At 40.0% G+C, this 271,851-nt stretch overlaps 1 protein-coding gene across 2 annotated transcripts; it reads left to right on the top strand.

The window, feature by feature from the left end:
* Nucleotides 1-56,911: 56,911 nt before the first annotated feature.
* Nucleotides 56,912-266,414, top strand: TMTC2 (transmembrane O-mannosyltransferase targeting cadherins 2). 2 transcript variants are annotated; one of them, XM_063133826.1, is made up of 12 exons: nt 56,912-57,016; nt 152,431-153,001; nt 181,408-182,236; nt 197,495-197,609; nt 205,382-205,467; nt 207,408-207,592; nt 210,094-210,172; nt 221,323-221,444; nt 234,130-234,211; nt 241,652-241,766; nt 244,504-244,567; nt 264,497-266,414. In XM_063133826.1, the coding sequence occupies exons 1-12, from the start codon at nt 56,934-56,936 to the stop codon at nt 264,674-264,676; spliced, it is 2,511 nt and encodes an 836-aa protein (XP_062989896.1). In that variant the 5' UTR covers nt 56,912-56,933; the 3' UTR covers nt 264,677-266,414. The 2 variants fall into 2 exon arrangements, with proteins under 2 accessions (XP_062989896.1, XP_062989897.1); XM_063133827.1 differs by lacking the exons at nt 210,094-210,172; nt 234,130-234,211; nt 241,652-241,766; nt 244,504-244,567; nt 264,497-266,414 and having other exon boundaries at nt 221,323-221,416.
* The last annotated feature ends 5,437 nt before the right edge of the window (nt 266,415-271,851 follow it).

Below are 271,851 nucleotides of genomic sequence, written 5' to 3'. Positions count from 1 at the left end.
TGATCTGGCAACATTGTTTCCTATAGTACATGTTAGTGGAATTGGTTTTTCCATTTGTGTGAATTAACACTAAGGTAGTACTTACACCATTGAATACTTTGCTTCATCTGTGTGGTAGCTCCTACAGGTGTTCTACTTACAGAGAATTTTAAACCCTATGAATCAGCCATGAAATGTCTGGAGTGGCATATACTGCTTGGTAACAATGGGATAGTTTTGTAAGCTCATTCAATTTTTTCAGGTTATGAGCCTTACGTTTTCAGCAACTTAGCTAAAAATGTCCTCAGATGCTGTAGACAGTATGGATTTAGTTACTGATGCTACTGGCTACGTGGATGAGAATTTATGTGTTGATGTGTTTATTTTTATGAGTAGCCTCATTAAGCCTTCAGATGCTCTGTCAGTGGGAAGTAAATGAGCGACTGCTATTTTGAGTCACAGCACTTTTTATTAGAATTTTCCAGTGTATGATGCAAATCGGGAACTCCTGTTCCCACACATAACATTTAGTTTATCTAATTGCTCCCCATATTAACAACATATTAGAATCAAATATAATTAGAAATAAAACATTAAATGAATTATTTTGAAAGATTACATAGTAGTATAAATGACCACTTACTAGAAATCAGTAGAGGTTATGTAATATTCTTTACAAATGCCTTCTATAATATTAAATTCCGATCTGTTGCTATAAATGTCTGATAACAAACGCTCTTATTAAATTGTAACAGTGCTAGGGAAATCTACTCAGAATGATTAGAGTGAACTTTTAATAGTATGTTAAAAGCTTTCAGATTAACAAAAAAAAAATGCAACTCCCAGATTGAAGTGTTAATGAAATACAAAATAATATGCCACCAGTTGTCTATGCTTAAGAAGTAAGTAAACCAGGATAGAGAGCTGCGGTAGTATTGCGTGCTAGAGACTATTCCCTCTTTCTGTCCTCAACTCTTGATTCTTATGCCAAGGAGAGTCAAGGTAGCAGCAGCAGCAGCATGTTATTCCCCCCACCCTGGATTGTCACTTGAGCAAGCAAGGAATGGCCAGATTCAGAACCTTCAGAAGAAGAGGGGAGGCAGTGGGCTTTATAGGAGTCTGCCTCCTCGAAGGAGCAAATTTGACCTAGAGGTAGCTTGCGTTCTCTATTCAGTTGCTGAATGAGATGCAGTTTAAGACAACCACTTAAGGGGATTCAAGCATGGCTAATGTGAGCTTCTAAGCATTTTATAGGCGGTAGCAGTGGTACATGAGAAAGCTGTCAAAAGTGTCAATAGAAAATTAGGAGCCTATGAGTGTTGCATTGGACCCAACTTTCTCTGAAGGACCCTAATCAAGCAACCAATGCAAGTATGAATATGATGATTGGGGCTGTAATTTCATTTTTCAAATAGGACGCATTCATTTAAAATCAATATTTTGCTTGAGATCATTTTAAAAGTAATTATTTATTTAGAAAATGTTTATTTCACTTTTCTATAGGAATTTCAATATCTAAAACCAATAAAATAATATCAAAAGAAAACAGTGGATTAAAACCAGAGTCAAGCAACTAGCCACTAAAATATAAATTAAATAGACCAACAGATATTAAAGAGCAATTTCCCAAGAACAACTTCAAAATTGACATCAAGAGCGGCAACAATTTATTTAGCCAAAATTCCTTTCTAGAAACAATGGGCTTCTCACTATGGAAAAATGCTGTCCGAGGAGCAAGACAGGCCTGTGTAGGCAGGGAGTTCCAGAGCTTAGAAGCAGCCACAACATGAGAGCAAGGCGGGTTCTTATGTGAGAAGATGATCCTTCAGCTATCGCTGCCCCAAATTCTATAGGAGTTGCTCATAACCAGCATGGAAATGTCATTGTGGACAAGAAACCGGTGAAGCTCCAGCTTGCTAAATGTGTGTGCATGGTTTCCCCCCACCTAATCCAGGTTTTCTTTTACACTGCTCTTGTGCTGAATATCCTAACCAAGAGATTGTAAAATGGAGTTTGAAGACTGGGTGAGGGAAGCTGCTGAGAGATAATTTGCCAAATATTCAGGGTATGAATGAATGTGGTCTGCGTGCCAGACTGGATTGTAGTTAAAATACTGTTTTGTTTTGTTGTTGGCCAATCTTTTTGTGGATGCAACAGATAAATTTAAGCCCTAGATCAGGGGACATCTGTAGCAAATCCATGGATAAAGTTTAATTTGCACAGTGACCCCAATGTCTTTGCCCCAAGAAGCATACTAACTAAATTTACACAGTTTGAATTTTAAATTCAATCAAAAACTAAGTAAGCAGCCATCAGAGCCTCTTGGATTCAGGTCCCCCAAATTTAAGTGGAAGTAAAACATGCTTGCCTGTAGATACAACTTTTACAAGAGCAGAACAGATGACGTTTATAAAGCACTCTGCGGATGAAGGCTGCAAAATCGTATACACACTTACCTGGGATTAAATTCTATTTAACTCATGGAACATGAATAGACTTGCATGGGATTATGCTGTAAAACTGGTATATAAATAATTAGTAACAATAGAGGAATGAGGAATCTAATCAACAGGATAAGCTTGGCTGATCTGTAAACTTGAGAGAAAATACTAAAATAACATAGTTTTCTTTACAAGTCAACGTAATATGAGCATACATGCCAGTTTCCTGCAGTGACTCTTCAGCACTGCCAAATGACTACTCTTTTAAGAATGGTACATATAGATACTAAGGGTGAATTTGCACATCATTTGCACATCTTTTATTGCACAATTGATCTGCCTCATTCATGGAATTATACAGGAGGTCCAGACATTGCCTTCCATTTTTAATCCATCTATGTTTTTCCACTGTTTTTTCTTGCCAAAAAAAAAAAAGTCTATTAAGGAGGGAAAGGTGGAATGTCTGCATAATGTGTTTTGAATGATAGCAATAGGAATAGTCCATCTGGGTGATTGGCATGTATGAATAGGCCAGAGATTAAACAGCACTTCTACAGTGCCTGACATCACTCAGTGCATCATAGTCAAACACAGAAACAGTCTCCTTTGAAAAGCTATTGCATTCAGATAAAGTGGCTGGATGTGAGAATTACACTTCAGGACTAGTTCTCTAGAACAGCAGATGAGCTAGTAATGTTGTGCCTGGGCTGTACCACTTCAGACTGCAAATGGGAGCCAACATGATTGCTCCTGCATGCAAATTAATTCCCTGAATGTAGATGGATGCTGCTAAACTTCTCCTTGAAATTTAATTTATGTGCAAGCAGGTATGTTTATCTATGAACCTCATTCAATCACGTTGGCTCCCACCTGCAGTCTGAAGTGGTATAGCCTAGACACAGCTCATCTGCTGTTTGTGAGAACTAGGCCATAGCAGTTTTCCTGAGTGGAGAAAACAGGCAGAGTGGAGCAATACATTAATATAACTCTACATAATTTGGAAGTTACAGAGGAAGTGGTGAAGAAAGGAGGAACTTATCCTTTCCTTAAAGGAGGGTCTTTGAATCCAAACCAGTGACAGTTTGTATTCATGTTGATAAAGGTGCTGTTAGGAACAGCTGCTTTTGAGCTCTACATGGGATTCATCAAGAAAAACAAGACATGGTAAATCTAGTTGGCTACAAGCCAGACAGTTTGTCTGATGCTCAAACTGCTTTAATTCACAAGCTGTCAACTGCTTCACGGGCCTAAGATGAACAGAGCAAGTCACTTGTGTAGAAAATAACTTGGTAGTGTCAGACACCTGAAAGGAAATTCCAAATCAACAGAAGCAGGGGGGTGATGTCTTCTGGTTATTTAAGCCTTTAGAGAACAATAATCTAAATGTACATGTTAAATCTACATTGTCCAGGACCTAGCCTATTTTTGGCTATAATGAATGAAAGTTGACATCACACAAGTCACCAGGGTCTTTCATAGCTATAAATCATGAATTCACTTGTCTTGATTTGAAAGACCGAAGTCATCAGGAGAAGGTACAGATGTTAAAAATACACAAAACTCATATAGATCTAAAGTTGCTCCATGCAATTGGGTTCTTTGTGGATATCCGTCTTAATCACAGGATTCTAAAATATGCTGTGCAGAAGAATCTCTACTACTCTTGGTCCTGTTCATATCAATGGAGTTAAAGTAAGTTAGCAGCAACATTCCTATTGACTTCAGTAAAACAGTTCTTGCGGGTTTCAAGAAGAAAGCACAATTCTCTCTCTCTCTTGCTTTTTTTAGTATTGAAAAGCAACTTCTGCTAAGCAACACAATAAATCTTGCCTTTTTGTCAGACTCCTTTTCATGCTCTTTATACTATGTGCAGCCAGCATATTGTCAAACATAATAAAACAGAACTGAGTTCGTTTAAATCAATGCTGTGCTTTCTATGACTAGTAACCGCTTCTGTCAGCAGTCAAAACAATATAATCCTGTGGTTTATTTATGTTATATTATTATTATAAAGGAAAATACATTAAATGATAACTACTTTATGCACTGTTCAAAATTCAGTCTAGAACTCATAAATGTAGAATGTGAACCATACATTTTGATTGATTTTAAAATTCCATTTTACATGGTATTGTTCAGAAGAGTTTGCTGTGGAAAATATTTCTGAAAGATTGTTTCATTGAAAGTGGTTTCCAGTGGGACCTGAAAGTTATAGACTGAAGGCAAGTTTGGGGAAAATGCCTCAACAAAACAAACTTTCGGGCTATCAGGATAAGGAAAATGGGTTTCCTTTAATTACATTGATGCATTTTAGTTTACAATAAGCAATGAATTAACTGAGACGTATGTGCCTAAGGGTATCATCCTCATGCAACATACTTAAACAAACATTGACCTTCGATAGTGGCCATTTCAGTATTCTTTGGCATATCTCATCCTTTTGTATCAGAGCACTGAGGGCTTTTCCTCTTTATTCTGGCTGAAGCATTATTGCAATGTGCCGTTCTTTGTTAACTAGCTTAAAGAAGTGCATATGAAACTAAAGCAATCTGCCTGCACATATAGGGCTTGCAAGTGCACAGCAGCTGTTCAGTTTCTATGCCAACCTAATTCTGGAACATAGGTACCAGATCGGTAGAAATTGAATAATAGGACAATTTTTACAGTTAGTGCTGTTTGAGCCAAGGAAGGTAGATCGGGTTGTATTTAAATGTTCGGGGCAGGTCTTGGGAGAACTCTATGCACATTGTCTTTTGAACCTTGTCAAACTTCGTTCCCTAAAATGTTGAAATAAAGACATACATGCATAGGTACAAGCTGCCTTATTACAGAGTCAGGCCACTGGCCCACCTAGCCCAATATTGTCAACACTGACTGCCATCAGCAATCTGGGGTTTCAGGCAGGATTCTTTCCTAGGCCTACCTGGAGATGTCAGGGATTGAATTTGGGGCCTTTTTTCATGCAAAACATGTACTTTATCACTGAACTACAGCCCTTCCCTCTATCCGTCCATCTATCTGATTTCTATCCAGTCTTTCTAAATAAATAAATAATAAGGTCCTCAAGGTGGCTAAGAATAACATCTGGATTAACAAAATCTTAATTGAAACCTAGCATAAAACCAAAGATAAATACAACAATAAAAGAAATAAACAGCACCCAGCTAATTAAGAAAAACCTTCAACAATAGACCAGTTTATGTGGCAAAGGCCTGCCTAAATATTAATAATAATAAAAAAGTCTTTGCCTGTTGACAGGACAACAGAGAGGGTCCCAACCCAGTTTCCCTTGGTAGGAAGTTCCAAAGCCTAGGAATGGCACCTGAGAAGGCCTTTTGCTTTGTAAGATTTATGTCATTCCCTATTCCAGTGCCATCATCCATTTAGCAATGACAATGATGAAAAAAAAGCTAGTAGTAGCAACAAAAGTAGTTGGGAGGACATGTCACTGCTCATAAACGTTTGCCTGTGTGGTGCCACAAGGTTCTAACCTGCCCCACGTGCTTTTTAACAAGGTTCTAACCTGCCCCACATGCTTTTTAACATCTACATGAAACTGCTGGGGGAAGTCATTAGGAAGTTTGGGCTGAAGTGTCATCAGTAAGCGGATGATACTCACCTCTACCTCGTTTCCAGCTGCACATGCCAGGGAGGCTGTGGAACTGTTGAACCAGTGTCTGCAGGCTGTTTTGGAATGGATGAGGATGAACAAGCTGAAACTTAATCCAGACAAGACGGAGGTACTGTAGGTTGGGAAACCACCTTATTTGGATGGAGGTTTACAACTGGTCTTAGATGGGGTTTCACTCCCCCAAAAGACCACGTACGCAGTTTGGGAGCCCTTCTGGACTCTGAACTAACTGGGGAAGCCCAGGTGGCTGCAGTGTCCAGGAGAGCATTCTACCAGCTTAGGCTGGTACGCCAGCTGCAGCCCTATCTGGAAAGGATGGACCTGACCTGAGTTATCCACACACTAGTCCTATACAGGCTAGACTACTGTAATGTGCTGTATATGGGGCTGCCTTTGAAGATAGTTTGGTAACCAGCTGGTACAGAATGTGGCTGCCCAAGTATTGGTGGGAGCAAGGCAATCTGACCACATAACGCCTACACTGCGCCAGCTGTACTGGCTACCTGTGTGTTTCCGCACCCAATTCAAAATGCTGGTTTTGACTTTTAAAGCCCTAAATGGTTGGGACCAAGCTCCTTGAAGGATCGCCTTCACCCATATCAGCCTGCCCGCACTTTAAGATCAGAAAGAGAGACCCTTCTCATCTGCCCACCAGTGGAACAAACTCCCACCAGCAGCCTACCATGCACCATCCTTATAGGCTTTTAAGAAGGCCTTAAAACATTTTATTTTACTGTGGTCTTTTCATAAATGAATACTGTTTTGCTGCTACTGCCCTTGTTTTTATCTTTAGTTTTTACTAAAGATAGCTTTTACTGCTTTTAACTGATATTTTACTGTCTGTGTTTTTAATTGCTTTTAATGTGTATACTGTTTTATGTATGGTTGTAAGCCGCCTTGGGAGGGCTTCTGCACTGAAAGGCGGCTAAGAAATGGTTTAAATAAATCAAATAAATAAATCTTAAGACACAGCTGGTTATTATTAGTGAGAGGTGAATGAATTCCATCCCAGTGGAATTCATTATTTCCTTGGAAAGTGATGTATTAATCCATCTAATCTTACACAAGAAATCTGTTAATTCAAGATCTCATTACATACATAAGAACTTTTGTGCATGCACATTATCAAAGAACATCTTGGGAGATGTTATTTTGAATCATGTAATATGTCATGTGTCACTATGTTATGTTCCCCTCAGTTCACTACACTGGCCCTGTTCAGAAAACACGCTAAACCATGATGGTTAAGCGTTTTGAACTAAACATTATGGCTTAGTGTGTCATGTGTACCACTCCTAACCATAGTGGATACATAACCACAGTTTAAATGCGCTCACTAACCACTTGCTGCAAAAGGGTTAGAGGCCTAACCATGACTTAGTGTGTTGTCTGAACAGGCCCGATATGGCCTTGGTTGATTATTATTATTATTATTATTATTATTATTATTATTATTATTATTATTATTATTTATTTATATAGCACCATCAATGTACATGGTGCTGTACAGAGTAAAACAGTAAATAGCAAGACTCTGCCGCATAGGCTTACAATCTAATAAAATCATAGTAAAACAATAAGGAGGGGAAGAGAATGCCAACAGGTACAGGGAAGGGTAAGCAGGCACAGGGTAGGGAAAAACTAACAGTAGAAAGTAACAGTAGAAGTCTGTTAGAAGTAGACTACCTGAATGGACAACTAAGCCACAAGTGAGAAAGAAACATTGAACAAGGGTTGATAGTAACCTACGTGGCTGCTTCTTCAAAGGCGATTGGTTTGTGGAAGGAGTTCAGATCAAACTTTTTCACTGATCGGTTTGGAAACAATAACTAAAAGTTTAAAATGACATTATTACATTTCCACCAGAATGAAAAACGTTAAACTAACTAATTTAGTACATGCACAGAAATGGCTGAGTTTAGATGCAGACTGTGCATATACCAAAAACTAGTAATCGGTTTCAGAAGAATAACAATCCTAGCAATGTTTGTTAGATAGCCATTCAGGTTCACTACATTGGTGGGCTGTAAATTTTGACCAACGAGCTGACTATTTTCAAGTTTCAATAGCATCACTATTGTTATTAAGGCCAGATCTACACCAAGCAGGATACAACACTTTGAAAATGGTTTGAAAACTGTATATGGAGTGCGTCCTGGGTCCCAACAGTTGTCACTATTGTTATAAACCGTTTTAAACCAGTAGGGTAGATCCTGCCCAAGACAGCACAGAAAGATGAGTATATTAAAGAGAACAACTGCTAAGTTTGTATTTTCACTTTATTGGTATACTGGTGGTACTTCACAAATTTTCAATGTTCTTTAACATATCTTATGGATCATGATTTTCTTACACTAGCTCCCCAACTATATTTAAAAGGTTAGTAATGTTTAATTTGCCTGGCTCTTTTCTATCTTTAGTAAACGATGCTCCTGAAGTTTCTTTAATAGCTCTAAGAAAAATTCTTGTACAGCTTATACTAGTTTACAATTTTATGTAAGGATCTGCTGTCTTATAAAGAGCTTTGAACTATTAAAACATAAAGAACCCAAATGTGAGTGACTTACACTGTTATGTACATTTTGTATTATCTGTTTTCCAATGGTTGTAATAAATGCAAAATAGTGTTTCAATGTGAACTTCAGTGGTTAGCCACAAAGTCCCAGAGTTTAAAATAAATGCCTCCTAGAGTACTGTGTGTTAAATCAAAACCATAGCAATGCACACATGCGCAAAAGCATCAACTTAAGATTTTATTTTTCCCATCACTTTCTGTAACCCTAAATGACCTTGCCAGTTTTTCACATGCTCTCTTGCTTGCCTACCAGAGCTCTACAAGACATCTTTTCTGAACTCAATCCATTCCATTTGTTCAGCCTGTTTCTTCTCACCCCCATCATTTATTTTATTTATTTCATTTCTATCACAAATTCCCTCTACTACTACCAATCTACTCCTCCTCTCTACTACTACCAACGTCTCATGCATTTTAATGGTGAAAATAACCAGGAATGTATCCCCACATTATTTTTTAATCATTTCAATTTTAGAACAACGTTTCTTGATATACCCGTAGGGGGGTATCTGCTGTGCAGATGGATCTCTTGATTGAGCAGAGTCCCTGTTCTTTCAGTGCAGGAGCTTGATCTGCACATGCAAAAGATATGCAGCTCTCGCTGCTGAAAATGAATAGGGAAGCTATTCCAGTTAGTGAAGTTCTTTACCACCACAATCAGAGCTCTCACATCTGAACTAGGGGTGATTAAGTGTTAAAGCACCCATTACAAGTACACCACAACCGTAACTAATCAAGCCCAGAAAGGAAGTTGGAACTATGTGCTTTCTTTCATTATGTCTCCCAAAGCACACAGAGATGCCACCAACGTACATCTGAAAGAAAGAGTACATACACTTTTTTATTGCTATTCTGAGAACCAAGGCCTAATTTCACACGCTATGAAAAATATGTGATGTAAATGCAGAACGTAGTTATCAAATAAGTCTTAAGTATTTCCACATAGATGAAAAATAGCCAAAACCAGAATGGATTTGATGTACTGAAGGATGTTCAGCAATACAACAGCAATACTCAGTTTAACAAGAACAGAAAACTATAGCAAGGGCAATATAATTAATGGATGAAAACCAGGTGATAGCCTGGGGGGGGGATGCTGGCATTGACCACATGAACTGGCTGCTGGGGGGGGGGATAAAAATGATAATACCAGTTAACGAATCTGTTTGCTAGGAACTTCGCACATGCATTGTGTTTTGTATGCAGTTGTCCTCTCATGGTGGGGGGGATAACCCCCATGCCTTGTCCAAAGGTATTAAAGGCTTAACTTACTTGTTCACTACAACTATTCTTTATATAGATTTTTTCAGACATTCTATACACTACACCTTTAATTATTTGATAATTCTCACAACAAAAATTATATCTAGTTCTATGAGGTAGAGTGCTTTCAAATGAGAATATCGCACACTGTTTTATACAATGGTTTAAGGTCACTTCTGAGATTTTAGAAGAGGCGTTTACAGCAAGGAAGTGTCAAGATATAACAGTAGTGGAGTACACTATAGTCACTCCCTAATGGAGGGGAAAGGGCACCGATTGCCCTGTTGGCCACCAAAAGCAACCAAGCCCGACTCCTGCCTCTTGTTCAACTGCATAGGCAGGTTAAAGAAGTAACATCCAATTTGACCTCTCTAACACAAACATACTCGAGCTCCTTGGATCCATCACTGTGTATATTAGAATAAAATTAACCATATTTATCTGATTAGATATCCATAACCAATTTCACCTTCTGGCAACTGCATCCTCATATGGGTGTCAGCATAGTCTGTCCTTGTGTTGCATATGAAGGCTCCTTGTGCCATTGCAACTGTTTTCTAGCTCCTCCCTTTACCCAAGTTTGAGCCAACAGGCATTCTGACTGAGGGGATGTTTCATTTCAATTTCTACAATCTGATTTCCTATATCCCACATGGGAAGTATCCAATGCTGCGCTCACACTACTGGGAATGATCTCTCCAGTGGAAGCTCCAGTGACTTGTCCTGTTTTGGAAATGCTAGTTTTAACTATTTTACAGTGTGCTGTGAAGCACTAGTTTCCCTGTTGAACTAGTGGTCATTCCCTACTGGTGTTGGTGGATGTGGACTTCTAGAATTGGATACTGCCCAAAGAAAGGAAATTCAGGTGCATATGAGAGAGAGAGAGAGAGAGTTTTGGGGTTGTGATGGGGCAGGGAGAGAAATACTTTATTCATTTTTATGTCCAAACTGAATTTTGAAAGGCTCATTGAATTAAAAATGTTTGAATTGGACTCATTTTTTGCCTTTTGGATTTTGTTCAGCTGGATTTCCATGACCCATGACATCAAGTGACATCTTTTTGGCTTTCCTCCAGAATGCTAGTCTTCCATTGCTCTCAGTGCAGATTATTAGTTCATAAAGGTCTTCTGATTGGTTCATAAATCCTATGTCCCATGTAGAGTTTGTCACCACAAGATGATTACAACAGTTATAATTGCTATTATAGTCCAGAAGGCCTCCATTATCCTATGTAATGCCCTATGAAAGGGGCCTACATCTGATTGCAATAGGCATCACTGAAATTTCACTTCCCTGCATGCTGAGAGAACTTCATATCATTCCTCCAACAATCAGCTGGGCAGGTGGGAGGCACCTGGTTTACCTGGACAAGACAGCACAATATGTGCCAGGGAGTCTGACTGTGCTGGGGTAGAAGGAGCACAAGGAGAGCCATACCCTCATCCCCAGCATAAATGAAGTGGTAGCAGAGGGACAGAGGAAGAGTTCACAGGGGCAATGGCAGCCAATGGGCAGCCAATGGGCACCCACAGCTGGCCTCACAGGATGCCCTTAATATGTTCTAGGCAGCTATACACCCTTTCAGCTTTGCTGTTCCATGCCTCTGAGAAGATGGATTCTGTTTCATGAGATGATTCCTTTACTACACCATACTAGTTAAGGCCTGGTCCCAAGCAGGCTAACAAGGGTTTAGTTTTCATCAGTTCATGAATACACACACACACACACACCAATTAAAAAACAGGATAGGAACAATTACAAATACAAATAACAGGACTTGCACAAACAGACTTCCCTGCCCCATCTTCCTCAAAGTAGCCCTCCAGACCCCAGACCCCCATGATACACAGGGTTGTGGGGGGTACTGAATGGGATAGGGTGTGGTGCAGGGCAGATCCCTGAAAATCAAGCAGAGGCACCTTCTGTGAGTGGAACATGAAGTGGAGGAGGGAATGCGTAAACCTGAAGGTTACATGTGCTTGTCTTTATAATATGAAACCTTAGTTTAGTGTTACATTTGAATTAGGCCACTGTGGGAATTTATGTGAATGCAACATTGATGACCTGTACATTGATGTCTTATGCTAGTGTGGGTTTGTAGTGTATTGCACTTTAATTTTGTTTCTCTTGAAAGCTACCCTAGGTCTGAGATACAAACGTAGCAGACAAACAAGTGAGTAAGTGGACCAATGAAATATCTATGCTTCCCAAAGTTGTTTTAGAATACTATTAGCATTTTAGTAAATAATGCAGTAGCTATACAATTTCTGCAGTTTTCCTTTATACACAGTGCCCAAAACTTAAATAAATCTTTTCACATTTCTTAATTATTGTGTTTTTGTGAGGAAATTGGTCTGGTTTAGTAAGAAATTCGTGACTAATAAAAGCTCCCCATGGAAACAAAAAAATATTTTTGTTTTTTTCTCCCTGAAGAGTTCTGTGTTGTTTCTGTACTCACCAGTACCTGATTTGTGAGGAGAAAATGCACGGTTCATTAGTCCTTTTTTCAAGCTAAGTACCTACTGCTCCAAATGCAAATGCAAATCACTTTTTAATGGTCAAGCTGATGTGATAGGGAGTGCTTTGTTAGAGCTATGACTTGTAGTTAATTAAGCCAATTAGCATGTGATGTAGGCACCTTTTGCAGGCTAAGGCCTGTGACTAGCTCTCAGGAGATGGTAAGAAACTTTTACACAGGCAAAAATGTTACAGTAAGAGAAGAAAACAGAAAATAGAACAGAAATGGTTTCAAACGTATTCCCCTTGTGGCTAGAAAGCTAGACTGGGCTTTTTTATGCCCCTTTTCTGCAGAATATATCTTCAGAACACAGAAATAAAACAGAACACAAAACTTGACTTCGTAGTTAATTGAGAAGACAAAGGCCAGGTTCAAACATAATGCTAAACCATAGTTTAGTGCTACTTGAACAAGCCCTAACTCTTGGGCCCACATACTCCCTGCTTCCTTCTCTTCCTCCAGTGCAGCTGCAAGAAATAAATCAGAAGTACCCACTTCCTGTTTAAAATTAACAAGAATTTGTTTTTCTGTCCAAACTGGGAACTTCAGTTATTATTTATTATTATTTATAGATAATGCCTATATACAAAATACTGTAGGTGGCAGTTGGCTTAAACTATGGTTTGTTGAAACAAGGCAGGATCAAAATGTGGTTTAAACTAGCCATGATTTATCATTTTCAGATCTAATATATCACAGTTAGATAAAACAGGAAACAGATACTTCCAATCTCCCCTGCATGGCTCTACCAAAGCAACAGAAGGGGGAGGGAATCCATAAGCCCAGGGTTTGAACTTGCTCACTTAGCGTTAAAGCAGGGGTGTAAAAAGAGTTGCTTGCAAGCCACGTGTGTTCCCTCAGACCACTGGGGCAGGGTCTAAACTACTGCTTTATAACCATTTGTAACAGTTTTGACATCTGTTTGGGCCCAGACACATTGCATATACCATTTTCAAACTGTTTTCAAAGTGTTATATCCTGCTTGGTGTAGATCTGGCCCTGGAAGACAAACAGGGGGGAAAGGAAAATGCTCTAAAAATAGGCTCCATGGGTTCCTGCCATAGAAGTCTAATTCACAGAGCATTCCCAGGGCATCATAAGAAGCAGTGTTCAGGCTCCTACCTAGTGCTGTGCCAAATCCTGCCCGCTATTTGAGATTTTTTCTCTCCCTGTGAAAGAGGCATTGGTTTTTTCCGCCTCTTTCAAAGGGAGGGGGAGAATTTTTGAATAATTTTCTCCTTGGGGAGGGAATAGGGTTTCCACACACCTTTTTATGTTTGGGAGGTGGCTGAAGGGAGGGGTTATTTGAAAAACATTCCCAGCCCAAGACTTTTTGCCTAGAGGTCTCTCCAGTCCAGCAGCACTTCTTAAATTCTCTTGAGACCATGTGAGTTCCATGAGACCACATGCGTTTTCTACAGGCATTCAGGAAGAACTCCTGGGCTGCAGTCACCTCTTTGCAAAGAGGCCTGGGCTGCTGCAAACAAAAACAAATGGGACTTTTAGGGTGACCATATTTTGGAAACCAAAAAGGAGGACAACATGGTCGCCTCCAAGGGAGCATGTCCAGTACCAAGGGGGCGTGCCCACCCGAACATAGCCTTGGTCACATGTCTGATTTTACAGCACACATTTAAGACAAATCTCTTCTACATAACATCTTAATGTTAAAATCACTGAAATAAAGAACAAGTGAGAGATTCAATGTATCTGAAATTAACTTCACTCACTCCTACTTTTGTAGGTTTTGCTGTACTTTGAAGCTTTTGCTATACTCTGTGTGTTATATTCTCCGCTTCCCTCAAATATTTTTTCTGACTGTATCTTCACTCATTGCAAGCTGCTGTTGTTGTTAACAGGGTTTGCTACTGGCCCCAGATCTGTTTCAAATTTGGTATAGCTAAAGCTCTATCTAAAAGCTATCATGGTGCCAACTTTCAGCTCTTTATCTTTAAAAATGACAGTTTAAAAATAATTTTAAAACCTCATTTTTAAAAAAATTCCTAAAAAATCAATGGATGAACGGATCTGTTTCAAATTTGGTGTGGCTAAAGCTCTACCTAAATCCTATCATGGTACAAAGTTTAATCTCTTTATCTTTAAAAATGACGATTTTAAAAATAATAATTTTAAAACCTCAATTTTTAAAAAAAATCCTAAAAAATCAATGGATGAACGGATCTGTTTCAAATTTGGTGTGGCTAAAGCTCTACCTAAATCCTTTCATGGTGCAAAGTTTCATCTCTTTATCTTTAAAAATGATGATTTAAAAATAATTTTAAAACCTCAATTTTTAAAAAAAATCAATGGATGAACGGATCTGTTTCAAATTTGGTATGACTAAAGCCCTTCCTAAGAGCTACCATTGTGCCAAGTTTCATGTCTTTATCTTAAAAAATGACAGCGTTATAAGCATTTTAGTTAATTCCCATTAGAGCTGCTCTTTGGAAAAAAAATCCGGATTTCCCCTCCCCCTCCCGGATTTGCCATCAAAAACCTGGACAAATCCAGGCAAATCCGGTCATATGGTCATCCTACTTTTGGAGCTTTAGAGAAACTCTTATCTTGTTTTTGTGAACCACCCAGAGAGCTCCGGCTATTGGGCGGTATAGAAATGTAATAAATAAATAAATAAATAAATAAATAAATAAATAAGTAAGTAAGTAAATTGTCTGTGTCACTGCAAGGGAGAACAGAATTTTTCTAAAGCTCTAAAAAAAACCCTGTTAATTCTTGTTTCGCAAAGAGGTTTCTTTCTACAGCCTGCAAGCGCTTCCTGAATGCCTATAAGAGAGAGTGAGGTCACATGATCTCATGGGAATTTAAAAGAGCTGCCAGAGCTAGAGAGACCTGGGCTGCCTCAAGAGCTGGGGCGTTTTTAAAGTAAACACACACACATAGAGAGAAAGAAGACTCCTTAGCCACCGCCTACATTTAAAAAGGTAAGTGGCAATCCTGTCCTCTTCCCCAAGGAATAAATGTTCAAAATTCTCACCTCCCCAGCCTCTTTCACAAGACTTGTTGTTCTCCCCCCTGCCACCAACAAAATGCCAAAAATGGAAGAATCAAAATATTCAGCACAGCACTACTCCTGCCTTCTTCCTAAGGCACTGCAGAAATGGACAAGAACCATAGATTGTGTATGGAGTGTTTTCCCCCTTATTTTTTGGGAGTGGGGGTTCTGAAGAAGTTCCAGTTAAAGAGCGTAGGATGTCAGGGTTCTTCAGTGAGAGAGTGGATTGGAGGAAGGAGAAGGGTGAGGAGACATGATTCCAGAATGCCTGGATAGACTGAGAACTGACATTTCTGGGAGGAGTGCTTATTTTACGTGATCAAAGCGGGTGCCAGGCCTCTGAAACATGTTGGGCAGGAGTTGGATATGAGTGAGTAAATGGTGTGTATATGTATGTGTGTGTGAGAACTGTATGTTGTATGTGAATATGTGTGCATTAGGGCTGTGCACGGACAACCACCCCCCCCCATCCGATCTGCAAATTCCGGATTGGGCCCGCTCCGCGCCAAGTCGATCCGCCTATGTTCTGCTCCACTGTGGAGCTCCAGATCCAAATCGGAGCTCCGCAGCAGCGGTGGCAGTGCCAGGTAAGCCCCCCTCCCCCCTTACCTGTGTCCGTCACATTCCAGTGGCTGCTTCATCTGAGCCCAAGGACTCAAACAGGAAGACCAGGCCGCAGCCGCAGCCCGGTCTTCCGGTTTGAGTCCTTGGGCTCAGGTGAAGCCGCTGCCAGAACACAATGGACTCAGGTAAGACCCTTCCCCCCACCCCCTTACCTGGCTCTGCCACCGCATGGACTGCGGTGGCGCCGCCACCACTACGTAAGGCCCCCTCCCTCCTCCCCCCTTACCTGCGTCTGTCACGTTCTGGCAGCGGCTTCACCTGAGGCCGAGGCTCAAAGTGGAAGGGCAGGCCACGGTTGCGGCCTCGTCTTCTGGTTTGAGCCTCAGCTTCAGTTGAAGCCACCGCCAGACCGCGACAGAGGAAGGTAAGGCCCCCTCCCCTCTGCTCCCTTACCTGGCTCTGCCGCTGTTGCCACATGGACTGCAGCAGCACCAGGTAAGCCCCCACGGATTGAGGCCAAGGATCTGCTTGGTCTCGATCCTCTTCACCTCAATCCGCCGCCCCCCCCCCGACCTGCTTTGTGTCCGCCTTTGTTGGTGGCGAATCAGGCCGCCTGTCCTGGAAAGCGGCTTCGCAACCAGCCACTTTTCAACTTATCTACATGGGCTGTGTGCCCAGATTGGGAAGACCAGCAAACACACCAAATGAAGAGATAACACTTAATTTGTTTTTCTCACACAGTTCAAACATAAAGAAACAGAACAGTCTTTCTATGCTTACGCCGAAATCAAAGCCAGTCCATAAATCAATCCAGTTGTCATAAGGCATCCGGGAGAGAGGGTCACGAAAGTCCACAAAGCCAGTCCGAGTTCCAAAGGGCAGGAGAGAGTCACAGAGTCCAAGAAGTCCGTAGTCCAACCGGTATAGCAGAAACACAACAAGGCCAAGGTTTCAAGGTCCAGAGCTTTCTCAGGCAAACCAGATTAAGTCTGACAAGTTCCTGGCTTGCGCACTGTTACTTAAATACCCAAGCCCCGAATCACAGCAGTTCCCTGTTTATCTGGCGTTTAGTAGCAATACGCTTGGATCTGCATAATGCCTCCTTCTCCGCCCTTTGTTGTTTGAACGATGGCACCGGTAAGATGTTTGTTTGCTCTTCCTCTAAGGCTGAGCTGGAGGGAGCCTCTGCTGGCTGCTGCCCAGCCATGCTGGTACTGGGTCCAGCCTGCGGCTCTTCATCCCCACACTCCTCATCGTCAGATACCTCACAGTTCCTAACACCGCCTCGCTATTGCTTCTACGCTCCGAAGCGAAGCGGAGCACAGCCCTAGTGTGTAGGATGACCATATGAAAAGGAGGACAGGGCTCCTGTATCTTTAACAGTTGCATAGAAAAGGGAATTTCAGCAGGTGTCATTTGTATATATGGAGAACCTGGTGAAATTTCCTCTTCATCACAAAAGTTAAAGCTGTAGGAGCTATACTGCAGCTATACTGTGACCAGATTTAAAAGAGGGCAGGGTACCTGCAGCTTTAACTGTTGTGATGAAGAGAGAATTTCACAAGATTCCCCATATATACAAATGACACCTGCTGAAATTCCCTTTTCAATACGACTGTTAAAGATACAGGAGCCCTGTCCTCCTTTTCATGTGGTCACCCTACTAGTGCGCATATATGCACATACACCTATGTGTGGCTCACCAGCAGCCCAAAAGATACCCAATGCATCCCTCATGGCCAAAATGCTGTGCACTGCTGCACTAAAGTATGGTTTAGTGTTATGTGTGAGCCAGGTCTTGAACAACATGTCAGCTGAGACACGTTATAGAGTGGCTATGTATCTTCCTTTATAGAAGACAGTATTCTGTTTGAAGGTACCCTTTCTTTGAATGGATTACCAAAGTAAGTCCAGTTTATTATTTATTTATTAATAATATTTAGATACCACTAGTATTAAAAAGTCTCCAAGCAGTTCACAAGCATTGTATTTCTATTTAAATTACAATTACTTCAAAATTTGCATCTATACTTATACTAAAGCTTATTGAAATACCTCTTTTTTCTGGTGATGTATAATGTTTTACCCTGTTTTTTTTTTGTTTTTTTTTAGGGTAGGGAATCTGTGGCTCTCAAGATATGGGGTCACTACTCCCATCAACACCAGCCTACACAATCAATGATCATGGGTGATAGGTTGGAGTACCACAGTGTCTGGAAGGCATTAAGTTCCTTTGATATGCATCATGCATCCTCCATTTTTTTCCTGCCACAAAACTTAATACCTTGTTTCCCCTCCTCTTCAATTTTATCCTCATAGCAATACTGTGCAGTATATTAAGCAGAAAGATAGGTAGTGACTGGCTCATGGTCACCAGTGAGCTTAATAGCTGAATGGGGAGTTGACTTGAGGCCTCTCTGTTCCTAATCCAGCACTTTAACCACTGCACCATAGTGGCTCTCACATTATAAAGTTATATACATTCACAACTGTACCTCAGATTGCTCTGCAAAACAAATGATTGGGGCTACAAATTATACTGGGTAAAATCTAACAGAGGTCTTACTTAGAGTAGACACATTTAAATGAATGGGGCTTAACTTCATTGGCTGCCAGTCCAGGTCCGGGCCCAATTCAAAGTGCTGGTATTAACATTTAAAGCCCTAAATGGTTTGGGGCCAGGTTATTTGAAGGAACGCCTCCTCCCATATGTACCTACCTGGACCTTAAGATCATCTACAGGGGCCCTTCTCCGTGAGCCCCTGCCAAAGGAAGTGAGGCAGGTGGCTACTAGGAGGAGGGCTTTCTCGGCTGTGGCACCCCGGTTGTGGAATGAGCTCCCCAGAGAGGTCCGCTTGGCGCCTACACTGTACTGCTTTCGTCGCCAGCTGAAGACCTTTTTATTCACTCAGTATTTTAACACTTAATTTTAACTTAAATTTAAATTTTACTGTTTTAACTCTGTATTTTAATCTTATATCAACTTTGCTGTGTGGTTTTATCCTGGTTGCGCTTTTTATACTGTATTTCGTAATTGTGTTTTAAACTGTTGGGTGTTTTACTGTGGTTTTAATTTTTGTGAACCGCCCAGAGAGCTTCGGCTATTGGGTGGTATAAAAATGTAATAAATAAATAAATAAATAAATAAAATAAAGTTTGTAAGGGCTAACTTAAGTCACATTTATTTCAGTGGGGCTACTCTAAGTGAGACATATGCTGGATTTTACCTAGCCATGGGAAGTTGCTTCCTACATGCTGTTTTGTGGCATTTGGGTGCTTAGATCTGCTTTCTCAGAAAACCAGAACAATGAGAAAATGAAAATGCAGGAAATGTACTCCTAAAATGAAGCTTTTGAGGTGAAATTCAGGGGTCCCCCCCTCATGTGAGACCCCGCGCACACAATGGCTATACTGTGCCAAGACATAACTTGTTCCAGTTTTCCACACATTTAACAAAATTTAATTTCAATATCTGAACTTTATAATGATACATGATGTATCTGTTAGAATACTTACATTTCCTTTAGTGCATGGGATATATGGCTTCTTTTTGTAGGGGGTTTCCAGAATGTTTTATATAGGTGAAACAAATCCCCCTTTCAGTCAGTTTTAATGCATTTGAACTTTAGCACTCATTTGCTATATATTTTTCCTGACATTCTATAAAAAGGTATGACATGGAAAATAATCCAATCTGACCCAAATGAAGGAGGATTAAATTAGTATTGCAAAAACAGTCTCTTTCAGTAATGAATCATTCTTTCTTTCTTCTTTTTCATGGGAAAAATATAAAGAGATAAAAGTAAAAAGGGAACAGGACATATTTCCATAGTTATTCATTTCATATTATTGTACTCATAGTGAAAGTTAATGGTGTGTGTGTGGGGGGGGGGAGAGAATCAGTCCTAAAAATAGCATTTCCATTGGTCTTCCCCCCATTTCCATTTTTTTCTTATACTTTTTCATTTATAATAATACTTAGCATTTCTTCATCAGAGTATTCATAGCACTTCACATTTGTTATGACAATAATGTTTAAATAACCTTATATGGTCAGTATTATACTTTCTATAGGGGGAGGTGCTGTCGAAGGGATTTGTAAGGTCAGCCTGCCTAGTGAGTTCATGGCTGAAGTAAGAGTAGCACAACTCCATCGGTTAGGGTGCAATCCTATGCATATTTAGACAGAAAAGGGTCATATGACTCCCAGCTTTGCTGGCTGGGGAATGCTGGGAATTGTAGGAGGTTTTTTTTGTCTAGGATTGCACCTCCTAGGTAGGGGTGTGTGTGTGTGTGTGTGCATGTGTGTGTATGGGGTGGGATTCAGAATGGAAATAAGTCGTTTCCCCAGCCCCAGCACTAAGAGCCTTTCTACATGAGGCATTTATTGTGTGATCATGATTCCCCATTCAAGGTAGTTTGTGAGTGGTTTACATGACATTGGCATCCTCCATGGCCTCTCCCATTTTTGGAACTATTAGCATTTTTGTTTTGTTTTGTTTTGGTAACAAGCAATGTCTCGTATATCCATGAATGACGGCATGAAATCCTAGTGCACAATTCCACTATACCACAGTGCCACCTAGTGGTTGTATCATGAAACATGGAAAGGTACTAAAAGAAACACCCCAGAAAAGTAAAATGGTGGGTGAAAAGCCTCATGTAGATAAGCCCTATGAGAGGGGAAAGGGGCTTATCTCCAATTTGCTACAGTTTGGCTGCAAAGCTCTTTTCCCCTGCAACAGTGCTGAGAGAGCGGCTCCTCAGAGGTAAGCCCTTTCTCCTTTCATGGGGCAAAGTCTGTGCTAAAAAAAAAAAGGACAATATTCTCTTTGAACATGCATATGGTCATACATTTACTTTACGTATTTATTTCTGACATTTGTATGCCACCCCATAACATTACGTTCTTTGGGCAACTTACAATAAATAAATGTAAAGGTGTTTGAGATACAAAATAGAACATAAAACCATAACCGTAATGGACTCTCCTTCTGCTCTTCATGGGGAAGAGCAGCAGATTATGCAGAGTACTGATGGCCCATCTTCTTCTTACCACTTGAAATCCTGTTCCTCTCCTAGACAACATGTCGTCCCAGACGAACAGCACCATTGGCAGGTCGGACAGCGGCAATGGGGCTCCTTTTGTTCAACTTTTCAATACCTCATTATCGACTGCATTTGTAGCCCAATTAATGACTTTGATGCACAATTTGCATCAATTTGCATGCATTATCTGCCCCCTTTCATATGGGATGATACATTTGCAGGGTAGGACATGTAAGTCAGTATTTATTCATGCCATTGGTGGTTGGGGACTATTTATAGAACTACTTGTCCTATTTATATCAGGTGTTGAGTGGAGAGGAGCATATAGCCCTTGATAGATGTCTCCCTACCAGCACAATGCCCTGGGTGGTTGTCTGGGTTACCTACACCTGACCCTATATCACTCTCCTACACCCCGCTGCTTCTGAAGTTTCATCAGACATTTCCCATAGACATTAATGCCCATCCTCAAAACCGGAACTGTGTGTAAATGGCCTCTTGAAACTCCCTGCCTTATTTATGGGCAGAGTGAGGGAAAATTCTCAACAGTTTCTCACAGCTGGGGCTCACCCTTTGCAATCCTGCTTCTCACCCAGGGGTTGTAGCCCAGCTTCTTTTTTCCATTATTTTCCCTGGTGCTGCCACTGCAAGTGGCAACAGCATCAACCATGTTGGCAGGCTTGACCCCATTTTGCATCCACCGCAATGCAGGTGTGAGGGGGCAGCATTGTGACTAGCTCTAGAGATGGAGCGAGTGTTGAGCCCAAATCTGTCCTCTGATTTCCTGAGAGTTTTCTTCCTCCATGAAAGAAGATTTAATTGTTCAGGATGTTTTAACAGGTTTGTGGCCGGGCGGCCAGGCAGGTAGAGACAGTGGAGGCTGGTGGCTGCAATGTCAATGGGGCTGTGAATCTGCTCCGGGTTGCAGTCAAAACTCTAAAGGAGCTATCCAAGGTGGTGAATGCTACAACACCCACCCCCCAAATTGGGTTCAGCTCTTTGGATAGTTCCCCCAGACTTCTGACTGAAACCCGGAGCAGATGCACAGCTCCACTGACATCAGAGCCACCAGCCTCCACTGTTTAAAGCTTACCTAACCACTGCAAGCTTGTTGAGGGTGCTCTGTGACTGTTTTCTTTCTAATACACATCTCTCCATTACTGTGCAGCCTCCTACGCTGCCTGGTCTCCCTGATCTCAAAAAGCCCTATGGGAGGAATTACTTCATGACGTCTTCCCCTGAGCTTTCATTGAGGGGTGGGAAGCCAAGGATGCTACAGGTTGCTGGAGAGATGATTGTACAATGAAAGAAAGGACATTCACACACACTCATTGGTCAGCTCCTAAGTAAGGTAACCACAAGAAATCTGAACCCAACCCATAAGGATTTTTCCAACATGTTCTTCTCTTTGAATTGTCTCCTTCCTTCCTTCCTTCCTTCCTTTTTTATCAAATTAAATGAGAATTGTCAAAAAAAAATGTGGGAGAATTTTTTGGCACAATATTATTCACAACCAGAAATGCTAGAAACATACTCTAAAAAATAAAGTTTCCTAGAACTGAAGCAGCTGAAATGCCTAGATTGTGGGCAATAATTTATTCCGTACATGTGTTGCATTCTCAAACTGCATACATCTGTGCCTTGAATAATTAAAGCTTAAACCCTACTTTTTTCCTTTCCTAAATAAGAACTGCAGTTTTAATTTATTCATTTGCTATATCTGCAAAGTGAGATTTAATATTTAAAAATGATCAGTCACAATCCTCCTGGTTGGCCCATGGCTGAACATTTTTATCACACAGTATATTGTACCAGCCAACAGTGGTTATTTTTTTAATGGCTTACCTTGTCTCATGGTGATCACCAGACTTCACAGAATCTCAATATGGATATCACAAGAATAATTGTACTCTCTGAAGATGCAGGGCTCAGTTATATAAAACTCTTGAAAGATGTATATTTTTTCAATTACAAACAATTATATTACTTTTAGGATTAAATAAATGGAATAAAGATTTTCTATGCAGGATACATCTCTGGATTTTCTCCTTCCTTGAGGTCTTCTTCTTCTTCTTCTTCTTCTTCTTCTTCTTCTTCTTCTTCTTCTTCTTCTTCTTCTTCTTCTTCTTCTTCTTCTTCTTCTTCTTGATTATGATAATCATAACCATTATAATAAAATCCAAACCTGCAATATTAAGTCATTATGGAGACATTTTGGTCAGATACTGTAACAGATGGTGTAATAATTTGTAGTTAATCTTTTATCATGATTAGCTGGAAAATGTGATTGCATTCTAATGATGCATTTATTAATTTATACTTCAAATGGCTTGAAAGGAATTTTTATAGATATAGATATAGATATAGATATAGATATTATATGAAAGTAGAGTTATGACCTTTCATCTATCACACGTTTTGAAAGAAACTATTTTGTTCCCACATGACGAAGAGAAAACAATTTTTGAGGCTTGTATTGATCAAAATGAGGACGTTTATAGGTGGTTCTGATATTCCGTTGCAGCCTGATCATATTTATTCATTTACTACATTTATATCCCGCCTTTTTTCCTTCAAAGAACCCAAGGCGGTGTACATTATCCTCGCAACAACAACCCTATGGGGTAGGCTGGGCTGGGAGTCTCTGACTGGCCCAAAGTCACCCAGTGGGTTTCCATGACTGAGTGTGGACTAGAACTTGGATCTCCCAACTCCCAGTCCAACACTTTAAACACTGCACCACAGAGGCATATATGAATGCTTATTCTGAAGTATGTTTACTGGGCTCACTGTGTGATACTGTTATGCTTTGATATATTGCAGATACTGTAGGCCCTCTTCAGGCATTCAAAAATCCTATCTTTGGAGGGGAAATGGAGACAGGTATTCCACCCCATCTCCTCCACCCTGCCCTCCCCATGTTGAGGAGGAACTGTAATTCAGCTGAAAATGATTACAGTGACAAGGTTCAGACATAATCCAAAATTTTATCCTGATCTTGCACGCGCACACTGTAGTTTGATGGTTTAAATGAAATGACAAATGTTGGCATACCTCAAGCCAGGAAAAGCGTGAAAGAATCTCCATATAAAAGGGGTGGGGAGAGAAAGTAAATATGCAGGCCTCAGAGTCAAGCTGGGTTGAATCCAGTGTCAGTCATACTTAAAACAGAGACACTGAAATCAATGGGACTTAATATTTATTTATTTATTTAGAATATTTATATACCGCTGCCCATTGAAAAATTTCAGAGCGGTGTACAAGGTAAAATGAAAATAAAAACAGAATAAAACAATTAAAACAAAATTTAAAAGAAGCAAAAACATAAATCCAAGGCTGCATGTTGAAGAAAGTCTTCTTGGAATAAAGATGTTTTCAGGAGGCGCCGAAAGGATTACAAGGTTGGCGCCTGCCTGACCTCCAGAGGCAGGGAATTCCACAGGAGGGACGCCACCACGCTGAAGGCTCTTCCCCTGGTGGATTCCAATCGGAGGATGGATCTAGGTGGAACCACCAGGAGCAGGCCCTCGGATGACCTCAGTGACTGGGCAGGTTGGTAAGGGAGAAGGCGCTCTCTCAGGTATCCTGGTCCCAAGTTGTTTAGGGCTTTGTACACAAGTACAAGAACCTTAAACCTGGCCCGCTAGCGAATAGGTAGTCATGACTAACATGTCCATTGATTTCAATAGGTGTACTCTAAATATGACTAAGTATGAATTCAACCCCATGGTTTTCAGTTACATTCGAACCACTTCATAATGTTATGGGCCGTTACTTCTTCAAACCATGAAATTTATTTTAACAAATGCATGATCTTTGACTTCTTGCCTTTTAGGGCTAATTAGTATTTTCTTATATTTGTCTAGAAATAGGCTGTATATTTTATCAATAATATAAAATATTATTGTGGCACCCCGGTTGTGGAATGATCTCCCCAGAGAGGTCCGCCTGGCACCTACACTGTACTCCTTTCGTCGCCAGCTGAAGACCTTTTTATTCTCCCAGTATTTTAACACTTAATTTTAACTTAAATTTAAATTTTACTGTTTTAACTCTGTATTTTAATTTTATATCAGTTTTGCTGTGTGGTTTTTATTCTGGTTGTGCTTTTTATATTGTATTGTGTATTTGTGCTTTTAACCTGTTGATTGTCTTGCTATGATTTTAATTTTTCTGAACCGCCCAGAGAGCTTTGGCTATTGGGCGGTATAGAAATGTAATAAATAAATAAATAAATAAATAATGTTAGTAGCTCAAGTATAACCTATGGAGATCCTTCCTCTTCTTAATGCGTTTGCTGTACTACTGAAAGGTCCATCTGCTCATGACTACGACACTGCTTTGTATAAAAGTAGTGCTATTTCAAGTGAAACCTTGTAGCAGCCTGTTCCTATGCTATAGATCAATTTTGGTGAAAGCAGCATGTGAGCTGCAGAGCAGTGTCCAAAAACATACCATCCAACCATTTCAAACACCATGTTGGACACACATTTCCCCTTTACTTCATACTGTTTTGTACATCCGAAACCATATCCAGATGTAAATCTGGGAGTGCATTACATTTTCACAGATGAGTCACAGACAGGAGTTAGAACATCTAAGGACTCAGGGGAGGCTTGTAAATTTTGATGGCCCACCCCTCTTCCCCCCCAAAAAAAGATTGATGGATCCTGAGGGTTTCCTGATGTCTTGGGGATTTCACATAGAGTTGGCTGGTGGTCCTGCCAAGCTCCTAGTTGACTCAGGGGATAAATAGGCCCATCAACACAAACATCCTTCTCCAAGCCATAGAGTCAATTCAAATCCTTGGTACTTCATAGAGTTAAGGACAATGAAATGGCAAGGTTGACAGTGGAGTTCATATGGTAGAAAACTCAAGGTGAATATGACTGAATCCAGATTCGAGCCCTCACTGGGTGGGTGGGTGGGTGGGTGTTGATAGCCAAGAAAGCTCACTTCTCTGCACAATACCACCTAATGGAGCACTTTTAAGGGGTAAGGGGCCTGCTTTGCAATAGGGCCAGTAGATTAATCAATTCCCCCCTTCAAAGTGTTGTCCTGACCAATTTGTCATGTTCATATCCACTTTGACTTGAACATCATATATTTGACAGAATCAGAGAAGGATACAACCAGGGTTTCAACTGGTCCTATTATTACATATTCGTTTTAGCTTTCATAGTCTGAGGATGACCATTTTCTCATTGGATCCTTGTCCTTCCTGGCTAGTAAAATCTATCAAGGCTAGGCTGTTAATATGGAACAGAGATGGTAATTTGAGGAACTGGATAGTTCTGGCCAGTCTGAAAGAGGCAGTGGTAAAACTATTGCTGAAGAAGCCACATGTAGCTCCATTGATTTTGGAAAATTATCAGCCATTCTTAGACCTACTATTTTTGAATAAGGTCGTAGAGTGAATGGCTGGTACCATTTTAGACTAACACTACTCTAGGATTGCTGACACCAAGCAGTCTTGGAAGGCACTGATTATTTAAGTCCTTCAAGTCTGACCTTTGCCCTGGGTTGAGGATGGAAATTGCTTATTTGTCCAGGTGGATGATGTATACCATACCAGGGAACAGATATGGGGAATGTGACCCTGTTGGTTCTCTTGGACCTCTCAGTAGCTTTCAATATTTTGGACTGTCTCTCTGTAATGAGACTTGGAGGGAATCTACAGGTCATTGTGAGGGCGCTTACATGCGCCCCCAGTGCACCCCCACAACAACTGTGTAGACCGAGAAAGAAGAGATGGAGGAAGAGGCGGAGGCTGGGGAACCGGCCGCGTCCTTGCCGCTGCCACCTCCCCGCTGGCCTCCTGCTGCTGGGGTAAGAGCCCCCGGGGTCGGAGAGTTCGGCTTCCGCTTCCGCCGAGCTCTCCGACCTGGGTGGCTCTTAGCCCGGCAGCAGGAGGCCGGCGGGGAGGCGGAGGCGGCAAGGACGCGGCCGGTTCCCCAGCCTCCTCCTCCTCCTCCTCTTCCTCCGTCTCTTCTTTCTCGGTCTACACAGTCGTTGTGGGGGCGCACTGTGGGCGCATGTAAGTGCCCTCTCAATGATGTGTAGATTCCCTCCCAGTGGCTCCAGTCCTTTCTGAAGGGATGGCTCCACAAGGTGGTGCTGCGGGACTTCTGTTCCATCATATGCCATTGGCCTTTGAGATGCCCCCAAGTTCTATCTTATCCCTCATGCTTTTTAACCTCTGTGAAGTCAGAGGTTTGGGCTGTGGTATCTTCAGTATTCAGATGATACACAACTCTGCCTCTCATTTCCAACTTCTAACCCTATGGAGGTGTTTGATGTTCTGAAAGGTGCCTGGAGGCAATTTTGGGATGAGTATGGGAGAACAAGCTGAAGTGAAACAAGATGGAGGTCCTTTAGATTGGGAAATCTGCTGATCTGGATGATAGACTGTGACCTGTCTTAGAATGGGATTGCACACCTCATGAAAAGTTAAGTAGGCAGTCTGGGGGTGCTAAGGTTATATGAGTGGCCAGGGGTGCATTTTACCAGCTTTAGCTGATTTGCTAGCTGCTATCCTTTCTAGAGAAAGACAACCTTGTCTCTTTGACACATGCTTTTGAGGAACTGGACCGACATTGCTGTGCTAGCTTCTGTGGCAGAATAATATTTTCTCAAGAATAATATTTCCTCAAACATGTTAGTACAAATACACAATTCTTCTCACATGTTTTTTCTTCAAAAGGTATCTTTTAAAGGCTGCTCTGGACTTCTCACTGTTTGACAAAGCTGGAACAGTGAAACTCCATCTTTCAGCAAGGGGGCCTGTCACCAGTACATTAATTCCAGCCCAATTTAACACTTTGCCATGATTCACAATATTCACCTGAGGCTGTCGCTACTGGACCTCACCTTAACTGCTTTGTTATGGCACAATGATCTAATGGATTTAGCCCTCAGTCTTATTCGCAAACACTGATGGTATCATCAATTTTCACAGAACTTTGTACCAGTTCTTCACAACAAACTCAACATGCTCATTTATTTGTAGGTGTATACATGTTTCATATAACAGCTACGAGCATGCACATACCCATTTCAACTTTTTCCTCTATAAAAGCTGCAGGGATTTTCTTTCTCAAACTGTAAAACTTTACACCTCACCGCTGCCAGTTGTAATCCATGAGGAACCAGAGTCCTTAACAATTTGCTACAGGGACATACTGTAAGTAAGGCCTTTTTGTTGTCCCTTCCATTTTTTGTTTGTTTTTAAAACCATCACATTAAAAAAAAAACTCCTTCATGTTATTGAGGAATATTCTTCTTTTCTCATGAATGAAAGGCTTCTGTGTACGATTCCATCTTGTTTGTTGTTACCATTTAAATATCAAATCTAAAATATACCACTGACAGTAAGATGCACTAAGATGGACTGGATTTATATTTTTGAAAAAATAATTTACTACTGGTAGTAAGAAGCATTGAAATAGACTGGATTTATATTTTCTGAAGATTAAAAAAAAGTATTTTGAAATGATGACAACTAATCTAAATAGACTGTGTTCATATTTTATCCAGATCCCTTATCTAAGCAATATCTTACTGTCATTGGATGAGTGCTGTCAATCATTTCTGCAGTTCCAGGAGCTCTGACTCTTTCTTTACATTAGGACTTTGAGTGGCGGCAGCAGCCGTTGCGGCTCTTCTTCCTCCTCCTCCTCCTCCTCCTCCTCCTCCTCCTCATCCCTGCTCCTCTGCCTCAGGCTCTTATATTAAACAAAGCTTTTTCTCTCACTGACTCCAACCAACCAGGATGGTAGTTTCTTGTTAATTTTTGCAAACCAAGTTTCTATTTCCCGAGTTAATACTTTTCTCTTTCTTTAACCTTCTCCTGGCTTTTTGAACAAATATACTGACTTCTACATTCTAACTAAACTTTTGGCCTCAAAATGTTAACCTTTTGACTGAAACTGACTAGCGTGCACGAAAAAGATTTAACTCCACAGTATCCTAAAACCAAACTAAATACAAAAAGGAGGACAGTTCCATTCCTACATAGAAACTTAACTGGATGGGATGAACATGCAGATGAAGCAAAAATACCCATTAAATCTCTGTAAAAATTGCTGCCTAAATAAGGAAGACAGATGAAGGGTAGGAGTGAAATGAGAATAACATACAAATGGTGTGGTGGGTGGCTTTCATCAGTTTTATCCTATACTATGAGAAAAGTACCGTCTTTTGGAGTAAATCTGGACAGGAAGTCTTTCATTGTTTTCTTCCTTTCAAACACCATGTTCTCTTAAATGTTGTACATTTGGCACGAATAACTCTTAAAAATTACACTGACTCTTACTTTCAAAATTGTGTTAAACATGATATCATTGGATTTGATTAGATATAACCATCATGATTAGTAGTCATTGATATTATTTATTTATTTATTATTTATTTATTACATTTTTATACCACCCAATAGCCGAAGCTCTCTGGGCGGTTCACAAAAATTAAAGACTTATCCTCCATCAATTTGTCTAATCCTCTTTTAAAACTGTCCACAATGTAGATCTTTTGGAAATGAATTCCAGAAGTTAACTACGTGGGAACTTAAGTACTTCCTTTTGGCTGCCCTGAATCTCCCACTATTTAATTTCATTGGATGATTCCAGGTGCTAGTATTACGATGGATGAAGAAAAACCTGTTTCTATTTTCTTTCTCCACACCTTGCAGGATTTTATACTCCTCTTCTACCATGTCCTCCTTTACTCGCCTTTTTTCTACAACTCTTGTTCATCTTCTTTGTTAATTTAATCTCTTTCAATTACATGGAGTGCTTTGTGTAACAGGAATTTGGGAACTGAATGGATGCCATGCGTAAATTCTAAGATGAGAAGCACTGGAATTCAAGCAAACACCACGTGGGAAGGAAGACCTTTGATTTATGGCAGCTGGTGTCTAAGAAGTGAACGAAAACAATCTGTACATGTTCACATTCTCCTCTCCCACATGCTTACAGGTGCAGGGGGGAAATGTCCTACCTAATGACTTGTGTAGGAGAACATGGTTACAGGATCTGACAACAGATTCTGGATATCCATTTCAAAAAATAAGGAATAATGTTTCCCCCACCCCATTAGACTTGGTTATATAAAAAGAACCGGTGGATAAATTATGTCTTCCTAGCTGAGAGCCTACTTCTATGATCTTTAGGTTTTGTAGGACGGGGTCCCAACCTTTTGGGGCCATGGACATTTTTGGAATTTTGAGAAATTGTCATGGACACCATCGCTAAATGGCTGCTCGGGGAGTGTGGCCAATCACAAAATATATTACTGCAGCATAGCACCAATTTCACCGAAAGCAAACTGGTGAAACTAAGGCCGTAGCTAGACCTAAGGTTTATCCCAGGACTGTCCTGGGGTCAAACTTGTTCATCTAAAGCTATAGCTAGACCTAAGGTTTATCCCTGGATCGTCCAGGGGTCAAACCTGTTCATCTAGGTGACACACAGGGGATCCAGTGCTTAGGCAGGGGCAAACCCAGGATGATCCTGGGATAAACTTTAGGTCTAGCTACAGCCTAGAAGAGTAGTAACTTGCCAATGAAACTGAATACAAGGTAGAGGTTTGGTCTGCCCCAAATCATAAGCCACACGTTTGAAACCACATTGCACAACAAAACACTCATTTCACAAAGGCAAACTGGTTAGGCTAAAAGACAAGTAATTTGCTCAAGTCCCTGAGTATAAGGCAGAGATGGGATCTAAGCCCCCAAATACAAAACAACTCCTTTGAACCCACCGTTTTCTGCTTCAACCCATTGCACCAAAGGCAACACAAGTAATTTCCCCTAATCACCTCTAAATAAATCCTTCTAAAATGAATTAATTTGTGGGAATAAATAGGAACATCACCCTGGAAATCAATTTGCCCTAAATTCATTACCCAGACTAAGTCCTGTTCAATCCAGTCATTTCCCCTCTTCCATCCTATTAATTCCCACAATCTCTCTTTCTGCCAGCCAACTCACCTCCCCCATCTCATTCTTTCTCTAGCTGGCACACCACCCAGGGCTGGCCTCCATCTGCCTACCACCTTCATGATGTCCTAAGAACACCTCTGAGCCCTCTTGGGGTCTGGCTGCCTACATATCATCACAAAATCTCAACAACAACAAAACACCCCAGGGAAGTGTCCGTAGATGCTGCGTTGGGGAAGGCACCCCATTTTATACCAAGACTCTGCTTGGTTTCCATTTAAGGCTCAGTGAAGACATCTTGGAGGTGGGAAACATTGGGCGAATCTACATTACTGTAGCTGTAACATTATAGATAGCTCTGGATGACGTCAGTGATCACGTGATGTGTTCCTTATAACATTATACAGAAAAGTTTTGTACCATTTCACCTTTTGTTGTAACACTTCTGCGTCATTAGACTTCTTTCAATGTGCTCCGTTGTTACGATGTTTTCTGTGTCGCATTGCAAAACTAATGTCACATGATCCCTCACCGGGCTTCCTGTCTGATGTAACTTTCTCTACGTGTCTTCAGTAACCGTTGTTAGAACTGGTGAACGGAATGTGTTAAATCTTTCTCATTTTTAAAACATTATTTCTGTGGCATTGCATGCAACCTACCTCGGGTAAAAACTTTTAAATTTTTTTTATTAAAGGATGTGCTTATGCGCATCCTTTAATAATTTTTTTTAAAAAAGTTTTTACCCGAGGTAGGTTGCATGTAATGCCACGGAAATAATGTTTAAAAAATGTGAAAGATTTAACACATTCCGTTCACCAGGCATCCCTACACTTTCTTCAAGAGACAGACAACTCCAACAATCCACAAACCACTCTCACTGAAGAACTCCTGCCACAAAGATTTGAAATTAAGAACTTGCGCATAAAGGAATGTTAGCTAGAGAGGCGCAGAAAATGCAAAAACAAGGAAGTGGGAGGCGCAGAGAAAGGACAGCCTGGGAATTGCAAGGATCACAGAAACGAGAAGAAGAAACAACACAGACAATGGGGCAACGAACAGTGTGCTCCGCAACAACATTACAAGAAAAGGTAAGTAATGCTACTGAGCAACGGTATACAAGGTAGCGATACAAGTTACGTTACAAAGGCTCAAAAAATCGATATAAGCAGAAGTGTAGATCCACACATTGTCAATTTCCCAATTGGTGGTTTGGTGTGGGAAGTACTCTGGGTTAATTGTACTTGTCTATCTGCCATACTTGAGATGTCCATTCTGGGGTGAGGCCAGTGCATCAGTCAGGTGCAGGGACACGTAAATTGGTCAATCTCAATCTCATTGAGTTGCTTGTTTTCCCACTGCCAAGCCTGTTCTGCCCTTGTTCAGTGCAAGCTCTCCCATCCCCACCACACACAAATGTGTATATATCTTTTGTTTCCCTTTGTGCCCATTTTTCCAATGTACACATTTTGTATGCATTTTGAACCCATTGACTAAAACATGTTTGTGTGCGTTTTAGAAATGTACTCATTTTTCTTTGCATATTTTCCAAATGTGTGCATGCTAGTATTGAACACTTTTGGGGGTAAGGGAAGAAATGGGCACTTTGCAAGGCTGGAAATGTATGATAGCAAATTAGTTCCAGGAAGTGTGAATTGGGTTGCCTTGCACAAAAATGCAAACCTGATTAATTCCTCAGGTGTCAAAATCCACTGGGCTCTCAAGGAAAAGTTGCAGCCAGTTGTTCCTTTCCCCAGGCAGTCTGGTCATCTGGAAACCTGGGACATCAATTGACATGTTCCAGGGCTAGGTCAAGGCCAATCCTGCCTCAAATTAAGCCATTGTAGAATGTGATTCTCAATAAGAGCTTCAGGATTTAAGTGTTTTTGAGTAATCTCTGGCCTTTTATGCATGTTGACATAGTGAATGTGTTCAAAAGAGATGGCACATAGGGAATCAATGTGCTCAGTGACCTTATCTTTATCTTGATTGCCTCATCTGTTCTCCATCTCTTCGGAAAGGCAGGCAAACATTCCAAGCTAGCAAATGCAAATTACCATTGGGGGGGTGGGGGAAGTGTTGCTAGATTAATCATCTGCCTTCCAAAAGCAATTCCTGCTACTTTAAGGCAGCAGATTGGCAGGGTTGATTTGACCCAGGGGTTAGGGATTCATTACCCTTTTGTTTCACTGCTCTGTCTCTCACATATTTTAGTCCTTGCATAAGGTGCCTGAATACTTCAGTATGATATGCTCAGGAAGAATTTGGCTAATTAGTACAGTAGGTGAGCCTGTTAAAAGAAACAATTGTTTCATGGCCCTTTGACTTATAAGTATTATTTTAAGTGATCACACACACACACACACACACACACACACCAAGCAGTCTCCCACAGATATTTTTTTGATATTTTGAAGTATGTGGTGAACTGAGAGGTTTTTAAATACCACTCTTCATCATAACTATTCCAGTTGCTGTTTGCTCTGATATGAGCAAAGGATAGTTATAAACTATGCAAGGACACATAGAATTGGAGAATACCAAAGTCTTCATCTGTACAGATCAATCCATGTAATCCAGACCTTGTAAAAAAAAAAAGCAGGTATATTGAAGAAAGTTACATACAGAGCAAATGTGCCAGATGGATAACTGCTGGTTAGGCTGCCAGCAAGACTTTGAGCAAAACCCATCTTCACTAGGTTCATATCAAAAGAAAATGTGACAGGGCTCAATTCCACCATGCCACTCACTGACCACCACTGTGTCACTGCCTGATGCCTCAGAGAAGGGGTGGGTGGGCAACTTGTGGCCATTCAGATGTTGTTGGACTACAAGTTCTATCATGCCTTGCCACTGACTATACTGGCTAGGGCTGATGGGAGCTGTAGTTGAACAACTGTGGTATGCTGTAATGTGGGTGATGTGAGTTCTTCAATACGCAGATTAATGTAATGTGGAAAATGCTGCATTGAAGCATATGATGTGGTGGCTTCTTTTGGTCAGAAATTATAGTTCGTGTTAATTTTGCCTTAGAAAAATCTTTGATATGTGCAGATGACCATGTGTTCTTAAATTACATTCATGTGGTGTGGGGATTAACAGATGGACAGCTAGTGGATCCAGGGAGCCCTTATAGTTGCAAAGAGACTTATACTACAAGGATAAACACCCACCATCTTATTATCCAGTGATTTGAGGAATTTACTGCTCCCTCTCTTCATTTGAGCATATATTCTATAGCTCTCATTTAGTTACCTATTCAGATATATGGGCGGCTTATACTAATGGATATATCTAAGATATGAGTGTTGAACTTTCGTTAATATTATTGTGAACTGACATCTTTCTTCCCCCCTTCATTTTTTTTGCTATATTGCAGATTAAAAATAAACTTGAAAAAATCCACATTCTCCGCAGTGCTCTCTGTGTGTGAGTGTGTGTGTGTGCATGCATGTACATGTGAGTCTTGACTCCTGCTGCATTACCATTTCTAGATCTTTATGGATCTAGCATTTGGAGGGTTTACATATGTATTTATTTGTTTATTGTATTTTTAGATCATTCTACATCTAAAAAAAATCCCAAGCAGTGAGCAACAACACTAACAGTATCAAGATATAAAAGATAAAACATATTTTCAATATAGCAATTATACCAAGAGGCTGAGATTTCAGTCAGAGAAATATTGTTTATCTAAGAATGACCTACTGACAGACCTGATCACTCTTGGAAGACTCCGACCCAGTGTCCATCTTTGTATGCAATGGTCATATCCTGTAAGACCTGTTCCATAGCCTGGGACATCTGCTTTCCCTGCCTTTGATTCATGCTTCTTGATGGAGCTGGAGGCATGATAGGTAAAACCTCTCCCTCTCTCATTTCCTTATCAGCTCTTACAGCTTTAACTGCCTTATACTGAAGCATCATTGAGCAGCTGCCTTCAGCGAGCTGTCATCACTCTTTCTTTCTTTCTTTCAGTCTCTCTTGCTCATCTTTCCTGCCCTTCCATCTGGGATAGCCTTCTATAATGGACTTGCAATTTGCCTTTCATTTGTTCTATCGGTTAAAAAAATAACACCTTTTCTGGAATAGCCCTGATTTAACCTGTTTCTCTCTCCTATGAGGATGCTTTACTACCAGGACCACACTTCCTAGCAGTGTACCCATGCTCCGCTCCTGTGGATTTGGTAAAATGTGCTAGTTTCTGAGCCAGCTCTAACAGACTCACAGTACTCCATCCTCTGGCAAGAATAGAGGAAAGAGGTTTCCATAGCACTGGCCCTCCAGATGTGGTTGCACTGCAAGTCCCATCATCCCACACTTGACTAGGGCTGATGGGAGTTGTAGACCACCTCTGCTCTAGCACAAGAGTGAAATTCCACACAAACACACACACACACACACACCAATTGTGTAGCTAGGGCTTGAACTTGGGACCAAAATTCAGGGGTCCACAGCCAGGAGGCCCAGAAATGACCATCCAGAAATAATGGTACCATTTTTATTCCTGTAGGATTGATGGCATTATGAATTCAGGGAGTTTAAAATGCAAAGTTGCACATGCTCAGGGCCATAACAGACATTGCTTTAAATGTGTGCCTACTAGTGACATCTGTGTTTTTTCCCTTTTAATTTTACTATAGAGTAGGCGCAGGGGGTCTAATCTACAACTTACCCAATCCAGGGTCAGGGTCACTGCACCTACTCTAGAGTAAAAATGGGGGGAAAGGGATGGAAAGACTCGATGGCCTTATAGGCCCCTTCCAACTCTACTATTCGCTGATTCTCTGATCTAGACAAAGATTTAAAGTAATGTCTGTCTTGGACATCAGGGTATTTTATTTTTTAAAAAATCAGGGTTGACAAACAGTGTTGCTGTACTAACACATCAGGAATGTTGGTTATAAAGCATGGAATGGTGGTTGCGGGGGGAGGAGAGAAATGTTAGTTCTGTGTTTAACAACTGAAGTAATACACATGGCTGTCTAAAGAGGGCCCCTTCAGATCATTAAGGCACAATCCTATGCGTATTTAGACAGAAAAAAAGTTCTACAACTCCCAGCGTTCCCTTTGGCTGGCTGGGAAATGGTGGGAGTTGTAGAACTTTTTTCTGTCTGTGGAATGACCTCTTGGTTGAAATGCACCTGCTGACTCCAGAAACAAACTTCAAAGTGATCTTGATAGGCTGGAGTGCTGGGCTGAAAACAACAGAATGAAATTTAATAGGGATAAATGCCAAGTTCTACATTTAGGGAATAGAAACCAAATGCACAGTTACAAGATGGGGGACACTTGGCTCAGCAATACCACAAACGAGAAAGATCTTGGAATTGTTGTAGATCACAAGCTGAATATGAGCCAACAGTGCGATATGGCTGCAAGAAAGGCAAATGCTATTTTGGGCTGCATTAATAGAAGTATAGCTTCCAAATCACGTGAAGTACTGGTTCCTCTCTATTCGGCCCTGGTTAGGCCTCATCTAGAGTATTGCGTCCAGTTCTGGGCTCCACAATTCAAGAAGGACGCAGACAAGCTGGAGCGTGTTCAGAAGAGGGCAACCAGGATGATCAGAGGTCTAGAAACAAAGCCCTATGAAGAGAGACTGAAAGAACTGGGCATGTTTAGCCTGGAGAAGAGAAGATTGAGGGGAGACATGATAGCACTCTTCAAATACTTAAAAGGTTGTCACACAGAGGAGGGCCAGGATCTCTTCTCGATCCTCCCAGAGTGCAGGACACGGAATAACGGGCTCAAGTTAAAGGAAGCCAGATTCCGGCTGGACATCAGGAAAAACTTCCTGACTGTTAGAGCAGTGCGACGGTGGAATCAGCTACCTAGGGAGGTTGTGGGCTCTCCCACACTAGAGGCATTCAAGAGGCAGCTGGACAAGCATCTGTCAGGGATGCTTTAGGGTGGATTCCTCCATTGAGCAGGGGGTTGGACTCGATGGCCTTGTAGGCCCCTTCCAACTCTGCTATTCTATGATTCTATGACTTCTTTGAATGTCTTTAAGCAGGCATTAAAAACTCTATTATTCCAGCAGGCCCTCCTCCCTTTGCTGACCATTATATATTGTTTTTTAGGCTGTATGGTTTTAATGATAGATTTATCTTTTTTAAATTGTTTAACTTTTTATGCCACCTAGAGTATTATGTATATAGGTGGGGAATAACAACAACAACAACAACAACAACAACAAATGCATAGGATTTCATCCTAAATCCAGGTCTAGAACTACCTAGTTGCCCCACTGCAACCTTCCACTCTTGCAATCCGTGCACCAGAAGGGCTTACTCTGTGAACACAGAAAATGTGTAATGATGCATGTAGTGATGCCTGTAACAGTTATTACAGCTGAGAATGCAATAGATTTATCTGGGCCTGTGTGCATGGATGAAGCGGAAGGCCCCACTGAGAATGATGCATATCTTGGGTTGTTTCGCTCTCCCCATTTTTTCTCGCTTGCCCAGTTGCCCATTGTCTACCTTGCACCTAATGCTGGAGAAGGAATTGTAATTTCTACAGCAAGACTCTAATTGATTACAAAAGGGTTATTCACCATATGATTTCTCCAAAGCAAGGTGGATCATATTTATAGAGAAACAGTCTTTTCTGTTTCCCTGCTAAGCTTAATAAATCAAGTAACTTATCAGCTCTCCTATTAGGGATGTGTTGAAGGTGGGGTGTTGTTGTTGTTTTGGCTCACCATAAGTAAGGCATCTGGGAGAGCTTTATTAATTCCAGAGTTGTTCACCTAAATGGTCTGGTAAAAGTTATTCAACTGATTCACTCCCTAAAGTCTGGGACTATATCACCTTATTTCCTCAGTTTAGATACAAACGGAATGTCCTGCAGAAAAGTCTTAAAGCGTGGCTGTTGTTCCCATATCTTTAAACACCTGTAGACATGAACCCTGATGAGACCTCTGTCTGTCCTCTACTCTTGACAGGTTGGCTGTAGATACAGCAAGAAACCCACAAGAATGATGTCTGCAAATGTAAGGGTAGAATGGTCACAACACATTGACCACAAAGTAGCACAGTCATTATGCATCGAGTAAGAGAGATATGGAAATTATCATGCATAAGATTCTGCTTGAAGGATATCTGTAAAAGTGAACCAGGAACCCCAGGTTATGCAGTGTGTTTTCATGAAGTAACTATAATAGATCTTCAAGTAGGTGATCCTTTGTCCTTGGCCCAATGAATTCCTCTATTAAGGCGGGGGTGGGCAGATGGTAGATCTCCAGATATTTTGGACTTCAATTCCCAGAACCCTCTGCCAGCATGGCAAATGGTCAGGAATGCTGGGAGTCGAAGTCCAAAACATCTGGAGATATACGTTCTGCCCACCCCTGTGTTAAGGGACAGTAGATATACTGGGGTGTGTTTTTTTTTTTTTGGCATCTCCGACTGTTTCTGAATTGCAGGGAATGGCCAAGAAGAACCACGCTTCTCCTTGCCGTGGCATCCCTTCCCTTCAAGGCTACTGAAAAATATGCAAAATATATGTACTGCTTGTGACATGTGACAGATCGACACGCCAAACCTCTGATTTTCTCTGTGTGCACAGTGGGCACAGCAGCACTAAAACTGTCTTGATATTGCCCAGAGAGTGTACCTCGACAATGACTTAGAGGGGTTACTTCTTGCACTGAGTGAGAGCATGGAGGTCATTTAGACTATGAAAGATTTGTATGGTCCCTTGACTAGCACGATGGAACATGAGTGATTGAGTGTGCTATCGATCAATATTTTATACTGGAATGTGATGAAGTGTAAAAGTGTGATTAATGGGGCAATCACATTCTTTTGCTTCTCATGGGGATGTGGAGCTGCTGTTTTGCTGTATTAACCTTTTATGCAGTAAAAAGTTATGTTAACTTTCTGCACTGCTTTTGCTATGATTTACATCGCAGCTAAAGCTGATAGGCAACCCAGTGCCCTCCAGATGTTGTTGGACTACAGATCTCACACTCCCTGACCATTGACCCTGTTGACTGGGGTTGATGGGAATTATAGTCCAAAACATTAGAATAGAACCATATTGTCTACCCCTGTGCTTCCTTGTATTAATCTTGTGATTATATGTTCTTTGCCAGCTGAGAATCTTGAGACAGATTCTTTGGGGTTCTAGTGGGAGGCTATATCCCTTGAGGATAGACCAGTAGCTTTACACTCTTCTTGTTCTGAAAATGACATTAACAAGAGACAAGAAAGATAGCTACACATAAGAGGCCACTTAGAGACTGTAACAACAATCCTGAGCACACTTGCCTGTGAGTAGGTCCTACTGAACAGGATGGAACTGACTTCTGAGAAAATATGCTTTTAGTGTGGTTCAAAATTCCTACAATTTTGAAGAGACAAGAATGGTACTATGGTGTCAACACCATCACCACAGTTTCCACTGCAGTTCCTACTGCTAAAAATGTACTTAGCGTCAACTGTATGTTAGATGCTAGTAATGATATGACCCCTGGTGTCTTTCAACCTACGTCAGAGTATTTATAATTGCACAGTAAACCATGGTATTTTGACATTTATTTCCTTTCTAAAGGACTCTGAATATCTTCTCAAAATCCTCCTTTCTCCAATAGGACCAGACTGACAATGAAACAGGAGAACAATACATTTTCCTTCTGAGCAAACATGTACAGAAATTCCAGCCATGAATCATTCTTCTTCTTGGGTTTCCACATAGAACTAGTTGCATCAACTAGATCTCTACCATCTACCATTTATGTAAGATATAGAGTGGTTTTAAAAGGTTAGAACTGGTCTGTAACTTGTTCTAGGTGGGGAACCTTAGACCTGGGGTCCCAAAACAACTCTCCTGAGATCCCCAGATGGCCACGCCTCCTTCCTCTGGTCCTGGCCTCTTTCTCCAAACCACCAATCATTTGCTTATCTCCAGGCTTTTGTGTGGTTTCCCCGCCTGCCCGCCTGCCAGTTCAAAAAGTTGAAATACCACTCCTGAGGCTTAGTTACTGGCAGCAAGACCTTTAAACTAAAATATGCTGGTATTTTGACCACACCTAACTCCTGAAAGCTTGTCTGAAATGGAATTTAGCCCTTGGGCTGAAAGTTCTGCACCCTGTACTAGGTCATAGATAGCTTCCTCTTGTTCCCAGAAGGTTAGACAATTGAACATGTAGTTCCATCAACCTTGCCCATTCCCATTACATTTTAGTAGCATTCTTATGACTGCTACAAGCAAGAAGAGTTTGGACTGTGAACTTGGAGGAAATAGCCTTTGTGCTGGTAGCAGGGAACTAACTGGACTGGACACGTGATTGTCCTTATATAGCAGAGTCCTACAGTTAGCATAGATATCTGTCTGCACTGTTGTAATGAAACTGAAAAGGAAAAGATTATCCTTTGACCTTCGTTCACACATTAATTTGGGATACGTTTGTTGAAAGAATCAAATACAAATCAGGCCTGCCTGTGTTTCATCATATTTTGTGTGTGTGTGTGTGTGTGTGTGTGTGTGTGTGTGTGTACACACACATATAACTACACTATATGCATACTCACTATCTGAAATGCTAAATAATTATTAACTGCTTAACTTGCAGTACCGAGTGCTATTTAACTTCAACCATGACCGATTAACAAATATAATGGAAAATTGATTTCCACCACCACCACCCGGCTTACAGGAACAAATCAATGGTGATTTAGAACATGATAAAACAGTGCAAACTTGATGAAAAGGGAGTACCGTATATAAATTTCAGCAGACCCGGAAAGAACAGCAACAGGCAGGATAGAGCCTACAGTTGGTGCATGTCTTTCTAAAGCCTTCTAAATCTTTGCGTTAGGAGAGTTTAACCCTATACTTAAAACTATAAGAGAGATCTAAGAGATAGTCAGATGCTCTATAGAAACCATATGATTCTGTACCTATCAAAGGGCACTTTCTCCTTGTCCACCAGTTTTCTAAATCCAAATAATTTCACTCCAAAATTCCTATAGTTTTGAAGAGACAAGAGTGGTACTATGGTGTCAACATCATCATCACAGCCATCACTGCTATTCCTACCACTAAACATGCACTTAGCCACAACTGTGTGCTAGATGCTAGTAATGACATGACCCCTCATGTCTTTCAACCTACATTAGAGGATTTATAATTGCACAGTAAAGCATGGAAGCTTGACATTTATTTCCTTTATATAGGACTCCAAATATCTTCAGATGACCCTGCTTAAATTATCCACAATATATGCACAAGAAGTAAAATTCTGTAACAGTACAACTATATGTTGGTTCAGGCAGATTGTGTGTGAAACAAAAACAAAACTACAATTTCTAACTTAATTCTTAAAGCAATGCACACTGGCAAATAGCAATAACAGTTAGTTACAATGCAGCTCTCATGCTGGCAAGATTCTTCAAGAGATTCATTCCTCTGTGATTTCCAGGTTCTCCATTTCTGTACTTAGATGTCCTGTCAGATACCCTTTCAATATTTTTTAAAAATATCTCAATGTGCCTATTGATCACAAAATTACCAGGTCAAAAGCCACTCCACATAATTCTGTAAGCTTCTGTGACACTTTCCAAGTAAACAAACGAACAGACCAAAACCTTCAGTTAAAGCAATTGTTGTGAAATGACTGTGAGCCAGACATACATCTCTCTTTGGTAAGTAGTAGCATTTATTTATTGTCAGCAAAGTATTTACCTTTGCATCTTCTTTGTTCCAAATGTTTGCACTGAAATCACACTTCATTAAAAAAAAATAGGAGAATGTTTCCCTAGGTTCTGAGACAAAATGCCAGCAAAACAAAAAACAAAACAAAACATGCATTCCTGTCTTGAAATAATAATTAAAAAGCAATGTTGCCTATGAAAGCTGGACAAATAGTAGAGGATCACGTTGGGAGAACAATATTTGCAGATATGGTGGGCCTGTTTGTGCGCTGGCAGAAAAGTCAGCATAGTTCAGTTTAAATCAAAGCAGCAATTGTCATTGCCATTAGCTGTAGCTCTGGCACCTTCCTTGTGACCATATATCAAATGTTTGTGTGCCTCAGTCTTGTTTGCATGAGTGCTTGAAAAGCTGCTTTTATTCATAGGAAAGCAGGCATTCATGCACAATTGAGCACATTCATGTCAGAGGTGTTCACCTGGGCAGCTCATATAAAATGGTTTTTGTACTCTGTACTGGCACTTAGAAGCACACAAAGAACAGCACAACAGAGAGAGAGAGAGAGAGAGAGAGAGAGAGAGAGAGAGAGAGAGAAGACTAACTGCTGGCTTTATAAGAGGAAATGACTCTACAGCCATGAGAGGAGAGCAGGAAAACACACACATTAAGGTTAATAAATTGGAATATGTAACATTCTAGTCAGTGGGGCAGTGAATCCCTTCCAAACCCAGAGTAGATTCACTGCCCCATTGACATCAGAGCCAACAGCCCTCACTGGTTCCAGTTCCTTCAATTGGACACAAAAGCAAATAGGCAGCCAGGGTAGTTCTTTTAAAAGTGATGTAATATACATAAATCTGCCAGTACCAGTGAAAACACTGCACCAATGGATTGTCTGAGTCCTCTTCAAGGGCAGCCCCATATTTAGCACTATCCAGGAAGTTACCAGAGTTTCGATCTCTGTGGCCAGACTATCCCTGGCAGAAAAGTTTGCAGCTGGAGATCAAACTAAAACTGGCAAAAGGCAGTCTGTCCCACTGAGGCCATTTGGGTTTCTAGTGACAAAGCTGGATCTAGCAATATACCCAAACTGCCCACATGGTCTTTTGGGAGGAATGCAATCCCATTCAAAACAGGAGAAACTCCCATTTCCCAGGCCCAAGAACCATTCACCCACAGTTCTGAAGTGACACAGCCATTAGGTGGTTTGAAGTTGTAGGTTCATTGTTTATTGTTTCAGTATTTTACAGATTCAGTATAATACATTTTTATATTCAGTTATAGATGATGTATGCCTTAAAGTAGTACTTCAAAAATCCAGGCTAAAGGTATATACATGGATGAACTACCATGAAGAGAACATTTTGCAATGAAAATCATTCCAAATAAAAAAGTAGCACCTCAATTTTCATTGAATTTACCAAGTCTTTTGTAAAATTATGGGCACATTCCAACCAAAGGTCCAATACATTTAGATCTAAATATGTGATTAACTGTCTCATTAAAAATAATGAGACTTATAAGTGTTTACCTTTTGTAGGATCATTCCCTGCCTAAATATTAGACTGTGATGCAAACAGCGTCATGCACTGCATAGGTTACAGTGGCATCCTACCTTGGTGTCTTCTTGGTGTCAAAAGGTCTGATGTAGCCCTTTCCTATGAAAAAAGGTGGGTGCCCAGTTGAACCTGCTTTGCCTGTTGTCAGTGCCATTTTGATCTTTAGAACCAACCACTGAAACAGCAGAACTAAGGGATGCGGCTCCTATTGGCTTTGGGACACTAGCCCCAGTCTGTGATAGGGAAAAGAATCAACATTTTTTGTGAAAAGAAACATTGGGCTTAAATTTCAACCTTCTCATGCACAAATGTTTTGATGCCCCCATGTAAGACAACCATAGTTTCATGCCCAGCAAGTAAGGGGATATGACAATTTCACATGGGGTATAAAGATGCAGATATTGTAATCCTCCCCTTACAAACAATTTGTTGTTTTGTGTGTGGTTGGGGGGGGGGTGCTATTGAAAATTGCCTTGGATTATAGCCTCATTATTTGGAGAAATGAATGAACCTTTGAAAAATAATTGTTCTATCCAAGTTTCCCTGTATTCCCTCTCTTGGGCTAACATTCAGGAGACAGAAGGAGCAAAACGTACAGGCCCGGATACACATTCGCTATGGAATGAAGCCATCTTTTAACATCTGCCTCACCAGGGAAATTTTACCAGTCCAATCCCAGTGAAAATATATGACTGATGGACAACATGATAACTCACTGCTTTCATTGGGAATTGAGATGACAAGAAACAGATTTCAGTTCTTGCTGAAGCTTTTTCATTTACCGGGCAATGTCTCTGCCAAGAAATGATGAAAGACAGGATATGATACACACACCACGCATGCAGCCTCTTTCTCTCCCCACCTGCACAAAATCTAGGCCATGGGCTAGTCTCCTTTATACTTCTGTAGAAATTTGACATGTGGAACTTCATTTCAAACTATCTAATTTAATTCCAGTCCTGTGGTGGGTGGGGGTGGGGGGTGGGGAGGGATCCCTCAGCTTTGTCTAAGGACCAAACCAGACGTTATGTGCCTATGCATGCAGCTTTCTCCCCACCATGTTTAAAAATAAGAAACAGCAGTCTTGGGAGGCTACAGTCATGAACAAGCAGTGGTGGGGCTGTAGGGAATGCTTAACCCTTTCACTGTCAGCAGATGTTTTGCTCAAAATTGTATACATACACTGAGATGTGTGAATCAGCAAAACCCAAGTTTGCGGAAGTTCTACAAATTCCATCTCATGGCTCATTCTGACTCAGGTCCGTATCAGTTTGTGAGAATTTTTCTTTTTGCATGAAAATCTGTGCTTATTTTCATGTGCTTTTTTCCAAACGTATGCATCAACTGTGGGCATTTTCACAAGATACTCATTTTTTAATGTACTCATTTTTGAAACAAACATTTTTTTTTTGAAATTTACACATGCTTCTGAATGAGGGATGTGTGTGTGTGTGTGTGTGTGTGTGCAAATTATATTGTGTAAGCTCAGAAATGTACAGAGTTTGGCTGCAGATTGCATCCGAGTCTGTGTTCAGTCTGGAGGGTGCAAAGTGGATAAAATCCTGATCAAAAATGAACCGAAACAAATTTTTCATACTTCCCTAATTACACACACCAGCTGCTTTTTTCTCCCCATAGGGCAAAAGTCACAGTATTTAACTGAATGGAGGAAAGCAATATGTGTGGTGTGGGTCATTGGGCAGGTTGCAGTATAGGAAAAGTATTAAACAATCAGCCCCCTTGCACAAGATCACAACTTCTCAAGGCTGCTTTTCATATAGCATTAACATGTACAACATCTAGTTTGGACCTAAAGGTGTTATGTTAAAATAAAAATGTTATTTAAATGTAAATGATTGCAATATTATTATGTCTGTAAACGCACACTGTGTGCACACATTCATATTAAAATGCCCGTGATTGTATGGCTGAAAATCCATGCCTATGATAGGGTGGCAAATGACATTCTCCTACTGAGAGAACTGAGCAGAACCAAGAAGGGGAGCATTCCCTCTTTCCCCCTGCAGCTCCCCAGGCATTGTCCAAATCTGCTCCAGAGCCCTTACCCGGATCCACGGGTAGCATTGCACTTTTACAGTATTTGATTCCACCCAAAATCGTTTGAATTGAGCTGCTTCTTTTATCAATCTGATAAGGGTATGCCACATGGTTTTATTTCTTGATATTTTAGGGGACAACACAATACAGGAACTTGCCTTATGGTTCATCTTCCTCAATATTGTCTACACTGACTGCAAGTGGCTATCCAGGATTTTGGATGGGATTCTTTCCTAGCCCTATTTGGGGATGTAGGATGGAACCTGGGACCTTCTGCATGCAAAGAATGTGTTCTATTCTTGAACAAACAAATTTAGGCTTCATTCTTTGTCCTAGAGTCACCCAATATTCCATCCCATTTATAGATGTACTATCCCAAGCTGGATCATTTGAACACTTCATAGGAAATCACAGGTATTCTTTTAGAAAGATATTTTGTTTATTTCTATGTGAGAGTATTCTCTTTTTCAGTTTAAATGTGTCTAGCAATGAATAGCTAATTCATGATTATTTCATTATTAAACTGTGAAATATTTGCACTCTCTGTTTGTGCGAGAAGGCCCTGACCTCCATATTTCACCTTGCACTTCAAAGACTTAGATGTACTAAAATATCCAGTTTGACAAGGCAGCAGATGACTGTTAAGAAAACTGTGGACAGGTAAGCATGAGTGGTGTGAATCTGTATGCCAGAGGGAGTTATACTAGAAGGATGTTTGTGAATATTGGGATTTATACTAAAGGGATATAAAATTCTAAAGGCACACAACTCTTCCACTTCTAGCTCCATCTCCAGAGACATATGTGAAAGTTGCTTGGACATGCGGCGGATAAATATATTGACCATGTCCTTTTTATCTTGGTTTAGGGTTATTCCCTTGCCTGTCTGTCTGTAGGGGATACAGAAAAATGATAGATACATTTAATGTTTCCTCTCTGGCCTGTCTTGAGTTATGATCAAAGAGAGATTTTGTAGCTGTGCAAACGAGGCCATGATCTGGCCCTAAGAAATACAAAACTTTCCAAGAATGGCTATTTCATACAGAGATTCTTTCTTAATACTTAGAGACCAGTTAAGAATAATGAGCTAGTCCATGAAACGTGATACCTAAACTGAATCTTAAGGCAGGGTCCAGATTTCAAGCTTGAATATTAACCTATTCTATTAAAGTAAGAGAACATTGGATTGTGGCTATTTGGATTAAAAATAATAAAGGTGATGTAAAACAATGATTGAGCAATCTCAAATATATTAAAAATAGGAAATCAGTATATTTTAGTAAAGGTAAAGGAATTCAGTTTTGCTTTAGCAAATTGGATTTTGTCCTGTCATCTGCATTTATGCTGCTACTTCATTTCTTAATCTGTAGCTTAGACTCTCAGTGATCAGCATAGTCACATGATGTTGCCCTATACTGAGTCAGGCTATTGGTCGATCTAGTCAAGTATGATCTATTCTGGTTGGCATTGGCTTTCCAGGATTTCAGGCACAGGTCTTTCCTAACCTTGCCTGATTTTGCTTTTCATTCTGTCCTTGACATTTTATATGTGCAAAGATGTGAGAATCTGACAGTTTTGTTTTCTTGTACTTGAGAGTTTAAAATCTGAAGTTCTTTCTCTCCCAAATATGAAGAATTTTGTGAATTTTGGTAAGTTTTTATAAAAAAATGATCTGAAACAAAATTCTCACCCATCTGGACCAGCCAAATGCAGTAGGTACAGTTGTACTTGCCTGCCATACAAGGAGCCTGTCAGAATAAAGCAGTGATGACCCTCACTGAGCACTAATATGGTTGAAGAGAGCTTCAGCTATGGGGTGGTACAGAAATATAATAAATGAAATACAGAGAGATTCAAATCCACTTTGAAGAGCTAAGCACTGGGCCTAGATGGACAAATATCTCAGTTCTGATTTCTCCCACATACATTTTATATTTCTTTTTGTCCCATATATGGATAATATTGGTGAGGGTTTTTTGGGTTTTTTTTTGTAAAATGAAATTTTCACACATCCCTAATTATGGCCTTTCCCACACGTCTTGCAGATGTCAAGCAGGAGAATAGGAAAAACTGTCATCCCAAAACATCCTGACTAGCATGGTTTTCCTTTTTCTCTTTAGCTTCTCCAGTGCTGCTGTTATACTCTAGCTCCACTGACTGATCAAATTTAGGAAGTGGTACTTCCTACAAATAAGCCGTTACATGACTTGCCCTGCATGGAGATTCTTTCTGGGCTTGTCTTTCATTGTAAGCATTTTTCTTTGTGGAAATTGCATCTTGCACAATCCATTTTCTCTTTGGGGCCCTGGGAAACAAGGACGTTAAATGGCACAGCACAGATTTTATTATTGTGAAATGGATTTGCCTTGGATACAATGGTTTCCTATTTCAGAGTAAATCATGCAGGAATGAAGAAATGCTGTGATGGTGATCCCTCCTGAGAATGAAAGAGTTTTTACATATATGGCATTGTGGCTGGAAGCCAGCTGCTAAACCTCTGAAGATGTCCGCAGATGATTGCTTTAGAGCAACCCTGCTCCAATGAATCCCTCTGTGATTTAAGGAGAAGCTACAGGGATGAAACATGGATTCCTCCCCCCTCCCCCCCTCACCTGATATTTTTCTCTTAATAAATGGGCAGCTTGCAGATCTATAACTCATCATTGGGAACAGTTACGAAAGCATAGTAGAACACATGCTTTGCATGCATAAAGTCCCAGAGGCAAATCCCTGGCATTTCTTGAATTGTTCAATGAAATTTCAGGAGAGGGAAAATGTAAAATTATTGCTTTAAAACCCAAATGCAGGCCATAAATACTTCATTTAATTTGAGTTGTATAAATGAATGGTCCACAAGAGAAACACATTTTCAAATAAAAGATTTTTTTTTTTAACTTGTGAGTAAATGAACCAAAGAAGAAATATGCTTCACTAGATCATATGAGCTGCACTTGTTTAATAAAACATGCAGTGCAAGCCTATGTGTGGTTACTCAGACACCACCACATCTATAAGTGGCAAACACTCTGGGGCTGTTTGCATAACATAACAGCCCACTGTGGGTTAAGCTGCATTGAGGCTGTGGGGCATGCAGAGTGCATGTGGCTGCCATTTTGATTATGTCCCCACTCGGAGGTGGTTGTGTCATGTGCAACTGGTGAGCATGGGTTATGAGAGTGTTAAACAATCCTCGCATAACCTATGGTCTGTTTTAGAGTTATGCAAGGGCTGTTTTACCCTCAATTAACCCATGCTTGTTGGTTTCACATGACACAACAACCCCCGAGAAGGGGGTTGCATATGTGCAGCATGTTGTCCGAACCTGCTCAGTATTTGTTAGTATGATGTACAGATTTTAGGGGCAATTATTTTTGTATAATAAGTTAAAGATCAGGGTGTTGGGTTTATTTTACTGTTTTAAAACTCACTTCTTAATTTTACATGCACGTAAGTATATTACTTTGGGGAATACGTTGAGTTATGCAACATTATGCACAAGTCATTACAATAATTATGTATATTGTACATTGACAAAAATAATGATTATCATTACTGTGAATATTATATAAATGTTACCATATCCAGGATGTTATTTGGGTGTTAAATGCTAAGCATATCAGATTTTCAAAGCATGACTTTCTTCTTTGGACACCCTTATGAAGCTGGCATGGGATCTAGAAAGGCATAGATAAATATATGTGTGTTCTGAAGTTGTTTGTCAAGTTTCAGGCTTGATGCTTTGTGTACATTGGACACCCTAGTGGCTTGTTAAGAAGAAGTGGTTAGTTCTGCTAGATGCTGGCAATGCAATGTGGATAATGCCTCCTTGAGGCATCTGATGGGGGCACATCCTATATCCTTCATCTTCATTGGTTGTATAAATGTTGTTCTTGAAAAATCTGTGATAATTGCTGATATTCATGTGCTTTTAAATTATAATCTTGTGATGTGAAGATTAACACATGCACAACAAAAGTGGGCTTTGAGAACCCTTTCAGTTACAAAGACTCAAAATTCAAGCTTAGAATGATAAACATGAACCACTTATCACTTAGTGGTCTGAAAATTCTAGTCGTCAATTTTATTTGGATGCCTATTTAGATATATGTACTGCTTATTTGAATGTATACATTTGACACAGAAGTGTCAAAATTTGTTTTTCTTTTTTTTATTAACAATTTAGTAAACACTTATTGTGAATGGATTTTTTAAAATCTTGTTTTCTTTATTTCCTATTGCTGTTTTTTTTTTTGCTTCCTCATTTCCTTTTTATTTCTGTTATAATTGCAAATAAAAATAAATAAAAAATCAGGGGTCAGGTGGGAGGTCTACAGTTTGGTGGTTGAGGAAGAAGCTGGTGGCATTCCCCATTAACACTTTGCCCAGGTAAAGTCTGGGACCTTTATTATCAGTAATTGGTGCTAAATTCACTCTCTTGTGTCATCACCATGCCAAGCCAAAATAAAATGCTGTAGTGTGAACTGGCTAATTCCTTCCACTGACCCCTGGCCCTGGCAGTACAGGGAGCCTGTATCTGATCCCCCAGGCTCCTAAAACAAGCCCAGCTTTATCTGATAGAAGAGTCTGATCCATGGAGAGCTTCATAACATCATCATCATTATTTGAAGAACTTCACAGTCTTGCCCAGGTTACTGAATCAGACAGTGTAACAGATGCATGTTTTTTCTAGTCTGGTGCCAGAACTTTATCTTCTAAACACAGCTTTTTATTTTATTTGGTGAACAGATATTTTGTATTTGTGCTGCATCTGTTTGTCCAAGTGAATCAGGATTACCACACCACCACATACAGATGTGTCTTTAAAACAGAAAATTAGACACTATTTCAGCACCTCTTGAATAGCTTTTAGGTTATTCTGCTCATCTCCACAATTACTGTTATTAGCATGTGTTGTTACAACCCTCCTACTCTTGCATTCTTCTGATAGTCTGTGATAACATTAATTTCACAGAATAAAAGTTATTTTGAAAATGACTACGTGGTGATGTATGTGAACTTCTAAATTACCTCTTCTATGCCTAGTAATTATCACACATGTCAAACACTCAACCCACTGAGTAGCTTGACATCTTCTGATGAAGTGCTAAAGTATATCCTAATCTAGTTTATAGCATGCCATTCATCTATTTTTAACCAGCTAAGCAACAAAAAACTCCCAAAGTTCCAAACCTTCACTTCCTTGCACATGCTTTTCTTTTTCACATGGAATTATTTTGTCTGCTGGTCAGAGAAAAGTCTGTGGAACAGCAGGTGAAACAGGCCTATTTCACTTGTCATTCCACAGACTTAAAAACAACAGTAATTTATCTGATGTACAAAATCTTGCTTTACAGTGTCATGTATTGTCATTTTTCAGAAATCACTGTTTTACAGCGCAATCCTATACATGTCTCCTCGTACATAAGCCACATTGAGTTCAATCGGCATATATTATCAGTTAAGAGAACCTTAGTGTTTTCCACATTAAGCTTGCAATCTTAGTGAGAAGTTACTGATAAAGTCAACACTATTGCTTGTACAGAAGAGAAACTAGGTGGTTGGACAAACTGCTCAAAGGATTGCCAATCCATAAATATTTCCATCTCCAAGATAAGTTATTTTTAATGTCAGTACCATTATGTTTAATGTCTCTTTTGAAATCCTAGACATTAAAGTAAATTGGCAAATAATTTCTCTGGAAGTGATGATAACTTTAATTAGTAGAAAGCTATAGGTTGATGAACTACATACTGCCCAGGGGAGGACAATCAGCTGGCTATTTAGTTTGTCCAAGAGGATTAAAGAAACTCTTCTAGTCCCAGGCAACTTCATCCAAGCTGGCTTCTGGAAAAATACACCTTCTCTGAACTTGCAGAAATATGTACAGTCTGCCACACGTATTTCATGTACTCTTCCATTCCATCTGAGAACATATAGTATATTGAAATGGGGTGTTGTTGTTTTTAAGAAACTATGGGCTTACAAGTAAGGAGAAGTGGGGAAGGGACTTCATGCCTCATCTTTATGCTCAGAATTAAAGTGATCCTTCAGGCAATGTAGCAACTGACCAGCTTGGCAGGAGAAATTGGCAGCTTGAATCAAGGATCTTCAGTTTCTTGGGTTTTCGTTATTTGGTGGTGGTTTTTTTGGTGCTGATAATAAGGGAGGGGAAAGAAAACTAGAAAATCTATACTGAAATGCTGCTGTTGTTTTTCTAAGCAACCATTCCATCATCCCTAGGGAAGAGAATGGACAAGGTATAATACATTCCAGAATGACACACAAGTCATATCAACCTGTACCCCAGCATTGTTGAGCTGCTAGCTTTTGATTTCAAAAATACCTGCCCTTGGTTACGATAGAGCCCTAAGAGTCCACGAGTGAGGTTTATTGCATTTGGGGTGTGTGGGTTGATCTGAATAGTTTACTGGCTTTCCCAATTCCAATATTAGTTATCTGCTAGAGCATAGTCTTACTGGTACTACTATGATAGGTTGGTACCCTACAGCACTTAAAACACCCGGAACTATCACTATTCCAGAAGACAAGTCATTGGAGGCTCTCTCAGTCAATTTCCCCTTTTTGTTTAAAACCTTCACTAGATCCAAAGAACTCCTCTGCCCTGAGAGTGGGCAGAATTAGAACAAAAGTCTACATGATAAGGAAGGAGTGTCTTGTTATTGGTCTTTCTCCTTTAATTCAAATAACATTTAATCTTACCATGAAACTGGCATCTTACTTGAATTGCGAGGGGAAGAAGCCCAGCCCAGTCTTTCTTATCAAGAAAGTAGCAATCAAAGAGATGGGCGTAAGATCTCAAAGCAATAATGTTTTTACATTTTGAGCTGAGTTTCACCAGCAAAGAAACAAGTGATTACAGTTCCTGGTGTTTCATTAAACCATGTTTGTGAAGATGTAGAATCTTATAGTTCTGAATGGGAGGGCAGAGTTGCTCCAGTTTGAATGGACACAATCAGTTTTGTGGCCCAAAACTCAGCCCTACTGAGCAGTTGTGTAACTCTTGGGAAATGGGAAGAGCTGTGTTGCTGTGCTTCCTGTCTCCTGTCTAAATCACTGTTAAGGGGAGAACCTCTCCTTCTATGGCTATCTATATATGGCTAGATACAACAGGAATAATCAAAATCTTTTGAGTTTGATCAAAATAAACAGGGGCAGTAGCAAAATTCCCATTGGTTGTAATGGACCAGGATGTGGCCCACGCCTTTGAAAAACCAGACAGCAGTTAGATTTATGAGAAGACTATCTAGAGGATGGATGGAAAGCAGTGTGCCACAGGATGCTGGTTCCAATTTCAGTGAGGTTGTGATTCCATTCTTGGTTTTATTGAGAACTGGCCAGAACTCTAAAGGAGCTATCCAAGGTGCTGAAACCCATTCCCATATTGGGTTCAGCACCTTGGATAGCAGCTTTGGAGTTCTGTCTGGTTCTGACTGAAACCCAGAATGGAGCTACCAGCCTCCACATTTGTCCTTTGCATCTGGCTTAACAATTACAGTGGTGGTGGATAGGGAGGTTGTATTTTGCCCTGGGGCCTCCAGCTGGTGATCTCCATTTTAAAGCTAATATTTTAGCCTAAACATGATGATCAAAAATGTAAAAATGTTTTGGTTTGCCTCTCATTTACATTATCAACCAACTATGCAGGTGTAGAAGAACTTTCCTTCCCAGGTTGAAATTACTGTTCTGAGCAATTGGATAGGCTGGCCCAGGGACTGCTGTAGAAGTTGGTGGCAAGAGTTTGACCTCAGAGCAAGCCCTGTATGCGATCTCCATGAGCTCCATGAGCATGTAGTGCATTTTGAGGACCATGGAGATTGCTGATTCATTGAGCTGGATTTTTCATTCAGAGTCCCATTGTAAAACAATTGCCTTAGGCCTCAATGCTAGCTTGAACTATTGCCACTGTTGAGGAAAGAACAGGTCAGGGGGAGTATAGGAATTTTCAAACTGTGTAGGTTTGCACCTATATAGTAGTTTGGACCAGTAACATCAATATTACTGGACATATGTGCATTGACATACATACTTGAAAAAAATATCATTTTATAAATAAATAAATAAATAAATAAATCAAATTAAGTGGAAAAACAGTCTTGTCCCTTGCTTTGAAACCTACCTCCTCTGCTTTGAAAACTTCTCCCATCAAGTGTTCTAGGCAGTGACAACAAATGCATGTTGAAGAGCAAAAGTGCAATGGTATGTTAGATGCAAATTGATCTGTCTAATCTCTGTATTATGAAGTGTGTATAATGCTTCAGAACTTTTCAATTTTAATGTCACTCTCAACTTTTATTGTTTTGGTTTTTGTTTGTTTCTGTCTTCCTTGGTTTTATGAGATGTTTTAGGCATATTTATATTGTACATCACCCCAATACATGGTATGTAGAGGGTGTGATTTATAAACGTAATAAGAGAATAAATAAATAAATAGGGATGAAATGAAAATCTTTGCTGTGTAATGCAAACTTTAATGTATAGCCTGAGCAAAAAAAGACGTTGCTTCCTTTTCAGATAGGGTTCAAATACCTGACTATGGGATAAAACTAATTTGTGAAGTTTTAAATTCCAGAGAAGAAATTATGTTGATCTGTTTCAGCAAAACCAACAGAGCATTGTGGCACCTTAAGGACTAACAATTTGTGTGGCATAACTTATGTGGGCCTGAGCATGTGTTTTCAGATGCAGGGGATATATGTGACACAACCACTTGGTAATCACTCAGTAGCAGCACAAGATGTCCCACCACCTAAGGCAGGATGATGCATGTCCTAAATGTGAGAGATCAGGCAGGGATCTAGGTGAGTGGATGGCACATGCCTGTCTGATCTCTCACTTTTGGGAGAGGGCTCAGAGAAAGGGATGAGTGGTGGGGCTGCTCCTCCAAAGAGCCTTGCTTGCCGCACGCCCACTGTGGGCTGGTGCAGTGGCAGTGTGTAGCACCTGCTCAGCACAACCGTTCATGTTCTGCTGCTTGAATAAGGAATTCACCCTGCCTCATGGAAGGGCCAGCCCTGCTATCACTGATTGCAGAGGTAGATGGGGAGAGAGAGGGAGAGAGAGAAATCAAAGTAAAGTCAAAAGGCCAATCAATGCAAGATCAAGAGGATGTATCCCGTAACTATGTAAAGGAGCCTTTCCCAATCTGGTGCCCTTCAGATATGTTGAACTACAACTTCCATCATCCTTAGTCAGCAGGATGAATGATTCAGTCAAAGTGGGCATGATTGACTCCCAACTATTGCAACTAGCAGCGCTGTGTATTTTAAGACAGACAAGGTAGAACTTCATCTGTCCTAGTGCAAGGTTTGTGCTCAGAAATGGAAATCTAGTCTATTTAATCAGACACAAAAATGCTTCAGTTGTAACAATTTGTTGCGTCAATTCATTTTATGTAATTGTAAATGATTTCTATGCTTTTGGGCTGTTGTGGTTTACCTTGAACACACTGTAGAAAGGTCACTGGCAGATGTTTTAAAATTTACATCAATCAATGAAGAAAAATTATTCAAAAATTTTGAGCTACTGATTTGATTTGTGGAGAAAATAAGTATGCTCTTTTTTTTTAAGCTATGCATATCAAAGAGGAAAACCTAGAGCTTGATTAAGCTGGACTAAATTAACATCCTCTGCAAGTTGAAGCTGAAATGCACTTAGCACACAGTAGAGCCCAAGAAATCAGTGCAATCCATTGAGGGTTGAATAAGACTCTATCAGTGCTTTAATATTTCACACACAATGCATCACATACCCCAGTTCTGAAATTACCACGATTGGTGGTGACACATTGAAGCCATTGGAACTAACTGAAAGCAGCAGGGGAGATTGGTGACATTCAAAGGCAGGCTTCACAAGAGCACTCTAAGCACTGCTGGGAAAAGGCCGCAATGTGCTTAATGCCTGGTGAGTCTGGAGACAATTGTGTTAAATAATAATGGGGTGGGGGTGGGGGGAGGAAAAGAAGAGACTTGTTAAAAGCCTCTGGATTTCTCACACACAGCTGGGCATGTAGTGCTCTTGCAGGCCAAACGCACCTCGTGCTGTGCGCCACTTGAAGAAACACTTTTATGGCAGATGGCTGACATAAAATAGAGGAAAGGCTCAGGAAGGATGAGGGGAACCCTTCTAAAATTGTGGCTTCTTTCAGCTTATTAATATTAGCATTGAAAATCTGAGTGTTTAATTTTGGGGAGCTAAAAGTTTTGTCATTGTCATTGTATTTGGTGTTCCTTTGCATTTGACGATTTTATTTTGTATTCAAATTCTTTTTGGGTTTGCCTATGCGGCAGGGTCTTGCTATTTACTGTTTTACTCTGTACAGCACCATGTACATTGATGGTGCTATATAAATAAATAAATAAATAAATAATAATAATAATAATAATAATAATAATAATAATGGCAAGCCACCCAGAGAACCTTTGCATTATGGGATGCCACACAAATGCCAGGAGCAAATAAATAAATAAATCGGAGCGGACCCCGGCCATAACCAAAGGCTTGGTCAAGCCACCATGGTCAAGCGATGCCATCATTGTTTTCAGCTGGTCTTCTTGGCTTGTTTTTAAATGTGGCTCCAAGTTTTTCACAAACAAGCCCAGCCGGCTCCTCTGCCTGTCTGCATATGCGGCGTTTCCACGCACAGAAGCATGAGGGTGTCCTGGCGGCATGTCGAGCAGGCGGGCAAAGGAGCATAAGGCTACGCCAGCTTCCAACCCTCCCACACAAAGGGCTCCACACCACCCTCCTCTCGCGTAGTGAGGGGTTTTCCACCTGACTTGCTGTGGAGCGGCGGGGAGGGATGGGAAGCCGGTGCCAGCCGCGGACGCTGAGCCGCTCTCGCTCTCCCTCCCCCGACTTGACCCTCTTCTTCTGCCTCCGCCCTCTCCCAGCCGCGGGCTCTCTTCCAGCAGCAGCAGCAACAACCTATTTGTTTCAGTGGGTTTCTGTGTGGAATGGAAAGAAAGAAAGAAAGAAAGGCGAGAGGAAGAGGCAGGCGAGACAACAGGCAAGAGCGAGCTGATCTGAAAGCGAGGGAAGGCAGGAAGGAAGGCGGGCTGGAGAGCGAGGAGGGGAGGGGAAAGAGGCGGGCCAAAGGGGGGAGGGAATGGCACGCAAGCGCGGTGGGAGCTTGGAGAGCCCCACGCGGGCGCTCTCCGAGCCTCGGCAGCGGTTCTTTCAGTTCAGCTGCGAAGGGGCCTCGGGGCAGCGCGGCTGTGGAGAACGGAGTGAGCGCCCGGTGTTGGGAGCGGCGAGCAGCTGGGCTCGCTCCGGCCGAGCGCCTCGCTGAGGGGGCAGAGCGAGCGGCAGCTGCTCTCCGGCGGTGCCCAGCCCGACCAGCCATGGGGTAAAGGGAGCGAGCGGACCGAACAATAAAAAGCTGCTTGCGCTGCCGGCTCCTCCCGCCGCTCGTTCGCTCGCTGACTGACTGGCTGGCTGGCTGGCTGGCTGGCTGGCCAAGTGGGGTGGGGTGAAAGGAGCGAAGATGCTGGGCGCTTCCAGGCGCTGAGCGAGCGAGGAGCGGAGCGGAGCGGCCGGAGGAGCAAAAGTGGAACAAGGCGCAGAGGACCGAAGCGAAGGCGCGCGGCGGATGCTTTGCGCGGTTGGGCGGCGGCGGCGGCGGCAGAGGGACAGGAGGAGGAGGAGGAGGAGGGCGGCGGCGGCGGCGGAGCGATGATCGCGGAGTTGGTGAGCAGCGCCCTGGGGCTCGTCCTGTACCTCAATACGCTCGGCGCGGATTTCTGCTACGATGACAGGTAGGTGGGTGAGTCGGTGGAGGTCGGAGGAGTTGGGGCCGGCCAGCCGACGCGCGCCCAGGCAGCCCGACGTGGTGCTTGCCTCCTGCTGAAGGGAGCCCTTGGGGCGTGTGGAGTGGGAGCGCGCGCGCGCGCGTGGAGAAAGGGAGAAGTTAAGTTGCGGAGGTCGCCCGCAGCGTCTGTGGCCTCACGTGGCACCGGCGATCCCCTCTTTTTCCCCGCGCCTTCCTTGCGTGGCTTTGCCTTCCTTTCGCCTCCGTAATCCCTGCTCTTCGTTCTCTCACCTGCGGAGAGCGCGTTAATCGGATTAGCCCTTCCCCACCCCCGCCATCCCATCTTCTTGCTCCTATGAGCTTACTCTCACCTTTTCTCCCCATTTCTCCGTCCACCCCACCCCCGGTTCTTGGTAAATTCAGGACGTTGCAAGCACTATGTGGAGGGACCTCTGCTGTCACGTTAGTTTGCTCGAAATAGGAAGGGAGCGTAGCCACCACGCCAGTCATAGGCAAACAGCTGAGCAGGCAGGGAGCGCAGCCCAGTGTAATGGTAATAAACCTTTTATTTTGTCATCCTCTCTCCCGAGATCTCCTTTTCTACTTTTTGTTGTGGTGGTGGCAGTTACATAAGTTTTGGGGAACAGAGATCTCTGCTGTTTAGGGTATCATTCCATGAGCACCTGTGGCTGTTCTCCCCCCCCCACTTCTTTTTGTGTGTGTGGAAAGTTCTTACCAAGCTACAGCCTAATAGTGGCACATTAAACAATGTTATTCCTGTTTTGGGATTGGAAAACGCCTCCCCTCCGTCTGCACACAGGCGATTACTTTCCTGTACAGATTTCCCTTGTTTCTCTTGACACTTACGTTTCCGGAGCGGTTGACACTTCCTTAAATTCTTATAGGGAGGTGTAGTAAGTGTATAAAGGGAATGCCCTTACTTTTTGAAACGGAAAGTGTAGAAGCTCAAACCTTGTTGGGAATTGGGTTTTCTAACTTGGCACTCTTTATATCTACATTCCAGAGTTCTTTGTGGGTACTGAGTAGTTAGGGAAAGGCACTCTGCACATGCTTTTGTTTAGAATTCTCATAGGAGGAGCTCTGGGCTTGCAAAATTTGTACTGCATTGAGCCCTGGAATGGGAAACCTCTGCTTTAACTTTACTCACAGGGGCAGTACTTACTTGAAAATTAGAGAGTGACTGTGTTTGAATGTTTGTGTGTGTGCACGTTCATTGTTCTTTAAAGATCTGCTGAGCAGCTTTTCTGAAAGCATTTCTGTTGTGCTCCTTGGTCTGTATATTCAACATTCCTTTATGCTAATTAGCAAAGATGAAGCATCAAGGACTTGAATTTGTCTCTTTTGAGTTTGGGCAGCTAATGAGAGCTGAACTGTGTTGTTGAAGAAACTGCATTGATTTCTAGAAAATGTCACAGTTGTGTTGGTGTCTCTACTTTGCCTTCAATGGATCAGTGTTTAGAAAATTGCTGAAAAGCTTTATTAGCAATTAGAGAAAATTCCAATTTGTGCCTTTTTCCGGTGACTTAATCTGATTACAATTAAAGCAGATGCATAATTAAAATATATTAGGGAGAACAGCATGCTTGGCTGAGCTTATGAGCCGTCCTGGGGTGTTTGCATGCTCCATTGACGTTAAACCATCCAAAAAGTGAGCATAGATTTACTTTGACAGCTTTTCATCAGCCCCTCTCTGTGTGGAAAGTGAATGGATCCCCTGGGTTAGGGTGAACTGCCTTTCAGTAGAGTGGCTTTGTATTGATGGGACACTTCTTGAATTCTCATAAGTGGGAGTAATTTGACACCGCAGTGTCTTAAAAGTCCAAACTAAGATCGCTGTGGATCTTGCAAACGGTACATCAGCAGTTCTGCCTTCATATGTCCATTAGGTTACACTGTTGTCAACAAGCAGAACTCTACTATGACTCCAAAGAGACCATTCTCTCATGTTTGAGCATTTGGAGAGGATGTATGGGGACAAATGTGAGAGGGAGGGAAGCCCAAGTGTTGCCCGAAAAGAGGTCTCAGACTTTCACAGGCAAATACATAGGCAGGAGATATTGCTTTGCAAAGCAATTGCCTTCAGACATAATCTGCCTGCACTTATGCCAATTATTGCTCAGTCTTGAGCTTTGTTCTACTTTGTTCTGTATTGCACCTGCTATTTACCACTAGGATAAACTTATAATTTGTTCCTTTCAGCTTTATAAAAGTTGAACGCTAACTTCGGTGTCTCATTCTTAGCAGTAGGAGATCAATAATTCAGCAATTTAGACTGAAAGGATCTCCCAGTTTTATGGCATGCTTTCCTTTCTTCCATGTATTTAACAAGATCATTAACTACATTGTAGTGTGTTATTGGTGTTTTAAAGGCTATATAAAATTGTTTCAATGATTGATTATACACTGCTTTGCACATTATTATGGAAAAGCTGTATAAAAGCTTTAGAAATAAAGTCTGATTAGCTCTGCTACTGCTAGAAGATACATTCCTTTGTTAACATGTATGTGTCACAGTAGTCTCAGGATATTGACATGGTCCTAAGTAACATACATTGCCAGGGCTGTGCACCTGGTTGTTTGGGTACTTAAAAGTGTGTTGATCATACCTAAGAAGGTGAAAAATTGTGTAGCCATACACACTGAACTATCCGGGGAAGATTTTCGGTTGTCTGAGGACACAGATTGAGGAGTTGGTGCTCTTTGCCAATTTAAATTGGCTAAATTTGGATTGTAGTTCAGAATGTTATTAAACACCATGGATGTAGAGATCAAGCTCTTTGTTGATTTGAGCATAATTGTGTCTTAATGACATTAGAGAATGTTAGCGGCACTTAAATTGCTATCTGTATTTTTCCATTCTTTTAATTGGGTGGGTAGTTGCTTAGCATTAAGCTTGCATTGGTTGAATTACATTTTAAACTGCAGATTTGTTTAATTTATCTAAAAGCTAAAGACATAAACACACCTTGAATTCAGAAATTAATTGGCATGTGGAAACTGAAATTATTGATTATTCTGTGCAGTAGGTCAGTTAATTAGAGCATTTTCAATTAGCATGGGAAGGAAGGAGAAATGAAAACTGCAAGTTAGTAAATGCTTATCTAGTATACCACCAGCAATCTATTTACGAAGTGGAAACCTTAAACCTAAAATATTTTAACCACAATCATGGAATTATGCTCACCATTAAGGAGCCTGCTTAAAATATAACTCTAGGAAATGTGAACTGAGGAGGATCTGTGGGATACTACTTTCAAGGTGGGATATGGATAATACTTACAATCTAAACTGAATTTAAAAGTGCATTTAAACTTTGAAGTTGATCATTTCAAGAGCAGCGCCAAATTCCTATTCTATCAAATATGACATTAATTTAGACTGTTTTTCTTCTTGACACAGTATTATTATTATTATTATTATTATTAATTTATATAGCACCCTCAATGTACATGGTGCTGTACAGAGTGAAACAGTAGAATGCTTACATTCTAATAAAATCATAATAAAACAATAAGGAGGGGAAGAGAATGCAAACAGGCACAGGGTAGGGTAAACAGGCACTGGGTAGGGTAAAACTAACAGTATAAAGTCAGAACAAAATCAAGATTTAAAAGCTTTAGGAAAAAGAAAAGTTTTTAGCTGAGCTTTAAAAGCTGCGGTTGAACTTGTAGTTCTCAAATGTTCTGGAAGAGCGTTCCAGGCGTAAGGGGCAGCGGAAGAAAATGGACGAAGCCGAGCAAGGGAAGTAGAGACCCTTGGGCAGGAGAGAAACATGGCATCAGAGGAGCAAAGAGCACGAGCGGGGCAATAGTGTGAGATGAGAGAGGAGAGATAGGAAGGAGCTAGACAGTAATCAAGATAACTGTATAAAAGCTGCCTGTGATTGCTTTCTGAAATTTAAGTTGGTTGCCATAAAACTCTTTTTTCCCCAGCAAGATCAATTTCTTGATGAAATAAAGTAAGAGAGAACAGTTTGCGAGGATGGCATAGGAGAAAGTTACTTACAGTTTCAAATCACCCTTTGCTCTATCCTGAGACCAAATCTCACTTTAAGTAAAATGAAGTAAATTAGGTAGATTTTTTTTGAGTGGCTTGAAAAGATCTGATATACTCAATGCCACTATGTCACTCTATCTTCTGTAAGAAGATTCTGTGAAGGAATGATAATAGGGAAAATAAATACATGTTAGTATCCTTATGATCGGATCCGCTGCTGAAAGTTGAAAAAGTACTGCTGATTCAAATATGTGATTGAAGAGGTGGATGGGAGTGTCCCCCAGATCTTATTAAAATGTATGAAAATGCATGTGGTCACAGTCACTGCAAAGCAATTCTCCCTGCCAACCAAGTGGCTCCTGTAGTTTTTAAAATCTTCAAGTCTCTTAAGTTGTCTGCAAAGATTAATGGATTGACCAAAGGTGCTATCATATACTAAATAAAAATTCTGCTATCACTAGTCTTGGGAAGATAGGGTTTGGTAGGGTTTTTCCCCAGCATGTGAAGAAAGTACATGGTGAGTCTGTTCCTACTGTGTGGAAGCTTTTCTATGTTATATTGTTGCAGGGTGTTAAACTAATCCATCAAGAAACATTTTCTTAGTCTCTGCTCAGGGCCCATTATTATTATTTATTTATTTATATAGCACCATCAATGTACATGGTGCTGTACAGATGCAATTCTCATTCTTTCAAAGAAGAAGTTTGTGTGTGTGTGTGTGTGTGTGTGTGTGTGTGTCATGACTACTAAAGATGCCTATGGCTGCAGTTAGACTACTTACTTGAAAAATTGTTTTCCATTTGCAGTTGTGGTGTTTGGTTTGGCTGGCTGGCAGGTCAGTATTTATGTTGAGGTATAAGATATCATTGTGATTTGTAGTAAGAGGGCAAGTGAATGTTGGTGTGTAACTAGAATGTGTAAGATTTAGTGTCTAAAATACTGAAGGTCATACACAAATGCAGTGAAAGGTGCCGGCACTTACCCCTTGAAGCATTTCCTTCTACTCCCAAATGCTCAACAAACAGCACACTTTACAGATAGTAGTATTATTATATTGCCCTTTAACCTTGGGTGATAAACTATTCCTACAAAACTGATGGCTTTAAAGGAGCTTAGTTTCAATGTAAACAGAAATCTTTTTGAATTAGGCATGTGTTTTTTTCATTTTGCAACTTAATCTACCGCACTTGCGAGTGCTTTTGCAAGTTCCAAGAGATGGTGCATTCTTCTCTCTCTCTCTCTCTCTCTCTCTCTCTCTCTCTCTCTCTCTCTCTCTTTTACAGTTCTTCTATAATGTTACAAAGGGATCTCATGCATTCATCTCGCTTCTGAGGAGATGCTCATACTCTCCTTTCAACGAGTGCAAAGAGGGGGAAATACGATACATTGTTTTCCTGTTTGATTGCATCATGGAATGTTTAAAACCACGTCAGTACAGACAAATTTGTAGTGCATGCTATTGCGAGTGGAGGTGGGGAAATAAAGAGATGAGACACATAGGTATGGTATAAAATTGGGCCACATTTATTCATATTAGATCTGCAAAGGACTAACTGGGTGGGCAGCTAAACTCAGCCAGCAATTAGCTAGGCTGTTATCGGGCGAAAACATTCCATTCCTATCGAGTGGTGCCTGCCAAATCGCCACCGACAGGACTGCCCCTTTTGGGGAAGGGAGGCCTTCCCATGTCACCCTCTCCTGGGCCATAAAATACGAGGTGGGTGAGGTGAGTTGGCCTCACAGGTAGCCCAGCAGGAGACCCTCAGGGCTCACCTGTCACGGTGCCTCAGAATTCACACCATCCCTGAATTCCCTCATCATGCCTGCCCCCACCAGCCAACAAGCCTATTGCTTAGGTGTTCACCCCCCCATCAGTACAAACAAATCTGTAGTGCGTGCGATTTTAAAAAAAAGTTGAAATATGTTTTAAGCTGCTCAAGTGATTTTGAGGCATCATGAATTAACTAATTAAGGGTGCAATCCTATGCATGTTTAGACAGAAAAAAGTCCTACAACTCTCAGGCTGGCTGGGGGATGCTGCAAGTTGTAGGATCTTTTTCTGTTTAAACATGCATAGGATTGCACCCCAACCAGTGGGGATCCCATTTTAATCAGTAAGGTTAGGTTTGAAGAACAGACTTGCTTTTTGCAGGGGGGCAGACACTATTTTGACTCTGGTGTGTCTTGTTAATAAAGAATTAGAAAATGTCAAATATAGCTTTTTCTTTGAACAATGGTATGGCGTTTTATTAAAGTATAAACTATTAAAGTGTTTTATTAAAGTATCTGCTCACCACATCTAAAAAAAGATATTGTAGAGCTGTAAAAAGTGCAGAAAAAGGCAACTAAAATGATCAAGGGGTTGGAGCACTGGGATTGTTTAGCTTGGAAAAAAAGGAGGGTAAAGGGGAGACAGGATAGAGGTGTACAAAATTCTGGATAGTGTGGGGAATGTGGGTAGGAAGAGACATCTTTCTTCCTCGGTCACAATACCTAGTGTCATCCCATGAAGCTGATTGGTGGGAGATACAGGACTGCAAAAAGGAAGTGCTTTTTCACAAAGTGCATAGTTCAGCTATGGAATTCGATACAACAAGGTGTAATAATGGTCACCAATTTGGATGGTTTTAAAAGGGAGTTAGACAAATTCTTGGAGGAGAAGGCCGTGGCTGCTAGTCCTGATGGCTGTATGCTACCTCCAGTATCAGAGGCAGTATGCTCATGTACACCAGTTGCTGGGGAACATTGGCAGGAAGGGGCTGTTGCACTTACATCCAACTCATGTGTTCTTGGTCAACAGCTGGTTGGCCACTGTGTGAACAGAGTGCTGGACTAGATGGACCTTTGGTCTGATCCAGCCTGGCTCTTCTTATGTTCTTATTACTAAGAGTTAGGGAAGGAGGGTTTATATAATTAAAAATAGTTTTAGAAGCCTGTTGGAAGAGATGGTGATGGTGATAGTTTACTTCCTCTTCAGCTCACAGGGCACTTGGTTGGAATGGCCTTTATGGGAAGAGCACACAGCTTGGTGAAGCAGAAGGTGAGGAGGGCAATGGTGGCTGGCTGCCGCTTCCTGTCCTGCTCACAGGCAAATATGCAAATAATTTACATTTACACAACTGGTTGGTTAAAAGGCAAATAAACTAAAAAAAATCTTTAGTTGGTAAACTGTGCTAATTTAGAGCAATTTTAAGATGGCTCACATGAAAACTGCTGTGTTTGTGTAGCAAAACCTTAATTTCAACATTATGTCATCCTGGGCTCCTTGTGAGAAAGGGTGGAAAATAAATCTAATAAAGATCATCATCTTTTGAAGGCTTATCAATAATGTTACTTCAGAGGGACATTTGTATTAGACCATTTTGATATGTAGCGTTCGTAGAAACTACTGTTTCAAACATTTGTGTGTAGAAATTTGTTGTTCCATCACTTGGGCATCAAATCTTACTAAAAGAATAAATCTTACTGAAATTTGAAGAAGTGCATTATCTGAAACTATTGCTCCAATTAAAATCATGGTAAGTGAATATGCTGTTGCTCAGGTTTTCTGTTGGGTCTATCACATGAGACTATCTGGCAATGGTTGCAATATATGTGCTGGAAAAAAAATGAGAGTATGAATTCAACAAAACATTTATTGCCATCTGCCTCTTGAATTGTATATGGTTTTGAAAAACTGAATGTGTGATTTCCATAGAGATTTGCAATGGTATGGACACAGTCTACACTGCAGGACTTTCCACTTTCATTTTTGAACTTTAACCTCCAATATTGTTAAGAAAAATAGGTAGTGGGATCCCTCAGAGGTATGACACACTGGAAAGGGTATCATGTTTAGAGACCTATTATCAGTTAAGGTCAAGGCTTTCCCAAATTGTTTCTCATGACCACATGTGAATTGCTGGAAGGAGAAGCATGGAAGTGTACATCTGATAAAATGGGAGACAATGTGTTAGAATCGGTGTAAGAACTGGCCCTGAGATGATGTATTGCAAGATGATGTAGAAGCTAGGTGGATATATTCAGTGAGGTTTTTAGCTTTTAGGGTAGCTTTCCCTCAACTTGGTGGCCTCCAGATATTTTGGACTTCAGCTCCCTTTATCTCTAGCCAGCATGGCCAATGGTCAGGAGTGATGAGAACTATAATCCAAAACATCTAGAGGGAACCAAGTTGGGGAAGGTTGCTTTAAGTTATATGTGCAGGAGACATAGTTTTAAAAGGAGGTGCTAATTCGTATACTTTGAGAAATCAGTTTGCTTCATCTTTTGTATAAGAAGTGAAAAACCCAGCTGCTTTGGTCATACCCAACAGCTATAACTGTTGAACCTTGGAGTTAATATGAAATTTGTGTCTGTATCTGTATTAGTGTGCTGGAAACTGCAGCTGTAACTTGTATTTATTCTTCTGTTCCAGAAATTGTAGCCTTCAAACAGGCCTGGCCCAACCAAGTTACCATCTCAAGTTAGCTGCCACTGCCACCTTGCTTTTTCTGGGGCTCGTGCCTCCCCCTTTCTTGCTCTCACAGGGCGGCAGCAGCAGCTCCTTCTCCCTCCATTGACAGGCTGGGAGACTCAGCTGAACTAACACAAGAGGTCCTGCAATATTTTGGCTGAATATCCTAGCTAGGAGTCTCATGGTTGGGACAGGAGGTGGGAGCTGTTGGCCATTGGAGGGAGGAGGAGCCACGACTGCTCCTTTGTGGCTGTAAGCTATTGGCCGGCCAAGCAAGCAAGCAGGCAGCTAGGGAGGGGGGTGGCAGCAGGAGGGAGAGAGTGGCTGGCCAAGCAGTGGTGGGCTCTTTGAGTGGAGAGGCTGGAACAATTTGCTACTTTTTCTATCCCACATTGCCTCCTGCACCTGCATCCTGCTGCTTCACTCTAGGGCCAGGCCTGACTTCAGAGTTTAGCACTGGTGATAAACGGATTTCTGGTCTTAATTTCTTAATCCCCCCTTCCCATCATTTAGCAGGTTTGGGTTGCCATCTATTGTATATCACTCTGACAGTAGATACACTACAAATAGTGTTACAAATCTGGAATGAGTTCTTTGAAGAGTAAGTGCCTTTGACTTTAATAAGAATCAAAATGGCTCAGTTCAAACCATAGTTGCATGAATGGGCCATGAGCTTTTCTCTTAATCTCTTCCTGCAGCTTGCTGTTACATACAAGCTGGGCAAATGATGGCTTGCACAAATCCTTGTTGTTCCAGTTTGGATGTAACAACCAACTATACACCAGAAGTAGTATTTTACTTTTATAGATGCTGTGTACCATCTTTCAATGAACTATTAGAATGCTTCTCAAAACAAACAATATTAGTACAATGAAACAATAAAATAGCAGCTGTAAAATGGTTGGAATATTAAAACTCATCAGATATTTTAAACCTTGGAAAATAAAAAGGGTCTTTGCCTGATGCTGGAAATATATTAATGTAGGCACCAGATGAGCCTCCCTGTGAAGAGAATTCCACAGATGGGGCGCCACAATTGAGTAATACCAAACCAACTTAGTGAGTTAATATGCAGAATAAGCAATGCTGCTTGCAAATATGGAAGAGTGCATGCATGTATCTGGTGTGTTTACAATTTTTGTGAGTATAACCCCTTCCCTAGTCAAACTGCAAATAAACGTTTAAACTCCCCAGAGTTTACAAAAGCAAGGTATAGCTTAGCAAAGAGGAGAGGGATTCCATAGCAAGAAATCATCAAAGCAATCGGGTGCTTTATTTAGGGGTCTGAACAGCAGTTAGTGTCAGGGTTGTTTTGATTTAAATCAAATTGATTTTAATGATGATTTAAATCATGATTTAAATCGCTTCTCTGGAGGACTCAATTTAAATAATTTAAATCACAGTTTAAATCATAGTGAAGAAGGTTCTATTTAAAAAATTTTTTTTAGTAGAAGTACATTATTGTTTAATATATCTTTAATACATATTCAGAGATGTAGGTTTCATTAGATGGTAGGTACACATTAAGCAATTGTTCTGAATTATTTTCAGATTAATTTTCATTCAAAAATGGGATGATAATTTGGTCATTTTAGTACTAAAGCAGAATGAACTTGTGAAGTCATTCAGGAGATGAACCAGTTCCAACTGCTCAAATAAATTATGATATTTTTGCCACAATGTGCCAGAATCACCACCACAAAACAGGTTTTTAAATTGTATTAATAAGATCGTTTACATGCAGCAGAAGCTTCCTCAGGAGTCAGGACTGCATGAATATGTTCTGTTCACTTTTGGTGTCACTTTCTATTCCCTTCCTCTATCCCTTGCATTTATATCCAGACTCCGGCCATAGCTAGACCTAAGGTTTATCCCTGGATCGTCCAGAGGTCAGATCTGTTCAACTAGGTGACACACAGGGGATCCAGTGCTCAGGCAGGGGCAAACCCTGGATGATCCCAGGATAAACTTCAGGTCTAGCTGTGGCCTCGTCCTCCTTGTTCGGATCTGCCCCATCTCCCCAGTTTCTCTATTCGTTGACCGTCTCTATCTCTTTGCATATAGAAGCGGCAAGGCCTTGAGAGGGCGAAAGTGAGCGAGCATACACTTCTGCACACCACTTGCACTGCAGAATAGGACTGATCAGGTTGTCTCTCATCTCCATAAACTGCTGATAACTTATTCATAGAATATAATTAGAGGTTGTATAATTAGGATTCATGAAGGTATCTTTGACTTAGGCTCTTTTTTTTAATAATTGTTTTAAGAAAATTTTGAAATCCGATTTAAATAAAAAAATAATCCAATTTAACTTTTAAAAAATCTCTGTGTATGTTTTTAAAAAATCATTTATTTTTTTAATCAATCCTGGTTAGTGTCTTTAGAATTAGGGCGTATGTGTGCTTATTGTACACATGCACACAGTCTCACGAACTGTAATGTAGGTTTGCCTTAAAAACCTCCACAGAAAGATTCTCAAAAACTATGGGTAGCATTGAGGACAGTATGTTATTTCAGATTTCTATAAATAAAATAACATGCTTATGAATGTCTAAAGCAATTATTTTAAAAGAGTTTGACATTGACTAGTGGCTCAGGCCTTGGAACTTTGCCAGTTTGTGGGTTCTTCAGCCAGTAAGGAAAATGCATCTGACACTTGTAATGATGTACATCATGAGATGGCATTGAGGGTGGTTGGCACTTTAAGAGGGGGTAGGGTGGGGGATCCGCTGCTAGACATACGCATTAGAATGTTTAAAAATTCTTACTGCAATGGCTACTTACTGCTCCTTAGGTGAAATTCACTGGCGGTTTGCAAGACAAAGCTTAAAATCATAAAATTCAATAACGTAGTAAAACATAATATAGAAATATAAGTTTAATACAGAATAAAACCAAGGCAGAAATCAAGATAAAAGCCAGCTATAGTGCAAAATTTTAAAAACGCATTAACACAATTTTTAAAACTGATGGGCTATTTGGTATATATAGTGTAGGGTGACCATATGAAAAGGAGGACAGGGCTCCTGTATCTTTAACAGTTGCATATAAAAGGGAATTTTAGCAGGTGTCATTTGTATATATGGAGAACCTGGTGAAATTTCCTCTTCATCACAATAGTTAAAGCTGTAGGAGCTATACTGCAGCTATACTAGAGGAGTGACCAGATTTAAAAGAGGGCAGGGCACTTGCAGCTTTAACTGTTGTGATGAAGAGAGAATTTAACCAGGTTCTCCATATATACAAATGACACCTGCTGAAATTCCCTTTTCAATACAACTGTTAAAGATACAGGAGCCCTGTACTCCTTTTCATATGGTCACCCTAATATAGTGTCCATGAGTCTTAGTTAAACAACTTGTGGCTTTTGGGTACCTTTGCTCTTTCTGTTGCAAATGGTTTGGATCCTAATTCACAGCTCCTTCATGGATAGAGGTCTTGGTTTAGCAACATTTACAGTTGTATCTTTACTCAGAAGTAAGTTCCACTATCTTTAGTGGGCTTTACTATTTAGTTAGTAAATGTGATTAGGAATGCAGCTGGGCAGAGTAATCCTAAATGCAGAAAGGTGGGTAGTTTCCTGCCAGACAAAAGGCCACTTCCAGAGCAACACTGGTTCACTTTGGAGAGGGTGGGAAGTGCGGTTTTCTCACTATCTTTTTTTCCAGCAGACCTTTGCTTTTAAATCTTGTTTTCAGTGACAGGGAAAATACCTATGCCAGTGTGGAGCTGGCATACATTTGGGTCCCAGTCCAGATGTGTGTTGGGGAAGTGAGGAGGTTCTGAACCCAGTTCCTCTGCCCAGGCAGAAGGGATGCTCTGACCCATCCTGATATCCCATAGTTGGCCTTTGGTTGGGGTTAGATATGTATTTCTAGATATGGCTGCATATTTCACTACGTTTGTTTGCCTGGTTATTCTGGTTTTCTTAACTGCTAATCACAGTTTGAGATTCAAGTTAGGTCTTGAGTCTCAAACTATGATTGGGTAAGTTAAGCAAGGGTTTACAGCTAAAGCAGGTGGCTACGGATGACTGTAAACCTCTTGAGGTAGTTTCAACTTTTAGGTTTTAGGTAGTAGATCATTTTATTAGTATAATGTGTAACAGGTGATAACATTTTGTTTCATTGAATCTTTCATTTGGTAATCCAACTTTGTTGAGCCGTGCACTTGACAAACTCTGGAATACTCGATATTGAAATGTAACTTTTTATCGGATGTGCTAAATCTTTAGCCACTAACTTTCTGCATTCTTAAGCTAATTTGGATATGGCTTTGGAACAATTCTTGATAGTTGAGGTCTACTTGTTGTTCTTTGAGGTTTAGTAACCTTTGAACTCTTTCTGTCCTCTCCTTTGCATGACTGACCATGTGGATTCTTCTCATCTCTGTTCAAAAGGGTGGAACAGATTGTATTGGCAGGTTGTCATGTTGACAGAAAACCATGCAGGGCTATTGGTTTTCAGCTCATTGCTAGAAGTTTGGTTCAGCGTTGTACCTTTTGTACCCTAGTGATGTTTTGCAGACAGTTTTGCTTTGATTGGAACTGATGGTGGTCAGAGAGTAGAGGGGAAAAATAATGTTGTTATAGTCTGCTAGGTACTTTACTTCTATAGTTTTAATGTAATTTTCCTGGGAAGAAGGTATTGAAATGTCTCTTCTTTTAGTAATGAACTATTAAAAAAAGGATGCTCCTTTGTAATATGTTGCTGCGCTTTTCAGAACTGGCAGCTTTTATTAATAGAAACAAGTGACTTTGCAGCAGACAAGCAATTCATTTTGGCAAATGTCCATATGTCAGTATTTTTCTCTTGGAAATATTTATCATAATAAATGACGTTTTTTTCCTGAAGTAAGGTGCTTTCAAAATCAGTATTGTTTAAATTGTGTCTATAAGTATCAGCCATAATGCTAATGAATTTTTGGACACACTACTTACCATACATTTCGAAGATCAATATTTTTGCCTTCTGTGGAGTGAACCATCTGGAACTTTCTTAATAAAACTCTTTAGGTCCTTTGTAAAGCAACTGTTGAATTACTTGATGCCTTCCTCCTTCCCAAGAGCCATAAACACTGCCAGACCTTGCTAGTCCTGGAAGCAAAGACTGACAGGTAATTGAACCAGGATTTTCCGCCTGGGAGTACAAAGCATTACTAATAGACAACTGGTCTGGTCTGCAGAATTCTTTCTATATTCATGGAGCTGTTGCTAAACAAAGGGAAAGTTGAACTTTGACTATCTGGTTAGCTACCATGTGTAGCAGACTTATGAACAGCCAGGGCTTCTTCAGACCTAGCATAGATCTTGGTGATTGTGGTTGGGACTATGACTAATTCTTTAACTACATATTATCCCTGCATCGATATACTTCTTTCACTAGACAGGGAGGGCAAGTGAATATGGATTAAAATGGATACTGTCTTAAAATGGATATTGGATATTTAAAATGGATACTGTTTTATATTTTTATATTTTTTGATGGTTTTAAATTTTGTATGCTTTTTAATGTCCACTGTTTTTAACTTTTGTAAACCACCCAGAGAGCATCGGCTATGGGGCGGTATATAAATTTAATAAATAAATAAACAAATGTAGAAGCAGAAGTGACTAGCCACTACCCAAAATAGTATTGTTGTAATGGTGTGATGCCTAAACTCCTAATCCATTTGATGCTATCATTTCACAAATTTTCTACATCAATTAAGCTCTTACAGATTAGGGTCGTCAGTCAGTGCCTTCTTTTAAAAAAATATCTAGCTCAAATGAAAATAGCCTAGCAGATCAAGGAAGTTGGTTTCAGTTGATAGGGTATGTTTTGTTCCATTCAAGGGTGGATATTCCAATTAGGGACTTAGGTCAGAGTTGTTGTCTTAACATAATGATTTACATTTGAGTTCTGCATCAACTTTGGTTGTTTTATCAATGACCTTGATCTTTGGGTGCTAGAGCAATACTTCACATCTATGTATTAATTAATCTATATGTTAATATCTGACCTTAACAAGGAGGCTGTTGTCACATTAGCCATGGCTGCTTAGGATCTCTGGTGTAGGTAGAGACCTTATAGGTGTACTGAATAATACTTTCTGGAGCAGCTGAGTCACCCACTCCTCCAAATAGCTTTCTAAAGCATCATAGGCTTCTCCCAGAAAGTGCAGTTCACGTGCTTATGTAAGAATAGGGCCTTAGCTAGACCTAAGGTTTATCCCGGGATTGTCCTGGGGTCATCCCTGTGCATGTAAATGACACACAGGGGATCCCAGGATCAGGCAGGGATGACCTCGGGATGATCCTGGGATAAACCTTAAGTCTAGCTAAGGCCTAGGTCCCCAGGAAGAAGGGTTTAGATAGTACTGGTACTGTGTTTGTTGTTGTTTATTCGTTCAGTCGTTTCCGACTCTTCGTGACTTCATGGACCAGCCCACGCCAGAGCTTTCTGTCGGCTGTCGCCACCCCTAGCTCCCCCAAGGTCAAGTCTGTCACCTCCAGAATATCATCCATCCATCTTGTCCTTGGTCGGCCCCTCTTCCTTTTGCCTTCCACTTTCCCTAGCATCAGCCTCTTCTCCAGGGTATCCTGTCTTCTCATTATGTGGCCAAAGTACTTCAGTTTTGCCTTTAATACCATTCCCTCAAGTGAGCAGTCTGGCTTTATTTCCTGGAGTATGGACTGGTTTGATCTTCTTGCAGTACTGTACTAGGTTTAAATGATACCATCTTGGGGCCTTGCTAGACCTGCCGGGATAAGCCGGCAGGGAGGCGGGGCGACGGCGTGCAAACTTTAACGCGCGCCGCCCAGCCTCCTAGACGGCCGACCCGCAGGGACGACGGAAGCCCTGCAGCGTCGGCCATGTTTTTTTTTTTTTAAAGGGGCCATGTGGGGCCCGAAGCCGCCGGAGAAGGTAAGGGTTTTTTTTTAATTTAATCCCCCCCATCCGCCCCCCCCACCATCTCCTTCGTCGCCCTCCGCCCCCCCACCATCTCCTTCGTCGCCCTCCGCCCCCCCAACATCTCCTTCGTCGCCCTCTGCCATCACCTCGCTGTCTCCTTCGTCGCCCTCTGCCATCTTCCCCCCCCCCCCGGATCACCCACCTCCTGGCACGATGGGCACAGCGCATCGTGCCAGGTCCGTGGCTTTTCGCGGCTCCTCGCGAGTAAGCGAGGAGCCGCGAAAAGCCGCGGAACTCTCCACACTTTCCCCAGCTCCGGCCTGAGGCCGGAGCTGGGGAAAAGGCGCGCCATAAGCGACTTCGCTTATGGCGGGTAAGACCAGGCCTCAGCGCGGCCTGTCTGCGGATTCCCCTGTGCGTCATCTGGACGCACAGCAGGGAAGCCGGGACAGAAGGCGCGCTAAGGCCTCGTCTAGTAACGCCCCGACTCTAGCTCAGGGATCAAACCAACATAACTTTGTCCTAGTGATAATGACCTGGCTTGTGTTGGGGCCACTCAATAAGGCTTGGACAGTCATCTCAATGGAACAAATTTTAGAGAGGTAGCCATGTTAGTCTGTTACAACAAAACCAAAAAGGAGTTACATAGCACCTTTTTAAAAGAGTTTATAAAACACTGAATCTATTACACCTTAAGCAGCCACAAGGGTTCTTTTTCTCCTTTATCCCCATGCAAGTGGCTTCATAGGGAGATACTGATGCATCCCAACTTGGCTTAGGTAGATACTTGACTAATTGGGTTTGCAGGGATGACTGGTGAACCTGTGTGTGTGAGTGTGTGTGAATTGCCTCCACTGAGCCAGCTCACAGATGGACCTGCCTGCACACAGGGAAGGGATGGCAAGGTAATGGAGAATTTTCTTCCCTTCCCAGCCTCTCCACCCATTTTAATTCATCACTGAACTTCAGTTGTATAGGAAGACTTCCAAGACAGAAATATTTTAGGGGTTGCACAATGGCTTGGAAATCTGGGGAAGTTGTTTGGATTCTACACCTCAACCTGGCCTCAACATCTTGCTTAACGGGGATAGATGAGAGCAAATTGTAATAACCTAGAGGTGAAAGTGGGAGTTGTTCCTTGACAGCGATTCAGAATCGGGTGCTATACCCAAGTAGTGAAGAGGGGTGGGGGCTTGTGGGATTTTGGTTTTCTAAAGAAGATTTCCACAGCAATAAAGTTCAAGAATTTGGTTTCCTTTCACAATGCAATGAAGTTAATCATTCTGGTTTAACAGGGTTTTTTTGTTTGTTTGTTTTTACTGTTGCTCAAATGTTGCAGGGAACTAAACTCTGACGTTATTACTGAATTTTCTTTTCTTTTGATGGAAATAAATGTGTACTAAAAGATGTAATTGGGGGGGGGAAGCATTTATAAGTTCACTTGTATTTCAGTAATTTTGCACTAGGCTTTTCCAGCCTTTCCCACCATATAATTGCAATTCTCATATGATCGGCTCTGTCTGAGATGGTTGCCTCATTTTGCATTCTTATCCAGCCTCCTTTGGCTTCAATGGGTTTCATCGGTTTAAGGATTTCTGAAGATCTGAATGTAGGATTGGGGCTGAGACATTGTTCTGTTGTGCTCTTTTTAACTGTGGAAACTTTAGACGTAAGAAAAACGGGATAGGGTAAAAAAAGAAGTCTGCTAAGAAAGCTGGTAGTATGTTAGATCAAGTGATAGGGTACACATTTTTCTTCCTGTTTGGATGGATGTAATAATTATACCAGTATTGATCAAACATTTTAAAGTGCAGGTGGTCAGTATTTTTTTTGCCTGTGTAAAGTTTAGTTGATGCAGATACTTTTCACCGTATTTTCTCTTCATTGAAGTGCTACATAATCTAGAATTTTTTATAATGTAATAGTAACATGCCCATCATTTTAATGGATGGAGAATGTATGGAGACAGGGCCTGTACTTTATCCAGAGACCTATGGCTGGGGTGTAATTCACATTCTCTTCCTCTGGTGCAGTTCCTGTTAGTGAGGGCCAGCCCTCTTGCATGAAGGTAGTAGTTGGATAATAGCACTTTTGGCAACACTGTATACTGTTCATCTGGATTGGGACCCTAGCATGGGGATAGAGAGGCTTTAATCCTTCTCCCTGATGTAGGCTTCCTCTTGATAAGAACATAAGAGCCATGCTGGATCAGACTCAGGGTCCATTTAACAGCATTTAACAACATATGCTGAGTTTGTTTTTAACGGACCCCAGAATAGCTGTTTTTATAAGGATACTGTGTTTTATGCTTTGTATGTTTTTAAACGTTGTATATTTGTTTTTAATGTTTACTGTTTTTAACTTTTGTAAACCGCCCAGAGAGCTTCGGCTATGGGGCAGTATATAAATGCAATAAATAAATAAATATCTGGTCCAGCACTATGTTCCCACAGTGGCCAGCCAGCTGTTGACCAGGGACCCACAAGCAGGACATGGTGCAAAAGGACCTCCCGCCTATGTTCCCTAGCAACTGGTATATGCAAGCCTACTTGATTGCCCCATGTGTTTACTCTAGAGTAAAAATGAAAACGGCATAGCTGCCAGTTATGGATTTAAAGTAATGTTGGTTTTGCTCCTACAGATGTCTTCTGGAGAATTGGGACAACCAGATGGAAGAAAGTGTGTGTGTGGTGGTGGTGGTGTTGCATTGAGGGGAAGAGACTGATTTTTGTTGTTGAACATCTAAGAACATGTATTTCTATCATTGTACATGCTCTTTGTTCTCTTGCATGCTTGTAGATCTTTGGGAGACTTCTATTGGTAGGCAACATCTGAAAACGATTGAACTCCCATTTAACAAATAGATGTTGGTCTTCTTCATACACCTGTTGTCTGACAAATAGTAAAATATGTATGTCTCATGGTAGCATGTTTATTTATAATTGGAAAAGAGACTCAAATGAGGAAAATCTGCTATCCTTTAAAGGCACATGTGGTTCCTCTGCTCTTAAAACTTGAATAAAACTAATAAAAGTATATGAAACGCATGTACAATATTTTTTTCCTGTCTGTAATTCACGAGTGCTCCCCTCAAAAGCATGAAATATCCAAACTGACTTTGATTTTAAATGGGATTAAAATAATCTTGCTGAGTGATTTAAATTTTGCTTCTTTCAAAAGCAACTCTGCAAATTTAACCTTTTATCTCCTTAGTGAAGGAATGCAGCCTACAAACACCTGATCACTGGATAGTATAGTAGAAATGAAGGATATGCATTTGGCTAGTTCATTGTATGATTTGGGGTTTGCACATGGAAAAACCACTCCAGCTCAGTTGTGAATTACAGTAGGAAAAATGGTTTCCTCAAGGCCTTCTAAATCATGACTCCACTGGAAGCTAGTCCAGTTAATTTTGGTTTATTGTGTGTGCATGTGTTGCAGTAATATGTTTAGTTGTTTAGTTGAAATGCCTATCTTACAATAATCTTTGAGGGTAAAATGAGGTAAGGACTTATTCCGAGACCATGAAATAGGGTGGGGAACAATTCTAAATTTATTCAAGGAATTTTTCTCAAGGTAGAACACTGAAAAAAATTATTAGGAGCCATATAGAGCATAAAACCTGAAACTCTATGTCCATGTGATGCTGTTAGTTTTTCTATACCTACATTTCTGAGACCTCAACAGATATTTAGGCAGCTGCAGGTTTTGGGTAACAGAGCAAGCTTGAGTTATGGCCAGAACTGTTTTTGAAGAACTGGAAGCCAATGTGAAGAAATCATAGGTGAATCTTCGAGTCATAAAGCAGCACATACAGTATATTTATTTATTTATTACATTTTTATACTAGCCAACAGCCGAAGCTCTCTGGGCGGTTAACACAAGCATAATAAAATACTTAGTAGCACTGAAAACATTCATGGACTGTTTTTACCAAGGTGTTTTTTTTCTTCTCTTCTCCCCAGCTGAATATTAGTATCATCCTGTTTCACTATCAAAGTGCTGAGCAGCATGCACATAGAAATGTTAAATGCAGAAGATGGCAATCAAAGAATAAGCAGTGATGACTGAAATATGAATGCATTTTTTAATTTTTTACATGTTTCTTGGTTTTCATGCACTAGCATATTCATTTAATTCCTCATAAGTACAATCCACCCATAGTTGGGCACTTTTAAGACACATTGGTTTTAATGAGAGATATTTATACACGTTCTTACATGTGATTTTCTGATACACTCCTCTTTTGGTGAAAATAAAGATGAATGATACACTTGGTATTTTGCAGTTTACCTAACTTTTTTTAAAAAAACAAACAAAATGCATATAGAATGTATGTGAGACATCTTAACTGTTGGTTTTATATATCTTGGCTAGAAAGAACAGCTTGAATGAAAGCTTGCTAAATCCCATGAGATTTAGATAAGAGCTTTCTGAATTTGAAAGGTGTATGTGGAAAGTAAATTAACATTGCATTTGTAATGGTTAGCACCCAGTAGTTAGACAATATTTATGTGACACTAAATTGTTACATGCAAATAGTGGTTTGGAAAAATAAATGCATAAAACACTATAGTTGTAGTTTATTGCAAACTGCACTTTCTTTAAGGTTTGCTTTTCCTTTCTGATTTCTAAAATTCTAGTTGCTAGGGTTTCTTTTAAAATGCTAAAAGCTGGCATCCAGCAGTGTCTAAGCAAAAACTGTTACAAAGACTTTTGATGCAAACAAGTCCCTTCATTTACAAACTGAAACAATTTAGACGGCAGCCTACGGTTAGGCATGTTTTGTCCTAGTCTAATTTCTTGACAGTGCATAATAAGTGCTGAGTAATTTATAAGTCTTCACAATGCCAACACAGGAAGCCCTTAAGCCAGTACAAGAAGGCCTCCCTACGTTGATACTGCAGACATCCTGGGATTGCTGCCAGTATTAACACAGACATCAGTAAAGATCCCTAGATATCCTGCTACTGTGCCAGGCAGGCCTCCTAGGATGTGTGTGATTCTAATTTTGCAGAGATTCTGTTTTCATCAATCCTATAGTATCCCAGGAAGTCATCACAGGAGAAAAGGTTTTTAGAGTTGTCTAGTGTCCTTTAAATGACCATGGCCTTTTATGTGACCAGGAGACATGCAGACTAACTTTCTTTCCCTCTTGTGCCTTTTACTAAGAGCTTGAAGACATCAGGAGGATAAATGCTTTACACATGTTCACCTGCTAATGCAGGGCAGTGCATCTTTGTTGGATGGTGCTGTGCTAACAGGACCCAACACTGGAACCACAGAAGTGCTAACAACACCAGAAATGAGCGAAAATACTCATTTCTGGAACAGGGCAGCTCAGCGAAACACCATTTTGTGAGTAAATGAGTGTTTGGGCTCGTTTCCAGTTGCTTTAGAAAGCACTAGTTTCCTGTTATGCCAGGGATGGGTCCTGCTGGTGCATGGGCAGTGTTGGATACTGCCCTTAGCCTTTCCTCAACCCAAAGCCTTCCAGATATATTGGTCTACAACTCCCATCATCCCCAGCCAGCATGGCTGTTGGAGATAATATTTAAAAATGGTATGCCCTCCCCCCCACTTGGACTTGCAAGTGGTACAGGACATTCTATTACTCATTCTTACCATATTCTGTTTCATATGTAAACACAACAGATTACTATGAGAACCCTTGGACCTCTTACCTTCAGTTTACAAAAACTGGCAGTTTAACATGTTGTGTTAGTGTTTTCTGTCTTCACTCAGGCTCCAAAATGCTGGGAAATTACAGCTCTTAAGGACCACGTCTTCAACAGACATGTTAATTAGGCAATATGCATATGTTATGGTATTCTGTGTGTGGCTAATTCCAGCTTCACTACTGCCTTTGAGCTTGATGACTGTTAGTGGCAGAGTGGTGGAACCAACTCCCTAATTTTTCTGTTAAATGAAGTCATTGCTATGCTTTGAATCCATATTTCTCTCAGTTTTCTGGGGTATTGGAGGCAGAAGTTTTAAAACCAGGTTGAAGGTCAAACTGATGCATTTAAGGATATTGACCTGGAGTTTCATAGTACTTTTCAGTTTGGGGTTCTATGCCAACATTAACCTGTGAATGGGATAGTCACTTTCCCCAACCTGATGCCTTCTAGATGTTTTGTACTTCAATTCCCATCAGTCCCAGCCAGCATGGCCAATGAATAAGAATGCTGGGAATTGTCATTCAAAAATCTGAAGGGCACAAAGTTCGAGAAGGCTGGGATAGAGGTTCACATATGAGAGCAAGGCTGAATACCTGATTATTCTGTTTTAATAGTGAAACAGGTTGTACTCTTTCCGTTTGGTGCTGGGCCAGTCTCAGCATTTTGGCAACTGTTTCTATTCCTAGCCCCAGTTGGGATGACTCATAAAGCTAATGTTGATTTCAGAAAGCTGAAATAGACCATGATAATGTCTGTATTTTTTCTGGGGCATTGTGAAAACTGCACCAGCTGAGCATGTGTTAGAGAGGGTATATAAAAGAGGAGTAGCAGGTTGGGATGTAGAATGGATTTTATTCTGCTGGACTCTTATAGAGGACTAACCATTGGACAGCTTTATTTAACCTGTTGCAGGTGCTCTTGGTTGCGAAACAAGCAAGTCTGTCTGCATTTAGGGAAACCTCTTCTGCAGACCGCAGAAGCTTCAGAGTAAACAAGCCCTGCTGCGATTATCAACATTTGGGTTTGTGATCTCTGCTTTCTTTACTTATAGGAAAGATAGGATTGCAACCACTCACAGTCTATGTACATATAGAATCAAGTGCTAGAAGAATGGGTTGGTACTGGGCAACCAATATCTTTTTTAAAACAATCTGTAAAATAGAGAAATCTGTAAAAACAGACATAATGACATCTAGTAATTGAAGTGAAGGAATGTTGACTCCTTTCAAATGTTACAAACCAAGAACCCACTATCTGTGTAGTCGTTAACTTAGCGTGGATGCTGGCCAGCTTTTGCTGCTTAACACATTTCTAAGGAGAGTTGGAAATAAAACAACAAAGGGAGATTTTTGCCATTGCATTTGAAAAAACGTCAGTAAAGTTGTACATACATTTCAGTCACTTCAAACCTGATTTTTGGTAACGATATTACTCCTTATGTGAAATCTGGAAATCACTTCTAAAAATCTATGAATATGATTTATATTGAATAGAATTTATAAATCTGAAACAAACAGTTAATTAGGATAGCAACCATATAAGGGAAGTTGGAATAAAATAATTGTAACAATTTGCTACAATCCTGTATACACATACCTTGAAATAAGCTCTATTGAGCTCAGTGGGGCTTACTTCTGAATAGATACACATAGGCTTGAACCGTATGTTAACTATTATACTTTGCAACTGTGGACAAATAGGAAATAAGGACCGTTTGTTCCTTTTTGAAGTTTGGAGAAAAGTGGAGAGGATGAAACTGAGGGCAAGTTCACACTTGCATGACCTTCCTTTTCTGTAACACCAAAGAATTACTTGCATTTGTGAAAGATCAAACATCACAGATAGAGCTTTCATATTTCCTGTCATCACCTTAATCAGTATTTTTCAGAATTATGCTTCACATTGAAAAAAAAGACCACTTGTCTTATTTCCTTTAAAACTCTTCTCAAGGCCCCCCTTTTTGTGAAGGCTTTTATTTATTTAAAATATTTCTTGGGTGCCTTTCAGAATAGAAGCCCTCGCAAGGTGGCTTGCAGTTATAAAATATATAAAAACAGTAAAAATGTTAAAAGTGCTAAAATATTAACACAGTAAAATAGCAATAAAAACAACAATAAAAGCCAACAATAAAACTACCAGCAAGAACAAAGGCAGTAACAGCAAGAAGACTGTCATATCAAGTGAAGACCAATGTAAAATAATGTTTTCAAGGCCTTTTTAAAAGCCTTCAATGACAGAACAAGGTGGACCTCGACTGCAAATTGTTCCTAAGGTGTGGAGCCACCAAGGACAAGACCCTCTCATGTCTGGTCACCCACTCACCGCTTTCAAGGATGGGCAAATGAGAAAGACCTCTCTTTCTGCTTTTAAAATGCAGGCAGGCTGATATATGTGAAGGTGGACCTTCAAATAACTTGGTCCCTTTGCCAGTAGCCCATATCCCCCTTACATTACTGTTACCAAGCCTAAGAATATGTAATTGAAATACATGCTTTTGGTTCCCCTGTTTATCCGTTCTCCATTTCTCTTTCTCTGCCTTTCTGTGTCATCTTTTAGATTATGCCATGCATATCGATGGCACTATGTAGTGAGTTTGACTCCGGAAGAAATGGTGAGGAGTCAGATCAGGTGTGATCTGACTTATACAAGTGTCCTATATACTGTTTATTAAATTTACAAAGGCTTGTTTAGTATTCAATACTGGGCAGCTTTTCTATAGGCTTCTCTCATAGAGAGACAAGTACCAAGCACGCATCAATCCACATGTTAACAATTGCTAGTTGTCTGACCTGATAAGGGTGTAATCCTCATGTCAACAGTTACACAACTGCTGAATGTCCTATGTTTGCTTTACTGTTTGATCTGAAGAAATGGAGAGAGTACCCCCACCCTGGTGTTGGAACATTGGAGCTTCTTAGTCAGAGGGAGAGGTAACTCATTGCTTGCCTGCAATGCTTTGGGCACTTACTAGAATGTCAGAAAAGGATATAAGATTGGGCTGAGACCTAACCAATTTGGCCTTGTTCCATGGGGGAAAATGTGCACATCCAGCCTTGAGAATTTGGGGTCCTAGGAATAATATCTAATATGCCGTTGATTGAACCCATCAGCATATACCAGCTGTAAGGAAGTTGCCAGTTTTGTTGGCTGAAAAGATGTCTGAGTTTTCTTTGAATTTTTATTCTACATCCATTTTGTATCTATAAACTCTTATTCTTTTCACAAATTGTCCAGTTTCATTTTGGTAATCCAAAGAATCTACTTTGACTGGGCCTTGAAAAGATCAGGACTCCCAATTAATACATACTATAATAATGTCCATGTGGTGCAGTCTTCTATTCCATTGCATAATGAAGGTCAGGTATGGCATGTCTGACTGCTCCCAAATTTTAAAAAAGACTTCCTTGCTACATTGTTAAGAACATTATTTTCTGTGATAAAACAAGCTCTGTAACTACCTAGGCCCAAGTTCTAGGCCAGGGGGCAGCACTGGTGTGCCTATCAAGACCTCCAAGCCCCGTACACCTACACCTCTCTGCATACAGCTTCTTTAGCCCTTGCCCACATTCTACCTTATCTCAGAGCCATGAAGCCCTAACCAGGAAGCAGGAAGTCAACAGATGTTCCAATCTGCTGTCTTCCTGGTTAGGGCTGCAGAGATAGGCAGCAGAAGTGGGAGAGGAAGATGCAGGCAGGGAGGAAGGCAAGAAATGTGGGAATCCAGAGAAGGGTGGGTGTAAGAAAATGTGTCTGCAGGCTCAGGAAAAAGAAATAAAATGTGTCTGGGGAAAATAAAGAAATGCACCCATGAGCTTGAAAGGGTTGCCTACTCCTATTCTCGACCCAGTCTTTGGAGACAACCTGGGAATCCCATTTATGCCTATCTTCTTTCAGAGGGTGTATTTTAACAAATATACTTAACTGTAATCTTCAAATTCCTTCACAATAAATGTATAGGTTTAATTGATGCATTTTATTTAATGATCATAACCAGCATTATGTACTAATAACAAACCCAGTTCTTTGCATTCTGCTCCTTATGTACCCAAATTGGCACCACCACAAAAACGAGGGGATTATCATTATGCTCAGGGGAACACTGATGTAGCAGAAGTACAGAAAAATGTTAAACCCTAAGAGGGTGGTGGGGTGAAAACCAAACACCCCATTGAGGATAGAACATGCCCATTGAGCAGAAAATTCTGACTGGCTGCATGGGGAAAAAAAGGAAAAATGGAGGGGGAATGGAACAGGGTATTCTGGAAGAAGGTGTAGCTGATTGCTGGAACACTGTACAGTAATACTATACACTGCAACAGTTAAGTGAACTTGAACAAATCAGGTTCAGATGCCAGCTTTTAACCAGGGTTTAAAGTTGGCTTACAAACCCTGGCCAGATCTTCATCTTGTGTCAAATCATTACGAGTGTGGAATAAAAAGCAGGAAATAACACTATGAAAGTGGTATATGCAACGTCTCATGGGCACCAACAGTTATCAGTGCACTTCAATACTGCTATAAAGTATTGTCTTGTTTAATCATAACTCTGGGTTTGGATGGAATCTAAAGCCACCCGTTCCTGTTTTGTTTACCTATTCATGTGAAGGGAGGAGCAAAAAGGGAGCAAACACACTGTATGTACTAGCACACTACTTGTTCACATCAATTTCTGGCTTGATGTGATGTCTCAACCTGACCATTGTGCCAAGACCAGTATAATGCCCAACCATCATCTTGAATGGGAGGGTAAATTGTGCATCACAAAGTTAGGAGGGGGTCCCATTGCCAGGAGCATGGTAAGCCTGCACGTTCATTCAGGTGAGGATATATTGTTTAGAGGTCCATACATTTTGGCTTAGTTTAATAGGCAGTCATTATCTATGGTTGTCTCTGACCTCTTCCCTTAGTTCTCTTTCACATGTGGAGGACCTGGGGAAAGGTGAATATGGCCCCTTAGTTTGGGCTGGGCTTTAGAGAGGGCAGAAGCAGTGAGAGAGAATGGCTTTGCTGCTTTCCTTTTTCACCACCCCACAGCCCTTGCCAGAAGACTTGATGAGAAGTAATGGTGTTCTCTCATGCCCAGCACAACTGGTTTTGCACTCCCAACCCATTGCAACAGTAATTTGTGGATCTGAATTAATCTTATGAAATGAAGCTACTACACAACTAAGATGGGAATATTGTAAAGATAAAACATTCTCTAAGTCATTTCTACTATTTGTACTAATTGCATTTCCCCACTAAAGCTTCAAGATGAGATTGAATACATTGTAAACCTTTGTCAGCAAGGCTGTTGAAAATTTGCTTGGCCTACTTTGATTTGTTTACTCCAGCTCTCTAGAAGTCAATAGTTGTATATCTGATAATTCTAGTAAACTACAGAGTAGGAATTTTCCATGTTATTTAGTGATGCACAGGTTTTCGCCTACTCCATACTGGATCTAATCTTTAGAAGCGGAGGATAAAATAGGTCAATCGGTTAGTGGCAGGGTTGGGTGGGAATTTTGGGAAGTGAGAATATGGACAGGGAGCACTCTGGCACCTTTTTGGTGATTGGCAATCTAGAGGTCCTGCTCCTCAGGGGCTGTGCAGCTTTCGTGTCAGGATATGGTTTGCCTTTGTTATTATTTATTTATTTATTTATATAGCACCATCAATATACATGGTGCTGTACAGAGTAAAACAATAAAATAGCAAAACCCTGCTGCATAGGCTTACATTCTAATAAAATCATAATAAAACAATAAGAAGGGGAAGAGAATGCACCAAACAGGCACAGGGTAGAGTAAAACTAACAGTATAAAAGTCAGAACAAAATCAAGTTTTAAAAGCTTTAGAAAAAAGAAGTTTTTAGCTGAGCCTTCTTGTCTCATCTACTCAGAGCTGTGCAACTCTGAGTGGGGATAACGCAGGTCAGTCTCACGAAGCACTCAAGTGTAGTTGGAAAAGGGGGCCAGGTCACCCAACCCCTGTTGTTCAACTGAGTGGCTTGCCCTGATTGGCAAGCTAGTTGCCTGAAGATAAATGAGCTAGATTCCTGCATGTTCACACATTTATCCATGGAGGGGAGAATATCCCTGTTTAAATAAAGAGGCCCTAGTTCATCCCAAGCTCTGGTGTCTGTATTTTATTTATTTATTTATTACATTTCTATACAGCCCAATAGCCGGAGCTCTCTGGGCGGTTCACAAAAATTAAAACAATTCATAATATAAAACAACAGTATAAAACCATAATATAAAATACAATTAAAAAGCTCAACCAGATAAAAACAGCAGCAATGCAAAATTACAAATTTAAAACACCATGTTAAAATGTATTTATAGATTGTTAAAATGTTGGGAGAATAAAAAGGTCTTCACCTGGCATCTAAAAGCATATAATGTAGGTGCCAAGCGAACCTCCTTAGGGAGCTCATTCCACAGCCGGGATGCCACAGCAGAGAAGGCCCTCATCCTGGTAGCCACCTGCCTCACTTCCTCTGGCAGGGGATCATGGAGAAGGACCCCTGAAGATGACCTTAGGGTCCAGGCAGGTACATATGGGAGGAGGCGTTCCTTCAGATAACCTGGCCCCAAGCTGTTTAGGGCTTTAAATGTTAATACCAGTACTTTGAATCGGGCCCGGACCTGGACTGGCAGCCAATGAAGCTGGAAAAGGACTGGCATAATGTGGTCTCATCGGCCAGTCCCTGTTAGTAAGCGTGCTGCCCTGTTTTGTACCAGTTGAAGTTTCCGGACCGTTTTCAAAGGCAGCCCCACATATAACGCATTGCAGTAATCCAAACGAGAGGTTATCAGAGCATGGATAACTGTAGCTAGGCTATCTCTGTCCAGATAAGGGCGCAGCTGTATATCAGCCTAAGCTGGTAAAAGGTGCTCTTTGCCACTGAGTTCACCTGTGCCTCAAGTGACAGTTCTGGATCCAAGAGCACCCCCAAACTATGGACCCGATCCTTTAGGGGGAGTGCAACCCCGTCCAGGACAGGGCAAACATCACCTCACCGGACAGATGAACCACCCGCTAACAGTACCTCCGTCTTGTCTGGATTGAGTCTCAGTTTGTTAGCCCTCATCCAGTCCATTACTGTGCCCAGGCACTGGTTCAGAACAGCCACTGCCTCACCTGGGTTTGATGAAAAGGAAAGGTAGAGCTGGGTATCATCCGCATATTGATGACACCTCAGTCCACATCTCCGGATAACCTCCCCCAGCGGCTTCATGTATATGTTAAACAGCATAGGGGATAAGATAGAGCCCTGTGGAACCCCATGGCTTAGGAGCCATGGCACAGAGCAATAATCCCCCAGCACCACCTTCTGGAATCGGCCATCCAAGTAGGAGCGGAACCACTGCAACGCAGTACCTCCAACTCACAGCTCAGACAACCTATCCAGAAGGATACCATGGTCGATGGTATCGAAGGCCGCTGAGAGGTCCAGGAGAACCAACAGGGTCACACTCCTCTTGTCTCTCTCCCGGCAGAGGTCATCCCACAGGGCGACCAAGGCAGTTTCCATTCCAAAACCAGGCCTGAAACCCGATTGAAATGGATCTAGATAATCCGTTTCATTCAAGAGTGCCTGGAGTTGTCCTGCAACCACCCGCTCAAGCACCTTGCCCAGGAAGGGGATATTAGCCACTGGCCTGTAGTTGTTAACATCCTCCGGGTCCAGGTTAGGCTTCTTCAGGAGTGGTCTAATCACCGCCTCTTTCAAAGAGTCCGGCACCACTCCCTCTCTCAAGGAGGCATTTACAACCTCCTGGACCCAGCCGGCGATCCCCTCCTTATTTGATGTAATGAGCCAAGAGGGGCAAGGGTGAAGCACACAGGTGGTCGACCGGACTTGGCCAAGCACCTGCTAGGACTTCCTTCTCCACTCGTAAATATTTATTTGTTACATTTATATCCTTCCTTTTGTCAGGATCTATGCTGTACTGAGTGCCTGCAGGACCCAGGTCTATGCTGTACTAAGTGCCTGCAGGACCCAGGTCTTCGGTCGGGACCTGTCCTGCTGGGGTGTTTGCAAGCCTCAGGCCCCTGACTAACTACATGCAGGGGGTGTGATTGGAGTCCAGCTGGGTGGGGCCAGGGTAAGAGCTATTTAAGCACTGCACTTCTCTCTCAACCCTCGCCACAGCAAACTGTTATGTCCGGGGCATGGGTGGCAGGGAGCTAGGCTGGGCTGCTGGGACCCGGGGGAGTGAAGCAGAAGAGAACGCCACACTGATGCAGGATCAAGAAGGTTCAGCTTTATTGACCGTCACTAGTATGTGCCAGGGCCAGAGGCCCCCCAAGAGTTCAGAGGCACAGTTGAACCTGAGTCTGGGCCGAGCTGGAGCAACGTCCCAGAACCAGCACGAGGGTCCAGCACTGCCTGCCAAGACAGAGGCAGAACCACGGCATAGTCCAGAGGCAGTCCAAGGGTCAAGAATCAACAAGGCGTGGCAGAGGCAGGGGGCAAGGCGAAGTCCAGAAGTCAGGAACCAACAAGGTGTGGCAGAGGCAAAGCAAAGTCCAAAGGCAGTCCAGAAGTCAGGAACCAACAAAGTGTGGCAGAGGCAAAGCCAGGTCCAAAGGCAGTCCAGAAGTCAGGAACCAACAAGGCGTGGCAGAGGCAAGGCGAAGTCCAAAGGCAGTCCAGAAGTCAGGAACCAACATGATCAGGAACAGGCGTAGAGGTGTGCAGGAAACCCGGGCCTACTGGTGGCCAAGTTTCCGAACAGACCTCAAAGGATACCTCGGATCATGTGAGATGTGCTCTTGGACCAAGGTGCCCCAGCAAAGACCTCAGGGACTTCTGCAACCCCTGCCGACCCCAACCAAGCCATGGTCTGTCATCTCGCTAGACTTCTTCATCGAGCTGCCCACATCCAAGGGCCACACAGCCATCTTAGTGGTCGTTGACTCTCTCACAAAAATGGTTCATTTTGCCCTGATCAGGGGGCTCCCCAATGCCCACCAGACCGCCCAGCTAGTGCTGGACCATGTGTTCCGTCTCCATGTTCTCCCCGAGGCAGTTGTGTCAAATCGGGGAACACAGTTCACCTCCCGGTTTTGGGCTCCCTTCCTCACGCTCCTTGGGATCGAGCGGAAGCTGTCTTTGGCCTACCACCCGCAGACTGATGGGCAGACCGAGCGGGTGAACCAGGTGTTAGAGCAGTCTCTCTGTTGCTTCCTGAACTACCACCAGGATGACTGGGTGGATCTTTTACCGCTGGCCAAGTTTGCCTATAATAATGCAGACCATGCCTCCACAGGACAGAGTCCTTTCTATGCGACCTTCGGGTACCACCCGCGGGATCACCCACAAATGCCAGCCGCCTCCCTTGTCCCATCCATCAACGATTGCGTCTCTCACATCCAAGAGATACAAACTGAACTGGTGCGGCACCTAGAAAAGGCCAAGGCAGCCTACAAGAAGCTGGTGGACCGGCGTTGTCAGGCAGGCCCCACACTCCAACCCGGAGACAAAGTTTAACTCTCCATGGAGCATCACCGGTCTGGTCACCCTTCAGCTAAGTTGGACATCCATTACCAGGGACCCTTCACCATCCTACAGCAGGTTAACCCAGTCATGTACAGGTTGGATCTCCCCCACACGTTGAAGATCCATCTGGTGTTCCATATCTCCCTGCTTAAACCTTATCTCGTGAACCCGTTCCATGGATGCACCAGCCCGCCGCCACCACCCATCCAGGTGGATGGCGACGAGTTTCGGGTGGCCTGGATCCTCGATTCCAGAAGACGTCGGGGCCAGCTGTTCTACCTCTTGGACTGGGAGGGTTACAAGCCAGAGGAACAGTCCTGAGAGTTGGTGGACAACATCCATGCCCCTGCTAAACTCCGGGCCTTCCACCGAGCGCACCCCGATAAGCCTGGACCCTGACGGGGGATGGAACCCCTGTGCCCGGCGGGCGGGGGGTACTGTCAGGATCTATGCTGTACTGAGTACTTGCAGGACCCAGGTCTTCGGTCGGGACCTGTCATGCTGGGGTGTTTGCAAGCCTCAGGCCCCTGACTAACTACATGCAGGGGTGTGTGATTGGAGTCCAGCTGGGTGGGGCCAGGGTAAGAACTATTTAAGCACTGCGCTTCTCTCTCAACCCTTGCCACAGCAACACTGTTCCAGTGCTGCCTGGCTCCGCTTCCTGCGAACCTCTACGCCTGTTCCTGATCGTGTTGGTTCCTGACTTCTAGACTGCCTTTGGACTTCGCCTTGCCTCTGCCATGCCTTGTTTGTTCCTGACTTCTGGACTGCTTTTGGACTTCGCCTTGCCCCCTGCCTCTGCCACGCCTTGTTGGTTCCTGACCCTTGGACTGCCTCTGGACTACGCCATGGTTCTGCCTCTGTCTCAGCAGGCGGTGCTGGACCCTTGTGCTGGTTCTGGGACGTTGCTCCAGCTTGGCCCAGACTCAGGTTCAACTGTGCCTCTGAACTCTTGCACGCTACAGGAGGGGGCCTCTGGCTCTGGCTCACACTAGTGATGGTCAATAAAGCTGAGCCCTTCTTGATCCCTCTTCAGTGTGGTGTTCTCTTCTGCCTCACTCTCCTGGGTCCCGGCGGCCCAGCCTAGCTCCCTGCCGCCCACACCCCGGACGTAACACCTTTCCTCTAAGGTGGAGTACATGATCCTACTCTCAATATTACCCTGACAATCCTGTGTGGTAGGTTAGGCTGGGGTCAATGACTGGTCAAAAGTCCTCCAGTGAATTTCCTGGCTGAGTGGAGGTTAGAACCCAGGTCTCCCAAGTCCAACACTGACCACTACCTCACAATGTCACTCTCAGGCCTAATCTACACCAAGCATGATATTGCACTATGAAAGCGGTATATGGTATGTGTCAATGGGCTCATACCACTATAAAGCAGTACTGTTGCTCCTGCCTTTTATATATACTGCTTTCATGCTTCTTTCATAGTGCAGTATCCTGCTTGGTGTAGATCAGGCCTCAGTTGTGTGTACACTGCTTTTTGCTGAGTGCACACTTTGGACATGGACTGTAGAAAGGTGATAGATTTCAACTTGCTCCTACAGGTTTTTATTTATTTATTTATTACATTTCTATACCGCCCAATAGCCGGAGCTCTCTGGGCGGTTCACAAAAGGTTTTAAATAGATAATGAAAGCAAGTCTAGAAAGGCAAACCCAGGATATTTTATTGTAATCTGAGGTCTTAGCTAAACTGGGTGAAAACCCGGGGCGAACCCCAGGATCGTCCCTGTGTCCACATGACGCACAGGGGATCCTGGGATCAGGGAGGGATGATCCCTCCCTTGCTCTGGGATCTCGCCCTCCCCTTTGGGCCCACTTTTTCCACGGTCCTGGGCTGAGCCCGAGACTGTGGAACATGTGGCCCGTTGCCATGGTTTGACCTGGCTCATCTTTAGTGCACGAGCGTTCGTGCGCTCCTTCCCCTTTAAAAATAAAAAGACAAGTGCAACGCCTCTCCTCCTGAGGTCATCACTCCTCACATGTAAATGGAGGAGGGATCTTGTGTTAATTACAATGCGAGATCTTCCCATCTTCATCATGGACTATGAGGTAGGTCTAGCTAGGGCCTCATTTGTACATACTTTACCTCAACTGCATCACAGTTAGCCAGAGATTATCTAAAGCCATGTCATATCAGCTAAATTGTAGAATATGTTCTCTGGGTCAGTCTCAGAGGAATGTCAGTGTGGCAGATTCTGCTCCAAAACTTTTCACCACTAAGGCTATCCAAGCTACCCAGCATGTGGAATTATTAGATATGGGGTTCTGATAGTGTTACTCTACTGGCATATTCACAATTGAGTAAAAGAAAATGTAAATAAATGGGAATTGTAGATTGCAAGAGTGTTAGTGAATGAGAAATTTGAATTGCTTGCTTGAGGCTAATGGTGAATTCAGTCTCTGTAATGCAACAAACAACCCTTCATAGCTTTTCAGTGTTGTAATTTATTTTTCACTTTGAACATGATGCATTGTAATGCAATATGATCAATCATGCAGTCTACATTGACTTGGGTGGGTCTGAAGTCCAAGAAACACACACACATCATGACAGTACAATTCTCAAGGCTTTTTAATAGAGATCTGATCAAATAGTTGGCTTACTGAAAATCTGTGGTCTCAATTGAGAGGTGGCTTTTTCACACATGGAACATATTCATGTGTTTTCTGACATACACAAATGGTAGAGAATATAGAGCCCTGGGAAAGAATTTTCTAACATTCCCTTTTCATCTGTTTTGTATGAGAAACTTGGTATAAACAGTGGGACATTAAGCTGCAGAGGCGATGTGTTGTGTTGGAAGATTGCTTGAAGCCTCTGGAACTACCCCTTGAAAAACAAATTAAGCACTGTAATGAAATAAGCAATTATAATACTTGTCTGAGAGAAAATACTTGGATGAAAAGCTTTTGAATAAGATCCGTCAGTACAAATTTAGCAGTCCTCTTGTGAATAATTTTGAATTGAATCAGATTACATTGGAGCAGGAAAATGTATAAGGATACTATCATAGTTTGTTTTCTGGAAATAATTGGTACTCACTGTCCCGCATTGCTTGTGCTGCCCTCCCTAAATAGAGCATTAATGTTTTGTAATGTACTTATTGAAAAAGGCTTTTGGAAAAATCCCAGAGTATTCGAGAAAATCCTCCCCTCACCCCATAGTCTGAAGTATAGTATCAGAATTATGCCTTCTAAAGGCTAGGAAACCTGCAATTTGAGCCAAAAATTCACTTGACCTCTGTACCTCTAAAAGACTGAGTGAAGGCATAGAGTGAATGAGGATGGAGATATTTACAACCTGATAATCCACTTGCTAAGGCAGTGCTGGCCCTCCTTTGGAACAGGGTGTGGTGCCCACATCAGGTGATGGAGTGGGAGGAGCAATGAATTGTGCCACTCCCCCCATCCCTGCTAGGGAGGCTCACCACTGCTGCTGCCGCCCCACTACCTTCTACAGGTGCTCTGGAGAACTCCACCAGCCACTCTCCCAGTGTGCCATTTATTGCAGTGAAAGAGCAGCTGGTGGGGCTCCCTGGAGGACCTGCCCACCCTCCGTTTTCCTCATTTACCCCTCTTTTGTGGTCGCGATATAGGCTCCATGGAGAGCGTCACAGCTGAAAGAAAGAGCTGTGGGGTTCCAGCTGTGCCACTCTCTATAGAGCCAATGTGGCAGCAGCAACGGTACAGGAAAGGGAGGCATGATGTGGTTGGAAGGAGTGATCTGCCGTAGCGCATGTCCTCTCCCACCCCAGTGAGTGAGTTTCTGTGCTAAAGTGAATAAGAACGGCTTCATTTTACTTTGGACTGCGCAGCACTTTACCTCCTCTACCTGTACTTTGAAACACAACTGATCCACAAGGGTAACTTTTATCATCTTGAGCTTCTTAGTATTTCCGTACTTACTTTCCTCAAGTAGGGAAAATGGGAATATCTGCAATAATAACAATCTGGTCCCTCTCTTGAAGAAGTTTGTGTTTTGTTTTTAAATTAAGTTGTATTGCAACTGGATTTACATACACATCCTTTTTGTGTGTCTTCTCATGAGCCATCTCCCTCAGCTGCTCCCCATTTCTTTCTGCCAGAGATTGCCTGGGGATAGGGGAAGCAAAAGCCCGTTTAAAAATGCAAAGAGCAATTTCAAAGGTGGTGCTATTGGACTAGCTAATGTGCTCTCCACTCAGATGCATTTCTAGTCTATACCTGGCTGGCGTATAGGTTTGTCTTCTGAAGTTCCTTTAAAGCTGTTCACAGTTCAAAGTGATTATTGTCATTGTCTTGATTAGGGTTTGGGATTTGACACCTCAAACAGAATATTGATGAAAATACCTTGGCCGGTGTGATTTGTATGCAATGAAGAGCTCAAATTTCAACACCAAATTGGATTACTGTGATGCTTTGCAGAGAACAAATGATGTTCTGTGCAATTGCCAAGGGGTGGTGGTTTCGGGAAGTCCAAAACAGAGGCACTGAAACAAAATGGAAAAAAGCAACACAGATCTTTATTGAATACAACTAAATGCTAAGGGTAGACAAAGCAGGCCGTTTCCGTCCAGCCCATTCCCGTCACATTACTCTGTTTTTTTTTTAAAAAAACACCATATAAACGTTCACATTTAAGTACTTATTTCAAGGTATTTTTATATGTACTTTCTATAAAAACATGTTTTAAACTTATCAGAATAAGTTTTTTTGTGTTGAAAATACTCAGGAAGTATGAAATTGAATGGGTAATACAAGTTCAGATCCATACATTATTCCAGGGCATATGGATCAGGTCAGCCCATATTGGAATTCACAATTATTAAATTTCTTGGGGTTGTTGTTATTGTTGTTAAGGAAATTGGAGAGTAATGGGTTTTGGGAAAACCTATCTGTAAAACTATGATTGCTGAACTAAAAAAATAAATTGAGTGGGTATGGGAGGAGAGGAGCTCCTAAGCAATATTATGGAAACAAACACTCATACTATCTAACACTAACAGGCAACGTATTTTATAAAAAGCATTTTATTTGTACTGGTAGGATATCTAGTTGGCATTGAAACTCCTGCAGTTTCAAATGTAGAAAAAGGTCACAACTGTTGAATACTAAACCCCAACCAGAAACACAATAACTTTGGATATCCTGTTTGTGCTGTCTATGCTTTCTTCCTTCCGTTACTGCAGTACTAATGCTTTCTAATAACCTCATTGTTATCTTATAAAATCAGGCTCTCAAGTCCAGTACCTCTGCTAAGTAATGCAATCAGTTTTACTCCTTGTAAACATGATCCTTTTTATTTCCAGATTGCTGAATTTGCGTGCAAATGATAGCAAAATCTATGTGAGCCTAATGGTTTTTTTGGAACTGTGGGTAGATTTCTGTATGGCCGAAGAGTACTTGGATGGTGTTAAACAAGATCTGAGCAAGATAAGGCACAGAGGCTTTTTGCTGCCCCATCTCCATTCTCCTTGTGCAGATAGCTTACTTAACAAATAACCCATGAAATAATTCCAAAACAGGTGGAATAGAATCTGTTTTCTATCCAGATTTTCTGCCTTCATGCCTCTTTTGGCTTACATTTAAAATTTGAGTTTGATCACTTTTGTGAACTGGAAAAATCTGTGTTACTTGGCTTCTGAACCTGCTTTTCTTTGGAAAGTCCTCTGGTACCCACAAAAGCTACCCACCTACTGAACAGTGCCAGGAATTAAACTCAACATTTGTTTTGGTAAGCTGCTGCCCTATTGGAGTGTCTCAAAATATCTGAATGATGCCATGTTAGAAGCTCTCTATATCAGTCATCATGTCACATTTCATTTCAGTTTTTGTCCCCTCATGGCCTTGGAACAGATCGATCAATTCATCCATACCTAGATTTTCAGGTTTGGTTTGTATTTTTAATAGTTATAACCAGAAATGTGCACAATTTTAGCAATGCATATATTCCCTGATAAGTTTGGTTGAGTTTGCCAAAATAGGGCTATCATATTCAGTTCCCCAAATCTGGGCAGCTCTATTTGCATATTATGCAAATCATTTGTTAACTATGCATATCATCTGATGCCTTAGAAGAAGACTAACTAATCCTCACCTTTGCTGGTTTTCCACTATAAATTTTCCTAGAAATAGGGCTTGTCTACACTATATCCCGGGGTAATCTCTGGATTGTCCAAATGGACGATCCAGTGGGCAACCCAGAAGATCCTGCCGGCAACCCAGGACAACCAGGGACTTTCCCTGGGATATAGGGAATTGGGCATGTGTAGCCTTGACAAGAGAAGACTGGGAGATACCATAGCATCCTTCAAATACTTGAAAGTTTGTCACACAGAGGATGGCCAGGATCTCTTCTTGTTCATCCCAGGGTGCAGGACAAGGAATAATGGGCTCAAGTTACTGGAAGCCAGATTCCGTCTGGACATTAGGGAAAAAATCCTGGCTGTTAGAGCAGTACAACAATGGAACCAATTACCTAGGGAGGTTGTGAGCTCTCCCACCCTAGAGGCATTCAAGAGGCAGCTGGACATCCATCTGTCAGGGATGATTTAATGTGGATTCCTGCACTGGGCAGGGGGTTGGACTCGATGGCCCTATAGGCCCCTTCCAACTCTAATATTCTATGATCCTATGACTGTACTAATTTGGAGAATCCCAACAGTGGTCTTATGAAGTAAGGGAGAAAGATTCTGCGTGGTAGGTTTTATTGTAACTTTGGTAACAAAACATTATATGAAAACTTTATCTGGAAATTGTCAAGGTACAATAATTTTGATAATAGTAGGTCATCTAAACTAAAGGACTGAATTTTGACAAGGAACATGCATTATCTTCATGCCCTTTATAAATGGCTTTTCTTCTCCCCCTTTTCTTTTTTTCATTTTGAGGATGTCTTTGTCATGTTATGTAAAAAAAAAAGGAACTGTTTCTACCTCTGAACCTGGAAAATGTGATAACTGGTTAAATCACTGATTATTTGTTTTGGTTGCTGTGTACATTCTATGCTAAGCTTACTTCATTGAAACTTTGATTAAACTGCCTCAAAGATGTGCGGACAAAAAGCAGCTAGATAAATATTTGGAATAAATGACATCTGCCTCATTTCTCTGGCTGTTTTTCTACTGGTGGATATAACAAAGTGTAGTTCATTAAAAGTCTTTATGTTTGTATTGTTTTTAATTGAATTTATTGTCAAGGCGCTACATGTATAAATGCGTACAAAGTTATTTATTTATTTATTACATTTCTATACAGCCCAATAGCTGAAGCTCTCTGGGCGGTTCACAAAAATTAAAAAAAACATTCAAAGTATAAAATAACAGTATAAAACCATAATATAAAATACAATATAAAAGCTAGTGTTTGGGCACTGTGTACAAACATTATGCCCTTAGCTATCCTTGGGGAAACTGCTTAACATTGCATACCAGAGGGTACTGTTCCCTTTGTTAACATTCAATTAATGATGTATGGAAGAGCTGTGAATATATGAATACCTAATATGTCATGTAGTGCCATATGTGAAGTTAGTAGAAATGAGATGTGAACACAAGTGTTTTTTCAATATGATACTGTTTGCTTCTGTTACAATCCCTGTGACTTAGAACAATAGCACTTCTATTCTTGTCAGAATGGGGGGTGGGGGGAGGTTTGTCATTTCTCTCGCCATGCATAAAGATGAAAAAGGAGGGTGTTGTCAAGGCAATGAATACTTCTGTAGTTGAGCATATGTACATAAGAACATAAGTGCCATGCTGGATCAGACCAAGGGTCCATCTAGTCCAGCACTCTGTACACACAGTGGCCAACCAGCTGTCGACCAGGGACCAGACCAGGAACCAACAAAGCAGGACATGGTGCAACAGCACCCTCCCACCCATGTTCCCTAGCAACTGGTGCACACAAGCTCACTGCCTCAGATACTGGAGGTAGCATATAACCATCAGAGCTAGTAGCCATTGATAGCCTCCATCTCGAGGAATTTATCCAATCCCCTTTTAAAGCCATCCAAATTGGTGGCCATTGCTATAACTTGTGGTACTGAATTTCATAATTTAACTATGCATTGTGTGAAAAAGTACTTCCTTTTATTTGTCCTGAATCTCCCACCAATCAGCTTCATGGGATGACCCCAGGTTCTAGTATTTTGAGAGAGGAAGAAAAATGTCTGTCTATCCACATTATCCATACCATTTTGTACACCTCTATCATATCTCCCATTAGCTTCCTTTTTTCCAAGCTAAACAATCCCAGCTGTTGTAACCTTCCTTCATAGGGGAGATGTTCCAGCCCTTTTCTGCATTTTTTCCAGCTCTGTAGCATCTTTTTTTAGGTGTGGTGCCCAGAACCGTACCCAGTATTCTTAGTGTGTTCGCACCATAGATTTGTATAATGGCAGTATGATACTGGCAGTTTTATTCTTAATTCCTTTTCTTATAATACCTAACATGGAGTTTGTCTTCTTTACAGCAGGCACACACTGGGCTGACATTTTCATCAAGCTGTCCACCACAACCCCAAGATCTCTTTCTTGTTCGGTCACCGTCAGCTCAGATCCCATCAGGTTATATTTGAAGTTGGGTTCCCCCCCCCCCAAAAAAGTGCATCGTCTTACACTTGCTTACATTTTAACAACCTTAAATAATTTGGTGTCATCTGCAAACTTGGCCACGTCACTGCTCATTCCTAATTCCAGAACATTTATGAACAAGTTGAAAAGAATTGGTCCCAATACTGATTCCTGTGGGACCCCACTATTTACTTCCCTCTATTGGGAGAATTTACCATTTCTTCCTACTCTCTGCTTTCTTTTCTTAAACCAGCTACTGATCCATAAGAGGACCTCTCCTCTTATTCCATGACTGCTAAGTTTGTTCAGGAGTCTTTGGCGAGGGACTTTACCAAAAGGCTTTTGGAAATCCAAGTAAACAATGTTCACCAGATCACCCTTGTCTACATGTTTGTTGACACTCTCAAAGAATTCTAGAAGATTAATGAGACAGGACTTGCCTTTATGGAAGCCGTCTTGATTCTTCTTCAGCAAGACCTGCCCATCTATATGCTTACTAATTTTGTCTTTAATAATGCTTTCAGCCAATTTACCTGGAAGGGATTATGTCAAGCTAACCAGCCTGTAATTTCCCAGATCTCCGCTGGATCCCTTTTTAAAAATTGGTGTTACATTGGCCATCTTTGAGTCCTCTGGTACAGAAGCTGAGCTTAGGGAAGTGTTGCATATTTTTGATAGAAGGTCTGCAATTTCATATTTGAGTTCTTTGAGAACTCTAGGATGGATACCATCTGGGCCTGGTAATTTATTTGCTTTCAATTTGTCAATAAGGTTGAAAATTTCATCTTTTGCCACCGCTATTTGCCTCAGTTCCTCAGACTCCCTTCCTGAAAACATCAGTTTAGGCACAGACATCTGTCCTGTATCATCTGAACACCGATGCAAAGAATTTATTCAGCTTCTCTGCAGTCTCCCTGTCCTCCTTTAGTACTCCCTTAACTCTGTTGTCATCCAACAGTCCAACTGCTTCCCTAGCTGGTTTCCTACTTATGATATGTTTAAAGAATTCTTTATTGTTGGCCATGATGTTATTAGTGATGTGCTCTTCAAAATTCATTTTTTGCATCTCTTATTGTTAGCTTGCATCTCCCTTGTGCAAACTTGTGCTCCCTTTTATTTTCCTCACTTGGGAAAGACTTCCATTTTCTGAAGGAAGCCCTCTTTTCTACAATAGCTTCCTCGACACTGCTTGTTAACCATGCTGGTGATCTCTTGGACTTGGTGCTACATTTCCTAACCTGTGGAATACATTTTAGTTGAGCTTCTATTATTATGCTTTTGAGTAAGCTCTATGCATTTTGCAATTATTTAATCCTCTTGATTACCCCTTTCAACTCTCTTTTTACCTGCAATGATAGCCCATGTGTCTACTTTGTGTTTCCTCTTTCTTCATGCAACTCTTGTGTTTGTTTTTGCCAGAGCTAGAGAAAATTTCTGGAGTCACTTTTCAATTAGAATATTGTTTCATTTAACCACATTAAAGTCACATGCAGCCCCCCATGGGCTTTCCTGTGGCCCATGATGACTGAATCCCCCCTTTACCAGTTTAGATGCCAGTGTTGCAACTGCCACCATTGCTGTTATTTCTGACTTCTTAGTGCGGATACTCTGCTAGCTGCTCTCAGAGGGCTCTATGACTCCTACCCGCTGAGAGTGTGGCAGACAGAGCAGCTTCCAGTAGATTGTAGATGCTCTCAGAAGTCCATTCAGTTCAGTTGCTGCTGGTTAGAGTAAGCGGAGCATAGTTTTAAAAAGTGGAAAATGAATTTACTGTCAACAACGATGGTTTAAAGGGGTGTTTGAAGGAAAGGAAAAGCAATGAAAACTAAAGAGAAAATTAAAAAGAAAAAAGTAATGGAAAAAAGAAGACACGAGAAGAAAACACTATGTGAATTGGGCGTTTGTCTGTGGCTATTAGATATTTTTTCAAGATTGAAGGTGCAGACCCTTTTTGACTGAAACCTCATCCCTTCTGACTATAGACAGGTCCTCAATACTCATTTTGGACCCCAGCCCCCCCCCAAGGTTACCCACCACTGATTTCCCTTTGCTTGGGGAGTGTAAGGTGGCATCTCAATCCAAGTCACATCTGCCTGTATAGTCCTATATTACAGGGAACCAGCACTAGGCTCTACTTCCATAGGGGAGGAGGTGGGGTGGGGTGGAATTAAGAGGATGTGCAATGCTGGAACAGATGCTTGCTCAAGGGCAGCAGCTAGATGATGAGCAAGACTGCTGAAATCACCACGTCCTTCATATTGTAGCAGCCAATCAAGGGCCAGGATGTGACACATGACAAAATGGGAGCTTGGGTAATTTCCCTCGCTACAATTCCCAAGCAGCGTTGTAAGAAAGCATATGTATCAAACATTGAGCCAATTTAGATTTCTCTGTTAAAAACCCACTCCTTTTTTTTTATTTGCAGAGAGATCTTGTAATTCTTGACCAAAATTGATTCAAATGGAGGGGATTCTCATACTGCTAGTGGAAATAAAGATGCACTTAAAAAAAGTCCACAGTTGAACTGTTGCATTATCTCCCATGTGAACTCTTCTGTATCCAGTGGATTGGGTATAAGCTGCATAGAGCTTAGCCAATTTCTGTCTCTGCATCACAGCAGTCAGTGTGAATCGTAGGTCAAGATAGGCCACATGTAGTTTCAGTAATGACAGCTTAGCACAGCCTTAGAATGCAGTGTTTCTGCTAAGTTCACCACTGCTTCTAGGTTAACAGGCATTTAGCTCTCAGCTACTTTATGAAATTATTTTTCCGTATCCTGTTCTGAATGTCATCAATGTTTTAAGAAAAGTACTTTTCCTTTTTAATATTTAAAGAATCATTTTAAACTTCTGAGATGCAGGACATCTGCCAACGTTGTTTATGAAAAGATTGCATTTACATTTTGAAGGTGGTGTGTGTTTGTATGTGCATAAGTAAAACAAAGACTTATGGAAATGCTGGAATTAAATTCACTGTGTGAAATCACAATGTTTCAGATGTGTTGCTAGCTCTTGCTCCTCTGAAGAAAGGTACAAGGGTTAGGGTGCAGGCGTCAGGCTTAGGTTTGATCATGAAATGTATTTATATCTCGTTGAGGAAGCACACCAGCTTTCATTCTGATATTCCAATCTCCAAGGTTTTTCTGTTCCCCTTGAAAATTAGTGCTGGTATACTGGGATTTGTATATGAAACACATAATGTTTTGAATGTACCAATTTCCATTTCCCTGTTTCAGTCTTCACGCACATTATTGCAATGCATTGTATTTTGTGCTGCTCTTAAAGTCTTGCATAGAAATCCAGCTTGTATTCAAAGCAAATAATTTTGTCTTTTGACATTTTGATTTTTGTTTTCTAGACTGTTTTTGTAAACTACCCTGGATCTTTTGCTGAAGGCACAATATTTTTTTTAAAAAAATCTAAATAAATAACAAACTGTCTTCAACATGTATGCCAAATCTCACTCCAGTACCTTAATGTTCAACAGTTATTGCATTACCAACAAACAATATGCCAAACAAGGGAGTTAAACAAAAGGCCTTGCTTGAATTGGCCAAATGTATTCAGCGTTATGCTGTTTCCTTTGTAGGCTGTTCATATATGCTCTAAATTCTCTTATCCAAGGTTATATTCGATGAAATGGCCATATTCCAAGAGGAAGTCTCTCCCCCCCCCCCCCGGCAGTCATTAGGGAGTTGTGGGTCACAGCTGTTTTGGACCTGGAGAGCCTGACCTTGAAAATCAGATCCTTTAAAAAAAAATGCATTACTATCTGGTATGAGAATATGTTCACTCTTTTTATTTCTTATTTGTCGTTTCAACTGAGTAAGCTTTCCTAGATCTTTTAGCTATGAATTTGGTTTGAATAATAAAAATGCTTTTGGTTTGTTTTTGATAGATTGTTTTGGCGTATTGGTGCCAGTCTTCTACTGCATTAGGAAAAGCAAAGTCTTTGCATGACAGGAACCAAAATAATTGATGGAACCTGTGGGATTTGGAGCTGGAACCTCAAGAAAGATAAGAGTGAAGTCTGCAGCCTGGTTTGGACATAACAATCAGATACTTTATTTGTGTTAAGCATTTTTATCCTACTCTTCAGTGGATAAGGCTCCCAGAACGGCTTTCATAAGATCAATAAAGACAATAAGCAATCATTAAAACAGTAAAATGTACATGTGGTTTTAAGTAGTCTATTTAAAGGACTTCCACTGATGATAGTTCACTTCACTGACTCCTTCCTCTCTCTTGCTCACAGGAGTGACCTCTGAGAAGGTTTGAGATGCCCAGTCAACAGGTAGCAGCTGTAGGCAGCAATGTTTACCTGTATGAAGCTTCTTCCTCTCCTGCAGGATAGAAGTAGGCTGCTACTTCTAATTTGTGTGGTTTGATAATCATGTGTTCATGATTACCTGAATAGGGTAAATACATGACAATGGGGAGTGTGCTAGCTCTGTCCCTCTCTTTCATTGCTTCTGTTGCCCCCTACTGTGGAGGGTGACTGTCTGAAGAGGAAAGTCCCCTCTATCAGTGGAGACACTCCATATGAACCAGAATCCTTGGAAAACCAAGTAGAGGGCAATGGATGCAATGAAGGAGAGGGGCAGGGCTACCACATCCCTGTCTTCGTGTGTTTATTTACTCAGGTACAGAATGCCTGAATAGGACCCCTATCTCATGCTACCATCTCAAGCAGCCTGGTGTGACAAAGCCTGTCTCCTCCTTTCCTCTGTCCTGCATTTTCAGAGCTCCTGCAGGTTCCATCTTCATTTCAGTGGGATTCTCTGGTGTTTTTGGTTCTCTTTGAACAAAGCAGACTGCTGGTTGTTTTCTACTTTTAAAAGCGCCAGCATTAAGCCCTCTTGCTGACTGTATTGAGTCTTTGAAATTGATAGCACTTGGATGTAAGCCACTGTCACAGAGAGCAAAGTTACTTTTAAAATTACCCCAGTAAAATATTTCATTTGGAGCTGATTTAGATGAAACACTGTTCTGAGGAGAAGAGTGGCCTTTTAAAAACATACAGCAAGCCCAGCTTCCCTTTAGACTATTAAATATGTATTGCAATTGGTGAGAGCTAGGCAAAGTCCCTGGTAGAAAGAAATAGTTTGTGCCTGTTATGAGCCATTCACCTGGAGTTATCTCTTTCAGACACAGGTTCTTAGTACAAACTTCACTGATTTCTTCCAGAGTCATTTGGCCCCCACATGTTTCTGAATCATTTCCATAACAGACTTACACTAAGGCCTTAGCTAGACCTAAAGATTATCCCAGGCAAATGGAGGGGTCGTCCCTGCCTGCTCTCGGGATCCCCTGTGTGTCATTTGGAAGCACAGGGATGATCCCAGGATATAGGCCTGGTCTAGCTATGGCCTAAGTCTCCTTGAAAGTAAGTAGCTCTATCATGCTTGCTATGTTCCCAACTTCCCCTTGAAATTGCTTTTCTGTTGAGTAACTGAGCAAGTATGTTAGGAGCTTATATCTGTACCAAAAGTTCTTTTAGACCCATACCATCCATGATGTAACCAATGAATTCCACTGCACCGCCTGTCTTTCGCTGATGGTTTAACAAATTGTTTCTAGATATATTCTGTCTTGTCTGTCTCTCTGTTTCTCTCTGTGTTATCCATTTATATGGTTTTATGTAAATGGCTTTCTTTTGCTACTTTGTATAATGTGTTTTAATGGTTTTTTTTTTTGTAAACTGCCCAGAGAGCTTTGGCTGTGGGGCAGTATAGAAATCTAATAATAAAATGAAATGAAATGCAGAGAGGCATAAAACTTTCCATATGTCACTACAACTCTCTGTACTTGCTATCTTAATGGCTTTCTATCAAAGAGGCTTATGAATGTAAGCAGTGGTGTAAATAGTTTCTTTGCCTGATCAGTGGATGGGTCTTACAGTTGTTAAGGATCATAGGTTGAGGAAAGACATATCATTGGAAGTAAGACAGTGCTAACTTTGTCAAGGTTGCTTCTGCTCATAATCCCTTAAAGGGTTTTCTAAGTGTTTAATTATCAGATATCCCTTCCAAGGGAATCTACCTTTTTAGGATAGGCTTCTCAAGTTTTCATATATAGTTGAGGCAACTTGTTGAACATGACAGTATAAAAAGTTATTTTGCAATTGGTTCAAAGTAAATGCTCAAACTGGAACATCCGTTGTACTAAATACCAGGATCCATGGTAAAGCCTATAAGCCTCATTTCACAGAGATTTATGCTTGATGTGAAGACATTGAGCAGTCCATGGAGCAGCAGTGGGTTGTCATCTTTTGGGCTGTGTGTATACTGGATTTAAATAATCTAGCCAATACAGGGAAACTTAAAGTTTAAAATATCCATCTTTTATATAGAAAAGCCTCTGCAAACTCCTTTCTTGCCAGCTGTCTACAATCATAGCATAAAAGTCCAATGCTACAGTCCTCAAACAGCTTATAAATTGAATTGCATCTTAAACTGTGCTTAGGATCACAGAATAGTTTGTGGCTGTAGGAAATTTGGCTGATGTAATATGCTTGACTCTGTTCTTATGTTTCTGGATGTATTATGCAAAAAAGAAAAGAAAAAGGCATTGAGTTTGTTGTAAAACTTATACTGGTAAATTACACTCCGTAATGCCCTGTTTATAGGAGAATCCATGGCACCCTATGGCCCAATTAATTGCCCATTTTAAGTTAAGGCATGTAGTCTGTTCACAACGGATCACTGTTGTTGCAGCTATATTGTAAACTTCATTTGACCATTTGTCCTTCATCTACCACTCTTGGAACAGAAGGATTTTGCAACTGTGTTCCATATGTCTATAAACTCCAGGCTTAACTGCTGTAGTGCACTTTCTGTGGGGCTGCCCTTGAACAGTTTCTAGATACTACAACTGCTTCAGAATTCTATTGCTTGCCTTCTGGGTGGGAAGTAAATGTTGAGATGATATAACCTCACTTTTAAGGTATCTACAATTGGAGAGAATATTTCTTCTTTTTTGAGAAGCTTTAAAGGTTGAAGTGATCAGAGCTTGTCGTGTTTGCAGGAATCCTACACAGGACTCCTACTGTAATTTAAGATTAACAGAGAAGGCCAGGCTCAGAATTCCTTTGCTTAGAAAGGTAACATCTGGTAGAACTAGGAGCAGGCCTATTTTAATAGATGCCCTGTTATGGAATTTCTTCCATAGAAAGGCTTGTAGATAGTCAACCCTGAGGAGCTCAGAAAAAAGGGTACGAACTTCCTTTTGCTGGTGGTGCTGGTGCTGGGAGAAGCTTTTAAAGCTTTTAATTCATTTTTATGGAAGTTTCACTGTAGCCCTATTTAGGTGTTCAATGCCCAGTGTGTGAGGGAGAGAAGGGAACATGCTCACTGGCCCCACCGCATCCATCAGATCCTTGTCACTTGGTCCTACTGCCCTCCATGCATGGGAAGCTGCAAGTCTGCAGCCAGAGCCTGCTCTAAATGTAATTGATTTGTTTATACTAAGTTTTAACTTTTGTGTTGTTCACTACTTGGGGTTACAAGAATGTTATATGAATAAACCCAAATCTTCTGGCTCAGCATAGCTGAAAGAAAGGGAACAAGGTGACATAAAGCTAAGACCTTCTTATAAGATACTTCGGGTGCCTTCTGCACAGAATATTCTTTGAGAAACAGTTGCCAGTGGTCTTAATAACAATAGTACAAAACATTTGGGTTATTTTCTGAAAGAGGAATATTATTTCTTGGCAACCTTCTTTTTAGTGTCAAAATATTACCCTGTTTTGTAAGAACATTTAGCAAATATAGCATTGAAAACTGTAGTGAGTATTCTTCCTGGCTGTTACCTACACATGCCATTAATATTGGAATGTTAACAAAGCTTTGTGAAATAGAGTTCTAAAACTTATTTCGGAACTTATTCAACTGTGCATTGGAACTCTATTGTTTGATATACAACTTTGAGCTGGCAACTACACAGAGTGCTTTTTGAAATAGCTGGAAAAATGGTCTCCCTTTGCCAACGCAACAAGTGCCAAGCAGATGCTTTTGTACAGCGATAGCCCAAAACAGGGGTATGTTAGTTTATGCGTGCTTTCAAAATTGCATTGTGTCAGTCTGCCGAAGCTGTGTGCTGAGGAGCTAGGAGAAAGGAGGGCTTATCCCACACCTTCTTTGGATGCCTAGTCAGAGTGATCCAATATAGAGGAAGATAGTTTAATAGGTTACTTTGGTCTGGATGACAGAAGTACTATCCCCTACTGGAGCAGCAGTTGATTAAACAGTGGGCTTGGTCCTCCCCGTTACCCCAAGGAGTAAATTGCATACTCAGTGGAGCAAAGGTGAATTCAATACTAGGCTGTGATGTAAACATGGGTTGGGGTTGCCTATACGCTCTTGCCCTGGTTACTTAAAGGGATTCTGCCAGTGGCAGCTCATTTGGAATATGGTGCCACAGAATAACCTTTTGGGGGAAGGTACAGCAGGAGAGAGCCACTTACTTTCAGGGAGACTTGGTGTAAATGAACAATACTGGTGTGTTTGGGAAACACATTGCACTGTTATAAATAACTGTGATAATGTCACAGGAGTTAACTGTGCTGAAGCTATACTGCTAATGCCATAGTAGAACTGGAGATGGAGTTTGCTTGTCCTTAAAGATCTTCAAAGGCAGGAAATCTAGGCCTCTGCAAAATGATTAGTGCTGCTTAATGTGCTGACAAATGAAACCTTTAAAATGAGATCTCTGCTAACTAGAATAGAAGGAATGCAGAGCACTGGTGTCTAATGCATCTGCAGTCAACATTCTACATCTGTGTGGATATGGTTGAAGCAACATTATGGTGCTTGTAGTATTTTCACTGTTTTCATGTACGTAAAGCCTTAGTGATTTGATATATAGATATTTTCTGACACTGATTATTATTATTATTGCACCTAAAAATTAAATGTGTGTGTGCGTGCGCATGCAATGCTTTACAAAAACTGCAAACAGCTCCCTGTCTCAATGACTCTCAGTCTGAATACTTCATAGTAATAACTTACAATTTTTCAACTCCGTATATTGCTTCAAGTCTTTTTAATTTGTGTTTTGTTCTGCAATGTTCTGACAAAACCAGAAATTCTCTGCTTCTGATATTGTGGTGTTTGGTGCTGTTCTGTTGTATGTGCGAAACTGTTCAGATTCTTGATGGAACTGATAGGTAAGATGGAAAAAAATGCTTTGTCAGGAAAGAAGGCTTTCTTGGACCTCCAAGATGTCCCTCCTTCCGAGTCATGAGGCAGAGACTTGGGGCATTGCTAGACCTGCCGGGATAAGCCGGCAGGGAGGCGGGGCGACGGCACGCTAACTTTAGTGTGCACTGCCCAGCCTCCTAGACGGCCGATGCGCAGGGACTATGGAAGCCCTGCAGCGTCTGCCATTTTTTTGTTTTAAAGGGGCCACGTGCGCCCCGAAGACTGTGGACAAGGTAAGGTTTTTTTTTACTTAAGCCTCCCCATCTGCCCTCCCTCGCTGTCCCCGTCGTCGCCCTCCGCCATCCCCTCGCTGTCCCCGTCGTTGCCCTCCGCCATCCCCTCGCTGTCTCCTGTGTGTCGCCCTCCGCCATCCCCTCGCTGTCCCCGTTGTCGCCCTCCACCATCCCCTCGCTGTCCCCGTCTTCGCCCTCCGCCATCCCCTCGCCGTCTCCTGTGTGTTGCGCGCCGCCATCCCCCTCTCCTGCCGGTCCGGCCTTCCCTCCCCCATCTCCCCCCCCGGGATCAACCCCCCCGGCGCGATGGGCACAGCGCTCATATGAGCGCTGTGCCAAGTCCGTGGCTTTTTGCGGCTACTCGCAAGAGCGAGTAGCCGCAAAAAGCCATGGAAGTCTCTAGACGTTCTGCAGCCCCGGCCTCAGGCCGAAGCTGTGGAAAAGGCGCGCCATAAGCAACTTTGCTTATGGCGCGTTAGAGGAGGCTTCAGTGCGGCCTGGGGCCAGATTCCCCTGTGTGTCATGTGGACGCACAGCAGGGAAACCGGCTCTCAAGGCGCGCTAAGGCCTCGTCTAGCAAGGCCCTTGGTCAATTTAGAAGCTTCGTTTGAGTGATGAAGAACTTGCATTTGCCTCATTTGATATGAGGGCTTTAACCAAGCACTTTATCTCTGAACTCTCTCCTGGCCTCATCTCATTTAAGAGAGATGAGCTTCTTCCCTTTCCTGGAGATGGGAGAGGATTGGGGTGTTTGAGGAGCAGCCAAAACAATGGCTACGCCTTGAAAGGTGCAAGAAGGCATCTTTTGCCAGTGGTCTTCTTGCCCCCACTCTGTAGCTATTGTTATAAGAGAAAAGTCTGTTACTTAGCTTGAGTTAAAGTGGAGGTTTTGACTTTTAAAGCCCTGAATGGATGGGGCCAATTTATTTGCAGGGCTGTCTGCATCCAAATGAACCTTCCTAGGGTCAGCTTCGGAGATCCTGCTATCTGGCCCACTGCTGTGACTCATCAGATATAATAATAATAATAATAATAATAATAATAATAATAATAATTTATTTATTTGCACAACACAAATGCAAACACCAGGGAGCCAGGGCCCAAGGCCTTTTCAATGGTGGCCTTCAATCTTTAGCATTCCCTTTGCCCTTGTCCCCATCATTGGTGGCTTTTAAGCATATTTGTTTAAACTTTGAAAATTTTGCTTAGCTTTATTTGGCTTCATGTTTTGGTTTTGTGTTTTTTAAAAAAACATGTTTTATTATTTGATATATTTATTATTTGCTGTGAGCCTTCTTCGTGAGGGTTTTGCCCTAAAAGGCTGGATATAAATGCACCAAATTAATAAGTGCTAAGTGGCCTTGACTGGAAGAATAAATAAATGTTGTAGGTCTCTGTCTACGTCTAAGGAGATCAACCAAGAGGTACCATAGGAAGAAATTCTTTGACAGTCTGTGAAACAGCAGGTTATAGCAAAGGGTATCTGTTCACAATGAAAGATAAGGATGGAATGGCTTATGATATAGAGAAACTTGGAATTAATGTTTTGTAATATATTGACAGGATAAGAGCAGAATTTTTCAAGTGGAATTTCAATCCTATTGCCAGCAGCAAGCATGTGTTAAATGATGATATGAATCTAATCTAAATCTGGGTTTTTGAGAAGCTGCAGTCTAAACTCTTTGGAAATGTTATGCACAGGACAAAGCAGGAAAATATTGATCTCTAATATTGTTGACACACACAGTTGATTGTTGATCCAGTGGATCTTTTTTATCCTTCTTGTACAAGGCCAGATGGTGGATTTGTATAGGAGCATATTGGTATCCCATCATTTCCTTCTCTTGAAATGCCTTTGTATTTCTGCCTAACCTACTTTCTGGCATAGACAATAACCCAGTTTGAAACAGAATTTCTAGCACAGAATTTCCATTTTGCCCCAGAACACCAACACTTTAATGTTATTACACTCCATTTTTTAAAAATATTTTTGACTAATGTATAGCTTTGGGAGCAACAAGTATAAATTGCTTTTGTTTATGTAACAGATTCAAAACAGCTTGTCTGGCAAATAATTAATTGTAGATATATGTATTTTATGAAAATGCGTGTTGGAAAATGCAAGCAGATTCACAACTATTGAAAGGTGAACATTTAATCACTTGCAACGAAACACAACAGTATTTTAGTAAATTGCTAAAATCACTGAACTGTGTATTATTGGCCAGTTGAATTACTGACTTGCAATATTTTCCCGAGGTATAAACTGAATCAAAGAGTCAGTATGTTGGTATAGCCAATGTGCAGTAATTACAGAAAGTAGATAAAATTATTAATGTTCTACATTTTCGATGTTGCAGTTATCTGCCAGTTGGCCTGTATCAGCACTTCTATGTGTATCCTTGGAAGCCTCCTGAAGGGATTCTTATTCCACAGTAGCATATTTCATTTTTTTCAGTGACTAAATGTCTTACCAGAAAGCAGTCTTTGATAGGCCTATTAAAATGAAAAATAACAGGCCTATTAAAATGAAAAATAACAGGTAAGCATGTATCTGTGAGCATGTCACCATCTCTAGTCTTTAAGATGCTGCAATAGTTGCTTGGAGAAGACTTCTGGGGTCTTGATGAGGGAAGTGATGTCAAAGGGAGTTGGGGTTAAAATGCAGTCTTCCAGCATGGAATTGCCTTTATTATCAATGTTCCCAGAGGCAAAGTTGATAGACTTCCAGCTTAAAGAGTTATGGTAAACTGTGTGTGCAGAGTTTCCCAGAGGAAAAGTGAAGATTGACTGCTGTGTTTGTTTTTGTGACATTTTAAAACTTTGTGCTCAAATCTATTTTAGTTTTGCTGTTTCTATACTTGAAACTGTACATTTTGGAGCAGAAAGGAATGCATATTTTCAGATTGCTTGGTTCATAGATGGCTCTTACAAGTGTAGCCCAGAATCAGGGCTCTAGTCAACACATAATTTTGAGTAGAGATGTGAATGCCCGGAAAAAAAAGCTGTAAAAATTCAGGGGGAAAAGCAGTTTACCCCCACATTTTTCCCTAGGGCCATTTTGGGGGTTTACCTGAAAAACTGAACAGTTTGGGATTATGAAATATTTTCTTTTAGAATTCAAGACAGTATTTGTATATTGTTACCCAGGCTTTACACCCCCCCCAATGATTTCTAAAAACTATTTAATAACACTTTTATGGAAGGCTAGAGATGTAAAATGTCTGGAAATAATGATATGGGGAAAATATTTTTTTAACCCTCTCCCTAAGACTCCTAGCATAGTTATTTTTTTCATTCTTTATTAAAATTATTGATCTAAAGTATATTTTACTGATAGACATTTATACTCAGTTTCTTAACATGTGAAGAGAGTCACTGTTGTGCATTCTCAATTAATGTGCATTCTTGACAGTTTAGGTCTTGTCCTATAGTCTTGTGTTTCTGATGCTGTAGCAGTCATTTAATGTACTTCAAACATTTTCAGACAATAAATACAAATTTACTAACCAAGTTTACTTATAAGTTTTTAAAAAATATAATGATAATTTTATGAGCAAACTAAGTTATACATAAAATAGCTTCAGGAACAGAAAGGCTGATTTATGTTCCTAAAACAGCCCTCCCAAACCTGATACTCTCTGGATATTTTGGACTACAGTACTCAGCATTTCTAACCATTGTTCATGCTGCCTGAGGCTTATGGGAGCTGAAATCCAAAATATCTGGAGAGCACCAGGTTGGGAGAAGGCTGTCTTAAAGCAACGAAGTGACTTTAGATCTCTAACCCTAACCAGCGCTAAATATTGCATATTTTTCCCATTTCCCCCAAATATCCATTTCCTCCAAAAAACAAACTCCCCCCCCCCCCCGGCCCCAAAAGATCCAGAAATTTTTCATCTCTAATCCTGAGGCTGTCGTCCTACCATATTTAAGTGTGTGAATTAGTGACATTAAAATGTTTTGCCTAGTTTAATTTATAGTTTTACAGTGGATATTAGGATATTGTCCTCCAACCTAGGGCTGCTGTTTGCCACAGCTTACCAAAGAAGTACTGCACCCAAGCTTCTTGCTCTTTACAGTCAGTGTAGAGGCAGAGCTATCCAGCCTAAGGGCTGGTAACTTCCCATTTAAGCTTCAATCTTGTTCTGACATTCTTTAGAGTAACATATTATTATTATTATTTATTTATTTATATAGCACCATCAATGTACATGGTGCTGTACAGAGTAAAACAGTAAATAGCAAGACCCTGCCGCATAGGCTTACAATCTATATTACAATAATATAGTCTGGCTTCCAGCCCCAACAACATTTGGAGCTTTCCATGGTGCTGATCTCTTTTTGCCTTGCTTCAAAAGACCTAACCTGGTCTGACCTGACCCTTGCTGAAGATCTGATCCTTAGCAGAACCCTGCAACCTGATAGAGTATAATCAGAAGCCAAATCCTGAAATGGTACACCTTGCCATGTGCTATCTTTCAATAGGATTCACATCCCACACTCCTGTAATTAATTAAACCAAAAAAATATATGTGGCTACAGACTGTTCAGATAGTTTGGCCCCAAAATTTGCATGTGTAAATTTTCTGAGGATATCTGTTCTTTTAAGGGAAACCAGATAAAACAGAGAAGTTCTATTATTCCATGAGCTGTGGGTGAACAAGTTCTATTTGCAAAAATAGGCTTTGGGTCAGTATTTCAAATGCTTTTTGTTGCCCAAGCATTGAAAGAGACTTAAAGGAAACACTAGTTAGACTAATTTTATGTAAAATTAAATTATAAAGAACAATTTTCTAGAGTATGAGTCTATTAACAAAAGCCTTACGAGGCTAGGTGTCAGTGAAGAAAAGTGAAGATGCAGCCAAATGTTTTAGGTTTGAGTCTAAGCTCTTCTCTGCAGAAACCCTGTATCAGTTTCTAAATAGATGGCTGGATTTCATACATAGTTAGGTTCCCCCAAAATATGGTGCTAAAATGTGCCTTGAAAGTCATCTAGGCCAACCCACTGCTTAGTGCAGGATGCAACTACTACTTCCCTGACAGATGGCCATCTAGCTTCTGCTTAAATATATCCATTGAAGTTGCAGGAGTTTCCTTCAAAATATGACTGAGTCCTGCATTTTATGCTCTCTTGTGTGTTCCAAAAGGCTAAACTTATAATTCATATATGCCTGATCACTTCATAAATGAAACATAATATGCATGTCTGCAGTTGCTTGAAAGACATCTACATAGCAACTGCTTCATGTGGCATGTCTAGTATTTTGGAACACACCCATCATGCAAATCACTACATAGTGTGGAGAGCTTCCATTATACTGCCTGTCATTGGCCGCTAGTTGTGGTGTGAAGTTCTGTGGCATGCCACGTGGAAAGCAACTTTCATGAGTTACAGCCATTGCATGGAGAAGCTGCCACTTTTAAAGTGGTGTTCGTAAGTTAAGAATGAGCACAACAGCATCTTGACCAATGCCCTCACACTGACATGGGGCATGCAAACACCTAGCTACTGTCTAGCAGTGCTCCCCTGCTTTCTTTACCCTACATCTTCAAGCAAAACAAAGAAACCCAGAAGAACAGTCTACAGCAGTTTAAAAATTACTGCTTCAAACCACTCTTTGGAAGCATGCAACCTACGCTTGGACATTTCGCAGAAACCACGATTCCCTCTAGGCCCATGCCAAACCAAAGGCCAAAGGCTGACTTTCAAATTATACACATTATCATTCTTTTATTTCTGCTGCTTCCACGGAAGCAGGAAGTACTGCTGGGCTTTCTGCTATCCATTTAGATAGCTATGCTTTTATTCTTCACTATGGCCAGACAAAAGATAAAATAGAATATGCCTGTGAAACACCAGAGAATGTGAGGTTTGGAGATGTGTGTGCCAAACATCCAGTTTATAACTGCACCTGAACACTCAGTCAGAGAGAAGCCCTAAAGAGAGAGCAGCTAGTTTAACCCCTTTGTAGCAAAGCAAACAAAAAGGCTAACAAAAGCCAAATTTATTAAAGAGTAGCTTCAGCTTCTGGTTCTGTTGTTGTTGAATCACACTTTGCTCTTTTGGAACAGCACATGCACATAAGAAAAAGTCCCAGTAACCATAAGAAACATGGAGATGCTATTTTCCGGAGGTGGTGTATAAATATAGGACACATATATTTTTTCTAGCTTTTGCACTATTAATTGCTAATCCTTATCACTGAACCAGTGTCAAAAAAGGTTATGTGTGCTTTCTCCAAGGAATTTACATCCTATCATATTCCATGCCAGAAATTAACAAAAAATATATATGCATTCTTATACAAAAGGAAACAAGAGAAGATTTGTCTGTGGTCTCCTGGTACTGAAAGGAGAACAGCTGTGAAAAGCTAATTGTTTAAAGCCTAATGCTCAGCTTCTCTTACAGTCTGTGGATAGAACATTAGATAATGTGAACTCTATACAAAGTATTGTAGATAATGAGAGACTGTTTATACTTAGCATTTCTTCCTTAGTATTCAAATCCTGAAGACTTTAGTTACTTTTTAGTTAGTGTTCACAAGACTGAAAGTGAATTACTCTAGGAGAAACATGAAGCTGCAAGAGCAAACTTAAAACAGAAGAACAAGTTTGCCAAAAGCTTAGCAGAATTAAAAACAACCTAAAATAGTATCAGTGCATAACCATGGAATACTTTAAAGCAGGTCCCCAGTTGATCCATAATGTGCAGACTTAAGCAGGTTTACTAAGAATTCTTACTGAGGTCAAATGGAACTTAGCCCGCAGTACATGTGCTCAAGACTACACCCTAAAACACCTTGGAACAAAGTGTTGGAAAGTTACGATAGCATCATCCAGTCACCAAATCCATAAAGCATTATTTTTTTATAGGAGGACGTAACTGGACAAACACTAAGAATGTCTAGACAGAGGAACAGTCCTAAGGAACTAATGTAAATATAGGGGAAATGGATTAATCCCTTTCCATCCCATCCAGATTTGATCTCTTCTTCTCATAAATTTGTAATAAACCATAAAAATCAATCGTTTAAACCAAAAGAGCCAAATTGAAAATATAAATTAGTTGAATGAAATTATCTATTTCATGAATCCCCTAGTTGCAAGTGGAGAAGGAAGCCATAGAAATAAAACACGGACACCAAAACTTGGGATAAACTAGGGCCTCTTTATTTAAACAAGGAAATTCACCCCTCCATGGATCTGTGCCTGAACGTGCAAGAATCTAGTTTGTTTGTCTCCAGGCAACTAGCCTGCCAATCTGGGCGAGTCACTCAGTTGAACACGGGAATCGGGTGACCTGGCCCCCTTTCCCAACTACACTTGAGTATTTGGTGAGACTGACCTATGTCATCCCCATTCAGGGCTGCACAGCTCTGAGTAGATGAGACAAGAAGGTTCCCATAGGCAAACCATATCCTGATTTGAAAGCTGCACAGCCTCTGAGGAGCAGGACCTCAGCACTGCCAATCACCATAAAGGTGCCAGAGTGCTCACTATCCATATTCTCAGTTCCCAAAATTCCCACACAACCCTGCCACTCACCAATTGACCTATTTATTCTCCACTTTAAATCGAGTATGGAGTAGGCAAAAACCTGTGCATTAGTAAATGCAGTGTAAATTCCTACTCAGCACCCCCCCACACACACAAAGAAGGCGACTAGCTATTCCTATACTAATTGATTGGGCAGGAGGGTGGGGCTGGAAAACCAAGAGGCTGAGAGCCGCATGGGGCAAGCCTTTTATAACCTTAGCTTTGCCCCCGCACAATGCTGTAGGTGTGCCATGCACGCGTACGAGATTCTACATCCAGCTTCTTTCTTCCCTGCAAAAAAAACGCCCTCTCCCAAGCTGTTCCAGTTGGGTGGGGATCGGGTTTCTACAATAAGGATTGTGAAAACCACCACTTGATTAGTAACATTATAAATACCCAAAGTGAAAATATAGTGATTGGGATCAATAGTGCAATGTGATTTCCTCTGCCCACCCCTTGGATAGCAGATTCTCTCTCTCCCCCCACCCCCCGGGCCATCTGTCAGGGATACTGTAGTTGGGGCAATGGACTGAACTAACCTTCAAAGTTCCTTCCAACTGTATAATTCTATAAAGTTTTTGTAAACTGCCCAGAGACCTTTGGCTATGGGGTGGTATATAAATTTAACAAACAAACAAACAAACAAGTAAATAAATAAATTACATATGTCCACAGCCTACACAACAGTTCCAGGGCATAAATGCTTTGCACTCTGATCCTTCTGCCTACGGTCAAACTATTTCATAGAGGGTGTTGAATGTGTGTGTTGCTACTGGGCAGGGAAGGATTAAAGTTCCCATCCCCTATCAGTACCCTTACTTTTTAGAATGAAAAAAGAGTAGTTGTACCTGCATGCAACATATTAAACATAATGTATAGCTTGGCCCCCAGATAACAAAGAGAAGGCATTGGCACTACTACAGAATTCCTTGTTCAAACAGAGCAATGAGAAATGAGAGACAGCAGTGCTTTTTTTTAAAAAAAAAACATTGCTATTTATTCTTGGTCCTCAAGCAATAATCTGTTTATTTCCATGTTTGCATCTGATCTTAAGATTCAGTTCTTTGTCTATGGTCCTGAAAAATGAAAAGTTCACAGACAAACCTGTTGAAAATACTGTTCATACTACTCTGGCTTTGGTTAACATCTGAAGTTAAATGGGGGCAAATCCTCCTCATGTGACTTTCTGTGAACATGACACCTTTTGGGTTAATTTGGGTATTCATTTTCCTACTTGTTCATTCAACACAAAATTATGGAAATAAGTGTCTGATCTTGTTATCCCCAAATGCGATGCAGATGCCTGTGGGATTCTGAAAGGAACAGAATTGATCAGCGAAATGTGCTATAAAATGCTGTCATATGACGACAATCCATGTGAAGTTGATCATGTTATACATCATGAAAGGAGACCCATCTATTTTAAATTTCTCTCTAATCAGCGCTTTTAAAATTGTGGAATAACTGGCTGTATAATCACACATTTAATGTACCATTGCATTTTAGATACTCGTTTCAAACTCTATGGTATTTAGTTCATTGGAACATTTATGTAAATAACGTTTGACTACTTTTTATCTGTTTTGCAAATGCCTGGCAAATTAGAATTGCTCAGGGCCAAAAAAAGACATTACTTTAAATCTGTATCTAGCAGCTATGTATCTGTTATTTTTTTCTCCAGGATAGGCACAAAGGACCCAGTCCAGATTTTAAAAGCCCCTTACCCACCAGACTAGAGTCCTGATTTGGATTGGGGGCCCTGCACATACTTTAGAGTAAAAATGAAGGGGAAAATAGGATATGGCTGCTAGATAAGGATTTAAAGTAATGTCTTAATGTGGTACAATGTGGCTTTAGATTGCTGCATGGCAAAAGGGATTCTAGATGGTTACTTTACTAGTTTAATGCTGTTCCCTTTCTTTGTTGGATTATTTTAACCGTCTTCATTTAAGAAGCAGTGAGAAGAGCGTTAGTTCAATAATACAGTTCACCATCTCTAATGAGGATGGCAAGGAGAGAATTTGCATGCTATAATGAGTTGTTTGTGTACAGTATTTTTTAAAATTATTATAAAGTGTTCTGTAATAGAAAAGGTATGGTGCAGGCCAATAAGTACAGAGCTGAGAGTTAAAAAAAACCTTTCTTGGAAAAATAGAGTTTGCAGGAATACATTTTACTTAACAGCAAGCCCAAACAAATTTCAGATGGGATTATTCCTTATTCTCTGCTCCCCCTCCCCTCCCCACTGGAGAGTTCTTGTGGGAAAGGGGGCAGAGGTGTGAGATCTGTTATGTCTTCTGACTCTAGTAAAGAAGCAATGATGTGTCATGTATAGAATGTCCTTATCCATAGCTGTTCTGAGTGACGGCTAATGCTTTCATTAGCAGCTGGGAAAATTACTAGACCCAGTCTTCTTAATCTAATAATCATTTATTAACAGTAACAAAATGCTGGCATTGAGAAGCGTTGCTGAATGTGCTTGTCTAGAACAGCGTGTTTTTTGTGGCATGAAATAGGCAGGAAAAGGCAGCTGGCACCAAATGGTACCAATTCTAATGCTACTCTCTGTTGTATTTTCTAATCCTTGAATAAGCAGAAGAGGGGGAAATCCTTTCAGTCATGGAAGGAAAAGCATCTATGACTTTAGTATTTGCACAGAAAATGCCTTTTCCCCATGTTTGGCTTGCCTGGCCATGGGGAGGCTATTGCGGGTGAGGGGAGAAGGAAGAGACATGCCATCTGGTCATGCCACTGTCCAGGGGCAGAGCGGCTGAGGCAATACAGGCCAGCTGTACCCCAGCTCCACCAGTCTCTTCTTGTTGCAGCTCCCTCCCTGTATACAGTGTGGGTTCATCTGGTTGCCCTATTGGGGGCCAAGTAGGATTTTTTTGGCACATAGTCTGATTGACCTGGGCTATTTGTGTTTTTGTCTAATTCACACTATAAGTAGGAAGAGAGTGTCTTTAGGAAAATGGATTGGGTTCTGTTTTAGATTAATTTTGTCACATTTGGTTTTAGACTGATAGGGGCGGGCATGCTTAGAGGAAAGGGATGGTGATCGTTCTTTGGCACTGTTGTGTGGTGACAGGTGATGCCTGAGGACTTCTGCTGAGGGTTTTGCAGCTCCAGTGGGGGGATAAGGGTTACCCATGAGGCCAACTCACCTCACCTGGTGTTTTGTTTTGCAGCCCAGCAGGGGACATAGGAAAGCCTCCCGCCCAAAAGGGGTAGTCCTGGGGGTGGCAATCTTACAGACTCCACTCAGCAGGAATAGAATGTTTCACCTGAAATAATGCCTAGCTAGTTGCTGGCATAGATTAGGGCCCAGCTAGTTTCCCTTTGCAGATCTTCAATACATGTGGCTCAAATTTGATACCATACATAGTTCTCTTTATTTCCCCTCCTCCTTTTGCCTGCATACTGATTACCCACACCCTTCCAGCATGACAGGTTGCTCCTGACAAAATCCCCTCTTAGCCATAACTACTAAGTATAAAGAAGTAGTTGTAATGTTTATTTCAAGCTATGAAATTCTGGCTATTATGATATGTAGTACATTGCAATTTCTGAGGAATTTAGGCAATGCTTCTTTTCTGGATTTCATGTACACATAATTTTGTTTTGCTTGATCCCATTCAAAGCAAACTTTGTCCCTCCTCCCCAATAACTGGAGCACCTCGAGGTGGTGGTAACTTGAACAGTTAAAACATACATTGCCTGGTTCATACACATGTTTTCCATCACAGGTTGAGATTCCATCATCAATCATCCTTGAACTTGTCTTCAGTTCATGAGAATAACTGAGACTGTACTGATTATCAATTTAACCAAATTTAACAAGTTACATAATTGTCTTGCGCAACTGTTTTGCCATATGGGTCCTTTCAGATGGTGTATATCCCTTTCCCACCCATCCCCCATGAGGCTTCATCTGGGCCAATATTATGCATTCTGAAAGAAATTGCTGAAAGCAGTTTCCTTCTGATAAAAGGAAGTTACATGTAAACAAGTTGCTCCAAGCGCTGCCACAAAGCAACTGACCTTGGACTTAGAAACAGCACTGAGTGTTATTAAGGGTCAAGCATGTTCATCTGGCACAAAATCAGTCCATGTAACAAATAGAGTTAATTCTATGTAATCTCAAAGTACCTTAACCTTCATCTACCTCTGATTTCAGGTGCATGTAGTTTGTTTTAAGTATTACAAGATGAATTTAAATGTATTGTTTACTGCACTTTGGAATCAAAGATGAGAGACAGAAAATAATGTACTCATATTATTTCTGAGTTACATCTCAAATATTTTCCATGGGTAACTGAGCCATAGAATAGACCAGAATAGAATAGACTTGATGGTGCTTTAAGACAAGTCTAAGTAATTCAACTGGGGTGGTGGTGGGGAATAACTAACATTGTTTGAAATGCATTTGCACATTTGTATTTAGCACAATCATTACCAGGTGATAATAAATTCACATATCTCATTATACATAGTCTGCTTTTGCCTTGATTGTTCTTTGGTTTATCTTTTTCCTTTGGCTCATGTCATGCCTGGGCGTTAGTTATGTTTTGTTTTTTCTCCCAGTATGATTCTCTTTTCATCCCGGTCATTACACCTCCTTTTCAGTCTACTCCCCATGGAAATATGAACTTGATGGAAGTGAGAGTCAAGCTTATTTCCTCCCTGGGGTCTACTTTGTGTTGGATATTATTAGTACTCTCTTAGTGAAAATGTATATGTGGGTTAACTCTTTCTTTACTACTAAACATTACATGTTTCTCTCTTGTTAAATGATGAGAGAAACGAGTTTGTGTTCGAATGTGTAGAAGTGAGAAACACCGGGACACTGACATTTGGCTGCATTCATTCCTTTTCTATCACTGCAGTGTTATATGTCCATTCCAACACATGGTGTTGCTGGTTACACAGGTCATTAAAGCAGATTGGGGAACTGTTCTGGTAGTTCACTTTCTTGGTTTGTGAGCAAAAGCATCCACAGAACTTGTCTACCTTCTCCTAATTAAACAAATTGCCCAGGCTGTGTCAGGATCTCTTCTATTCCTTGCCTCCTAAGCATTTCAGTTGATCATAATCTGTGCTCAAAAGAGCATCAAAGAAATTAATTCAGCATAATCCTATGCATATCTGCGGAGTACGTCCCAGCCAGATCTATACCAAGCAGGATATAACCATTTGAAAACTAAATGGAGTGTGTCCTGGGCACCAACAGTTGTCAAAGCCATTATAAACTGCTTTAAAGCAGTAGTGTAGATCTTGCCCTATTGATTTGATGGGACTTTCTCAGGATTGCAGCCTAAGAGCCTGGCATGCTATAGGCTGGGGCTCATACTTTGACACCTACATGGGCATTGCAGCCTGCTGTGTGGTTTGGCAAACTGGGGCACTTGCCTCTGAAAGGCTCTATCTGCAAGTACTGCTGCTTGCTATTCTTGTGAGGTGGGAGTGTGCGGTGGGGACAGTGTTTCTTGTTTGTAGTTGCCAGTGAGAAGCCATACAGGCTGCTCATCATTCAGCATGGTGCTGACTGACCTGCTCCCTATCTCTACCACTGTCTCTGAAATTGTTGGTAAGGACATGTTTCCCCTCTCCCTGCAGTGCACAAACATACCCGCTCATGAACTGCTTCGCCAACTGCCATACTCATCAATATTCTTTACAGACTACATAAAGAATATTGATGAGTAACACAGTAATGCTACAGTTTGGTACTTTTTCCCCTGCAACAAAACGTGGGAGTGGAGTCTGACTTGGGGACACTACCTTAAGATGAGATGCAAATTATGCATGCTGTTGTGGGAATATCCTGGGACATATCTTGTGAGATACAGCTGGGGTGAATATGGCCTGAAGAGTAAGTGTGTGAAATGTATGCTGCCCAAAGAGTAAACAAACTAATCTGGCATAGAAATTGATTATGCCAAAAAGCCTTTGATTGCTGTTTTCTCCAAATTGCTTTGACTGCTCTAATATCTAAACTGTTAATTTTGTCAGAGGTTTTTTGGGAAGTACTTCAGATCAGAATATTTTTAGATTTTGTAAAAAAAGAAGGCATATCTAACAGCAGTGTGTCAACTTGCTTCTCAGTCACCCAAAGCCATTGTTAGGTTGAAATCCTATATCCACTTACCCAAGAGTAAGCCCCATTGAACTTGTGGATGTTACTTCTGAGTAGACAGGTATACGATTGCATTTAGTTTAGTACAGTAACAAATAGGAGCAGCAAAAGGCTTCATAGCATTAAATTTGTTTTATTTACTTAGCGAAATAATATCAAAGGATCATCTACTAGTCAAGTGTCTATTTAAACAAACACTGTATTCCACTCCTGAAACAAAGGAAGCAGGTGACACCTATCCACATCATGGCCACTTATAAAAGTTACAGTGTGGATAAATAATTGTTGAGACTCTTGTTATACAGAGAAACAACTGGTTAACGATCTAGTTTTCCTGGTTTTCTGTTGGGTTATTATTATTATTATTATTGTTATTATTATTTATTTATATAGCACCATCAATGTACATGGTGCTGTACAGAGTAAAACAGTAAATAGCAAGACTCTGCCGCATAGGCTTACAATCTAATAAAATCCTAGTAAAACAATAAGGAGGGGAAGAGAATGCAAACAGGTACAGGGTAGGGTAAGCAGGCACAGGGTAGGGTAAAACTAACAGTATAAAACTAACATGGGTTTGCCATGTAATTATTGGCTTATCATGTTTCATGTATATTTTTAGTATATAAACACATTTAAATTATTGTGCTCTAAACTGTTATTGTATCAAGAGATAGAGGCAAATGGTAAACTGTAAATAAATTTAAGCCCATTTTCTATCATATCCAGAATATGTCTTGGTGTACGATGTCAATCTGATGTGCTATGTTGATATTTCACCCCCAAAAGAAAGCATTTGTGTAGGTTACTACCAGGGAAATCTCAACTGTAGTTTCAGTCATTAGAATCCTAAAATGTGAGTTGCTTTTAAAGACTTTTGACCAAAGCTATTGAAGTTTTCTTTCTCCATATGTACGTGAATCTCATTTTTTAAAGTAGCTCTGGGTAATTTATTATTTGACTGTTAATAAAATGCACCATTAAAAGTCCAACTGTGACTTTAACTTCTGTTCTCCTAGGAAGCAATAAACCTTTCAGCCTCTTGAAGTTTCACACAATGTAATATACTGCCAGCAAAACAGGCATGGTAAAATATTTTTTTAAAAAATACATTAAAATGCTCCTGATATTATTATTATTATTATTATTATTATTATTATTATTATTATTATTATTGTCAATATTAATCGATAGCACACATACTTATATATGAGGCTAGATACAGCAATAAATAGCGATTAGAGCTGGCTTTTCCCCTGGCTAAGTTCTTGAAAGAAGTATGTTAGGAAAACATATCATGCTTTTTATAATGGATTGATGAAATTTTTGTATGAAGATTTTGGAAGGCATACAGAAAGGAGCTAGGAAATACTGTTGTCTGTTGACTCCCAAAAATCAATGATCATTTTTAAGGCTGTATTTCCAATGCATTTACAAAGAAAACATATGATAGACCCCTACTGTTCCATTTAAGTGCTGGTGGTTGAATATTTATCATTCACTTGATTCAGACTTGTGAGTCTCTTGTATGCCGGTAGATTCTGCAGAACCGTTTTGTGGTTTTGTGGTGTGGAACAATTTATTTTATAGAGTCTGAGCAGAGGCCAACAAATTTGTTTAAACTTTAACCAGATTCTGATCCAAGCCAACTGCCCTTGAGAATGAATCCTGGTACTTAGAATTGCTAAATGCACACCAATACAGTAACCCAAATATGAATATTAGTTGTTGCTTGACCTAAGTACTGGCACAGCATGTATTTCTGGTTGATTTTGACATGGAACAAATCCTAACATGAACTATTTCACTTTATGCAAACTTGGGAAGGAGTTGAATAAGTGAACTTATGTGGGTGTGACTAGGTTTGTAACTAAGGAAATATTTATAATTCTAAATTTAAAAGTCAACTTGGTTGTCTGTTTGGAATCTGACCTTTGTGTGTCGTCATTTGCTGCATTCATATGTAATGAATACTCAGGATTCTGGAGAACTGTGGCTTATCATTCATAACCAGCACACTTGTGCATGCTCCCCAATTGCTTGCAGTTGGCTCCTCCCACCAGTGGCAGCAGCTACAGTAATCAAAAGCTAACCAGAAGGCAAAATACAACTCCTAGGTTGTCGTTCCCAAAAAAGTCAGGAATTGAAAACCAGCTACAAACACTAGATTTAAATTCTGACTTGTTAGGGGAGTGGGAAACCAGGAGACCCATTTCAGATGTAACATTTAGCTTATGCTACCTAGTTAGCTACCTAGTTAGTTCCTGGTTAGTTTAGCCACTCCATTGGTGGGAGAAGCCAAGTGAAAGTGTTCAGGCAATATGCATGTGCTTAGTGCTCATGAACAATAAGTAAGGATTCTTCAGAATTCTAGTTTATTACATGCCAACATGGCCATTGCCTTATTATAAATATAGACCCTGAAGGCTGCAAAAGCAAGCTGAAGCTGATCTGACTTCACTTTTGAAATTTCTCAAAATGTAAGCTTCTCTGATTGTGATTGTTGCAACATATTTACAGTAGTACTATAGAAGTTGAAAGGTTTTGTATAACAAGCACCTAATGGAGTTATGCTGCCTTTTAAAATAAAGGTGTACAATACAGTTCAGCATCTAATTTTAACTGTCTGGCTAATGTTATGGAGAACATGAGGATTTGATTCTGCTTTAGTAAAGGAAGAAGATGTTCAGGGGCACAGCAAAGGGCAATTAAGATGTAATGGTCTTATGGGAGTGGGGGAGGCTTTAGACACTCATGGATATTCAATTGTGAAGCACACAGCTAAAAATTTACAGACACACAAACTCAACTCAAGGCCTTTTAATTGCTTCTATATTCCTGACCTGGCCTGGCCTTCATACTTGATGGTTCACTTCCAGATGCAACTTGGCATCTTTTATGGCCTGCGTCTCATCCTCCTGCTCTTCCAGCTGAATTTTCATCTCCTCCAACTGCTACTCCAGAGCTTGTTTCGATTTCTCCAACTCATGGGTACACTTGCTAACATCACCCTTCTCTGCTATGCATCTTCTGGCAATGTGCCCTACTTTCCCACATCTTCAGCAAAATTGGTCTGCCATCTTCATCAAACTTATCCTGTGGCCAGCAGTCACTCCCACTACATGATGCCCTGTTCCTCCACTCTCCAGCCCCCATCAGTTCTTGCTTTAGATCTATTTTCACCTTTTGCAGTTCCCTCTGTACCTTTTCCCATAGCCTCTCATTGAAAACTTCAGACGTTCCTTTCAACTCCTTCTGTCTAATCCTTTCTCTCAATATGTTCGTTTCCATCCATCTTTCCACTTGTGCAGGATTAAAGCCACCCACTTTTGACTGTACAGCACTTGTAGAATAATTTCCTGGATTGATCTATTCCACTGGACACCCATTTTGCCTATGGCTACTCAGAAGCTTTATGGCATCCTCCTTAAAATCCAAGAAGGGTGTTTCCGCCTTATGCCCAAGTAGCAGTTTTAATTGCCTATGCATAGCATCATTATGTGGACCATCCAGAGAGCTTCGGCTATTGGGCAGTATAAAAAATGTAATAAAATGTATTCTGAGCACGTGCAGTTCTGCATTTTAAACTTAAATCATAGTAGCAGAGTAACTTCAGGGATAAATGGCTTTTTTCTTCTACTTTCCTCTTCTCCTGTCGCTCTCTGGATGGTCACTTTGGGGGGCTGGGGGCTGGGCTGCAGGGGTCCAGTCCTGAGGTCCAGTCCTAGCTGCACCACTGGGTATGTTAACCCAGCTGCTGCATCAGACCCTTTAAGAAAATGTCGCTCCTTTAAACTGAGAACAAATTCCCTTCAGTGGTAATAGTTATTGCAAAATGATACGGGAAAATATGTAAGTAACTGGGATAAAACAATTTAATATTGTGTTTCATATGGTTATTACTTTCCCTTGCATAATGGTTGCAATAAGAAGCTCAGCAGGACTCTGATTCAGCATGTCCATGCAGGCGCTGCTTCATTTCTTGGGGAAACTTTCAGATTCTCCATTACACACATGAAGCATTCGTTAGCCCTGAGAAGATGAACAGCTCTTGTTTCCTCAGTGTCCTATGCAAACACCCGACTCCCTTGTGTATGCATTTGAGCTTATGGATCAAAGTAAACTGTCTACTGTTAAAAAGTGCAAGACTGAACTCACATTTCTTTGAGCTCTTGTTTTTTTAAAATAGCGGCTATTGTGTTTATCAATTTTATGCCTCAACGTGTAACTAGAGCCAACTAATCTTGAAATTTTAAACGAATTTGTGCAGACAAATGGCACTCGACAAGCATAGTAAATCCTCTCTCCTCTTCTGCTCCCCCATGGATGCTCCATCTCGGATTTCTTGTTTACCTTAAAGGGAATTTTATAGTACCATTTGAATTGCAGGACTGGAAAATTGTCTGAGGTTCTGCTCAGAATGCTCTGAGTTGAGGTGGGTACCCAGGAGAGTAGTGAAGAGCCTGAGACATATGCACAACCCTTTTTGGGCAATGAGTTAATAAATTTGGTACCCCACATATTTGACAAATTATTATTAACCCCATCCTGTTTTATTAGTACATCTGCCAGCTTTTATTCTTCTGTAGCTTTTTGTTTATATTGCATTATTTTTGTTTTTCAAATTGAAAGCTGGCATCCCTCCAAGAGTCAGTAATGACTCAGTGCTTGCACGAGAGGTTCCTTTCCTTTCCTTTTCCTAGTTTTATAAGCTAGAGAGATGTTTTAAATAAAGTAATTACAATTTATTCTGAATTTATAAATAAGAAACATTAGATTCTTGAGTCATTACTAAATCTGAAATTACCACTGCTTAATCTTTCTTTGTCATCCATAGTTTGAACTAAGGCCTTCTTGATGGACCCATTTATATTTTGTTGCACTCTTATTCTTTATGAAGATATTTTTTTGACTTGTTATTTGGCTCTCATAGACCCTCTTCTTTCTGATCAGTATTTTTGGGTAGTTCAAAAATCAATAAATGTAATCGAAGTAGAACAATGTTTGCTTGCTTCTTGGCAAGGGCAATGAAGCCCATCTTAACTAGGGATGCTAATTGTGTCCTTTTAATTTTCTCTTGAGTTGTCCGATGAGTAGAACTTGCCCTCTGTTTTCTTGCTGTGTTCATAGCAGAATAATTACCAATTAGTAATAGCACTACATTGAAGTGATTTGTTTTCTCCCCTTTAGAAATGAGAAGAGGAAAGAGGGAGGGAGAACAAGGTTAAGGGATCTTAGTATGGTTGGTTTCTACTTGCCTGGGATGAGCCAGTCCTTTAGAGAGAGACGCTTTATTGTCCCATAGGGTTTTGATAACTTGACCCTATCCTGAATCTACTGACCCTTGTCTCTTTGTTCAGGCATTGGCTTGTCTAATGCTAATTAGAGCATGGTTTACCAATGTGTGCCTTTTGAAATCAGGTCCCCACCAAAAGACCACACTGGTGGTCTTGAATAGAGCCAGTGAAGTGAGTTTTTCTTTAGCACCCTTTCCGCTTAGCTTTGACTGCCTTTTTCCATTTCTGTTACCAGTTCAAGATATTGTCTGATAATACGGGATCTAGTAGATGAAGAATATAATAAGACATTATAACTAGATACTTTGAAGAGGAATGCATGTAGGTAGTTGGATAAAATTAGTTTCTGGCCAGATATTTACATTCTCAACATCTGTCCATGTTCCTTACAATGGAGGTATTTGGATTATTATACATTTCCTGACTTACTGCATCCTTCTTAATTTTTTTTTCTTTGTGTCCTTTCAAATGATGTCTACCAAAGATCTGCTGTAATACTAACAATAAAAAACAGCATACTTGGGGAGAGGGAGAAGAATGTTTCTGTGGGAATTGTGTTTTCCTTTTTTCAGAGCACAGAGTAAGGAAGAATATGATGAGAACGGACTTTGGTTTTCAAGCTACTATACATGAACAGGTTTCAAATTACTTACACCCATGTTAACTTTATATGCCAATTATTTGTTGGACAGAAAGTGTTTTAGCTAAGGAAGTAAATCATGCATGACTCTGGATGTCATGGCATTCCCATTGAGGCCCAGGTGCTTTTGCAGATGAAATTTGAGAGTGCACGGAACTACACACTAGGAATACTCCAAAACCTTCCTATTTTCCTTTTTAATTGGGAGCTGTGGGCTTTATTATGTGAAGGTTCTCTTAATGCTAAAAACGCTGATGAACTGAGTGAAGAAATTTCCTTAGCTGCAAAATGTTTCAGCATAACAGTCTACATCTGATTAAATAAAAGTGCTGTCACTATGTTTCTGAGCATTATAAGTATTTTACATTATTATAATGGTATGTAAATTTCATGTGAACATTTTTCAGTTTCTGAAGACAGGACAGAGTATCAATTGATAGAGAGAGGACTATGTTCCTACCTTTGATCAGCCTGTTCATTTTTCAGTTGCTGGGAAGGCGAAAGATGTTGTGGATTTCTCCTTGTGCAATGGAAAGCAAACACACCTGTTTTAATGTCCTTTTGCGAATTTTTGTACAAGAATCAAAGCTGTGAAGAATTTCAGAATCATATCTTCCATTCACCTTCCCTCTTGTAATTGTGTTCCCCTTAATTACTAGTGTTATTCCTCTCTTCTGATTTTTTTTAAAAATAATTTAATCATAAATAGGTTCTTCTGAGATAACTTCAAAAATAGTGTTAGCTGACGGTTTCCTGTGTGGTTCAAAACCCTCAGCATTATAATGGTATTTTGAGAAAAATAGGAAAATGTCTAGCGTTGCTCTGCCAAGCTTTGAAAGTTTCTTTTTAAAAAAAATTAAAATGAAGAGGTGGTTCGCCCTGTTCAGTATAGTTGTTCAATTAGCCTAAATCCATTTTTGTGTTTTCTAGCATTCTGAAAACTGATATTTTCTATTCGGCAATAAGACTTTGTTCAGCACTGATGATTAAAAAAATAAATGAATTGGAATGGGCATGAATGAATGAATACAAATGAATCGGAATTCAGTGACCATTGGGTTGTCACATTTAAAATGGCACCTTTTGCATTTAATACAGTGAGATGGGCATGGATTAGTCTGCTTGTTTTGTTTCTATCTGTGACAAAAGCCAAACGCTTTAAAACAGAGATGAGGAACAAGTGCCCCTTCCAGGTGTTGGACAGCAACTGCCATCATCCATCAGCACTGGCTAGCATTAGTGAATATAAATATAGGTGGAGATTTAAAGCTGTGCCATGTTTAACTCTAAAAAGGAAAGGACAAGTCATACTTTAGGGAAGGAAAAGCAAAGGGTGAATGGACAGAAAATGTTTTTGGGTGTAATGTGACGGATTATCTAAAAGTATAGCAAGCAGTTTGAACCGTGAACTAACTTTCAAATAGTACTTTCACTATCAAGTTTTGTTCCACTTATGGTAGGCTTGCTAGCAGAACAAAGCACATGCTTGGCATGAAGATTTAATCCCTGCCATCTTCAGGTAGTGCTGGGAAAACCATCCTTCTAAAACCATAGAGAACTTTTGACAGTCAGTGTATAGACAATACTGAGCTAGACGGACCAGTGTTCTGATTTTTCTGAAGCAACTTCATATTTTCTTATGAGTGAGAGATAAGGTAGTTCTATGTTCCTAGCATTAATTTTGCCTTTATGTTTCTAATTCTTCTCCCTTTTTAGTTGTGGTGAACGGAAGTTACTGTTGTATTTTCTCAATTAGATTTCCAAAAATCACTTCTGTTGCTTCCTCTCTGTCTGACCCACCCATCCTTTAATAATACCTCCTGATTCTTGAAATTCCCACATCTGTTTAAATATATGAAATGACATCACTTGCTTGACTTCAAGGAAGTTTACAACTTATCCTAATTATTTTCCAAATAATAACTTTGGACGGGAAAGTAAGCCAAAGTAACTGAAGGGACATGGGAGATTTTTTTCTGTGTTTCCTTTGCTAAATAATATCTGCTTATCAAAGTCTCTTTCTCTCTCTCTCTGTGTGTGTGTGTGTGTGTGTGTGTGTGTGTGTGTGTTGCGGGAAAATGTAAGGATCTAAACTGATAATAGACACCACTTATTTCAAGGCTAGTATTTTAGTATTTCAAGGAGTTTAGAAATATATTTATTTTAGACTATATCTTCAGAATGAATTGTCCTCTCTCAAAGATAGTAGTGTCATATCTAGTTCTTATATAATACTTGGGATGAAAAGCTTATTTCTATTCCTACCTTTAAAAAATAATGTGTGGTAGATATGTGTTCCATTTCTGGAGATTGGTATACATAGGCGTCTCAGAGCTATATACACTTCTTTTAAAAACTGTAGCATGAGCAGAGGTTGACGGGGTTCAGATGGTACGATAAACCATGATGGGTTAAATAACCCACAATGGGTTATTTAACACATCATTGGTTATCGTGTCATCTGTTGGGAATGTTTTAAGCCATGATGGGTTAATTGCCTTAGATAACCCATGGCCTGCAGAATAGGTTATTTAACCCACCATGGGTTATCGTGTTGTCTGTTGGGCACCATGACAAGATTGGTTCTGATTGCTACCACCAGTCTTTCTGTAGTGGAAACAGCAAAGCTGTTGTAACGCCCTTCTCTGGATGTAACAGGGTTTTGATGGTGCATTTGGTGCCTCCTGACTAGGGCAGATTGCTTATGTACTTTTGACCTGATCCTGCAAACTTCCAGGGATTTATTTGTGTCTCCCCCTTTTTGATGCAACTGGGATTTCTCCTCTTCTGGGTGTAATTGTGCAGAGTTTTGAAGGTGGATCTGGTGCCTCCCAACTAGCCCCTGCTGCAATAAATGGGTGAAACAGTGCCACTGTTCAGGTGGGAGGACTGCAGAGGGACGGGCAGGAGAAGGGTCACATTAGGCATAGTAGCTTAAGTTATGCACAGTAGCTTATTTGTCTGATGGTGTGCAAGATAACAGTAACTTATTTTCAAAATAGCCTGGTCATGTGATGGGGCATCGTGGACTATTAAAAAATAAGCTACTATGTGCAGCTTATTAAGGTATCATAGATTAAAGTGACCTCTGAACACACCCATTGAATTAATTAATGCTCAGTGTCTAAAGCATTAATAAAATAAAGCTCATAATATTCCTTTCCACCTGGAGATCTGGTGGTAACTGGCTGGAAAAGTATTTTAGGGCCATGGTGATAGCTTGATGTGGCTACAGTGAAAAAAGTGAATTCCGTGTTGGGGATGATTAGCAAAGGAATTGAAAATAAAACTGCAGTAACTTAATTCCCTTATACAAAGCTATGGCGTGCACACTTGGAATATTGGTGCAGTCATGGTTATCACATCTCAAAAAGGATATTGTAGAACTGGAAAAGGAACAGAAAAGGTCAACCCCAAAATATTCTTTTTTTAGAAGTGTAATACAGTTAAAATGAGATTTTTATAAGACAAACTCAAACTGAGGAATTTGAGAGTAACTGCAGTTGTATTGTACTAAAAACTTGCCAAAGGTTTCCCAATATGCATAGGACACCCCTGAGGTTGTAGACGAAAATACACTTCTGTGGAAATAAATTCCATAATGAATAAATGGGACTCAGATGCAAGAAAATGTGCTTTGGGTTGTAGTATGAATTTCCCTTTTTAGAAGCTCTAGCACTATTACAAGTCTTTTTTAAAAACACCTGCCAGTCTTAAATGATAATACACTGGAGTGATACTACAGGAGCTAAAATTCAAAATACAGAATATGGAAGGAAAAACTTAGTATATAATCATACGTTCAGGAGGAAAGTGGGAAAGCGTAGATAAAATAGATACTTTAAGTAGAATATATCTGCAGTTTTAGGAATCAGAATCTGTAATTTACTAAATTACAGTGCTGAAAGTCAGTGCATGCTATTACAATACTGACTGTTGTGTACAAATGGACTATTTATAATAGAAAAAAATACTTAATATTAGAGCCCTACTGAAGATGTAATTATTCTTTTCATTTTATCTCAGTGAAGTTAGTGGATACCTTACAGTCAGTTAATGGCCATCAATCAAATAAAGCGGTTTTATGAATGTCAAAGATATATGTGGGATTCTGCCTGGATTCCCTTCAAAAATCATGTGGTTCCTTATTTCTCATTCTTGGTTTCTGTACTACTCTGACTTAAGGCTCCTAGAATTCAGCACAACTGTGTTTCTTCTCCTGGGGAGTGTCTGGCTTTTATGTAGAGAGAAAAGGTTGTAGCTGTATCTTTCCCCAGATCTGTATACAAAGGCACAGAGTTAATCATAATAGCTATTGTTGTTCTATTATTATTATTATTATTATTATTATTATTATTATTATTAATTTATTTATTTATTTATTTATATAGCACCATCACTGTACATGGTGCTGTACAGAGTAAAACAATAAAATAGCAAAACCCTGCCGCATAGGCTTACATTCTAATAAAATCATAATAAAACAATAAGGGGAAGAGAATGCACCAAACAGGCACAGGGTAGAGTAAAACTAACAGTATAAAAGTCAGAACAAAATCAAGTTTTAAAAGCTTTAGAAAAAAAAGTTTTTAGCTGAGCTTTAAAAGCTGCGATTGAACTTGTAGTTCTCAAATGTTCTGGAAGAGCGTTCCAGGCATAGGGGGCAGCAGAAGAAAATGGACGAAGTTCTCTCCAAGACATACTCCTAAAATATTCTATATGTCAAATACCAAATTCCTATGTGTTCTTTCAAACAAGTCCAAATAAGTGGATAGTCCACAAACATTTTAGTATTCAGTGCACATTTTTAGCCTGAAAGCGTGTGGAGGAGGAAGAGGAAAGGGGAACAATTTCTTTAAAAAATACTTTCCTGTTGAGTTGTGACGGATGTTTCAGACCTGTGTTTACAATGGAAACATGGGGCTGTGGCACCTGTGGGAGAGGGGGAAGCTCCGAGACGAAATCTTCCGCCATCTCATAACGGTTGTAGTCCTATGCAGGCATTCAGCCAACTCACATGAAGGCTAAAACTCAGAAAGGGATGTGGCCACATATGCAAGCACTGACCACAATGTCCCTGTCCCCTCAGTTTCCATCCTCCCCATGAGAGCTCTGAAAGGGACCTTCTACTTGAATTCGCTTTCATGTGAATGCCTCCATGTATTCAGAAACCTTGATAAAGAAGGGATCCTGTTTGTGCAGAGATTTCTACTAGTGTTCCAGTGAATGCATGTAGGCGCCTCTTTCATATCTCCTCCTCAATACAGGAAGGTTAGTGATTAAGAAGACTGGGACATTGGGAATGGGATGTGCATGCATGCATCCACCACCTCCTCCGATTTTTAGCCCTCACATGAGCAATGGTTTAGGAGCTGCATTCAGTGCTGAATGCCAGGGCTCATAAACTTCCTTAAAAGGTAAAATGTAAACAGAACAAAGCATAGGGCATAGCAAGTTCATGTTCTGTTTCCAACATGCCTATTCCTGCAAAGATTTGTTAATTTCCCCATATTTTGTATTCTTTTTAAACAATATCTAACTACTGGAAAAAAGATATAACTCCATTTTCTTCTGACACTTAAATTAATTTCAACGGACATAGCTTCATATAAGGACCCTGTGCCTTGTGGAAGGAAGTGTTTTGGGCATCACCTAAGTAAAAAATAGAGGGAAAATAGGTTCATGAAATAAGAACAATTAGGAAGTAACCCAAAAAGTCTAATTATAATTAATGGTAACTGTATCCTGCACAAGCTACTGCCAATGATTTACATAAATTCTCATTAAGGTGGATAATATATTTTTCTCAAGATCCATTAAATGAGCTTTAGTTAGCTGAGCTTAGAAACACATTCATGAAACTTCAGTTGTCAGGTCATTTATACAGTTCCTGAAATAGGTTTTTGAAAAATTATGTAAACACTTTCAGGAGACATCAGCATCCTTCAAACAAAGATGCTGTGTAAACAAATACCTCCAGGTGTTGGATGTGGATTGTTCTTGTTGGATTCAGCTAAAGCTCATGGGCAAAATACATCCCATTAAAAGTAAACCTGAGACCGTAAACAAGAAGGTTATACTACACTGTGTTGTGTACTTGTCGCTGTCCAGCTAAGGTGTGATTTAATTGGGTGTCTCAATCAGATGGATACAACTGGAAGAACAGTACAGTCATGGGAACTTGTTGAGAGCCTCGATTTGGTGGCGATTTATGTTTTAAAAAATGACTGCTGTAGACTGCATCTCACCTTGTATTTTGGGGTAAATAGAGATTAACATTGTCTCGTGCATTTTCACCCATGGAGTGGCCTCAGTAGTTTCAAAGGTGGAAAACGTTGTTTTAAATGAACAGAATCAATTTGCACCAAACCATACACTTACAAATGATAACTGCTCCCAATGTATTTCTAGATCTGTAAAAAAAATAGTTTGGTTCAGCAATCTTCTAGGCAATTTTTCTCCATTTGAAGTACTGATTCAGATTCACGTCTCTCACACACAAGAACTAATTTCTAACATTTCTAGCATCTTGTTACACCAAAGTTCAGCAGTTGCTTCTTGCTTCTAAATTTCCTGAAGGAGATTGCAGAAATTTGCAGGAATGTGTAAAATTTCTGTGTTGAACGTACGAAGAAAATACTAACTAAATGTTAACATTCTTATTTTATTCCTATAATGCATGAGCAAATAAAAGAAAAGCTTCCTCTTTTATAATATTTTAATATTTTTTGTTTGAGAAGGCTGGTCTAGTATGATGTATGAATTTGGCCAATGAATCATTCTAAAGACAAGAGATTTCTCTATTTCATGTACAGTTGGTGTTACCTTCTTTGAATTATTTGGATAGGGCCTTCTATGTACCCAGTGCAATAAAATGGCATGTCCCTTTGAGAGCTAGTCCAGCTAAAAGTAATTGAGATAATTTTAGCCTTTGTAGACATTTGTTCATTCTCCCATTTTCTATGCTGCTTCATGAAACATTGCTCAGAACAGCCTCAAAGGTTCTATAATCTCAGGCTGTTCTATTTTCACTTTCCTATTTTAATGTCATATGGAAACCATACTTCGCAATAATTACAGGCTTAGTGGAGCTGCCCCTCTTTTGGAACAGCAGGAAGTGTTTTTCCCCCAAAGAGATCTTCTTTAATGATGCTGCCCCAGAAACCCTGCACAGTCTTTTTCTGTGGTTTGAAATCCATCAGTTATATGAATGTCTGCCCTTACTTAACTATCCTACTTAAGCATTCCACATAGTTGCATGGTACAAAAGAGAGCAGGCATTTGCACTTTCTTAATGGGGGAGAAATGGGGTGGAGAGAGAAGGGAAGCACATTCTGATTTTAAAGCTCTGTATGCAAGCCTGCCCTATTTTGCACCAAATGGCCTGATTCAAATGTTACCTTGGTGATGTGGTGGCTGCTGGAAAACATCTTCTCCGTGGTCTGGGCTTCTACATTGTAGTTGTATAACATATGCAAGTGCCACCCATGTGGTTCAGTCATATTGTATTGGTCATGCCTGTGCCAGTACTGCATCTAAATCTGTATTTGCTGGTGTGGAAACTACCTACATAATCTGCCCAAACTGCATGAATATACTTTCATATATTACAGTTTCTGATGTGGCAACTTTGCACCTTAGAAGTATGTTGCTTGAAAAGAAAAGAAAAGGTTTGAGTAGTAACATGGCCAACACTGGCCTGACTCATACATTACTTTGTCTCACACTTATAAACAAGAGATATTATGGAATATGGAGAGTCATCAGAAGTTGTATGTGTGGTAAGGAATATTGCACCTTACTACTAGTAGGGCATGAGAGGGAGTGAGGCAGGGCTTGTTTGCTTATTTGTTCCACGCTATAGCTGGCACAAAACATCATGGAGTTAACTAAATTAACCGCTGATGGACAAAACTTAACTTGCCAAATTGTAGCAATTGCCATTGTATTAGCATGGTGGGGGATACTCAAGGTTGTCCATTCTTCTTGCCAGGATTAAATTTCTAGTCACTACTAGTGTTCATATTTGTAGACTTCTGGATCCATTCATTCAGTGCTTCATCAGTTATCTGCTTGAATTCAAGACCCCAGATACTTGTATGCATGTGTTTTTGCTTGCAAGTGCTATGCACCGTTGCTTTCACTGTTTTTAAGCTGCAGAAATGCTTTGCCATTTTTGCATGCATTTTCCCCTCTTAGACTGTGCCTGTTGAGGGATTTGGTAAGGTTACAGTAAATGGTCTGGTGCCAAAACATTGAGTTAAATATTGCAAGAAGAGATATTGCAAAAACTTTCAAATCTTGCTGTACATGTGACAATGAAAACCTATTTGTCCTACGTGAACTAAGCTGATTTGGTAAATGAATGGTAGATTTAGGCATGGCCACTTGTGTTTTTGCAACAGAATTGTTGGAAAAGAATTGTTGGAACAGTAACATGCAACCTGAATTCTGCTTGATTTTTTTAAAAGCAAACATAAGTGTAAGTAGCTTAAAAAAGGTTTATTCAATAATGTTTATTATTCATGTTGTTCTTCACTGAGATGATGAAAATGTAGGCAAATATAACCAGTTTTGTTACAGAATGAAGTTTTTAGTATTCAAGGCAGCTATATTTTAATGAGAAATTAAGAACATGAGAACGTAAGAGCCATGTTGGATCAGACCAAGGGTCCATCTAGTCCAGCACCCTGTTCACACAATGGCCAACCAGCTGTCGACTAGGAACTCATAAACAGCACACCTGTGCAACACCACTCTGCTGCCCATGTTCCCCAGCATCTGGTGTATATAGTCTTACTGCCTTGGATATGGGAAGATATGGCCAATAAATTTTGTTGACTGTGTAGCCAGGTAAATGACTTACAAAATGACTTAATCCTTGATGGGAAGAAATGACATGAGTTATCCCACTTGCCCAAGGCATGTATTTAGGGAATAAACCTTTCTGAAACACAAATAATTGGGGAAATTTAATGTTGTGCTAGGGGACTTGTTCCCATTGGAACCCTAGATCCATTGTTCCAGAAGACAGACTGCTAACACATTTTAACTGAAATTGGCACTAGCCAATTGTGGGTTGGGTAATTGGGATTGTTTAATCTGGTTGCAGGGTGCATAAGTAAGGAATTTAAGAAGTGGACAGTAGAGTCAGTCAGAACTTTTAAGAAAATGTTCATTATGGAAGCATAATTTGATAATAAAGATTTCTAACAACTTGATAATAGTGATTAGTAACAATAAAGGGGTTACCTCTTATTAGCAAAGGCATTCGATAGGGCTCAGTTGGGCAGAAGGTAGATCCCCAGATGTTTTGAACTTTAACTGCCAGCAAGCTCAATTATCAGGAATCCTGGGAGTTGGTTCAAAATATCTGGAGATCTACTTTCGAGCCACTCCTGTCATAGGAGAAAAGGAGGGGTTTCATGGAGGCTTGGGTTGTGTGTATTTAACATGGTTTCTGGCTTTGGAAGTGGAAAATAAGGGAACACAAGTGGCAATATAACTTAGGGCAAAACTACATATTACAGTTGCTATGTAATATGTAGCTATGTCTTCTGTTTTTGTTTATAAAATTACATGTACTGGGTGTATGCAATTCTCACCTTAATTGTAGCACATGGAAAGAAGCAGTTTACCTCTTCTCGCTTTAGCCATGATCAGAATAGAGATTGCCACTCCCATGGGGCCAGAGGCTTTAGAAGAAACTTCACATTGGGAACCAGTAGATAATACGTCACTTGCAAGGAGATGTAGAGCATATCCCAGGGATCATTCCAGGATCATCCCTGTGCAACCACATGATGCACAGGGGATCCCGAGAGCAGGGAGGGATGAGCCCTCCCTTTCTCTCCCTACACTTCTATCCCAGCTTTTCCCGCAGTCTTGGGATGATCCCGAGACCGCAGAAGGTGTGGGTCTCTGTCCCATTTTTGTCCTGGCTCCTCACAAGTAAATGAGAGGAGCCGGGAACTGGCTCTTCAGGAGCTCTGTGCCTATTGGGGGTGGGAGGGGGGAGCGGGATTTTTGTTTTTAAAAAAACAACTCACTTTTTCAGTGGAGTGCTCCTGTGCTCTTTTTTAACAACAACAACAACAACAACAACAACAACAACAACAACAATAGTGTGACGTCCTCTTTCTCTCAGTACGATGCGCATCGTGTGTAGACACCCTGGGACGAAGCAGACAAGTCCAAGATCATCCCACTTCCCTCCCTCCACACCGTATGGCGTAGACATGCCCATAGTAAATCACATCAGCTACATTCAGACAAAAAGGGGAGTGTTTTGCACCAAGTCGTTAAGTGAGCGGAAAGGCTGTTCTAGATTGGTGAACCTGTTCTAGATTGGTGACCAAATAGTTCTATTGCTGGGTGCCTGCCTGTATCTTTACACGTGTGTGTGTGTGTGTGTGTGTGTGTCCCTTAAATGCTTTTGAATTGAATTATGGGCCTTTTTAATAGAATAATCTATAGCTATTGTGTTTGTTTCTGTAAGAGTCGGTTGTAGGGAATGCGGAATTTGAGAGAAAGTTGTCCATTGAAAACAAAAGTATGTCCCTTGTTTCTCAATTATGCAAGTTAAATTAATATTCATCTCTAGTAAGAAACAGTGTAACTCTTCAAAGCACTTTTTATCCTCCTATCACTTGTTGCTCTGGCTTCAGTATCTGTATGGAATCAACAATGAAATGTATTCATCAAGCCGAAGCTTCCAAGAATATACACTCTTTACCTGTTCTACTTTCCCTCCTCTGCAGACTAATTCATTAATTGTATATGGTTTTGTCTCTTGCTTCTTGTCATGTCTCTTTGCTACTTCATGATGAAAATGTATGGTTGAGTGTTGAGAGAACTAATCAGTGTTTTAATTTAGTACAGCCTTTTGTAATATTTGGATGATTTTACAGCTGGAGATGGAAACAGTCACTACTGCTGTGTGAGAAGTAGATGGACTTTTAATATTGCGCTAGGGAGCAAAGGAAAGTAGTTTACCAGTGACTTTGGTTTTTAGTAGGATTGTAAAAGAGCTTCGCATTTCACCCACATGATCCTTAGGAAAGCTAAACCTCCTGGAAAATAGCTGTTAATTTTTGCTCCGTATCCAAGTTAGTACCAAAGAGAAGGTGATAACTGCTAGCTGAAGTTGGCCCTTAAGTTGTTAGGGGCATTGGGTAGGTAGAATATTGAAAGTGGAGTTTTATTATTCTGAAAGCTACTGGTTGAATTCAGCAGCAAGTATTAAATCTGCAACACTCTTACTGTTGCAGGTGTAGTGGGAAGGCATGAAAACCTCATTGCAAATAGATTCAAATGGAAGGATTTTGCTTATCATTCACATTTTCAAGTTGCAGATAAATGCATGGTCAGTGTTACCAGAAATGGGGTTGTTCTCACTCCCCTGCCTTTACGTAGGATGTAGACTCATGCAAACTGTGATACTTAAACTCACAAGAATGCACTGATGTTTATACAAGTCAGTTGTTGGTAGTTTCATAGCCAGTGGATGCAGAAGTAACACATTCAAAAAGAGATGCTTCTGTATCCACTGGCTCTGAATCTGTAATCAACTGACTGGCATAAACATCAGTGCATCCTAGTGAATTCAAAACAGTCAAGGTAGGTCTGTTTGCTGAAATACAGGATCCAGGCCACATAGGGTGATGTAGTTGGTCCTTCCATGCTTCCATGCTCAAGAAGAAGAGTGATGATAGGTGTAGTTAAATAATCAGGAATACTTTATTTAGATAGCCCCCCCAATCTTTATCACGCCTCTTTATTTTAGCTTCCTCTCTCTCTCTCTCTCTCTCTCTCTCTCTCTCTCTCTCTCTCCCCGTTTCTACACCAGTCTGAAAATCCGGGCTGGTCATGGCTGAGTCCCTGTGTGTCCAAATGACGTACAGGGACTCGTGGGAGGAAGGAGGGATGAGAATGGGCTTTCCTAGTGATGAATAATCCCTGGGAAAACCCGACCCTTCCTGTGGTCTCAAGATCGTCCCGAGACGGGGATGTTTGGCTGCCCATCCTGGCTTCTGCGAGTAGTGGGGATCAGTAGAGGGAAGGAACCGGGGGGTGGGAGAATTGGGGTTGTGTGGGGAGTGGGGTTGGGGCTTTTTAAAAACGAACGAACAAACAAAAAACAACTTACATTATAGTTGGACTGCACGTGCGCTCATCTCCTTAAAAAAAAAAAAAAAGGCAGTGTGACACCCTCCTTCCTCCCGGGATGTTGCACCCGCATGTGGAATAAGGGGAGGATCTCGCAATCAGAATATCACGAGATCCTCCCCCCTCCCTCCATCTAGACCGGTATGGTGTAGAAAGGGCCTCAATCAGGGATAGGGAACATGTGTCCCTTCAGGTGCTGTTGGACTACAGCTCCCATCATCCTTTATTATTGGCTATGTTGGATACGGCTGATAGGAGTTGCAGTCTAACAACATCTGGAACCCCTGATCTAAATATTTCCCGTGTCTCTGCTAAAAATAGTTGTTGGGTAGTATATTTGCATGCAGTGACAGGCAAGTACTTCTCAAAATGTTCTTAACTGGTCCAAATGCCCACTATCATTGCAATGGTAGGATTTTTTAGTCTTCTTGCCCACTGTTTCTGCCTATGCTGTTGATTCGTGGCTTCTAGAAATGTCATTATTTGCTTTTCAGGCGTTCTTTAAGGCAAGATGGTTGGAGAAACGAAGAAGTTGATATGACTACGTACATTTCTTGTAGTAGAATCTTCACAGCTGGTAACTTTATATATGAGAGAATACCATACAGGTACGAGAAAGCTAGTGGAAGCAAATTTTGCCTACCATGATCCCCAGGCATGTGTTCCTGCCAGCAGTTTCAGACGATTTGAACACTGTCAGGTCATATTTGGATCTGTGTTTAGCTTACAAAAAGGCAAATGAGGAGACATGATAGAGGTGTACAAAATTATGCATGTGTGGAGAGAGTGGAGAGGGAGACATCCCCACCTCTCCTAGTACTAGAACCCGAGGTCATCCCATGAAGCTTGTTGGTGGAAGAATCAGGTCATAGAAAAGGAATTACTTTTTTACACAATGCATAGTTAAACTATCGGATTTGGTACCACAAGATGTAGTTATGGCCTCGAAGTTGTATGGCTCTAAAGGGGGCTTAGAAAAAATCATGGAGAATAAGACTAACAATGGCTACTAATCCTGATGGCTATATGCTACCTCCAGTATTGGAGGTGGTATGCCTATGTACACCAGTTGTTGGGGAACTTGGGTGAGAGGATGTTGCTGCACTTATGTCCTGCTTGTGGGCTTCCCACAGGCAGCTGGTTGGTCACTTTATGAACAGAGTGCCAGACTAGATGGTCCTTTGTTCTGATCTGGCAAGGCTGCTCCTATGTTGTTATGTGGGTGTCTTCTCGGCTTCTTTTGCCTGGTATTACTTGCAGATAACAACAACAACAACAACAACAACAACGAAAACTGTTCTGTGCCTCATAATTTATGTTTTTATTTGCTAATTTATCATCTCTCCCATCGAAAGGGTAAGGGGAACAAAGTTGAAATGCATAAAGCTCATAATTATGCAGAACATTTCCCCATTTTCCTTTCAAATCACTATGCATCCTTGGAGGAACACAGAATATTTTTACATATGAGGGCAATATACATGAGAAATGGTTTCAAACTGATTTTGACATTAGTCTCTACAGCAAGTCCCACTTAGTTTGCAGAAAAGAAAAGCTTATAAGAATTTGTCCGACATGTCTGTAGCCAATGGAGTTCAACTTCAGTCCTTTGTGAAATGTATTTACCAGATCCCAAGCTCTTTGCTAGTTCGTATTCTGCTGCTTTCGGAGGGATGGAAAATAATAATTACCTACGTTACCAAAATAAGGAGTTTTTAGTGTGCTGGTCTGTTATGTTTCAAATTATGTGAAACCAGTCTTTACAGAAACCAGTTTTTACGAGATACCAGTTCTGTCTAAAGCAATAAGCCTGTATTTGGACTAAACTGCTTTAGGCTGCAGGTGAAGGCTTATATTACTAAATGTGATCCATAAGGGGGAAAATATCCTTCACATAGAAAACTTGCATGGTAGAATTTTGAAAAGGCTAGATTAGAACCCTTTCTGTGGACACCAATGTTGTTTCTCCCCCCCCACCCCCAATGTGAAGAATTCTTTTTGTATGCAGGAGTATCCAATTTTGTGAGCAGCCCTCACAGATTTGTCACAGGTTTATCAGAATTAGGTCTAAATTATGGACAGATGCATGTTTCATTTAAAATAATAATACTGGTGACGATTGTCTTCACATTAAATAGAACACAGTTTTATATGTATGATTATAATCCCACTAGGCATTTTGTCACAGATCATTCTAGTGTATGACAAATTGGTATGTTGTTTTTTCTGAGTCACTTTCTGGTGGTGATCAAGAAGCATTAAATTATGACTTAACACTTCCTTTCATAAGTGTATTTTAGTTGTATTTGCAAAACCATGCAACACTTTGCAATTGTTTTAATTAGGATTTAACATTTGGTACACTCGTTAGCAAGCAGAGACCCTTGAATGGCCTACATTAAGTTGAAAAAATAAGGGTGCTTTTCAGACCTCCTAACAAATTAGGCAGCATTGATCTGATAACTACTGAATGCTAACACCTCAGTTAACATGGCTCTTCCCAACCTTGCCTATCAACATTGTGTGCTTTCCCCCCAGCTGTCTTGAAAATAAGAGCAGTGGTATTGGGATATTCAAAAGGTACATAGTTTGGTTGTGCTTTGAGGAGCTTATTCTGTTTACAGTTCTGAATGCTTTAGCACTAGCCTGCTTCTCCCACCTCAACTTCTATATATTCGGTTTTGGATCTGGAAAACTTCAAGTTGACTTCCATTCATGCTGTGGACTGAAAGGTGTTTTGATTTCTGCTGAAGCCGCCTCCTTCCGCAGCACTGTGCTCCATCCCCACATAGTTCAGAGGATTCTCTGACTCTCAGGAATAGCTTTTCATTGGGAACAAGAAGCTACATTTGAACTCTGCTGTGGACTTGGTAAAGCCTCAGTGCAGGAATGAAACTCCACTAGATCCAAGTACTTGTAAATGACTAGACAGAGTTTTTAAAAGGCACCACAGAGTGTCCATTCCAGGAACTTGCTAAAACTTGGGGAAGAGGGCTGAGCTTCTGTTTTGGGTGTTTTGGTTTTGGTTTTTCTTAATGTATGCTGTCGTCTGTTGTTCTTGTTGAAGATAGGATATAATTTTTAAATGATATTAACAAAAGTTAGGAATTCGGGGAAGGGGGAAGTTTAATGACCAAAAAGTTGGGCATAGTCCTTTATTAATAGTGCTAATATTCAAGGGAAAATGTATTCTTTGCAGTATTTCAGTCTTCTAAGAAAATCACTTTGGATTGTTAGTAACTTAAAAGCTTTAACATCTTTTGGTCAGATTCAGTGTTGCTCCTTGATATAAACCCAGGCAATGTCCTGCATGAGTCAGATGTCTTTAATACATATGTCATTCTCTTAGTTTTTGTACGACAGGATTTAGACAGCCTTTCAAATGGTGATGTGAGACCTGGGACTGGTGGTTAATGAGTTTTCAAATTTTCATTTATACAGTGGGACCTTGATTCACATATATATCTCCCCACTGTTAACACTGTTCTAATCATTAACAAAATTGGTAATATTATAAGGATTAGATAACTTTTGCTGGAATGTGTCATGCTCTATTAAAAAAAGCTTTATCTTTAAAATGTTGCCTTAACTGTATTATAATGTTTCTTCCTTTGTAACTTCATTAATATCATGATTTGCACGAACTAGAAAACGTAATTCCAATGAATTGTTGAGCTCTTGAAGTGCATAGAAAGGACACTTAACACTGTGTAAATTGATTTTTGACTATAGAGGTGAAATGAAACTGCTGAAAATACAATCGGAGATTCATTTTATATGTTCTTGGCCATAAACAATTGATCATTGTGAACTATATTATTTAGCTGTTCATGCTTCCTCGTTGTATTGCTCTAGGAGGCCTTAGGCTTTCTTATTGAAGGTTCTGAAGATGGTGGATATTTGAACAATCCCTTAAATGGAAGTTTTATGCCATACAGACCAGCTCTTGATGGCTAAACAGATGTTAATATTTTCTCAGTTACTATCCATAACATGGTATATTTCATGGGAAAACCACAACATTGATTTTCCATCACTACTTTGTCAAAATCTAGAGCTGGATGCAAACAGTGCAGTTGGTGGGTGCATCTCATTAGCTATACTCTGGTATAAAAGCATCGTACAAAAAACATCAATAATTCTGTAGCTGATTTATGTACCCGATTTATGTGCCCAATTTCTATTGCATGTCAATATTCATGCACTCTCGCTCTCTAAAGTCATGTAAAGTGAAGAAAAGGAAAAAGTGCTCTTTGTCTCAAGTTCTTGTATTCATGTCAGCCTAAATTCTTTCACAACCTGTTCCAAAATTCCAGTGCTAGTATTTAAATATTAGCCTAAATGGGGAGGCAGGAGACTTCCCATTTAGGCAAAGGCTATCAATGGCTACTAGCCCTGATGGTTGTGTGCTATCTCCAGTATTCGAGGCAGTAAGACTATGTGCACCAGTTGCTGGGGAACATGGGTGGGAGGGTGCTGTTGCACCGTGTCCTGCTTGTTCATCCCTGGCTGATGGCTGGTTGGCCACTGTGTGCACAAAGTGCTGGACTAGATGGACCCTTGGTCTGATCCAGCAGGGCACTTCTTATGTTCTTATGACCTTCTAGTTGTTGTATCACTGCCATTCCATAACCCCTCACTATTGACTTCACCAATTCTAAACGCCCCCCAGAAGGTGGTAAGTGCTGCTGCATGGAAGAGAGATTGTCATAAGCAGTAAAGCATGGTGCAGCCCACTGCTCTTGCAAGCCCAATAGAATCTCAGGCGTGATGGGTTGACGCCCATTAGGAATGGGCCGGGCAGATCTTGACCACTCCCCAACATCTTCTGAACCCGAAAATCAGCTATCGTATGTGCCAAACCATTAATCTTGGCTTCAAAAGCTAGACTGGCCAGCTTACTTTCAGGGTTCTGGTATACGTGCCCCTGCGATGCCAGACTATGTTGAATTTGAAGAAGTGATTGACGGGGATTGGCCAGAACGGTATAAGGCCCTGCTTTGCCCTAAAAGCACTGAACTCCCTACCTGATCTCTCGTATGCCACCCATGTGCTGGGGGCCATGAATCTAATCATGGCTTCCACTGTTGCATCTTTCCAAGATCCCAAAGCCCGCTGGGCATGGGATCCAGAAGCAGTCTGCCCTCAGGGGCCAAGTCCTGAAACCTGGACATCTGGTTATGTGACAAAGCATCAGCAATTATCCAGTGATTATCTAGCCCCAGCACATGTTAAACATAGGATGTTACGTTAAATTGAGGGCAATGAGAAGTTTTCACAAGTCTCATCACCTGGGCATTCCCAGAAGATAGGGAATTAACAACATGGACTATGGCCAAATTATCACACCAAAAGTGGACTGCGGCATTGGAAAGGAGATCGGCCCAGAGCCATACTGCCAAAACAATGGGGAAAAGCTCTAAGAAAGACAGGTCCTGGCAAATCCCTGTTTCTCTCCAATGTCATGGGCATTGTTGGGTGCACCACTGGACCCTAAAGATGATAACAAAACCATGAGAGCCTGATGCATCAGATCGCATGTGCAGCTGTGTTTCAAAAAGTATTTCCTGCCTCCAAAAGGGAATACTGTTATTCTGATTTAGAGAGGAAGCCCAAACTTCCGGATCAGCCCTCATTTCAGCGGACATAGGTATGCGATGGAGGGAACGCTTGACCCCCTTCATGTCATCGCAAAGGTGCCTGGCCTTTATAACCTTTGCCTCAAACTTGTCACCAAGGCACACGTGCCTATACAAGTGAGGTGCCTTAATTCTGCTCCTCCCCAATGGCAACATCCGCCTCCTGCCCAAGCTGTTCTAGCTGGGTGGTTAGTGGGTTTCTCAAGCATTGAATTACTCCCTTTGAAAGATGATACAGAAATGCTTCTTCAGAGTTTTAGGTACCTGGGCTGTATCACTTTTTTGGAATCCTATAATGATTAGGAGTTAACTGAACTAACAGAAAATTTACAGAATTTACAGTATGAAAAGTAACACTATGATGTGTAATTAGTTCCTGAGAGAGAAAGAGGTTGTGATGTGTTGATGCTGGGCTGCATCATTAAAACAAAGTATGGACAGACCAAACTGTACAAATTTTACAATTTCTTTTTCATAATTATGTCTGGTGGCTGATGGTATCAGCAAAAATAGCTGAAACAACTAGGAGAGGGAGGTCTTTTGAGAACAGCAGAGCCAGTTTGTATCTTAACATACCTGAGTATTTCTTGGTTGGTCTTCACTGAAAGAATGTGTTTTCGTACTTGAACATTCTGACTTCTAAGTACAATGCATGAGGACTATTACAACAATATTGAAGCCAGGCACATGGTTGAACTTTTGATCCCTGTTGTGATACGACTTGGATTGGTTTAGGAATAGTACATCCCTTAAGTCATTGATCATCATCTACTCCCTTTCCAAACAGCTCTGAAAGAATCATTGAATCATATACTTTTCTCCCATCAATTTTAGTAGAGAGGTTTATGGAGCATAATTTCTGGTTACTACAAAGTATGGTCTGCTGCTATGCACAAATTGAGTTTACTCCCACCTCTGAGACGAGAAGGAAGGTCTTGCTTAAGCCAAGCAAAGAGTGAAGGCCAGAGAGGGATTCCCCCCCCCCAACTGTAGATAATCGGTTCATAAAGCTAGAAGTAGATCATCTAGTTCAACATAAACTAGAAACATCAGAGGGTTAAATGCCTGCATGACCTTTTGAAACCCATCACAGGAGTCATTTCCCCAGCCTCCCCAGGTAGATTATTTTGCTGCTATGTTGCTCTTATAGTTTTGGGTTGGTTCTTCCAACATTGGCTTCAATAGAAAATGAGAGAGGGAAATGCTCTAGATTACCACAACTGTAAGTAGTGTCTAATCTTCGGGTGCGTGTCTCACAGCTGTGGGCTTGCCCTGATTTTCTGTTTCGTGCCTAGGAGTAGGCCAAAGACTTCTACACTAACAATTGAGGGATAAATTCATACTTGCTTCCTTCCCAATTTGGAGTTGTTTTTTTTATGTGAGCCAGCTGCAGGCAGTGTGCATAAATATAGGCACTTCAGCATTCCCTAAATATATGTTGTCTTATTTTGGTGGGGAAATATGGAAGTCCTTTGCCATGACTTTGTCTTTGACAAATATCTATTTTAGTCATTTAAAGCACTTTGATAACACACAGTTTCTTTTAAACAAACAAACAAACAAACAAAACAATCCAAATACAATCCATTAGTGATATTATGAGTAAGCCACACGTTCCTCCTGGGACACATGAAATGGACAGCCATTAAAACTTGAAGGGTAGACTTGCTTATTGAGCCAGCAACTGTTATCTGTGGCGGACAGAAAACAAAAGTGTCAGTTGTGCTGGAACTTTGACAAATGACTTTCCTTGTGACACTTTTGCCTTTCAGAGAGGACAGTCTGTTTCTAGATAGCCCATGGTTTTATTTATTTATTTATTTATTTATTAAATATACCATTAACAAATGCTGGATTAATGAACAGACTGAAGCCAGAAGATAAATTCTTCATGAGAGAAACTAGGTAATAGTACTACTATCCTGACATCGGCTGGTGCCTTCAACCAAGGGTTTCTTCCTGCAAATGTTAACTACTTGAAATATTGTGCAGGGAGCGTTTGTAGCACTTGTCAGGGTGTTAAGAAAACTGCGTTAAATACTGCTTTTGATCTGGGCAATGAGCATTAGCAAGTGATATAAAGCTACCCACTGTTCTTCCTTTTTAGTTTGCACTCGGATTTTTATTTGGGGAGAAAGGGGAGAAATTAATCACACATGCACAGCTGTAAGTTGTAAGGTGCAGGTGTAACAAACACCCTCATGATTGAGACAGCAATGTTGACCTTTTGGTGCTGCAGTTTTTCAGTCTCCAAGACTCTGCTGTAACTGCTCTGAGGAATAAGCCTGGGTTTCTCCAAGGCATAAATACATCAGTACCTTCTGATTTGAAGTTGGAATTAATTTAGAGTTATGACCTTCCCCTTTTCTCCTCTACTTCCTGACTATTGCAGGTGTGGCTTTTATTTTCCTGACACTTTGCTGTTTAAGCAATAGCTGCATTTTTATCAGATTTCCTCATTTTCTGTCTTGGCAAGTAGTTCCAGATATTCCCCTCCTGCCCCCCCCCCTTTTATTTTTGCTTGTGTTTATGACAGGAATAGTATTTTTGAGGAACAAGACTACAACCTGTATGGCCAGTCAAATGAGTGCTAGCTATCACAAAATGTAAGTCATAGAGGTGCTAGTCTTGTTCTCCGTCAAACAAGTGCTCTAGGGACATGGAAATAAGACGTGTACTCCTCAATCCCTGTTTGCTTCCTCATAGCTGGATAGCAAGATATTAAATTAAATCTGAAAATAAAAACTAAAAAGTGTTTGCAGACTAATACCAAATTTTCTTCAAAAGTCTTGATTCATGGTTGATAAATCGTTTGTCTTAATTACTGCAGCGTAAAGCATTTTCTCACTCCTCCTATTCTTTATTGCTGCCACACCTTCTGCAGTAATGTGGACATGATCCATTCACAGTTAAACATGCTTAAATTCTATTGAGTCCAGCTAATTACATACTTAAAAAACCCTAATTAAAATCAATGATTCATAAAGCTGCTTAACATTTGCTGGATCATGACCGCAATTTTAATTCAATTAAGTTAATTCCGTTTTGTCATATTTCAGGATCCTAATAAGAGCTTGCGGGCATTAACAAAAGTACTGTATGTCTCTCACCCAACCAGTGAAACATATATCAATAGCTCATGAATTAGCAAGTTGCTGCTTAATTTCTTAGAATACATTTACAAAATGGCTATAAAAATCTCAAATCTGACATTGCAGGGAAGAAAGTCATTGGCATTTTATGACAATTATGCTTCTATCTGAATTCAACATTAAACGATGTAAAGGATGTTCATTCCCATTTTACTTGTTTTATCTCTGTTTGTAAGGGGAATATAATGGAAAAGTTCTTGCTTTTTCTTTTAAATAAAACTCTTAGCTTTGCTTATAGAATGACAGTTTTGATTTGTTTCTGTCTTTAGGTGACAACAATGCATTTGCATTTGCTACTGATGTTTAAACTGCTTTAACCTGCTGCAACATTTGCTTCTACATATCTCTTGATGTTTATAGTGAAAATAATCATATTTGTAAGAAATCTTGAAAAGATATTTCAAAAAGAGGAGCAGTAGTTGAACTGTACAACCTCTACCTTGTCTTTACTAATTTTGATCCCACTACTTCTGAGCATATTAATAAATTCCTTCAGTTATGAAAAGTTCAGCAAAAAGACCCAGAGGGGAAGATCTCTCTCTCTCTCTCTGATTGTGTTTTCTAGACCAGCGAAACTGATGTATGCGTAGAAGTATAAAGTAAATGCCACTTCTTATTTACTTATTTTTTAAAAAAACAGTTTTCACTGCACGATTGTTTGTTCTTGCTCCTGCGATTTCTGGGAATGTGTGTGGAGGTTGCATAGTAATGTTTCATGAGGCTAAGAAACCTTGTGGGAAGAGCATAGATTTTGTAGTATGTCCATATTACAGCTCTTTAATTGCAGGGTAACAACTGGTGGAGAACTTTGCAGAAGGAAACTTATTAATATTCCAGGATTGTTCCATAGGTTTGTGCATGTATATTCATTAGTATTGGGTGGCACTCAATGGTAGAAGACATGCTTTTTGTGCAGAAGATATCAGGCTCAACCTGGATGTGACAATGCTGGACTAGGTAAACCAATGGACATGGTATACATTTCAGAGAAATTCTTATATCTTTTTGTTTAGTATTACTGTGTATTGGTGCTCAATTCATACAATAGTTTTGATATTCAAGTTATATTGTTTCCCCATAATACTGAAAAATGTTTCATTTTAGAAAGAGGGTTTTTATGGCAATGTTTTCTTATTTCCTTTTACAGTGAAATAGTAGAAGGTAGTATTGTTTCTACAGATTAGCTGCCATCAGAATTGTATTGTAAATGTGATACAAAACAAACCATCAGCTTTTATTAAAAGGCCTTGCACATTCCAGCAAAATACACCCTCCAGAGCTGTTCTTTAGAGTTTCTTAAGTTGTGTGATGTCATTGGCCTGTACATACTGTTTTTAATTTTTATCTCCATCCCAAGGAAAAAAGTGTTATGAGATAGTATATTCTTGTGGTTTAGTCTAGGGAGACTCACATTCTCTGGATCCTCCCAGCAGCCTTACCTTTAATCTCTTCTCTTAAGGCAAATAACTTTGTGTAAGATTAGGCACATGAGGAACGTCTGGAAGGCATTTTTGTTGATTAGGGGTTCACATTTTTTTTCTGTTCTTGGTAAGGGAGGAAAGACAACGCACAGATGTTTCAGAAGCAACTTGTTCATCTGATGATGTTTGCAACAATTATATCAAACCAGCAAGGTCCTTATTATATTGTCTCTGAGATCATCTAGATCAGGGATGGGCAGAAGAGAGATCTTGAGATGTTTTGGACTTCTGCTATGTAAGCTCCTGCCAGCATAATCAGTAGTTATGCATACTTGGGAGTTGAAGACAAAAACCTTCTGGAGATTTATCTTCTGCCCATCCCTGATCTAGTTGTGCTGTGCCAACTAACTGCAGTATCCTTGAGAGTGAAGAAGGAAGCATGTAATAAAGTCACAGACACCAGAGCTTGGGATAAACTAGGGCAGCTTTATTAAGCAATAAAGGAGATTCAACCCCTCCCTGGATGCGCAGGCGAAAGTGCCGGAATCAATGTCCTTATCTCAGGCCACTTGCATATGTCTTTATAGGCAAGCCACTCTCCTAAGCCAGGAGTCAGGTAAACCCGGCTCCTCTCTTATGCGACACTCTGAAAGTGTGGGGAGATCAGAGCCATAAAACTTTGAGTAGATAAGGCAGGAGGATCTCCAAAGGCATACTATATCCTGACATGGGAGCCTCACGAGGAGCAGGTCCTCAAGATATGCCAGTTACCAAAAGGTGCCAGAGTGGTCACCGTCCCTATTCCACTATAGAAAATTCCTGCACATGCCACCACTGGAGGGTGCCAAGCCCCTACCTATCTTGGATGAAACCCTGCAAACCTGCACGAAGATCCTGCAGGAAAATATTGTTCCCTGCATTGGAGATATGAACTCCATCTGCCTGATAAAATTCCCCTCTGGAAGACATACAAATTTACTTGTGGGCATTGCCCTATTTACGCTACGGGCTTTACCACCCTCACACTTCTAGTGCCGAGGGAGCAAGTTTAACACATAGTACAAATATCTGGAACCCCATGACACCCCCCCCCCCCAAGTGGGCACCATTCCTGCAGCAGGGCAGAAACCATTTCATGGAGGAGATGCTACCACAGCTTGCCTTGCCTGCCACCCCACAGGATGGAGTCCATTTGACTGAGCTCAAACTGCTTGCCAACAGTTGCTCATGTCACTCTGTGGCTGGCCCAGATGCCATGCCATGCACTGTACTTATCCCTTACTGAGACCTAGGGTCTCTTTCCTAGAGTGTTTCTGCAAATCCTGAAATTTATTTATTTGTGACACTTATATACTGCTAAATATAATAAAAACCCTCAGTGGTTCACAATAAATATTAAAATACATTTTAAAACAACATTAAAACATAGCATTAAAAACACTTCAACTACAGTAAAAATAATAATCAAGGAAGAGTAAAAAGGAGCAGTATAATTTTATGTGAAGGAGGCATTCAAACAATGTCATATTTTGTGTCTCCTAAACTGCAAAAGAGTTAGGGTTCTCCAGAGCGTGGAGGCTGCTACAGAGAAGACCTGCCACTGGGTTACTTCCCAACAACAATATGTTTGTTTTGGAAGGACCAGCAAAGCATCCTCTGATGATCTTTTGCTGGAGGATATATAAGGGAATGTGGTCTGCTAGCTGTTATGTGAGCATAGCTAGGTGTCCCAGTGAGCACCCTATCCACTGCATTTGCACTAGCTGCAGCTCCTGAACCATACATGAAGACAGTCCTTCATAGAGCACATTGCAGTAGTCTAATCATGAAGTTACCAGTCCATGGACCACTGTGGCTACCTATCCCTATCCAGGAATGGCACAATTGGTGTACCAACACAAAGTTGGTAATAGATGCTGCAGGTCACCTTGACTTTGAGTGACAAAGATGGATCTGGGAGCACTCCCAAACTGCTCCTTGAGTGGGAGTGCAATCTCAGCCAGAACCGGCAAACACCCCAATTCCAGGACCTGATAACTGTCAACCCATGGAGTCTCTGTCTTATTTGCATTCAGCTTCAGTTTCCTGGCCCTCATCCAAACTATAACTGCATCCAAGCATTAGTTCACAGCCTGTTCCTATTCAGTTCACAAAAAATAGAGTTGGGTGTTGTCAGCATACTGGTGACAACTTGCTCCAAATCTCCTGATGACCACTCCCAATGTCTTCATATAAATATTAAAATAAAATTGGGGCAAGATTGTGCCCTCTGTCACCCCACAATTCAGTTGCCATGGGGCTGAGGTATTGCCACCCAATGTTATTCTCTGGAATTGACCCCATAGATATGTGTTGGACCACTGTAGAACAGTGCCTCCAACTCCTAATGGCGGTCCAGGAGGATACTATGCTCAATGGTATCAAAAGCCATTGAGATCAAGAAGAAGTAAAAGGGTCACCCTATCTCTGTATCTTTCCCCCCAAAAGTCATCCATCAGGGTGACCAAGGGCGATTTCATCCGCAAACTGGGTCTGAATCCAGACTGTAATGGGTCCAAGTAATCAGTTTCATTGAAGAATGCCTGCAGCTGAGATGCCACCACTCCACTGAACACTTTATTCAGGAATGGGTGTTTGCAACAAGATGATAATTAGCATAGATTTCTGGATCAGGGGAGGTTTTTTCCCCCCAGAAGTGATTGCACCACTACTTGCTTCCAGGCAGTAGAGACCACACCATCTGGTTAGCCCCCCACAACTAGCTCGAATAAGCCATGATGGGCAAGAGTTGAGAGAGCATGTGGTGGGTTGTACAGGGTTGCCTGATACAACAAAACTTAAGAAACTGGTCTTTCTAACGCTTCTGCTATTCCAGTCCATTCGAGTGCATTAATACGATGTGTAGTATTGCTGTAGTGTAGCTATTTTTGATGGTGAAGTGTTCCATCATTAAAGTCCACGTTTATTTGGCTCTGGCAGTCGATTGACAGTAATCCTTGATCATCTTTAGTATCCCATCCATTGTTTCTTGTTCTGGGGACTTGTGTTTCACTTGTAATCTCATATTCTGAAAGATTCTGATTTCAATTTGGGAGAAACAATAAGTGGCAATAAATGCAGTAGAGTTTAAGAATTTGTTTGTTTGCCATATTATTTCTTAATAACAGTTAAGTGAAACCAGAAATGGAGGCAGAATTGATACACTATGAAAGTAAATCCGAATTAATATTTTTAGTGACCTCCTCCTAACCTCAGTATACAGTATATGCAAACAAAAGATATCTATAGGCAGCAAATGTGCTTAAAACATTATAACAATGGAACTGCTGAGCTTTGTAATAGTATTCATTTGGAGAACAGTGTTATATTTGCGAAGTCAGCAAATAATAATTATTAAATAATAATAAAAGTCAGCGAAAATAATACTGACATTTTTTTCTGTTTAAAGAGACCTGCTGAGAGCAATTCTATAATATAGTGCTATTTTTGAATAAAAAATCCAAAAGGATGAGTAGTAATTTGTCTCCCTTAGAGTCCCTGAAGTTTTGTTTCTTTTGCCTTCTGTTGCATCCTCTCTAGTGAAGGATGTACGTATACGTTACATGTATACCTACATCTGAAATTTTGATTAAATCCCCCCCCATCAATTCAGCATGTGTGTGAGAGGATAATTCAGCGATTTTTATACCTTATTTGCCAACCTAAGCCCAATATCAAACATCCCATTAGTGGGTAAGGTTGCTGTTCTGAAGACTCTTCATGTATTTAAGCCATGTTTCATAGCATCTTCAGCAGCAGGATTTGCAAATGCAGATTGCAGCAAACTTAAAGTATCTGTTCTTCACCTGTATCACACTTGTACAGAATCTTCCTGGGTGCAAATGGTTATCCTAGGATAGATATTGACTGTCTAGTGTTACACTTGACTGTAGTGAGGGTGTATGCAATAATTTGCAATGCTTGCTTGTAGAGAGATACTTTTAACTACAGAGAGGTTAAAAATCTATACAAATCTGGGTATAAGAGGTAATACATGTGTATATGCTCACTGCAGAAAAAGACATCTTTCATGTTAAATTAAATGATGAGCCCAGAAAAATAATAAAACTCCCATTTTAGTTTCCTTTCAGCTGGAGTAATATTAGTGGCTTAAGAAATTGAGCTGTGGATCAGAAAAGTTTTGATCTTGCCTGTGCGATGAACTCAGTAGGTGACTTTAGACAAGCTGCTATCTATGATATGAGAATAGAGAGACTAAATACTCATTTTCTTGTGACTTTGTAAAACTAGAGCAGGTCTGGATGACATTCACCTACAATTCTTTAAACATGGGCTGCAGACTTGCCTTCATTATGTAGAGGTGTGTGTCTGTCCAGGGATTTCTCTATGTATCAAAATTTTGCATACATCTGGTAACTTTGTGAAATGATGGCTAATCCATGTCAACAAGATTAATTCTTTCATGTAATTTGAAAGTAGGTGTGTAAAAGGCCATTTCGGGGGTTAGTTTGGAGTTGCTGAGGAATTACTAGCTTCAGCCACAGTGTTTTGTCAATTACTCATATTTCTTTTACATTTTAATTATAATCCATCAACTCATAAGTGATTGCTTCTGGGTTAGATTCAGATGAATGTCATTGAAGGGTGTTTTAATTTAATGGATCCAGGATAGCATCTGTTTCCAACGTTTTAAAAGCCAATTTATATGGAAATTTATTGTAGCAAAAGTCAATAGAAGAGGCACTTCTAACACTACTGGAACTGTGAAGTTTAAGGAATAGTATAGCTCTGATATTACATTTTTTTTGTGCTAATGAAATGGAAACGTCCATATAATAATTTCAGTGAGTCTGCTTTAGCAATCTCATGTAGTTTGATTCTTTCTTTCTGTGTTTTCTGTTTTAGCCGAGCTATCAAGACAAACCAGGATCTACTTCCCGAAACACCATGGACTCAGATATTCTACAATGACTTCTGGGGCACTCTCCTTACCCACAGTGGGAGCCATAAATCATACCGACCTCTCTGCACGCTCTCTTTTCGCATTAACCATGCTATTGGAGGAATGGATCCTTGGAGCTACCACCTTGTAAATGTCCTCTTACATGCTGCAGTCACAGGTCTTTTCACAAATTTTTCACGAATACTTTTTGGTGATGGATATTGGACCTTACTTGCTGGCCTGCTGTTTGCTTCTCATCCCATTCATACTGAAGCGGTGGCAGGAATTGTGGGAAGGGCTGATATTGGAGCTTGCCTTTTCTTTCTGCTCTCCTTGTTGTGTTATACTAAACACTGCTGCGCAAGAAGCTATTCGGAAGGAACCTGGGGCTGGATCTTGGGTGCAGGGCTTTGTGCCACTTGCAGCATGTTGTGGAAGGAGCAAGGAGTGACTGTACTAGCAGTTTCAGCGGTTTATGATGTCTTTGTATTTCACAGACTAAAAATACACCAAATCATTCCTGCTATCTATAAGGTGAGTGAGAACTGTGGTTCATAAGCATCATTTTCTATATCAGACAAACACATTTTATCTACAAGAGGAAGGAATTAGCTTAATAGTCCAGTCTGCTGTATTAAAAATGAGAACAATAACAGCAACAAAAAATAAGCACAGCTGCTTTATGGTATAATTGAATTAGTTCAACTATTCTTCTTAAAGCTGGCATTTTGAATTTAATTCACATTTTCATGCTTTCCACCAAATACCTCTTGGGCAAAGTTTCTTGGTTTTTGTTTTGTTTTGCGTTTTCTTTTAACAACTTATCTACCAATAATGGAGGGATAATTGGGAATGCACATTTTCCTTTCTTTAATATAAATGTGTCTGACTTTATTAAAAGCTGATTTCTACACAAATTATGGCCGACCCTAATGTATGTTATTGAAGAGTGATGTTCCGAATCCTGATTTTTCAATGTGAAGGAACTCTTGCCATGGACATGCTAGAAGCCAGGCTGATTAAAAATGTTAAGCTGGCTAAAAACAACAACAACAACAGTTGGGCATAAAGGTGGCATGCATTTATCCTTAACCTAATGTGATTATAAATGAGTTCAGCTAAAGTATAGATCTAGTGGTCTTATATTTATATTTATATTTATATTTATTTGTTGTATTTATATCCAAGGAGCTCAAGATGGTGTACATGATCCCTCTTCACTCCATTTTATCTTCACAAAAGCCCTGTGAGATAGGTTAGATTGAAAGTCAGTAGCTGGCCCAAAGCCACCCAGTGAGTTTCATGGCTGAGCGGGAACTAGAACCTGGATCACTTGAGTCCCAGGCTAACATCTTAACTGCTATGCTACACTGGCTCTCTTTTAAAAATGTTTTTCATAATTTTAATGAAAGTAGACAAATAAGAATGTGCTCATAGCTAAATACTGTTGAATCATTGCTGCAAGTGTATACTGGCATTTTTTGTTTGTTTTTCCTCGGCAGGATCTACACTACTGCTTTAAAGTGTTTTAAAGTGCTTTATAACAGTTTTGACAACTATTGGGGCCCAGGACACACTCTATATACAGTTGTCAAAGCTGTTATAAAGCACTTTAAAGCAGTGGTGTAGATACAGCCCTAGATGGCTCAGTTTGGAATTGAAGCAAATACTCTAGATAGAGTCTTTTGAGTCTAAAGAAATTTGCAGCAGTAGTAGCAAAAATATTGTGGAAGCTCAAAATGTCCAAATTCTGCTTGTTTTCAAGCATGATTTGTCCATTTTAGGCTTCTGTAGTGGCTCTCAACTTCTGCAAAAGTCCAAAATGGACAAATCTTGCTTCCCCCCTCCCAAGTGTCCCACTGAGTGTGGAGCACCCCATGGAGTGCAGAGGGGGTGGGGAGAGACCAGGTTGGCAAAAAATGATCACCAGACCGCCCAAAGTTGCCCAACACTGGTTTAGACTGGTTAGTTTCTTGGAACTTTTAAAAGTGTAAGTTGAGTAGAATACAGGTAGCTAGAATGATTTGTAGAATATATATATTCCTGCATTACCAGTCATTATACATGTTGGCAGAAAGGCCCAAACAAATTATACTACTACATTAATGTGAAAAGAAAATTCAACAAGGGAATGAGCTTTCAAGAGTGTTGTAATTATAGAAACTATGCAAATTCAGAGGCCTGATTCTTTTCCCTTTGCTTTTCCCAGCCTGAGAACAGGGCCATTAATCAGCTTTGCAGATTGCAGTATTCTGCCCAATTAGTACCACAAAGCTAATTTAAGTCTTTGTGCTCTGTGTTTGCCTCATCATTTCCCCACCTTTTTCAAACGGGGCAGAGGCCATGACAATATTTTGATTTAAAATGCATTGAATTTAGCTCTTTATTGGATATGTTATTAATACAGCAGTGTTAAATGCCTAGTTTCTACATATTACATATGCAAACCTCTATGATAGAAATAAACTGATCGGACTGCACACCAAGTAGTTTGATGAAAAGCTACTAAATAAACTGTCATTAATGCAAAACGTGTGAGGTGTTTTTTTTAATGAACTAAAGAAAGTTTCTCCCCCCCCTTTTTTTTAAAATGGGGAATCTGTTTTTCATATAGAATTAGATACCAATTATCTGTAGCATGAAATGTGTCACAGATGTGATAAACTGCTTTATGTATAATCTGGTGTTATACATTATGGCTATATACAATGAAATGTTATGGAAACAAATTTTCATTTTACGGTAGCTATGCTCTAGGAATGGCATAGTTAACAGTTCACCTTCAATTTTAACTTAACATTTGACTTGCAGTTTGACTGAAACACTACTTATAGCATGTAGACCCCTTTTTGCGACTTGTCCTAAATTTATATTTCTCAAAGGACTTGAGAATTTAAAAGGATAGAGTCAGCCTTACCTAATGAAACAAAATTAAATTACTCTGAAAGTTGGTATCAGAACAAAAATCTAAAAACATCATTGTAAATACTAAATACACAGTTCAATTCTAAGACTTGTTAGACAGTAAGTTAATTACTTAGGGTGGAACTATCAGGCCAGATCAGATGTTTAGGATAATATGTTACAATATGACAATTGGAAAGTTCAAACATATCTACTCACCTTTCTATATGACTTGTCATTTCAGCTCTTCTCGCTGTATTTCTTATTTCAACACAACATATTAACAGTACAATAATGACAAAATATAGAACACCACTATTAAAACAACAAGAACCCTAGATTAAATGGGGAAATACATTACATTAAATTAACATCTTCAGGTTGGCTTTGGGGATTTTTTAATCTTCATTTGTGATTCTACCAATAGACACTCATGAGTTTAAGGATCCCATTGCAGCACTTAGGAAAAGACTGTGTAATCATAATTAGAAAACAACCGGTTTCTAGGGAAAAAATAGTTCCTAGCAACCTGCTATGTGGTAAATGATTGTTAGATTTTGAATGTGGCCTGACCTCTTGCCAATTCTACTATCTGCACATAAGTGTTTTTAGACAAATGTGCGCACACAAGTGCACTAAACTGTTAAACATGGCCTTTGTGTGTGCTGTGGATTTTTACACTTTGAAGAGTTAAATAAAAGGTTGGGAGCACAACTGATTACTCCCTTGTGGAGTCTTTGCATTCAAGGTTATTCAACTGAGAATTAATTTCTCCAGCATTTATATCTCATTATAAACGTGTGAAAGTTTGAACAAATATTTGCATTTGTTTGTGCCCCACAGCTTCCTTTCTCCTAGAGAACAACAGGTGCTATTTAAAAAGCAAACCCATGTAACTGCAACGGTTAGTAGATAGGTCAAATGTCTAGAGAAGATTATTGCATGATTACTCATCTTTTATATAGCATATTGCAGTGAATGGTTGTTTTCTACTCAGAAGGCGTAAGCCAAAAGTTAGACAGGAAGAGCAAGGATAGAAGGAGGGAAGGAATAGTAAGAAATGGGCATATATAGTCTGATTCCAAATGTAACATTGCAGTCTCTTAACCACACTGAGGCATTCAAGTGAGTTGGAGTCTCATGTGCTACCCCCTTTCTCCTCCATATCTTAGCATTGTGCACCACCGGTAACCATGGTTAACACAAAAGGCTCATATCCTAACCAAGTTATGAAGCAGGTTTTGCAAACCCTGGTTAAGAGAACCTGGTTAACATTAATAATGGTTAATTATCCTAATGTAACAATAAAACGGTGGCTACAGATGGCAAGGGAAGGTACAAGCGAGGTCAGGACTCATGGACCTGGACTTCTCATTCAGCAGCATCACAATTTAGCCTTGAAAACTTTTGCTAAAAATGAATTAATGGGCAATTTCCAGGATTCCAATGAACTTTGCAAAAATCTCAGGCTGTGCAATGCCTTGGTGGCTCTTAGCAGATAAAGCTGTGCAGAATGTTAATATAAATGTTAATATATAATAATAATTACTGCATTGGATATTAAGGGAATTATTTGAGAGAGGATAGTTAAAGCAAGACTTTCTAGGACCAAATATTATGCTGAAGCATTTTAAAGTTGAGAGGCAGTTAAGCAGAAATTAGGAATTGTTGAGCTGGGTAGGTTATGCTGACCCATGTAAAATTAAACGTTATTCAAGTGGACATTAGAACACAATGAAATTGTATGGTCAGGTTGTAATGTAAATATATTTATCTGCTGTTGTTCTAAAATGGATTTTTAAGCTGCTGTTTCTGTTATGTTAGCTTTTTTTATTAGTTTTTAGATTGTATTTATATTCTGTTGTGTGTTTTGCCATTTTATGCAAGCAGGTATAAATGAACAAACAAGATTCTCCCTCTGTAAATATCGTGTTGGGTAGGCTTTTATAAGTGACAAATTCCTTTCTTGAATTTAAGAAGAATTACCAAAAGCACTGTTTTTACATGAAAATTAATAATAAAATCTAGAAATGTTTTAAAAAGGGTTCCAGTGGATGTAAAGAAAGGTAGAGTGGTCAGTTTATTCTGTGAAAGGATATATTAATATTTTTATTACATATTAGTCCTTTTCAAGCTCCTGTCAAAGCATAAGTTCATTATTGTCAAAGACTCCAATCTTAAATAACGGCAAAGAAGTGAAAACATTTGAATGTCCTCTAGAGTTTCCCTGGGGTTCAATTATTCTTCGAGGCGTGAGGTGAGAGTATAAGTTTTCATGGGGATTTGTACAGATGGTGCTAGCTCTTGCTTGTCATGTCGAAGCTACTTGGCAATTTTCAACTTCAAGAACAATGTGCCTTTTTTTTTACAGTAGAATTTAACCTTCAGGGTATTGCTGCTCTTGTCGCATGCGTTCAAATGGATTTTCCTCTCTTCTCAGTAGGCCATGTGTTACCTTTTAGATTACTGACAAAAGTGTAGAACAGAATAATTCATGAAAGCACAGCTATTGGGAAACTGATTTTTCATGAAGAATGCCACAAAATTTGTAAAAATATAGTTTTTCAAGGGCCTAATATTTTCACAAGTGTATCAGTCCAAATGTAGTACTATTTTCTAGAGATCTATAAATGGCAATTGTTTTATATTTTTCATGGAAAACCCTTTATTGCCAGATCATTTTGAGTAATGTTAGTGTTTAAGAGTGGGTACTTGAGGAATGCCTGGAATAGCCTTCCCCAACCTGTTGCTCTACAGTTCCCAGCACTCCTGACTATTGGTTATTCCGGTAGGGGCTAGTGGGACTTGAAGTTCAAAACATCCGGAAGTCACCAGGTTGGGGAACAACAGTTGCGCAATTTGAAATACATTTTCAATGTTGAGAAGTTTTGCACTATAATTTCAAATATTAGCTTCGGCAGCAATCTGTTGCTTATGCCTGGATAAGCCCTATTCAATGTAAGTTTTGCTTTGAAAACTGGGCTTCCTTTGCAAAACTTCATATTACTTTGTAATGTTCTTCTTGCATTCAGCAGCATTAACAGACACTGCTCTGAAAGTGTTTTTAGTTTGTTTATGATCTAGTTGATATCTCATTGCTACAAAACACTAGTGTATGAAAATATAATGTGAGGTGATAGGGGGTTGGGTGCGTGGGGTGAAAATAGGAAAAAGGAGAAAAAGTGAGAAAATGTAAAAAGGAAAGATATTATTTTAAAACTAATAATGATTAAGTCTGAAATAGGAAATGAAAACTTGTGGACAAGACAGAAGTAAGCATATCAAGAAAACTGAACGGAAAGTGTTTCGAAATTTTAACCCTCTCATTTAAAAGTTTTACTACTAAATAAATTAATATAAATAATAATCATAAGATGAAATGTGCCATTCAAGTTTTCTCTTGCTTGGCTTGGTATAGTCTTTTGCCCAGTTCAAAAGGCCTCTTCCAGATCATGCTTCTAGTAAGTGGGTATAGGATTGAAGCCTTACTGCATTTTCTGAGTACTGCATAGAGAGAAAATGAGATACTTTCCCCAGATATCAGTGATTGTATAGGTATGATAGCTCTGTGTGAACATTGCTGATTGAGAGTAGGGCTTTTTAGCGGAGCTAAAGATTATAGCAGAGCTGTATCCTTTTCTATTGTCCTCCTTGATATCTAGGTGTGTTTGATTACTGCATTCTGACATAATGGCACACTATATATCAGTACGCTATGACATCGTTATGTTAATCAGTCCCTCCCATCTCCTTTTTTCTTCTCTGGCACCACTGTGAGAAAGGGATTAGAAACTTCCACTTTATTAACCACAGTTCAGCAATATTTCTGACCCTAAAAGGTGTGATTAATCTTTACTATAATTTATTGAAACAAGCCAGCTCATAAACCATGGTTTGAAGTTGGTTGTTTCAGTAAGCCAAGATTAAGACTAATTATAGTTTATTTGGGTTTGAACATAACACTAAATTACACTTAATTTAGGAAGGAAGCAAATGTTTCTGGTCTCCTCACAACTGCACTGGAAAAGAGAAGAGAAGCTAGCAAGCCCAAGACTCATTCACATAATGATAAACCATAGTTGACTGTTAAATCAGAATGAAGCCCTTGTGAACTGTGATGTCATGTTACATATTTCCCCATCTTTATTGGGAAGAAGGGACATTGCAACACATATTTAATATCCATAAATGTTACAGATGACAGTAAAAAAAAAGAGACGTGGGGTGCCGTTTCGACAGCAACCTCATGGCATAAAAAACACACAATAATTGATCACAGATCCAACATATAACAAATCTAACAGTGGCCCTGTTCAGATGACACCATTAACCATGTTGTTAACCCTTTTGTGCTTAGTGTGGTTAGGGCAGCATGGTCAACGGCGGCACTAACCATGGCTAAAAGTGTCGTCTGACATGTTTCTGTCTTTAAGGGGCCAAAGACATAGAGCTTCCAGTACAGCGCGGCTTAACTAGGCGGGGCTGCTCTAGTTGGCAGCTTCTGTCACTACTCTGGACTGCTGCTTGATTGATATGCTCACTGGAATACGGGCCAGATTATTTGGGAGGACTCAGGTGCTCAACTAATCAGTTTGTGGTTAGTGTGTGGTTAAGGAATCCTTAGCCACAAAAGGGTTAAATGTGTCATCTGCTAGCATTCCACATGTGGTTAGCATTAACCACAGCTGAACATGGTTAACCACAGCTGAACAGCCGTGAGTGTTGTCTGAACATGGCCAATGAACATTAAAATAAAGCAAAGTTTTAAAAAGAATGAAATACCTATTGTAAACTTCATGCTTTAACAATTAAAGATTTCCTTCTTTATTGGCAACCCTAATCATACAACTTTCTCGCTATACTTGTATCAAACAATCTGTGACTGAAGTGAAAATAATAAATCACGCAATGAAACACACTTTTAAATGTACTTTTAATTGCCTTATTAAATAACAAAGCAATCACTAACATACAAATTTGAACGTTTCCTCACTCTATTATAACACTCCAGGAAAACACTCACTCTTCCTCTTTGTCATTTTGACTTGCTTACCATTTCAGATATAAGTTTTCTGTTGGAACAATACATACAATTGACAGGGCTTATTTTAAATTAATGTTTTGGTTCAGAAACAACTATGATTTGTGCTGTTAGGCTGAAGTTACTTTGATACGGGAGTTGCCTCATTCTTGGCCTCATTCCTGCCATTATGCAGGGTGTACCTGCATAATGGCAGGAAGGTTCATGTGTCCTTGTTACTTGAACTTAGTGTCCATGGTTCTACAGTGTACCAGATGGTTTCTCCATGCACTGCTGTATTTATTGGTCCTGCCATGAAGTGAGAAGGACACTAGTGCCATCAAATTCCTGTACTAATACCTATTAACTACTCTAATTTAGCCTATTTATTACTTGAACTGCTCTGTTCCTTCCGCTCGTTATCATTTCCAGTCTGTCTTAACTGTCAGGTTGCTGAGATGCAGCAGTTACGCAGCCACATATATACAATTATACCTTTTATTTAGGATGAATTAACTTGAGTAAAACTGCTATCCTATCTATTTTTAAAATTCTTTCAATATGAATTTTATTTTTCATACCAAAAATATGAAGATTTTTCATGTAAAATAGAAAACAGAAGAACTTATAGCTGAAACAATATTGCAATAGGATTGGGGGTTGAGCTGGATCAGTCCAACTCAGGGAGCAATACTATTGGCTTGAAGCCTGAAGGAAAGGAGCCTCAGACATTGGAGTTCTCCATTCATCCTGTGCCTTCTGGGATCTTGCCAGCAGAGTGGGAGGAGAAATGGAATCTATTTTTGCTTCTTAATCTTCATTTGAGGGTTTTTTTTTTTGGTTATATGGGCTTTTGAGCCCATCTAACTTGCTCTCTCTGTCCTCTTGATGGTAATGGAAATACAAAATTTCCTATGAGCTTGTGACCACATCTGTACCTTAGCCAGTAATTGGAGACAAAGAAATATATTTTGCAGAAATGCGTAATTAGTTATCACTTGGGATAAATTTTGATTCAGATAGAACACCTCTAGCAGCAACTTAGATTTCATTGATTCACTGAGTTCCTTTCTTGCCAGTCATTTCAGAGTTTGACTGGTAGAAGTTGGAACCTCTGATAAAGGACACCCCCCCTCCATCTCTTTTCAGCAGGCTCACAAATGTTGAAAACCAATCCAAGGAATGATTGGCAGCTTGATGAAAGTACTTCAGCTAGAACATGATGACTAAATGAGACAGAATTCCTATTAGACGCATACCTTTAGGAGCTAATACAATTACTGCAGTCTACAGTGTAAGTTGTCTAATCTCATGAGTTTGGCTATTAGTGAAGTGGGGTGGATGCATGATGTCTTTAAGAGTGTCAGCATTGTCAGCGTAATTTAGCACACACCAATAAGCTGCAGTAATTGCAAAAGACCATGTCAGGTCAGAAGATTGCTCTAGATCATTAAAGTGGGTTGCTATTACACTAGCCATCCCTTAACTGATTACAGAATATAATTATTACAAAAAGCTGAAGTACAGACAGCTGTAGTATTTCTGAATTAACTAACTGGTGATGTGAAGCAAATTTAAACTGTCTTCCATCCGTACTGTGCTGTGGTAAATGTAATAAGATAAATGATGGTAAGGGTTGTAGCATTCAGAAAAATGGATCCAGGTTTTAACTTCACTGTCCTGTTTTGAATAAGTAATTCAAGGTGTCAATATGGCAAAATGACCCATAAACTAGATGTTATTGTATGATTCTCTGGTAACATCAGCATGTAACCTTTTGACATATATTGTCTGGAGTAAACAATGCATATTTTATTTCAGGTTGTTGTTTTGTACAAATTTGAAATCAATGGATGTGTAATGTAAGTGAATTGGGGATCACAGGATGTGACCGGGGCCGGATGTACATGGAGAACATGTTACATGACATTCCCATCTCTCTGCAGTAACCACAGATTTTCCCACCCTAAACCTGCAATAGTGCAAAGTAGTTTTAGGGTGAATTTTCCCATCGCTCTGGCTTCAGTGCAGTTTGTGAGACTGTGTGACCTCAGCTTGTAATACTGACTTTGGGGGCAATGGGGGGTGGGGGAAGCAGTGCTGAGAAGAGGAAGAAGTTACATCAGCGAAGGATGGATCCAAGGAGAGGAGTTGGCTTCAGCCACCACTGATCATGTTTTGCTTTTTCCCAAATGAGCCTTACCCCCAAGAAAGTCAGCACATTGGTTTTTGGATTTCTACTTTTAAAATCCTCTTCTGCACAGGTATTTTATTTATTTATTTATTATTTATTAATTACATTTCTATACCGCCCAATAGCTGGAGCTCTCTGGGCAGTTCACAATTTCACATGCCAGTACACATATTCAAATAAGATTAATGACCTCAGAGAACAACAAACCGAAAACAGCCTGGATAAACATGTCTACTCAGAAGTAAATCACATTATCTTCAATTAGACTTACACAACAAGGGAGGGGAGAGACATGTGTGGACTTGGGCATTGCTTTGCCTACTATTTTCAATTTCCCCTTATCCGCTACAGTGGACCTGCACATGTTTAATGACTTTAAAGAAGGAAGCATGTTGATGTCTTTTGTTTTCAATCTCCCCTTATCTGCGGCAGCGGACCTGCACATAAGTTTAATGACTTTAAAAGCTAATTGTGTTTTGTTTTTCCTCAAATAAGCCTTAAAGTCAGCACATTGCTTTGGGATGACTTTTCGTCTTTTAAAATCTCCACTTCTGTGCTGAAACCACCCACTTAACATGTCTACTCAGAACTAATTCCCATTGTGTTCCATGAGAGGGTGGGGAAGGGAATTGATTTGCCTTTTGTTTCAAATTTCGCTCATCCAGAGGAGTCAACCAGCACATAAGGTTAATTACTTTTTTTTTAAAAAAAGGAAGCTTGTTGATGCTGTAAGGTTCCACCCACATATGCCCAAATGAATGCCATTTCTCATGCAATCTGCCACGCAGAAGTGGTTCTTTTCTGTCCCCCCCCCTTTTTTTTTGTATACACCACTTTAATTGACTTTGTATGCTATGGGAGGAGCAAATCTGAATGGATGAAAACACGGTTTTAAACTGAATTGCATTGGTTTTTTTTTTAATGCTGTGGGAATTGCAATATTCTGTAAAGATCAATATTTGAAGAGGCACCATATTTTAAAGGTATTTCTTTCCTTTCCAAAGCCATAATTTGGACAATATTGACAAATAATATGTAAGTTTAATAGGGTAATTATTTAGACAAGCAAATGTTAGAATGAAGCCTGTCTGTGGATAGATTTGGAATACAAGGGTGCCCAAAAGAATGTTGTGGTAACAATGAAAATTAGTTTATGTCAAGCTCTTGTATGCATCCCAAGAGTTCTAAATCTGCTCACAACTGCAGGGCTCCAAATCTTACTTGGCAGTGTCAGCTGCTGGGTGCCTACATAAGCTTCAGGGGTATGCTCTCCATCTCCCATCCAGTCTCCCATTCAGAAATAGTAGAGCAGTAGAGGGGATATGGGAGGGCTCAATGGCCTTCTCTATTCTTTGCACTGGCATGTGAAATTGAAATTCTGCAAGAGCAGTGTGTGTGTGGAGAGCAGGGAAATATAATTTCCCCAAGGCATCTTTCTAATAGGGAAATGGGATTGAAAGAGATTATGTGGAAGTTCCAAGACCGCCTTCTGTCCGTCACCACTGCAGCAGCATCAAAGTGGATTGGGAATGGAAGGGAGAAAAGAAGGAGGAAGAATTTAGGCCTTAAAGCTTGCCCTTTTGTTGAAAGTAATGTATGAGGTTTGGCAGAATCCTTTCAATAACTTTTTAGATTTTTTAAAATTATTTTTTAAAAATTGTATCTCAGATAGAGGTAATAGTTTGCCCAGTGTGTTTTCTAGTGTAGAAAAGTAATCTCGGAACAAGTCTTCTACTAATCGTAGGGTATGAAATGAAATATGGAAAAAAAGTGTGTTTTGCCTTATGTTAATGACTTAATTTGCAATTCCTTTCCCAGAATTCCACAATCTACTTTTATCCATATTTCCACAAAATACACCCTACCTAGTGGTAAAAGTGGGCAGGAATTGATAGGTACTGAGTACCAGGAGGAACTCCCCCTTGAATATAGGGTACAGCTACACAAATGTTTGGCTTTTGTCACTGAGGGCTGATCTACACCAAGCAGGATATTTCAGTATGAAAGCGGTATATAAAAGGCAGGAGCCACACTACTGTTTTATAATGGTATTGAAGTGCACTGACAACTGTTGGGGCCCATGACACGTGCCATATACAACTCATATATGGCATTCATACCACTTTCATAGTGCTATATCCTGCTTGGTGTAGGTGTGTCATGGGCCCCAACAGTTGTCAGTGCACTTCAGTACCACTATAAAGCAGTAGTGTAGATCCTGCAGTGCAGTTCAATACCACAATAAAGCAGTAGTGTGGCTCCTGCCTTTTATATACCACTTTCATAGTGGAATATTTGCTTGGTGTAGATGAGCCCTCAGTATACCTTTCCACTCAATATATACTTTTCATTTTGTATTTTTCATTAAAGCATGAATTCTGGAATAGTTAGAGATATGTATAACAGGGAACCTTCCATAGTGTAAAAAATAAGCAATGCCTTTCTGAACATTTTCAAAGTAGGATAACAATTCTTGTCTGCTACCCTGGGAACTTTGGAAAGCTCTTAGCTGTAATTCTAAGAGACAAGAAAATTTGTGGTATATGTTTGAATTGCCATGAATGTGGTGTGCTGATTAGGAGATAGCTACTTTTTTCTATATCTACACTTGGGTGTCAATCTGGAGCCTACACTATATGTTAACTACCCATTCCTCTTGAGGGTTTCCAAGTACATGGTGGAGGTGAAGCATAGATCTTACTATTATTAGTGAGATGTATTTCTAACATCAAGTCTTATGGTGGATTTAAGAAATCCACATTTCTTGAGATTAACAAAATGCCACCTATGCAGGCTGAAATCTGAATTTCATACAACCTACATATCTTCTATTTGGAGAATCAAGAGTCTAAAGCAATTACTAATTAGCATTTAAATTAGTCCTACATGGTAATTTTGTGTTCTCCTCTATCTGCTCATTCAAGTTCTTTTCTTCCCTTTTTATTAAAGGACATTCCAAATTTAAAGTTCAGTTTTTTCTTGGTGCCATGATTTATATACCCTTCTTCATTTGCAAGACATTTACTGATTAGAGTGCATTTATAGTTTTTTTTTTAAAAAAATCCAAACCTTTTAACCAAGCCATCCAATGTGATGGAAAATGGGAACAGGATGTTAGAAGATGCATCCGGAGTTGAAGTGAAGTATCTGTTGGTTTCAATGTCAATAGATGAGAGGAGGGGAAAGCAAGGATATGCACGTTGTATAAAAGAACTATAGAAAGTAATGTTCAGGTTCCAAACTGTTCTACAAAGAACATTTGCATGTGATTTCTGACCATTTTTTTGCTGCTGCCCAAGTCATTAATAAAGGAAGGAACAGTGTGTGATGCAGGATGGGATGAGTGGTAGGAGAAAGTGATCCTTTTCCATGTGTGCAGGAATGCCTGCCTCCTCACTCAATGAGCTCTTTGGATTCTAGCTATGATTGACTTACTGTACCACTTTTCCTCACCATAACAGCACACAAACTTTCAGGTGATGCAGAAATTTGTTGATAAGACCTGCAGTTCAAATTATTATATAAAATTTGTCTTTCTCCATTTGAGTATCTGGATCTCAACAACCTATCTGTTATGTGACTTGGACTGCCTGTTTGTAGCTATGTGTGTTCTTTTGAACCTAGAAAATGTCTGGTACATCTTGTGTGGCTCTATAAGGTTTAGTTTTTTTACCCCCCCCCAAAAAAAAAAACACCACACACACACACATTCTGAATAAGTTTCTTGGATGGTAAACATATTTTTAAGCTTGCTAAAATGCTTTTTGGCAGTAGTACTAACGGCAATTCTCCCAAACTGTAAAACTTCAAAGCAACCTAATGCCATCATCATCAGTTTCTGAGATTTCTCTTGAGAAGCAGAAGATCCATATGTTCAGAAAATATGAAATCATGTTTTATGGGTACTGATGGATATTGAAGACTTAGCCTTCTCGGGATTGACGAGCTGAAATGGTTGACTAGACCATTCTTTTTTTGGATCAAACTTTAGCTTTAGAACAGATTTCAGTCTGAAAACTTGTAATTACAGCTACATCAGTAAAATGGATTTGTGATTCAGTGCCCTCTCTGGCCACCAACTACTTTGGTATTGCAGGGCACGACAGCTACTTGTCCATGGCACAAAGCCATAGGTCACATGCTGAATGTGAATGACAAAGCCACATGGGTGGGAATAATAATAAATTATTTCCATCCTATTCTTCTCATGTTGTACTCAAAGCATCTAAAAAGCATAGATTAAAATAGTTAACATAAAATAACAATACAAATAAGCAATTGATTAAAAACAACAGTATAAAACAAGTAATATATTTGACAATGTCACAACACATCGGCAGGAGGGGAAATGGCCATCTTATGGAAAAGCATCCCATGTTTGTGTATAAGGTTGTGTTATTTCCATTTAGCCTATAGATATGTGAGATTATACCAAGGCAAAGCAGTAGGCTTCATTCACATCTGTTTTGGGAGGTTTTCTTCCTTGGAATTCTTGATAGTATCTTTCTTTTATAGTCTTTTATTTTAGTGTGTGTGTGTGTGTGTGTGTGTGTGTGTGTGTGTGTACACACACACACACACACACACACACACATTATGACAGATCTCATATTTTTGTTTACATGGTTAGGAGTGTCTTCTCTCTCACTGTTGAGTTCACTTTCTCTTTCATGTTACCCCTGTAGGTTTAATACCATGTAAAGCTGACTTCAGTATGTTGCAGGATTTATTAAACCAGGTTGCTGAATCAAAATAAAGTATTTCTTATTATAGTTTGGCCTTGGGGAGGGAAGAAAATGCATCTATGTTATAGCAATGGGAGTGGCAGCAGCTCATATATAGCAACTGTATTATAAATGAGGCAAAGCAAAAAACACAGGAAATATAGTTAGGATGTACCATGGATAGAAGGTTCTATGTCAAGGTGATTTCCCCCCTTGCTTTGCACCTAGAATTATAAATCATGACTGAAATTATGAGTTTCCAGATGACCATATTTCATAATATCCGGTATGTTATTTGTGCTTCGTCTGAGCAACTGGATAATTTTCAGTTCTATACCTGTAAACAATATGATCTCTTGTGTGGACATGCCCACTACCATAGAAATAGGTAGAAATTCTTCAACGTTGAGCTTATTCACTTGGTATGTGTCTTGGGTTCTTTCCCCATTGAGAGAAAGAAACAAGTGAGCAGTGTTGTGGTATATTTATTTAAATGAAGTATCCTGACAATCAACCACCACTCCTCTGTTCTTTACAGGGACAGGGTGGTTAGGGTGATACTAAGTTCAAATAAACATTGCGAGACAGATGTAAGAAATAAAGAGATGACAACAGAACTTTGGGTTTAAACAGGGCCACATTTATTAAAGATCTACAAAGGGGTGATCCTACCGGGCATCCAGCCTGGCCTGCTTACAGACTTTTCTGAGTAAGGCGAGCATTCTTGGCCAGTGGGTTGGCGATGCATCATTCGCCCTCCCGCTGGCTGTCCCCCTTATGGGGTAGGGAGACCTTCCTTTGTCACCCCCAAACCCAGGTCACAAGGCTCAAGGTGGGGTGAGAAAGGTCGGCCTCAGAGGAAATCCTTATCTCCCAGCCCGACCACAAGGCTCAACACTGGGAGCCCTCGGGAATTACCTGTCACCACAACAGTGCCTGTGAATGCTCACCATTCAAAATCCCTCTGGAAATCCTACCTGCAAATAAACAGATGTGACCAAATTAGTTAGCAATGCCAAATCAACCTAATTATGCTCCCAGACTGTCTTATAGTGTGGAGTAGGTGAAAAAATTCATGCCCAATTGAGAACATGAGTAAAAAATTCCTACTCCGGCCCCAAAAGGCAACCAGAGAACTCACACTGCCTACAGGGAGGGAGGGAGCCGTGCGAGCAATGTGGATTTGGGAGGGGTAAGTGCCCATATATTGGCCTGTAATTAACCCCTCCCAGCCCAGTGGCACCACCCGTAATTGCCCAATGAGAATTGGGCATGTCTCTCCCTTGTGGTGCGAAGGCCGATAAATAAGGAGACGAGACAACAACAGCTGGATTTAAACAGGGCCACATTTTATTAAATGATCTGCAAAAGGTGGTGAATCCTACCGGGCATCCAGTATGGCCTGTTGCCAGGCCCCTGAAGTTGGGCGAGCCATTTGTGGTCCAAGGGTAGGTGCTGCGACTTTCACCTTCCCCTGGACCTGCCCCTTGTGGGGTAGGGGGACCTTCTTTTGTCATGCCCTATCTCAAGCCGCCCGGCTCAGAGTGGGTGAGTAGCGTCAGCCCCAAAGTTAAGTCATCTCCCAGGCAGGCCATGGGGCTCAAAGCTGGGAGCCTGAGATCTTACCAGTCACTGTGAACAGTGCCCTGTGAATGCTCACCATTCCCACTCCCACTCTGGATGCCCTTACCTAGCGCTACAGGGAGCATCAAGCAACTCGCTTAGATCCTATTACCCTGCCCACAATTGGCCTCCCCATACCCACGCTTTGCCAGGCATGGCAGAATGGCCAATTGCTGCTTGGCTTTCTACCCATGGGAAGAGGGAGAGGCAAAATACAGGGTGCCTACGGCAGAGTGCAGGGCTTAAGCCAGTTGTGCCCACAGTCCAGATAGCATGAGAAATCTCTGGGAAGTGAGCTAAGCTACATGCTTTTCTGAGGGGGGGGGGGTCTCTAAATGTCAGTATGAACAGAAGCAGTCATATAAAAATGAGTGCATGTGGTATTTTTGAAATGAAAAACAATGGAACACCCTTCTATATGTAAAATGTTATGATCTTCCTACCAACGTGCCTGCAAACTGTTTTTTAGCATCACAACTAATGGAAATAATCACCTCTTCTCACAGCTGCTTCTCAGCTTGCTCTTCTAACCTTTGGCTTCCTATGCAAGCTGTCCAGCCCAATCCTGTGTTTGCCCATACAAGAGTTCTTTGTAATAAAAGTCAGTATGCCAAACTTCTCAGCTTGTCATTTCCCCTTTTCACTGCACGATTACACTTTTTGCTGTACCATAAGCTCTACCTTAAGTCCCTTTGCAGATACAAGGCAGTGGAACAAAGTATTAGCTGTCCCTTTTGAGTTCATATTCTTGAAGCAAACACATATCGGGTCACCAGTGCGATCAGCCAAGCATTCTGTGTGAGTGTGATAGGTATTTTTGTTTTGTGTTATTAACGTTAGGGTTCATGACTCTCTTTTATGGTATTCTACACCACCCCTGCCTCTGCAGTTTCCTTTGTTTTCGTTTCATATACTTTTTGAACATTTTAATAAGTGCTGTATTTACATGTCTGCTAAAGAATGACCAGAATCCAAAGTAAACATATAGCACAAAAATATTGTTATTCAAGGGAAGTATAAATGCCAGCATTTAGAGACTGGCCTCTGCATTTTCTTTATCCAGGAACCCCTGCTGGGTACAAGAATGGAGGATGCTGGCATTTTTAACGACTTGGAGTACAACTTATCTGCCCTCAGGCTAACTGCTGGCAACCTAGCAGTCATCCTTTCAGCCTTTAGTTTCTTCTCTCACCCACATATTTTGATCTATTTCTGAGCTTCCTAAATTGGGACATTACATTGGCATGAGGTAGTGTGTTTAAAAATTGGAAGACTGTAAACAAATGTACACATGATGACAGTGATATTTTTGTTAGATATTTTGTTGTTGTGAAGGGTAGTGGGGTTAGTTTTAAACTAAGGGATATAATGGGGATAAATACTGAATTCCACAAACCAAAATAGCCACTGACCTTCAAAACTAAGATTTAAAAACAACCTACTCACCTTGCTTCACAAAATGCAGACTATAGGCACTTATCTGCAATCCTGTGTCTGCATGCCTGTGAGTAAGCTCTACTGAACTCAGTAGAAATGTATAGGGTTACACTGCAAAGCTGCAATCCTTAAACATGGGTGCTAGAATCAACTGTATAGCTTCAGATATCTGATAAAAGATAATACTAGTTTTGATTGCTCCCTTGCCTTAGAAAAAATCTCTGCAATTAGACATCTTGCACAGAAGAGAGAAGACTAGGACAGAACCTTTCTCCTGGATACAGCATTTTTGTGTGTTTATTTGTTTGTTTTAAAGTGGGAAAATCCACCAAAACCATCTGCATTTTGAAGCGATACAGTCCACTTCAAGAATTTGCCACCTCATTCTGCTGCATTTGCAGCCCAGCTTTCAATTCACTGTTGCTGAGAAGCGTATAACTTCTTATTACTGTTTGTCAACTTCAGAGGCCTAAAAATCGTGTGTCTAAAAATGTGTTTCAGATATGAATATAAGTACACTCCAAAGGCATAAGGGTAATGAACTGAAAGTATCATTACACTAGACTTGGTAGAGTAGGAAGGGCAATGTGTACCCCCCCTTGCGATGTTTTGGCCTGAAACTCCCAGCATCCCTCATCAATGGCAGTGCTGGCTAGGGCTGACAGGAGTCATAGGCCAAAACATCTAGATTGCCACAAGCTGCCAATTCCAATTATAGGAACCAGGCAGACACTAACTTCATCAGCTTGCAGGCAGGAAACATCTTTTGAGAAAAATAGAGCCCCACATAGTAGTGCAAATCTTGAAAAGTGCCTCAGATTCTCTTCTCCATAAGTGTGAAGTTAACTTTCTAGTAGAGATGTCTAGCTCGAACTCTACCTCGCCTTCAGTGTTCTGTATTTTTCCAATGGGTCTATATGTGTCTCATATGAGGAAATATAAGTGAATATACAGTGTCGAACAATATAGGGGTCTCTGGCTAGCTACCTTGAGAGTTTAGGTCACTGGTTTCCCCATTTGATAGGGGAGTTTGTTTGCCTCAGGTTTAGGGCCTCTGTGAGTGCTTTGATCCCATAATCTTCAGATCTATGGTTTGCTACCTAAGGCTAGAGATATGACAGAATCTTCAGAGTCTGACTGGATTGCCAAATGGTGTCATGGCAAATGTCATGTGATAACTATGCACAATTGTTTTCTTTTGATATAGTTGCTGAATGAATAAATTTATTACGGTCATTGACCAGAACAAATAAAAACATTAATAACAAACAGACAATCCAAAACACATATACATATATTACTATGTTACATACATCCAGCAGTTGCTGAGAAATTGTATCACACAATCAGAGGCTGCAATCGGCGATTAAAAGATTACGGCAAGTTATAGCAATTGCACAGGATTTGGCCACTTTATTCGTAATACGTGGTGTCTTACCAGAGAGAAGCAAAGAAATATAAAAACTGTTAGTCCTACCCAGATAAATCCCGATAGAAAGAGCAATGTAGAAATACATGGCCCACTGTTTCTACTTCCCCAGCTATTGCAGGGACAAAGTTGATTTTGGACTGGAATTCCCTGGAATGTTCCATCCAAGAGCTTAGAGGGCAAAACATCAAATCTCGCTAATAATATAGCTGCTGAAAATATGGTATCATGGGCAGAGTGTCATTGCAGTGTAGGCCTTTGATGCATATTATCTTAAATCACCAATATCAGTTGATCTTGAAACTCTGAGGATTCTAAATAAACACCTTGGAGCCGGGTTCTGTTTTTCTGCCCCCTGGAAATTTATTTTGATCTAGACTCTGTCCTATCACTGTCGTTTTCCATCTGCCATCTTGCTTTGGAGACCACATTGGGGCTATGACCTTGAGTTACTCTGTACAATACACTGGGCCTTATTTATAAATTTGGCCCCAATCTGTCCAAACTGCACTTCTAAGACACAAAGGTGTTTTTGCTTTAGCCGAAATGCACCAAGGTGGGCATACATGTAACATAATATATCCTCTTCACGAGCAGGGTGCATTTGGAGCTCTTGAAGAAGGCCTCTCCCTCATTAAAGGGTTTTCTATTATGATAACTTTTTAGAGGAGGCTGCCGTCCTCAGCCTTCCCACTGAGCTGAAGTCTCATTATAAATTGTCTCTTTATGTTTCCGAAATGCTGGGTTCCCAAGCTTAGCTCATTAATGAGACAGGAATGTATTTCATAATGGCTGGTTTGTTGCACCAGAACCACACAGAGTAAAAAGAATGTTGCAATTTAATTCATTGGTTCTGAAAACACATTTGCACTTCAGCAAGCCTGCTAAAGAGAAAGCGATGAAGATTGATTCCAACTTTCCCCCTTAACTTCAATTACTTTTGTTCCTCCTTTATTTCATCTACTTCTCAACTTTAAAAAATGCTTTCTTTTGAGAAAATATATAGAAACTTACTCATTACAATCAGTTTTTTTTAAAAAAAGAATAGAACTGAAGCTGTATGAAGCATGCTATTTTCCAAAAAAGAGAGAATACTTTCATCCATAAAGACTGAACTGTTTCATTGCTAAACTGGTTCAGCCATAGTGTATTCCTTGGCGGGAAGTGCTAAATCTTTTATTTTAAAGCTAAACAAGATTACTCCAAAAGCTGGCATTCAAATAGCTTTTTGCGTAATGGCATAATAGGTTAGGAGTTCCAACAGTCTCCCATGTAGATCTAGCAATTGAACTATTTAGGTGCTTCAGCTTCTAGAAGTTTACTTTAGAATTAGCTTGCTGTTAGAAGGTGAGAGATTGCTAACCATTTGATTTTCAGACATTAGTTTAACAAAGAAGAATGAGTCGCCATGTCAACTACAATACCATGAAATGGAATGAAACTGCCTTTTCAGTTGTACTCATTCCACAACAATCTAGATTTTCATTTTCTTTTACCCTACTTGATTGAGGGAGGCTGCCATTTTTCACTTAAGTTTGTGGTAGCTTTGGTATTGACTTTATAAGCTGAGGATCAAACCATATTAGCTGTATTAAGAAATTAAAATTGTATGGGATTTTGTTAGAAGATCAGAATTATATTACATGTCCTTTTGTCATTTCTTAAGAGTAAAAAGAGAATGCATTTATGAAAACTCCTGTTCTGGAAAACAACTTTCTCTCCTCTGCCTACTGCTAATCAAATCATTGCATATTCTTTGTCATGATTTACTATTGCTTAAAGGTTTTGTACCTTTAATACTGGGCTTGCATCATTCTGATTAGTGGATCATCCGGTATTCATTTTCCATAGCAAGAAAATTGTATTTGCTGCAGATAGCTTTAATTTGTTCTTTTCATTCTTCTTGTAATAGTGTTTTATTTCAATTTCCATTTAGTACAATAAATACAAAATGAATGAAAAAGAAAAAGAAAAAAAGAAAAGCACTGGTAATAGAAAGCTACTTCCATCAACTGTTAACTTTTCCCAGTTCTAATTTCTGAAATAAAGAACTGCCTGACCACACTCATCAATCTAGTAGGCAGTATCCAACACTTTGGTCTGCTTCTGCTATAAGTGACCTTTAGTGGTACTCCAATAGCATAAGCAGAGCAGCAGTGTTTGATACTGCTGTAATCTCCAAGAGCAGTTTCAAAGTTTACAAAATTCTTAATGCATATAAAACATTTTGGTGTAGGACTTATTGTGCAATCCATATAACAACCTCTCACATATTTTGCTCCATATACATACAGTGCATACATGCTCATGCATGGTATAAAGGAGAAGATCCTTCAGTGTGGTGGCCCCACACTGGTTGCAGACACATGACCAATACACGTTTCTGCAACAAGCACACATTATACATTGTTTAACATTTTGTAAAGTTTTGTATGGATACATCCTGGTTCTAATCCCAGATGGAGTAACTTCATCACTGCTCCCACATGTGAAAAGTAATGTTTGAGCTGAGGTGCTCACATTGGCATCTCCTTCATCTAGAAGCCTTTGATCATATAATTTTTCTTCTTCAAAAAGGAAGGCAATATTCTGCTAGGTGGGACTAGCTGAGAATAGGGCATCAGCATTGACATTGTGTTACCTTGAGACGTGTATAAATGTATATTCTAGGGCTGTAGACTGACTATATTTTGAAGCCACTGCTAGCATAGCTACACAGATGTCAAGGTCAGCCACTATGCATTGTTCAAGGCAGGCTTCTGCAAGTTTATGATTCTGTGATGCAGCTGCCTTACCTTTGTGGTCTACTCCAGAAAAAGTAGTTGCTCACCATCTGTACAGAGATTATAATTCTGTGAGGCTGCAATCATGGGTGCTGTAGGTTAGAAATAATATTAATGTCAAAAAGCTAGTAAAAGCTAATTATAGAAGAAACAATTTAAAAAGCTCATTGAGGATAACGATGTTTTACGAGACCGAGACTGATGAGAACCCTAGAATAAAGAAACTATGACTTGACAAAGCATCAAAGCTGTTCTTAAAATGGGAGTTGTAGCACCATCTGTAGCAGTGCGCTATCACAAAACATGTCATGTGAGGAATTCAGAAGGTTGAAGTCATGCTGCGTCATATCTTTTTATATTAAATGGCTGACTCAAGCATGCAAGTGTATTTTACACTGATATGTTGTTATTGCTGCTTCCTGGCCATGTGTCTTGCTGGTTGCTGCTGTTTCCATCTCCTCTGGTCCAGAAACCCAAGTGCAGTAAAAAAAATGGACAACTACTTTGTTTTTCAGTGCATTTCTTTATCAAGGGGAAATGTTATAGCAGGCCAAAGAAGACAGTGTTTCCAACTGTCTTTTTGTTTCAATGGAAAACCAAGCACCCCTCAGCCACATCATAGTGCCCATGTAGACAAATGAATGAGGAGATCCCAGAATAATGTATCAAAGTTCAATTTGGTGATTTGCTAGAGACAGGAATATGTATATATATATATATATATATATATATATATATATATATATCTGCATCCATCTATAATAACAGTGCAATTCCATGCATACAAAACTAAATCTCACTATGTTCAGTGGGGCTTACTCCCAGGTAAGTGTGCATAGGATTTTATCTGTCTTCAGCCAAAACCAAGGTGTTCTTCCTAAGCTTCTAATAAAGTACTCCTCCCTGCTTTGTTTCTGCATGGAAAAAAATCCTAGTTAGATTTGTATAGTTTAAGTATAGATCATCATGGGCTGAAGACCATGCACAGATGGGCTTCAAGGATCAAAATGCTTTATAAGAACATCCATTCATAAATAGGCACCATGGGGACATCTAGTCTACTTAGTCCCTAATGATTAGAACTTGCCCATCTCCACATTGAACAGAAAAACATTGAAAGAGCTAGAGTATCTCATACTGTCATCAAAATATATCATGTGGAAGCCATTTCCAATTTTCTCCAAGTGATGGAAGTAATGTGTAGACCACCCCTAGGAAACAGTTTAGCATGATACTTCCTCCCTCATACTCTAAATATAATGGTAGAAAAATCCATACACAGCAGCACATAAAAAGGAAAATATAGATAATGCTGACTCAGTTGATGACTGGCAGGTACTTCAGCTGATTGGATTTCAGTTACATCTGGATAGTTTTTTCTGTCAGTCCCAGGACCAACTTGCTATTTAAACTACAAATCGAATTCTGCATTGGAAGGTTTTCCACTGCTGGATTGTTAAAGCTGCTTAGACCTTCCAGAGGCTTAATTTGGGATTAAATGACATTTTGCTCATAAAATCCATTTAGTTAATGCACTGCAAAGTGTGTCACCTCCTGCAGTTTTAATGTATTACTTTTTTTTCTTTTCTTGGAAATAAAACATGCTTCTTGGCTTTAGTTTTGCTTTAGCAAGGCACTGTTATGTATTATTGATACTGCAAACAAATGTAAGACTTGGCATAACAATTTGAATACATTTTATTACTGTTCTGGGTTTTGTACTACAACATTTTGTACATTTCTGACTTAATCCTAATATATACATAGTAGAAAATGTCAGACCTGAACAATCAGCTTCCATTGCCCATCCAACAGTTTAGAGTATGAGTTCATCATACAAAATTTGCTGCTCTTTATTCTGTTGTATATAATAGATCTGCATGAGCACTGGAAGCTGACTGCATGTTCTTTCCTGGCGGAACCTACCACTGTCATGGCATATTCACGCAAGCTGGCCAAGTCCTTTTTGCTTCCTGCTAAGGATATCAGAGAAATCCACAACAGAATCAAATAAGTTCAGGTTTGTATGAACCCAACCTGTGGGTTCTGCAGAGGATCAGCTTTCCCAAGGCAGGATCTACACTACTGCTTATAACGGTTTATAAGGGTTATGACAACTGTTCAGGCCCAGGACACATTACATATACCATTTTCATACCATTTTAAAAGTGTTATATCCTGCTTGGTGTAGATCAGGCCATGTCAGACAGACTCTGTAGACTCAAGGACTGATTTTTTTTTTAAACTTTCCACAATTTTACACAAACGTAATCATAGAAAAATAGGTAAAATAAAAAAACACCAGCCAAAAAAAATGCTCATTTCCCCCGTAGGCTAAAGCATGAAAATGCAGACTTGGGTAGGTGGGGGGGGAGTTGCTCATTTTGGCTTGGATTTGCACACTTTCATAAATTTGGTAAATTGCGGCGGGGGGGGGGATCTGATTCCACCAATGGAACAAAAGGCACCTGTCTCTTAGGTTCTTTTCATACATGCCTGTTATAGTTTATACATGAATTGTTTATACGCACAGGCCATGTATGAAGAAACCTGAAGAAGCAATGCACACTAAAAATGTAACGTGTTGCTGCAAAACACATATTTCTTTGCTGTGGGCTTGCTCCAAATCTAGTGGATTTTATATGTAATGACCCTCAGATGTATGAGACTGAGCTGCTAAGGGATTTTGAGGTTGGAATTCTGCCCAAAAGACCAGAGGGAGCCAGTGCAGGTACTGTACCCTATTTTACTGCATTCCCAGTGACTCATCCCTTTAGGAAGACGTTTGCCTACCACATTTTAAATAACCTAAAATTTGAGAAATTGTCAAAAGCAGCCTGAAATACATTGGTCGAAGGCCTGCATCTAACATTGCTTTTCTCCATATATGTTGTCCTAAGATCTGTGGAGGTTTTTTTTTTTAAAAAAAAAGTAGAATAAACACCTCTTTGTAATGTGAGAATAGTCTTGCGAGATTTCGAGCCTTTGCCTGCTTCATGCTTTCCTTTTAAATCTTCAGAATTCTTTGATTTTTGTTCCCAGAGGGATAAGAAGAGGTCAAAGGAGAAATAATGCTGGCCTACTGTAAGCCCCATATGCCACTGGATAAATAAGGACTTTACATTGACAAGGGCTATAGTGTGGGTTAATCTGCTGTGTGGTTTAATTCAGTAGTGTGTATTGTAGAGTTGCACAACAGCAATGAAAGAAAAGTGTTGGACATAAGAAGTTTCACTGAAACACAGCAATCATGTGTGGCATTTCAATCATCTTTTTTAAGCATCATCATCATCATCCTGTGTTCATTCATTCACTTTCCCAGAGGAGAATTATAGCTGACGAAGGGTTAGAGGATTTATAATGGTGTCAAAGCCTATGGCAGATGGGCTGGATTAGGGACTCGGGCGTACAGTAATGCAAATCCTTTGCTGCCAAGCATTTTAAAGAACTCCGCCTCCTGCTGGGCTTGCCTAAATTTACAGCCAGAAAGAAGAAACGGCAAATGCTGTATGTACTGAGAATTTTAAAAAGTGCTATTTACAGAGCCATTCTGAACATAAGGGCTGCATTTGGTGAAAAGTTAAGTTTTCTCCCCTCAAAAAATGCTTCTCCCACCTCCCCCTTGTTAATGAAAAATGATTGGCCTCTGTGCATTATTTATTTATTTATTTATTTATTTATTTATTTATTTATTTATATAGCACCATCAATGTACATGGTGCTGTACAGAGTAAAACAGTAAATAGCAAGACCCTGCCGCATAGGCTTACATTCTAATAAAATCATAATAAAACAATAAGGAGGGGAAGAGAATGCAAACAGGCACAGGGTAGGGTAAACAGGCACTGGGTAGGGTAAAACTAACAGTATAAAGTCAGAACAAATAAAGTCAGAACAGTATAAAGTCAGAACATTTGATGAACTTAGCATTTTGTTCAGTTTATTTTTGTTTTTATCTCTCTCTAGTGGTATATTGAAATATTTATATATTAAAGGATTTGAAATTTCCTGTAAATATGAATGCCTGGGCAATAGGTTGAGCAGAGATATAGTGACAGGTCCAAGGACATAGATTTGAGCCTGAATGTTCCTGGTGGGTACAGGGGCTTGGTCAGAAAGATCAGGGATTGCAAAGCTTGGGATTCCCAAGGCCCAGGGACTTCTCTAAATATCTTGCATCCTTAAAATCAGGCAGGGTGGGGTGGCCTTTGCTTAGCTCTGATCTGTGATTAGTGTCCACTACTTGGATAAATAATATATGAAATTTTGTCAGTGCACTTGAAAGTACTCCCCCAAGAGGTGCTTTTTGATGGTGTTATTTATTTATTTTATTTTATTTAAACCATTTCTTGGTCACCTTTCAGGGCAGAAGCCCTGCCAAGGCAGCTTACAGCAGTAAAAGACATAAAAACAGTTAAAATATTAAAGACAATAAAAACATATACACAGTAAAATAGCAATAAAACAACAATAAAACCAGCAACAACAAGAACGGCAATAATGGCAACAACAGCAGTATCAAAAGTGAAATGGAAACTGTAGCCTTTTGGTTCACCTCTCATTTCATGTAGAGTGGACTGGGCTAGGAATGTTTTTCTGTTTGAGCATAATCTCAGGTGCAGGGAAAAGAAACAACCTGACATCTTTAATTTTTATCTTGGCCAAAGCATTGTCAATCTGGAATGGGTCCAGTTAAACCAGTGACATACATGCTTTGAAACAGAAAGGACACTGACTTGGAACATAATATATTCCACAAAACTAGGTTCAACCAGGAGGTTTCCCCATCTCAAAGGTTCTATCAAATTTATTAAATGGCCATGACATTGTATTGAAAAGGCATCTTCATGAAAAATGAAGGCTTTTCAGAGGAAGAGAAGGGAATAGATTCATAAGAATATATTAATTTCCCTTTCCCCCTTCTGGGTTAGTTGTTGTCCAAAATACCCCCAATGTTTAGATTTGACAGTAGATCTACGAAACAGATTCACATATGGGAAGAATGGCAGTTCTCTACAAGAGCAGCGATGATTCTAGTAAATAAATAAATAACATATTCCTAGAAGACTGGACAACAGTTCAAATCTTGAGACTATCCCCAGTCCCATGGTTTTTTGTTTTTTTCTAAAAAACTGTGGTGTGTCAGTTCATACTCCCAATAGCCAATAGGGCTTCTGATTCTCCTCCCTCCCTCCAGCAAAGCTCAACATGATGCCCTCCTGTGACTTCCAAAATAATCTTGTCAAGGAACACAAGTACTGCTATTAAGCAAGGAAACTTGAGACATTTTATTGTACACCCAGATTTTGCCTTGTGGCCCAGATGTCCTGGAGCTGCTACTGCTGTGGCTGTCCTTATGAAGTTTGCTTATTGCTGCTTCCATGCTTATGTTCTTGGACTCAGTATTGTTTCTTTGAAACATAGTTGCTTTCTCTAGTTTTCCTATTGGTCTACAGTACTCTCAGGCTAACAAATAAGACATTCCTAGTCTCAGTATTGCATAAATTGGTCATTTGCAGTGCCATATGAATCTTGATACTATTAGTGCCTTTGAGCTGTGATTACGGAATAACTTTGATTTGATGATTGTGCTGACTGTTAATTCCTTAGGATGTATTGTAGCAAATGTTTCATATCTTCCTGTAGCCATATTCTAAAATAGTCTTAATTGTTCAAAGTTTATTCTTCATTTAAGAGTCTTGGAGGCATGCAGCTATTCTGATTGATTGATTGATTGATTGATTTGATTTGTTCTCTGCCTTTCAACACAAAAATGACAGCTTGAACTTTAATGTATTGTGAGGCACTATTCTGGTTTCTCTGTACTTTGTGGGTCACCATATTATCTTATATTATGGTTAGCTTGTTAGAGATTTGTTATGTATCCTTTGGTTTTAAAACTCCACTATGCACTACGTTGTATGGCATTCTTGGGGATAATAATAGTAATTAAAAAACTACTAAAATATTTTCTGCTAACGTGCCTGGAAACCAATTACAAAAAGGATTAATTAACTGACAACCTTTAACCATGGTATATCACATGAGTGTGATGAAGCTGTTCAAACAAATGTCAAACTGTTACAGTCCACCAAAAATAACTAAAAGCATGCTTTAAAATGCACTGGTTATGTTTAGTTTGCTCATGTGTTTGATTCTTGCATCTCCCTTGATGGAGAAAACATGGAATCCACAAAGAACAAGCTATGGATGTTTCTCATGTCATTTCTAAGTGAGATAAATAATTCCATCATTGAATATTCAGCCTAAAACACAAATTGGTGTTAATGAAAGTGAAAGGAGATGGCATTCTCAATATGCTGATTGAAACGGAATGATTATGATTATGGATTTAAATTGCTCATGTTCAGAATTGATATAAGTAAGAGAGGGAAAAGTAGGTCCTAAGAAATGGGTTAAGATAAATGAGGCTCACTGCATGATGAAATCACATGGCCACCTTGCTCATGACTTACACTTATTCACAGAATCAAATCATTCTTCTTGAGATGATTATCTTTTGCAATAAATACATAAATAAAATGGAAAATTTGAGAGACTACACTCTAATCTTTTATAGCAATGTCATTTCTGGTTCATAAAGAAGCTTTTGCAGAGGACAAACAATTGTATAAACAGGAGAGATTTTAGACATTAATAAGAATAAATTGATTACACTAGAAATGCAAAGAAAATAGTATGCTTTCTTTAGGTAAGGATTGTAAAACCTTTAAAAAAAATCTCACAGGAAATAAAGTATTTTTTTGCATAACAGTTTCAGCAACTGAAGTGTGAATATATTTTTTATTCCTTCTTTTCCTTTCAGAGGAAGAACTTGCCACTCCTTTTGAGCATTGGGTTATTGATCTTCTGGGGAGCTTTGCTGCTCGGTCTTCGCTTCTACTGGATGGGGAACAAACCTCCCAGCTTTTCCAACTCTGATAATCCAGCAGCTGACTCGGACACTTTTCTAACACGAACGCTGACCTTTTTTTACCTGCCAACCAAAAACCTTTGGCTATTGCTGTGCCCAGACACTCTTAGCTTTGATTGGTCCATGGATGCTGTGCCTCTTCTCAAAACAGTCAGTGACTGGAGGAACCTACACACAGTGGCCTTTTACGCTGGACTCGTTCTCCTTGCTTACACCAGTTTGAAAAGCTCCGGCAAAGACAGAGAATGCAATGGGAAAAATGTAACAAATGGCAAGCCAAATGCCAATGGTCATAACTGCATATCGGAAATGGAGTATAAAAGCCTGGAGTTGAAGTCAAGTTTTTTATCTAAAGAAGAAAACGGCATTAACAAACACTTGCTGCAGAGACCACAACTTCCCTCAACTGAGAATATTGTAGTTCTGTCGCTGTCTTTATTAATTGTTCCCTTTATTCCTGCCACAAACTTGTTTTTTTATGTAGGCTTTGTGATAGCAGAGCGTGTCTTGTATATACCTAGTATGGGCTTCTGCCTGCTGATCACTGTAGGCACCAGGACCCTCTATATCAAAGCCCAAAAGCGCTTTCTCAAGAACTTGTTTTTTTTTACCACTGCTGCATTAATTTTTTTGTACGGACTCAAGACATTTGTCAGGAATGGGGACTGGCAGAATGAAGAGATGCTGTATAAGTCAGGGATAAAAGTAAATCCAGCAAAAGGTAATATATTCTCCATTGGGGTTTGTTCAAATTCTACTGTATATAATTCAGCTTTCTATTTTGGGGTTTAATATCTCTTACTGGACAAGATGTGGATCCAAAACGTGCATTTATGAACAGTTTAAATACACCGGTGTATAGTAAATGGAATACAAATTCATTTTGATTACATGTTCAGTGGAATCATTTGGTATATAGTATTAAGGCGAGTTGAGAAAAACAAAAAATATTTCGTTAACATTTTGTTTATCTTAGAAACTGTATACTATAATTCATTAGTACTTATTAAGCTGTATGTTCTTTTTAAAACTTTGCTTGTCTCAGATTCAGATATATGAATCTTTTATGCAAGGTTCTCTGAAGAAAAGGGTCACTTGAAATGTGTACGCATTCGATTTTTAAAGTTCAATAAATGTAGGGGGAGTTTTACCTGCAGATTGGATTTTCTCCCTTCCTCCCCCTTTTTTGAGTTTCAGCCCCCCTTTAACTTCACAAAGAAAATATTAATGCTGTACACAAAGCAAATGATTAATGCTCATCTTTTGGTGCTAATGATGAGACAACATCATTATTTTAATTTGAACATTATGATTTGGCCTTGGCTTGCCTAGAGAAATTTCTCCATGTTGCATTTCCTGAGAAAGTCTGACCAGTTAACCACCAAGATGTGAAAGATCAGCTTCTCTTTGTCTTTATTTTGCAGAGTATATGTGGCAGCAGCATATACATCTGGAAAATTTAGGCTGAATTTAGGCAAATTCAAAGTGGGTTGTTGTGTATGAATTATTTCAAAGTATACTGCAGAACTTTGGATATGCAGATTAACATAAGTAGTAGAGCAAGCTATAGAGCTGAGAAGATAAGCAACAGTTTCAAGTTTTACAAATTACAGGGTAAAACGTTAAGATGGGGAAATGGGTGCTGAAGTGCACATTATTTATTATTTATTTATTTATTTATTTATTACATTTTTTATACCGCCCAATAGCCGAAGCTCTCTGGGCAGTTCACAAAAATTAAAACCATAATAAAACAACCAACAGGTTAAAAACACAAACACAGTATAAAATACTGTATAAAAAGCACAACCAGGATAAAACCACGCAGCAAAATTGATATAAGATTAAAATACAGAGTTAGAACAGTAAAATTTTAATTTAAGTTAAAATTAAGTGTTAAAATACTGAGAGAATAAAAAGGTCTTCAGCTGGTGACAAAAAGAGTACAGTGTAGGCGCCAGGCGGACCTCTCTGGGGAGCTCATTCCACAACCGGGGTGCCACAGCAGAGAAAGCCCTCCTCCTATTAGCCACCTGCCTCACTTCCTTTGGCAGGGGCTCATGGAGAAGGGCCCCTGTAGATGATTTTAAGGTCCAGGCAGGTACATATGGGAGGAGGCGTTCCTTCAAATAACCTGGCCCCAAACCATTTAGGGCTTTAAATGTCTATACCAGCACTTTCAATCGGGCCCGGACCTGGACTGGCAACCAATGAAGTTGTAAAAGGACTGGCGTGATATGATCTCGCCGGCCAGTCCCTGTTAGTAGGCGGGCTGCCCTGTTTTGTACCAGCTGAAGCTTCCGGACCGTTTTCAAAGGCAGCCCCACATATAACACATTGCAATAATCCAAACAAGAGGTTATCAGAGCATGGATAACTGTAGCTAGGCTATCTCTGTCCAGATAAGGGTGTAGTTGGTATATCAACCTAAGCTGATAAAAGGTGCTCTTTGCCACTGAGTTCACCTGTCCCTCAAGTGACAGTTCTGGATCCAAGAGCACCCCCAAACTACGGACCCGATCCTTTAGGGAGAGTGCAACCCCATCCAGGGCAAACATCACCTCACCGGACAGATGAACCACCCGCTAACAGTACCTCTGTCTTGTCTGGATTGAGTCTCAGTTTGTTAGCCCTCATCCAGTCCATTACCATGCCCATGCACTGGTTCAGAACAGCCACTGCCTCACCTGGGTTTGATGAAAAGGAAAGGTAGAGCTGTGTATCATCCGCATATTGATGATACCTCAGTCCACATCTCCAGATAACCTCCCCCAGCAGCTTCATGTATATGTTAAACAGCATAGGAGATAAGGTAGAGCCCTGTGGAACCCCATGGCTTAGAGCAATAATCCCCCAGCACCACCTTCTGGAATCGGCCATCCAAGTAGGAGCGGAACCACTGCAACACAGTACCTCCAACTCCCAGCTCAGACAACCTATCCAGAAGGATACCATGGTCGATGGTATCGAAAGCCGCTCTCTCCCGGCAAAGGTCATCCCACAGGGTGACCAAGGCTGTTTCCATTCCAAAACCAGGCCTGAAACCCGATTGAAATGGATCTAGATAATCCGTTTCATTCAAGAGTGCCTGGAGTTGTCCTGCAACATCTTGTTATAAATAACAGTACAATATTTCAGATACAAATAGGAATATTTATAAGATTCTGTCTCTTCCTCTGACAGAAGGTGCCCTTCTTCCTGAAACGGATTCAACTCAGAGTGTTTAGATTTTTTCCCTCCATTTTAAAGGAAATGTCTAAGAAGAGTTCAGATTTTTGTAACATTACAATTTTCTGGCAAATTGTTCATTAAATTTGATAGTATTATGGAATTTGCTATTATTATGGCAACTAACAGATAGATTAAACAGGAAAGAGCATTAGGTTGAGATAAAGTTGATGGCAACCAAATGATGAGGATGGGAGTTCTTTCCTCTTCAGCGCTTACTCATTCTAACATTTACTTCTCCATATCTACACCGTCTTATGTTCTGTTATTATGACAGTGGTGACAGTAAATGTGATATCTGATGTACATGGGAAAATGCAGCCAAACAACAAAATGGAATGCTTTTCGTGTGTGTGTGTGTGTGTGCGTGCGCATGTTCTAGTGTAATGTCTGAAGTAGTGGTGTACATTTCTCCCATGAAGAGAAATGCCTGAGCCGTGTCTACATCGGATGATAACTTCAAAAGTTAACTAGAAGCAAAAAAAAAGGGGAAAAAAGAGCAGGAAAGGAAATGCTGTTTGTTTGTACATCACGTTATTCCTTCTTCTTCTGTATAATATCAAAAGCTGTTGTTTGCTTATGTATATATGTGTACTGCAAAGAGAGAGGGAATGTTTTATGAATGAATCATTATTGAGAGGAAGGAGAACAAACCAACCAATGTCATAATGCTTCCTTTATATTTGTGTACGAATGTCATATTTATATTTTCTTAAAGGAAAGTAGATAGTTTCTGCAATCCTACAATGAAACAATATTCAACAACAGCAACAAAACCCACCTATACTATATGCTCAGCTCATTGTTAAAAACATAAAACAAAATAAAATTAATCTATGCCATTTCATATTTTAGTTTTCAAGATAGAATATAGGAACATTGGACCACATGCTTTTTCTGAGCAGGTGCATTGGCTCAAATGCCAATTATGGTTTGAAAAAAGCATCATAATTATTACTTAAAGACGGTTGTATCCTATTTAGAGTAGTCCCACTGAAATGCATGGGACTTAAGTTAAATTAGCATTGAATGCAACCCAATGAATAATTTGGTGATATACAGTTAACATGACTTGAAGTTGTTCTGGATAAAAAACATCTGAAAATTTATTAACTGAAATACATTACAAAATACAAAGTATAAACTGAATACTTAAGTACAGTGTCACCCAACAAATAATAACTAGAATGAAATTATCCTACTTGAAACTAATCTATGTAATTATTTCCTATGCAGTATCTGTACAAGTTAAACAATTAAATATTCACCAGACGTTGAATATTTTTAAAACTAGAATCCAATGTTTTAAATAGAGATTTTAGAAAAGTTGACAGGCTTAAATAATTTGAAGCACAAGTTTAAAAGAGCTTTAGAGCAACTCCAGTAGTGCTGCAGAATATAGGTGGGCTAGTGAGTAAATAATAGTAAAACAGCGCTATGGCCTTTGCCGTCAGTGCAGCAGCATCTGTAAAGCACAGTTTAATGTTATGTATGCCATTCATGAATACAGTGAAATGAACTACTCAAAAGCATACAGTTTTGCTCACTGTCAGGGAAAAATATACCCAGCAAAACCAGCTGAAAGGAATGTTGAATTGCTGCCTTAAAATTGTCATATTCAAAGGCCGTTCTATTTGACCCTGAGCTTGGCAGGCAACCTGCCAGTCATTAGCTGAAGGGAAGTGAAGTGAGGAATGAGACTTCTACCTCGGCATCATTTGTCATACCTCTCCGTTTTCTATTTTGATATAGTCAGGTGTTTTTTTTTTTATTGTTAATGGTATCTTTAAATAACTCCAGTCCTTCCTTACTTTAGCTTTTTTAGGATCATGGGGGGAGGGGGGAGGAGGAGATGTGGTTAATGATGGCGACTTAAGGACTCTGAAAGAGAATGGTACTGTCAATAGGCTATTATCACCAGATTGTCAAAAGTCCTTGTAAAATTTGCAGTCATGTTAGTAAAATGCCCTTCAGAGTTGTGAGGCAATTGACTCATGTCCCATAGGTCATGATTCTTAAAATTTTGGAATAAATTGACCAGTGACAGGTTGAGCAAGCCATAACCACGAAGTCATTAAAGAAAAAGAAAAGAAAAAAGGACAATTTCTAGATGTTAGGAAAATTATTGGTTGCCAGAATCGAGTTAGTGTGAGCGTTAGCAATACTTGCTGATATGTAAAATCAATATATAAAGCAAATTAATTTTAAAAGTTGAGCATGTAGAAGCCATTTATTTTTTTTAAAGAAATGAGTTATAGAGCATTTATTTTGGCAAGTTAAAGAAAAGCTCAGCCTTACATTAAAGGAATTAATCTAAATGATGCTGACAGATTTCTCAATTGTATAAAATTCCAAATGTAGATAAAATTAAAGTGTGCATCAGAAAGTTTTATGCAGGTTTTTAATACCTCTTGATGTGTAGCCACAATAAAATCTCCAAGAGCTTGTTGCCAGAGAACCTAAAATATGATGTTTGCATCTAGAATTTCTCATGCGTATATGTAAGAACTCTTACTACAGAACATCTTTGACCATTGCTTGCTGTTGTGGTAAGCACAGTAAAAATGTTGCACCCCACCATGTGGAGTGCCATCTTACATCAGAAACTTACGGAGGCTCCCATATGGGACAGGTCATATTTGAACTTGTATGCAGCTTATTCTGCTCTCAGCTAGATATAAGCAATATTTGGTGCTGTATTTAGGGTGACCACATGGAAAGGAGGACAGGGTTCCTGTATCTTTAACAGTTGCATAGAAAAGGGAATCTCAGCAGGTGCCATTTGTATGCATGCAGCACCTGGATAAAGTCCCTCTTCTTTGCAACAGTTAAAGCTACAGCAGCCCTGCCCTCTCGACCAGATGCAAAAGTGGCCAGGGCTCCTGCAGCTTTAATTGTTGTGATGAAGAGGGAATTTCACCAAGTGCTGCATGCATACAAATGACACCTGTTGAAATCCCATTTACTATACAACTGTTAAAGATACAGGAGCCCTGTCCTCCTTTTCAAATGGTCACCCTAGCTGTATTAGCAGGAGAATAGCAGATGTGTCAAAATGACCCAGGTCAAGGAGTCATGATCTCATCTCTGGCTAAGGTCAAAAGGAAGCAGAAGCAGCCAATATGCTATTTTGGATCTGAGTAGATGTCAGTAATCAGGAGATTGAATTATAAGGGCTGGTAAATAGCTGTGAAGACTATGAGGAAACTGGAGTAACAAATTGGTAAACCTAGAGAATATTTACTTATTTTTAATTATCCTTTTAAAAAAGAAAAAGAAACACTATAAGCTACCAGCAAGTAAAACTGTCGGAACAGTACAAACAAAGCACATAACAATCAGCTTATCCAGTCATATACAGCGACATAACTAAAAAGGGCTGGATTGAATAACTTCAGTAATGTAGCAGAAAAGGAAACAGAGTTAGGTGAACAGAACAGCACCATGTACATTGATGGTGCTATATAAATAAATAAATAAATAAGAAGAAGAAGAAGAAGAAGAAGAAGAAGAAGAAGAAGAAGAAGAAGAAGAAGAAGAAGAAGAAGGCCTGTTTAAAATGCCAGGAAATGACTTTATGGAACAATCTCAGAGATGGGGCCAAGCAGGCTTTCTTGGGAAGGGTGTTCTACAGAATTAGTGCTACAATGAAAAGACCCAGGGACCTTAGTTGATGGGAGAATGCAGAGCAGGGCCTCTTATATTGATGATGCCTCTAAGCCCTATCCCTGAAAGGCTACCTAGAAGGATCCCATGAACAGTGATACTGAATGCTACTATCAGTGTTATTGAATCCAGACAAGGCAATCTGTTCCTTGGACAATGAGCATCATCAGATGGGTGGATTTTTGCATTTTCCTACCAAAGCTATGGCCTGCTGCTGCTGTCCCACAGTAGCAATGTTTTGTTTACACAGGGAGAGAAAGAGGAAAGAGTAATGACCACATAGCCCATCCAGGAGTCATTTTTATTACTCAGCTTTTCCTGCACACAGCTGGAAATGGTGGCACATTCGTGTTTCATTTTTTAAAAAAAGATGGATTAAAACGGGTCTATTTTGAGAAGGCGCGTGGGAGGCACATGATGCCGTCTAAAGGGCGTGCAAACATTTGTAAGTGGGCAGTAGCAAACGTGCGATAAAATGCTCATCTGATGACGCTCAATGTTTACTTTACAGTAGAAGTTTTATTCCATGCAAGAACCATGCAGTTCTTGTGGAAGAACATTGCCATGTGCAGCGCTGTACTATTTGAAAGTTGAGAGCTAACTGCAAGAGTCCACAATTTTCAGATAACCATGCCAGCTAGCTCAAATTTGTGTTTAGTGGGGTTCAGATTAGCACCCCTACCAACACACTCAAGGTATGCATGAAAGGGGCCACAGGGCCACACAGGCTAGTTCTGCCAATCACTGTGCCTGGCAACTATGCCCCCACCTATTTGCATATATGGTGAGGGCATGACTGTTTGGCATGGTTTTGCTTCCTACGTCAATGTATAATTGATGTTCGTATGAGCAACCCCTTATCATTGACCAAGTACCTCCTCTAAAAGAGGTAAGGTCTAGTCTCTGACACCATGCTCAGTTTTAGAGAACCTCAGTGCACCTCCAAAGCAGAGTGATATGGTGGAGATGCTTCAATAGTGCTTTGAACCCCTTTGAATTGTAGTGTAACTTTGGAGATGAGTTGCCATCTTCCTGCTCAGGTCTGAGCTAAGGCATGGAGAGGGAGCTTGTTGTTCAGCTTTATGCCTACCAATTGTAAGAGTAGCAGCCGTGGCAATTTAATATGTGGTAAAGCAACAAGGACAGTATATCCCAGAAAGCCAGAGCATACTGCTTCAGGGTTTGCTACATAGATGCCTAATATATGCAAAATTATTTTAAATTACAATAAGATACTGTGGGATTAACAGTTTATTGCGATATATAAATGTGAAATAACGTTTTGGCTGTGCACTGATCCAGTATGGCCATTCTGCCATGCCTGGCTTTGCCTGGGTGTGGGGAGGCTTTTGTGGGTGGGGGAGATGGATGAGACGTACCCACCAGTCACGCCCATCTGAGCCTCAAGGTGGGGAGGGGACTGGGAGTCCATAAAAGGAGACTCACCCCTTCCCGCTTCTTCTTTGCTCCTTCCCTCCCTCCCTGTAGACAGTGTGGGCTTTTACTCATGTACTGTTTTGTGCATCAGGTTTTTTTTTGCCTACACCACACTGTAAGACAGCTTGGGAGTAATAAACAAGTTAATCTGCTTTCATTTGGCTGCATTTTATTCGGCGCTAGGTAAGGGCATCCAGAGGGATTGTGAATTGGTGAGCATTCACAGGCGCTGTTAAAGATGACTGGTAAGATCCGAGGCTCCCAGCTTTGAGCCCTGCAACCTAGCTAGGGAGATAAGGCTTACCTTTGGGGCCAACCCTACTCACCCACTCTAAACCTGGTGGTCTGAATTGGGGGTGGCAAAGGAAGGCTCTCCTACCCCACAATGGGGAGGCCCATGGGAAGACAAATGGTGCAGCGCCTGCCCACAGGCCATGAATGGCTCACCCGACCTGAGGGGCCTGTAAGCAGGCCATGCTGGATGCCTGATAGGTTTTCCAACCCCCTTTGCTGATCGCTAAATAAATATGTGGCCCTGTTTAAATATGTGGCCCTGTTTAAACCCAGCTATTGTCTGTCTCGTTATTTATCTACCTACGTACCATAATCAAAGCAGTATTCACTAAGTAGCTAGAGGCTGTCAGTGCAGTTGTAGTGAGAAAGAAAAAGAATCATCATGTGATTGGGGACTGTAAATTCAGAATCAAACACTGACTTCCCAGCTTTTGAGGCAACTCCCTGTGGTGATTTATAGAAAATTACTTAGAAAATTGCAAGTACTAGTCCAGTACTTCATAGAAGTGTTGATGATTATTAATATTAGTCAAGTGCTCATGAAAAGATAAGAGTCTTACAAGAACTTCAAAAGAGAACAGAAGCATCTGATGTGATTTACCTTGAAAACTGAGATAACTTTCCACAACATTATTAGGCTGTGTTTTTTCTTTCTTTTGAGGAACAATATCCATGAGAAAATCCAGACATTGTCTTCTGAGCACAAGCCATAATGAAACTAATGGAAGTGGAACTGTAGTAGTGCCTAGTCAATTTGTATTGTACATCTTTATTTCTGTTTTACTACTATAATTTATAGCGTGCTATGAAAAGGTGTTTAGAAAAGGTAGTACAAGTTGGTGTATACCATAGACATAATCTGTCATGGTCTAGGAACTTGGTGCCCATAAAAATTTAATAGCAAACAAAAAGATGAGATTTATTCTTCATCCAGGTTTTACCTCTGTACTTCTAAAATTCCTAAATGAATGTTGTGCCTCAAAACTGTGCAATTGAGAGCCTCTACAAATAGAGTAATTGTTTTTATTGAACATTCCCTCTCCCCATGACAGTATAAGCTATTCCATGTCCTGCATTGAAGAGCATTACCATAGATGTCAATGCTTCTGATTGCTGCTTTTTGATTGGTATTCTTCGTATTTATTTATTTTATTTATTTATTTTAGTTAAAGCACCCTGTTCTTTTAGCTAAAACTCCCACAGTGGCTTACAACATGTAATAATAAAACAGGCTCCTCAGGCTTTTATAATTTAAAAGACATGTGACACAAGGAAAAGAGGATGGGGAGAGAGGAGGTAGTGAGCTGTATAATAAATAATACAAGTTATGATCCTAGAGTTGTGCGTTTATAACACATTTATTTTAAAGTTATATGGGGCCCACAACTGATAGGTTGGAATCCATTTTTTAAAGCAAGGCTAACTTTCATTAAGAATATTGTTAATCCAATAGTCCATTCATTCCCATTCACCTGACTAGAGGCTAATGGCTGACTATTTAGTGGGATAATAGAGCAACACAGGGCCTTGCTAGACCTGTGTGATAATCCGGAGGAGAGGAGGGGAGATCTTGTGTTAGGAAGTATGCGAGATCTCGCCCTTATTCAGATGGGAGCTGCGACGAGCTCTGGAGGAGAGCTGTCGTGGCCGCCATTTTAATTTTTTTAAAGCGGCAGGAGCCACAAAAGGTAAGTAGGGTTTTTTGTTTTTTAATTCTCTGTCCCCGCCTGCCCCCCCACCCGTGAAGTCCAATAACCGCCCACCCACCCCAGGCCCCATTCTCCGTCCCCGTCCCCCCCCACCCGCAAAGTCCGATCCTTCACCTGCCACCCCTAGGCCCTGTTCTCCATCCCCATCCACCCCCACCCGCAAAGTCCGATCCCCCCGATGTCCCCACCATAGCCCTGATGGCCGCAGCGCTCCTGTGGAGTTTACTCGGGAGTAAATCCGGTAGCCGGGGAAAGCGGTGGACCTGGCTACACGCCCGCGGTCCCGGCCTCAGCCCGACCTGAGGCCAGGACCATGGGAAGAACCGCGCTACCAGCAGTTCTCGTTAGCGCGGTGTCAGGGCAGCGTGACCCCTTCCTGAGGCTGGGATCCCCTGTGCGTCGTTTGGACGCACAGGGATGAGCACGGTCCTTGCACCGGGCTAACGCCTGGTCTAGCAAGGCCCACAATCTTGTTCAACCCCTTATGTATAACTGGATTTACCCTTCTTCATATCCCTCCAATAGCTAAGTCTACATTTTGCTGGTATAGCAAGCAAAACAAGATAATAGGAGAGAAAGATTGATCTCCCAGTAGTAGCAGGAGCATTAATAGCAAAAATTCTGAATCTCAGGACACATACTAGGCTTTGTTTGTGTAAATGAAGCTTAATATGATTCATATATTCATTTTTCCATTTTATTGCCAACCTTTACAATTGCTTAGCTTTAAGTCACATTTTATTTTGCAAGAAGATCACACCTCAAACATGAGCCAACCTGTCTATTGGTGGCAGCGTCCCTTCAATTTCAAAAACACATTCCATTACTCACAGTTATTTCATAACAGATACACACAAGTAGTAATGTCTCTTACTGATCACTTACAGTCAGCATATTCAGATATTGGGCCAGTTCAGACAACACACTAAGCCATGGTTAGGCCGCTAACCCTTTTGCAGCAAAAGGTTAGTGAGAATGTTTATATGGTTATGTAGCAACCATGGTTAGGAATGGTTCACATGACACGCTAAGTCATGGATCACACAACACACTAAGCCATAATGTTTAGCTCAAAATGCTTAACCACTTTGGCTTAGCGTGACATCTGAACAGGGTCAATTAGGTCAATCTGAAATACAGTGAAGTGTTATCAACTGTAGACGTTATATTCATACTGTGTGACAGGGTGAACAAGCTATAAATTGCTGTAAAGTTCAAAAGGGGCAAAATATGATTTTTTTGGAAATTGTATTTTGCTTCCAAACCATCTCAAACTGTCATTTCCAAATTTGGCTTGGAGGCAAGTCTTTTATCCCCCTCGGCCAGCACGGTGTGCAGGGGAGAAACAGTAGTTGCAGTGGGGAGGAGGGGAATAAAGGCCTCACATGTTGCACACATGGGCCATGTGAGGCAAGGGCAGGGCCAGGCCTTTAAAGGCTGGTTACGCCCCTTACTCAGCCTCTCTGTCTTTTTGGCTCCCACCCTCCCTCCCTCTTCTAGTATGGGACTTAGCCAATCGCTCCCTTTGCAGGGAGGCTGAGAAGGAATTTTTGCTTTCCACAAGTTGTGTGAAGGGTTTTTGCCTGCTCCATACTTGAGGTTTTACATGGAGGATGGACAAATAGGTTGATTTGTCAGCAGGATGTGTGGGAATTTGCTATCCCAGAATAGGGACTGTGACCACTCTGGCACCCTTTAGGTGATTGGCTTAGCCAGATTCCTGCTCCTCGCAAGTTTCACGGTTCATATCTCTGGATATGGTATGCCTTTGGAGATCCTCCTGCCTCATCTACTCAGGGTTTTATGGCTCTGCGTGGGAATGACATGTGACCATCTCCCCACACTCTCAAAGTGTCATATAAGACAGGGGCTGGGTTACCTGACTCCTGGCTTAAGAGAGTGGCTAGGCCTTAAACCAGGCAAGTAGCCTGAGATTAGGACATATTGATTCCCGCACTTTTCACATGCATTTCCAGGGAGAGGTTGAATCTCCCTTGTTAAATAAAGAGGCCCTAGTTTATTTACTTACTTACTTATTTATTTAAAACATTTATATCCCGCTCTATATCATTAAAATCTCAGAGCAGCGTACAGTAAAACAATAAATATGCACAGTTAAAAACAAATTAAACCATGATCCAAGTTAAAACAATATATAATTTAAAAGCAGTAAAAGCAGTTAAAACAATGTGCCAGTGAGTTTAACCATTAAAGGCTTTGTTAAAAAGCCATGTTTTTACTTGGCGTCGAAATGAAATCAATGTTGGTGCCATATACAACATATAGTGTATACGCTGGAGAAGGGCTCCTCCAACAGATCTAAGATCTCAGGCAGGCATATATATCCCAAGCTCTGGTGTCTGTGTCTTTATTCTGTGCTTCTCTATACACTCAGAATCAGTGATTTCTGTGAAACCATCTTCTGCCCAGTTTGGACTTCACAACAAGGTATGGTTTGCTCACACAAGGAAAAAAGGGAAGAAATCTGAGTTCAGAAGGGGAAGAGGATTAAAAGTGAGCCAAACTTCTAAAGACTGTCTCTGTGAACAATAGAAGCCAATAATTTCAAGGAGAACAGTTTGGAGTGTTCCATACTTTAGGTGGGCAGTGAATATGAAATGAGCCAAACTGTTTGCAAATTCTGGAAGCATGCTAATGTAAATGGAGGCATCTTAAAGTAGAATTTTTTCAAACTTCCTAATACATGACAACTAGTTAGTGCTGATGTATAGAATAAAACCCAGCAAAATTCCAACCCTGAAGCACACATTAATAATAATATATCACCAACACCTTAAAGGTTTAGTGGTTGTCTTGTTTAGCATGCATTTTCTTCCAACAAATGAAGAAGACAAAAAATCTCATATATATCTAAATTATATTTCATTTGTTTAATTAGCTCAACACCTTCTCAAGTAGTTTCACCAGTGTCTTCTAGCCATCCATTTAGATTGTGGTGTTTGTTTATGTCCCTGTATAGTATAAATGTACTTCATTAATAGGTCAGTGATCTGTAATACAAGGACAATTACCAGAAAAGAATTCTCAGCGTTCAACTCTATGCAGAATCCCATTTCTCAATCTGTGGTGCCCAAAAGAGAGGGCATGTCTAGACCAGGGGAGGATCTCACAATATTCTGCTCATGAGATCCTCCCCTTTGTCCACATGTGGGTGTGAGATCCCAGGAGGAAGGAGGGATGTTGTGCTCCCCCATTTTGTTTTTTTCCCCAGAAGGTGAGCGCATGTGCGCTCCAACGAAAAAGTGAGGTTTTTTTTAAAACAACAACAGCAACAACCCTGCTCCCCTGCCAGCTCCAATGGGCACGGAGTACTCAAAGAGCTCCGTGCCCCATGCTTGTTTCTCGCCTCCTTGTGTTTACTCACGAGGATACGGGACGAAGCTGGAATGAGCGTCCATACACCTCCCATAGACTTGGGATGATCCCGAGACCACGGGAAGAATCGGGCTAAAAGTGGCCCCACTTATCCCGGGGAAATGGAGGGAACATCCCTCTCTGCTCCCAGGATCCCCTGTGTGTCATGGTCTAGTCTAGACATGCCCAGAGTATGTGAGCAAAGTAAGAGCCAACATCTTAAGCATTTATTTATTTATTTATTTATTACATTTCTATACTGCCCAATAGCCGGAGCTCTCTGGGCGGTTCACAAAAGCATTGTGAAGGAAATCTGAGAATGTAACTCTTGAATAATTTTAAACTTTCTTCCCATCCTGTTACCTTTTTAACAGTTTTGGAAGCTATAGGTTATAGTTTTGTTTTGGTGAATGAGACTCTTTGTGAGTGCAACACAGTAAAGGTTGTTATTTGGCTAGCTGGACCTCCTGAATTGGAAAAAATGTGGAGAAAATATTGATGTGTCACAAATATGAAATAGCTGTGGGCTGCAATATTCACAAACTAAATAAATCCCATAGTACTTGATAACCTGTTCTGACAAGATGTGTACATTAACCAGGAAAATATAGCTGCTATTACACTTTTTGCTTGGGATCCAAATAGCTGCTTTGAGCAAGCTCAAAGCCTTGCTCATGTCCAGTGGATTTCCCCCACTCTCCTTTGAATAGCAAATTCCCAGGCCATATCAAGAAAAGCTTTTGAAGCTCACATATAAAGTGGCTTCCCATATGGCATTCACAAAACAGAAGACTAAATGCCGCTTTCAGGTAGGTGAAACTAGTTCTGTGATCCTTTGGATTCCAGCCATTTAAAAAAATGCTGCTATCATTAATGGGTTTTTCCTCATGTATATCTCATGAAAAGAAGCACAGTTCTCCATGTAGTGTTTGTTGCGAAATCTGTCTCTTATTTAATATGCAGCAATAAAATAAAATGTGAAATATAGGCCACTTTCTGTGTCTAAAGTGGCTTGTTCCATATTTACCTGTTTATCATTTTCATTCACAAATTATGTGTTTGTGATACATCTTTAAGAAGGCCACTATCTGTCCATCCCAAATCTCTTTGGTTGCCTTTTACTGTTTAACACTGTCTGGGGCTCTTTCTACACCTAAGGATTATCCCAGGCAAATGGAGGGATCATCCCTGCCTGCTCCTGGGATCCCCTGTGTGTCATCTGGATGAACAGGGATGATCCTGGGGGAAAAGGCAGGTGTAGAAATGGCCTCTGTCTCAGTCATGTTCTTTGTTGTGCTGTAATTCTCTTTGGACTTTGGTCCCTCAACTACATGATTATGAACACTCCTGAACTCACACATAATTCTGAAAGTTACTTACATTTTATTTGAGCTTATATACAACAACATTGTAGAGAGGATCATGTATTCTGTGAATCAGAAACTCATTGACCAAGTTAGGGATTACCCTGTATTATTTTTTACTGCCTTCTATCCCTTTCTTCTTGTCTTCCATTTTCTTTCTTTCTGGGGACATGCCCAGAATAATATTCTTAATGTCTATTGCTCAGATTTGCTGGTTTGAACTTTCTTGTTTCACTGCCTAATACTACGTAGAGGAACCACATGTACACAAATGCTCCCCCCCCATTCTTACATATAAGCATACATCTATCATTCTCATGGTACATACTCTCCAATCCATCCACTTACCCAGTGATGTTGAACTTACAGGTACTGTTGGCATGTTCTATTGCCATCCCAACTTCATCTGCAGAAATGGCCTTATTTCCTTGCTGAATGTAAGATATGTTGAATAGAAAACTTTTGTTAAAATAAATCAATACAATCAATGTGTCCGTACTGCAAACCTGATACTAGTGAAGTATCAGGCATTTCCTTTCCTTTTCTCAGTTCTGTACTCGGTGCATGGAACAGTAGCAGCACTGTGATTGAGCTGTCCCACTCATATGTTTTCCCTCATCCTTCAGGGTTTGGGAGGTGTTCCTAAGAAATCACAACCCTAGCAATAGGTGCTTTTTTACCAATATGTGTGCACTGTTGGGATGAAACTGTGCAACGTGCATATCATTGTTACCCATAAAAGAAACAGTATAGTGTAATGAAAAGGGGGGATGTTTTTCTCCAGACTCCAAAAAAAGGAGAGCAGTGTGGATTTTCTCTCCCTAAGGAACTTCTCAATGTTCACATACTATGCAGCATATAATTGGATTGTAGCTCTTTCTGAATACTGCTTTCTCCTCCTGGCAGCATGGGGTAACCTTGGAAATGTTCTGAAGAGCCAGAGCAAGATTTCTGAAGCTGAGAGCGCCTACAGAAATGCCTTGTACTACCGCAGCAACATGGCTGATATGCTTTATAATTTGTAAGTATGCATGGCTTCCTTTATATACTAGTTCATCTGTGAAGCCTTTGAATGAAACCATTTATTTGGCTTCTGGAAATGGAGATGATCTTTAGCTGCTATTTTTTCTCCCCCCTTTCACACCCCACACCCCTTTCCTCAATCCTACTTCAAACTCTCCAAAGGGGCCACAGCTCAGTGGTAAAGCACATGCTTTGAATGCAGAACATCCCAGGGTTAATCTCATGCTTCTCTAGATAGGGGTGGAAAATTTACTTCCTGAAATGCTGGAAAGTCATTGCCAACCAATGTTGACAATACTGGGCTAGATAGACCAATGTTCTGACTAAGTGTAAGGCTCCTATAGACAAAGTTTCCTTCTATTCTGCAATTTATCCGATCATCATATGTTTTGATTCTGTTCTGTAGCAACTAGAAGAAATTTGCCTTAAGATCTGATAGTGTTCTGTGTTTTGAATTGTCCCTTATATGTTTCCCACCCAACCTGTCTCCAATGAAGACCCATCTCAATAGAAATTCTCAGAAAGTCCAAAAGAGCTAAAACAATGCAAATTTGACTTTTATCAATTTCAGCTGGTGAATCAAAAGCAGCCCTTTCTCTCTAACAAGGATTTGGCAATCTCCTATTTTGACTTTTTCATTGCAATCTACACAGAGTTACCTTTGGAAGGTCACCCAAAAGAAGCAGCTAGTGCAGCATTTCTGTACCCTGCCTTCTATCAAGGATGGAATTGACTTATTGTTGTGAATCACTCAGCCGTATAGAAATGTAATGAATAAATAAATAAAATAAAGGCACAGCTAATGCCATGTCATTTTTGGTTCTCCTGCACTGCTCAAGATCCCAATTTAACATACTAGTACTTAATTTCAAAGCTCTAAATGGCCTGGGTCTCACATTCCCTTGGGAAACACCATCTCCCATTATTCCTCCCTGGTCAATGAGATCTGCTGATGACCACCACCTATTCTGTGTACCATCTGTTGAATAGGTAGAATTGCAAAAAATATAGAGCTTTCTTCATTGTAGCACCCACATAATGGAATTCTTGACAGAACCTGTCCACTTCCTTATTCAGTTTGCATTGGCAAGTGACGACTTTCTTATGGCTGTCTTTAAACACTTCTGGGTAGAAAGGTTTAGATAAATAAAATACCTGTGTGATGTATGAAGTGCTATATAATGTTGCTAGAGATGATGATTTATAAATACCGCAACCTTAATCTGGCTAGATGCAGCCCATTCTTCAAATTGCAGCCTGTCTCACTTGTCCTCAAAGCTATCAATCTGTCAGCCAGGCCCCTCCACCTGAATCCGCCCCATATCCGCCTCCCTCCCCATCATCTTTTTTGTTGTGGTGGTCCATATAAATGAACACAAACCAAGACTAGCATACAGTTTTATAATATAGCTCTCTCTCCATGGTAACCATTACCGTTAACACAAACTTGTGCAGCAGTAATGGGTAATTGATAAATTAATCTTCACAGCAACACCTGTGTTTTTACAAGGAAGCTCATTTTCTAGTACATTGTAGAGATCAAACAATGACTCATGCTACATGTGTAATGAAGAGTGAATTTTCCAATGAAGAAACAAAAGTCAAAGCATTAAAAAGCAAACTTTCTGAAGCAGTTGAACATAATGTACTATTTAAAGCCTGACATAATACAAAGCTGCAAGAAGCAACGATAACATGCTTCACTTCTTCGCTATAAAAGCTCAACATTATTTTGAGTATTACTGTGGTCCTTATATGTTGCCTACAGTACTCATTCTACTCCCATAAACTGCCTGTAGCTCTATGCCACTATGATTTTTCGGCTATGGATGAAATATATGCTGACGAAATATTAAATGAAATATTTCTGGAGAATCCAGGTATGCCGTATCAACCATATCTGTTTACTAGCATCTTCCAATTCCAATTGCTTTTAAAGTCATTGTTTCCTTTCCCTAAATTTATTCCCCGCACATATTTATGTACTCTGAATTTGAATTATTTGCCATATTCTGAACTTAGGGTGACCCTTGTTTTCCAGTAAAACAAGCTACTGTGGCTTAAACAAGCTTGTTGTGAGCTGCGGCCCATGGATTATTTGAGGGTTGTCTAATTCTCCAACAACTCATGATGCCTGGGTTTGGATGACACGAGAAGCCGCAGCCAGGGAATGATAATCCCAATTGTGCCTGGTACATGCTGCAGCTCACAACAAGGCATGGTGGCTTGTTTTGATCACGCAGACCAGGTCAGACTTATGAAAGGTGTGTTGTTTCTTACTGGCTGATAATGAGAGAAAAGCTAATTCAGCATTTCAGCCATACCAGGGTTGCCTTTCTTCAGAATTCTTGGCCAAATCAGATATCAATGAGTTGTAGCTTAAGCTGTCAATTAGCTTTACAGATTTTCTCTGTAGACATTCCAGTATATGACAGTGTTTTTGATTTGTTATCTTGACAAGTATAGTTTAGATATGGATATCTTGCCAACATCCTTTTTTTTTTTGCAAAGAAAGAAGAGAATTTATGAAGCTTCTCTATAATATCTGTATAATCCTGTAGGTTACTTTTAAACTTAATGTACCATAGTCAACTAATATCATGGCAAGTTTTTGCTTTTCATATATTTTTAAATACCTGAATCTTTAACTACACAGAACACTCCTTAATATACTTTGGGGTTTTCCTTGTGTGGAATCCTTTTTAAAAGGATGCATTTTAAAAGCATTTATAGTGGCTTCATTTGTGTCCAGGAGCAACTAGCTGTTTCCAAAGGTGTAATCAAAGTTTGTGGCTTGGAAAACAATAGTAAGATTTCCATGAGTAATAATTTGTTGGCAAACTCTTATAAAACAACAACACATGTTCATGTTTCTAATATATGTGACTGTTCAGTGTTTTTATTTATTAGGAACTTTGGGCAGTATCCAATGCTGGCATAGCACTGGTACTAATGATGTTGCACTAGTGTAAACCAAAAGCAGGACAACTACATTAGCGTTTCCTCTTGATAAGCAAAGAGAAAAAAACTGTGATTTGCCAGTAATTTTGGCAGTGTGGTTTGTTGCCAAATGTTGGGGGCAAATCAATGCTTTTTCAGTTTTCTTAGCAAGTTGTGCTAGCATTGCTCTACACTAGCACAATGTGATTAGCTCTGGTGCTGCGACAGCATTGGATACTTGCCTGTGTAAGCTAAATCTTTAGGGAAGAACATGGACGCATTTGAAGAAAATTTTGCTCTATGCAACTTGTCTGCAGTTTTAGAAAACTATGTGTATGCAGTGGGGAGAACCACACATTCAGACAGATGCATTTGAATTTTCTAGTACAGCAACATTCACAGATGAACAGGCAAGGCAATTTTAAAATAAAAAGCAACTTGCCTGTTTACTCATGTGAGCAGCTGCAGGAAAAGCTCACAGTATAGTTGCGTGAGTGGAGTGCGTAAATAAAGAGACGACAAACAGAAAATCGATTTAAAATAAGGGCCACTTTTATTGAAAATCCTGCAAGAGGTGGAGGCCTAAGCGGGCATCCTATCTTGGCCATCCATCTGGCCTTAAAGGGATCAGGCGAGTCATTCGTAGCCAGAGAGGTGTGGCCTGTATTCCACCACCCCTCTGGCTTCCCCAGGATGGGGTTGGTAGGCCTTCCGGTGTCGCTCCCCCCGTGTTACAAAACTCCGGGTGAGTGAGAAAGGTTGGCCTCAGAGGTAAGCCCTATCTCACCAGCTGTTGCCACAAGGCTCCCAGCTGTGAGCCTCAGACGTTACCCCTCACCACTAAACGGTGCCAAAGAATGCTCACCATTCCTATGCTCGCCCACAATGCCCGCAAATAACCGCCAAAAGGGAAGGATAAGCGGAGCTTAATCCAACCCTCCCCACCTAAGCCTAATGGCCTCCAACAAACCCTTGTGAAGCTCTTGCAGAAATAAGTCATTGCCCTGGTCCGATAAATGGACCCCATCATGCCTATAGAACTCCCTCCGGGATCTAGATATCGCAGGATGTTTTATGCTAAATCCCCCGTCTGCAACCAGTTGTTTATAAACCTCGCTGTTAATTCTACGCCGGGCGCGCTCCATTGGCCTGTAATCGCTGTTAACACGCCAAGTGATTCTGGGCAATATGCAAGACCAAACAATCAACACCTTGGGCCAGTGTCTTAAAAAGCAACTTGCCTGTTTACTCATGTGAGCAGCTGCAGGAAAAGCTCACAGTATAGTTTTAGCTGTATGTGTAGTATGCTCCTGCATATTCATGTAATTGTGTGGAAGGTGACACCCTCACACTTACGTGAATAAAAGACCAAAGTGACTACATGTGTGGGGGAAAAAGGTTTGTGCATATCATCTGAACATGGCCACTGTATCAATGTCCACATTCACTGTCCTAAATGCTGCTTTCAGGTATGACAGAACAATTCATCTATTTGAGAGAAGAGAAATAAACCCAGACCCTTATTCCCTGTGGAACAATAATGGGCTGGTGAGGATCTGGACTTCTCTTACACAAGTTATCAGCAGCACCAAGGCTGGCTGTGGTGACTTGCTGTTGGGCAAATATATCCACATAGATGTACATGAATCTATGGATTTGCACACACACACACACACACACTATACCTGTGTGTAATCAGCAGATGTATACTCAACTTTTTGACACCATTGAAAAGGAATAGAATAGCACAGGTCACATCAGAGGCAATTTCACTCTTTCAAGAATATTTTCCTTGTTTTGCCTGATCAAGAATCCTTAGGTCATGTGCATCACTATGTTCCAATAAGGTTTATAAAACAATATTAAACAAGACTTTAATTATTTACCAGAATTCAGTATTCACTCTTGCATCTGCTCTTCATTTTGCATCTATATGAATTTTAAATAGCTAGTGAAACAGCTGTAAAACAGTCTATATTCTGAAACAGAAGGGAAAAATAAATTTGAATTGTCTCAATGGATGCCAATATTAAAGCTGCTAATAAAAGCAGAAAATTAGTTCTGAGGTCCTCTAGTGAAGAGGGCAGAATATTTTAAAAATCCAAGTGACATAAACATAATACAAACACAATGCATTATACTGAGCTCTACAAAAACAATACTTAATTGCTTCAATATGGGCAAGCAATTCATCTAAAGTTCATAATGATAAAACCTTTCCAAAACTAGAGCATTATAAAGAGAATATATCAAAGAACAGTTTTATAAGCATAACATGGAGCAACTGGAAAATTAATTCAGTGCCTGTGTTTTTTTGGCATCCTGAAGTTGTGACATGTTGCTATGGTTGAAATATTCTCTTAAGCCACTATTTTTTAAAGTATATCCATCGTTGCTTTATGTCAACCTGTGTGGTTGATATGGGTGAAAAAGGCCAACGCAATGGGTCCATTTCAGACATAGCAATAAACTATAGTTTGTTATTGTGTGCATGCGCCTTGGATTCAGGGGTTCCCCCCCATCTGTTTTCTGAGCAAGGTATTTAAAGCTTCTGTTATTGGTTAGGAGCAAACTGTGGCATTTTTAAACCACTATTTGTTAACAAGCCAAGATAGCAAACAACAGTCTCCTTACAGGATTGTAATCTGCTCCTCCAATTTTGATGCAATGGCCTTGCATGAAAGTGTTATTCATTGCTCTGTAGTTTCTTGTTTCTACTTGTTTTAGAAGTATGACTATTTATTTATTTATTTATTTATTTATTACATTTTTATACCGCCCAATAGCCGAAGCTCTCTGGGCGGTTCACAAAAATTAAAACCACAATAAAACACCCAACAGGTTAAAAAGAGACTAGAGAGGTTATGACAGAAATGTTAAGTGAACCCTTTCCCTTTCCCCCTAGAACTATTCAACTATTTCAGCTTTGGCTATTGGGCGGTATAGAAATGCAATAAAATAAATCAATAAATCAATAATATAAAAGTGGTGTGTAGTGTTAGCTTGAGAGACCCAGCACTCTGGGACTACACTGAATATTACCCCCAGGAAAAAAGGAGCATGCTGCAGCACTAAACAGGAGCTGCCCATAGTTAGGGTGGCAGCAAGGAAGTTAAAATATTGCAAGATAAGCAGGCTTATTGTAAATAACGTTTTCCCAACACACCCTAAATCTCTCTCTCTCTCTCCCTGTGTGTGTGTGTGTGTGTGTGTGTACAAACCTATTACTTTACACAACTTTGCAAATTACATCATTTAACTCTAGATGGATTTGTAAAAGGCTGAACTCAATCTGGTTGGTGATGGCAATAGGAGATAATAGTACAATGTAGATCTTATTGTAAAAACATGTCTGTGTTTACAGCAAACGTTTTGACGTAACAGACAAACATTTTCCTTGTTAAATAAATGTTTCTCAAAATGCATTGAGAACAATCTGTGCAGCTGTCTTTTTGTTCTTTTGCAGTGTTCTCCCTTGGTTTTACTACTTCGTCAGTGGATATTAACTCAGGATTCTAAACACTAGATTTTATTTTAAGTAGGGCTGAATCAAAAATTGGTGTGACTCATATTTTGTAGGAAAAATTGACATTCTGAGCAGGGAGACAAAGGTTTCTCTGGAGAAAAAACTTTCTCTGGAGGACAAACTTTTTCGAGATTAGGATCTCCTTGCACCCTTTGGCAAAGCACTCAGCAGATGTCTATGGAGTGTCTCTGCTGCAGCCATCTGTGAAGCCTAATCTATTCTACTGTAGGCAAGACAGGAGAAGGATCAGATTGGATTCTGCATGTCATCGCATTTACCTTTCATAAAATGACTGCTCTACTTTAGGCAAGATAAACAGCAGAGATATGCAGAGCCTGATATGATCTCCTTCTTCCTCTCTTGGCAATTGAAGAAGGTAGATCTTGCTTCATATCGTACTCCAGTGCGGATTACATCCCTAAAAGTGGTTGCTGCTGCTGCTTTTGAAGAGAGGTAAACTGCATCACAGCATGATATCCCTATACCTTCTCTTGCCCAGCAATTGTGATGTAGGTGAGGTGAATGGTTTTGCCCCTGTTTGGGTCTCAACCTGAAAGAACACCAAAGTAGTGGGGTACAGGATGTCAATCTAAGCTATTTTATTTTTCTTGCTGATGTTTAGTATCAATATCCAGGGTTTGATACCATTATTGTTTTTTGCAGGAAAAATAAAAATCATAGGTGTTTCCAGCCAAAAATGCACTGCCAGGATGCATGCATGCTATAGCCTGTTCATAAAATATCAAACTGCTTGTGAGAACCAGTCCCATGCAATATTGGGTACCAGTTGCCTGACAAGTTGTGTAACTACTTAAGAAGTTTGTATTAAAATACAGATTAGGGGAAAAATGCACATTTCTAAAATCCTGGTTTGTTAGTGTTGAGGTTCTTTAACAAAGGTGTTAAAATGAACAGATTATTATTATTATTATTATTATTATTATTATTATTATTATTATTTATTTATTTATTTATATAGCACCATCAATGTACATGGTGCTGTATATCATACAAAGCTATAGACATGCCTGCCCTAAAAACATCCTTTTTCTGCCTATAGAGATATCTAGTCCAATTTCTTAGGAGGCTACTTTTGTATTATTACTTTAAATAATCTCTTTGCAAAATCTGTTGGATTACATTTCATCCGGTTTGTTTCTTTGTGTATAAACATTTCCTTTACATAGTAAATTGCCAGTACGTAGTCCAATAAATGTGCCTCTTTTTACTTTATTTTTTTTCATAATTAAATTCTTACTCTGTATACAATTATCTTTTTCTCTCTATTTGTCTTCTAAATGCAGAGGATTGCTGCTGCAGGAGAACAGCAGGTTTTCAGAAGCACTACATTATTATAAATTGGCTATTGGAAGCAGACCTACTTTAGCATGTAAGTAAAGTGAATATTTATTTGTGTTTTAAAGATGCTTCTTCACACTATGTTATAAATACCACTTTTAGAAGAGACAGCTGGGTAGTCTATTTAATCTGCAACAAATTAATTTTCTTGTAGGGGAGGAAGAGGCTTTCCATGCACACAATATGCCTGCTAACCTCCAGCCCAGCCCTACCATTAGGCAGAATAAAGCAGCAGCCTCAGGCAGCTGATCTTAGATGTCAAGAAAGGGAAGCAAAGTTATTGTGCTTATTATTGCTTTAGTTTCACTGCTAGATGCTTGTGGGATTTGCTGCCTTAGATACCAAAATTACTTCTAGGGTGCCTTGTGGGAGGGGACAATGTGCCTTGGGCCAGCCCTGTGCCTTACCCTTGATCTGGACCCACAAAGATTTTTCGCTACTAAACTTCCATATTCACTTGGAGGAGAGCTACCCTTCAATTGCACAACAAAAGTATTGTCTGTTCTTCAGACTCCCATACTTATTGTATTGGAGCTCAAAGGTTTTTCTTGCTACAGAGTAAAATGGGATATTTGATCACCTGAGAACAAGCTGAAACATAGTCCAGACAACTGTGGGTTGGGAAACCAACTGCTTCTGATATAGGCTTGTAATTGGTCTTAGATGGGCTTGCACTCCCCCTAAACGACCAAGTGTGCAGTCTGAGAGTCTTCCTGAACTCTCTGAACTAACTGGGAAAGCCCAGGAGGCTGCAGTGTCCAGGAGTACATTCTACAATCTGCACTACACTGGTTACCAGTGTGTTTCTGAGTCCAACTGAAAGTGCTGTTTTTGACCTTTAAAGCCTTAAATGGTTTGGGACCAAGTTACTTGAAGGGTTGCCTTCACTCATGTTAGCCTGCCCACATTTTAAGATCAGAAAGAGAGGCCCTTCTCATTTGCCCAGTCATGAGAGCAATTAGATGGGTGATCACACATGAGAGGACCTTTTCTGCAGTGCCCCCACACATTTGGAACAAGCTCGCATTGGAGGTCCACGATGCTCCATCATTGCAAGCTTTTAAGAAGGCCTTGAAAATGTATTATTTTAGCATGGTCTTCTCATGATATGACTACTGTCATTGCTGCTATTGACATTGTTGTTGCTGGTGGTTTTATAGTTGGCGATTTGATTTTTTATTGGTTTTTTATTGGTTTTTATTGCTATTACGTTTTTATTGCTTTTAATATTTTAACTGTTTTATGTATTTTATTGTTGTAATGGATAATGTAGATACTGTATATTGATTTTATGTATTGTTTTACATTGTATGATTTGTGTACACAGCTTTGAATTGTTTTAAGATGCCTTTTTAATAAAGTGCTGCTTTTAATAATGTATTAGTTTTAAATGTTTTAATTAGTTAAATGTATTTTGTGGTGTTTGCATTTGTGTTGTACCCCGCCTTGATCCAGAGGGAGGGGCAGGTAATGAATAATAATAATAATAATAATAATAATAATAATAATAATAATAATATGTCAATGATTTATAAATTCTCTTAAATAAATAGAGAAGAGGTCAGAATGCATAACATTCCAGATCATACTCGTGAAACACCAATTCCACCTAGTTGAATTATTTTGGAAGTTGCTTTTCTAAATTTAAACAAAGTTGCTTCTTGTATATTTGATGACCATTGGGATTATCTGGACATCAATGTTGATTGTTATGCAAATAACTGTTGCATATTTGCTGCTCTGATTTGTAGTACAGACTTGCTGTTTTAATCTATGTCTTTGACAATAAGGAATTTAATCATATTTGGAATTTTAAATGATTGAAGAAATCTAGAAGTTTAGGATTGAAGAAAGTACCAGCTACTGTAGATATCACATTTGCTAGCTTTAAACAAGTTTGAATATAGTATCATATGTAGATGTATAATCTCTCTCTCTCTCTCTCTCTCTCTCTCTCTCTCTCTCTCTCAGCTGCCTATTTAAATACTGGTATTATCTTAATGAACCAAGGCAAGGCTGAAGAAGCCAAGAAGACATTCTTGAAGTGTTCAGAAATTCCTGATGAAAACTTAAAAGACCCTCATGCTCATAAAAGCTCTGTTACTAGCTGCCTTTATAATTTGGGAAAACTTTACCATGAACAGGGACAGTATGAGGTGAGAGCTTTCCTTTCTGCAGTGGAATAGCGTGCCTTCAAAACCTCATTATAATAATTGCCTAAATACACTAATTAAGTTAGATATTAAGATTGTTTCCAAGAATTGTGAAAAATCTTCACAAAGCATTTGTGAGGTACTTTTGTTTTGTGTACCATAGAAAAGAAGGCAAGAGTGTACAATTCAGCTGTGATCATTTATGTCCTAGAGATTTACATTGATTTAATAAATTTATCTTCTCCCTAGTTTAGTGACAAGGTTCACATTATAACTGCAGCCCACTGTTGTTTATTATTCCGCCATGATTTTCTGGTAGAATAATAAATGAGTCTTCCTCTGTCATTCAGAGGCAAATATGTTTTGTAAGGTATCCGAATACTGGTGTTTCATATTGCGATTAGTGAAGTGGAATATGTCTCCTAATGAAAAAGAAAGCAGACAACTTTCACAGTGTTTAGGTTACCTTGCCAACAGGATTTTCTATAGGAATGAGAAATAATGGGCCATAATAATGTGCAATTTGAACTGGTGTTCCGACTAGACACATAGCTACTTTCTTTTCATCAAAGAACAAATACTTTCAGATAAATTTGACCCAAAGCTTCCCGATGTTTAATATGGGGTAAGGAAGTAGATTGAACTTCTAACAACTAAAAATGGCTGTTCTTTGTTTTGGATACAAATTTAGGCACATGGAACTGGGTTGGTGGAAGCAGTCTTCCCCAAGCCCTTTGCTCACGGAAAGTGCTTCCGGCCATTTTTCAGTAATCCTTCAGCACACACCCGCACACACCCAGTGCTACAGCCTACCCCATTTAGCAGGATCTTCCAAGCCTCCACAGTATTTTCGGGGAGCTGCATAAAGAGGAGGTTCAGGGATTTCGACCTCTGCCAAACAAGTTGCATGTGCCTAAATGTGAATCCAACTCCTTGTATTTTGTTAGTGGTGTGCTTGTTTGTATTTTCAGTATGAATATCTATGTCTTCATATTGAGAGAAGATTCCTTCTGGGCTTAAATTCATTTCCCTACATTAGCCATATATGTTTTTCCTTTTGAAATCCCATTTATTGGGGGGGAATCCTGTGATAAATTGTTTCTCACTAGTTGTATTTGCCTGTCAGTTGGAGTGACTAAGAGTTGTATCAAATTGGTGTCCATTTACTCATGGATATCTCTTTGATCCATAGAGGAAGGGGCTTTTTCCAGCTAAAGCATCTGCTAGATCAAAGGACCATTAATCAGTGAAAGGACACCAATTGGGTACAGCCCTAAGAGCCCTGGCATTATCAATCCCAATTTTCCAAGGTCAGACTCGACATGAAGAAAGCCATATTGTCTGCCTATTCACAACTAATGCAGTCTGGGGAAATACAGTGTCATGACAAATGTGAGTTTGAGATATGGGAGATGAATCCTTCCCCTTTCCTTGCTTTATTATGCTCTCTTGCTGAAGTCACATTCAGCAAGGAACTAGAAGAGTGAGAAATTAGGGAGAAAAGTCTCTAAACTAGGAGTGGAGAACCTGTGGCTCTCCAGATGATGATGAACTCCAACTCCCATTATCCTCAGCCAACGTGGCCAATGGTCAGTGGAGTTGTAGTCCAACAACAGCTGGAGGACCACAGATTTCCCACCCTGGTGTAAACTTAAGAGCATGATAAGGTAAGACAGAGCAAGGTTCATCTTCTGTTCTAAAAAGTATATCCACTCCTTGGACGTCAATAGGGCAACACACAAATCAACTAGTGTAGCTGACTCCATCTCACCTAGTTTGGTCCTGAAGTTGAAAACATCACATGTTCCCTGGGAAGGAGGGGTTCATTGTCATATCTTTTGTATATCCTGCATCACACTTCCAAACACTGCTGGAGAATAAGTAATTTTGAGGTTCTTAAAAGGGTGAATTTCTGAAACAAGTTTACTGAATTTATCATCTGCAAGAGCATGGCTTTGTGCTAAGAGTGGCACTTTTAAAGATCTGCAGAGGATGCAGAAGATACAGGAGAGTATTGTTATTTGCAATGAGAATGCAAATAATTTTTAAGTTATGAAATAAATCACCTTTATGTTGTGCATGACCGAAGGAAGCCTTATATGCTTCTTTAATTATGATCTGTGTTTATAGGAGATTGAAAGCTATTATTGTGACTATAAGAATCTCATGGTAATGTTAAAACTCTCCTCTGTAGTTAAATGCTCATTTGTATATCATGTCATTCTATAGAATTTTAAAAGTAGGCTAACGAGCCTTTGGGCTTCTCAAATATTCAGTTTTCCCATCCTCAAGTGAGATGGCCAGTGATTGAAATTACTCTGTATTGCATTCAGGAGATTCATCTCCTTTGTTTACTTCTTTTTATAAGTGGGAAATGTGACCCCTCTTCATAGTTAATGAAGTGGGGGTTGTATTTCCCCCCCCCCCCGTATTACATTTGCATATAAAAATTCCTCTGAATTCAGTGCTCTAATCATGAAAGGTTCTTCAACTCTTTTTCATAGGATGCCCTCACAGTTTACAAAGAAGCAATATTAAAAATGCCAAGGCAGTTTGCACCGCAGAGCTTGTATAATATGATGGGTGAGTACAAAACCAGCATTTTAGTGCAAAACCAACCACACAGCCAAGGTTACTAGATCTCTCTCCATCCCCGACCCCCAATGTGTGGACTCTTCTGCAGGATTGGCAATATGAGGCGCTGCTTACTGGAATACTTTACTTAGGAGAAGACCCGGTTCACATGTTACTGTGGCATTTCCACTTTGAATAAAGAACCTATGAACACCCCATGTGTAGGTTATTATTGTGATTTCCATACATGGATGTTCATTTTATTGTCTTCTGATAAAGATCTCTTTTAGCTCTCCCAGTGTTCGGACTGTTGGTTTTTAATCTTAAAACAAAACAAAAAATAAGCAGCAAGCGATAAAAGTGCAAACATCTTTAATATCACCTAGTTTGAAGCCAGAAGTGATCTTCAGGGGATCTGATTTAATGTTCTTTTTCTTAAGGGTAAAGATGAAGCTAACTGTGCAAGTGTGTTTAGGCAGCCATTTGTCATTGTGCATTGACTGAATTCCCTGAACCAATCTTTTCTAAACAAGCTGGGAAAGAGGAAGAACAAATTACTTGTACTTCCATTTACCACAGTCATCGAAAAGGCATGAAGCTGATCTTGCACATCTTTTCTTCTTCCTCTGCCCACCACAAAGTGAGATACTTCAAGGGTGGCCATATGGGGAGTTTTGAACTTTCTAAACATCAGAGAAATACTTATTAGTGTTTTATTGCATGTGAAACAATGTTTATATTATGAAAATAGAAGTACAAATACTGCCCTTATTTAAATTCTTCAGAAAATCAGTATTAATAAATTCCTCAAGAAAGGCTAACTCATGCTAGGTCACTTGACCCCCCCCCCCCACTCTGTTTTTATTGTAGACATTGTTGTAGGCATAGGCTGCAATCTTATGCATATGTCCTTGAAATGAAGTCCCACTAATCTCAACAGGGCTTATCTCTGAGTAGAAATCTATAGGGCTTCAGATCTTGAGTACAGAAATTGTTACAGAAATTGAACATAAAAGAACAAGAGAGAGAAAAACACACTACACTTTTTTCTTTCTTGATTAGACGGAGTTTTTGTTTGAGACAACTTTAGACTTGAGCAATTTTAACTTCTTTTTGTGCTGCTTTCACAGTGGCTTTGTGGTGGGGGGGAGGGTATGCATTTCTCTCTGAAACATCAAAGAGGGTATAAAGAAGTATCATTGTCTTTGCTGAATAAAGGTTTGCACTGAAAAATATCAAATAGCGATTAGAATTAACACTGCAGCAGTGCAAATCTTTTACACCACCTGTTCCCCATTGTTTTCAAGGCATATACCCTCACTAGTCTGGTCAGCTGGTTTCTACTTTAAAATCTAGCTAGTGATTAACTTCTTAAATAAAGTAACAATTTTGGCCTGCTGGTTTAAAGTGTAACAGTTTAATTTGGTCTTGTACTTATAGGATATCATGATAATTCTTATGTCGTATATTCAAAATGTGCATCGTATGGAAAACTGTGCAGTAAATTTTATCTGTAGCATTGGTGTGATTTATTTGACCAGGTGTGCTTGAACCAAGCTAAAGAAACCATATGTTTGGCCCTTTACCAAACAAAAACATTTTATCAGTCTTTTTTTCTCTCCATTTTTCAAAGAAGAGAATTAGTAGAAAATGATACATTTTTGAACAACGTTATCAGGCTAATTTTTAAAAGATTCTGTGTAGTGTTGGTTTGGTATAAGTTTCCCTTTTTGGCACTCATGAGGGGTTACCCAGATTAATTTGCTTGGCATTGGGACATGTCATACTAAGGCCAGTATCCAACTCAGCTGCATTAAGTAGGTAATCTATTTTGTTTTAAAGCTTCAATTAAATTTTGGGGTCAAAAGAAATAATGGTCCCTATGGGAACTTGAGTAGTTTAATGCTAAAATTAGACTTGCTTGGGGATCAGTCTTGGTATAGATGTCTTTTCTATCCAGGAAATATGATATTATACAGTTGATTGTGTTGCATTGCTCTTAAAACCACACAAGCCCACCTGCTAGAATAATTCATATGTTAGCCAGCTTCATGGTATAAATGTAAGTTGGAGCATAAGGGCTTTCTTTTAATATTGAAAGGTAATAGGAAAGGCTGATCTACTCAAGTTTGAGAACATTAGTTTTTTTTAATAACTGTATTCCTCCAAGAACAGCTGAATAGCTGCTCTTTAGGTGTAATTTTGCTAAATCTGCTAGGTGGTGTTTTGACCGTTTCTTTGCCATTTGTGCCTAAATTTATTGGTCACAATCTAGTGAGTCTCTCCAAATGCCCAGAAGGGCTTGCTTGTTTGCAATAATTTTGAAATGCCAAACTGCTACGAGATGCAAGTGTCTTTGTGTTCAGATAGTTTAAGAAAATTCATAGAAATTCATCAAAATTCCCCACAAGCGTGCTAAATTCTGTTGGCCTCCTACCTATAGGTATGCATATATTTGGTCTAACAACAGCAATGTGGTCCCTGGCATGTAAATGCTGTCAGATGCTGTAGATTGCTGATGTCACATGGAGGCAACAGATTTGGAGCATGAGGATCTAGAAAGAAGGGCCAGTTTAGACTTGTAAACAGAGATACAGCATGCTAATCCATGATGCTTTTTTTTCTGGAACAACCCAGGATAGGTTAGATTGCTGTCTGTGGGATGTTCCCACTTCACTATGGTTTGTTTCCCTCAAACAACCCACTCTGAGAACCCATGGTCTGCAGTAGAGGTTGTTTATACCTACAGTGGGTTAGTGTGTTGTCTATTGTGCCAGCATGGGCTACAGAGATCACCTACAGACCTGTTCGGCAAGAGCAGCCAAAACTGCTGTCACTGCTCTGCTTCTATCAATTGATCACTATTCTTAAGATCTGCTTAGGAACAGATTGCACTGTCACAATTAAATTCTCACTTTGCCATGGAAAAGCAAAGTCACACAATTATCCAGTAGTGCATCTTGTGCCTCCCCAATCTTTGTAAACTCCCTAGAGAGCTTTGGTTAAAGGGCGGCATATAAATGTAAATAATAATAATAATAACCACCTGCATAAATTCCATCCCATTCCTACACTCTCAGAGTTGGAGGCCCCACCCCCGTTTTAGTGCAAAGTTGCTTTTGCTTCCTTCCTTTTTGCTTGGCGGAGTGACCTTGAGCAAACCTGTTTTCCTACCACATTCAGCTGTGCTTCCAACTCCAAAGCATCTCTCCCCCAACCCCCGCAGCTCCCAGACAGTTTCACCTGTAGTTAAATCTTCACTTTTTCATGGAAAAAAATTGCACAATTATCCAGTAGTGCATTTTGTACTTCCCCATAAGGGGAACCTGTATATTAAATGTTGTTCCATTCATGCAAACTTTCAAGGAGTTGGAGGTCCCCCATCACTTTTTGGTGCAATGTTCCTCACCATGTAAACAACCTTCCTTTCCAATCAAGCTACCCCTTCTCAACTCAGCAGATGTTTCTTCCCCTCCCTACAACCCCCATAACAGAACCTCTGGCCCAACTTTTCACTGCCACTCTCAGCTCGAAAGCTAGCTATCCAATGCCCCCTAACCCAGAACTGACATCAAATAGTGCCTTAGTAGATTACAAGTGTAGTATTAAGCAAGCCAAAGAAGCCACTTCATATAGCAGTACATTTTCTCTTTCATTTTTGTTATTGTTTTGCTGTTGGTGATGGGAGAACCATCAAAGGCTTGGAAATTGGGATGTTGTGTAAGGAATCAGGAGTGGGGAAGAGGGAGGTAAGAGCAGGAAGTGAAGGGAAAGGAAGCAAACCATTTGTTTCAGCTGTAGCTAAATCCTCACTTTCCCAAGAAAAAGCAAATTATCCAGTAATACATGTGGTGGCTCCCCATGACTGGACCCCACATATTAAATTGCATCCCATTTCTGCAAAGATTCAAGGAGTTGGAACTCTTCTACCCTTTTTCTTGCACATGGGTGGAAATAAGGGACCTGGCAAAAGCTTGGAAATCTGGCTTGGAAAGCAGGGCAGTGAGTGTGAAGGAGGGTGTAGGAGTGGGAAGGAAGACCTTTGAAATCAGGTGAGTGGAGTGGGGCAGGGCAGGGGATGAGGACACCACTTAAGACTGGGCAGAGCCATCAGAGACAGAAGAAGACACCCCTAGCATTAAGCCAACAATGAGAGACAGGCCTTAGCTAGACCTAAGGTTTATCCCGGGATCATCCCGGGGTCGTCCCTGCCTGCTCCCAGGATATTCTGTGTGTCATTTACATGAACAGGGATGACCCCGGGATGATCCTGGGATAAACCTTAGGTCTAACTAAGGCCACAGGCTCTTAATGTAGCAGTTTCCACCACAAAGGAAGCTGAGATACCTGCCTAGGGGAGGTGAGGCTGAAATCAACTACTCTGTGTAGCTTGTTTGACTGATCATCTGATGAGAGTACAGTAGGTTGTTTGTATAACCACCCAACGTAGCTTGCCATCCCACCATGGGTTAGCATGATGTGTGAACCCAGCCAGTGGCTGTCTGTGTTGTTGCATTATTTGGATAGGGCCACCACAATCATACATAATCAGACAAATTTAAAACACATATATCCAGTCAACAGTAATTCAAAAGGTCTGCCCAATGTTAGTCAAACCAGTTGTTCACCATTGCAGTTTAATAGATTAATATCTACAAAATATTTCCTAAATTGTGACTTTCAGAGTAACTTCCGTTTCAGCAGATAATTTGCTTGCTTTGAGGAGTACTTCACTGAAAAAACAAGTAGAAGTAGTAGAAGTTTGACTTACTGGGAGACCCTCTTGAAGCTCAGTAATTAGATTTAATTAGAAGTTAGTCATGCATAATTTGGGGGCTCTAGAAGTGTGTGCTTAAACTGCAACTGCAGTGAGGCTTGCCTATATGACAGCGTGTTCGTATCAAGTAGCTTCCTACTATGTCTCCTAAGCAACAGCGTCTCTTTATCCAGTTTGCAGCATGGTTAATTCACTGGATCCAAATGCCAAACTCCTTCCCATGAACACCTTTTCACATGAAGCAGCTTCCACACAATTCCAGTAGTCCACAGCACCATTCTTCTGCTTGTGTGAACTGGGCCAAGGTGCAAGGTTCCTGGCCCTTCTTCAGAGCTTTTGTATTTTTCCTAGGCACAGCAATTCTAGCTATATCTGGACTAAATACATATCCATTTCATCTAGTAGCATTATGAAAATGAATGTGCTTTTCTAATATTTTTCATGGCTAATATGATGGCACAACTATTAACTGTACAAAAACAGGTGCAAGGAGAAAAATTGATTCACTTAAACATCTTAATAACACTCTCTCTGTTTCCTTCTTTCCTCTAAGCTAATACATTTATCTAAAACAGACAAGTTGGTGTCTCCAAGCTCAGTTCACTGCTCGCATTTTGTTCAGGATTGGTTCCTGCTCTGGAGGTTATTAGATTGCAGGACTCTTGTATAGTCTAATAGTTGTTCTTTTCCTTGTTGAAATTGATTCACTTTGGATTTCATTTTGTGTCTCAGTTTTAACTGTTGAATCTTCTAAATTACATTTTTATTCTAGGGAAGCAAATTAACCAAGCTTAGTGTTGATTTGGTGTCTGGGTCCATAAGGAGACATACAACCTGAATAAATGGAAATCAACTCTGTTTGCAAACACTTACAAATTAGATCAAGTTGTCACAGATTCTCCAAGGCTCTTAGCATAAAAATGGAAGGTGTTGCTCTTTAACTGGCCAAATAACATGTGTAGGAAATACTATACTTTGATATTTTATAATAATGGTCTCGCTTTGTGTGTATCGTGAAGTGTGTATTTGTGTGTGTGTCTACACATGCAAACAAAACACACACACACACACAGAGAACTTTATTCATGTGCATATGTTAGGGACAAATTACACTCCTATTGTGCAATCCTAGCATTGAGTGTTCCCCCCCTTTCCCCCCAAACTGCCAGTTCATGAGGCCCAATCCATATCAGGACCCGAGTGTGGCTGAGAAGGAAGCTTTAACTCTTTTCCTCCCCCTTATGGTTCCAATCCAGATGGGGGGCTGCACTTGCAATTTGCATGACCAAAAAAAGTTCCATTGAAACTTAATTTAAGTTGCTTATGAACACCATTAAGAAAATTGCAGAGTATTCTGAATAAAACCATTCACATTTTTATAGAGATGCAAGCAGCAACATATGCACATATGCTGAATATTCATGGGTTAACATTTTTGTGTGTGCAGCAGTGTCTTCCAAAACTCCTAAACTGTTCTGCAAAAGACCACCCCCACCTCTTTGGTCTCTGCTGTGCCTGGGCAGCTGCTTCAAGGCCATTTCTTTGTTTTCCATCATTTTCTGCTTCCTTACAACATGATCCTAGCCGGCCAGGAATTCCAATGGATCAGCACCTATTCACTCTCACAGCCCCGTAACTATGACTTTCAGTATTTAATTATTTAGTATTCCCTCCACAAACACAACATTACAAACAAACATGTTGTTAGCCTGCTTGCTCTCACATACTCATGTGAATCATTTATGGTTTGAAAGACTTTTTTATTTTATTTTTTAAAGCTTTCTTATTTACTTGGTCAGTTGAAAATATTTATTATTCATCACAGATGGCCACGTGGGGAGCTGTTTTCAAGTTTCAAACATGTGGTCTTTACTTGCATTATTATTTGCATGGAATGCTTCAGGATGTTTTATAAACCATTAAAAATGATATAATTTGCCCGTACACCTATCCCCATTGCATTTAATGGGACAAGGGAATTTTTAAGCACAAATCAGTTGGTTTAAGTGAATGTGGGCCACAGTGTGTGCTTCTTCATGCCGATACTATTTGTGGGTTTTTTACCTTTTGTTATACATGCTTGAAGCACAAGACATTCTATTAACTGGGAATAAACCAAAGGAAAGAACCTACTTTTAAATCTGGAACTAGATATTATAACTCCTCCATTCAGATGATGTACATCCAGTTTTTCCCACTTAGAAATACAGTAAAATATAATTGCCTCTTTCCCCCTTGTGCCCTTAAATACCGAGATGACATTCAATTAGTATGCAAAACAAGGTGCCTCATTGTAACCATTGTCTGCATATATTAAACATAACTAATTTTTCACTCCCTATAACAATTTTTGTGTGGTATAATTAAGACTAGGTATTCTCTTGAGGAATAAATGAATTTCTCTTCTCCCTCCTCTTCTTTTTATACTATAATTTAAGCACTGTACAATTGTATTTCCATTACGTAGACTCTAGGGGTATATTATTAAAAGTCATTGGCTTTCATTTGGGATAGTAATGGAAGTCTCACAATTGATCTTTTTTTCTTATGTGTATCACTTAGAGATCTGAGTTATCATTAATCGCAATACTTTTTTTATTCAAGGCTAGCATTGCATCCACTATTCCTATATTTGTACTTAGATATTAAATTTTGAATACTAAAAGGGCAGGGTAAAAAGATCACTTCTTTTCAAACTCTAACAATTCCTGCTGCCTACTTTCACCCACATCCAGCAAAGCATCTTTAGCTGGGTGGGGAACTCTGTTCACAGTTAGGTGCTACACATTATGTTTCTATTTCCAGACCAGTAGCTTGGGCTTGTGCCCCTGGAGTCTTTTATTAAGCACTAGAATCCCATGTACTGACTAATTGAGAAGGGAAGCAAGAAGCTGGATTCAGTATACCCACTTCCTCTTCCCTGCCAAACATGTGATTAGCAGGATATAGGCTTTTAAGAAAGGGCTACGCATGCGCAGTCCCAGCTGGTCTGTGCTCACGCCATTTGATCAACAAGACATTCTTAACCATGTCTTAATGAGTGTGGATAAATGCTCTTAAATGTGAATTTATGTCAGTTAAGATTAACTTATACTAAAAGGTAATATTCCTTTCTTGGCTGCAAAATTGAAGGATCAGATTTGTAGTTAAATATATTCCAGAACAATATTTTAAACTATTCAGGATATTGAACAGAATTGCTTTAAGCCAGGCATTGGGTTGTCTGCTGGGGTGCTAGGGGCTGCACATGTGCATGTGCATACACACACACACACACACACATTTATTCACTCATACACACTTCCCCCATACATACTTACACACACAATTGTTCTCCCACAAGAAACTCCCCCCCCCAACAATTCCCCCCTGCTAGCACTGGCAAGGGACACCCTTCCCTTATCTCTGATCTCTCTTGATAGATTGGAGTTATCAGAAACTTTAGCATTAAGGAGAAATCAGAGGAAAAGAAAGGATTTCTCTCACTAGTGCTGGCAAGGGAAATCTCAGGTTTTCCATAGCTAAGTGCTAGTGATTAGCAATGGAAACAGTTCCTTTTTCTCTGATCCCTCAGGAGAGATCAGAGATAAGGGAAGGCGTTCCCTTGCTAGCCCTGTTGAAGGAAATCCCAGCCTTTCATAACTGGTGCTAGCAAAGGTAAAGTGAGTGAATCTTCTTTACCCGCACACTAGTGTACCAAGCATCTGGAGCTATAAACATTGATTTATTTTAACAAAAGATGAATAATTCACTGAGCTGAAAGTTATTTCTGCTTTTAACTTTAATTTGTTTGTATTTCACTGAATATGATGCTGCAAGGGATAATACTCGTGCATACTCAGCTACATTCACATGGATAGAAGCTGCTATGCATTAGATACTTTGAAGTTTAAAATCCAGCATTTGGATAAATACACACATACACACACACGCTTATACACGGACAATCATATGCATAGAACACAAGTTGACACACTCCTGTGTTGAAAGCCTTATTTGTCACTATAAACTTCAAAGTATCTGTTGCTTAAGTTTTTAACTATGGCCACAGCTAGACCTAAGGTTTATCCTGGGATCATCCAGGGTTCACCCCTGCCTGAGCATTGGATCCCCTGTGTGTCACCTAGGTGAACAGGTTTCACCCCTGGAAGATCCAGGGATAAACCTTAGGTCTAGCTGTGGCCTAAGTGACCACAGCTATTGGTACCTCCTTAGAAAAAGTTATTAAAGTGCATATGTTTACAAACTAAAAGTTCCATATATAAATAATCATCAAATATTTATAGAGCTGTATTTTAATACTGTTGAAATTCAGGGATCAGTAATGGAATTTCTAGCAGCACAGCCTAAGATAACTTTCAGCAGTAGTTAAATTTAGTAGACAGTCTGTAGCAATTTATTCATTCTGAGATCATTGAGTGAAATCTGTTTAATGGTATCCTTAGCTTCTTTTCTGTTTCAGGGAAGAGTCCTGTTGTTTAATAGCAGAGTCTCTCCCCCCTCCCAGCCCCATATCCCCCCAAAACACAAAACAATTTGTATCTGCGATGGCTTCATTCTTTGTCTGTTAACATACCAACTCACAAGTCAGAAAAGTGGTGTTGAAATCAATTGAGAAAAAAGATAAATATAAATCCAATATACCAGGGTGAGGTTGGGAGGAAGAAGATCATATACATTGCTATGCCACTCAACATCCTGTTTCTAATTGTCCCAAGAACTTCCTAACTACAAAAGGCCACATTAAAGGCTTCAGAGTCATCATAAAGCTCCATTATGCCTTACTGTTTAGGGTGACCAACTGTCAGGATTTCCCCGGATTTGTCCTGGTTTTTGTTCTTTCCATGGTGTCGGGGGATTTTCTATAATTTTCAATAATGTCCTGGAATGACACACCTTCCCCTTTAAGGCTGCCATTAGCATGGCAGGAGTGAATGACCTGCTTTCTTGAGGCACATCATTCCCCCACCCCGAGCTCCAATTGAGGTCTTAAAGGGGAAAGTGGGTCATTAGTGGACATTATAGAAAAGGCCCCAATTGGAGTGGATGGTGGTGGTGCAGAATGAAATCCTTTCCCCTCCTCCACTCCAATCGAGTTCTTTAAGGTGGCGGGGGAATAAAGTACTTTCTGCAGGACTCAGAAAGCTGCTTCCCCACACACACACTAGGTGTCCTCTTTTTTGGTTTCCCAAATATGGTCACCCTATTACTGTTAATTAAAATTACATGTATTTTCACTGTTCTATGTAACTGAGTTGACTGAAGTGATGGTGGGAGGCACTTTCTACCATAGAAGAAGTGTGTATACTTTGTTTCTTCGGGCCCTTTAAAGAATTATTGATAGGTATTTGTCTTCCATTGTGTTAGTTTTCAGCACAATTAACCCATGTCCTACCATTTCTACAACACTGGTCACAGCTAGACCTAAGGTTTATCCTGGGATCATCCAGGGTTCGCCCCTGCCTGAGCACTGGATCCCCTGTGTGTCACCTAGATGAACAGGTTTGACCCCTGGATGATCCAGGGATAAACCTTAGGTCTAGCTATGGCCACTGTGTACCAAAAGGTTTGTTCACTCCTAAAGAAACCATGTTTAAGAAAAATATTATTTATTTATTTATTGCATTTCTATATAAAAAAAAATCGAACTAGCTTTAAACTTGTTTATAAAAGTTGCTTTTGGAGGAAAGTAACTAAGCATGTGATAGTAGAGCAACTACACATGCATTTGGGTGAAGCATCGGTCTACATCCCATTTCAATCAGGGTTTTGGACCTGCTGGTATTGCTTAGACAGCTTAGTAACCCATCATGGATGAAAAATGTCTAGAAACTGATGGGGAATTCTTCCATGTTGATTTGTTTGGACATTACAGTAGCGTTTGCTAGTGTACAGTTTGGAACATCTCACAGGGGTGTCAGGGTCTTGCTGTTACTTTGACCCCCTGAGAATTGTTAATATGGGATTCCGCTAGGCTCAGCTTTTTTCACCAATGCTCTTGCTGATGGGAGAGATTGACCAGGTTTAGAGTTGGGTGTTAACTAAATACCAAGGAACATCTGTTTGGAGGCTTCCTATAAAGGGCAGAAGATATAAAACTTACTTTTCCAAACGATTTTGGCCGCAGAATCTTAATGGGTTCTTGCTGCTGCTATAAATGAATTTTTAAGGGTTCTGTGTTTGTATTTTATTGTTTGTTCTAATTTCTAATCTTTGTTGTTGTAAGTCACCTCCAGCTTTGCAGAGATTGGATGTACATGTTTTAATAAATAATATAAATGGTTAAATCCCATCAAGTTAACTCAATATCTCATTTCTATCTACAGTAAGTATTTTATTAAGATTCCTTGTGCTCTGACTGGTATCCCATTCTGATTTGCAGGAGAAGCCTACATGAGACTCAGCAGATTACCTGAAGCAGAACATTGGTATGTGGAATCTCTGCGCTCCAAAACAGACCACATTCCAGCTCATCTCACATATGGGAAACTCCTGGCTTTAACGGTGAGTTAACTATCGAGAGAATTTTGAGAAAAATATTGTGGTTTGTCAACATTTGAATAGGAATGACAAACAACAATGCATATTAAACTTAGCTGAGTAGCAAGGTAAGCATCCTCCAAAACTTCCTATAAATTCAATAGTCTTTTAAAAAAAAAGCAAAAAGGTTCACTATTAGTGGGATGGAAGGAACTCATTCCCCTCTCCCACAACTCTACTGTCCAACTACTTAAGAATATAAGAAGAGCCATGCTGGATCAGACCAAGGGGCCATCTAGTCCAGCATTCTGTTCACCAGCTGTGGACCAGGAACCCTCAAGCAGGACACGAGTGCAACAGTTGTTCCACAGCAACTGGTGTACATAGGCTTACTGCCTCTTGCTATCATAACTAGTAGCCATTGATCGCCTTCTCTTCCAGGAATTATCTAACTCCATTTTAAAGCCATTACTACTTCTCCCCCGCTATCCAATCTCCATCCATCATTGAATCCAGAGAAAAGACTGAGCTTGCCTATGTTCTCCAAAACTACACATGGCTTCTCCATGTTTAGTTACTGGATATCCTCTTCAGATGCAAGTACATAGAAACCCATTTGAATTTAAAAGGCATGTGGTCTTTAAGTGATTTAACATAATACAGTGTCATCTAAAAGGTTTGCCTTAATAGAAAATAATAAGGTGTGGACAAGCTTTAGTAGTTCAAAGGATCATGAATTACATTTTTGTTTGTTCTCTGCACCTTCAAATAATTGTGTAACAGACAATTGATGCGGTTTCACGTCTTTCATTTGAGACTTATTTTGAAGCTCCAAATCTGCATATAGAGAAAATTAAGCCAGTTTTGTACAGCATTATCCTAGATTTTCTGCTTAACCTTGTTTATTTTCTCATGTTTAAAATACTAATGTTATCTGTGTTCTACAATGTTGCAGATGCTAATTTTCTTAGATTTGTATAGGCTTAGTATGAGAGTATGTTTTATGTATCTTAGCAATTTTATGAGAAATTGTATATCTTAGGCTGGGTGGCAGAATGAGAGCACGGAAAAAACACTTTTAACAGAATAAATCCAACCAAATCTGTATTCTAGAAGAATGGCTAGGTAGATTATAATCACCCTGCCTAGAGTCAACTGTAAGAAATATTTCACAACTCACATATCAAGTAATATTATAAATTCATATGTAAAAATTATAACTCATGAGGGTATATTTTTCAGAAAGCATAAGAACAGGATTTAGTTGTGAAGGCATATGAATAGTGGCTCACTTAGTTGAATAATTGGAAAGCAGCCAATCCTGGGCAAAAACCTGTTTTAATTTTATTTATTTTTTCAGAAGCTCTGTTTAGCTATTTGAAAGTAAATTGCACTATGATCATGCTATTCTAAAATCCTTAAAATCTTACAAGCTACTCTGAAGTGGAATGCAGTCCACAAAAATGCAAGCCATAATAAATTTGTTAGTCTTTAAGGTGCCACAACCTCTCTTGTGTTTGCATTTGCTACAACAGACAAACAACTACCCGCTGAAATTTGCTTAAGGACTGGTAAAACCTGCTGCCTTAATCCAGTTGGTCAACTGGTAGTGCATAGGATCAAACTAGAGCACCAGAATCCTTTCCGGTTTTGATCATTTATATTTATTTTCTGCAGGAGGCTTTTTTAAATAACGTAGTGTTATGGCTTTCTTGTTTCTAAGACATAATTAAGTGCCTTTGTCAAAAATGACAGGGCCAGGTGCAGCCCTGGGTATTTAGAGTCCTTAATTATCATTTGATCAAGACTTTTCAGTGTCCAAAAGAGTCAGAAATCCTATGAAGGTGGAAGTTGGGTTTCTCATAAATGTCGCTAGTATTTTGTGTAAGCAGTTCAGCCTAAGACACATTTTTGTCTATTTTGACATGTCTGCTGTGACATTTACCAAGGGCATGTCTAGACAAGGGGGGTGAAGGGCAACAATCTCGTGATTTTGTGATCGCAAGATCGTTGCCCTCATCTACATGTGGCGTGTGACATCGTGGCCGCCATTTTGAATTTAGTTTTCTTAAAGAAAAAGGAGTGCATGAGCACTCTAACTGAAATTGTAAGTTTTTTAAAAAACCACACACCTCGCGCTCCCTCCACCCCACCCCCAATGAGCACAGAGGTCCTGAGGAACTCCGTGCCTGGTTCCCAGCTCCTCACATTATTCACGAGGAGCCGGGGGGAAACTGTGACAGCGGGCCACACATTCCACGGTCTTGGGATCATCACAAGACCACAGAAAAATCAAAATAAATGGGTAGGGCGATATCCAGAGAGAAAGGAAGAATCATCCCTCCCTGCTCCCGGGATGCCCTGTGCGTCATGGAGTGATCCTGGGACAATCCCCGGGATATCGCCCCATCTAGCCATGGCCTAAGTGGTATCAAAAGTACCAAGTTCATGTTCTCCACTGTATTTATCTCAGTTTGACTACACAGTACTACCTAACAATTATAATCTAAATAGCATGTTCATAGCCTCTAGGTTGAGAGTGATTGGTCTGTCAGTGAATGGTTGGCCTGCTCCGATGTCACAGTGGGCCTTGGCAGGTGAGGTGGCATAAATTCCCTCACTGCATTTGGCTTAGCTGCTCTGGTGCCACAGAGGGGCAAGAAGCCTTGGGCAGAGTACGTGAGTGCTAAAGTTGACTTGGAAACTATCACGTCAGTGGGTAGCTCAAAAGGAAATTACACTGCCTTTACCTCAGATTTGCCTATATGGCCATTGGCATTTCTGAATGACATCTTCTTGGTACAAAATGTTGAGTGGTTTCAGAGCTTTTGAATAGAACATTGTTGGTCACAAACACTTCCTGTTTATGCTATGATGTAGAATTGCAGTCTCGTGGAAAAAATAACACAGTTGTTCTGCTTATTTGAAATTAATTTCCTTAATTTTTTTTATAGCTTTGTCTTAGTTTTAAATGCTAAGGATCCCACTCTATCCTGCATTGTAAAAGAACTGTTTGTCTTGATTTAATAAATTGCCTAGCCAAAAATATTGAAGATGGCTTAGAATAATGGAAAATCATAACATATATATTAACATAAACCACACAAAAGCTAGAAAATTGCAAGAGCAGGAAAGAAAAAAGATCCATATAAAACTCCAATAAAAGCTAGATCATAAACATCAGCAATATCAGCAAAAGGAGTGCATTATTTGCAGCTGGGTATCATGGGATCTAACATGCTTCCTCAGTTATGATTTCAAATGACAGCCTTCCTGTTTGTGCAAAGTTGTCATTTATTTTGCAACTGGAAATGGTGGGGACATGCAAGCTTTCACAATTCCTGGCTGCACATAGCACCTCCATGGGAATATGACCCCCAATTGGAGTCAAACAAACTCAAAGGGGGCTTTGCCATTTAAATTGGAACTGCTTTATTTGTGAGGGGGGAGTTCCCATTGTCAGCCCTCTGCTTTTGAACAGTACTCCTTCTCTAATCAACAGAAGAACATTGCTTTCATTGTTATGAAGTTAAATTATTGGGCAAATAGCATTTATTTTTTTACCTAATATCAGAAAGATATGAACATGGTGCCAGAAATACCGCGCTAAGGAGGGTGTTTCACAGATGGGCTATATCATTACAGAAATGGAGTGTTCCCCAGTTTTATAGTCAGATTTCATGTTAATTTTTCACAAATGGCTTGTAATATAGTTTTATACTGTTTGTATTCATAGTTCCCTGAGAAAGAAACACGTTGGGGAAAATAAAACTTTCTCTTGTACACCTGGAGTTTTATGAACCTGAAGGTTTCCTTTCTTTCTTTTTCCTTCAATTGGTGCCTTCCACTTGCCTTTCTGTCTCCCTTCTTCCCTAGTTCCTACTCACCAACCTCAGCAGGTAGAAGGTTCTGGACATGTTCATCGGGGAGCAGGCTGTGCTTATGAAACCCTGGTCCCAAGCCATATAGGGACCAGGGTTCCTAAATCAGCACTCGGAAAAGCACAGGAGGCTAGTGAAGCTGTTTCAGCACTGTTGAGATATGTTCCATATAGCTTGTGCCAGCCACCAAACTAGCTGCAGCATTTCAAAACAACTGAAATTTCCCAAAAGTCTGGCAGGGCAGCCCCACATACAGTGCATTGCAGTAGTCAAGACTGGGTGTTACTAGGGCGTGGAAGTAGCAGTTTAGGGTGGGAGAATAGATAAGTGAACAATGTGTTTTTGGGGGGCAAGATGTACGTCTTTATTTCAGGCCTCCCTCTTTGTCTCCATAAGACACCCGTGGTTTTGAATTTATTTTGCCATTATTATTCACAAAGATGTTTATCCAAAATCAGGAACGTTCACATCTCTGTTGCAAATGACAGCATTTCCTAAATTTAGCTACTTCACGAACTGACATCTGTCAAGTTTGTTTCCATTGAAATTGGCCACATGCCCAAAAAAATTACTTTCACATTTATATTTGCATAGCGCTTGCAATCCAATTACAGTATATTTGTCTGCTTGCCAGGATTTTGTAACTGTAATTGTGAAACAGAAGGCACTCTCCTTTAAAAAGAAATATTTTAACATCATCTTGTGACTACATGACATTGTTTGTGTATTCCTTGGTGGTAACAGGGAAGTTGGTAATTAGCAACTTTCAGCCACATATTTTAAAGCCTTTCACTAGAAATGAGGTGGGCAAACACAAGGTTAACTGGGGTTATGAAAGACACATGGGCCTCCTTTCTTATTATGACAAACTAGTCAAACTTAAACAAGTCGCTCATTTATTTATTTTATTTATATATTTGAAGCAGTTTTATGCTGCTCCTCAACCAAAAAGAATCCCAGAGTGGCTTAAATATAATCAATTAAACAAGAAAGTCCCTGTCCTTAAGGTTTACAATCTAAAAAGGAAGAGAAGTCTTAGGGTGCTATAGAAAGGTGTATTTTACAAAAGCCCAATGCATTTTTGCCTCTTGTTTTTTAGGCCTTCTGCAGGGGGTTGTTAGAATGTCTGCAGAAATTATTAACAAATTGTCTTGTGATGAAGGCGTAAAAAACTAGAGGCTGAAACGTGTCGGGCTTTTGTATAATAAACCTTTCTATAGCATCCTGTGACTTCTCTCCCTTTTTTTGCACACCTTGGATGCCCACCCTCCTTGCACCCTCACAATCTAAAAAGACACGACACACACGGAAAAAGGAATGGGAAGGTGAGTGGGGGGAAATTAATTCTTTCAGCTGGGCTTGTGGAATGGCCCTGCTCTCCTTCTCATCTCCCTCCATATAGCCTCCCAAAATGGCTACTCATGGTAACAATTCATTATTGCATAAAGTCATTAATGCATATAATGCCATCTTGAGCACGTGTGTGTGTGTGTGTGTGTGTGTGTGTGTGTGTGTGAAAAGATGAGTTATAAATCAAATAAGTAAAATTAAATATGCAGTCGCCATGCAATTCTAGAAGACTATTCTGAACACTTTGTGCTCAAATTGTGGCTTTTTGAGGGCCAGTCTAGACCTGACTTAAATGCTTCTTTGCTTTTAACATGTAGATTTTTGAAAAATGGAAAGAGCAACCAGGGGCGTGTGGGGTGGTGGTGATTAAGAGTATTTCAGCAAGCATAGAGAGGAAGAATGCCTCTCCATCCTATTCCACTGTCCTGGTGAAAATTTGCTCTGGGGAAAATTCCCAGATGTTTCATTTCTGCCAATTGCAAATACCAACTGAATGAAAATAGATTTTGCTTAGGATTGCAGTAGGGATGGGATGGTTTAAATTTGTATTTTAAAAAACTTGCACTTTAAGTGCAAAGATGCATGTAGCCTCATATCTAGTTTGGCCATTCCTAGAAAGAATTTGGTGCAATTATTATATCCCTTTAATTTTTTAAATTAATTTCTTTGTTGTGACTTTGTGGGTTTTATTTTTCATGCAGGCTATTACAAAAATGAGAGCTATCACTGCCTTGCTTTGGCACTTCACACTACATTTTTTATGCTTATACTTAAAAAGTTTTAAGTGGCACCATGCAAAGTGTGAGCGCAAGAAATATTTGAGTCTGCAAACATGTATCAGGGATCCAGAGTCGGCCAGGAAGTCAGAATGATAGAGGCTCCATATTTAGTGCACAAATGTATGAAACTGCCTTTATACCAACAGAATAACATCAGCCTTGTGAACAGAGGATAACAGTGGGCACTGGGCAACACAGCATAGGTATTTCATCTCCATTATCAAATAGTTTCCTTGTCCAGTTGACTAAATCCCATTAGAGGGTTCTCCTCAATAGAAGTTTGGATACTCCGGTTATGGATATCTGATCTTTCCAAAGTACGAATAACCAAACCTCTGGCCCACAGGCCTAATCCAGCCTACAAAGTCCTTTTGTGCAGTGCACACTGCTCCCATGGGGGACAACACATGAAGCTGGGGATTTGGCTGGTGCTGGGAGGAGCAGCTTCTCTCCCCAGCATTGGCCGAATGGCTTCACATGGGGCGTACCACCAGCTGGCACCAGGAGGAGGAGCCACTCTTCCAAGAGCTGGCCAGGTGGTTTTGCGCAGTGCTCTCTGCCCCCAAGGAGATGGCATGCACCACCTGAATCTAGATATTTGGCCAGCACTTGGAGGAGCAGTGCCAGCGGAGTCCCTTTCTCGGTCCGAGAGAGGAATAGAACCCCATTCCTCTTGCACCATTGAAAAATCCGAAGTAGGTGGAAGGGTGGAGAGATGACATCATTGGGCATGACCATGGATAATGATGTTGCTTGTTGTGGCCACATCTACTCATGTTTCCTGGCCCACGGAAGGCTCAATAGGACCAATTTGGCTTCCCATCAAAAAACTTTCTGCTACCCTGTTCAAAAGCCTCAGTTTTGCACAGAACACTTCAAGAACTCCTATCATGTAATTAGCTGGCACAGTTAAGTTCTCCCCTGCCCACACATATCTTGTTTAACTGAAGTGTTAATATATTTTTTTAATGGAAACATTCATGTATGAAATGAATTTGAGCGAGTTACCTGGCTAATTGTTACCTGAAAAATCTCTACAAATGCATTATTCAGAGCTACTTGACTGCATTAACCTCTCCCATATTTTCTTAGAATTCTAAATTAAAAGTATGCCAGCTGCCTCACCTGAACACAGAAAATTCTACCAGCTGTCAGAGTATACTGGTGTTAATGGGGGGGGGGGAACCTTACCCAGTAATAAAGGGAGACGTGTTCATGCAGATTTTCTCCTTCCTTGCAAACAGCTTTTATAGCTTTTTAATCAAAGAAAAATGTCAGTCCATTTGAATAAAATGTCACCTTTTATTAAATAATTGAATTTTCTACTTTTCAATTATTCTCTGGGTTCTGTTATTTCAAAAGAGTTTTCAATCAGAAAGCTCAGTGGTATATATCTTGCATTACTAACTGGATTAGCCAAAGGCCACTAGGATATTACTGTGGTCCCTGAACGGTGAGAAGTTCTAGGGGCAATGCTATAGGGACTACTTCACTTTGAATGAAAGAATGCTAGAGATGGATGGCTGTGTCTATAATAACTGCTTTATTTACCAATATAAAAGCATAATGGAAGCAACAGGAACTCCTATAGCAAGGCTGCACACCCGATTCTACTTAACTCTATTTAGAATCTCTCTGCCACTCTGTCCATTCTAACTGTTGTTTGCTTTGTTTACACACACATCCGCTGAACACTAGTCTCAGACTTCCACCCCTGCAGATGAATTGCCCATTCAGTAAACATTCAGGATATTATTATTATTATTATTATTATTATTATTATTATTATTATTATTATTATTATTATTATTACTATTTTAAGTCCAGCACTGTAAGTGATACCATGTTGGGGACTAGAGGCATTTAGGAAAAAGAAGATGGCAGCTGCTGTGGACCTGTCCAGCACCTCTCCTTACACTGCCAGGTCCTTGAAAGGAGAAACACCAGTGCTGCCCTCATATGGGTACAATTCTTTTTTTTAATGATGCAACTCTGGAAGTGGAAGCACAGGCCCAGGTCGCCTCTCCCTACTATGTGTTCTTGCCATTGTGTTCCCCTGACACATGGTATGGTAGCTGTGAAAGGGAACGCCATGAGGAGACTGGACCACCAAGGAAGTAGGCTGGAGGGGTATAAGATCACCACCAGCAGGCCTTGAGAGGGAGTGTCACCAGGGAAAAACTTGAGAGGGACCCTTACCTGCCACCCCTCAAAATCAGCACTGTATTTGGTGATACACATACTCTCAGTAATCAGGCAGACACACACAACACTGTCCATTGCATGTATGGATAGTGTTCTGCGAATCTCCCCAGCATAAACCTACAGTTTAGTGCTCATGGACAACTGGGCTTGAGCCTTCACACTTCTTTTAGGAATGTAGCTGGAAGGAAATGGGGAACAGTTACATCTGAGCCAAGGTGGACCAATGAAAAGTGTAAGCAGAATAGCTGGTTGGCACCTTCCTTACTTTGACAAAACTGAGATCATTGGCCCAGGCAAGCTTTTGAGTTGGGCCTAACTATCCAGAGTCAGTTGGGACTGCTCTATTCAATAAGCAACTTCAAAGGTTTTAAGTTAACGCCTAATCCCCTTATTGATACTCTATAAAGTTCATGTTACATTATAGGCATTTTATGGGAGGGTATGCCTGTCTGCTGCTCCCTCAGAGAAAGAGGACCATTGTCCAAACACATACCCATATGGGCCTAATGATCCTAGAATGATCCATTTCTCATTACTGATTTAGTAGTGAAGTGTGCATATTTACAAAATTCCGAGGCTGTGTGCGAATTTCTCTGTAATTATTTCTCTCTCGTAGCTGGAAAATAGTATATTTATGTTTGCATCCAGAATAAACTAGTGACCTCTGGTAGAAAGACCTTTAATAATATCTTAATATTAAATCAGAAATCATCCCACTTAAAAAAAATAGCAATAGTCATTCAAACACCTACACAGGAAGATGGATCTGCATGCTGTGGCAACAATGTAAATCTATTTAAGCCATTCTAACTCTCACATCCATTTTTGTCTTTAAATGAGAAAATATTCTTCTCCCTGTTACCTTCCTCCTAGTCATCCTTTGGGTTAAATTCCTGTAATGGGCTAAATATAAAAGTCAGCGGTCAGTCAAAGTATTACAGGACATGGATGCTCTTATTCTGGTTTTATTAAGAAAAGGAGCACCAACACTATCTGGTTTTAAAAGTTATATTTGGCAGGAGATGCAAGTTTCATAAATGTCAAAAGTTAGCAATAAAATAGCCTTGTTCTGTCAAATGATGAAGTTCTACGCCGTCCGACAGACAAAAAGATTTGCAAAATGTATGCAAATTAATAGTGCTTGCTTCTCCACTATTTTTAAGAGCAGGAAAATTGATTGAATATGATACTTCCCTAGTAATCATTTAACATTTTGGAGGACATAGTCAAATGACACTTAATAAATGACCTGTATCATCCGGCTGCAGACCAGAGGGAGAGGAGAGAAGTAGGGCTATTCTATCATCTCTGCTGAGATGCCAGCTGCCTTCAGCAGTTCCCAGCTGTCACCTAGCTGGCAGCCATTCCAGCAGACTACCTGAATGGTTTCTATTCTAGCTGCTAGTTATAAGAAATGGTGCTTAAACCTCCTTTTCCCCTCCCTCCCTCTCTCCCCATTCCCCCCCCCTTTTTTTTTTGCATGTCATGCCTTTTGGACTGTAAGCATGAGGGCACGGTCTGTCTTACTACTGATATTTGTAAGTCACTCAGAAGCCTTTTTGCTAAAGAATGGCATTTAGGGTGCAATCCTATCAATTGCACTCTCAGTGATCATAAGCCCCTGAACTTGGAGGCTTACAATCATCCAGTGCAGGGCAGGAGGAGTGGCAGAAGTGATCTTCGCCTCCCTCATCCTGCCACATTGCATTTTTCACTAGTCAGGCATTTATTTTCTGTCTGAGGGAAGGAGGCTGGAATAAGCTCCGGATAGCTCATATCCTACCTTTTCCAATCCTCTCCCCTCCCCACCCACTGAAATGACCCTTTGTCTTCTTCATTGAGATTGGATTCCAGACTTTGGAGGCCAGCCAGAGTGGTTCTTTCCATGCCTGCTGTGAGGGGTTGGGTGAGGGGGCAGATTTCTGACTCCTGCTTCCGAGGTTGGAGTGCTGTCCTGATCTCAAAGGAAAGACTCCAATCAATCTTATGGCCCCTCAGGCCCTTATCTAGTCCATAACCATGCTCAGGCACTGATTTGGAACAGCCATTGCCTCACCTTGAAAAGGAGAGGTAGAGCTGCCGCATATTGATGACCCCTCACCCCACATCTCTGGATAACCTCTCCCAATTGTTTCATGTAGATGTTAAACAGCATATGGAATAAAACAGAGCCCTGTGAGACCCCATGGCCTAGATGCTATGGCCCAAAACAATAATCCCCCAGCAACACCTTCTGGACCGACCATTAAAGGCTGGATAGGCTGGATAGACTGTCTGGGCTGTCTCCCAGCCCAGACAGCCTATCCAGAAGGATACCATGGTCGATGGTATCAAAAGCCACTGACAGGTTCAAGAGAATCAACAGGGTCATACTCCCCCTGTCCCTCTCCTGGCAAAGGTCATCCTCCAGGGGGACCAAGGCAATTTCTCTTCCAAAAACAGGCCTGAAGCCCGATTGAAATGGATCTAGATAATCCGTTTCATTCATGAGTGTCTGGAGTTGACCTGCGACCACCTGCTCAAGCACCTTGCCCAAGAAGGGAACATTAGTCATCGACATATAATTGTTAATGTCCTCTGGATCCAGGTTAGGCTTTTTCAGGAGTGGTCAGATTACTGCCTCTTTTAAAGAGGATGGCACCACTCCCTCTCTCAGGGAGGCATTTACAACCTCCTGGACCCAGCTGGCAATCCCCTCATTATTTAATGTAATGAGCCATGAGGGTCAAGGGTCGAGCACACAGGTGGTCGACCAGACTTGGCCAAGCACCTGTAGCCTCCCCAGTTTCCCATGCATGAGATAAAGCCCAGGGGAAGACATCACAAGGTAAACACTTCCATGGGGCCTTTCAGAACAGGAAGTGCTGACAGCCAGGGAGTCTACAGAGTGATGGAAAGTTGTGAAAGAAAACACACACACAGCACACTTGGCCACCTTGCAAATGCAAGCTCAAAAATACTACCAAGCAAAGTTCTAAAGTGCCCTGAGACTGAGGCAGAAAAATGGAAGCCTCTTTAACACGGGGAAGAAAATGTTCAGGAAATTGGTGGATAAATTTCCCCACAGCATGTTTTCTGTATGGATGGGGGGCAGGGGAGAATTGGCATTGCTTTTTGTTTCATGAAGACAATTCTTTGGCTGTGGCCTTTTCTCTAGAAATCTGAGCATGCAATGAGACATGAGAATTAGCCGGCTAAGACTAGTAATGTTTGTCTGTTTCAGGGCAATGATACAAGAGATGTAAATGTTAGTTCAGTCAGCATTAGTATTATGTTCCAGTTTTGGTCTGCAATTTGGGAGACCTGCAGATGAATGCTTTGTGACATTAAACTTTTGCCAGAGGAGGAGGATAACTTTAATGCCCTGTTCTGATTTTTAGTTTGTTGTGTTTATCCCATAATCCAAATTATCCTTATAGTTCTGCCAGGAGGCACTAATTCTGCCTTTCCTCTCATAGTTGCCTTTCCTCCTTTTGAGCATTGTTTATGTGTTTGCTTTATTTCACTCACCATGATTTCCTCATGGGAATGAGGTATTGGACTTGTCAGATAAACTCGGCATTGAACTCTGAATCTGTGCATGGGCAATTACTGGCAGGTGAACATTTCATGCAGATCTTCTCTCTTAAGTGTACATGGCAAGGTCCCCACATATTCCCATTCACTACTTTAGTCAGGATTTCACTTATCCTCCTCACCTCATCGCAAATCTGTAGAGATGCTATGGGTCACACATGAACCAACAACAAGTCTGAAAAGAAAAGGAACAGGAGCAGCATGGTTGACTTCCAGTTCTCTCTGGATGCTTTGCCATATATATATATATATATATATATATATATATATATATATATATGGTACCTGAAGGAGAAGAGGCCCTGTGTTATGGGAAAGATTCACCTTACCTCACTCTTTCCAACCACAACACTCTAATCCAGAAATAGACAGTAGCGAAGTGAGCTGAGATGAACTTTCCAGAAGACATCCTTCTGCCCTATGCTTCAGCTGGAAATATTCAGCTTCTGAGATAGAGGGAGATGGAGGCACCTTCCTCCCTGAACCCCTCAGTATGCAGCAACAAGGAATAGACATCATGAAATATCAGCCAGAACTGCTTGGCCCTGACTTGGATACAAAACGTATATACCAGGTGCAGAAAACATTCTTGGTCCATGAACCTGATTTGTTTGTTTGTTTTTATATTACAAGCAGTGTAAGAATAATTAGCAAAAAGGAACATGGTGTTGTGGGAGTGTAATGGAAGAAAATGGCGTGAACTTTTTGTTCTAGCAGGACTGTAACGAAGACTCTTGTGGCACCTTAAAGGCTAACAAATTTATTCTGACATAAGCTTGCATGAGCTGCAGACTACTTCACCAGATGCAATCGTCCATGGAAGCTAATGCCAGATCATAAATAGTTTAAGCACGACAATGTTGCAATGACACAGTATCCAAATAATCCACCCTATTTCTCCTTTTTCTTTTTCTTAAGGGTCGTAAGAATGAGGCAGAAAAGTATTTCTTAAAGGCAATTCAGCTCGATCCTACCAAGGGAAACTGTTATATGCATTATGGTAAGTTTGTAATAGATAATGTTTCCCAGTTTACTGATTCTCTTCAAGTGATCAAGGATTGAAAAACTGCTGCTGGCAGGATGTGGCTTTGAATGAAATAAATTAAACATGCTAGTTCAAACTATTGTTCCAATGTGTCAGTTGCACTGTGGCCCCACAGCCCCATGGGCCAGCTGGCAGTGCTGTGAGAACAAGGAACTAGCTGCCTCCGTCCATTACAGCATAAACTGGGGACCCCAGTATTCAGAGATCAGAGCATCACAGCGAGCATGAAAAGGCCCCTTTTCATTGTAAATTGTATGACATTCAAGTGAAGCTCACTTCAAAATTGCTGCCTTTCTCAATGGGGAATGGAAGAAAATTAATATTTATTAAACACAGAAATGTTCATCAGCATATTTGTTATCATTGGACTAGTGATAGTAGCCCTTTGTAATGTTGGGTGAGCAAATCAATATTATTCCACAGTGAACATCAATCCAGGACAGTCAAGTTTCTATTTCCATCATTTAAAATTTATAAATGTAGACATCTTCTATATTATAAGATTACTTCTAGCCCTATTCCACATATCGCTGAAAGCCCCCTTCCACCATTAAGCAGATGTTTTGTACTCTGAGCTTTGGCAGCATCGACCACCTGTCTGGAGGAGAAAGGACAGATCTGGATTTGAGTGGTGGGGCCCCATGAGCACAGAACCAGGGATTTAACCTGCAACTGAATCAGACCCAAAAGCAGGATGACAAAGAGAGAAACAGGAGTGTGCATGTACAGAGTCTCCCTCACACCTCTTTCATTAGCCCCTTACACATTCTATATAGGAAAACCATACAAGTGCATCAGTTTCGTTAGAAAGATCACAGTGTGCTGACTCATAAGCCTCCCCCTTTTAAGAACTTATTCAAGCAAGGCCAAAGTAATATGGGGAGGGTGGGGTACATTTTTATTTTGGATTTAATAACTTGTATTAGATTATGTTGGTACTCTAATACAAGTTATTAAATCCAAAATCTTAGTACTTAGTATGGTACTAAGCAGTCAAAGATACTTCATGATCAGCTTTTTTCTTTTTACTGTTTCTAACTTGAAGACAGAAAATTCATTAATGATGAAATTGAACAAATGCAAGGAAATGGAGTAAGCTTAATTGATGATGATAAACAGCAGCCGTTATAAGTGTGTATTTTTGTAAACCTTCTGGTTCCAACTGATTTAGTTAAATGAACAGCAGGCATCCCATACAAATGAAAGATGTTCAAAACAGAAGATAAGTTATGCATTGTCTGGTTATTTTATTTTGTTTGGGGGCAAGATTTATGACTATCTTAGCCTCTTTCAACTTTTAGTTATACTTTTGTTGCATGCAACTAATTTCTTCTTCAGAAACATCGATACAGTTGAACAGGGACTGATGAGCATTATAATACATACCCAAATTTGTGACTCTGGCACCAGCAGATCTCCCTTTCTGGATCAGGGCATCTGCTGGCAATGTGCCATTTGGTGAGCTTAAGGCAGTTCAACAGAATTCATGTCTCTAGAAAATAGTAGTGTGAAATATGCCTGGTCAGGAGAGCATTTCCAAAGGGCTGTCTGGCAAACGAAGACTTTCCTGTTTTACCCAGGCTTTCCAGTGCGATAGCTCTCTTGTTGAGTAGTGGGATAGTTCCTGTAAGTTTGTGTTTGAACTATACAAACACACAAACAAGGGTTTTATTTTTGTTGTGCTTAGATTAGATAGTACACTGACTCAGGTAGTTATGCGAACTGGCAAGTATAACATTTTAAAAATAAGTTGATACTTTCTCTGCAAAGTTTCTACTGTAAGCTTCAGATGGTTACATTAGAAATGGGACAAAATATACTTATATTTGAATCACCAGATAAAATAGGTTCAAGTATCCTGCAGCTGAATTAGATTGGAATGAAAAATTGAAATGCTCTGTCTTTCTGATTTTGATTTTCTTCAGGACCAAATTTGCATTGCATCCATTTGGATGCTGAAGCCTGCAAGAGTAGACACACTTACTTGAGAGTAAGCTCTATTGAAATCACTACAATTTACTTCTGAGTATCATAGATTGAATCTGGCTGCCTATTACGTATCCATGAGTGAGACACCTTAAAAATCCGTTATTTAACAAAGGCCCATAGATGTACATTAATGGCTGCTTGGTTGCAATGCTCTGTATGAAGGATTTCCCCTGATATATATTTTGTTGTAGCTGATGCAGAACACAGCAGCTTATTTGTTATGAAGTATTTCATTCTATGGAAATGAGATGGGATGACTATAAGAATACATTGTTGTGTTTCTGATGGGAACAATAAGGTGTGGACAATATGGAGCTGAATCTTTTCTACATCTGCTTTGAGGTGGTAATAATAAGACATCCATAAGTAAATATCAAAGATACAGGATATAAAGGTTCAGGGATGGAAAACTGTTGTCTTGTCTACACCTAAGGGTACATCAGGAGGGAGGGGAGAGGATCACAAACTTACCTGCTTCTGCAATCCTCCCCCAGCATCTAATCGTGTAGATATGCCGTGTGTGTGTGTGTGTGTGTGGTGCACCTACAGATAAATCTGTGTTCAAATTAGTCCCCTGAAATAGTACAGAGTGGATATCAAATTGACCATTGGTCTATTTAGCTCAGTGTTGTCTATACTGAGGTAATGGCTCTCTAGGGCTCCAGAGATGAGTCTCCCCAGTCCTACCTGGAGATGCCAGGAATTGAACCTGGTACTTTTTGCATGCAAAGCATGTGCTCTATCACTGAGCTACAACCCTGGCCTTAAAAGTAACCTACCATTTGGTAATACATCAGGGAATGGAATGCAGAGGAACAAAAATAGGCACCAGTGGAGTTGGTGAAATATATTTTAAAAATGAAATAACATTTGGAAACTGTGGAGAGGACAATGTATTGAAGGCCTATTGAGAATAGAATAAAGCAGTGGTCTATTAGATAGAGGATAGGAAGCTTCACTTGGATTGACTAGCAGACTTGGGCTGTGTTTCAGATGTCATGATCATGGGGAGGAGTTTTGAAGCTCTTGGCTGTGCTTTGGAGGAACCACTACTTGTCTTCTGAACCTGACAAATCATGGTTATTCTTAACTTTGCTTTTTAAGAAAAGAAATGAAAAAGCCAACTTCAAATCATGGGTTATGGACCTGGCTTGTTTCAACAAGCTATAGTAATGATTAACCATTTTAAACTGCAATTAATCAAAAATGGAAGCAAAAAATTCCAGTTACCTCATGGCTGTATTCTAAACTACCCAGCAAGCAGTATGAAGTATGAACAGTTTGTCTCCAAAGCAATTGCCATTAGCAGAAGTATATCTCAGGTTGACACTGCAGATATTTCCTCACAATTCCTCATGAATTTGCTTTAGTAAGTTGTCATTTGTATATTTCATAACCCTTCTATACCCATGCTAAACCACAGGGAATTACCTCCATATTAGTAATGTAAATCTCAAAGAATAATCTCTTGGCATACCAAGAGGTGATAAAACTTGTGGCAATAACCCTAGAAATAGTGCAACTCATCGAGGAGCCAAACTGGACATTTGTGACTTAGAATTCAGCAATATTGTATGCATTATTCATTTTAGTTTTAAGGTGTTGTCAGAGTTTCTTTTCATCATATGTATATAGTTGTCACATTCTTTTACAGTTCCTTTGTATTTATACAGATATTGAAATGATTCATAAATGTAATCTGTATTTTCAAAGGATATGAATTGTGTCTTATCTTCCAAAACTGGGTTAAATAAAGGAAATGTCAAAATGGCACAAGATAAGATTCTTAGTCCCTTTCATTTCTCTATATCATAGTAAAAGAAGTACATCATGTCTATTCACTTAATGTGCAATGCATCATTTTATTGTAACATGAGATTTTCAATTCAACAGCTCAGCAATTGCACACACATTTGATTGTAATTTGAGGGTAGTTTTATTTATTTATTTATTAGATTTCTAGATTTCAAAATAACCCCATCTCCTCAGGAATCTAATTATACATACTGCAATGCTATACATGTCTAGTTAGACGTAAGCTCCATTTATTTCAGTGGGACTTACTCTTAGGTAAGTGTGCATTGGATTGCAGCCGCAGTCAATTCATGGACCTCAGTGCTTCATTTCACATGGTTTGTCAGCACAGGCAAATACGTATATGCCCCCTTTCCATTTTTAGGAAGTTTTGCTATTTAAAAAATGACTGGAGGACTATGGGGAATAATTCCTCAATACGTTTAATGCATATTTACTTCCCCACCTCACTTTTACCCCTCTCTTAATATTCCATTTCCTACTCTATCAACAGCAACTCACAAGAACATGGTAAGATTTCTTTAGGACAGGCCGGCAACATTTAAAACAAATAACCCATCTTAGGGTTTCTTCAGGCAACCTGGTGAATTGGCTATAAGTAATCAACCAGAGTTTGAAAAGGGGTTTCTACAGAAGAATTGCCATGTGAATTGCCGAGAGTGGTCCATGTACATGTGGACAGGTTTAATGCATATACATTAGAGCCTTTTTTTGGATCAGAAGTATTTATCCTGATACAAGAAAGATGCAAAAGTGGTTTGGGGTTTCTGATTTTTTTTTCTTGAATTAGGTTACTGTACTTGTGCACTAACTTCAAATGCCCTATGTGAACTGCATGTATGACCCTAGAATCCTCAGTGTTCCTAAGCAATTGTGCTGGAATTCTTCAACAACTAAATCAGTGTTAAAAGGATTATTTCATGGTAGATAGTTTGAAACCTACTACCATGCTGGAATGGAAAAATTCACAGGACACGATCTACACGGAATGGAAACCTTCCTTATAAAGTCGCAAATACATGAAATATCAAGATGATATAGGACATACTTCCTTCTTCTTACCATGCATATTTTTAAAACAACAACATGATACTGAGCAATAATGGGACTAGTTTGATTTAGAATACCTTGCAATTTTCTATAGTGCACAAAAGAACTGTGTGATACTTAAATGTAAGGTAGGTTAAAAGTGAGAAATAAGGGTTTCAAAAATCCCACTGACTTGAATTCAAAAAACTGAATTTGTATCATAACAGGCAGGAAACAACAAAGATGTTCTGCTAAATAACATTCTTTTCATTAAGAACCACTGAGACTTGAAGTTAATTTCCTTTGAATAATACATTTTTCTAATATTGTAAATCACTTAATGATTCTGTGTTATAATAAAATTGATTATTCACATTAAATTACTGTAATTACACACTCGCTTGATATAATTTAGAACTGATCTTGTAGTATGCTGTTCTCTGTAGCTGAACCTGCAGAGTTTTTGTTGGTTAATGTTTTTAATTTTTGTTCTTAGTTCAGTCTGGTTAACGTAGCATGCAGTTAATAATTCACAATACATATCAGTCTATTATTGTAAGCAGAACTGGATCATAGGGATCCTGGAGTGCTGAGAGTATTTTTGGCATCAATTTTTATTTTTTTAATGCTTCAAAGTGCAGCACTTCAAATGAATAATAATTATTGTGAATAACCATTGGTTACTCTGAAGTAACTTGTCAACAAATACTAGTTCTTTGTTCAGTTATTCCAAGACTTGTTTTTAGTAGTGAAACCATTAAAAAAAATAAGGGTTATATCCAATTATGTTCCTCCACTCATAGAATCTTTTTGCTCCAGAGGAAGCTCCCATGAATGGAAGGGGAAGGAAGCAATTTTCATAAATTCTCCCTTTCTTGTGCAATGACCCCACCCCCATGCCACCTCCGACACTGTTTCAAGAGGACCCAAACCCTTTGGATCCAATACAGGGGTCACTCAAGGGACTGTGATGGAAATAATACATCAGCAAAAAAATGCCTTCTTCCCTTCTATTCATGGAGGTTTCCACTGGCCTGAAGAGCTCTCTGTGAGTGAAGGGGCATGATTTAATACAACCCCAAAGGTGTTTTCTTGTTTCTGCAGTAATTGTTGCATGTTATATGTTTGCAGTTACTGTAGTCTCTATCATCCATAAAAACAGCTGTAATCACTTGCTGATTATGTCTTTATGTCAATGGGCCCATTCAGAAGACACCTTAAACCATGGTGAATAAGGCTTTTTGCTTTATTCATGGTGGTTAAGGCCGTGGTTTAAGGTGTCTTCTGAACACAGCCTGACTTTCTGGCTTAAGAACCATGGTTAAAGCCATGTTTTAAGGTGTCTTCTGAATGGGGCCATCATCAGTTATGAAATAAGAAATACCTGATCTTTTGTTGAAGTTCAACTTACAGAAAATAGTCAGTCTTTGTTCGAGGAAGGAAAGGGACAGGAGAGGTGATTTCTGCTGCTGCTTTATAAGAGCAGAGCTGTGTCGGAGACCCTATATAATTGATCTGGGTAATATAATAACCTATTATTAGTTGCAAATGATATACATAATTATAAATGTAAATGATAATGATATAGGTAATTATATTGCCCTATATAACAAGACAATATAATTATCTATTATTAGTTGCAAATGATAAAACTAACTCTAAGCCAAACATTCTTAGCTCCTGATTATCGTGCTTGCTTAAATCAGTTGCTATAGTTCTTGAAGGCAATGATGCTTGTAGTGGTACAGTCTGTCATGTTTGCTTGATTACTGTCCTGCATGGTGTATTACATCATGCCAGGCTAAGCTGAGTGATTTATTTTCTTCAGTTGATTGTAATTGCTTCAATACATGAGGCTATGCATCCATCTTTGCTGAAAGAGGCAGTGGTTTGTCCATTATTGAAGTCCCCTAGATCTATTGGAGTGAGGAATCGTCAGCCATTTTTGAAATTCTTATGTCTTTATTTTTGAGCAGAGATGGTTCCAGCTTTAAGCATTTCTGGAAGAAGTTGATTTCTAGATCAATTTCAGCCCAAGTTAAGTGTGATCGTGGGTCTGAGAGGGTTAGTGGCAGTCTATTTTAATGGGCAGAGATGTTGATTCTCCTTCACCCTTCAATGACTTTTGATACTTTTGATACTATTCAATACATCTAGAGCACTTGAAGGATTTGATAGTTTTTCAGGGTAATGCTTTGCAGTATTTCTGGTACGGTGGAATGGCGTAGACACCTTGTCAATTAAAATTCCTATTCAGCTACAACATTTCTGTATATGGCCTTGGGTAAGACAATGAATTGTGATGTAATTTATGATCTTGGAGAGGATTAGTTAGGACAACTCCATGCATATCACTATGAATTCCTTGGAGGAATGGGTGAGATACAAATATAAATAATTATAAATAAGTATTTTAAAGTCGTTCAACTGAAGTTATATGATAATGTTACTCCCAGGAATAGAAACTAATATGCTTTCTAAAAGGTTCTTTCTGACTTTGTTTTCAAACTGGTTTGTGCCTTCCTTTTTGAGCTCATACAGTCCTCTCTATATATATTTCAGGCCAGTTTCTCCTAGAAGAATCTCGCCTGATAGAAGCAGCAGAGATGGCAAAGAAAGCGGCTGAGTTAGATAACACAGAGTTTGATGTTGTATTCAATGCGGCTCACATGCTCCGGTTAGTTGTTTCTTTTGTCTCTTAGTTTCATTGGTTTTAAATTTCATGATGTGTACTTTATTGCATAAAATTGCATTCATTTTTTTTAAAAAATAAAGGCACCATGAAATACGTGCTTTCAAGGAAATGTTCAATTTATTATTTTTATTTCAATTTATTCATTTTCTATTTTTAAGTCTCTGATTAGCTCAAAAACCCATGACTAGGGTGACCATATGAAAAGGAGGACAGGGCTCCTGTATCTTTAACAGTTGCATAGAAAAGGAAATTTCAGCAGGTGTCATTTGTATATATGGGGAACCTGGTGAAATTCCCTCTTCATCACCACAGTTAAAGCTGCAGGAGCTATACTAGAGTGACTAGATATAAAAGAAGGCAGGGCACCTGCAGCTTTAACTGTGGTGATGAAGAGGAAATTTCACCAGGTTCTTCATATATACAAATGACACCTGCTGAAATTCCCTTTTCAATACAACTGTTAAAGATACAGGAGCCCTGTCCTCAATTTCATATGGTCACCCTACCCATGACCATCTTACAGTACTAGTGTTGTATTATGTCATGGTCCTGGCAACCAGAAGTCTGAAGGGTCAGAAGCAGGCAACAAGGACAAAGATAAGCTAGTGATCAGGTCCTGGAGTAGGCATAAAAGGAGGCAAGATTGTCTGTGGCTGCTTGAGCAACATGTTGCCCAGCCCGAGGAACCAACCCTATAGCAACAGCTATGTAGGGAAACCCAGCTATCTATCGGTTCCTCATATGCGCAGGGGCTCCATGAGTAAGGTTCCTCGCCCCTGCTGGCAGGGTTCCCGTTTTGAAACCTCCAGCGCCTTGTGGAGAGATGCAATTAACTTTTATTCAAAAAACACAAGCAAGGAGGTTACCAGTACCAAAGTGCTTTTATAATTGAATTAAAATGAGTAAAAGAGATTTAATCTCTGTTTCGCTAATGCTGCATAGGGTATGAAGCTGTCATTTAATGTAAATAGGGAAAATTATGAACTTAGACAGGAAAACTGTGAGAAATTATATTAAACACACATATAAAAACAAGATATGAGCCAAAATAAAGGTGCCTTTTGTGAATGTTTTCAGCAACATCCGAAAGCATTCCTCCCTCAGGCATATTTTTAGTGCTTTGCCTATTTAAAGTGAGGGTTTCCTGTATTGGCTTGATTTGCCCTCAGTGACACACACACAAACAGGCAAATCTGATCAGCTATGTAGCGGTATCCCATTCATTGGGCACTTGTGGACATAACACTCCTCCTTGCTAACCCATGCTTTGGAATAAGCAATAGAGCCATACACTCCTCGTTCTTTCCCCCCTTTGCCTCTTCCACTGAGAGACAAGTTATGTCAAATCCAATTCCCCATAACATCAGAAATATGGAACTGTGTTTTCATGTCAGTTTTTTAACCAGGATCTTACACCAAGATCAAACTCTGGTTTAAGATCCCAGTTAGCAAACTGATGTTAAACCACTGTTCCCCATTAAAGATGTAATGAGGAACCATGTTTTAATGTAACCAGGATCACACCACCGAAGTTGGTACACAATTGGAGAAGGCAAGGGACAAACACCTGACCTGACACTTGGTAAATATTCCCAACCATGACATGTGGTTGGGAATATTTCACCTGAAAAGCCTTCTGGAAGTCACTTTGGCTGTTGCTAGACCTACCTCTTCTGGTGGTGAGGAGGGGCCAGCAGCGCTAGAAGAGGCACGGCCTGTCACTCCAATCCACACCTCAGACACGACGGGTTTCAAGAAAGCCCCGTTGCGTCCGCCATCTTGTTTGTAGTGTTAAAGGGCTGGGTGCGCAGGAGCGCACCAGCGGCAAATGTAAGTCTTAAAAACAATTTTTTAAAAATCATTCTCCCCACTCCCCCCCCCACTCTCCAATGTCCCTGCCCTGATGGCCGCAGTGCCCCTGTGGAGTGCTGCGCCCAATCCACTGCTTTTCCCGGCTACTCGCGGATCAGACTACACACTCACAGCCTCGGTCTCAGCCTGAGACCGCGGGAAATACCGGGCTACAACTGTAGCCAAATACCCCAGGGCAAGAGAGAGTTACCCCTGCCTGACCCCAGGATATCCTGTGAATTATCTGGATGCACAGGGCTAAACCCTGGTCTAGCAATGGCCTTTGTCTCAGGTGGTTTCATTTACTTTCCCCAAATATATGTGGTATGTTTACAGTTAGTAAGAAACTGTACATTGCTTTTTATTTGGACCTAATAGTTGTGTATTTCTTAAATTTCATCTCTGTGTAAATACTAAAAAATCATTTTATTTTTCAATGCACTTCAAAGAGGTGGGAATCAAATGCTTAGCCCTTTTGTACTTTTTGTGAGCATAATATTGTAAGGAAAGGGATATAGTCTCTCTCCTTCCCTGAGTTCAGTCTCCTCTTACTTTGGAATTTAGTTCTCTTGTTAAACACTATGCAAGTTCTGTAGAGTGCCGCTGGCAAAAAAAGTTACTTTGAAATATATGGATTTAGTTTTTTTAAGCACTTTCCAACCATTGAGACCCTGGTGAGTTGATAAATGTAATTCAAACCAGCTAGGGAATTTTCTGGAAACTCATTAGTAAATAGTTATAATTAGGAAGCAATTTTGGTTTGTTTGAAAAATATGTACAATTTCAAAATAAAAGGAAATAATATGTCATTTTTCATCTGCAGAATTTTAAATTTGTAATGTGCCTTTCTTTTCCTCTGCTCCAATAGACAAGCTAGCCTCAATGAAGCAGCTGAGAAGTATTATAAAATGGCAGCTGAGCTGAGACCTAATGTAAGTACTTTCTTAGTGGGGTATACACAACAAGGGCTCAAAATAGTGCAAGAATCTGTGGTTTTCTGGGGATGGTTTTATTCCTGTAGCATTTGGTCCGGGAGCTTGTACTTCAAAGCTTCATTTAAGATGTAATTTATAAATTTTTAACATTATGATGAAAGCTTAACACTTGTCAAACCCATTACTGTAGAACGTTATCTTGTCAGAAGGGAACAGAAATGAATTTTCTTCTTCTTCAAATTTGTATGGTGGGGAAGGCAACAGAAGAGTGAAGACAGCACCTTGCTTGACTTTTCCAAAGTAGTGAAAGCCCAACCAGAGTGAAACTGACTCCCCCAGCTGAGGTCCTGGGTGGAGTAGCTCCAGCTAGTGCTTCAGGCGAGGACCTGATGACATTGGGATAGGAGCCCACCTGTGACATCATGAACCCACCCCTTGACATCATCCAGCCCACAGAAGTGAGGTTTGGAGGGGGGGAGCATGTTCAGTACTCGTTGGGTTTTGCAGGGCAGGGGTAGTTCCCTCACTTAGGAGTTTCTGCGTGTGTGTGTTTCTGCAAACCTTGGGGTTCTCCCAAGCATGTCAATACTTCTGCCATGTGCGATGGTCGTGGCATTTTGGCCACATAAGCAACAGCACTCACAGCATGGACATCAGAAATAGAGGGAATGTTTACTATTCAGCCAAGTTGTTTTGACTGAAATTGTTGCCATGAAAGGCTACAAACATTGCAGGACAGATTCTTGGTGTGAGAAGTCTGAAATAGACAATCTAGTGATTGGATATTACTGGTTTACAATGCCACTCTTCAGATATTCCAGCAGGAGCCCTTCTCAATGAAACTCATTCTTTCTGGTGAAATTGGGGATGAAAAATGGAAGTGGCTTTTCTTTCCAGCTTATATATTGCAGTAACACAAGAAATTGTTAGAAGTGTATAAAATTTGTTAACAACTGAAATTCAACACTGTCGGTGGACTAGGGTCATTTCATAGGAGAACAACTAAAATGTTCTACATGTAGACCTAAAAACGTAAAGGGTGAATACATCAAATGTGTTTGCAAATGCTTGTATCATACAAGTAGCCACGATTGGCTGCCATGGTTGGGTGCAACTCTGTATTAAGTTTACAGTGGATACTAAACACAGTTTTGTCTCTCAATTAATGACTGATATTGATAGCTGATTACTTGTAATTGCTGTCTACTATCTACCCATAAAAAAAAATCTACCCATAAAAAAATTGAAGTGCATGAATGCAGTCTCTTCCCAAAGTTCTTCAGAGGAGAAACTTGAGAATTCTATTTACTGCAAGCAATTCCTAGCCATACGAATGTTTTGGCTTTAGCAATGTTATCCCTGTGAAGGGAATAATGTATGAATAAGCCAATTGCTTCCTCAAGAAAAGCTTATTGAGGCAGTTTAGTCATACTTGATAGTTGTGCTATCATAATTGGTAGTATTCGTCAGTGCATTAAACTCTGAGATAGCATCTTATTAGTACTTATTATATGTTCAGGAAACAGAACAGTAGATACTTTAAAAGTGCACATCAGGCTAGTTTTATGATGTAAAATCAGTTTAGCTTCATTCCAATAACTTTTTCCAAAACAAAAATCATGTTTTCAAATTAAATCCTGTCTCTGTTGGAAGGAGCAGAATTTCTGCAAAGATAAAACATTTGGGGTCCCTCTGTTAGTGTCTAAATTAAAAACACAAAAACAAAAAACACCGTTCAGCTCAAAAGAAAGCTACTGAAGTTACCCACACATCTGCTCTTAAAAAGCAAGGGCACTTTGAAGTCTGGCCTCTGGAGTATCAAATAAAAGCTCACCAGATCATGGGCTTTTTAGCCCCACAACCTTAGTGCATTCTTTATGAAGGTGGCATGACCTACAAGCCACCATCCTCCTGGTCTTGTAACAGTCCTGCTTGCAAACTTCAGCTTTTGACAGCTTCAAGCCCTATATCTTCAGCACCTTGTCAAATACAGCTGTTTCTACTCTATCACTTCAAAAAGCTTTGATTAAATATCTTAGCATAACAACGCACACATGCATGCAAAACTCAAAATGAGGGGCTTGGGAGTACCTTTAGGCAAACAAATCAGCTTCCACCTTATTGGGAGATGGAAAATATTTCTAGCTTGAGGGTTCCATGTCTGTAAATGGCAAGTGTATCTTCAGTACATTCTATAATCTTTTGTTCAAAGGCCTAGCAAGTGAAGCAGTCAAACTATGTTGCACAAAGGAAAGTTCTCTGCCATATATGGAATCGCCCAGCAATAAAAATGAGTTCCTTTCCAGCATTCTGGAAAATATTAGCAGTAAACTGAACTGCTTTAATATGCTTTTAATCCAGAACACATTCTAGCGCCTCCTAATAATGACCATCGTATGCTGTCATCATAAATTATGGCACACGTTATTTCATCCAGTCTAAAAAATGGAAAGCCTACAGTGACTGGGTTCGCATGATCATGGAAGGAATATAAGCTGCTGTAGCTTATTCCCCTGCCCTGTGTGTACCGCACCATGTCATTACTGTAATTACCCTTGCGAGGTGCGATTTGTTGTGTCACCTGTAACCATCCACATCCCTAGGACAAGAGACCTGGTCCATACCATCCCTCACCATGTGAGGGTACCATATAATTTTTAAGCTGAAATATGCTTTGCCAAGTTCACAGAATCAGAAAGATGACTGTGTTCCAATCAATTACATGGGAGGTGTGGATTGTCTGTTTGCTTTTATATGTAAACAAAACTAAATCCTTGAGCATCCTTAATTATTAATTTAGGAAATTTGCAAACACAAAATGATGATGATGATGATCAAAGGATTAGATTATTATTATTATTATTTAAAAGATTATACCCATTCATGGAGGATAGCTCTGACTATGGCTATTAGTTATGATGACTATATGGATCTTCTAGCAATATGTCTGGTGCCAAACCAGGAGAGGGCTACTGCTTGCCAGCCCCACTTAGATGCTTCCTGGAGGCAACTGGTTGGCTACATTATCAAGACTGCTTTTATTTTCTTATGAATGAACAGTGGAACTCACTTGACAAATACTTAGAAGTGTAGTCATATAAAGTTATAAATAATCATTATTTTAAGGGGGTGGTGGGATGGAATCATTTTAAAATGCCATGGATGTGCAAGAATGCTTGGGTAGGAGTCATATACTGAACAGGGCACAACATACCTGTGCTTTTAATTCCCATCTGTGAGTCATAGTCCTATAGCAACATCACAGTGGGTGCAGAACTGCCTACATAATTTTCTCTCCAGAGCCATCACCTGGGCCCTTTTGAATGTGCCGCTTGGTGTCAATCAAAAGTAAAGTGCAGTGAAATATAAAATTCACAGCCGTATATTAGCATTTCAGAAAATAAACCATCTAGCTGAACTCAATTAAAAAGAATCTAACAGGATTTTTGCCCTTTGTAGAGTATTTCAATACTTATTTGAAAAACAGTTCCAGTAATTTATTAGTCCATTAGAATGGCTAATATCTATTTATTTATTTATTTTATTTGTACCCTGCCCTTCTACCAAAAAAATGGCACTGAAGGCAGTTTACAGAACCAATTTAAATTATTTAAAACAATACATTATAATAGAAGGAAGCATAACCATTTTGGAAAAAAATGATTTAAAATAGCACTGTATGGGAGAAAGTGGTCTTTTGGGTAGCCTGGTCTCAAGCTGTATAGGACTTTGTAGTTCATGACCAGCACTTTGAGTTCTGCCTGGAAACAGACCAATAGCTAATGAACCTGTTGTAACAAGGAAATCATGTGCTCCCTGTAACCAGACCTGAACATCACTCTGACTGCAACATTCTGAACCAGCTGAAGTTTCTGAACAGTTTTAGATGGCAGCCCCACATAGAGGATTATACTGTAGTCCAAACAGGCTGTAACTAACACAGTATGACCATGGGCAAATCAGAAGTCTCTACGAATGGGCGCAGTTGGTTCACTAGCCTCAACTGTGCAACCACGCTGGGCACCACTAACTGGGCACCACTAAGACCTGGACATTCAAGTTCAGAACCATGTCCATCCAAACTGTATCTTCAGGGGGCATGTAACCCCATCCAGAACAGGGCGAAACCCTATTCCCTAATATGCTTTTCAATTACCAATTCTGTCTTGCTTGGGTTAACCTTCAATTTGGTTGGCTTTTTCCAGTCCATTACCAACATCAGACATTGACTTAGAACAAGAACAGCTTCCTTGGATTTAGCTGAAATGGAGAGAGAGAGAGTTGGGTGTCAAAAGCATACTGGTCACACTGTATCCCAAAGCTCCAGACAGTCTCTCCCAGTGGTTTCATGTGTATGTTAAATAGCATGGGGGATAAGATGGAACCCAAAGGCTACAGTGTTGAGAAGGAATCCCTCAACCCCTGCCTTTTGAGATTGGCCCTCCAAAAAGGACTGGAGCCAACAGAAAATAGTATTTCAGACAGATGCTTCAGAAGGATGCCAGGATCGATGATATCAAAAGCTGTTGAAACGTCCGGCAGAACTAACAGGGACATATTCCCCTGTCCAGTTCCCAACATAGATCATCCACCAAGGTGACAAAAGCAGTCTCTGTCCTATAACCAGCCCTGAAGCTAGATTGAAATGGATCTAGATCATCTGTCTCATCAAGAAATCCCTGGGTCTGAGAAGCTACCATGTGCTTCAGGACTTTGCCCAAAAATGGACTAGTTGGAGGACAAGCAAAAATTATCCAATGAAGTGGGACTCAGGGACTTTTAAAAAAAAACACCAACAAAGGTCTTACCACTGAAACAGTTAAGTTTTCTGTTTTGCTTTGTGTCATGATTTTTCATAATGGACCCCATTGCTTTGGCACTAGGCAACTGGCCAAATTAAAAATAATTACTACATTAAACAGAGCAAGGGCACATGAAAAACAAGCCATTATTGAAAATATAATTGGAAAACCACATGCAAATACTACGAGTCTCCCTAGGTGATCTTATTACATGGTGAAAAAATAGTTATTAGTTCAAAAGCTGATGACCAAGAGCTGAGCTCCACCTGTGTGTATGGTAATTGCATACAGAATATACATCCTTTAAATAGCATTGAAATGTTCCAGTGTTATACTTGGAAGTTATCCTATTCAGTAGCTCTTCTGTCTTTCTCACCATTCTGTTTGGAGGGCCTAGTTTCTGGCAAGCACATTTGGTGTATCTGTTAAGACTGTTTAGAGTTAGCAATGTACTCTCCCTCTGATAGTTGATTAATTGGTGCCTGTGCCAAGAGCAAAGGCTAATTGAGTGTACATTTTAACTCATTTGGTAATTAATAATCTAATACTTCACTGCAACATTTAACTTTAAAAGCAATATTTGTGTGCCTGGTTTTTAATGTATTCCTTATACCTCAGTGTCAAGGTGCCGAATAAATCTCAGGCAGAGGAACGTAAACCACACACTGGTAAAGCAACTACAAAGCCAACGTATAGAGATGTTTTGCAGGCCTTGGGTTGAAGCTGAGTTAGATGTTCTGTCTGTTAAATACATGTGTGCACGTATGTACACCCACTCACAGTGTGTTCAGACAAAATACAAAATTGTGGTTTGGTGCTAGGTGAACAAGCGCTGTGCTTCAAGCATTCCCTTCATAGTTGTTCATTATATCTCATTCAGGCAAATTAGGGCTTGTAGATAGAAGGAAATATTGGAACAGGGAGAGAAGGTTCAGTACAGGGCTTATTCATATCATGTGAAAGCATGGCTTTCTCTTTACATCTTAACCTTCCCCCCTCCCCATCTGCTATCACTAGGAAACGGGAAAAATAGCACTTATTGACTGGGGTTCACACAACACACTAACCCATACTCAGTGGTTGAGTGTGGATTGATGCTGAACCCTGGGTAGTTGTTGTACTTGTCTGAATGCAGTGTATTTTCCTTAACAAGCAGAGTGTCTTGTTCAAACAAGCCACCTTGTGAACCCATGGTTTGTTGTTGAGTTGTTCAGAGTGGTTACCATGCCACCCTGTGGAAAACACATTCAGACAACACAATAGGCCAGAATTTAACAGCTCATAGTCCAAGAGCAACCCATGGTTCCACAACAACCCACACTCAATCACTGAGTGTGGGTTAGCGTGTTGTGTGAACCCATCCATTACCTCACGCTCCCTTTCTTTAAAGAAATGAGAGTTTCTACTTCAGTGCAGTACAGAAACCTCATAGCATTTGACAAGTAAATCCTCAACAAGGATGGATGAGCCTAGCATTTTCTGGTGCATCTCACTTTTGCATGCTTTACCTGTAATTCCTTTCTGTTTCTGCATTAATCTGTTATTTATTAATCACGTGTTGAGCATATTTTCTCTCAAAATACATATTTAAATTCATATTTTGATGCATTGAAACTGCCAAAAATTGCTTTGTAAGAGAAGTGTAAAATTCGTTGCATAGCTGAGGTCTGATGCCTTACTTCAAGAGATGCAGCTCAGGGCATCTCTCAAAGATCCAATTCCTTAAGCATCCCTAGTGTCCAGGTGAGCGGATGGGAAACTTTTGTAAATGTTTCTTTTATTCTTTCATGCTGTGAATATATCATAACCAATCTAAGCATCTGTGGGTGGGCTTTTTAAAATCTCTGTGAATAGTAACTTTTGCAGCCAAGCCCAGTGACAAGAGGCAGTCATTGGGTTTTAAACGGGCAACAACTTTATTAATTCACAAATTAAACAGGATCTGAAAAATGCAAACATTCTATTAAATAACCAGCATTTCCCCTGCCTCCAGTGTGAGCCCAGGCTGTAGAAAGGGGTAATGCTGCCTCTTTATCAGCCTTTGGGGTAGCTCCCCTGCCTTGCAACCAACTGCTAGAATCTCTCCTAGCAATGAGCCTTCACAGCCCTCATATTAAGTGCTGAAGAGGATTCACCAGCATCACTCCTGTGAGTCCCCATGGCTTCATGTAGGCGAGTCAGGCACAGCTCAAGCTGAGGTCCTGTTCCCCTCCCTTCTAGCAACATAGTCTTAAAAGAGCAGGTATGAGGATACCTTCCTTCACCCAAAATAATGCCACTTCCCTGAGCCAGATCCAAAAATGCCCCCATGACCAGTGGGAAACAGGGTCAGAAAGAGCTGACAACATTCTGGATTGATTTGCAAGACTGCCTTGCTACTTGACATAGAGCTTTTAAAAACTTTTTTTTCCCAGTCAGCTTGGTGAAAATAACAAAAATGAACAAAAACATTTTTTTAAAAATGTATGTCTTACAATCCTATCAGAATCATGAGGTCCTGGTTCATTTCTTATTAGGGCAAGCTGGAGGTAATATTGCTTTTTGGCTTATTTCAAGTACCATAAACTTTAACTAAATTGATAGGAAGTAATGAGTACAGGGGAAAATAGTCATGATTGCTGATTAACTTAATCAAAACCTAGAACTATTTCTTAATCAAAACCTAGAACATTTGTGAACCGCCCAGGGAGCTTCAGCTATCGGGCGGTATAAAAATGCAATAAATAAATAAATACTTTCATTAGCTTAAAAGGAAAAAGATAGGGTATATGAATCAGCCCAGTTGTATATTTTAGCTGATGTCTTCACTGTTGTTATTTTTGTTTGCTTTTTTATTTCTACCCTTGAGGTTTAGGGCAAGCAGTCATAATAAAAATGCTAAAATCAATGGAACAAATAACATAATAAAAATAAGAATGTAGGGCAGGGGTGGGCAGAAAGTAGGTCTCCAGATGTTTTGGATTTCGACTCCCAGCATTCCTAACCATTGGCCAATCCAGCAGGGGCTTCTGGGAGTTGAAGTCCAAAGCATTTGGACATCTGCTTTCAGCCCACCTCTGGTGTAGCTGGCCATGAAGTGCTCTAGATGACTTTGGACTCTCAGTCTAACTTACTCCACAGGATTGTTGTGAGGATAAAATGGAAAGGAGGAGGATCATGTATGGCTCCTTGGGCTCCTTGGAGGAAAGGCAGGATATAAATGTAATAAATAGATAAGTGATAGATAGATAGATAGATAGATAGATAGATAGATAAGTGTGTGTGTGTGTGTGTGTGTGTGTGTGTGTGTGTGTGTGTGTGTAGGGGACCAGCAATAAAATAAATTTTATTTTATGTATTTATACTTACTGCTTTTCCCCACCTCGATCAAAATGGAGAGGCAGGTAAGAAATAATAATAATAATAATAATAATAATAATAATAATAATAACAACAACAACAACAACAACAACAACAACAACAACAACAACAATTTGTTACCCACCTCTCCCTCTGGATTGAGGCAGGGTACAACACAAATGCAAACACCATAAAATACATATAATTGATTAAAACATTTAAAACTAATACATTATTAAAACCAGCACATTATTCAAAGGGATCTAAAAATTCAACTGGGTAGGCCTGCTGGAAGAGATCAGTCTTTATGGCTTTTTTTTTATTATTATTATTATTATTATTATTATTATTATTATTATTATTATTATTATTTTAAAAACTTGGCAGAATTAAAAGCTTTGGATTCTGAGTAAAGGCTGCATGCTTGAAGGTTGCATAACTGTTCTGTTAAATAAATATCACCTTCACACTCTGTTTTGTTGTTCTTTCGCATTAAGTCATGCAACAGCTGTCCCATTCATATTCTGGATGTTTTGAATATTCATGTTGATAATCACTCTGAATGGAATTGTTGGAGGGGGGCAGGGAGCACCATCTTCTGCCACAGGCAGCCAAATGTCTCTGCACAACTCTTCCTGCTCTGTGGTCACATTTGTTGAAGTGACAACAAATGTGTTCAGGTCAATGCCCTGGTTGGAAAATGGAGACATTTTTTTAATGCTGCCTGTTCCTAGTGATAAAAGAAAGAGAGAGAAAGAGAATTTCTCCACATCACACATGAGTGTAACATTGAGGTGGCCAGGTGCAAATCTGAGACATATAAATGGCAAACTATTGCTTGGCCAATGTCTCAGACCATTTTCATCATTATTGCATTAGGAAGACTTATATCCACCACTATTTCCCCCTCTTAACCTCAAGTGAATAGGAGAAAGTGACAATTGAAATGGCCCTTGGGGACAAATCTTGCAGTGATTGCTAGGAGTGAAATGGTCATGGTAATTGATAAAAATGGATTTGATGGATTAGGCTGGTGTTTGGACTCATTGGGACTTTACAAATGAACCCATTACTGGAAGATTGCACTGTATGTGATGAATCTAACATCTCAATTACTTACTCAATTACTTACTTTCATAGACTTATAGAATAGTAGAGTTGGAAGGGGGCATTGAGTCAAATCCCCTGCTCAATGGGGGAATCCACCTTAAAGCATACCTGACATAGTTGTCCAGCTGCCCCTTGAATGACTCTAGTGTGGGAGAGCCCATGATCTCCCTAGGTAATTTATTCAATTATCATACTACTCTAACAGTCAGGAAGTTTTTCCTGATGTCCAGCCAAAATCTGGCTTCCTGTAACTTGAGCCCATTATTCCATGTCCTTCACTCTGGGATGATCTATAGGGTGGGATAGTAATGTCTTAATAAATAATGAATAACTAATGATCGAGAAGAGATCCTGACCATTCTCTGTGTGACAATCTTTCAAGTACTTGAAGACTGCTATCATGTCTCAAGGCTAAACATGCCCAGTTTTTTCAGTCTCTCCTCATAGAAAGCCCTATGAGTTTCCAGACCCCTGATCACCTTTGTTGCCCTCTGAACACTCTCTAGTTTGTCCGCATCCTACTTGTAGTGGGGTGCCCAGAACTGAATGCAGTATCCAGATGAGACCTAACCAGTGCCAAATAGAGGGGAACCAGTACCTTGCACGATTTGGAAGGTATACTTCTATTAATGCAGCCCAAAATAGCATTTGCTTATTTTATTTGAGGCATATTCAGAACGTTAAAACATCAGGAGAAGTATAACAATTTGAAACAGTTTGTTAACATAAAGGTAAAATATCCCATAATATAAATAAATGAGCATGTATTTAGTGTGCTTATCAAGATCTGGATACTCCTGGTTGTAGCTGTATGCAGTCATTGTCCTCCATCACATATACAGTATCTGTGTTGCCCATCCATGTAGTTCATGGCATGAAATGTCAAATATTGCAAAAGTTTCACAATTGTTCTTGACTTGGATCACAACTTTCATTTGATAGAAATCCCATCTGTGAGGAGAAATAAAGCTACTGTCTGATATATGCAAAAAAATTTAGATACAAAAATGATTGACTTGTGGTTGCTTAAGCATGAAAACACAGCTTGATTCCTATAAACCAAAAAAATCAGTCATTTGAATATGCTTGTGTGTTCCAAATGGTTCAACAATTGCATGCAATAATTATGCGCTGCATAATTCTGAAAGTATTTGGGCTAGAAAGCCAAAGGAGTTTAATTATAAGCACTTTGTGAGGTCTGTAACACATATGTTAGTGGGTGTGGGGTTTTTTTTTAAAAAAGAAGTATAACCACAGTATTAAAAAGAATTATAGCGTATGTGAGTATTTAGTAAGTTTTATTATACGAATGAAATGATATTTTTAAATGTGCTGCTTGGTTTCCATATGAATTGAAAGAATAATTATGGAAAGCCTTTTTAAACTGTGTATCAAAGCTCTCAATGGATAGCTATTGGAAAAATGTGTAGACCTTCAAATGCTCTTTGGGGATTTCCAGTCTGCCACATAATACTTAATAGTTCTACATTTTGTATTCATCTGTTGCCAATATTTAATATATTATAAAAGTGAAATGGCCATAGTAATTGATAGGAATGGTCATATTCACCTATTGATTACATTTGAATGTGTGGGTTCACACAAGCAAGTTCAGAAAATGGAGTTTGAAAAGAGATTCAGCAGACCAGAACGTAAATGGCTGGACATTCATTGCATTATTTTGAGAAACATTATGCTGTCTTTTATGGGTATGTTAATTTTAAAAAAGTAATATAGACTACATACTGTTTTCAAGTTAAGCTCCTTCCAAGATTTTTCTCCATCTTTCACTTAATAGGGCTGGTGTGTCAATTCTCTGAGCAAGCTAAAATGTCTGGTGTATGCTTGTGTGTGCAAGACTGCTCCCCCCCCCTTACAGTGTGGTTTGTAAGAGGAGTAAGATTGGCTTTTCTTGCATTCAAGTGTGAGTGAACTCCTGACTCTGTTAAAGCGAATGAAACAGTTTCTACAAAATGTCATGAATTGCAACAGTATCATGCATTATTAAGTTGGACATTTGCTACAGTCCAGCAAGAGCAATCTGCACAGAGAAGTGGGGTTCTCTGAACAGTTCTCCATATGGACTGGGTTTGCCATACAGAAGTGGATGCTGCATGGGCCATTTTGTGTCAGTGAAATTCTTGGATCAAGCACCCAGGGGTGTTTGTCTCACCTCACTGGATTAGGATCATTTATATAGTGCTGAATGTATGGGTCATCACTTTGGCAGTACCATTTATTTCATCAATTGGGAAAACTGTTTGTAGCTCCCCGCCGCCGCCTTTCCAAGAAAAATGTTGGTTCTAGCCTTCTAAGTGTTTGATCTGTTGCTGAGTGAATTTGTACAGTCTGAAGCTGTAGTGGGTGAAGATCTGGTGTCTGGAAACCTGACCATAGAAGCTATAACTGGAGATTGCACATTGAATATAATAATGGAGAGAGACTGTAATTCAGAGAATAGAGCACATGCTTTGCATGCAGAAGGTACCAGGTTCAACCTCTAGCATTTCCATTAAAAAGGATAAAGTCACAATGAACAATGAAATACCTTTGTCTCAAAAACTGTATAGCAGGGGAAGGCAACCTGGTGTCCTCTAGATGATTTTGAATACAAAACAACTGGAGGGCATCAGGTGGCCTACTCCTGCTGCAGTGTGACTTCTATACAGAGTAGACATTATTAGGCTAGATTGGAGATATCTAAACTCTTGCAGCCCGAGAGATGAATCCAATTTCAGAGAAGCTCTTGGGAACCACATTTCACTGCTGGGCAAAGGAGGGTAAGACTAAAATAGCAGAATAGTTTTTCTTAAAGCTCGTGCTGCCCATAACTAAGGCCTTAGCTAGACCTAAGGTTTATCCCAGGATCATCTCGGGGTCATCCCTGTTCATGTAAGTAACACACAGGATATCTCGGGAGCAGGCAAGGAAGACCCCGGGACGATCTTGGGATAAACCTTAGGTCTAACTAAGGCTTAAGTCTTAGCAGAGGCATTTCAACCTTTTCAAATGGGGGGGGCACAAAAGCAAGGAAACCACCAATTGATCAATGGCTGGGGGGAAAGGGGTGGAGCCAAGGGAGGGATCCCCAGGTGGACCACATTTGCCCATGGAGACTGAAGCTGAACATTCCTGGACTAGATGGAAAAATTGCCTGAACTCATGTAAGGCAACTTTTGAAGTTCCTAATCCCTAGCCAAAAATAAAGAAGGGGAACAGGAATTTGGTTGTTGGGCTGGCATGGGGAAGGGTCTGTTCGTTGAATGGGGATTCAGAGTCTGACCTCAGTATTCATTCTCTGCAAGTATGTGTATGATTGAACTCTCAGACAGAATGTGACCATGCAGAGTGTGTGATACAGTGTGTGTGGTTTTGAAATAGGGCGTGGCTGTAAGATACTTGGCACATGCACCCTGTTCCATTTTTGCTTGATTTATCCACTGATTTCAGCAGCTGTAACTCACATAACCAGCTTCTAAAGATATTCTGCTTGAAGAAAGTGTGTCAGGTGTAGCAATGTGCAAAATGTGTTGACATTACAGATATTATGAGCGTCACATGTAAACTTGATCTCAATCTGTCAAAAGGAGATAGTCCCAGAGTTGAGACTGTTGCATACAGCTCAGTGCAGGATTTTGCCATGAATAGAGCCTTTCTTTTTGTGGTTTCCTGTTGTTTAAAATTGGAACCCTCTCACAGAGAGGATCCATGTGTTCTAGTTGTTTGGTGGGAAATAGGCAACTGCTTTTAAAGTAGCATCACCAAGAACCTCAAGGGCAGCCTCCATATACAAATCTATCTCTGAAAGTAAGACTTTGGGGGTCTGTCAAAAAATAAATGCCAACTCCGAAATGATTCAGCTGTGCTCAGTTCTCTTTTAGCAATAAAAAAAGAAGCTGTTGACATTTTGATTGCTTTGGAAAATAGCACACAGCAGCATGGCAATGAGACCAGTAATAGAAGTTCAAGTGAAAATTCTTGCCATCACCACAGGAGGATTAAAAGACTTGACAGCGCATTATAACTTGGTCATCGGTAAGATGAAGCAGGGCCACCATGAGTAGTTTTCATGCTTAGTGATGCAGCCTACAGATAAATCTTTTTCATTTTCTCTTTTATTACTTCATTGCTCTTTATCAAGCCACGGTACATGTTTTCAATTAGCAAGCTGAAACCTCCAAATAGAAATCAGTTGCTCTTTACGTTTAGGGGGAGAGAGAACTGTCCTAAGGATACAGCTAAAATGTTTGGGTAGCGTGCTTTTCGGACCATTAAATCGCATTCCGCAGCAAAGGCCTTAGAATAGTTTTTGTTTTAAAAAACAAAACAAGTACCCCACTGAACATGCCTGATGTGAAATAATGACATTTCAATCAAGCCTGGAGGGTCAGGAGTACTACCACCTTCCCCCACCCCCCATGTCTGTGCATGCCACACTAAACCATGCTGATTGTATCATCCACCAATCAGAGATGTTTAAAAATATATAGATAAATGGGGTATGGTATACTGGAGAGAAACTTGTCACAAGTGGGAAGGTAAGCGAGTGGATGTTAGGTGTCTTACCAGAACATTTTAACCACATTTTCAAGGCATGAATTCAGTCCTCCTACTAGTAGCCCATCAGCCACTGTTGTTGAAAATCTATCTTGCTGGCTGAACTATAGAGGCAGCCACCGCTTTGACCACTTCTGCCTTGCGACTCTGTGGCTGACAAAATAACCACTGGTAGCCGAGGAAATAATCAACTCTACCCTCAACACAACACAATAAGCAGTGGTGGTTCAAATTGCTAACTCTGTACGGTACTGGTTATTTGTGTTGGTTATTTCGGCCAAATAACCAACCCTTGGTTGAAAAAACCCCTCTGCACAACACGATAACCAATGGTGGGTTAAATAACAAACCACTGACTATTTAAACCACCTTTGGTTATCATGTTGTGTGAACCCAGTCAATGTGTAGTGTAAAATGTAATAATAGATTTTTATTCCTAGGTCACAGTAAGAAATCTGGCTTTCCAGTCAATGGTTTATCAACTATCTACCCAGGTGCACATGCAATTTGGCAATAGCATTGTTACTAATATTTAAAAGTTTTTTTCACATCAGTACAATTAAAGGTACACTAGTTTTTACATTTTTTGTTAAGGGATTCTTCGATGACAGCTCAGTGAGCATTGTGTTACACCCACAGCTTCCAACCTGCAAAATGTATCTGTGATATGTGTACATTGAGAATATGTGGGCCTCAATCCCCATCCCAATGATGATGCTTAATAGTCAGTATTGCTATCTGAAGGACATTTAGTGGCCACATTTATAGGCCTTTAGTAAATTTCAGCAAGGCAGTCTTTATACTTACATTTGCCTACATGCAGTTTTAAATTTCTTTCACTTTTTGGAATGTGCTCAGCAAACAACTTCTAACAGTGGTGTGCAAATAGTTTGCTCTTATATGCAGTAGTAGCTATAATTGTCCGCCCACAAGCAGCTGACTTGGACAAGTATTTCAAATAACTACCGCTGGCCCAAGAGTAGTATGAGTTGGCATGCAAAACAAGGCCTTGCCTGGCCCTCGTAGAGATGAAGAGGCAATGGTAAAGTCATGTTTTAGAAAGAAGTATATTTTGGAGTAACAGAGAATGAGGGAGCTTAGCAGAGAGGCAGAATGATGGAATGGAAAGGAGCCATGCTGGCAGGAGGATAAGGTTAGTATAAAAAGCAAGTGGGGGTTGTAGAAGGAAGGAAAATGTGTTGTGTGGAATGCAGAATGTGGCCCTATATACTGAAAAGACAAATGCATAAGAAGAATATCAATATGAGCAGGGAAAGAGAGGGTGAAAGCCAAAGCATGTGACAGAAGGCACAGTAGAAAAAGAAAGAAAACAAACAATCCTGTCTTTGTAGGAACAGTTAAACTGTATCTACAGCTCAACTGTGCTTGTAGCCCATTAATCTCATTCCTGAAAGGTGGCCCTTTGCACCAGTGCTTATCCATTTGCATCCAGAAAGAATATGCTCTTTAGCTATTGCTTTCCTTACAGTTGCTTTCTTTTTTGTTTTCCTTTGCCTTTTTATTCCTTCTTTAGCCTATTCCTGTTTTAAAATTTAACTGCACAAGTGAAGAATCCCACGTTGATCCTGAGCTTCTGCCCTTGCACATGGACTCATGACCCCAGTATAGCACGTTTGCAGCAGTATTGAAATAACACAGTGGTTGAAATCACACTGGTGCAAAACTCATCATTGCACCCTTATTTGCTAGGATAACAAGCCTTAAGAGTGAAGCCATAAATCTCCAAAGGCTAAGCAAACGATTGCATGGGAATTCCCTAATAACTGTGTAATTCCCAGAAGGACCATAAAAGATTTCCATTAAGATTCTAATAGAACTGCCAGCTGGCTTCTTTTGACATAAAGCCTCTGCCTCCGAAAGGAAATGAATGAAGGGGAAGGTTTCCCTTTCATGTGGTTTGGGGTGCCATTTGTTCTATGGTTGCAGCAAGACCCATGTTAGCTGCTGACTGCCACTGCTAATGTCTTGAAAAGCTTCTTCAGCTGTCTTAGATATAAAATACATTATGGAGAAAAACCCTAGTGATTGTGGCAGAGGCTACATCAATTTCAGCTGGAAAGGCATGATGACACAGGCAGAATCAGAGAGGTGCTTTACATTCCTTTTGTCATTCATGGATGTAAGGCTTCATTACATGAGGCTAAAATCCCATATCTTTACCAGGGTTTCTGCTTCCGTCTTCTTTGTGGGAATAAGATTGGCTCCTTTACACAGTCAGACATGTGTGTTGATTTATGGAATGCCTTTCTATTTGTTTCATTTTACAGCCACTAGAGGGTGCTGTGGTTATAGTGCAACTCCAGAGTTTCATGGGAAAGAATTGTGCTTTGAAGTCTTCTTATTGGGTTTTCCTCAATCTTTTTGAAAGTGAGATGAAACTCAAAAAGTGCAGGAGACACTCTGGAGATTGAAAACATTGCATAAAGAACCTGCAAACTTCCATGAGTGACCAATCACAAGTGTGCAATAAAAGCCTGGTGTTATTAAGCTCATAGAGCTTTAAAAGCAGATCTGGCTTACCACAAAAAAAAACCATGGAGCAATTGCTTGAGCAGCATATTCCAGAGGAGGTGCGGTTTTCTTGCCTTCAGCTCTGTTATGTTGTGAGTGAGGAAAGGATGACATTTTGTCTTCAGAGCGTGCTCCATCTTTCTCACTCCACCCTCATTAGAACAGTTGGGTATTTTACCTTACTGACCAGTACACCATTGAAAAATGTATCAATTCAGGAAGTGGAACAACCTTTCAATAATATAAGTTATTAGAGTTCATTACTAGAGTGTGTTATGTACCTTAAGAATTGTCTATGGGAGTTTATTTATTTATTTATTTATTTGAATCCTGCCCTATATCACTGGGATCTCAGGGTGGCATACAGATAAAATCAGAACAATATAAACATAATAATAAACACAGCTCAAAAAGTATTAAAACATTCCTGATGAAGACTGTGTGTAGTTGAATTTATTTTGTTTATTTATTTATATTTATTTTATTTATTTATTACATTTATATACTGCCCCACAGCCGAAGCTCTCTGGGCGATTTGACAACAGTTTAAAATGGTAAACATTAAAAAGTATACAATTTTTTTAAAAAAATCAGAAACATAAAAACAACAGTATAAAACAACAGTTTAAATGGGAATACACCAGGGTTCCGTAGACTGATGTAACTGATACGGTTGTTATGACATTGTTCGTATTTAGGCGGTAAGAGTCCCCAGGCAGGAACCAGGGCTGTGAAGGAGCCTAGCAGGGAATTGACTCCCATCAGTAAAAAAACCCAACCTATATTAATCTTGTATGTATGAGTTCTTGTCCCAGACTGTGCAATGAGTACCCTGTAAATGTGTTTATCCAAAGGAAATGTAATCCAAGAGTTCCGGTACCTCTTTCTCCAGGGAAAAAAAAAGCACTGGTTATAATTATTTGTGTACCATTAGGTGCTTTGTTTGTAGACACTGTATAACATGAATTGGTATGACTGTTTCTGTACCATCAAGTGTTTTATTTATAAACACTGTATAAAATTTACTTATTGCTCTAGGGCAGTTCTGTTAGGTCTCTGGCACCTTGTATGTGTGGTTTTGAGATGCTATTGAGGACTTTGCTTTTCTGTTTTGCATAGTGTTTTCAGAGAAATCATATTAACCATCAGGAATTATCTGTTTTGTTAAATCCCTTTTAAATTTTTGTTTTGCTTGCTCCTGTTTTCTGCCTGTGATGTAATCTTCTTTATGTGAGTTACTCATGCCTTGTGGGTATGGCTTGATGGGGCAGAAAAGCTGAGCTAGATGATCTTTGTGTCAGCTTCAGCACTATGTTTCGACACAGGCAGACAATTTGTTTGGTATAATTATAGCAAAAAGCATGTTTCAAATGTCAGCTAGAATAGCACTGGAAAGTAATCTGAGAAAACATTTGAAGCATCTTTACAGTCTATTTGATATTTAGCTTTCTTTCATGAGCTGAAAAAGAAATAACATGACTTTTGATAACAAGATTGTTTCCAGAGTCAGCTGCATGGTTATCGTGGTGTTGTGTACTGCATAGGAATAAAGATACTTTACTGATTCATTTATTCACCTGGTTTATATTGTTTGACTAGAGGGAAACGTTGGTAGAACTGAGAAATAATTCACATATTCCAGGTAATATTAATGTTGAATTCTGATTTCCTAACAGAGAAAAAGGGGGAAGACCCAACAATTTGCTACAAAAACAAAATCTAAAATTAGTCTGTGTTTTATTTGTCCAGAGTTAGTTTGTCCTGTAAAAGGCAAATGCTGTTCTTTCACCTAACTTTTCTCTCCCTTGGGAATGCTAGAAGCAGAATGGTAGGTTTACATTATGGGGAAGTCAATGGTGGGAGTATAGGGAGATCCTATAAATATCTGTATAGGGGAATGCTATTTTATTTGTTTTATTACATTTCTATGCTAGTCAATAGCCAAAGTACTTTGGATGGTTCCCAAAAATAAAAACTTGAAAATAAAACATGATAAAACATAATATAAAGCCCTTTATGTTAGAAGAAAGCCTCCAATCTTGGAGGCTTCTGAGCATCCAGTGGCCTGCTGAGCTTCTACTAGCAGGGTGGAAGGAGTAACAGATGAAATTTCACTTCTCCATCCTTCTTTTGTTTTATTATGCTACTGGGGGCCACAGGGCACTTCAGATTCTGGCATCACTTCTCCCCTCCCCTCTCTGCTGATGGAATGCCCTCTTTCCCTCCTTCCAAGGTTGCATTTGTAACCTCAAGAAGCAGCTGGGGTTCCTGCAGCTGCAAGGGGATAGGGTTTCCCCTCCCAAGCGTATAGCACTGTCAACAGCCTCCAGAGAGGACTCTAAAACATCCCATGGTCCCTAAGATGCTCTCCCAGAGGCCATAATAGTTTAAAACAGAATAAAGCCAGAGTAAAGCCCTGAGTATTTTAATATTGTAACTTCCATAGAATAATTTATTTTGTTCATTTCTCCAGTTATTTACATTTGTTGAGATTCACGCAAATCTAATTCATTTGGTATTGACAGGAAGTTGCATATGAAATTTGAGCAGTAGAAAAGAAAAACTGAATCCCAAATGTCAGTTGCATTTGGACATGGTTATCCTTGGTTGTAGATTTTCACACTGGAAACGTTGGAATTTCTGTGCCATATATTCTGTGTTGTAGTCTATAGTGGTATATTTGCTCAGTGTATTTTCTAATTGAGGGCTAACTAGGATATGATTGGATTTCTTTTTTCAAAATAAACATGACTTTATTTTATAAGTGAAAAACATAAAAGGGGAGACATGACATTGCTTATGCTCAGCTCTAAGGCACAGCTTAAATCCTCTTTATTAATACAGTATTATAAGCCTATTATGTGGTAGGAATCATTCAACTAGCAAACCTCGCTCATCTAGTGAACTGCCCAGAAAACTTCGGCTATTGGGTGGTATAAAAATGCAATAAATAAATAGTGCAGGCTGCCATGATTGTTTCTACTCATTTCTGTTGAGAAAGGTGCCAGACTCTTTTGCCATTTTTACTTTTTAATGTATACTTGTGATTACTTCAATATACTAGAATTTCCATCGAGCACTTGAATTTTGCCTAATATCATAGCAACAACCGAAATAAGCAGCCTAAAAGTCATAGTTTTGTATTTTTAAGAAGAGCATAAAACACTGATCCTCAGCTATTCCCATGGATTATAAAATCTTTATTAGTAATGTATTGATCTAAAATTCATTACCTCTCTACCATCTGCTCTCTGTCATCAGCCACTGGACTACTTTTCTTTATTCCCACTCCATTCCACCCCTTGGAAACCACATAAGATCTACATTTTGCTTATTAAAGTGCTCCGTGTCAACACCTCAGCTTGCCATGTTTGTAGAGCAAAGTGCATTATATAGCAGATCATCCCATTCCTTTCTTATCTCTGGGTTATTTGTTCCAGTTGCTAAATCGTTTCCATGAAAGCAACCTACAAAAACATGAGGGAATAATTTTGCAACTTAGATGAAGGCTATCAGAAGAAAGAAAATGCAAAATAAACTCTTAATAATATTTCCCCTTCTTTCTCTCTTCCTTTCTCTTTTACAGTATCCAGCTGCCCTAATGAATCTAGGGGCAATTCTTCATCTCAATGGCAAGCTCCTAGAAGCTGAAGCAAACTATCTCCGTGCCCTTCAGTTTAAACCAGATGATGTCATCACACAGTCAAATCTACGCAAACTCTGGAATATTATGGAAAAGCAAGGCTTAAGGACATCCAAAACATGACATGGGGTGGAAAAATCCTTGAAACTCCCTCCCTCCCTCTCTCTTTTGCAAAGGGTGAAAAACATCAATCCAGAACAACTTCCAGGGTGCTGTTTTATTGAGTACTCTTGTTGGACTGGACTGCAATGGTCCAAGGTTGTAATTGCTGCTAGGAGAAACCTTTAGGGCTGCTTTTTGGTGTGACATTTTGACAATAAGAGGGAGGTAGAAACTCTCTTAGCAGCTTCATGAAGGATTTGAGAGTTACTGCCACAATCATAAAAGTGAAATAGATTTGAAACTGGAGCACTTGAAATTGGCCCTTTCAGCATAGTCACCAGGTCATCTTCTCATTTTCATGTGCTTTCTAGTAGAAAATCATGCTGGCCTATATAACATCCACCCAGTCAACATGAGAATTTAGAAAAGGATAAAGACTGGCTTAAGTTTTTTTTTTTTTTTTTTTTGAGGCTGAAATTCATTAAAATGTATACTAAAACCCAATGTGTTTGCAATTTGTCTTAATATTGTGTATCTCCTTAGAGCTGTCTGCTTATCTGTTTCACAGACTAGCCACAAACATTTGAAAAAGATTTGAAAGATGTGACACCATTTGGAACATTTCTTAACAAGTACACATTTTGTTTTATCCTGTGGTTAAAAACATCATAAAAATAGATATCTTATTTGCTGTGGTGCAACTGTTGCAAATGGAATCAACTAGGGATAGTGAATGGGGCTGTAATGGAGCATTTCACTCATCCAACTGAAATAGATCCAGTCATGAAGTAGTAAGGCAGAACTCTAGAGTCTAGATTTTCTCATGTCTACCCTGTCCTTGTTTAAAGTGGGAGTGAGCTAAATTTTATAACAAAAGTTGTGCATTGGTACTGGATGGTGAACATTCCTCTCCCTCCTCTCTTCCTCTCTGTTGCTTCAGGCATGTTTTTATTAGCTCAGCTCATTTCCAGGGTCAGAATCGGACTAGGAGAAACATGTGCATGGTAATGAAGTGATAGATTGTGGAGAGGATTTGGCTCCTTTCACCAACGTACACCATGTTTTTGTTGTTGTTTTTGAAGTCCCACCTTCATGTGCATATTCCTCATTTTAAATGTGACTGGGGCATATATGAGGTTTAAACATGGGTCCTCTGTCACACTTAACCTAGCCCTTAGTACATTGAAAACAAAGGACAGTATAATGTAGGACAACCTGGTACTGTCCCTGTTCTTGAACGTATGCAGAAAACTGTAGCTTGATTGCTGTGTAGCTCCTCTGGTTTGAAGATACGATGAAGTACAGAGAGAGGTGTGCATAGCAATCACGCACAGGGCAGTTGTATGTCAGTGTAAAGATGATACAGTCCTGCCCTGTGCCAAAGTGCAATTGGGCCCATACCAATAAAAAAAGGATTCTAACCTTTTAACGGTATCTCTTCTTCTAGACCACCTACACTTTGAAAAAGGGTTTATTAAGTTAACATGGCCACCTTCAGTGTAATTTTTCTCGGTAGAAAGACAAGATTCAAATCAATCAATCAATGTTTTTGAAATGCTAGCAATGAGATTTCTCAGAGCAGTTTGTGGGAAGGGAAACATTTTGCTACAGGCAGCAATAAAACTAAAAGGATTTAATGCTTTTAACATCTAGCGAACTCACAGGGTGTTAGACGAAAAGGGATTATGTGATTGACAATGGTTGCCAATTATTTTTGCATATATTTAACATTTCTACATACAGAAAAATATTTGTGCAGTGTCTAACCCAACATTGCATTTTTGTTTCTTCACTGCAATGAAGTAGCAGATTTTTTTTATTTATTTATTTAATATTTCCGTTTATTTGGCATAGTAGTTATGCTCTGCATTTTAAAAAAAGTATTAAAAACACATTAGACTGTACTGTGCTCTTTCAGGCCATTTACCTTTTGTTGAGTAGGCAAGTTGCTCTTTAATTACATCTTGGGATCCATTCCAGCATCCATTTTGACACTAGTGGGTGTAAATGTAGACCAGGTTCCAAAGAGCCACTTCAGTCATTTCCAAGTATTTGCCTGCACCCAGGGGAATTTCTTACCTTTGTGCCATATCACAAATTGCTATTGCAACTTGGTGTCAAAAGCCATTTCTAATAACAATGAGAGGGATGGGTTTGCTATTTGAAAAATGTAGAACTAGTCATATGGTTCTTTGATTCTAGCCTTATATCATGGAGCACTCTTGAATTGAAGTTTATTAAGGTCTCTCATAATCCTTGTATGTAAATGTTTGCTCTTATCACATATCATTCCATTGCTGTGTATGTCTGGACTAATATGTTGGTGACATTCTTTGTTTTCCAACTGCAGCAAAAAAGGTGCTGTTGTTTTTAAAGTCACTTAACACCCACGACCGTTGCTAGTCTTCTAGTTTGCTTTTTTCACACTGTTTTTTTTAAAAAAAAAATGTTTGAGGTGTGTATTGGTGCATAGTGGGAAATGGGGACACATTTATTCTGTGCTTTTTAGACACACGAGCTTTTGTAATGTGTACATGTTAAGGAATCTCTCTTGGCATAACCACAATTTATGTCTCCATGTGTAGTAGTCTGAGCTTGCTTGCTTTTCCATTAGAAGCACCTTTGGGGGGGAAAAAGAAGAAGCAAACATGATGGACAACATCTACCAATTACTATTCTCATACAATGCCCACTTCCCCACACTCTTATACTTGGCACTTGTGCAGGATCATTGACCCTTGGATTTTGCCTGTAAAGCTGCTTTTTACAATGATACAGGAGGAGACAAAACTAAAACCTTAAAAGTTGAAATTCAGCAGTTTCAATATTGCAGGTTAAGGAATATGATAACGTATAATGATAGTTTGAATCTCTCTAGTACCATAACCATCATGCCACAACACCTTTCTAAATATTTGTAAAAATAAAAGTGGTACTAATCTCTAAGACTGAATTTGCAACATACTATGCATATCTATACAGAAGTAAGTCCCATTGAGTTCAATGGGTCTTATTCCCATGTAAGTGTGTGTAGAATTGCAAGTATAGCATCCTAAAACCTGTTAAGTTTCAGCTATCAGATGCAAATACAACTCTGTGGTTGGAACATCTCACTTTTATTCTAGCTTCTCCCTTGTGTATTCTTCATTAATTGTTACATTCATTGCACAATAGTGATTCACAAAGTTTTATCATAGTATTGACTGTCTCATTTCAAACAATGACAAGTGGAAGATTAAAAAGAAGAAAGATTGTTCCATGTTTCTCCATACATTTTCACTATAGGGCTGGGCTTTATAACTTTCAATTTTGGAATAAGTTTAAAATGTTGTCTCTGCTCAGGGATTTGTGGTGGATATTGCAGACAGTGCTTATAAAAAGAGCACAAATTTACTAAATTAAATTTTTATTTTTTTGGAAAAAAAATGGTATTTGTATAAATTATCAAGATTTGTAGGCTTTCCTTTTTTTGTAGAAATGATTGTTTATGTGCCAGATAAGAAAATCCAATTTGTTTTCAGTAATAAATGATTGATAACAAATATGTTGAACATGCTGTCATCTGTTTCTGTCTATATCAACATAAATTGATTTTCCCAAGTTGTCATTTTAATTTCCCCCAAAAAACATTTAAAATAGTAAAAAAATAAAATAAAAAGTCAGCCTTTGTCATATTGACACTAGCCCTATTCAGGTGTCTATCTGCTTTTGTGTCAGGCTAAACTGGTAGGGAGTCATTGGGCACACATGTAAGTCCCACTCCCAACGTCCGTGCATGTATGAAGGATCTGTAAGCATGTTTAGCTGAACATGCTTGAAGTGTTCCTGTAATCATGAACCCTGATAAGGCATGCCTAAATAGGGCTCATCCCTGCCTTCTGCCACATGCTTGTACATAAGACTCTTGATATTACATTTATCATCCCAGAGTCTAGAGATGTTCTCTAATACCTCCTCCCTTATGTTACTCCCTCTTTCCTGAGGTCAGCTGGGAAGGCCTTGATCTATGTCCCATCTTTCAGATATGGCTGTTAAGAAGGTGTTTTCAACATTGGCACATCTTCTAGAACATTCTCCCTGGGAAGATAAACATGGCACTATCATTTAGATCGGTAATGGGCAACCTGGTATCCTCCAGATGGTTTTGCCTACAGCTTCCATCAGCCTCAGCCAGCATGGCCAATGATTGGGGATTATGGGGGCTATGATCCTAACTATCTAGGGGGCACCAGGTTGCCTATGCCTGATTTAGATGGAAGCTGAACACCTTTTTGTATTTCAGTGCATTCCATTGTCCAGGTAAGCTATATGAGGGTTGTTTTTTAATCAATTTTTATTTAGAATTTTTAACAAATAAAAACCATAAAAGAAAAGAAAGAAATAATAAAATTGGATATATGCAACTATATACTTCAAAAGCCTCAGTTTCAAATATCCCAACATTCTAAATGATGAGAGAGAAAGGGAAAGTAGCATCCGTGAAGGCAGACAAAATGTCTGAGTATAAGTCCATTTGTAGATGGTGCCTATATACCACACTTTCAAATGTTGCTAATCTTATTAAGTCTTCAATCCATTGTCCAGGTAAGCTATTTGAAGATTGACCTTTTTTAACTATTGCTTTATGAGGTCTCCAGCCCCACAAAAACTTTTAAGCCTAGAGCAGGGCTGGGCAACTTAGTTATTGGACTGCAATACCCATTATCCCTGCCCATTGCTCTATCGATGTGTGTTGTAATCTAATACCTGGAGGGCCACAGTTTGCCAACCCAAGGTCTAGAGTTTATCTTTTGATGATTGCATTTTGTATTTTACAGTGTCTTATTGTATGCTACTTTGCATGTGATTGTGCCAGAAAATACAAATCTTTTTTTTTAAAGGAATTCCATCCAAAGTGGCAGGGAAATGTGTCATTTTGACACATTAGAGTTCATCAGACAAGTGTTTTATTGCATGCTCGTGACTGCCCACTCATGGTTTTTCATGCATCCATTCGATGATGGTGTCCACCTCCCACTCCTTCCACTTGTTTTTCCTTTGAAAAAAAAAAGACCCGGAAAATCTGGCTTACTTTTTAAAAACAAAACTTGCCACCATTTCCTGCTGAGTGCAGGAAAAACAGTGCAATAAAACACCCACTGAATGGGCCACATGTTCGTTGCTGCTTCCTCTTTCCCTCCCTGTGTAAAGATAGTGTCGCTATTGTGGGACAGCAGCAGGAGGCCATAGCAACGGTAGGGAAATGCAAAAATCCCCCCATTTGATGTCGCTCACTGTGTCCGGCACAAAGATGGCTAAATCTGACATTGAATGAAAATACGGTTTTCCTTTATGATGGGAAATACAATTTCTGAAACTGCATATGAGAAGACAACTACATTTGTCAATTGTAATTAGTAGTACATTTTGGCTGCATTTTGATACAATAAGGCTAAAGAACCATCAACACTAAAGTATTTCAAAACCTAATGAAACTTGGTGGAGCTCTGGTTTAGTCAAGAGTGGTGCCAATTCCTGCTTGTCTCTATGAAACTTCCTTTGGGAACGCAATGTCTGACCGTCGTAACATTTGATCTATTAAAATTGCTAGTAGAACCTGACCCATTAATGAATCAGCATCTTACATACAAGGCAAATATAGCCCATTATCTGAGCACTGGTTTTCAGAACAAATTGAAAGAGCTCATCAGCATTCTTGAGACTATAATCCATCAAGTCTGCCACTCAAAATATTCATTTGATGACTAGGTACAAGAAGTCAGGCATACCAAGCAGCCTTTATGTGATGTTGCAAGTGCCTGCCATTTCTTTCCAGGCAACTGTCATAATCTATCAAGCAACTCATCATTTTGCTTGCCATTCAGGATATTGTGATGGTTGTCTAAACAGGAGCCTATATGCAACATGGCAGAGAGCTACTTGGTATGAGGTCAGCTACCCTGCCAGGCCATTTCAAAAATATGATACTTTGTACTGTCACATGACAGTGTGGGATATCTCAATGACAGTCCATGGAGAATACCATTAGTTTTTAAACAGAAATAAGCCAAATTTAGAATATTATTTTATTTAATTTTTATTTAGACACTATATTTCCTATCTTGCTTTTCAGATTTAAATAATGAAGTCTCCTAGGGTGAATCTACACCAGTGTTTATCACGTTGTTGTTTTTCCACTGAAAACGTTATATTTTCTGGCAGTTTCAAACATCACAGGGCACACTCAGGGATTAAAGCATTACTTACCTTTCTCTTTCCCATTATTAAATCATTACAGCAGATCACATCTGCTACATCTTGTTTCGATGTAGGTAAGAGTTTCTGTTAGTAGGTTGTTACAGTGATTACAATTACTGTTGTTACAGTTCTTGTTACAGTTACTGATTACTGTTGTTACAGTGAAACACTTCCTGTTCTCATGAACACAAGGAGAAATACTGGAAGAACTATTGTTTTCAGTGCGGAAATCGAAGGAACACCCACCCCCCAGCTCAATGATTGGCTAACCAAATAGCTTTGAAAATTGAGAGACACATTACAGTAATGCAGAAAGGGGGCACATACGACCTCCTGCAACCCTTTTAAAACGTCAGCCAGAACTCTTTGATTAGAGGCAGTTCAGCAGAACGCTCAGAAAGGAAAGAGGCTCCAGAAAATATTCACAATATAAGAATAAGGTTTTCAGTGTCAGCTCCTGAAGAAGGATTATTTCAAATCCAAAATGTCGAGCATTCCAGACACAGACAAGAATTATTAAAGATTTTAATCCTTTTTATCGGCACCAGAGCTAGTCTCTCAATCCGCGCCTGTGCAGTGGTGCCTTCTTACCCTGCCAACTACACAAATATATAACACAAGCCAGGAGGAGAAAATGACAATGATACAATGGTACAAGACGAGCGTCATGTGATGCAATCAGTTATCGGAACCCATCCTTAACGTTATTTTCCATATGTGTAGATCCAGTCCCAAAGTGGTGTACAACAATTTAAAGTCAAAAACCAAGTTGCCCTACCATATTTGAAAACATCCCCAGGCGTACAAACTAAAAGACAAGACACTCAAAAGAACAGGAGTGAAGGGAAAGGTTGAGAAGTGAGGTCAATTTCACCATACCAGAACAAAGGAGTGAGTGGTTAACAGGCGTTGACATCCAATTTGGCTAGTTGATTTTTCCTTAGCTGCTATTTTTGCAG

The sequence above is a fragment of the Elgaria multicarinata genome, chromosome 9, assembly GCF_023053635.1.
Source record: "Elgaria multicarinata webbii isolate HBS135686 ecotype San Diego chromosome 9, rElgMul1.1.pri, whole genome shotgun sequence".
Lineage (NCBI taxonomy): Eukaryota > Metazoa > Chordata > Lepidosauria > Squamata > Anguidae > Elgaria > Elgaria multicarinata.
Note: the sequence above shows the minus strand (reverse complement) of the source record. Positions and strands in the feature narration are given on the sequence as shown.

What these genes read in the sequence shown, in the direction of transcription:
- TMTC2 (XM_063133826.1), top strand. Translation starts at nt 56,934, where the DNA reads ATGATCGCGGAGTTGGTGAGCAGCGCCCTGGGGCTCGTCCTGTACCTC. An exon ending in AAGCAGACCTACTTTAGCAT is followed by an intron (nt 205,468 to 207,407) that starts GTAAGTAAAGTG and finishes TCTCTCTCTCAG; the next exon opens with CTGCCTATTTAAATACTGGT. An exon ending in CAGCTGAGCTGAGACCTAAT is followed by an intron (nt 244,568 to 264,496) that starts GTAAGTACTTTC and finishes TCTCTTTTACAG; the next exon opens with TATCCAGCTGCCCTAATGAA.